Source organism: Triturus cristatus, chromosome 8, assembly GCF_964204655.1.
Source record: "Triturus cristatus chromosome 8, aTriCri1.1, whole genome shotgun sequence".
Taxonomy (NCBI): domain Eukaryota; kingdom Metazoa; phylum Chordata; class Amphibia; order Caudata; family Salamandridae; genus Triturus; species Triturus cristatus.
This window is the reverse complement of record NC_140591.1, coordinates 1,231,720,927-1,231,964,719: the sequence shown is the minus strand read 5'-3', so window position 1 is coordinate 1,231,964,719 and position 243,793 is coordinate 1,231,720,927. Positions and strand designations below refer to the sequence as shown.

The window sequence follows — 243,793 nt, the reverse complement described above, 5'->3', positions numbered from 1 at the left end:
GCAGCTCAACAGGTATTTGAGAATCTTCCACCTATTCCTTCTCCTTCAGATTCAGGTGATGGTTGGGACACATACCAAGAAGCCCTGAGTCGTTTGAAAAAACAATATGATGATGAACCCAGTATTGTTTTGGAGCGGCATAACTTCTTTAAGCGTAAGCAGAGTGTTGATGAAAGTGTGGAAGATTATATTGCTCAACTCAGAATTCTCGCTTCCACTTGTGATTTTGGTCAAAGTACAGATACTTCAATTAGAGACCAATTCATTTTTTCTTGTTCGTCTAAAAAAATACAAGAACGTTTATTAAGTTGCAAAAACCCCACTCTTGCTGAAATAGTGGTTATTGCTAAAGGTATTGAACGTGCTACAATATCTTCAAGGATTTTACAAGAGAGTCAAGCCGCTCAAGTCAGCGTACACACGGTTGATGGAGTGGCTCCATCTGCTTCATGCTCTGTGAATCTCGTCAGTAAGCCTTTTAGACAATCATCCAGGAAAATCACCATTTGTTATAGGTGTGGGTCAAGAAATCATCTGGGAAATTCTCCTAGTTGTCCTGCATCTGGGAAAAAATGTTCCTTGTGCAAAAGAATTGGTCATTTTCCATCTGTTTGTAGAGGCGGAAAAAGGTTCACCAGAGTGAATAACCTTGAACTTGATGAGAATCTGGAGTGGTGTTCCAATAGACTCAACGATGTTTCACTGTCTATTGAATGTGATTCTATTGATTGTTCTAAAATCAAGGGTCCATTGTGTGAATTAATTGTTGGTGCAATTCCTTTACAGGTCAAAGCTGACTCTGGTTCACCTATCACTATTTTGTCAGATATTACTTTTCATTCAAATTGGGGTAGTAGCGTGTCTCTTTTTGTCTCTGACGTCAATCCCAAAGCTTACGGCGAAAAAGATATTGACATGTTGGGATACTTCCATTCTAAGATTGAATGCCTTGGAAGAAAAACTTTTACTAAGGTGTATGTCGCCCTCAAAGGCAGAAATATCTTGGGTTGGTTGGATCAAGCAAAAATGGGTCTAATGCTCAAACCCGGGTCAGATCAACCCATCACCTTGGGTGATATCCCGGATGATTATTACTCTAATCTTGAAGCTGAAAACATTCAGGTTTCTGAATTATCTGTCTCTACTCATAAAGTTGATCATATACTTGATCGTTTTCCAAACGTTTTTCAAAATAAAATTGGTACAGTTTTGGGTTTCAAGCATGAAATCCGTCTTAAACCCAATGCCCAACCAGTCGTTCATAAAGTCCGTTCACTCCCTTTGAGTGCGAGGGATGATTTAAAAAAAATGTTGAAAAATTTGTGTGATGAAGGGGTTATTACACCTTGTGATTCATCTGAATGGGTTTCCCCCATAGTTTTAGTCCGCAAAAAGTCTGGCGAGATCAGATTATGTGCTGACTTGCGCTCGTTAAACAACAATATCATCGTTGATTGTCATCCCTTACCCAAGATTCATGACCTACTCGCTAATCTGGGTGGGTCTAAATTCTTTTCTCTTTTGGATCTTAAATCGGCCTATCATCAAATTCCATTGTCTCCAGAGTCCCAAGAATTAACAACTTTTGTTACACCATTTGGGGCGTACAAATATTTGAGGCTTCCCTTTGGTTTAGCCTCAGCTGCCAGCATTTTTCAAAAATTAATGGATAATCTATTCCGCGACATTCCTGGGGTACAGGCTTACCAGGATGACATTTTGATTTTTGCCAAAAATATTGCGGAACATAATCTAACTCTCTCTAGAGTGTTAGGGGTTTTAGAGAAAACTGGGATGACAGTTAGGCATGATAAATGCAAATTTGCTGTCCAAGAATTGGACTACTTGGGTCACACACTTTCGCCTAATGGCATTAAACCCAAATTTTCTTTGATAAAAGCTATTAGAGATGCTGCCCCTCCCAAAGATAGGGATGCACTTCGCTCATTCCTTGGCCTGGCAGAGTACTATGCCAGATTCGTTCATGGCTATGCTCAAATTGTTGAACCTTTAAGGAATCTTTTGAGAAAGGGCGTGAAGTTTGTTTGGTCACATGACCTACAATTAGTTTTTGAGCATGTCAAGAAACTCATTGAGGACTCACCAGCTCTTCATCCTTTTTCTGATGGTTCAAAATGTTTTATTACTGTAGATGCTAGTCTTACTGGCTTGGGGGCTGTCTTAGGACAATGGGTAGATGGTCTTGAACACACTGTTGCCTTTGCCTCTAGAACTCTTTTGCCAGCTGAGACTAGATACAGTACTATCGAAAGAGAGGCTTTAGCCTGTGTTTGGGCCATACAGAAATTTAAACCATATATTTGGGGTCGTGAGTTTGAAATTTACACGGATCACAAACCGCTCATGCACATGCTTTCAAGCAGCACCTCGAACAGAGCTTCTGCTAGGCTTGTTCGACTTCTTTCAAAACTTCATGAATTTCACTTTGTTATAAAACACATTTCTGGGGGAAAAAATTTCAGAGCGGATTGTCTTTCAAGAATGTCTTTGAAGGAAAATTCAGTTGTTGATGACGATGTTGAATGTGTTGTCGCTGCGATTGATGCTATTGCGGAATGTCCACCCATATCTGAGTCTGAGTGGAATTCAGCCTATAATGATGATGTCACACTTTCCAAGGTTAAGAGTTTTATTGTAAACAAATGGCCTGAGCGCAGAAATCTATCTCCAGATTTAAGAGCTTTTGCGAATGTTTCCGAAGAACTTTCTTTAGTCAACAATATGATTATGCGTCATGATTTGTTTGTTCCACCTGAATCTTTGCGAAATTCAATTATTCGTTCGGCCCATCAAGGACATCTTGGTATTGTCAAGACATGTCAACGCATCAAACAATTTTATTGGTGGCCTTCCATGGATGCGCATGTCAAGAGAATGATTGACAATTGCACTCAATGTCTTCTTTCTGACAAACATTGGAAGACTCTTTCCACTCCGTTGCATCCTGTTCCTCTTCCGGTAGGCCCATGGGACAAAGTTGGTTTAGACTTTTCTGGACCTTATGATATTTTACCTAATGAAAACAAGTTTCTCATTGTCTTGATTGATTACTATACTAAATGGTTATACTATTCTTTTTGCAATGCAGCGTCAACTGATAATGCTATGAAATTTTTGCAAACAGTGTTTGATGTTGAAGGTTTTCCTAAAACCATCGTCACTGATAATGGTACACACTTTGTGTCACAAAAGATGTGTTCTTTTCTCAAGATTCATGACATTGCTCACTTTAAGGTTGCTTTATACTCGCCTTCTTCCAATGGTTTGGTGGAGAGGTGCAATCGGATAATTAAGGAGGGCATTCAGACTGCAATATCTTCTAGATTAGATCCTTTGTCTTTTGTACATGATAAGGTCTGGGCGTATAACACCACACCACATTCCACCACTGGCATTGCGCCTTTTACATTGCTTAGGAAAAGGAGAGTGCATACTCATCTCAATCCCACTTGGCTTCACAAAGATGATAGTGTTTCACTTAAGCCTGCTTTCATACAAGAGCATGTTAAGGTAAAGCAAAATGCTATGAAAGCACGTTTTGATTCTGGCAAACACTCTGTAGATCAACCCTTGGAAAGGGGGGATTGGGTACTCATCAAAAATCCCAAAAGGATTCCAAAGGGGCAATCTAAGTTCTCTTCGCCTACATTAGTCATTCATGTTAGTAGAGGTTCCGCTCTCCTTGACAACAAAGGATGGTGGAACAAGAGAGCTCTGGTTAAGGTATCTCCCCTTCAAGCTGATGTTATTAGACAACATACCTGTTCAGAGTCAGATTCTGAACATTGTGACTGGTTTGATTTGACCTATGAGAAACCTACTTCTGTTGGTATTTCAGTATCATCTGGTACACAAATTGCTCAACCTGTTGTTGCTGACAGTGATTCATTGTCTATACCTTCTTCAAGTTGTGTTTTGGAACCATCTGGGAGTCAACTGATTCAATCTGCTATCTCTGAACATTTGCCGTTGTCTCCTGAAATTCAGCCCAGTGCCATGGGGGCTGGTGAATTTTCGGTGGCAACGGCAAAAAGATCATCACGTTTCAGAAGAATTTCGTGTAGATTGACAGACTATGTTTTGGAATAATGTTATACATATTTATTCATTTATTTATTTTTATTGTTCCTCAAAGAGGGGAAGGTGTTATAGAGATGTTTTACTATGTTCATGCTATGTCTTTTAGAGTCGCGTGGGTTCACGCGACTCATGTTTTCTCTTTGCCTGCATTCTGGATCGTTGTCATCCACTTGTGAAGATTCCTTACTAACGTCATTCCGGACGTTGGTTTCTTCACGGTTGGATGGCTCCGGTCGTGGGTGCTTTGAACAAGAATAAACAACGCTTCCAACTTCACTTACCTCGTGTGTTATTTAACATTGATACAATGTTCATTAGTCAAATGTTTTTTTTTTCTATGGGAAAGCACGTTTGATGTACGCCTTCTAAGACGGAGTGACTGTGCTCACTCGCTTATATAAAAATGCATTAAATAAAATATAAAATAAAAATGAATGTTTGAATCCTGAGTGCAGAGGGAACGCCCCTGTTGCTTCCCGAATGGATTGTGAGATGACGGATCAGTTCAAGGCTTCTGCCACTAGATGTCACCGCCGCACCTCTACGTACTCCTTAGCAACCAGACGCTCGGTACGCTGTCTCCGCCGCGGTTACGGTGTCTCTATGGCTCAGACCCACCTCCGTTGCTATAGGCAGGACCATTTGTTTACTTCCGGGGCTCTGTGATTTCATACATTCCCCGCGTTAAGAAAATACATCCATATGTCGATTAATGTGGACGCCGTGATGACGATCGTAGAGAGAAACAGCAAGTCGCGTTAATACGGGTCGACCCCGGTATCACCCCCCAATTGCCACGCTTGTCATTCAGTCGCGACACCATGTCAGCAGAAGAGAGCGAGGATGAGATTCCCGGTGAGTATCTACCGCTCCTGGGCCTGTCACCGCTGCTGGGCTTTCTCTCTCCCTCCTACATTCCTATGTACCCCTCTTCGCCTGCCCCCAACCGCCAGTCTCCCTCTGTCCATCCAGGGAGAGTGCTTGAGGGTATCAGTACAGCATGAACAGCCCACCCACTTTTTCCGAACCACCATATCCCTGCCTTTTTTGTGTCAGAGCCTCTCTTCATCGTTGTGCTTTTGCTCTCGGCTTTAACATACAGGTTTTCTTCTACTGACATGTTTGGGACTATGTTCGCTGTATGTCCTCTATGTTTATTAGGAACGTTTCATAAACACAATGGGCAGAGTGAAACTGAATGTTCTAAATTCGTAAATGTGTTTTAAATGGTCCTGGGTGAGATAGTGTTGACTTAATTGCCAAGCTCTCCCAATTGCTCATTCCGAATCGTGAAGTGTCTCTGCAGGTGGAAAACCCAATCTATCTTCTTCTTCAATTACGTATTCCTGGGAGTGTTGGAACCATAGTGGGAAACACGAGCTTACTGTATGTCAGTGGCACTTTGCATCTCCCCTCAATAGCTTCTGTTAATCTAAAATGTCTTTCTACGAGTAGGTTCTTCAGGACAGTGCCCTTGAAGTTTATACCCCCTCCTTTGACTCCCTTGAGATATTCAGATTAAATTCAGAGGACTTTAAACAGTGTCTGAGAGCTGAATGTCAAATGGGACTCCATGCTCAGTACCAAAAGATTTGGATTCCATAGTAATCAATATTGTTAGCCAATCAATGTGGCTCCTCACCGATTAAGAGAAACTGATATGTCTCTTCTTGTTGAGTATCCCTGGGCAACCCAAGACAACTGATTGGAACTGTCTGAGAGTTATACTGTTCTCAAACTGAAAATTAGGTGCCTGATTTAGAGTTCAACGGACGGGTTACTCTATCTTAAACGTGATGGAAATCCCTTCCTCTGTATTACAACTGTCATTGGCTTGGGACGTGTAACACCAGAGATTTGTGGGTTTTAAAACATCCGAGAGCATTCAGAAGCATTGTGCATGCTGAAAGGGAGCCTGCCTCAATACCAGCCTGGGTGTTTTTGTACAGCTTGTTGCTTGCCCTACCTCTTTGAAATGTCTCCAGCCACCACTGGAGGGTATCTCTTTAATTAAAAACATATTTTATGAGTTGACTTTCAGGACTTGGATTTGCAGATTGCTTTTTGTATAGGCAATGGGAAATAGGATATTTGAGGTATCGTTACATGCATTCTGAAGCCTTAAATTATATGGAGCTCTCTTTGATTTGGGTTAGAAGGCTATACTCATGCAAAAAAGTGTGGCTAATTATCTTTAGAGCGGATTCAGTATGGGATAGTCACAGTATGCAGCCATGGATATCCCTCAGTGCATAGTGAAAATCCAGTATCAAGATGTTGAATTAGGTTCCAAATAGATTCATCAGTGTAACTTCACATTTTGTTGACAGAAAATTACGTTGCAACTTCACCACTAGTGGAAAGTAAGCAGCCTTCCGGATATCACATTTATTAAGCAAATGTATTTTAGGCGCAAAATCATCCCTTGCACAATATCAGTAGGAATATGAAAATAATTTTACTAACACCAAATCACATTAAGGTGCAAAATCCACATTACGGCAGCTGTAACAAGTGTGTGGAAACAATTTCACGAGCATGAGCGTGCCTCTTTTGCAGTACCTAGATGCTTTCCTTCATTGTTCATGTACTGGAATCTGTAGACATCTAGACTTTTACACCCATTAGGCAATAGGTAGAGTTGAAACTGAAATAGTCCTTTAGCCTTTTCCAAAACCTGGCTGACATTTTCTGGAACCATTGGCTAAAGGGGAAGTTCCTTGCTGGAATATATATTTTATGTTGATCACTTCAGCTCTGGCAGACAACTCAAGTTGTCTGCAGCTAGACCTAAAAGAAAAGTACACTTTAGGTAGTATTTGAATGATATATATTATGACATCATTTGTGTGTTCTGTTATATTCATTACATACCACTTAATGAGCACATACGGAACCTGCAAGTTTACACATTTTAGAAATTGTGCTCTGCATTTTTGACATGACTCCTTACACCTGCAAAAACACTGTAGGGTAGAAAAAGCCTCCGGAAAACCTGGTCCTGAAGATGGCCACTGACCCGTCTTGGTAGTTATCTAGAACATTTTGACCGATAGATGGAGGAATAATAGGAGTGATCATTATGTAGATCACTAGACTAAATATAATGTTTGATGAAATAATAACAATAATAATAATATGTTTATAAACCTCTTGCTACTATTCTATAGGCTCTATATAACAGATCTTAAATTTATCCAATTTAACGTTTTTTTGTATTATCAATTGCACCCTTATTAAAATGTATGCTGTGATCTACTCGATAAGTTTAAGCATTAATTTCTGGATCCCATAATTCCTCTTGAAAAATTCTATAGGAGCTACAAATATTACAAGCAGATTCAGGCATCCTGAATGAGGAGGCACCCTATGATGAAGCATGCCATCATTGGTGGCAAGGGTCCTACGTCCTAATAAGAAATATTTTCTGGATACATGTCCTTTATATGATCCGGGCCAATCGTTGGTTCACAAAACTTTTATTTGTGCATTGTCATTTTGCCAATCTTATCTTGTTAACACCCGGATAGATTTCTCTTTGGATTCAGGCAGAGTAGACATGCCAACTTACCATTTGGAGCAGGGAAAATGGACAAGTGTCACTTGGCTCTCCTCTAATTCACCCAAAAGGGATACACGATAGGACCAGACAAACCTTCAAAAGGCATATTTTTCGGGGTTCCAACACACTTTCCCCAGAGTGAGCACACACTATACATCTGGGCTAATACTAGTACAGAATAAATGCAAAATAATGTTAGCAAATATCACAATTCTAATTGCAATGCGGAATAGAGTGTGAGCAAATATTATGAAAAGAGATTACATGATATTATAGAGAATTCCCTTCCCTACTGAGTCTCTGCTAATAAGAATTAGCATCTAAAAGTTTGCTTTCGTTTAGAGGTGGAATATGTAATTGCATTCCGGTTGGGTATGGGCTGCCTTCAAGCTCAGACTCGGCCTATCAGAACCTAGCTGGCTATCAGCCAGTGTCCTTGAATAGACTAACTGCCTGGAAGCAAACCTGCACATCTCTGCAGAGGTTTGTTGATAGCCATTACTTAAAGATTAACATCAATAGGAGCCAGGCCATGATCTTCAAAGCTAAGGGTTGAAGAAATGGCACTTAAGAAGACAGGAGATGGAATGTGTTGATACATACCCTTATTTGGGCAAAATATCCTCCGCTAACTGGTCTATGAAAGAACATATTTCGCATCTGTCTCGTAAAGCGTTGGCACATGTCAATGCACTTTTATCACTTTATAAGGCTTTAGGCCGCAGACACTTCAGTCATTTACTGTCTGTGTACAATGTAAAAATCCCCTCAACTTTACGCCAATGATGCCATCTATATGAAATACTGGCATTTTTGGCATTAAATGGAGGGGAAAATATTTAGTACATTTTGTAATCTAAATACCCTAGTTGCACCAGTTGAAGCATTAGGCCTAGAATGGGCTTGCGAGTATTTATGTCTGGGGGCTGGCCGCCGTCCTTCGATGGGGCCACAGACTCTTGGTCAGTAAAAAACATTCCTTTTGAAGCCTGCTCTTTTTAGAAGCACTGGGACAATGCTAACACCTTGTTTAAAAATTTTAATCAAGCACTCCAGCACTTTAATGTGATCAGGGCTCCGCTTATGGCAATGTCCTGCTTTGCATGTAAGAATTTTTTTAAACTTAGCATTGCGATTACGTCAAGGGACCAAGATATGATTTCATGCAGGGAAAAAGGAAAATTGAGGTAATAGTTTCGACATACTCTGGTGCTTATCCTCAACCATATTTAAAGGGGCATATGGAACATAGGATTTGTTGTTTTTCCAGAGTATAGATTGTGGAACCTCTGCTGCTGGGGCTTCACACAAACTGTAGAGCATGTTCCTTTTGTGTGCAGATTGCACATTAATTGTAGTCCCCTGTTGAAACCATTGTTTTTGACACACAGAGTTCGCTCGAAAAAAGAAGCTTTGCAATTTTTATATAATCCAATAAATGACATGACGTGTTTTAAAATTGTTACCTTTTAAAAATATTTTTTAGAAATGTACTGATTAAGAAATTTGTTTTCTATGTACAGTGGATCCGATTGTAGATATGTTTCTTATAAATAAATTGAATTGTGCACATCTATGCCAAAGGAAGCACAATGCATCCTATTTGTGCTGTTTTGTCAAATAAATTGTAAGAAGGTGGCCTTGTGATATCTGATGCAACCTATTAGGAATCGTCTAAGAATTCCTACAATCTCTTGTGTGAATATCCTCAATGAAGGTCATGCCCTATTAGACCCCACTGGCATAATTAAAAAAAGACTGCTTGTATGGCATTTGCGCAATTTGGAAAATAAATGTAGCAGATATTTAACACGTCAAACTTGAAACCACACGTGTAAAGTTTTAAATGATAGACACGTGAAATTGTTGGGTGGTATAACATTAGTGTTAATGATAGATTTCAGTTAGTCTTCAAGTGTAAACTATGTAAAAGAACATGTTTGTAATCCAAAGAGGTTCAGACCCTTGAACATAATGGGTGTACCAAACTTGCAATATTAGCATTAAGTGACTGCTTAGATTTCTTGGCATGTTAAAACATTCATAGTATTGATTATGCTAATTTCCAATGTGTTTTATTACGTCTCATTTAATTTAGGAATTACAAAATCTTTATTATTTCAAAACTAAATGTAAGTCATGTTCCAGTACATTATTGGTATGACTACTGTGTTATCCTTGTCCTAGCTCACATCCCTTCAGACTGAAATCCCCTAAAAACATATGCAGTACTAATAGGACTGTACAATAATGTGACCAGCCAATCTCGATTGGTAGAAATGGAATTATAATACAATACAGTGCCATCATATATTTCCATCATCCTAATGGGGCATTTCCAAAAGCAAATATAGAATGGCGCCTCTTTTCTCAAATCTTACTATCATATAGATCGTACTAGATTTTGATTGCTCCCTTCTGACCCTTGTTCACTGGTTGTATTCCAACTGCATCAAGAAGCTTGCATGAGAACCTCACCAGGTAGCAGTTTCTGACTGCATTCTGGATGCTAGTCCATTCCACTAACTGCTTGAGACCCCAGCCGACCCAGACTTCAGCCTGTAGCAAAATATTGAGATTTGCTGGCCTAAATGCTTACTTGGACACCAATGGTACTTGTGCCGAAGGGGACATATATCTTTGTCCTAGCAAAGGCACTTTTAGAGCAGGCCAGTGCGGTGTTGGCCCAGTTACTGGAAAATAATGGCATTCATGCTTGGGCCCCTCCACCAAATACTTTATTTCTGATTTAGATCCAAATGCTCATCCAATTCTAGAGCTGTGTAGATCTCATGGGTGGGGCTAGATACATTTAAAGGCAGGCCAAGGAGTCCATACCGTACCCCTTTCTTGATGGAGAGCAAAGAAAAGGGGCTGCGCTGTCATAGTTTGACTGCATTCAAAGCGTCTTGCAAAAATCAATGAGAATGCCGCAGATTGAGTAGGCTCCTTCAGGTGGGACAGTGGCCATAAAGGATGGAATGGAGAGCCGCCCTGTTTACTATACAAACACAAATATAGTCTTAGAAGGCTGACTTAAATACCGCCATTACGTTTTATGCACACCCAAACTAGTGAAAAGGAATAGACATGACCTACTTCCTTCCAAAACCAGAGAAGAAATCAAGCAAAGGCCACCACTGGGACAGAGTGCTCTTTTAAAGGGAGCAGAAGTAGAGGGGAGTCACATTGGCATTCTCTCTCCACAAGAAATGACAGAGCCAAAGAGAAGGGTGAATGTTCTCTCAGTACCAATCCCAGGAGATGAGCGGAGTTCAGATGCACCACTTTTTTCTATTCACCCTGTACGAACCACACAAAAAACTGTAAGTAGGGACAGTGTTCTGGAAGAACAAGAAGTGTCCTGGACTGTGCCTTCTCTATTCCTCAGACAAGAGGTGTTGAATGTAACAGGGGGACATGGGGGTAAGCAAATGGGCAGTGGTTTAAGAAAAGAAAACGGATGTGAGTTCTGGACGTTCCAAAAGACATTTCTGACCTATGCCTTCTCTATTCCTCAGGAGGAAGACAATTCTCTCAAACCTAATTGGAAGGAAGCAAGTGAGGTCCTAGAGAACTGATGATGAACTATAGAATCCCTTAAGGGTATATGCACAGACTATATTAGGAGTACTGTGATGTAATAATTCTTGATTTTCCATAAGAACATGTATCTATATACTAAAATACCATTAAACCTTCAAGGTGGCTGTCCAGTTCCCACAATGTCCCTGTGAATCGCTGGTCCACATTGAATTTCTACTATGAAAAGCATTTACAAAATTCCTGTTCCAGACCAGTAAAAATCATGTGGAAGGAGAGAGATCATAAAATAAAAGTATTGGCTAAAAAGTCCACTTTCCCTACATCGTGTCCATTTTGGACATCATATAGTCCTCTTTTTCTCTTTATTTTCCTCTCCTCCTAGCATTAAGAGGAACTATCACTGGCCTTTCCCTATGAATGGTGGTGTTATCCTGCCGCTCTACCGCTGGTGCCTGATCAGTTTTGCCATAAACAGTGTTTAGGACTATATTTTCTTTTATCTTCAGTGTTTTTGCAAAAGATTGAGTCAGATTTATCTATTTGATTAGAGGTCACTGAAATAAGAAAATACATTTAAAAATCTAGGTCCTTTATTCCCACTTTTTCAAAATTAGAGGACATTGAAGATCTTTTCCTCTGTAAGGTTGAAATCCAAAGAGGATTGAATTGCAACTTTTGGAAACCCATTGGGTATTAATCGAAGTTCTATCTGCTACTTTCTTCGAAAGGCTTGTTCTCACCTTGCCTCTTTGTTTTATCACTTTTGTGCATTTGCGATTCCAATGCTTTCTAATAAACTGTTCAAACGTGCTGGCAGCTGGATCTGCTTTTTTAAATGGAATATTTAATGCGTGAGGCTTGTATTGCATTTTTGTTTGTCTTTCTTTGTAACTTAGGGAATGTTTTTATATTTCCAGCCACTCCGCCTATCTCAAACATGATGTTGTTTAGGTATTCAGAAGAGTGCAACTGTTATGGTTAAAAATATTTTGCTCTCAATAACGTTGCACTTCTTTGTGATGTGCTTTCAGAGCATTTGTTGGCATTCCTATTATGATCGAGCCTTCAGCATAAAGGAGCATGGGCTCCAGGAAATCATCATCAATCCAAGGCATGGCTTGTTGTTGCTTTGCACAGTGTCTGGTGTATATTAATGTATAAGGCAAATTGAATCTTTGTTAATCTAACATGTTGAACATTAATCAGTGCAACCGCTTTCTCCTATGAGGTGATCTTGTTCCTTTGTAAGGACCTGCTCCTCCTTTGTCTACTACTGGTAAAAGCAATTCAATTTGCTTGATGTGCTAAAGTATCACCTACGCCAATTTTGTGGAGCAACACTTCCTTTCTGCATTCTTTTGCACTGAATAAAATTCGCTCAGTCCACCTCTATATCAAAATTCTAGCTAATCTTGCATTTCTTGTTAAGCTTAACTTTATGCACTTTCACTTCCACGTCTCAAGTCCCTTATATGTCTCAGCCTCCTTCTATTATACTACCCGTCACCTCTAGCATTAATGGATTGTGATCCCTTTCAACACCGTGGAGTTGTTTCCAAAGTGATTATGAGCTACTATTCGCATCAAAATAAAATCTAATTTTAATTGAGTTCTTTCACACTGCAGGAAGATACATGCCTGACATCCATTATCTTGTGGAAAATCCACACTCTTAGGTCAGTGACTTACCTGTCGGCAATGTAATCTTCCTAGGATTCATAATGTAGAACTAATTTCAATTGGTTAAGTGATCCTTTCAGAGAACACAGGCTGTATAAAAGATTAAATTTTTTCATATATGTCCGCATATTGGCTTGAGATGACCTTTGACCCCACCAGATAGGTCGCTCCCCCTCCGCACAGCACCACCTGTGTGTCCCTGCCCCAGCTGCCGCTGCTGCTGCAGAAGTTCGAGGCCCTCCACCACCCGCAGGCTACCACCTGCGCCTCATCCCTGGTGGCCAGTTGTAGGCCGTAGGTTTGTTCATCTTCCGCTCTTTTGTTTTATTGTATTGCCTGTATTTCATTGTTGTGTCTGTGACTGCTGTTGTTCTGTCTTCCCCCGCTGCCTGTTTGTGGTCCGTGCCCGTTTTCTTCCCTCTGTTCCCCTCGCTGTCCCCGTGTCTCTCAGCTCGGTTTTTCCTTCTGTACCCCTCGCTGCCCCCATGTCTCTGCCCGGTTTTTCCTTCTGTACCCCTCGCTGCACCCGTGTCTCTGCCCGGTTTTTCCTTCTGTACCCCTCGCTGCCCCCGTTCCTCTCTGCCCGTTTTTGCCTTCTGTTTCTCAGCTGCCCCTGTATTCTTGTGCCCTCTTGCCTTCTCTGACACTCATTTTTCCTGTATTTCTGTGCCCTTTTTGCCTTCTGTGACACTCGTTTTTTCCCTGCATTTCTGTGCCCTCTTGCCTTCTGTGACACTCGTTTTTCCTCGTTTTTTGTGCCCTTTTGCCTTCTGTTCCCTTCATCGTCCCTCACCACCCCGCCACTGCGTCCCCTGCGGCCCCGCCCCCCTGACTGCCCACTGCCCATTCGCTGCCCCCGCCTCCCAGTTGCTCCTCCCTCCCACCTCCCCATACATGCCAGCCGCTGCGTGGCTGGCGTGCCGAAGGCAAGCCCGTTTGCGCCTGTATTTGCCTGTCTGCGCCCGTCTGCGCCTGGACAATGCCCAACTCCAGAACCCCTGGCCCCTCGCACCTGCCACGACGACCGCCGCCACTACGACGCCAGCACTCTGCACGCTCTCAACTCCAGACGGACCCACACCTGCTTCAAGGCCGCCCCGAAAAGCACACACGGTCCCGTCACCTGCCGGAACTGCAGCTACACCAGCCTCAGAGCCGATGAACCACCCGCCAAGAAAGACCCCAACCACCTCCGATGCATACTACTGAACACCCGCTCCGCACGCAAGCATGCCGTCGTGCTCTGGGACCTGCTCGACACAACATCCCCGGACATCGCCTTCCTGACAGAGACCTGGCTGAACGACTCCTCCGCACCTGACATCGCCATAGCCATCCCAGACGGCTACAAGATCACCCAGAGAGACCGCACCAACAGAGTCGGAGAAGGAATCGCCATCGTCCACAAGAACAGCATCAGGGTCTCGACTAGCATCAACGACGCGCTCAGCACTGCCGAACACATGCACTTCCAGATCCACACAGACCCTAACTCCACCCTCAGAGGCACCCTCGTCTACCGACCCCCCAGACCCCGTCCCCAGTTCAGCGACTCCATCGCCGACTTCATCAGCATGCACGCCCTGACCTCCACCGACTACATCCTCCTCGGAGACCTAAACTTTCACCTTGAAAACCACAACAACTCCACAACCCTGATCGATAACCTCGCCAACCTCGGACTGAAGCAACTCGTCACAACGCCCACCCACTCTGCCGGCCACATGCTCAACCCTGTCGTCTCCTCAAGCCTGCACGTCTCCGTCAGCCACACCACCAAACTCCTCTGGACCAACCACCACTGCATCCACTTCGCTGTCCAGAAACCCACCACACACCACCACACCCAACAGATCCCCCGCCGCTACTGGAGCAAAATCACCGAAGACCAACTACATGCAAACCTCGCTCTCAGCCCACCCACCGAACCCTCCAACACCGACGACGCTGCCCACAGCCTCAGACGCTGGATCGAGGACTGCACCAACAACCTCGCCCTGCTGAAGAACCCCCCCCCCACAGAGACACCAGCAAGAGGGCCAGCTGGGTCACCCCAGAACTCCTTGCCTCCAAGCAAGCCTGCCGGAAACTAGAGAAGGAATGGCACAGTGAACAAACTCCAGACAGCCACGCAGCACACAAGGTCGCCATCCGCAACCACCACCACCTCATCAGGGCGGCCAAGAGGACCTCCTTCAAAGACCGCCTCAACAACAACGCACACAATAGCAAGGAGCTCTTCAACATCGTGAAGGAACTCTCCAACCCCAGCTCCAACACCAACGACACCCCACCGTCGCAAGCCCTGTGCGACTCCCTCGCCACCTTCTTCCACTGCAAGATAGCAGACATCCACGACAGCTTCAACAACCAGACAGCTCCAACAGACAGCAACACAACAGACCCTCCGCACACCATCGACCATGACCCCCTGCTAGCCTGGGCCAGCGTGAGCGTCGATGACATCATGAAGACCATGAGCACAATCCACTCCGGCTCTCCGTCAGACCCATTCCCGCACCATGTCTTCAACAAAGCAAGCAGCTCCATCGCACCCCACCTGCGCAACGTCTTCAATCTCTCCCTTGAGACCGTGACCTTCCCAGAGAGCTGGAAACACGCCGAGATAAACTCCCTACTCAAAAAACCTAAGGCACACCCAAGAGACTTCAAGAACTTCCGGCCCATCTCTCTGCTCCCCTTCCCGGCCAAGGTCATCGAGAAAATCGTCAACAGACAGCTAATTCGATACCTCGAAAAAAACAGAATCCTGGACCCTTCCCAGTCAGGGTTCCGCAGCAACCACAGCACCGAGACTGCCCTCATCGCCGCCACCGACGACATCAGGACCCTGCTGGACAATGGTGAGACCGCAGCACTCATCCTCCTAGACCTCTCCGCCGCCTTCGACACCGTCTGCCACCGCACACTACGCTCACGCCTCCACGCCGCAGGGATCCGAGACAAGGCTCTGGAATAGATCACCTCCTTCCTCTCCGGCAGAACCCAGAGCGTCCGCCTCCCCCCCATTCCGTTCCAAAGCCTCCAAGATCATCTGCGGCGTACCCCAGGGATCCTCCCTCAGCCCGACACTGTTCAACATTTACATGGCCCCGCTCGCACACGTCGCCCGACAGCACGACCTCAACATAATCTCCTACGCCAACGACACTAAACTGAACCTCTCCCTCACCAAGGACCCCATCACCGCCAAAGCCAACCTCCACGAAGGAATGAAGGTCGTCACCGACTGGATGAAAATCAGCCGTCTGAAGCTGAACTCGGACAAGACGGAGGTCCTCATCCTCTGCTCCAACCCTTCAGCCTGGGACGACTCCTGGTGGCCGACGGCACTGGGGGCAGCCCCGACACCCACCGACCACGCACGCAACCTGGGAATCATCCTCGACTCAACGCTCTCAATGACCAAGCAAGTCAACGCCGTCTCCTCCTCCTGCTTGAACACCCTCCGCATGCTCCGCAAGATCTACAGATGGATCCCGACAGATACAAGAAAGACAGTCATCCAGGCCCTCGTCAGCAGCAGACTCGACTACCGAAATGCCCTCTACGCGGGAGCCCCGACCAAGATCATCAAACGACTACAACGCATCCAAAACGCCTCGGCACGACTGATCCTCGACGTACCACGACACGGCCACATCACCCCCACTTGAGAAACTTGCACTGGCTCCCCGTCAACAAGAGAATTTCCTTCAAGCTCCTCATACACGCACACAAAGCACTCCACAAGACCGGCCCAGCCTACCTCGACAGACGGCTCTCCTTCTACATCCCCAACCGCCAGCTATGCTCTGCCGACCTCTCACTCGCCACCGTCCCGCGCAGCCGAAGAACAACCACCGGCGGGAGATCCTTCTCCCACCTCGCCGCCAAGACATGGAACACCCTCCCACTGAGCCTACGACAGACCCAAGACCTGCTGACCTTCAGGAGGATACTCAAGACCTGGCTGTTCGATCAGTAGCGCCCCATCCCCCTCCCCCCCCCCCCCAGCGCCTTGAGACCCTCGCGGGTATGTAGTGCGCTTTACAAATGATTGATTGATGACTAGTAATTCATCACCTACGGCAGTATGTCTAGTTCCCTTAGATTTAACATCGTCAAGCTCGGGAGCCCCTGTCACGGATGTCCCAGATGCTTCAGGCATTAATACTAGAGCACGGGTGGCATGCCCTCAAAGGGATACCAAACCGAAAAGTCAACCTCCTAAAAGAAAAAGAAATGCAGGGATGACCAAGCCCAAAAATCCCAATGGCTGCCAACCTGATAATAACGTGGCAAACCAGGTGGTCATCCACACCATCTCAGTGGGCACACAGACCGATGTTCTCTCTAAATCTGCCCATACTGACATTAATGTAGGTGCTGTGGGAGACGCCGACGTTCCTTCCGATGTACTTAAACCTATTGGAAATGCCTTGGCTAACCTTAAGAAGGCAATTGACATGAATTTTAATTTGTTGTGGGGGAAATTAGAATCCTTGAACTGTGAACTGACTAACCTAATGGGTAGGAATGTGAATTTTGATCAAAATGTTGGCAGGGGTGGACTATTTCCTTCTTCCATACATCCCAGCTTTACCTCACATAAAGATACTACACCTGCTATCCCGCTCACAAATTGTAGCAATACAAATGTACTTCCTGGGCAAAATTCCCACAGTGAACAGAGGGATATTCAGGGTGCCTTTCTGGGAAATGCAGCCAATCTAAAACCAATTTTAGGAAGAAACTGCTTCACGCAACAAAGCCTTAGTGCCCTTGTAAGAAAGACAAGTGTAAGCAGGTATATCTCCAATTGTCCCGGGACTGCTTGCCCGAGAGAAAACACTGACGTATTAAGTCTACCGCCTGCTTCCTGCCCTTATGTGTTAGTCTTGGCTGGGGTTCCCTATTTAGCTGGGGATCAAAGGGAGTCCTGGGCAGATTTGCGTAACAAGTCTGTAGACTGGCTTTGCAAACATTAGGGGTTTCGCCCCTCTAATATGAGTGATATCCTTATGGCCAGAAGAGTAGGATGGGTTGGTCCTTCTGCTAAGAATATAATTGGTGATTGTGTTGTTCTCAATTTTTGCAGACCCAACATGGTTCGCCACTTACTGAGTATTTTTGAGGAACCCCCCACGCTAAATTCCTGCATTAGTGCGTTCCCCCTGGGTCATTTCTATAAGCCTCCCCCTAAACCACCTATGGACACCCACGTCTTGCCTTTGACAACCAATAGGTTTAATGTATTCTCGAGCTTAGATGCACAGGATTCACAATCACCACCCCCTTTTGTACCGCTTTGTTCGCCATAAGTTGGCAGGGTATGCTCAGACGTGAGTCCCTTGCTCACTTTGCCACTGGATTCAAGCAAGCTGGCTGAAGACGGCTGAAATGCCAGAAACCGGTCCTAGGAAGCTTGTTTCCGGTCCAGGGAAGGCATGGCTTGGCAGTTCGGGCTGGACTGTTCCCATGAGGCACAGGGTCAGACTGATTTGCATATGGCCATGTCTGAACTGGGGTGGCAGAGTGGGCTAAAGAACGGTGATGGATCAAACCCAGATCTGTTGACTGGGTGTGAGTGTTTGATTGGTTCTGATGCTCCGTCCATCACCACCCCCTTTTGTACCGCTTTGTTCGCCATAAGTTGGCAGGGTATGCTCAGACGTGAGTCTCTTGCTCACTTTGCCACTGGATTCAAGCAAGCCTGGCTGAAGACGGCTGAAATGCCAGAAACCGGTCCTAGGAAGCTTGTTTCCGGTCCAGGGAAGGTATGGCTTGGCAGTTCGGGCTGGACTGTTCCCATGAGGCACAGGGTCAGACTGATTTGCATATGGCCATGTCTGAACTGGGGTGGCAGAGTGGGCTAAAGAACGGTGATGGATCAAACCCAGATCTGTTGACTGGGTGTGAGTGTTTGATTGGTTCTGATGCTCCGTCCATCACCACCCCCTTTTGTACAGGATTGACAACTACCTTTGATGGCTGTTCAGCAGTACCAGCAGCCCCACACGGAGAATCCCTCTGAAATTTCTTTAGTTATTTAAAATGACAATGATGATCACTCTCCAATTAGAGCTGACAGAGGAGTAGACCTGAACATTCTTAGTTGGAATGTAGCGGGGTTACAGTCCAAGCTTGATGACCAGGATTGGTTGCGTTTAGTTAAAGAACGAGACGTAGTAATGTTTCAGGAGACATGGGCATTGCTTGACCTGTATATCGAGGGGTTTCATTGCATCAGCATAGCGGCTTCTCGTCACAAACATGGCCGACCATCAGGGGGCCTTTTTATTGGGCTTAATGTAGCAGCTGGAGGAAGTTTTAAGATACTTCCAATTAATAATTGCAATTTCCAAATTGTACTGTATACGAGAAGAGTTTCTTTTTATTTGGTACATTTTTATAATGACTTCCGTTCTATTCCCAATAAGAATTTTATTGAGCTTTTCGATTTCATTTCTAACTTAGACTACCAACCACGTTCGGGCAATCCGATTGGGATCATGTTAGGAGGTGATTTTAACACAAAACTTAATGACGCACCCAGGTGCTGAGTCACACAACTTATGTCCTTCTTCCCACAGGGGTGCCGAGCAGGGAGTGTTTTTGAGTTCCCATAACCTGGTTAACATTATGGACCAGACGGGTACAATACATGAGATTAATAATTATCAGCCGACATTCAGAGGTCGGGGCTATTTGTCTACAATAGATTTTGTTTTTATTTCCCCCCCTGATCGTGGATTTCTTAATTAACGCAGAGATCGTTGCTACTATTCACAGGGATCACAACCCTATTAAAATAGTATTGAGATTGGCTTCACGATCCACGTTTTTATCTGAATGCGGGGCAAGCGATCTAATCCCATCGACTGACAATCTAAGATTAACTTGGAGGTGCATTGACAATGAGGATTTGTTTAAGTCATTAGTTAAGGATAACTTGCCCCTCATTAATTCTTGTCTGTTCTTTCAAATCCCACACCCAGAGGCAGTTCATGACTTTTCTAATCTCTGTCTGGTTATTAAATCCCTTTTGTCGAAACCCGCATCTCTGAGTAAGCAAGGTCCTAGATGGTTTGATGATGAATGTTCCCGGGCTCATAGGAACTTGCGTAGGGTGTTTTCAGCTGAACCTAGGTGTGCCTCAGATGTGAAATTGGCCAGGCGGAAGTACAATTTGGCAGTTACCAACCGGAAGGGAGTACTTCTTAGGGACCGTTGGGAAACCCTATCGCAGACCGCTACTGATAAAAGGGGGAAATGATTCTGGTCTGCTGTTAGGGATCTGCGATCCATGGGACAGTTATTAACTCCCATTAGTTGCACCATCTCTAGCAAATCCTGGGAATCCCATTTTTCTAAAATCTATGTTATTCCCTCCTCAGTGACTGACCAGTACGAATATGGGTTATTTACGAGCATTCAGATATCCCTCTCTGAAGTAGAAGAAGCTATTCAGGAGAGTATTGGGAATAAGGCCCCTGGCCCTGATGGGCTACCAATAGATTTCATCAAATGGAATTCGGATTTTTGGGCACCGCTTCGTCTGAATGTTTTTAATGACCTAACGCACGCCCTGTTACCTGACACCTGGGCAAAGAGTATTATCGTCCCTATATTAAAAAAGGGGGACCGGTCGCAACCGAGTAACTATAGGCCTATTTCTCTGATCGACAATACTCTTAAAATATTGGGCAGAGTTTTATATAATAGGATCCTGGAATGGTCAGAGGAATGTAGCATTCTAGAGCCCTGCCAGCTAGGCTTCCGCAGCAAGGTCGGCACTAGTGAACAATGCCTCAACCTCAGTCTTGTAATCGGGAAATACACCATCGCACGGAACTCTCCAGTTTATTTGGCCTTCATGGATTCGTCCTCAGACTTTGACTTTGTAAATAAGTCAAGGCTGTGGGCTATCCTGTTGGCCTATTGTCTGGATGAGCCTCTGGTTCATTTCCTGGCATACCTCTATAAAGACCTTCAGGCACAAGTGAGGATTGGCAGAGATAGTGAGGTCTCAGGGCCAATTAAGGGCAGAAGGGGGGTCAGGCAGGGTTGCGTCTTGGTCCCCCTTCTTTTTATCATATATATTAATGGATTGAATAAATCATTAGTATCCATGTCCCAAGATGTACCTATGATTAATGGAAAACCCCTCCCTGTGTTATTATACGCTGACGATGCGTTTCTTCTATGCCGCACCCCTAACTCTTTGCGTATTTTAGTACAGTCTTTTTTGTTAAATATATGGATAGCCTGGACCTAAGAGTTAATTTTAGTAAATCGTTTTTAATGTCCTGTGGTCCTCGTAGACGCCAGCTTAGTTCCATTTTTGTTGGCAGTCAGAAATTGATAACCACCTGTAAATTTCCATATCTTGGGGTGGTCTTTGCTGCGAACGGCTGCTGGACTGAGCATCTTACTCACTCCATGAGCAAGTTCTCAAAGACTATCAATTCAATTTTAAGTTTCCCCTGTCCAAAGACCACAGGCGCCATTTTAGCAATCTTAAATTGTTTTAAATTACAATGTGTTCCTGTGGCCACCTATGGAGCTGAGATATGGGGCATTGCGAACAGTACCTGCATTCAGCAGGGAAAAACAGATTTTGTAGAAAGCTGTTGGGCATCCTAATCTCTAGCCCACAATATGTTTGCCACAAAGAGTTAAATTTAAATTATGTAACTGATTTTATACGTGCCCGACCAGCCCTTTTCTGGCTATGGATTTGGAAGAATGAGGCAGCTACTCTTACCGGAGACATTATTACTGATTGTTTGAAGTGTGATAAGGGTTGGATATTCCCTGGCTATCTGGGGTATATCAGAGTATATCAGAGTTTATGCAGCATTAATAAAGGCTGCATCTTTTTAAATCCTGGTAAAGCTGAAACTCTGCACAAAAAAGACCTCAGAAGTGCTTTGTACTTGTGTATAGCACTGAACGAACTGCGCTGGAATCAAATAAATCTCTCGTTTCCAGTTATATGTCACTGGAGCGGCCCTGCCATCCTCTACCAAATTATCTTGTTCTACCTATGAGTCAGCGGGAAAGGAGTCTTTCGTTCCGTTTGAGAGCAGGGACAGTCAAATTCGCTCTGTGTTTTCCTCCTGTCCATGTGACTGGGTGAGTGGGCAATCTACTGTTCATTTCCTGCTTTTTTGTAAATATTACATTAAATACAGTAAGGGGCTTCGTTTACCCCTTTTTTAGCAGGAGCAGGCCTATTAGTTTGGATACTGCCTACTCAAGCATGCTTGTCCTGACTGATGAAGAGCTGGTCTTCCGTTTAAGTTCATTCTTGAGAATTGCTACCAGGGCTCGTAAGACAGTGCTTAATCCCTGAGTTTTTAATACATGAATAGTTAAGTCTAAAAATTGTCATTTACTTACAACCTCGAGTTTGTAATATTGTGTTTCGCAAATGAATTTTTATTAATATGTATCGTTACTCTTCTCCCGTCATTCATACTGTTTTTACTGTTTTGTACTTTTATGGATACAATGCTTATCCGAATAAAGTTTATGAACTGAACTGAACTGACTAGGATCATGTGTTCCATCAATGTCACTTCCTTAACGTGCATCAGTTTTATTGGTTTATTGTCAAGTTTTCGTTTGTTAAGTAGTGCACTCACTTTTGCTACTTCGGTTTTGCATCTGCGGGGCGAGTTGGTCTTGGGCTGGGAGTGATCAGACAGTTCCCCATTTCTCAACTTCCAATTTCCGGTCTGGCATTAGCCAAGACCTTTTAATTTTTTCTTAAATTGTATGTATAATATATTTACTTTTAGGGGCTTTCAACCAATCCTCTCATTCTTTGGTCTGTTATTGTGTCGTTCACATTTTTCTTCCACCCACTGCAGCATACATCATGGGGCAAGGGGACATGCCACCTCAGCCACTGGGTAACTTCACTGTCAGTGACAGTATTATTCCATTTCACAAGGAGCCATCCACACCCAAAGTATTTCGATTCTGTGCCAAAGGCTACCATAACAATATGTGCTTTTTGAGACCAAAATCAATATTTTTCCTTTTAGTCACTGTTTTTTTTTTCCTTTAGATTGACAAGTGCCAAGCAGCTTCCCCAACAATAACATTTTGTAGAAACCATGACAAAACAAAACAAAAAAAGGCATTATCAAAGTCAATGCCACATGGTTTCTATTTCAATATGATCTATCCAAGTTCCCAACCTACAGTGGGGAGTCCTTTGTGCCGGACTTGACCATAGTACAAATCTGATTCAAAATAATTCTGCCAGATAAATGTGGTTGTGTTAAAGGTGTTTTTTGACACTGCAAGCTGTCCTCTCTGCCCTTAGGGCCAAAGTGATGATGTTGAATTCTGAAAACAGCTTAACCCTTTTCTACATCAGGAAACGAGGTGTAACTCTTAACATACACCACTTTTGGCTGCATGTGTAGTTTTGGGAAATGGTCATGTCTTCTTCCTAGTCTCCCACATTGCTGGGGCTCTAAATCCGAGATCAGACAGTCCTCACATGAACGGAACCTGAGAATGGCTGAATATATATGTCTTGATGTATATGTGTAATAATATAAATTTGTGCAACTGATCTTCGCAAGACATGCTACAATGTCTTCAAAGGATGAGCTGCAGCCCAGTATCATTTGGGGACTGGCTTATGTTGAATTTGGAGCCAGTGGTGGACGCGGAAAAGCGTCCATGCACGAATGTGCTAATACTGGATGTCCTTTAACCCCATATTCACAGACACTACGCAGAACGGCGGGGAGGTCAGATTTCAGATCCCATCGAGGACTATTACACACACAACTTGGAGTAACATTAACCATTTCCCTACCTCCTACTGGCCTGGACGGAAGTATAACCGACACAGAGGTTTACTGAGATTTTTCGCATCAATACAGCCTTGAGGAAGTTATGGGTTCACTCCCGGATGACGAAACAAGTGTTGGCTGGAACAATTAAAGGAAGAAAATAAAACTACAAGAATCCGAATCCGATTAGTATTGTGAATATGTGTGCTGTATTTGAGAAAAGGATAACTGATATGTTTGTGCTTGGGCACGGTCGTACTTGTCAGGTAGATCCCCAGGGGTCACATATTTGGAGCGATGGGTGGTTCCCCTTCCCTTGAGCACCATATCAAGTACTAACGAGTTAGAATATTACCGTTAAGAGGGAGCATCAACACCACACGGGGCCCTATCATCCAGCACAGAGTTTTAAGCCTGTGCTTCCATCTAAGCTGCTGATCTAGAGCTAGGAGAGAAGTCCTATGTGATGTATGCGTTGTAGGCTACATACATGAATAAATATAACTTTATAGGTTTCTCATATCCCTTCCTTTATCACTCAGTACTACCATGTGCGAAGTGTAAAGATTTTGTTGTGCCATTTGAAGGATAGAAACACACTTGTTTTGAAAAAAAACTTTTTGGGTCGTAATTGAACTTTTCGAAAAAAAGTTTAAGCACAAAGGTAGAAACCATTAGGACTGTATGATCTAGATAAGAAAGTATGTGTCTCTCTTTCATGGAAAATGCGTGCATAAACATGAAATGTAAACATGAACATATCAGAGGGGCAAGCCACTTAAATCTGCCGTTAGAATTAGTGGCGAGCAGATTTACACTTTGGTGATCCCCATACTGAAGAGTGATATTTTATTTAAACATTTGCATGTTAAGGCCTCTTATTTACTTACTAAAAGCTGATCTGTTACTTATTGCTAAAGTTTGTATTTTCATGTTTTTTGCATTATGGTGCTATATTGCCAACAGATATACCATAAATAGTCAAGTTGGACGTTTAAGTAATACTTTCTGGAAAACATGTTTGTTTGAAAGCCACCACACCAATATAAACGAGTTATTAGTACTGCTTTATGCTTCTATAGCTAATGGGCTTCTTTAATTTATTTTTTAAAGATTCAGGTGCTGTTTTCACGTTTGGCAAAAGCAAGTTTGCAGAAAATATTCCGAGCAAGTTTTGGTTGAAGAATGACAAACCCGTTCATATTGTTTGTGGCGACGAACACACTGCTGTTGTAACAGGTTCGTTTTGCATTGTCTTCTCAAGATTTTGATATTGTCAGTACATTTGTAAAAGGAAAGTCCCGTTTCATCAACAATACCACATATTCCTGAGTCGACTGTAACATCCCAATGAATAAAGGGTTTACCAACAGCATTAGAATAGGCAAGTGTCCTGAAGACATGGATTGAACCACGGGTGCGGAAGGAGGGGTAATGTACAAATTAACTATACTCAGCCTCCATGAGAAAAGCTTTTGTCCACTAATGCCCCCTGCTAGGAACACCATGAGTAATACCCATATACTTAATAGTGGTTGCAAAAAGAAAAGCAAGACCCATACCTTAAAGCGAACAGGCGGCTGCATACCCATATTAGATCTTTGTATGAATATCACCCTTCTCTTGTCTTCAGTATCCTAGATTTGACATCTACGGCAGCACTATAAATGAACTTTTTTTTTCACAAATGACTGCCTATAAGTACTTCACCTGAATCTTATGTTCTTGCATGGACGATTGTTTAGTTGAAGTGCAGGTTACAGATCAGTTTCTGCAGAACCTTTTGTCTGGGGTGCACGACTTCCCCATCAAGCTGTAGAAATCCCATGTGATTGCATTTCTAATAATGCAGATCTTATAGACCGTATTGCAATCTTTTTTTTCCTCTTCCAATGAGCATTCTGGCATTTAATCAAATGACCCAAGAGTTTTGCACATGTCCAGTAATATCAACCTGGTGGTCTCAGAGGCCGTTTGTTCTCGTGACCCATATGTTCATGGCGTCCCTCCGGCAGAAGTATGAACGAGAATTATTCAGCTTCATTCAAGGTTATGGTGGTAAAAATGACTATACATTTATCCAAGTTGTGCTGGAAAGCACATGGCCTAGGCCATCAGACTCCTGGTATCTAGAAATTCACAACTTTGCGCTTCACGTCACCAATGGATCAAGAATGTTTTCTTGGGATTTCTGATTCATTGTTTCACTGCTCTGCAGAATTTTTTTTTAAGTTCTAACAGACAATTCTTTTGCACAGAATCTGTATTTAGATTTGCAAAAAGCCCATAAAGGAAAGGATTATGTTCTACAAATCAAAATGTATCCCTGTGACAACTTATGGAGCTGCTGTTTTAGTTACAGGGGGCCGATATCGCATCACTTCTGCAAAACCGCCCCCCTAGGGGTCCAGAACTGGCCCCCATGCCCTTCCGGTGCCCGCTACGACCAATAAACCCTGATTCTACCTGTCAAGTTGTTACAGATTCTGTACACAGACATCTGTTGCCACGTTTCCACTTAATACAATCCATTTTAAGGCAACGTTTCCGACAATGGATGAATGTTCAAGTGCTCTTTCACTTTCCCATGTGATAAAACTTCCATACAGACTACCTAGGACTATGTATTGTTGGGTAGATTTTATTTTATAAAGAGGCACAAGATTACATGGCAGCCACCTCATAAAAAAGTGGTGAGGCACAATGGGGCGCGGTGGGGGGGGGGGGGGAGGGGGGGCTATAATAATAATACAAATTTAAAAAAAAGTTAATCTTACCTGCTGCCTGCCACCTCCTGCGTCTCGCCTCAGTGCTGGGACTTCCTTGTCTCAGCAGACAATGTGAGTATGTCACAGACTCCCTGTCCAATCCCCACGCTGCCAAGCAGGGCGGTGATGGGCCTGAGCAGGCTGGAAAGACGCTCCGCTTAGGTCAGGGTGCCTGTGGGGTTTCTCGAACCCGGCTGTTGAATACAGCCTGGTTAGAAAAATCTAAATGTGCCTGTGTGTTTTGGTCTGCGTGAGACCGAGGGCCAAACACACATGAGCACTTAGGGAGTGCATGCAGCACTCCTCGTCCTCCATCCCATGCCTCGGCCCGCTCCTCCCTGCACCCGCTGGCTAACTGCTTGAAAATAAAATGATAACAAAATATTGTTTTATTTTTTTGCTGCTGGTTCTGAGCCAGTGGGGTGGAGCTGCCCCAGCGAGATCGGTATATACGGCCACTATTGCAGAATATTGTTCTCAGAGAATGAGGCCTGCTCTGTTTTACCTTCAGCAACTGCAAGATAACCGGGTTTGATTTTCCATGATTAATATTTTTAATTATAACTGAAAGGCTAGGAGACAAATTAATTTTATGTGATAATATACATGTGATCTATTGTTGTTTTTTATGTTTTTAACATTGTATATTTATGGATAAACTACATTTTAAATATGTAATGTTTGTTTGAAATGAATTATTTTATCGTCATTTGTACTGAATAAAAGCTGTTTTTTTATTGGGTTTGATTTACTTTTGCTATGGTTTACATGGAAAACACAATGGAGAGACATATTTTTTTCTGACGGAACCTCAGTCTTTCACCTGATTAACGTTTGCCAACTTTTTTCCCTCTGGAAGTTCTAATGGAAATTCACTTTTCATAATGTTGTTTTAAAACATACATTTCTACCTAGCTCTATCTCTTTCTCCTAGCCTCTATGGAATGAACAAATTAGATTGAATTGATGTCATGATTGTCAGTTGGCAATTTAGCAGATTTGCCCAGTCACATCTGATTACTCTTTAGTGCTTCAGAACCAGTCACTCGGGTTTTTCCGTGTATCTGTTACTCTCCGAAAAACATCCAGATCCACTCTGATGTCTGAGGATATTTTGGTAGAAGGCCAATCAGGAAAGGCATTACAGAAGTTAAGTAACTGATTCTTTAAATCAGTACTCCAAAAATGAATTGGAACAAGGAACTTTCACCGATAAATAAAAGTGAAATCTCCATGATGACTCCGCTGGGTATCTACTCGTATTCTTTTTACACACTAATATTTGTCTTCCAAACATAGTGGCCCAATAGAATATTAGGTATATAACAATGCAATGTACTTCATTTTACCAATCTTTGCCTGAAATTGTTATTTTTCTAGACCTCTTCCCCCAATGTGGCGCTTAAAAATATTATTGCTAGTTTAATAACTAGTTCTGGTTTGCTCTTCTAAAGAATGGCCAAGTGCATTGGTACATTGTGTAAGATTAACACACTCAGACTTTTTGACAAGTAAAAAGGTTCCAGAAAGAAACCTCTCTGATTACCTTATGCCAGTCTGTATGAGGTCAAAAAATGTAAATTGACATAAATAATACAGCCCTGTTCTTCATCTACGTCGTAGTTTCTAAATGATTTCATGACATCTTTTGTAGGCAATGGAAAACTCTACACGTTTGGCAGCAACAACTGGGGCCAATTGGGATTAAAATCTGGGAACACGATAACAAAACCAACCTGTGTAAAAGGTTTGTATCTTGTTCTTAGCTGCATTTCTCATCACTATCTTTGACTTATGTGACATTTTTGTGGTGCATTAACTTTTGTTTGAAATTATACTGATACAATATATGTATATTGTACATGTCAGTAATATTTTGTTGAGAGAGCGTGCAAGTGTGCATGAAGCAAATTAATTGCATAATCTAAAGAAACTAAACATAACTAGTAAAGTAACAGCAAAGTAGTGAACCTTTCAATCAATACTTAGGTGATTATTGCACTAGGAATGGGAGATTACTAAGATTTTAGTGAAATATCTAGTAATTGGCATATTGAACTGGTCACTAAACTCAAGACTATTTTGCATCGGATCGATTTGTTACCAGTAAGCAAATCCGTGTCTGTTATTTGAATTATGTGATTAAGAGCATCTATTGCTTTCTCAAAGTGCAACACAGAAATCCAGCAACTGGCCTATTCATCAGGTTATGTTCTTCTTTTAAGCAACCTTGGTGAGCAAAACACATTTTCAGAATGTAAAATCAGATGGAATGTTATGTTTGCGAACTATACTCTGAAATGCGGAAATCTGGCAGTGTGAAACCACATTCACAAGTTTAGTATTAGGGGTTGTCCTGGCGGAGCTTCTGGATGAGCCATCCTGCAAAAGTAATTGAACAACTACATACATGTACGCTTCTGTGTATTGAGTGCACCCCTGATGTGCCTGTAAATGCAGGCTGATCTGGGGGCTTGGGATTAAGTGGGAACAAACACTTTTTAGATTTTGGGGGGTTAGGGTATACCACTCTGAAGTTAATTTCTGGGTATTGTGGCTGTCCTAAAGCCTCTGGAAACATTTTGGAAATACATTCTATTTGCAGTAATTGGGAGAACCTCCCTAGAAAAAATGGTTATTCTCTGTTTTCTTTATTATTTCGCAAACCTTTCATTGCTACTGCCCAGTGAACTGTACGTGCACTCAGTATGTAACTCTTGGCGGTTTAGGGTACTAGTATCTAAACTAAAACTCCCGGCAGAGAGAGCCGGTTTAGGCACACATAATTTCAAGGTATATTACCTACCCACGCACCTACAGAGGGCACCCCGGAAGTTCTCTAGGCATTCAATGTGGCAGTAGCAGTCTTGAAACTAACCCAAATACAAGAGGCACCCCTGAATAGGCTGCTCCTCCCTCATACTAATAAGGATTGCCCCGTCTGGTGCAAATGGCAATGGGTTGTTTCAAGGGCAGTTTATAGATCGCACGGCATGTTATATTGTATGTAACAGCAATACAAGTACTATATATTCCCACACAGAAAACAATTTCTAGCAAAAAAGAATCCATACAATGGGAAGATGCGGGTATTAAGACGCTAGGTGATTTATCCCACAAGGGCCCCCTAACCACATTTCTGATATTAGTTGAACAATAGGAACTCCAATGGGGAAATTTCTCCTTGATAAGGGGTTGACTAAAAAATGTCAAATACAGAAGGGCGATCACACACGAGCCTCATATCCATGGAGATGACAGGAAGTTGATAAGCTGCCTCAGGGAATCCAGGCCCTACTGGAATATCCATGACTGAACAAGAGGAAAAAAGGATGCGGAGGAGGGGAGATCATTTCACGACAATGAATGGGAGAGAGCCTTAGCTTACTTTCATAAAGTTTCCGGCAGTGTGAGCTCAAATTGTATTCAATTTATTCCCATACATTCAGACTATCTAACGCCAAGCTATATCAATAGGGTATTTACTGTAAGAACGTTTGAGTGCCTCGGGTGTCATGAGTCACAATCTGGGTTCAAACATGCTCTGGGATTGTCCTGTGATAACTGTATATTGGGTGGGATTAACTAATTTAAAACTAACTGGTGGCCTATGCAGTACAGAGGGATGTACACTTTGGCTTTACAATCTTTTGAAAAAATCACCAACAGAATCTAAATTTATACCGTTATGCTTCCTCCTGGCTACAAGAACCATTCCAGTGGCATGGACTGCACCGAAAACAATTTTGTTCATTGCTTCATTTGTTAAAGAAAGAGTACCGGTCCCTGAAACTCTGTTCGGAAGACTGCGGCCACTGCAATTAGATGTTATGAAATGTTGGTGCTCCAAATACAAGCTTGAATCCACCTCATTACCTCTTCAATCCACCACCAGATACTCCCTGCTTCTTTATCCTACTCTTGCAGGCTCCTGCGTTCTCCCTTTGTACTAATTTTGCCGTCTATCTCTTCCTCCATCTTCCCACTTTATTTTTCCCTCTCTTGTTCTCGGTAAATGTCTCTTGCGAAAAAATAAGTGCAGGTACCCACAAATGAGTGCCGGTGGTCCCCACTGTTAGCTACTCGCTCAAATTAAGCACTGCCCTAGTTGATAAAGTGGCATAAAACAGTCAAGTGCTGTGCTTTTCAGATAGAAAGTAAAAGGGCTAAGAAGAGTTTCCATTGCTCCACAGGTGATGCATAGGTTCATACTCTAACTAATGTTTATAAATGTAACTATGTCACAGCGAATCACTAAGTCAAAAAAAGTTTAAGTAATACTACATATCAATTCAATATATCTTTATTCGATCTTAAAGATCAATAAAGCACATAATAAAATTATACAATAAGATAAATACATAAGTTCAATATCACAATATACTGGTCTTAGTGCAACAATATACTGGTCTCAGTGCAATAAAATAAGTAAGAGTGCTACATATCATTCAGTGGGCTCGAATGTTGGCTTACAGTGGGTTATTCTCTCTTTTACATCAGTTGGAAATTTCCCAAACAGGGTAGTTTCTCCCCACTGCTTGAACTTCCTGTATGACAATAACTGACTGACCTCCCACCAACATTTCATATTTATTTTACTGCTCGTGTTGTCTCGATCCAGTGGGTCTTCTAAAGAAAGTTGTAGCAGATCTCTTCAGCTACCATAATTGTTTGAAATAATTAGAGTTGTGTTTTTGCGCTTATTAATTGTCATTAGGATAATCGGTGCAGCCTTCCTATAAAAATTGGTAATGACAATGTTAATTTAAAACTGTTGCATAATTGATACAGTGATTTTAGGTGTAAAGGAAGGAGAGTGGAAAAAAGAAAAGAAAAACGTGTATGTCTATATATTCGATGTAACTAACAAAACAACAACTAAGTACACTCAGCACCATTCCACGTAATTCCACTCAACATAATTTCACTCAACGCCACACAATTCCACACTACAGAATTCAACTCCACACAATTGCCCTCACATCAGAGAAGTGTATGACCAACACATCCCACATTGGCCTGCCTCTCTTCCCCTGTACCCCCATCACTGAGGAAGAACTTCCCGCTCTTCTCAGCAAGGTCAAATCAGAGTCCCTGTTTGACCCTGCAAACACTGTCACAAGGAACTCCAGCCACCTTCTCCATTATATTGGAACTCCTGAACTTGTCCCTATTCACTGGAATAGTGCCATCTAAGTGGAAACATGTGGTGGTCAAACCCTTTCTAAGAAAAATAATCTCGACCCAACATGTCCATGGAACTATAGGCCAATCTCCCTGCTCCCAATCATAGGCAAGGTGCTAGAGAAACGAGTCAACCAAACACCGTCTGTGTTCCTTGAAGAAAATCATCTGCTGCACACTTCCCAGATGAGATTTCGTACACGACACAGTGCTGCTGATCCAGGAAGGAGCTCTCATCCTCCTTGACCTAAGTGCAGCGTTTGACACGGTTGACCATGAGACACTCGCGTACAGAAGCCGTAGTAAAAAAGATCCACTTCTTAATTGGCTCACCTCTTTTTTTGAAGGGCAGATCTTTCCAAATTTGTGAGAATTCATACCACTCTGATGTCCTTCCCTTGAAATGTGGGGTCCTGCAGGCTTCGGCCCTCAGCCCCACTCTTTTTAACCTGTACGTGCTCCAACTGGCAGATATTGTTCAGGAGTTTGAGCTGTCAATAGTATCATATGCTGATGACACACAATTGGTCATCTCCCTCGCCCTTGGAAAAGGCTCACAGTCCAAGTAGCTGGCTCCCTGCTTGGTAAAAGAATCCAAGTGGATGGCGAACTGCTGCTTAAAACTGAATGGGGAAAAAACTGAGCTGATGATTTTGGAGAACAGACCCGACCCCGACCACCTATAGACTGGCTAGAATATTTGGGCAATCCACCCATCCCCATCTCCCTATCCAATGCCTTGGGATGTGGCTGGACAAGTCCCTTTCCATGTATACACAGGCCAAAAAATGTACGTCTACTGGCTAGTTTGGGCACCCTCCGAACACTCTTTAAAATCCTAGACATTATCCAGAGTGTGTCCATTAGAATTGTGGTCCAAACCCTCGTTTTCTCCCGGTTGGACTACGGAACTCGCTGTACATAGGCTCCCCCAATTATGTTATCAAAAGTCTCCATGTTGTCCAAAATGCGACGGCAAGGATCCTATACAAGGTCCCAAATTTTGCCTCTGCAAATAGTGCTCTAGCTTCTTTGCACTTGCTCCCTATTGAGGCAAGGATAACATTTAAAACGCTCTGTCTGGCACATAGAGGGCTTAACGCCAAGGAACCCACTATGATAAGAGCACTATGGACCCCCTACTTCCCGTAGGGATGTAAGATCCTCTACGGATTGCTTCTTGAAGGTACCTAGAATTCACAAGGCCAGATGGGGTAGTAGGTCCTTTTAATATCTCATCCCCAAACTTTGGTACGTGCTCCCCATAGATTTAACATGCTTAAACAATGAATCCACATTCAGAAAAAGGCTTAAAGCAAGGCTATGTACACATTAATAGCCTCCCCTGCGTTTGTTCACTTGTCCTGAAGCAACAGTGTGTCTTAACCAGCGCTGGGAATCCTACGATTAGCTATGCGCTTTAGAAATCCACATAGCTTAGAAATACACATAGCAATTCCATTCCACACCACATCATTGCACACCAGACCACATAATTCCACTACATACATCCAATCCACACCACAGAATTCCACATCATGCCACATAATTCAACACCAAGCCACATAATTCTACTCCACTACATGCTACTCCATGACACACAGTACCATTCCAGATAATTACACTCCTTGACACACAATCCCACTCCACATACTTCCACTACATTCAATACCTCATCATAATTATCCTCATACCTCCACTGCACACCACGCTACATATACACATAACTCCACTCAACACCAAACAATTCCGCAAACATTTCCACAAAAACCCATATAATTTCACTCCACATTGTAATCCACAAAATATAATTCAACATCATGCCACATAATTCAACTCCACTACATGCTACACCATGCCACGCAATGTCTCTCTACGTAAATCCACACCATGCAACATAATTACATTCCACATAAATCCACTGCACCATGCCCCATATTTACATACACATATTTTACCTCTACATCACATACATCCACTTCACTCTAGAACACACGGCTAAAAGACATGGACATTGACACTGCTAATAGCTCTAGGATTGCCAAGACGTATTGGCTTTGCCAATGCTTGTTTTACTTTTTGTTCTTATATGCTTTTTGTGTGATGCACTCATTGGAATACACAGGGCCAGAACAACCACTTTGGTACCATGGGAAATACAATACAATGGAAAAGTATGGCGTTTTATCAGTGGGTGACACATAAGGTTTTTGACTACTGAAGATGTATTGGTTGGTAAGGTAGTCATTCCCTTGAATGGGAAAAGAAAGAACAAAAACATTTTTTTTAAATTTAATTTAGGAAATGGAAACACTGTAGGTACTTGCCTTGGTACTTGACATCAGATGGCAATAATTAAAGAATATATTTTTGGGCCAGTGGAATTCGGTCACTTAGGCAGCCACTGAATTCTGTGATTTAGAAAAGAAAAAAAGAATTGTTTGCATCAACCACAGGCTAGCTTGCAGTAAAAGCATTGAAAAGATTAAGCTATAGGTCCGCGTTTGTTGATTAAATCAATTTGAGATTCTGTTTTCTAGATCGTTATTGGCAACATACATAAGTGTTATTGCAGCAACACATTTATGAAAAATAGTATGTTTAATGATATATATCTGTGTGCATTTACACAAATGGAATGTCACTGGTATTTAATATAATTAATTTTTACTTTCTGTATTCTATGCCCCTCATTGGTTTTAGGTTATTTTGTCATACATGCACAGCAATTTTATAATTCTGTGATAGTATATTGTTTATCAAATATTTTATTGATATTTAATAGCATGAGTAGTGTGTGTACAAGAGTAATTACAAATATGATGACACACCCATACTAGGAGCAGATATTGTATTTGATAAGTCAGGCCAATAAAATAAACAATCCCATGCACAGTAGAGTCAAACATTCTGTCACTGAAATGCAACACTGCCCCAGTCATGAACCCTCAAATTGTCCCATATGTGAGCAGTTAGACCTCTGTCGTTATGTATTGAATTTGTTATCAAAGAACTTCTAGCCATAATCCTTACCTATTCCTGGAGGGATGGGCAGTAGTTGATCTCCAACATTTAGTAATATCGATCTTGGTGAGTAAAACTCCTAAACCAATAAGGGTATGTTCCCCTCAAGCATAAACCTGTTCTTCCATAGTTTTCCAAGAGTGCCATTTTCGGAGGAAGAATAATATGGCAGCCCAGAAAAGTCGACAATTCTTGTGAGATAGCTAAGTAGTATTGTTGGATAATTGCACAACCCAAGCAACATCTAGGGAATCACCAGTTTACATCCGTCTTCAAAGGCAGTTTGGAGACGCATGCCTGCCCATCGTTCAAAGGTGACCAGATCAGTAATAAAATAAATGAAAATATGTAACTTGGATCAAGTATAAAATAGCTGATATGGCTAGCTTAAAGGATGCTGTTTGAGGTTCCCACAAGTATTCAGCTAAAAGACTGAGGTCCTTCTGTTGTGATCTGAGACCCAAGATTGATTTGGAGCATTCATGGCCAGGGTAATGTTAAAGCTATGAAATGCCCTTAGTTTCTAACCTGTCTATGGTCAGTTTAGCTTCAAAAGGGTTAAATTTGGGAAGAGAATTCAAATCTGATTTGTGTGTCTGCAAAGCATGGAATAGCTTAAAATATTTGTAGAGCTAGAATGTATGCAGTGGGAACTCCTCATTTAGTGAGTGGAAGGATTTAACATGATCCCATGTAACATACCCCAATTTGACGATACCAATGCAATCCCACTTTTGGAAGCCACAGTCCGATATTCTGGGTAAACCATACACCTGTTGATAGAGGTGTCTTCTGGATCAGTTTACAGCCCATCCTATCACAAACCAGCGGTCCAACAATCCATCACTTCTTTTCTTTTCTGACAAGAGGGAGAGAAGTAGGCATAGGACTGCCATCTAACATGGCAATACAGTTTGTATACTGAGGGTTCGTACCCGTTGGCCAGCAAGGTCTACCTAAATTCTTTTCCTACTGCTCACCTGGGTGAGATTAGAAGCGCATTAATAGCTAGCTAGGAGGGTGTTCTCTTCTGCCTTTTTATGCATTGTGGTCTCGGAATGCTGTTTGCTTGTTGTCGAGATTCACTCATGCCTTCTGGGATATGGTGAGCAAGGGCTTACCCGACCTCCCGGAAGGGTTCCCAAATATGTCTGCTAAGACAGTCCATGGCAGACAAGATATGGACAAGTACATTTTTCAGACTCACTTGAATTCTACAATCTGCATGGGCCTTGCGAAGGGCATCATTGTAGTGTATGCTCCAGAGGTTTTATTTCTGGAAATGTGCAGACACCATACCTTATGGATGTGCCTTTTTAATGACTTCTGACTGTGTAGAGACAAAGCAGGTAGAGCTATGCAGCAGTTCATGGATAGCCATGCTACGGCCTGATCCTTGGGCTTACTATCCCAGCCCACAAGTTCCAGCATCTATACAAGGAGCTCAGAAGTTACTTCCGGGGATTATCTTATTGTCAGAGGCAGCCACTGTGGCTTGTTCTGCAGCTGGTACAGCCCTTTTTGTGGCTTTAGGGGGTATGGTGAAGAACAAGGCCACCAACAATGCTAGACCTCATATCTTTCTCTTCTCTTGCCACTTATGTTACCAAGCCGCTCAGATTCCTTCTAAGAGTCACCTGTGGCCATTGGAAGTAGAATGTATGAAGCAATATAGAGATGGAGCCCCCTAGAGCAAGAGAAGAATTAGAAAGATGGGGGACTCGTGCCGACTTCAGCCTTCAGTTTTGATCACCTCAAAATTCCGGATGTTCACTATACTCCAGGTTATCTCTGCCTTAAGTGTTGGGGACTGAATTGAGTATTTGGACTTACAAGATGCATGTTCCCATCCTGCTGGCCCACTAGCATTTTCTCTTCTTTGTAGTGTTGAAGGAACTTTTCCATATTGCTATCCTGCCAGTGGTATTTGTGGGGGTGGGGGCTGTGGTCCATCTTCCCAATTTCTGGTGCATGTATTTCCAGCGACTGGCTGTTGAAGGCAGGCTCATCACAGTGTGTTGTCTTCCATCTGCAGATAACCATCTCACTATTTTCTTCACCAGGTTTCTCCATCAACAAGCTGAAACCCCAACTTCAGACAGTGCAAAATATTCCTCTTATAAGAGCTGTTCTGGACATGCTGTTTAAAGCTTTTTCAACCATTCCGTGAGTCGGGAAATTTCCGAATATGATTCAGAGGTTCTCGGCTCAGTCCTGTGTTCCCACAAGGATGGTTCTGAGCCTTCTAGGTTTCCGAGCCTTGTGTACTCTGCTGGTGCCTCAGGCCCCTTCGCACAAATGGGCTCTGCAGTGGAACCACCACCTTCAATTTGCGATAGAGCTGCCTTTCGTTCAACATCTGTGAGTCGGGTGAAGATGACCTGGAACTTTCTTTAAGGGATAAAGGATATCAACTTGACATACTTCAACCATTTTCTCTACCCCATCCATAGCTCACAGTGTTGATGAATACTTTCACTGTGTTCTGGGAAGGCCACCTGCATGAAGCTAAGATCAGAGGCCTGTGGCCTCCAATGGAGCAGTTGTGAGGTGCCATCCAGCTGGCATTCAAGTTATCTCTGACTTCCATAGTGGGCACACTTGGGCAAGTTCTGATAGATAACACTTACGCCACGTGGAACTGCAATGAGCAGGGTGGTGTGTGATCACGTGCTGTGCCAGGAGCAGCTGAGCCTGTTTTTCTCGCTGGATCTTTAGGGGATTTCCATGATTTGTAACCATACATTGCAATGCCTAAGCTTCTGGTGGACGAGCTCAGCAGATATCATCTAGCTGACTACAAGTGGCATCTACATTCAGCAGTAGTGCAAAGCGCATGCCTTAGGTAGATCTTTTTACTACTACTGAGAACGCTCATTGTAAATTCTTTCACGCTACATTTTCTTCTCAGGGTTCCCAGGAATACGTGTTCCAACATCCATAGGATTCTACTCTGCTTTACGTGTTCCTGCCTCTGTCCCTGCTTCCCGGAGTTCTGAAAAAGGTCAGGAGGGACTGGTCTTGCTCATACTGATTGCCCAAGATTTGCCTGGGATGCATCTCGTGCTCCAAAGTGCTGAGTATGTGCTCCCAACATCAGGGTGGGGTTCTATACCTAAACGTCCACAACCTCTCCATGTATGGAAAATGGGCAGACGCGGCTGAGTACGTTCAGTCTGCCTGCAACAGCGATGTGTATGATTTTGGCCCATCACTGCTCAACCACAAAGCCAATCTTCTCTGGCTGCTGGGCAATCCTGGTGCGAGGACTGTCAAGTTGATTTGCTTTAGATTAAACTTTCTCATACTCTCTTGCTTCCTCTGTCTTTGGCCAAGCAAGGCTTTGCTGTGGGCCCTCTTAAATGTTATTTGTCTGCCGTTTATACTTACTGAATGTGTCTGATTAGCCCTCTCTGTTCAAATCACCAGTTGTGATGTGTGTTTCAAATGGACGTATACACTAGTTTAATCCTGGCTGAAGTGGGACCATAACTTTGTCATAGTTACACCCTTGCCTATCTGCCCCCCCACCCTCCCCCAATTATTGTTTTCCTTGAGACTTTGTCAGAACATAACATGCCTCCGTCCGTGCCAAACAGGTTTAGTCTTTTCTGGTCACAGAAGCAGTAGAGAGAGAGTCCCCAAGAGGAGAACTAGAAAGATGGGGTCTCATGACGATTTCAGGCCTTTCGTTTTAATCACCTTATGTGGAAGCAAAAACCCAGGATGCTCCATCTACCCCAGGTTCTCGCCACCTTAGATCTTGGGGACTGGATTGTGTGTTCTTATATTCTTGATGTGCATGACTTTTGAGCCAATACACAGCAGTCCTTCTAGGACAGCATATTGCTGGTTTCTCTCTGAGATGGCATGGTGGGCAAAACATTGATGGATTGGATTGCGGCCTAGAGTAGTTGCCAGTGGCTGAGATTAATTCAAGCGATCCATCAATCACTTTTATTTTTAGGTCTCGCTGAGCCAGCGCGCATGCGCTGCTCGGAGAGCATTTAGTATACGGGTTTTCTAAGTGCTACCCACATGATTTTGCAGGCCTGAAGCTTAAGTGCACGATGGCGTGCACATGCACAGCTGCTGCTCGCACTCCCTCCACCCTTCTCCCCCTCCCTTTTCTTCAGCTTTAATCAGGCTCCTCTGTTGCTGGCATTCCCCCCTCCCTTATCGCCCAGCCCTTCTTGTCACCTCGGCTTGCACTCACCCCTCCTTTCTCCCCTTTCGGCCGCTTTGATGCTTTCAGTGAGCCGCGCGCCCAATGCTTGTTTTCTGTTTGCTCTGTCTCCCCCAACAGTCCCACCCCTCTATCGTTCACTTTGTTCACTCAGGTCCTTACCCGTATTGCAGCAGAAATGCTTATTTCCCTGCACCGTGAATTTCCTAATCTGCAGAGACCAACCCTCTCATCATTCCGCAGAGACCAGAGGTCCACTATTATTTCCATGCTTTGATTTTGTTCTTCACTTGTAATCAATACATTTGAACAAATACATGAATTTCATCCTGGTGTATTGAGTAACGTGGTTGGCATCCGTGACCGATGCTTCTCGCAGTCATGGGGCATGCTTACCTCATGTCCGTGACCAGGGCGAACGGGCTGTCCAAATGGCCGCTCCGACTTTAAGAGCTATTCATTTTGGTGCCTTCCCGGATTCTACATGAGCATTTAGTGTAGAACGGTGGTGTTAAGGTATCCTATTGAAACGGACACTATGAGAACTCGCTCCCAAACCGAACAGAGGGAAGTCAGTAGGCGCACTGGAAAAGAGCTCCTCTAAATACCGTCTCACAGAAATGATTGAGCTAGCGTTGGTTATGACTCTGGGCCTCAAGTATCAATAATGCTTCACATTATTTTTTTAACATTGGTTTGTGGCTTAACAGCAAGAGAGGCCAACTTTGAAGCTGGAGAGCCGGGTTAAAATCTGGGGAGGCTCGAACAGCCTGTGATTCTGGGCAAATCACTTAATCTTCCTGTGCTTAAAAATATGAATGTGTCTGTCTGTAATGCAACTAGTGCTCATGTAAAGCGCTCTGATACTTTCAAGTCGAGTTGGCGCTATATAAAACTGCAACAACAACAAACAAACAAAACGTTGTGCAGGTAGTTTGAGTAAATCGTCGCTCTAAGGAAAATTACTTCCCAGGGCAATTCCCTGGTGCGATCTTCATGCAGGCGCTCCATTAGTGCTTGTGAAACCAATTTGGCACAGGCCCGGGGTCCCTGGTCAGTGTCTAAATATGCTTTAGTTTCCTCAGGATAGTCTTGTAGGCTTTGACAAAGGTGCACCATGGTGCTCAAGTGGAAGTACCAGATAAGAGCTCATCTTTGGTTTAATCTGGCCATGCTTTACCTCTGTCCACACATCCATACACTCTTTCAATTGTTGCATGTGACAGACTTATATGACCTCCGGAGTAAAACTGCCAGCTTCAGTGCTTTTTGTTTGACATGCATGATTCCGCCATTTTGGCATGTGCATTTATTTGGTGTATCCTCAAATTCTTGTGTGCATTTTATCCTCCTAGTGGTTGATGATTAAGAATACTAACATTCGACTTGCGTCGATTGTGGTCATACACAAAGAGGGTAAACCCCGCGATAAGTGCGCCTCATATCGGCCTATTTCACTTCTTAACGCGGAGCCGAAAATTCTGGCTAAACTCCTGGCGACCCGTTTGATTAGGGTACTTGGCGACTTAGTCCACCCGGATCAATCCGGCTTCATCCCGCACCGAAACACAGCGCTGAATCTTAGGCGTCTTCATGGCGTAATCGCCAGGGCGGGCACGTTGCGTGAACCGGCTATTGTGGCGTCTCTTGATGCCACGATGGCCTTTGACACGGTGGAGTGGGCATACTTGTGGGCCGTGCTGGCCAAGTTCGGTTTTGGCAGCGGTTTTGTGAGCTGGGTGAGGTTGCTGTACGAGGGGCCGCTAGCTAGTGTTGTGGTGAATGGTCGGGCGTCGACTCCGTTTCAGCTTGGAAGGGGTACTCGGCAGGGTTGCCCCCTGTCGCCTCTGTTGTCCGCCCTCGCCCTTGAGCCGCTGGCTGCGTGGATACGTTGGCACCCGGATATACGGGGCCTTCGGTGGTTGCCTGAACACGAGGACCGTATTTCGCTCTATGCCGATGATATCCTGTTGTATCTTGCCTCACCCAAGAAGTCACTTATAGTGGTCTGTGACGTACTCACATCTTTTGGTAGGAACTCGGGTCTCGTCATCAATTGGAGCAAATCGTACTTGTATGTTCTTAGTGGCGAGGTTCCACCGATCCCTAGAACATGTTCGATACAGATCGCCCAGCAGGGTTTCGTGTACTTGGGGATCTTTATCTCCATGGATTCGGCTGTGCGCTATGAGAAGAATCTGCTCCCCCCCCTGGCGCGCCTGAGGCGCGATGTTGAAGGTTGGGGAAGGCTGCCGCTCTCCCTCGTTGGGCGTGCGGCCCTGTTCAAAATGATGTCTCTCCCCCGCTTTCTCTACGCCTTACAGAATACCTTGGATTGGGTGCCGGCCAAATACTTTCGGGAGGTCGAAGGCCTCCAACGGACGTTGCTGTGGGATGGGCGGCCGCGAATTGCTATTGCAAAGCTGACGCTTCCATGGTACGACGGGGGCATTGCGCTCCCAGATATCCGTCGGTACTATTGGGCCACACAGCTGAGCGCGATCAATCATGGGCTTTATGGCCCTGCTCTCAGCCCTGGGTATGCCATGGACAGGTGGTTGCTGCGTGGTGGTAACTATTACAGGGCGTTGTACTCGCGATCCCTAGACTCGTCCCTCACGGGGCCCACCGCTGTGGCAGTGCGGGTGTGGAAGATGGCAACTGACTCGCTGGGCTGGAAGGATAAGCTCACCCTCGCTACCCCGTTGTTTGAATCGGAGAGATTGGGAAGGCTTTGGCATTCAAAAGGCTTTGATAAGTGGGACCTGATTGGCATCTCCAGGGTGGGTGATGTGCTGCATAAGGGGAAGGTGAAGTCCTTTGAGGAGTTGCAGACTGAGTATGAGCTGGGGCCCTCTGAGTATTTCAGATATATTCAGCTGCGCCACGCCCTCCGATCAGTCCTCGTGGAGGGTGAGAAGGTGCCTGAGTCCTCTCCCTTGGAGGACCGGGTCCTTGATGGCCACATGCCCGAAAGCACGATCTCGCTCATATATGAGAAACTTATAAACGTCCGGGCGGACATGCTTCTGGGGCTGAGGGACCAGTGGACTAGGGACGGCCTCGAGTTAGATGATGAGGATTGGCAGTCAGCTGTTTCTTCCCCTAAGGAGGTCGCGATCCCGTCGCGCCTGAGGCTGGTGCAGCTTAAAATACTGCACCGAGTGTATGTGACGGGGCCAAGGCTGGTCCACATGGGGTTCTCGGAGGACGGCCTGTGCAGGAGGGGGTGTGGTATGGTGGGTACTTTCCTGCACATCATTTGGGAGTGTGGTGTCATTGTGGAATTCTGGAGGGGAGTCCATGCAGTAATGGGGGAGGTGACAGGCATTGCTCTGCAGCCGGAGGCGCGGTGCTGTCTCCTGAATATCTGGGGGCCCACTGACCTCGATGAGGTGCGGACCCAATGGGTGACACTAGGTAACATGGTCGCTAAGAGGGATATCGCGCGATTGTGTGGCTCTTCGGGGCCCCCCACACTGACTGCGTGGAAAGAGAACATGGACTGGAGCATGTTTAGGGAGAAGACAGTCTACTGCTCTAGAGGCCGCCCCCGGAAGTGGCACGCCATCTGGGGGCGGTGGAATCAATACAGGGGGGGAATATGTCTTGCCCCTGATCTGGAACCGCCCGAGGAACAGCTTTCCCCCTGACCTTCTTTCCAGCACAGTCTGGTTTGTGAACTATTTGGGCCTCTGCTGTCCCCCCTCTTCCTCCTTACACTATCTTGTAACTGGTAGATGAATGGGGCCTGGCCTCCCCTGGGGGCTCTCACCATGGTTTTTATTGTTCTTGCCTTGCTGGGGTTTGCTGTGCTTTTCGTGTTTGTTTAAAATTGAACCTTTGCACTTCTCTTTGTACTTTGCTGGGGACGCATCACTGTTTCTAATCATCGATGCTGCCGAACCTCCGGGTTGTCGGCTGAATAGCTGTGTCCTGATTTTTTAAATAAAGGTTTTTTAAAAAAAAAAAAAAAAAAAAAAAAGAATACTAACATTTTTATAACGAGTTGTTTCATAAAGTGTTTAATGCAACAGTTTTTCTGTTTTTAAAGTTGTGAATGTAAATGCTGCTACAGATGTCCAATTTAATTTGTTAATCTCTTCATTTGGCGCACACAAATGTCCTGTTCAAGATTATAAAGAGGGTATGTGTAGTCTGTCTTTTGGAATCTGGTTACAAATGTAAGATTTTTTTTCTTTCTCTTGAATAAATAAATATTTTTCGGCGCCCCATTTGCGGTTTGGTGTGCTGGTCTGGCTCCGATTCGCGTATCCCTGTCGATTGAATGTGTCCATTTAGTTTTCAACTCTGGGAATAGCAAGTGTGTCCTTTTCTTCTGATGGCAAAATGGAAATACGTCAGTGTCTTCCTCTGAACAAATGTTTTAACGTGTAGTAGATGTTCTTTCATTTGACTACCATCTTGCTCATAAGCAAAGCATGAAAGGATCACAGTGTTTATCCTACTGCTCTTTTATGTCCACTGTCTCAGTTCATTTGCCTTGCAAAGGCATGTCCATCGAGGACTCATCTGTTGTAACCATCACTTGGGTGTTGCCACCTACATTGTCACATGCACGTCCCAATTGCTGAGCATGTAAACATAGTCTATTAAGCCACTTCTCAATCCTACTGCTATGACTCTCCAAACAAGCATTGGCATAGCCAATAGGTCTCGCCTTTGGGACCTTATAAGTGTTTAGCCATGCAACAGTTAATGTTGTTGCAGTAAGGATATTGTGCTGGATAACTAAATACTTATAAGGTCCCAAAGGCGCGACCTATTGGCTATGCCAATGCTTGTTTATTTTTATAAGTGAGATCCCCTAAGTGTGATGGGTAAGTGTGTTCACAATGCCATATGAATCAAGCTGCTCCCTGCCGACTATGCACAAATAGACCGAAACCGGTGTGGACTGATGTCAGCATGCATGGGTGGGGCCTATATATAGGTCTGCAACTTCACTTCCGGATGCTGCACAAGGTTGCATCAGTGTTCCACAGAGTCCAGTTATCTGCGCGTGCTAGCAATTGCGAAAATGTTTCTGGATCTAGTCTGGCGCCTCTGGCGGAATTCAGAAGATGAGCAATTTTCAGCTAGATGAAGTAACGAGCAGATAGACCACCTTCAAAGTTAAGTAACTTGTTGGAAAATCCCTCACTTCTTCCCTACAGGAACCATTCATCTTCATTTGGTCAACTGTTTCTTATTGCATCTATGATGCGCTTTATTGCTGTTGTGGCCAGACGTGCACTATAGACACACTTTATTAAATAAATAAAAATAAAAACAAAACCATGAATAGTTAGAAAGTCATACGTTTTTTAAAACAGGTGAATGGCTGTGGAAGTTAGAAGTAATTTATTGGCCTCACCTTGTATCTGAGGAAAAAGTAATAAAATCTGGCAATGGTGGAGCAAGGCCCTCGCCAAGATGAGCTTCTGTAAAGGATCTGGACTGAGCCCCAAACGCTTACTCCGGTTTTAGGCATAATGCTATTGATTCTCCCACTATATCAAAACTAATTTCTGCATTTTAAATGCTAAACACATGGGAGGTGTGACACATAGGAGACACAGAGGAAGCATTGTGTTGTCTAATTGGTTTAAAGGCTGTTCAAATGCGTAATTGTAAAAACTGGCTGCATGTGTGAAAGAGTAATGTATTTTCCCTTAAGGCTGCTTCATAAAACTCTACTTCTAAATGTTAATTTGGCTTTGGACGAGGAGAGGGGCTTGATAAATTAAATATTTGTAACTAATTATTGTTTGTAAAAAAAATTGCTCAGGTCATTGTTAATATTCATTGCGAATTCAGAAAGACAAAGAGTTTTCAAATCTTGTTTTTTTCTTCAATTCACAGCTCTAAAATCTGAGAAGGTGAAACTTGCTGCTTGTGGGAGGAACCACACTTTAGTTTACACAGGTAGGTAATCCGTGTCCTTGCTCAAAAGGGTTACGGAATGATTCTATATTATTAAGAGTTCAAACCTCTAGTCCAGGACTTTTTTTTAAACATCTTAAGACTTTCTAAGAGTTGTAGTTGTGGCTTATATCAATTGAACCAGTGGTTTGTAAAAAGGAAAGCCTAGGACCTGCACAAGGTGTTTATGTAGCACTGGAAATCCAGAATCTGCAACATTGTGAATAAATCTGCATGGTGGGTAGCAAACTACATGCAGACAGCTAACCCTAGTGGGTTAACGCCTGGTGTTACCTCTTCACACGTTTCTACCTGTCTCTATTTGTTCCTGTTGTCTTTTTCAGCTCGTTTTTCTCTGTATTGTGTGTATGTGCATCCAATCTGTCGTTCCATCCTCTATTCAAGATGTAAACTTCCAGCTGCTTCCCTTTGCCTTGTATTCATTCCAGGTCCTCCGAGCACGCCATCTATTTCATATTGCCCATTCACACTCCTGGAACACTAACTGTGAAATGCCGTTGTTACTGAGATTCACCTTTCACCTCCTTTACAATATTTAAATGGATTCATAGTGATCACTTAATAATTTTAGCTCTACCCAAATTCTGTGTTTGTCTCTGAATAGTCTTTTACTTAAATTGTAAACCTTGTTTAATTCAAATGTTGTGATGACTGAATAAACTTCTCTATAATTTTTTTTTTTTTTTTTAAATTGTCCCTCCAACTGTATGCTTGCTAATCCTTGCCCCACCTTGCGTGCAGTTTGAGTTGGTTAACACTACCTATTATCTGGCTGTGTACACATTCGAAACAGCATTTTTATAAGCAAGTAAAAAATAAACCATTGTATAATGAGCTGAAAAGCAGTGTTGTTTGTTACAGAGCAGTGTTATGAGTTTTACTTGTATTTTCATGTGCCAAACAAAATATTTCCTTGCCAGCTCAAATTTGTAACCTAAATTCAAGGCACGCTGGCATTTGTCCTTGAAATGTTGCGGAATTAATATTAGAATCCGAGGAATAACATTACTCTCCTCCGACTATTACCTGGAGTCAGAAGTCAGTAGGTGGTAGGACTTTTTGCTCAGATATCGGGTGAGGTCTTTAAGAGGGTGATTTTTAAGAGCACCTATTGTACGAACGCACCACTAGTGCGATTGCTGCCCTTCAAGAAACTTCATTAAGAAGCCATAGTAGAAATAGAAAGAGCATAGATTCCTTGAGATGGGAATACGCATGGTGATAATCATTACTTGGTATTCAAGAATCCCCAAATCTGAATTGGTATGCCAACGAGACAGTTCCTGGTGTATGTGAGATTGATAAGGGCAGCGTGACTATCCTAGAAATGGGTCCCTGATTGGCCACCTGAAAGGGCAGTCCATGGTGTCCTTCTAATTCTGACTTGAAGAACTAGATCAATGTGTACCCTTTATAGAGCTCTATGGGAATACAAGCCTAAGTCACCACTTCTGAATATGTACCAGTGGGATTCAGACTTTGAAACATCTTTGCCTCAGACGCATTGGTCTGAAGTTGAGTGGTTGGTGAAATAACTATTTACAGAAACACAGGTCCCCTTGAGAGGTGAGGTCAAATGTTTCTTCTATAGTGCCTGTGTTTACCTGCATCCTAGTCTCTTCTGTCACTTACTAATATATGGAGGTAGTATTTGCATGTACTGCTGTGTTTGTTTCCAAAATAAGATGTACGTTTAAAAAGAAATAACGTTCTAAACATTGACACTTATGAAGCACACAGTTCACCGTCTGAAGCTTTTAATTAGACACTGTCCTGAAAATTGAGCATTTTCACATCCAGGGGAATGTACACTTTAGTAGTACCCTGTATGTAGGGTAATGGGCATTTTACATTGAAGGATATTTTTAGTTCTCCTACAGCAGTGGGAAACCACCATTTGTTATTGTATTGAAACCAGATGAAGCCTTTTGTTTTGGCTACAGAAAAGTAAGTCTAAAGCTCATTTACTACAATGCTTTGAACAGCTAATGTATCAATCTCTGAGTAGGTGATCCCAGTTTACCACTAAGGTGTTTAGCTATACCTTTAACCCCAAATGACTGAAAGAAAACTGTCCCTTTCACTCCAAGCTGTACTAGGGGTACCTTTCGACCACAGCATTGCTTAAAAATCATAAAATGTTCTTTGGGTTCAGGAATCCTGCTATGTTCATGACCAGATTTCTGACCCCAGTTAACCCATGAATAGTTGAGATTTGCCCACATTTTCTTAGGTAAGCCCTGGTGCATTTGTACACCTGAAAGAATTCTGGACAAATTCGCTCATGCCTAGTGTTTGGTCTTTGCTTTACATGCTTAATGACTATAATAAATTGAGCATACCTTAAAAGGGGTGCCCTAAACTTTAGTAATGAACTGTTCCTATTTACATGTTAAATGTTTTCTGATTGCAGATCGTGGAAGTGTGTATGCTGCTGGAGGAAACAGCGAGGGCCAGTTGGGTCTTGGACATACAGAGGAAACCACCGGTTTTCAGGAGATTACATTTTTTACCAATCAGTATAAGATAAAACAACTGTCCGCCGGATCAAACACATCTGCAGCACTTACAGGTAAGAGAGACTTTAAGAATCTAAATGTAAATATATTATAAACCGGCATCTAAAAAGGTGTTGTGTAGCTGTCCTCTTCATATACACTCTGAAGTAGATAGCAATTCTGTTAAAATCTCCACTTTCGAGTGTCTATAAAACTTGGCAATCTACTTTGCCCTCCCAACACCACCTGTGTACATATTCTGTATCATCCACTGAACTTAAAATCCAATGTCATGGAACACCTAGCAGAATGTATCACACTAAATTAAACACTATCCCTTATAAACATATTTTAGGTGACCTAAATATATACTGGAGAAATATCAAGTCCAACCCTACTATAACTTTGGCAATCTCCTTTGATTTGAATGACTCATCTTACTCAACTATTCTGCAGGCCGGCTAATTGTAGTGCCTCCTTTGTTAATCTAGTGTCTTCTTCCCACAGAAATAGACTGGTCTGACCACAGCCCTATACCAGTCATCATCCCAATCACCTTCCGTAGTTCTAATTCTCATAACTGATAGATACATTGTTCAATTAGAGCCTGTATCAAAAGCTGTTGAACTGGGCTTTGCATGGGGTGTCACAGTGACAAATGTAGTATGGGCGGGATTTACAACGTGCACTCTTTGATGATTGCTATAGAGGTATAGTCCTGATAAAGACCGCTGACCCATTTTGGGCACTAGAAATCGGCTGAAACATATCGACTAAATAACAAATGAGGATGGTGGGTTCCAATTCTAACCCATTACCGTCCCATAGAGTTTTTTTCTTTTCACCTCATCAGGGCAGCCAAGAATAAATGCACAGTGTGGCTTTTGCCTTAGGCAGTTTTACCTATTAGCATTCCTGAAACATTATAATTCCTGATTGTAATATCCAGAGCGCCTTTTGTAACTGAGCCCATCCAAAGAGAAGAATGTGTCTAGGATGTGGGAAAAGCTTGATGATGAAGCTTGTACGCGATGTGGGTGAGGGCTTATTTTCCTAAAAAGAGGGATCTCCTTCATACTATCATTGTAGTTTAAAATTCAGTACTACTTGGTGCTCACTATACCAGTTGTGGGATGTATGTTTTATAAAGGAAGAAGGAACAGTGAGCTTTGCGACCTCTCTCCCTTCTGTTGTGTTCTAATAAATATCGGGCTTCTGTTGCTTTTTTATGTTTGAAAAGCTTTATTCAAGAAAGAATAAATACAGAGGCGTCAGCCCAATATAAGAAACAAACAAATGGAATGGTTTACAATAAACAAGCTGATGTCATTTAAGAAAAAATAGAACAAAGCAATTTATAAGTTTTTAAGGAAAGACGGGATAGGAAAAGGGAAAAGGGTGATCAGGAAAATAAAAGGGAAAAAGGGAAGGGAAAAACATATTATAAATAAAAGAATCGAAAACCTTGCTGTAAAAAAAGGAATGAAAGCTGTAGGTATTGCAACAATCAAAATGATACACAGCAAACCCAATAATGTCATAACCCAATCTGATATTTTAAAAATAGAAGAAGGAGGGGTAACTCCCTCAAGGTGGCTTAAAGTTTTCCGAAGTGGTGATGGAAACATTCCTTGGGGCCATCCGATCTAAGTATGTGGTAAGAGGTAGCCAAAAAAGGTCCCTATTATGTGAAGGGTTACAGAGGGAAGCAAAGGCCGTATCTAGTCTGTGGAAGTGACACAAGGAATTCCACCAGTGACGAATGGAAAGATTAGACAGGGTTTTCCAGTTAGAGGAAATGTGTTGAAAGGCGAGAGCGAGCATGAGGTCAAAAAGACCATGAGAGCCTAGAGGGAGATTCAAAGAGTCAGATAAACTGCCCAAAAAGAGAGTAGAAATAGAGTGCGGAGAGGGGAGAGTGAAAATACGAGAGACATAGAGCCAGACAGATTTCCAGAATTGGGAGACAGAAGGACATAAAAACAAGAGATGACAAAGATTAGCATTGGGGGCAGAACAAGTCCAACATTTAGAATCAGAAGAGGAAGAAAATCGAGCTAGAGAGAGTGGGGAGAGATATAGTCTATGATATAGGAAGAATAAGGATTGAGTAAGAGAGGCCGAACGAGATATTTTCAAAGATCTAGACCAAAGCTTATCCCATAAGGTAACGGGCCAAGCACAACCCAAGTCTTCCTCCCAAACAAGTTCTAACTTAGATTTAAGACGCTCCGGATTAGGGGATGAGAAGAATTTGTAAATGAGAGAAGCCTTGGGTAAGGTTAAGAGAATTTTAAGAAGAGGTGCTTGAGAGAGCGAAGAAGGGGAGGAGGGAAGAGAGTAGAAAACATCCAGAATAAGAGTCATTAGGACAGCAAACTTCTGGAAGAAGGAGCGTGGACAGCGAAAAGTTAGTTGAAACTGCGGAAAAGAGTAAGGGGAAGCTCCGTCAAAAAACTGGTTCACCCAAATGATGCCCATCAATCTCCAAGACTTCCAAAAGATGGGTCTGTTTTTTATTAGAATAAGGGAGTTATGCCAGACAGTAGAATTCAAGAAGGATTCTCGAGTAGTAGATGTAGGATTGAAGAGTGGCTTTAGGAGAGAAGAAGTATGTTTAAACAAGGGAAGAGCCAAGTGTGAAACCTTAGCAGAAAAGTGAATAACTTCCTTAAAAGAGAAGGGAAGTAATAATGTGTGCTCGATGGAAAGCCAAAGAGGGGCAAGGGGAGAAGGGACAGGAGCAAGCCATCTAGAGGCCTGACGCAGGGAAAAAGATTTATGATACATACGAAAATCTGGAAAATTAACCCCACCATTGGCCTTTGATTTACGGAGTGAAGCCAAAGAGATTCTGGATCGTTTCTTGTTCCAAAGGAAGCGAGATAAACAGGAGTCTATACGTTTAAAGAAAGTTGCGGGGATATGGACAGGTAACATAGAAAGGACGTAAATTAAAATAGGAGCGATCATCATTTTGATGGAGTCCAATCTCCCCCACCAAGAAAGAAAAAGAGGATTCCAAGAAGAAAGTAAACGGTCAATGCGGGACAAAACCGCTGACATATTAAGAGTAATGGAAGAAGAAACAGAATTAGAAAACAATACTCCTAGGTATTTGATTTTAGAACCATTCCAAGCAAAGCCCGTGGGGGCGAAAGCATGAGGAGTGCAAAATTTCGTAAGGGGAAGAATTTCGGTTTTATCGGAATTGATTTTGTAACCAGAAACCTGTGAGAAAGACTCGAATTCGGACAGCAACGGGGGAATAGATGTTTCTGGCGCAGAGATGAAAAGAAGAATATCGTCTGCGTATGCAGAGAGTTTCAGTTGCTTGTCACCGTAAGGAAAACCAGTGATGGAATTATTACTCCGGATAGACGATAAAAAGGGTTCAAGGGCAAGAACAAAAAGCAAGGGGGATAGAGGACAACCTTGACGAACCCCGCGCTGAAGAGGGAAGTACGAGGAAACTTGACCATTGACCAGAACTGAAGCCTTAGGGGCAGAATATAATAAAGAAATAAGAGAGATGAAGCGAGGACCAAAGCCATGCCAGCGCAATGAGGCAAATAGGAACGACCAGTCAACCCTATCAAAGGCTTTCTCTGCGTCAACCGAAATTGCCGCTAGAGGAATAGAAAGAGATGGAACCTTATTTAGTACATTAAGGAAGAGACGAGAATTATCGGATGTCAACCGACCCTTCACAAAGCCACACTGCTCCCTACCGATAAGATGGGGCATCAAGGGATCAAGACGTAGGGCTAACACTTTGGCAAACAACTTATAATCAACATTCACTAAAGAAATCGGGCGGTAGTTTTTACAATATTTGGGGTCGCGGCCATCTTTAGGAATGAGGCAGATGGTAGCTTCTTGAAAAGTGCCCTCCGCCCTTCCCGATGAGTGAAATGACTGAAAAAGAGACAGAAGTTTAGGAAGTAGGAGGTCAGAAAAATGCAAATAAAATTCAACTGAAAAACCATCAGGACCTGGAGTTTTGCCTTTGGTAAGAATAGCCAACGCCGTGGAGAGTTCATGTAAGGAAAGGTCAACTTCCAGATCCGGGAAATGAAGATGAGACGTCAAGGGCTTAGGAAGTTTATCTAGGTAGGCTTGGACAAGAGAGGGAGAGGGAGAAGACTCAGGTGTATAAAGGGTACGATAAAATAATTGAAATTGTTCAAGGATATCCTGAGGTTTATGTAATAGTGTATTGTCAGAGGAGTAAATGGAATCAATGAATGAGCGTTCTTTGCGTGATTTGAGATAATTGGCTAGAAGCTTCCCAGACTTGTTGCGACCACCATAAAACCGGGCAGAACTCCGAAGAAGCATTGACGAAGCATTATCGGTAGTTGCCTTGTTAAAATCTAGTTTGGCACGAATAAGTTCCGGAGGAACAGAATTCTTAGGGGAAGAATAGAACTGGCGCTCCAGAGACTTAATATGAGCTAATGTATCTTTCCGTTTCTGAATAAAGCGCTTCTTTTTTTTGGAAACAAAATCGATGACAAATCCGCGCGCAGTGGCTTTAAAAGAGTCCCATAGGAGATGGGGAGAGATAGTAGGAGCATCGTTTAATAGAAAGAAATCAGTAGTAAAGGAGCGGAAGGAAGAGGAAAAAAGGGGGTCAGTAAGTAAAGAGTTATTAAAGCGCCAACGAGAGGGACTGGAAGGGGGGGGAGAGAAGGTCAAGGTCAGTTACGATAGGAGCATGGTCAGAGATAAGGATAGGTTCAATAGAAGACGACAGCAAATTTTGCGACAAGGAAAGGGAAAGAAATATATAATCCAGACGAGAGAAAGAGGAGTGAGGAGGAGAAAAAAAGGAATAATCAAGTGTGTCAGGGTGTGAGAGTCTCCAAGAGTCAATGAGAGATGTTTGAGAAATGGTGTCAAGAAATTGTTTGTGGGGTTTGTGGGGAATGAAACGAACACTTGACTTACGATCAATAAAAGGGTCCACAATCTGGTTGCAATCGCCACCTAAAATGAAGAGGTCATCTTTATATTGAAAACATTTGCTAGTAATTGAAGGCCAAAAAAGTAAATCAGGTTGTGTAGGGCCATAAACATTAAACACAGTTAAAGGGATAGAATTGATTGACAATTGAGCAAGAATCCATCTACCATCAGAATCCGACTCTTGTGCTAAAACTTTACATACCAATTTTTTATGACATAGAATAGCTACACCATTCTTCTTGTTTGCAGAAGGAGAAAATAGAACCGTACCCACCCACCCACGCTTTAATTTGAGAGACTCAGTTTCCGAAAGGTGCGTCTCCTGTAAGAGAACTATGTCGGGATTGTAAGTGGCAAGGTGGGATAGAATTCTCTGACGTTTGATAGGGTTAATAAAACCTTTCACATTCCAGGAAATTACTCTGAACTTAAACAGTAAATAACATTGTCAGGAACAATATCTACAGCAATGGGCAAAAAGAAAAACAATTCTAAAAGATAAACATAGAAAAGAATAGCTACAAGAAAAGAAAGCTCAAGCAAGGCAAGGGAAATGAAGACTAAAGAAAGTAAGAGTAAGAAAGGGAAGAGAGGGGAAAGGCAAAGAGAGGGAAAAACAAGAAGAGACAGTACAAATCCATAAAGGACGACTGAAAGTAACATACCTGAGGGGAACACTGAGAGGATGTCGGGGCAGTGGATGACGCAACAAAACAAGCATGACCTCCCGGCACCAGGAGGACAATCCGACCGCATCAGGACGAAATGGAAAACACAACTCACATGAGGGAGGAAGGGAATACCTTAGTCGATCTGGGCAAGGAAACAAATACAGAAATAGATGAATAAAAGCACCAATGCGGACAAAGGAGACGTAAATAGATGAATAAACAATATACAATGAAGTGCAGAAAACTCAAGAGTATGGGTAACAATGAGAATGGAGAACACAAAGGCTACGCAAAAAAGAGCAGCAGCAGGAGTAGTCAAGACATAGAGCGAACCTATCCAAAAACTCTTAAGAGCAAAACAGTATGAGAAAAAAGAACATCATAACAAGGCATGATAACGCAGAAACATTATCAGGGAACTCTGTAAAGTAAAAGGAGAAGAACGTTCAGCCACTAGTAGAGGCGGAAGTATCCATGCCAACATTGGAATGCGTGTGAATAAAATTTTTCAGATCCGCAGGATCTTGAAAAGTCCAAGTCTTATTCTGGTGAGTGACTTTGAAGGTACAAGGGTGGAAAAGACCAAATCTAGCACCAAGAGCACGTAAGGGTGCGCGAAGGTTCAAAAATTCCTTTCTTCTTGCTGCGGTAGCACTGGAAACATCCTGAGCAAGGAAAACTCTCTGGCCCAACCAAGAAACTTGGCGCTTGGTTCTAGCTGCGGAAAGGACAAGGAGCAGGTCAGTGAACTTCAGGAAGAGAATGATAACTCCTCGAGGTTTAGTCGCGGATGAAAGGCGAGGACCAAGCCTGTGCGCCCTCTGAATGGTGAGAGAGGTGGTAGAAGGCATGTCTAAAAGCTTCGGGAGGAAAGTAGAGAAGAACGAGACAGGGTCATCGCTCTCCAAGGATTCTGGCAGCCCGTAAATGCGTAAGTTGTTCCTCCTATTCCGATTTTCTAAATCCTCGGTGTGCTGCTGCAAGGCAAGAACAGACTTCTCCAAGGAGGTGATACGTTGGGAATGAGAGTGCATCTCCGAAGTTTGCAGTTCCACCACCGATACTCTGCTCTCAATAGTTGACCATCTCTCTTCAAAAAGTTGCATCTTGTTGTTGGTTTCCTCAATGAACGGACGCAAGGCCCGTATTTCCTCAAGAATTAATTCCATGGAGATAGGGGATGACGGCGGGTCTGGAGGAGGAGAGTCTTGTTTTGAACGTTTAGTTGACGAAGTAGAAGAAGAGGCCTTGCCAGAGACTGACTGTGTCAATGAAGGACGACTGGACGACGTTGTCGCCATTGTATCTGCAAAATTGGAAGGAGGATCACCTGATGAGGAGGAGGGAGGAAGCACCGCCGAAGATCCCTTTGAAGGCACAAAAACAAACTTTGGATTGCGAAGCTTGCCCATAGGTGCACTCCGAACAAAACTCCACAAGTATCACAGCTCGGGAGAGCGGCCAACGCCGTCAGCAGAGGTTGAAAGGCACCTTAACAGCACACAGCAGACCATTCAAAGACCCCACCGCCACCTGCACCTGTCACGCAGAAGAACCAAGGCATCCGAAGAAGATTGTGGAAAATAAAGAAGAAAGTCACTGAGAACGGCGTATGACCATGCTCCTCAAAGTGCAGTCGGACCAAGGAGATAATAAAAATTGCGTGTCCTTAAAGATAAGCCATGGAGGGATAGAAGCAAAAAGAACAATAAGGCATTATAAAGAATCTACCTTGGCATGGTCCAAGAATCAGTTTTCATGAGGAGAAATGTGGTTGCGTGGGAATCATCGCGCCGAAAAACAAAATGGCGGCCGTTATGAGGTGTTCAGAAAACGGCTTGAAACGAAGAGTAGAGGAGTCCCAGCGGAATTATTTTTAGCTCATCCTGAGCAGGACATGCTCCAATTACAGGAACCAGCAGGCGGCTTGTGAAACCATCGCGTAAATAAACGCGAGGCGGAGGAGGTCGTCCCGATGCGGCGGAGCTCCGGAGTCAGGCGGCCATCTTGAACGGCGCCCAAGCCACGCCCCGGGCTTCTGTTGCTTTTTATTGGTAAACAAACAATATTTAGCTCGTGTGGAGATTTTAGTTCCGCCCTCTGCCTTAGGTTGGTATCACAAACTACTTGGGGAAGGAAAACCGATCTGATTACATAGCAGGACCAGAGAAACGTTTAACGACCCTATGGGGTCCTCTGTTGGACTTCTTTGCTCAAGAGGCTAGCGATCTAACATGCCTCAGGATACGTTCGGTTTACCAAATCATTTGATGGATTCAGCTCCTATAAGGGCGATAATTCAAATTGATGCTGTTTTGATGGGTTCGGTATGGTGGCTAGCAAGTCATGGCATTGGATGGAATATCTTGATGTTGAAGCACACGAAATGTTGTGCTAATGTTGAGAGATTATGGGTTGTTGGTTATTTGCCTTTGAAATATGCACACAATTAATAATGTATTGAACCATAAAATATGTTTTGTACTGAAGTCAGCCCAATACTATTGTCCCGTATTTAATTTTAATGGAAAAAAACACATTTTCCCGTTGGATAAAAACGGTTTCATTAGTAAAGGTTCAAAAATAAATAGTAAAATAAAACAAGCACGAGCAAATGCAACCCGTCTGTATTGTATGCTGAATACATGCCTCTATGCACACAGTTGGCCACAGTTTCACCGTGAGAAAGGCATAATATGACGTTGATGGCTCAGTGTGTAACCATCCGCGATATGTCACTGCCCTGTATAGGTGATGGGTGGTCTTTGTAATCAGAAATAGACAACCAAATCCGCCTGTAGCTAGACACAAAAAAGAAATAAAGGGTAATGTGTACTTTAACTCAATAAAAGTAGACCTGGGTGACATTAACAACCTCTCAGCTTTCCCTCTTGTAGTTTATTTTGACTTCAGAACTATATGATGAAATTATAGCACCTAGATATCAAATCCCTCTTACGTCTCTATCAACTTCCCTGATCTGTTTAGTTATTTATTGATTGTAAGATGTATAGCAGATAAACAGCAGCTCTTGAACACAAGTCCAGCCTTTATAATTACTTAACACTGTATGCATGGTACCTACGAAACAGGATTGTTTGTCGCCTTCAATATAGAGTCAGACATACCAGTATATGTGAGAATACTAACTTGCAAATGAAGAGCTGGTATTGTTTTCTCTCACTGTAGTCAACAGTCGTTTCCACTAGATGTCACTGTAGTTACATTTGTAGCATACGTATAGTGAGCTACTTTTTCCTAATCCGCTGCAACAGATGTCTTGCTTGCTTCTTTATCTGAGTTACGGTTTATAGTACTGGATTTGATTAGCACATAATGCCACATATACTCCGTTGTACCCGGTTTATCAAAACATGAGAATTGTGACGGATACAGAAGCAGCTCACTCTATTATGCCGCCTTTATTCTCGACAGCACTCTCATCACCTCTTAGCTGCTTGGTGCATCCAGGGCCTGGCAGGCCTTTCATTCCACGGGGCATTTCCCCGGTGGGCTGGAGCACCCAGCGGCCGTTATTTGGGGGGAGAGGGGAGCTCCTGCTGCCTCTTTCCCTTTCCCCAGCTCCCCGAGGTTGTTTGTGGCAGGCACAGTTAGGCTTCGAGAGAGAGAGAGGCAGTGAGGGAGAATGTAGCAAGAAAGCGACGAGAGGAGAGATGGATGGTTGGATGGATGGCTGGATGGATGGATGAGACGACGACACGAAGGTAGCGCGGCTGGTTTGACCGTTTTTGCGAGGGTTGCTTTTGGTTCCTCAATCCTTCCCTGGGTACATCCTTGTTCAATCCTGTTGATAGTCCCCATTGGAAACTTTTTTTATTTTATAACTCCCAGTACTGTGGTCGAAATTGAGGAACAGCTATCCACGTGAAGGAGCAATGCACGCATGAATTTAAGTGTTTAGGGTGTGTATTTAGGCCCCATAGAAGGTGTAATAGGAAATCAACACACACTAACATCTTGTCACTAAACAAAGCATCAGTGTGCGAGATTCAAATACAGACCGCATACCACTGTGGTCAGTTCAGGCCACCATCTAGCTCCAGTGGCGGCCAGCATGGCTTGCGGGTGGCGGGGCAGGCACGCGTGCAGGGCAGACATGGGTCACAATGAAAATAAAGAAATAAAACTTACCTTGCCGCCAGGTTCCGCATCTCTGCTCACTGCTCTCCTGCGACTGCTCCAGGAACAGGAAGCACAGCCAGGCTCCCCTGACCAATCACAACGTTGTGATTGGTCTAAGCGCCGAGACACAACGCTCTGCCAGGGGCTGGAGGGTTGGGCATGTTCTCCTCGCAGGCTCTAATTCAGCCTGCATGGAGAACAGGGAAAGTGTACATGACTGTTTTGGAAGGCCCGAGATGGCTGACCAAACAGTCATTGCACACTTAGGATGGTTGTACCACTCCTCCCCTGCTCTGCAGCCCTGACCCGCGCTTGACGCCAGCTGCCGCAGCAGGAGGACAAAATAAAATGATTATAAAATTAGTTATATTTTACTTTTTTTCTTTCTTTTGCTGCTGCAGAGTAGTGGGTGACACTCCTCCACCAGTGCTGCAGCAGGTGCAGTAGCACCCTTGCCTAAAGTGTTTGAGGTGCTCAGCCTGTCTTGCACCAGCTACAGTCTACGTAAAAGGTTGTCCACATCGATCTATTTTTAGAGTACCTGCCCGAGGCTTGGCTCTGTGTCTCCTTCACTGGGGAGGAGATGTATAGAAGAGAAGTCGGTAGGGAAAAGAGTACATTGTCACAGAATCAAGGAAAGAGGGATGTAGAGGAGAAACAAAGACAGAGAAATTGATAAAGAAGCAATTAGGTGAATGGGACGATACATATGGATTGCATGGTTAATGAAGGGGTGGCGAGATGTCGGGTAAGAAAACGAAGAGGGTTACTTGTGTAAATATAGAAGAACAGGGCAGAATAGAGACTTGGAGAAAATGGAGAGATACAAAGGAGATTGAAAATGGTTGGAGGGATACAGGGAACAATGGAGAGAATATAGAGACGGATATGAGAACAGAGGTGCAGAATAGAGAAAATGAAAGGACGGAGAGAGGCAAGTAACAGGAAAAGGGGAGAGTGGAGAGATACAGAGAAGACTTAAAAGTTACGGGAGAGAGATGAAGTGTGGAGAGAAATTGGGTATGAAGTGAAGAGATAGAAAAAGAAGAGAGTGGAGGGAAATCAAATAAAGAGGACTGATTGGTAAGAGGGGACAAAGTGCAGAGACACAAGGAAGAGCGAAGTGGGTGAAAAGGGAAGTAACATGACACAGAAGAAGAGAGAGATGTGAAGATTAGAAATCCACAGCTAATGATATAGTTGTACGGGAAGACTGGAAAAATTAAAATAGGAGCCCAGTGATCCAAGAGAAAGTGGGGAGAGGGAAAGGTGCAAAGTAACAAATTAAAGGGGAGAGTGAGGGATAGTAAGTCAAAGTGAAGAAAAAGGATGGGCAACGAAAGGGACTAGTGATGCAGGCCAAAAAAATACAGACAAAGGACTACATACTGTACAGAAGGGAAACGCCCGTTAGAAGTAGAGAGGAGGGATGGCAAAGTGTAGGTGTACAAGTGAGAATAGAGAGGAAGGGTGGGAAATAGGAAGAAAGCGGAGGTGTATAAGAAGGGAAGTATATTGAAAAGTAGGGGCAAGTGAAGAGGTACATGGGGCAGGAGGGATACTGAAAGGGACAAGAGACATGCAAGAGAATAGGGAGAGACGGAAAGTTTGAGATACAGTAGAAAATGCAAAGATCTAAGGAGAATGGATATAGGAATGGAAAGGTGGGAAGATATAAGGGGAAAGTGGAAGGTAGAAACTTACTAAGTAAAGAAGAACTACATTCATTAAAAATTATTACAAGGCAATAAGACAGTGACAAAGAAATAGTTTTATCCTTCACTATCTAAAACACAGAGGTATTGCGAGAAGAAAAACTCATTTTTATTATAATACTGCCCTCACACACTTTGCAGTGTCATGCTTCATCATTGGGCCGCGTCAAACGCCCCAGTGCAGACCAACACAATGGGCGGAGCGCAACATTTTTTAGAGTGAAGTTTATAGTGGTGAGAGTACAGAAAGACAAACATTGTCAACAGAAAACGCAAATAATGAAGACAGATACAAGGAGAATTATTCCCTGAAGGAGGGACCACAAAGTGCAGACATAAACACTTAAAACTACCTAGGAGGGGACCATCAGCAATCTTTATTCCTGTCACCCCTTGGTAGGATTAAAAGTAATATCTCGGGACGGTTAGGGGAGGTAAGGACCCCTAGATCCCTGCTGCGTAAACCAACATGTTTCAGCCACTGTTACTCGCTCATCTGAGTCGTTCTGGCATTCATCAGGGTGTTGGTCCCGTTTTTATCTGGTCTATGCCCCAAATTAGGTTATTTTTTACCTTCTATCGACAAGCAGCCGATACTGCTGTCATCATGTACTCTAGGTAATTTCCAAGAGAGAACAAATTTCTGTAAAAGAAAGTAGAACATATATTTTATCGTTCTACTCCCCTGCTGTACATTCCATGAAAATGAATTTTTTTCACCTCCTCTAAACTATTATACCAGTGAATATACCATGTCACCCAAAACATAACCTCACCACTTAGCTACTGTGACTAACACTGGGCGTAGTTCGTGAAGCTACGCAAAGTGCACTTCGCACTACGCGAGCTACGCGTAGCACTTCGCGAACTGCGTAGTACCTTGTTCGCACTGTGCCAGATGTCGTTTTCAATGATTGCACAGTGCGGACAAGCAACCGGCACTGTGCAATCATTGAAAATGGCATCTTGCACAGTGCGAGCTGTAGTTTTATGCTGCTCGAGTAGATTTTTACTCGTGCGGCAGCTTTCTCGACGCGAACTGGTAGTTTCTCATCGCGAGCGGTCACCAGCATACACGACCACTCGCAATGAGAAACCGGACCTCCTCGCGTTGGGAATCTCGCCGGGAGGTTTATTTTCCATGCTCGCGATCGCCAACTTGATGTTGCTGATCGCGAACAAGGAAAAAGTCTCGCCGGGATGTCATTTTGCTTGCTCGCGGTCGCCAACTTGACGTTGAGGACCGCGAGCAAGCAAAAAATGACCACAGCACTATGCAACACTACGCTACGCGTGTTCGCACTGTGCTACGTGTAATTTGCGTATTGCAAAGTAGCGCGAACTTCGCAAACTACGCGAGCGTAGCGTAGTGCTTTGCCCAGGCTTAACTGTGACACCGGTAACAAACAGGCATACATTATACCCGTGAGGTGAGAAGAAAAGTTTATACAACCAACTACCTCCACTCAAGAACACCAGAGAGCAGAGTTTGGATTTTAAGGAGACATGCTCCTCTCTGCTTTCGAACCCATAATGCAAATCAATAAACTTATTATATCCAAAAACTTACAAGGGTTTATTAGAAATTTTCCAAACCCGGGACCGTTGTGGGACCGTGGTCTTGTTGTCACACTCTATATCCCGAACAGACAAGGAGAAATGTATAAAACCATCATTACGTTAATCCCAATAGAAATTCTTTTGGATGGAGATTGCAGCAATCATTCAACTATCATGTTCTATTACATAGGATTCTTATAAATCAGCAGCGGTAGTCCAACCACTTTTTACACGTTAATCGAACTCATGTCAAATCACCACTGGTCTACAGATTGAACTGACCAAATTATGATGAAAAACACCATCTGTGATTTACACGCGGCTTGCCAGACAGCCTGACACTGAGGAGAAAAAGATGGAGGGGTTGGAGATATTCAGGTAATGACACAGGATAGATGGGAGTGAGCATCACTTTCACTAGTGCAGCTGATTCTGTGCCACCAGGGTCTATGGCTGTGAAGCGGGCTCACTGCACCTTAGTTGTGGCTGTTTGTTCCTACCCAACTAGTGGGAATGGGGGTCCGTTTTTCATTCTTGCATTGGAGCCCATGCACCCTTGAATAAATAAATGAAAATATTTGTATAGCGCACAGCTACTCCTAGGAGTATTCCGGCCATAAAATGCTAACAAAAGTTGCAGACCGTGATACAGCAGTTTAACTGAAGTTAAGCAAAAGGAAGTAACTAGACCCTTCATTTTAGGAACACCTTCATTTTTAAAGACAGCAAACATGTAAAAATACGATAGTCTTTTAAAAATTCAAAAAGTGTATTTCATGGACTTGTAGAACCATTTCACCTTAGTAAACCAAATTATAGCAGTGCATTCGGAAGTATTTTTTTAAAGTGATGGTTTTCAAATATGAGTTTAGAAACGTTCATGCTTTCCACCCACCCTCCCACACCTCCACCCTAACAACAATGCTATTAGTGATTACATCCAAGCACAGAAGATGGTTTTGTACAGCACGCATCCTGAAGTCATGTATTTCAGGGTCCTCTTATATGTGACAATGAAGAAAAAGGAGGGAAATTGAAATAGAACAATTGCCCAGGTTCACACAATTTGGTCAAGTGGAGAAGCCGGGATTCATCCCAGGTCTTCTGGTTTCACATTGCGCAATTGAGTTCAGCCACTTGATATACTTGCTTTGCTTCCCCCTATATCCACTTTACACCCCCTCCCCCGCTGGCATCAGTGCGGTCCTCGGTCGCACCAGAGACCAAACTTTACGGCCCCGGGAAAATGTTTGCTGTATGCTGTAGTACATTGCTGTTTGTGATTACACAATTGCAGATCACAAAAATTAGCTATTAGGTCATCGCAAACGCAAACTTTTGTACATCTGGCCCTAGATGTAGTACCCTGCATTTATTCCCCACTCCCACAGCTGCTGCATTCCTTAGTTCCCAGATGCCTGCCTAAGGAGCAATCTTTGGTGTGAACAGGGACAAAGCGAGGCACTGCATTTACCGTGGCTAGTACTTCCTGTCAGTGGCGGCTCCTCTGCCAAAGTGGAGGAGCGTCGCCCCACTGCCAGGAGCAGCAAAGAAATAAAAAAATAAAATGATAATGATAGATTATTATCATTTAATTTTTTCCTCCTGCTGCGGCAGTGCGTGAGGGGGCCGGGCGGAGCTGCAGGAGAGGAGTGGTAGAACACTCCTGTGCGCAATGACTGTTTGGTCGGCCCTCTTGGGCCTCCCATAACAGTCATGCACACTCCCCTGTGCTCCATGCAGGCTGCATTACAGCCTGCTTGGAGAACATGCTCACCCCTACAGCCCAGTGCTGAGTGCTGTGTCACGGCGCTCAAACCAATCACAACGCTCCATTGGAGTGTTGTGATTGGCTTAGGGGTGGGAGCCTGGCTGCCTGCTTCCTGTTCCGACCTGGAGTCGGGCACAGGCGAGCAGAAGAGAAGCCGCAGGACCCTGCGGCGGCAAGGTAAATTTTATTTGATAATTTTTTTTTAGAACAGCTGGCGACCCCATCCCCCCTCACCCGCCTCCCCATCATGCTTCCGGTGCTCAGTATTGGCAGTAAAAATTGGTCCTTGAAACGGGTCTTTTACCCATGTTCCTCATTTGACAGAAAGAAAAACAAGCATTGAAAATGCAATCGGTCTCGCATTTGTTTGAGTTAGAGCTATTGGCATTGTAAATGGCATTGTCTTTTACTTATGTGTTGCCGAATGTATGTATGTGGTGTGTAGTGGAATTGTGTGTGTGGGACTGGAATAGTTAATTGTGTAATTGTGTGTTGTGGATTGGATTTGTGTACTGGAATTATGTGGCATGGTGTGCTGTGTTACATGGATAATAAATGTGTGATATTGAGTGTACTGTAATTATGTGGAGTGGCATTGTGTGATATAGAGTGTAATTATGTGGAATTGTATTTTGTGTTGTGGAGTGGTATGTGGTGAAAATTAACAATATGCTGTGCTGTTGAAGTTTGTGGCACAATGAGGAATTGTGTGGTGTCGATTCGATGTATGTTGTGTGTTGTGTAATTATGTTGAGTTGTATTATGTGGTTTGGTGTAGAATTATGTGGTGTGGATTGCAAATGTGTGGAGTTGAATTGTGTGGTGTGGAACTATGTGGATAGCTTTACCTGTTTGGTGACGAAAAAGAAGAAATAGGTAGGAGTGGAGCAAAGCAGAGTGGCTTGGGGTAAAGCATAGTTGCATTGAGTGGAGTGGAGTAAAGCAGAGTGGAGTGGAGCAAAGCAGAGTGACATTGAGCGGAATAAAACAGAGTGGCATGAAGCAGAGTGGCTTGGAGTAAAGCAGAGTGGCGTGGAATAGTGCAGAGTGGCATGGAGTAAAGCAGAGTGGTGTGGAGTAAAGGAGAGTGGCATGGAGCAAAGCAGAGTGGCATTGAGCGGAGAAAAGCAGAGTGGAGTAAAGTGGAGTGGAGGAAAGCAGAATGGAATGGAACAAAGCAGAGCGGAGTGGAGGAAAGCAGAGTATAGGGGAGTAAAGCAGAGTTTCATTGAGCAGAGTGGAGTAAAACAGAGTGGCGTGAAGTAAAGCAGAATGGCGTTGAGCGGAGTGGCGTGGAGTAAGGCAGAGTGGCATGGAGTAAAGCAGAGTGGCATTAAGCAGAGTAAAGAAGAGTGGAGTAAAGAGGAAAAGAGTGGAGTATAGCAGAATGGAGTAAAGCAGAGTAGCGTTGACTAAAGCAGAGTGACGTTGAGTAAAGCAGAGTGGCGTTGAGTAAAGCAGAGTGGCGTTGAGTAAAGCAGAGTGGCGTTGAGTAAAGCAGAGTGGCGTTGAGTAAAGCAGAGTGGCGTTGAGTAAAGCAGAGTGGCGTTGAGTAAAGCAGAGTGGCATGGAGTATAGCAGAGTGGTGTTGAGCGGAGCAGAGTAGAGTGGAGTAAATCAGAGTGGAGTAAAGCAGAGTGGTGTTGAGTGGATTGGTGTGAAATAATGCAGAGTGGAATAGAGTAAAGAGAGTTACATTGAGTGGAGTGGCATGGACTAAAGCAGAGTGGTGTTAAGTGGAGTGGAGTAATGCAGAGTGGAGTAAAGCAGAGTGGCGTTGTGTGGAGTAGTGTGGAGTAAAGTGGAGTTGAGTAAAGCAGAGTGGCATGGAGTGGCGTGCAATAAAGCAGAGCTGAGTGGAGTAAAGCAGAGGGGAATGGAATAGAGTGGAGTTGAGTGAAGTAAAGCAGAGTGGTGTTGAGTGGAGTAAAGCAGAGTGGCATGGAGTAAAGTAGAGTGGTGTAAAACAGAGTGGAGTAAAGCAGAGTGGCGTTGAGCGGAGTGGAGTAAAACAGTGGAGTTGAGCAGAGTGGAGAAAAGCAGAGTCGAGTTGAGAGGAGTAAAGCAGAGTGGTATTGAGTGGAGTAAAGTTTAATGAATTTATGTCATCAATAGTATTGACAAACAAAATCAATACAACATTTTAAAAGGTGCTTTCCTTTTTTTGAGGTTTTACACCAATATCTCAGATTCCACCATTGAATATTCAGCTAAGACATTCCTTGAAGAGTATTTCTGTATCTTATTATTGATCAGACTGAACAACATATGTAAACCATAAAGGTGGCTATGCTAGGGTTTGTAAATTAGGCTTGAATGGTTATTCATTTTGTGTTAAATGACTGGCAATTAGCAAATGGATTTATTAGGCTTCTCGGTTTGAATAGATTCATTACATGAAATCTGATTTGAGAACACTTCAAAATTAAGTCATCTCAGGTTTTTTTCAGATTTTCTGTTGCTCTTGTTTTTATAGAACACAAACGTATCCAGACAATCACAGTGATTTTGCGAGGTATTTTTCAATATATGATCTTGCTGACAAACAGTTGTTCTGGGAGACTGTCCAGTGTGACACCTGAAACGCCATGCTGTTTGAAAAGTCTTGCATGTTCAAGACTCGTTTTGTGTGACACCTGTTTAAAGATGGCGTGCCGGTTACCCACGGATGAGGAGAGGACGCCATGATAAACATGAGGCAGGGTGAGGAAGTTAATCTTTCTAGAGGATGAAGTTGAGGCTGCAGCAGTGGTATGGAAGTTGAGTGTGTCAAGAGCGAGAGTTATGCCTTTTCTCTGCTCAAACATGGAAGCCCCCCAAATTGCCCTTGCAGCATCCCTGCCAGCAGTGCCATGGAGTGTCACTGACCCAAGTTGGAGGGTGGCTTCCGCCTGCTCTTCCCAGCCTGGGGTGGGACTCGAGCAGTGACGGTTAGCATGTGAGAGGGACAAACAGCTTGCCGACTAATGGGGACATATTATTCACAAGATTCAGAATGAAAATGCAGCTGTTATATAGGCACCACACAACAAACCTCACTGTAGCAGTTGAAAAACACACAGGCATTTTAATGTGATGCAATATTAAACAAACAACGCATTACGGGCGCCTTATTAAATAAATAAATAAAAGACCACAGCATCACCGCTGGATACTGTTTGGAAGGAGGGAGGGGTGCTCTTTGCATGGAAAGCACACCAGCGCCATTCTAAATAAATAAATAAATAAACAAGCATTGGCCGCGCGAGCGGCCGCGAGACGCGATCTGTGAGGGGGGAGGGGGGGAAGTGGGAGTTCTGTGCATAAGAAAACTGGTGTGAAATAGCAGCAGGGAAGGGGGCGGAGAGGAGGCTATGAGGGAGAGCGACGTAAAGCCATATGGCTGCTTTGCGCGCGTGCACGCCTCATGCACTGTAGCTCTATGACAGCGGTAGCACTTTGAAAAGTCCCTTACAAAATGTCTCGCTAGCAGCGCATGCGCGCTGGATCAGCGAGACCTAACAATAACTGTGTACCAGCAGTCCACTGGTTAATGAGTTGGGAAACTCATCTGCCAAATGTGTATCTTAATATAGAACGTCTCCGGGCAAATTTATGACATCGGCGAAAAATGCATCTTTTTATCTATAGCCAGGCCAGGCTTCTTTTGTGTTTATTTTCACAGCTCCTGCACTTCCTTTCATTTGCTCCTTCAAGAAGGAGCAGCTGCTGGGCTGTGTTGTGTTGTGGCTTGTCTGCACAGTGTAGCGTGCTGACATTTCTGCCACGTACCTTACTCTGTTCATGAGCTTTTATTCAATGGTCCAGCAAGAACGTCATGGTCCCTAATGCAAGAAAGTAAAGTGGTCTCCACGCACCTAGGGGCTTATTTACAAACCCCTTGCATTGCCGATGCATCACATTTTTTAATGCACTGACGGCGCAATGGGCTTGCCCTTATTTACAAGGCCACGTAGTCACCCTGTATGACTTTTCATAGTTTTGTAAAAATGGGCCTCGAAAGTGGCATTCCTTGGGTGTTGCTGTGGGTGTTCCCATGCTAAATTCGTGGAACTTGACGCATTCCCAGATTGACAAGTTTTTGTAAAATTTGGAAAGCATCAGAATCCTACGCCTCCAAAGGGGAGACGTAGGATGGCACAAGGAGGAGAAATACTTTATTTTATTTGCATTTTGCATAGAAAGAGGAAAATGCCATTAATTATTGTTTTTGTGCAGGAAGGTGTCCCTCATCTCCGCAGCTCAGACACCCTTGCAAAATGACACCGGGCACCCTTGCAAAATGACGCAAGGGTGCCTGCGCTGGTGCATGGCCGCCAACTGCGCAGGTGCAGGGGAAAACACAGGGATGTGTCATAATGTTGTTCATGTGACGCTTCCCTGAGCTTTTAAAATGACACAGCTCGGCGCAGGTAAATGGCTTACAGCGCTGCGCTGCATAATTTTCTTGTAGACGAGGTCCCATGTTAGGTATTGAAAAACGTCCATAGTTTGAGTGACATCACTGTGCCGTGGTACCACTGCACATGTGCACCATTGAAAATTTCTCGTCTTCTCTAGCTCTTCTCTTTCGACCAGCCTGCTTCCTAAAACTCTCCAAAGATTGCTTATCACATACACGTGTTTCATTTTGTCCCGTCTCTGCCTCTTTCCCAATTTAAAGAGAGGTCTTTTACTGAGTACAGAGGGATTCAGGGTGGGCTCACTGGAGCGCAGTCTGACTGCAGTGCTAGTTCCGTGGGTTGCGGTGTTGTTATGGCTTGCAGCTCGAGTGCAGTGGGAATCCAGTTGCATTGGTGCTGTGTATACAATGGAGTACCCTATGAGTGCAGCACGTATGTTGTTCAAATGTTTGAGTACTGTGGAGTCCGTAAATGGAGCAGTGACTGGTTATCAGTAAGTGCCAAATGTGTAGATTGAGTTCCTTGGGTGCAGGTGGCATGGTAAGTGCACTGTGGTCAGTGTGCATGCAGTAAGGTGCACTGTTAATACTGTGGGATCCCATGTGAGGTCTGTGGGGTGCACAGAGTGCAATATAAATCATTTAGGAGTTTGCTCCACGTCCAGACGTAGCAGTGAAACGTCCTCTGTATCTACTGTGTGCGTATCCCAGATGTTGCACCGACTTCCATAGGAGTTAGCTTCCAACTGAAACAAAATCAACCTCTATGAATTTGTCCAACACAGAATTATACTTCATATATGAAGCCTTTTTCTAAGTTACATAGGTGGCTTTGTGTGAAAGAGTCCTACATATGGTTGTTAGATCTCCTCCCTCATAGAGGCACCCATCGCCCACATTTTTTCAACCACTGAAACTATAGATGAAGCTAACCATGGCATTTACGTGTGTTATGACACCATGTAAGGTCCATTCTTCCCACTTGTTTAGCAGTGCAGGGTTATTTGTGTTTCTTCTCCTCACCGGTGAGTGTGATGAGACTCCAGCATAGGCAAACTACTTCTTCCAGCTTTGTTATTTATAATTTGAATGATAAACAAAGAGGTTTTTCCAGGAAAACCTGGTGGTAACATTGTTAATTTCTTAGTGTGTGCATATTGTATAGTCTTGGTAAAGACGTCCAAGACTTAACCTGGAAAATGTAGTTTTAGGTCTCACCTACAGAAAGCTTTACCCTTCCGTTGGAAAACAGAGCTATTATATCCACTATAGATTAAGGGCCTGATTTAGAGTTTGGCGGATGGGATACGTCACGGATAGCCCTTCCACTGTATCACAATAGCATTATATCCTGCAATACTTGTAATACGGCAGACTAGGTGTCTTTCACATTTGTGATGGAGTATCCATCCACCAAACTCTAAATCAGGCCCTTAGAGTGAGCTTTGTGTACGCTCCTTGCTCATGATGTGATGGATTTCGTCTATATCTCAGTTCCCTTCTCCAGGTTCGTTGCCATTCCTCCCTGTTTTTGTGTATGTGTCCCTCCAAGGGGAATTTTGGTTTCAACGTGTTTGGACAGGATTAAATGTATCCGTCCAATTTTGATGTCCAAACCTTGCATTACAATGCACAAAGGACTGTTTTCTCTAACTGTGTTTCTTTCTACTCACCACTCCTCTCCTTTGAGACTCCTTCTCCCTTCATAAATGATTAAGTCCCTCAGCTTGTTTTCCCCCCACATCCCCTTCACCTTGTCACCGTCAACTGCTGTAGTGTTGCAGGGCAACCATCTTTAGATGGTTTAAAATCGATTTCAAGATTGACTTCCTTTTGTGTCTTTGTACTGAGTCTATATTAGAATACTTTTTCTTCTGTTTTTAGAAAAAATACTTGTTTACAAACAATTCCAAGATTGCCACGCACAGCATACATCTTGAAATGGTTTTACCTTTATTTTAAGAAAAATATTATTTAGAGTTTTCCAAAGCAAATCCCTGCTCTAGCCATCTTTGAATCCTATTTCTTAAAACAAAAGAAAAACCATTCCAAGAGGGTTGTCACCCACGTTTACACCAGCAGAGCAGCCATCTTAGGGGCATGGGGAGACATAAGCAATGGCAAAGCCAGTTGGTGTCATGGGTGGACCTATTGATTTTGCCAGTGGGAACATAATTTAATCCATAACTCTGTGCTTTTTGATGTATTTTCTGTCACACTGTAATCCCAAATTCACCCTATCTACCCTTTCCTCCATTGTTTTCACTTAAATGTTCTTTCAACTTGCTAACTTTTTCTGACACTTAGGGGCCTATTACGAGTCTGGCGGTCCATGGACCACCAGATGCGTGGTGGCATGGCGGTAGCGGTCTTGCTACTGCCCCATTACGATCCTAGTGGTCGTTCCGCCCTGGGACCGCCAACTCCACCAGGAAATCGCTGTTCCCTGGCGGTGGTAAGGCAGGTCAGAGGCACCTATATGCTTGGTACGGCTTTCATCACCGCCACTATTTTCATGGAGATCTTTTCAAAGAAAGGGGGTACGGCAGGTTTCCCTTGTGCATCAGGCCTTGTGGATTCACACAAGGGGGCACAACATGTGCCCTCCTGTGTGCATGCACAGACTTCCACCATGGCACAGACTCTTCAGTCCATGCAGTGCTGGAATTTCCTTTGACGTTCCCATTGTGGTGCTTATTTTATAGTTACCACTATGAGAATGCCACCGCATCGTCCAGCTCATAATAGGGCCTTAAGTGTGTTATATGAATCTTACAAGTTAGCAGATATCTGGAGTGGACAGTTTAAACAAATTATTTTAGAAAGACGGACAGAAGTGGAGCCTGCTGCCTTGTTTAACTAATTCTCCTGCATTAGTCTCTTGTGCACATATATATATTCGCTGAAGAAAACAAATGTTAAAGTAGAGTTACGTATGGAAGGCAGTGAAATTTTTAATTATGTTAAAAAAACGTAGAAATTCACTGAAAACGCACTACCATTGAAAAGCATAAAAGCAGGGAAATTTCCCAGTTATTCGTAACTGACTTATGTATAACTTGTTGCATTTAAGACCTGTTGGCAGTACTGAGTGATAAACCGTATACTGATGTTTTTTTGGTAATTTGTGTTTGCTGCCGTTTAAAAAAACTAAGAAGTAATAGAATGTTTTTTGAAAGAGTATAATTTACTTCTTCAGGAAATGTGCAATCCAACGAAGTAAGTTTCTTCAAAACTAGTGCATTTGTTTTTTATGTCTTTGTGGCAAATGTGATCAGAGGAAATGTGTCTCACTGATGAGTGCCAGTGTCTGTGCATCAATAAGTAGTTGCAGCTTCCCAAGTCGAAATGATGTGAGCTATTGTTATGTGCTCTGAAGTGTTTATTAAGGGAACAGGAGCACTTCATTTATGTCAAACAATTACTGGTTTCCTGGAATTTGGATCTAGATCTGTCTTATGATGAGAAATGTAAAATGTTTTTTTGACACTTGCAAGTATGCCGTTTTGGGAATAAGATGCTCAGGGCTATAGCCAAATCGACCCCAGGCTAGCATTATTTTATTGCCTATTTATTCATTTCTTCCCAGTTTAGTTTTTAACCAATTTATAGCTGTGAGAAACCACAACTATACAGCGTTCCGAAGGCATGGAATCTGCAGTAGGCTGATACTCATGGGGGGATGTAAAAGGGAAGCTTAGAAAATGCTGAAGTCCTTGCATGATACCATTATTATAAATAGCCTCACATTTTCGGCTGAACAACACAGGATCTTACCTACAAACCTTTTGTGTTTTTTTCCCAGTGGATGGTAAACTTTTTATGTGGGGCGACAATTCGGAAGGCCAGATTGGTCAAGCGAATGAAGCTAATGCCAGTTCACCTCGTCAAGTAGATTTGAAAAAGCCAATTTCTTGGGTCTCTTGCGGCTATTACCACTCCGCCTTGGTGACAAGTAAGAAAATAAATGCTAGCATATGTTTTGTTATTTTGTTGTCCTTATTTCTTCGTAAACAATACAGTAAAGATGTCTTTCCAAGAAAGTTTTCCACTTGCTATGTTTAGTTGTATGTGTATGTTTGCCTGACACACTCTTGCTTCTAGACAAGTATATATGAAGTTCTGTGTGGTAGATGCCAAAACTGTTGATTGCAAACTTCCAAGGTACTTATGAGTCCCATTGTGTTATCCATTCCAGCAATGGCACTTCTTTGTGGCTGTTTTGTTACATTGGTGAAAAATTATTATGAAGCGTTGGAGTGTTGGGTATATGTTTAGAGCACATGCTTTTTGGGGGTATTTTCATGATAATTGCAGCAAATGTAAATCATCAGCCTGCACCTGACGACTCAATATCTGTGATTCAAATTCAATAAGTTGCAAACTTGTAAGGCAGGATTTGGATTACTTGTGATATTCCAAGGTTTTGGGGAGTGCAGCAAAAAAGGCTGTCTAATTCCACCTTTCAACCAGTGATCTCATTGTGGCCTGTTTGGCCATAATGAAGTCTAAAAAAAACAAAACTCCCTCAAAGAAGCTCAAGAGGGCAAGTTAATGTTGTGGAGCATATGTAAAACATCCCCTTCTGCTGTTAATTTCAGACATATTTTTAAACTTGTTAATAGTTTTTTTATTTTATTTGGGTTTAGTGGTTCTACAGCTTTCCATAAGGCAAATCCCAATGCTGTATGTTGTGTGTGATTTTTGTCATTGTGAAATGTGAGAAAACGCTCTCACTTGACAGGTCTCAGCTATTGGCTTTTTCAGAGTCTATCCGCATAATTTTTTAGGTCTCGCCTGGCGTGGGCTGCGCACATGCGCAGTCTCGCTGGCGAGATTTAACGATTTTGGGTATTTTCTGTAAAGGGCATTAAGCTCCGCCCCTCTTTTCCATTGGCCGGCATCACCGTTTATGCTAATCGGTGGCCAGCCGTTGGAAAAGAGGTGTTTGTGAAGTTTTCGTCTGGCTTTCTGAGCCGTCCCATTTGGATGGGCTCGTCTGCCTACCTTCTGCCGTGAAAGCTTTCTTATCTTTATGGGGCCATGTGATTCAAACACACGGCCCCATAAAGACAAGAAAGCTTTCGCGACGGATGAAAGTGAAAGCGGACCGTGCTTGTTGGGGGAGAGCAGGGTCGGTAAGTTCTTCCTTTCACCCTTTCGTAGCGAAGAAAAACACTTATGGGCTCTTGTACACAGCACTTCACTGATACCCACGCACTGCATTTTCTCTCTGCCCATTCTATGCACTGCGTTTCGACTCTCTGTGCACATCTCCATTCCCCCCTATCACATCAACTTTTCTCACCTCATTCTGTGAAGCCCTTTCTGCATCACTACATTTACTGCAGCTTTCAGCTGCTTCTATGAGCTACATCTGCATACTGTGCACTCCATCTGTGCTCTCTGCAGCTAGAGGTCGTTCTGTGCACTGTGCTGTCCGCAACGAGCCCCTTGCTCTGGCTGCTGCATTTCACTGAATGTCTCTGCATTTTTTTTTGTTCACTGGACACTGAATCCCTGTGCTCTGCAATACATCTATTATGTGTGCACTGCACACCACACACTGCACGTTGCGTCACCATGTTGAAAACTCCCCTATACTCTGTGCACTTCCTCTTTTCCCTCTGCTCTGGGAGCCCCGCCCCTCTTTTCCATTGGCCAGCGTCACCGTTTATGCTAAACGGTGGCCAGCCATTGGAAAAGAGGTGTTTGTGACGTTTTTGTCCGGCTTTCTGAGCCGTCCCATTTGGACGGGCTCGTCTGCCTTCCTTCTGCCGTGAAAGCTTACTTATCTTTATGGGGCCATGTGTTTCAAACACATGGCCCCAAAAAGACAAGAAAGCTTTCGCGACGGATGAAAGTGAAAGTGGACCGTGCTTGTTGGGGGAGAGCCGGGTCGGTAAGTACTTCCTTTCACCCTTTCGTAGCGAAGACAAACGCATATGGGCTCCTTGTACACAGCACTTCACTGATGCCCACGCACTGCATTTTCTCTCTGTCCATTCTGTGCACTGCGTTTCAACTCTCTGTGCACATCTCCATTTCCCCCCTTACTCTGATCACATCAACTTCTCTCACCTCATTCTGTGAAGCCCTTTCTGCTTCACTACATTTACTGAAGCTATCAGCTGCTTCTATGCGCTACATCTGCATTCTGTGCACTCCATCTGTGCTCTCTGTAGCTAGAGGTTGTTCTGTGCACTGTGCTCTCAGCAACGAGCCCCTTGCTCCGGCTGCTGCATCCCACTGAATGTCTCTGCATTTTTTTTCGTTCACTGGACACTGAATCCCTGTGCTCTGCAATACATTTATTATGTGTGCACTGCACACTACACACTGCACGTTGCGTCACCATGTTGAAAACTCCCCTATACTCTGTGCACTTCCTCTCTTTTCCCTCTGCTCTGCATCCACATGCTACATGCACACTACGCCTTCAAGTTGTGCACTGCATCACTGTCTCAGCACACTGCATGGCCACTCTCAGTGCAGTGCATCCTCACTCTACTTGCACTGCAGTTCTGATGTCAGATATTCGGCCCCACTCTACACAGCATCACACGGTGCTCTGCATCTTCATTCTATACACTGCACCCACACTTTGTGCACTGCATTATCTGCCTGAGCGCTACGTCCACTCTCTGTACACCTTGTCCTCCAGTGTCCGCTATAATACCACGCTGCATTCGCCTTTGAGGCGCTGTATATCCACACTGTGTGCTCTGCATTCTGTCGAACACACTCTCTGTGCACTGTATTCTTATGATGCACTCTATAACCCTAGACCGTCCCCCCCACTCTGTGCCCTTCATCCCACTACAGGTGGGCACGAGTTAAAATGAGAAGTGCTTCGACGCCCCGTCAGCGCTATAAAAATACAATAAAAATAAAAAATCTTTATAAATGTGAATTTGGGCCAGCGATATGTGGGTGTCTGCCTGCACTAGCGAGCGGGGAGATTGGGGAGCGCTGAATCCCCTCCTGAGTCAAAGATTTGGGGGTATGGTATCCGCTTCAAAGAGACATGGGAACACGTTTCCACTTTAGAGATAGTGGGGCTTATTTACAAGCCCCTTACGCCGCAGGTGCGTCACTTTTAATATGAGAAAAAGTGACGTAACAGTGGCGCAAGGGGCTTGTAAATAAGCCCCATTATGTATACAAACCTAGCTGGGGGCTTTGGAGCTCCGTACAACACGGTTACAGAGACAAGTCTGTGCAATGCACAGAGGAGGGCAGGATGGGTTCCCTTGTGTGGAGAGCCTGGGACAGGGGCGGGGCTTAGGAATCCATTTGTGGATAATAGATGAGCTGTGTCCTTAGGTCCATGCTGGACCTCAGGAGTGACGCAACAGGCCTGAGACTGGCGGGAACGTGCTTCAAGATCATGGGCTTAGATTCCGAGCAGGCTAGCCAGTTACACTAGGCGTTTAGGTCTGGTTTGACAGCGCATAGCGATCTTCTACTTATAGTTATAGATTATCTAAAATATACATAGAGGGGCTTTGGCTGCGCCCCGATGAGTATTTCTTGATGATCTCATGGTATTGCTGTTTGGTATATTATTCCACCTCCTGTGCAATGCTTGCATTACCACGTATGAAGAATTGTTTTACATCTCAAAACTACACTGAGTTCTCAAACATTATATTTCTCATAGGTGCATTGTATAAAGAAAGTATTTTTTTTTGTTTCAGTTTTTTGGTGGAGCAGGCCTTTTTATATTTTAGTCAGGACTCAAAATGCACGGGAGACTTGTTGGCTTTGGCAATGCTTGATACTTAGTTGGCAATTATTTGCTTAAAGTCTGGCAATATCCTATCTCCTTTTGTTGTGTCGCCCTCCTCCCGCCTCCCTTAAGATTTGGGTTTTCGTTTGGCAGGATTTGCTGATGACTCGGATATTTCCTGGGAAAGTGTATTTTTTTTTGTCCTATGAGTAGTGTTGTCTTAATAATTTTTGGGGCCCTGGGCACGACATATTTTGGGACCCCCTGTTGGGAAGAACTTTGAATTGTATTACCCATTTTCTGCTAATTCAAGCCTGCATGATGCCAAGCAAGCTTGAAGATTTGGGGTACCTCAAAAACAGTTTAAATATTCCTGGAATTGTATAAGGAGTAAAAAGCGTACTATTTCTATTGCCAGTAAGTTAAAGCCAACAAAAAGTGTTAATAAAAATAAAAAGAAATATGCCTTGCCAAGGACTCCAGAAGTCCTTAAAATGATCATGGGCAAACAGAGACAGAGTTAGAGGTAGGCAGTAATGATAAAACCTTACTTACAAAATTAGACAAAAGTGAAAAAGATAAACTTTTATTAAGGGCTCCTTGGAAGGTGGTGGCCCTGGGCAATTGCCCACGTAGCCCATTCTTTAAAAAGTCTATGGCCATGAGCAGAGAGGTGGGTAAAGGGTGGTTATGGAGCACAAAAAGAGCCTATAAGTGGCCTCTTCTAAGAACAAGCATTTGCAATGCAATCGGTCTTGCCTTTGGGGCCTTATATGTATTTAGCTATGCTGCACATTAGCCTAGGTGCTGAAACATCTACTGTTCTTTAACATAGAGGGAAAGTAAGCACTAAACTGCGTGACACGTCCGGTATGTGATATAGTCCAAAGCTCTGTTTTTAATATAAAATCAGGGCCTTTGGTGGTCATATCACTGCAAATACAAGATTTGAAAGCAATATTATTGTCTACGGGTGCTCGTGGAAGACAATTACTATGGACTGGAATCTAGAGAATGCTAAATTGATTCTGGTATTTTACTGACCTCTGCTGGTCGTTTTCTATCAAGAAAGTTAAATAAAGGCAGTTGCTAGAAAATTAAAAAAAGAAAGTCCATCAGCAGAAAGCAATTCTGGTATTTTACTGACCTCTACTGGCCGTTTTCTATCAAGACAGTTAAATAGAGGCAGTTGAACAGAAAAAAAGTCCCGAAGCAGACAAGTCCTAGGGTTGATCTCCAGAGCCCACAAAGTACATACACAAGTATATACTAAAGTATATACAAGAGGTCTCGAATGCTCGACCTAAAAAAGTGGGTTCTATTTTGGGATAAATTCAAGACATGATTTTCACAACACAATAGTGGAATCAGTCACTATTGTGAATCTATTACTATTCTGTACACAATAAACGACTTCACAAGTATTGCCTTTGCATTCTTGAGATGTAAAGAACCAAGGAAAGTAGTCCATAATGAGTCATTTACCAACTTATCCACACCATTTCTTCATAATAGCACCACATAGTGCGTGAAATCACATAACACTGTTCAGCAGTCCTTGTATTGCATTTTCATAAAAATGGGGTGTATGATTTTGAATAATATTTGTGGTACACCCTGAGAGTATTCCAACCAGTGACCCAGTATAGACCAATATCACTTTAAAGTCTTATGTCTTGATGGAGTTGACTTTTCTAGTCCTCTGTTTTTCTGAATGAAACCTCTACAGAACTGTTGACACGTTTCGGCCTGCAATATTCAGTCTACCCCCAGACACAATACAAGGAAGTGCTATACTCCAATCACCTGTTAAGTTAAAGTCGGAATACCACTCAGTGTGGGCACCTTGGACTCACATATAATTACAGGCAGTTGTGATACTTGCCCATTACTTTGTACAACCTGATCATGGGGGCACTGCATTACTGTCTCAGTTAAAGTAAAGCATAGCAGGACTAGTCATGCTAATGGTTTGTAGCGCTCCAGTGTTGTTTCTTCTTCTTGTAGCCTTCACGGTGAGTGTGGCGTGGACTCTTTGTTCTAGACCAAAATAGATACCTCAATATGGGGCATATTAGCAAGACCGGCGATAAAATTATCGCCGTTTTAGCGGCAGGAAACTGCCTCTAAAACGGCGATAATGGGCTTGCTAATATGCGTTATAGAATTCCAATAGAAGCCCAGGTTAAATGTGCAGGACATCTAACCTGGGCTTCTATTGTAATTCTTTAACGCATATTAGCAAGCCCATTATCGCCGTTTTAGTGGCAGTTTCCTGCCGCTAAAACTGCGATAATTTTATCGCCGGTCTTGCTAATATGCCCCCATGTCTTTTTAATTTGACACAGTAGACAAAGACAGACATACTTAAAGGTCCCTAATCTGAAAAAAGGCAATTATTCCAAAAAAGGGCTCAATCTTAATTTATCTGAGGACTTTGTGAAGGATGTTCAAAGTCTTTCCAGCAAATACCGAGACTGCTCCACACAAGCCCTGGTACACAAAGGCTTTTATTGCTGGGGGGTGGACTGGCTACTGCACTCTCAGGTTAAGGCAATTAGCATGACTGAAAAGGAGGTTTCTCTTCTGCCAGCGGCCCAAAAATTTGCTCCCAGGACTACTGCAGAGTACCAAATGGCCCTTGCATTTGTTTCAATTCTGAGTCCTGTGGAAAGTAAATCAGGCCTTGTGAAAAAGAAATCGTGCCATTTTAAAGACTGGAACTATTGAATTCTATATGCAGCTCTGAAGTACCTTAAGATATGAGTTTACTTTTATTCCATTAATTTTTTTGCATTTAATTTGTTTAAAGCGATGCTTCACAAACAAGCATTAACAAAACCAATAGGTTAGCACTTGCTTTTCTACTGCTCGTGGGAGAGGTTTACTATTATGGATGCTTATTGAGGCACTTTGTTATCTTGCTGAAACAGGTATTCATTTTAATACCTGCACTTGTTGTGACCTGCAGAAACGTAACTTTCTAGAAATGTTCTCCAAGTTTAAAGGGGCAATCTGAACCCATTTTGAGGGTTTGATGCCCTCATTTCAACCTGTATGGGAGCCTTCTTTCAAGTGGGCCTTAATGTTGTTATTGGAAGCATTAAACAACAAGCACTGGCAAAGCAAATAACTTGAGCCTCTGAAAGGTGTTAGCCAATCATTATGCTTTGCTAACGCTTGTTTCTGATGTTGAGCAGCGTCAGCAAAAATAAAAAAATATATATTGTTGCCGATGCATAAAAGCATCAGTAAAAATAAAAATTATCATGATTCTGTAAAAGCACACATGTGTAACCAAGCACATGCATGTATGTGTCATGAAGCTGCGGCAGCCATTTTTTCATAATTACAATTTCCAACCCAAAATAGCAGGTACCTTGAAGTGGTAAATTAAACAAGCATTTGCAATGTAATAGGTCTCGCATTTGCGAGAGTTTGAGCTATTGGCATTGTAAATGACAATGTCTGTTATTTATGTTTTCATTTTTAAAACCTAAATAAAAGACATTGTCATTTACAATGCCAATAGCTTAAACTCGTGTAAATGCGAGACCTATTGCATTTTTAATGCTTGTTTTCCGAGTCACTTCCTCAACTCTCTTTGCGCTTATTGGGACCCTGGAAGAACTGTTTGCTTGTTCTGGCCTCCATGTTTTGTCTAACCAACAAAAAAACACGTGTACAGCCCCACATGACATATAACTTTCCTATTGACTCCCACTTAATCCTGAATTTTACGCCTGAAAATATTTTGACTTGCCCATATAAATCTGATAACTGCCTATTTAAGCCATAAAATGTTACGGATTAATGGCAGTTGAAGTGCTCCTTTCAAATCGCATTGCATCTACTTTACAACCTCCCTCCACCCATGTAAGGTTGTAACCAGACGCAAGCAGTGTCTTAATATGTGGAGCCGCCCTTGCCGTGGAATTAACATTGAATATGTACCTCAGCTCAGTCAGAAACCTACATTGTCCAGGAGGCTAAAGTCTTTGAAAGATGTGAAACGTTAACACTGGTACCAAGAGCAATCGTCAGGTTAGTTAATTTCTTTATTTCTGGCCTTGCAGTCTGCCAGAAATACTAAAATTGCCTCCGTTTATGTAGTATATGGTAACACATACAATTATGCTAACATTCTCTCTTTGGGGCCGATTCACAGAACTAATCTGCGATACAATCCTAAACTTACTACTTTTGGTATTCACAGAAGGCATTTAGTGGTAGTAAAGTTAGGACTCCTAACTTTACTACTTTTAAACTGAGACAAAATCCTAACTTTACGACTTTCAGCATTCATAAAAGGCATTTAGTAGTAGTAAAGTTAGGAGTCCTAACTTTACTACTACTAAATGCCTTCTGTGAATACCAAAAGTAGTGAGTTCAGGATTTTATCTCAGATTAGTTCTGTGATCGGCCCCTCTGAATTTTGTATATTGATAAAAATTTGGCTTCACTCGTTCTAATAAGATTTGGGCCAGCCAGTAGGTGATTCAGCCTACTTCTACTGCGCCAAGAAGTCTTGGAACGTTTGCTGCACCTACGCATTTTTTAATACAACGCAATGCACAAGAATCACCCACAATTTTTGCAATTCCTCTCTGCTAATGCTGCCAACTGTTATTATAAAAGTATAGCTAGTGAAGTATTTGATGTTATAGCCCTCTTCCAAAGCCGACCTCCGTGACGGTCATTCAGATTTTTTTTGTGCAGTGAAATAAATTCAGTTCTTTACCATATTTTTTTTTTTTTTTTTTTAAAAACCTTTATTTTTCAAGTCAGGGACACAGCTATTCAGCCGACAACCCGGAGGTACGGCAGCTTTAGAACACAACACAAGCAAGCGTCCACATTTCACTGATAGGAGAATAAAAAGGTTCTGTTTTAAATAAACACAAACCCAAACCTAAACACAAGCAAGGCGATAAGTACTGAAAGCACTAAAAGGGTTCCCAGCAGGGGGAGCGAGCCCCATTTCGTCCATCTCTTTACCATATTTTCATTACTTTTTATTGTACAGGAAAAGCATTATTAATGTAAGTCTTTCTGTAGCACCAACCACATTACGTTATGAGCAAACCTCTCTGAAATATATTAAATCCAATAGGCCGCACCCTGCTCGTCACACCAGCAAGTTGCCCCAAGGAACTGTGGTCAATGTAGTGGCGACGGCGAGTACGCCTGTGCCACAGTGTTTACAAAAAAGTATGTGTCGCATTAGCCATCCCTGGACACGTGTTTCGAGGTAGTTGCCTCTCGTCAGCAGGGAGCAGGTAAGTGTATAGGGGTGCCGCGTGGACTGCCAAAATGTAATTAAAACAGGTAGAGTACCTCTCATGGCGGGCAGGTGCAGGTCCAAGGCTCGTCAGCCCGATAGCTCAAGGGAGCCGTAATGAATTAAATCCAATAGGCCGCACCCTGCTCGCCTACTACATTGACCACAGTTCCTTGGGGCAACTTGCTGGTGTGACGAGCAGAGTGCGACCAACTGTATTTGCTCTCTCAAATATACATGTATACAAACATTCAAAACAGTGAGTACAGCAGTTACATAAGAATGGGCTAGCTACCATTTTACGACCTTATTCGGAAATCAGATATTTAACATGCATGCCAACATTTTAGAGCAGGCAAGTGGGAGATTTAAAAGAATAGTCAGGAAAATGTATTTTCCACATTGACTTGGAGTGAAGCAGAGGTAATTTGTCTGAATCGGTCTATTGGCATGTATGGTAACAGACAATCAGCGTTTCATTTTTGGCAGTTTAATAACAGGGCAAACAAAATCAGAGTTCTAAACTTGTTTTTTTTGTATGAGCTATGTAAAACTGCCCAAAATTAAATGTTGAGTTCTGTCACACCCTCTAATCTCCCCCTCCAAGAATTATGAGCAAATGTTCTGACTCAGGATAAATATTTCCAAACTCATGCTGGCTTGTTTCCAGCAGATCATGATTCGTCAATCTGAATTGGATTCCTGCATGCAGGAATCGGGAGGCAGAAGAGTAGCCTTGAAATCTGTAGTGTCCTGCATGAATCTGGAGGATTGGCATGTATGATTTAAGGTTGTGAACCAAAAGCAGTTTCAATCTATAAACAGATCCAATCTCAAATCTCCCTCTTCAGGACAATTCCGCTGCCGTGCATCTCGTGTTCTACGGCAGCGTCTTCATTACAGTCCACATCGCCTGACTCACGTCTGACTCAGCAGCAGGACTGACCGGGCACAGGCAGCGATGCAGTGCGGACCCTTTCCGGCACCGATCAGACTAAGCGCAAGGCCGCTGTGACCCCCAGAAGTCCTGCGTTGCACTCTATCTTGACAGCGAGGCCGCTGGCATGACACAGGCCCTCCTTGCTGAATTAAGGCACTGGTTCTTTAACATTTGCTGCCCCCACACATGAACTCCTAACTTGGCTGATAGCTAGCGGGCAGGGGTCGAATCCAGATGGCGCCCCTTCTTCAACATCCAACGTGCTCCTGCAGGAGATGAGAAAAATGATCCTTGCCCCACCCTACCGGACGTTCAAACACAGTTATTCTCCTTGTTCACCACGCTGTTTCCCCTACCCCCTCCACCTCCACTTCCCTCCTTCATCCTTTGGCTACCACTCTTTCCCTTCCTCTCTCCCATGAATTCCTCTCCACCTGCTTGCTTTGTCTATCCTTTCGCCTATGCTCCGTTAAATTCTCCCTCCCCTCACCCTTTTACTTTACCCCTTAACCCTCTACATGCCATTTTTCTAAAAAATGTAACTTGTAACTGTTGTGCCTGATGTAACAATGTAGAATTTGTAAGATACGCAACTCTCCTCATGTAAAGCGCTCATCATTCATAGTACTCTTTCTTTCTTTGTCTACTTCCTTTGCTCATATCCCCTCTCCCCTGAATCTCTCCCCTTGCCTGCTACACTGCCTAGCCCCCTGTCCTTCGTGCCCTTTTACTTAGCACTCCTTCTCCCCTTGTTGGGGAAAGATCCAATATTTATACTCTGGAGTCTCAGCGAACCCGCTGAGAGAGTCCACAGTGCCAGGGGAGCCACTCACAGTTGAGGTATGGTAGGGCCCCCCTTGCCAAAGCACTCCCTCTCCCCTTTTTGGGAAAGGATCCAGTATGTAGGCCTTGGAGTCTCAGAGACCCCTCTGAGAGAGTCCACTGTGTATAGGGAACCTCTCGCAACAGAGATGGGGAAATGAACCACTTCCCCTGGGATCACCACTTACTGGACTTTGGACGCAGCTATGACTCGTCTACCGGTTTGTGTCCCCGTCACCCCCCTCCTCTTTCCATGCTGTGTCTCTCACCCTCCCCTCCTCTTTCCCTCATTCTTTCTCTGTCTACTTTCCCTGCTCCTACCCCCCCACTGAATCTCTCCCCTTCCCTTATGTATATGTCCTTATTGTTTGTTTCGACCTTACATATAACTATGTTGCCATGCTCTAATAACTGTGTAACCTTTAGAACGATGTAACCTGCAACTGTGGTTTCATACTCATGTAAAGCGCTCTGATACCTCCGGGTCTAGCCTTTGCTGTATAAAACCTTTAAAATAAATCAAATAAAATAAAGGTATACATCATACAATTTTTCAAAGATAAAGACAACAGCAGAAACTAGGTGTCCCATATTATTTAATATTTTCTTCTGTTTCATTAAGATTATGGGTTTAAACCTCACTAGAATAGACCATAAATGTAATGCTACCTTTGTGCTAAAATGAGCATTGATGCATTTCAGTCCGCAGGCCACTTTTTGTTATGAAATTATTATTGTACACGTGTGGAATCCCCACACACCTAGGACTAAAGTTGAGTAGTAAATGTAGAAAGGAAAGAGGGAGGTGGCTGGAATCTTGAGAAAGCTTACCACAAAATGGGAAGGGTTTATGGAGGGGTAAGTAGGAGTTTAGGGAACGATAAGCTAATACAAACAACCACTCACAAAAGAGTAAGTCCACTGCAATCACAAAGTACACCTCTAAAGTTACTACAGCCAGAAAGGTCTCGAAACAGTATTAAATGTACTGCAGCTCAGCCTTGAAGTAATATCTATATATTTATTCATTTATTTATTTTACATGTGTAGGCATTTTTTTAATGGTTACCCGTGGTTTCAAAGCTCGTATTTCATACAGTGCACTTTATTTTCTTTCACTCTATTTTTTTTTCTCCATTTTCAATAAAACATAGAAAGACACTTTTGTGCAACAAGCTCCATCATTATCAAATTTCTAGTACAGACACAGAGAGACCTCTGTGTACAATGTAGGCTTTGAAACCTGGCACCCAGACTCCCAGACACCCAGAACTAATAAATGGGGTGCCCCCAGGACAGCACAGAGACCACCATGAAATATGAATTTCTTGCCCTACAGACCTACCCAGACGCAATGTCATCTGTCAATCCTGAGCAATTTCCCACCGAGTCCACCCCATAAAAGGCCCTCCAGCAGCCCCAGATCATATAAGACTTGTGGGGACATCAACTACTCTGGTAGGTTGCCTGTTGAGCTGCGATGTAGATGTCCATCTCATTCCTCCACTCAGTTATGGAGTGAGCTTCTAGTGCGCCCCAATGCCACGCTATGTTCCTCTTGGTCACTACTGGTCCTACAGCACTAAACAGAAGCTTGAATCGAGGGCGGTCAACATCGTTTGGGATACCAAACAGGATGCATTTCGAGTTAGGTGGGATCGGGGTCTCAAGTACACGGGAAAGCTCCTGAATAATTCCTGTCCAATATTTCTGTATGTGGGAGCATTCGCATATTGTGTGCACAAAGGAGCCTATTGCTGCTGCGCCCCTTTTGATCATTGTAGATTCTTTGAAGAATTTGAAATTGTATGAAAAGAAGGGGTGCCTTAATAGCCACCTCCCGAGGGTGCATCGATGTAGCCTCCCCGTCAGTGTTCTCAAAGTTACCCAGGTCTCATTCCCCTCTCTCCCTTAGCTTAGACAGTGAGTCTGACTTGTTGTTACTGAGGCGATTACAATTCTGCAACCCCGAAAATCTCCTGACCCGACAGGTTCATGTCCATGTTCTACAAGGCCTATGCCTCCATACTTGCCAAACCCCTTAGAAAAGTTTTCAACTGCTTTCTGACAACCAAAGTAGTCTCAGACACCATGCTGGGGTCATATCTTATTCTTCTACTAAAACCGGATAAGAACCCTCTGCTATGTCCGTGATATCAGCCAATAGCCCTTCTTTAGTGGGATGCAAAGCTATTCTCCTCCCTCCTGGTTATGAGGCTGAATGGAATATGGCACACCTCATCGCCACTCAAAAATCGACATTCATCAAAAATAGGCAAGCAAACGACAACACCAGACTAGTGGTTAAACTAATGGAAGTAGCCGAGCGACAGAACCAGCCACTCGTCCATCTCTCCCTTGATGCTGAGCAGGCCTTCGATAGAGTGGACTGGCTGTTACTAACTAAACTGTTAAACAAGATTCGTAACGGCTCTCAGATGAAAACTTCCTTCTAGTCTAATGATCAAATCCTGACATGTAAAATAAAAGTTAATTGAGAATTTCCGTCTGATATTTCCATCACCAGAGGAACGAGTTAATATTTGCCTTGTTCATGAAGCTCCTAGTGATAAATATTCAGCTCAACACTAACATACATGATTTGATGGTGAGAGGCAAATAACACAAACTTGATTTGTTCGTAGATGACATCTTATGCTTTATAATCGACCCGACTACATTGATACCAGTGTTGCAATAGGATTATATCAGTTTGTGCAGGTATCGGGCTTCAAAATCAACTACTACACATCGCAAGGACTAGGGATTGCAAACCCCCAATATTGCTTACGCAAAGCTGTCCTACGGGGGTGTTTCGCGTGGACAGCAACCACAAATCAATACCTAGACATTAACCTGCCCTCTCAAACATGGGCCATGTATAAGTGCAATATCACCCCTTTGATCACAGCACTATTTAAAGACCTATACCGATGGTGCAAACTTCAAATATCTTAGTTGAGCAGGCTGACTAGTCTTAAAAATGGATTTCATGCCGTCTCTCTTATACATACTGCAAACTCTGCCTCTGTCCCTATCCAAGACATCCCTGGCCGCAATTCACCAGAAAATGGTCCGTCTGTGTGGCAGGGCAAATCCCCTCAGCTGTCATCCACAACTCTTCTGCTGTCAGTTGCAGAGGAAGGATTAGGCTTCCCCGACCTAATGATATGCACACCAGGAGCCCAGGTATGCCCCTCCTTCAATTGTAATTTCGATCCCGAGGATAAGCCATGGATACGCATTGAAAAAAGCTTTTCCTGTATTCTCCTACAAGATTTGCTATGGCTACCAAACTCCCCGTGGCAGTGACTCTCTTCCCTACTCCCCACAGTTGTGGAACTCTTAGAATACTGGCAAATAATAACTCACTAATGGGCATTCTCACTTTACCCCTTCCAGTTGACTCACAGTGAACAATCCAGACTTTCCCCCTGGTGAGATGGACCCAAACTTCCGCACATGGATCCAGAATCACCCCCCTTCCGAAGACTTTGAGGGCAGGAAACTCCAAGAGAGCAAAGCACTAATGAACAACTTCAACCTGACAGACGAGAGACTTTTTGATTAATGCAGATCCTACATTGGGTGGGAAGGAGACAAATACGATCTGCAATGTCTCGAGAGATAACACCAATAGAGTCCCTAAATCTCAAAAATTAACGAGGGAAAGGCATTACTTGGCTTTACCAACATATCCTGGGCCTCACTCCTCACAGAAAACGTACCTGCATGACTCAATGGGAGCGATACGTCAGAACCAAAATCCCGGATGAAACCTGTGTTGGCGTCTGGGGGAGGGCATGAAGTTTTCCATATGTCTACATTATAAAGAGAGCTCCTATAAGATATTGACACGCCAGTATCTCACCCCAGCACATCTTCATAAGATGTTCAGCAGCCCTGACTTATGCTAGAGAGGCTGTGGAGCCCACAGCACCCCGCCTGCACACCTGGTGGTCATGCCCTCATGTCCAATCCTTGTGGTGGGAGGTTCTCTCCACTATCCTCAGTATAACCTACATAAACCTACCTCTGGACCCCCTCCTTATCTTGCTTGGGGCACCTGGGATCAGAGTTGTAAAGGGCTTGAAGTTCACTTATGTGCCTTGATGATGTCACAGCCCCCAAGAAATCAGTCCCCTCCGCCCCCCCCCCCCCAAAAACAAATATATTTATAATATCGCATGTTCAATGGCTTAAAGGTCTATACATTATCTGACTCAGACTGAGGACATACATGGAACTCGTTATGAGGGAGTGACTGAGCTTAAAACGTCTGTCTCCACTCCTGTTAACAATGTTTCTGAAAAAACATGTTTTTGTTTATTTTAACGCACAAGCGTTTTCAACAGCATCTGCAAATAGCATTCCGCAAGTGGTTCACTTTATTTCCCCAAAGGAGAGTGGTTTTCCTCAGGGCATAGTAAAATCTCCAGTACCAAAGGCTCAGTCTCACAGCATCACAAATATTTTAATGAGGTGTCATGCCATGTTGTTTAGCTATTCTGGTTGAATGTGTTTTACTGATGCATGCAAGGAGATTGGCTTGGGTCATTGTGCTATTCAAATTTTCACACAGTATTTATGTATCTATTTTTGCAAGTAAACAAATGTGTAAGCCTGTGTGAAGACATATTTCATAGACTCAGAAGATTGCTGGGTGAAGGTTTTGACTAAGGTCTTCATTATGAGAATACCAATTATTTCTCCGTCCCCTCCCAACCCTCTTGTAAATACTGTTCGAAAGGGTCTCAGAAGTTCTGGTAACTCATTTACCAGTGCACCACTAATAATGTGGCACTTGTAATGAGGACCTAAGTTTCTAATTTTGCAGACTTTCCATCTGTGTGTCTGCGAGAACGTAGTCGGTCACAACGGGATTGGAGTGGGGTATGGGGTTTTTGAATGGCAGCACAATGTTCAGTGTTAAGGTCCCATCCCCAACCTTCTTGAATGCTGCACCTCCTTCATTATCAGCTGCAATGCAACCTCCCTCTTTTTTTGAACCTCTATATGTAATCTCTAACGCCCGACTACTATTCAAGTATTAACTTTCTTTATGCCTTCCATGTCACAAATGGATGCCCTCCCCTTGATCATCCTGCGTGCATCCAGCAAAACATTTCAATTACCAACCTTCATGCAACCTCCAACCTTCAGTACCGGCTCTGTGAATGCTCAGTCCTTGGTTGCATCTAATAGCTACAGCATACGCTCATGGGATTTCTCCACTTCTTTACTGTAACCATCCAATCAAGTGCCAATGAATATGTTCCCTTGTCACCTTTTATCAATCATTTTCCTACTAGCTGTAAATAAATATATTTATTGCGTTAAAATAATGTGCATGACCTGCGTATAATAATGATTCTTAGATTATTGTCAACCTAATAGTGTATACTTGGCCCAGTAGTGATGCCAATTTATACTCCTTGCAAGAATAAGACCTAAATTTGCTGAGTATGGCAAGATGAAGATTGGAAGAGAAAGTGACTATGGTCACACAGCGAAGTTGGGCCTGGTAGCCCATTGTGGACTTTGGGGCTTAAAGATCATCATTTTGATGTTTCTTTTAGTTTTTCATCATATATTTCAAATTATCAGGACCAGCAGAATGGCTTGCTCTGAGGAACGGAATGCTGAACATTGTCAAACATTCCCCTCAGTCACAGACTTGGGTTAAATCCATCTTTTTTGCTCACCATGCCACCTCATTGCGGAGCCAGCCATATGCAAATCAGTCTTGACCCTGCTCCCCATTGGAACTGTCCAGCTAGAACTGCCAGGCCAGTTCCTCCCTGGAGTGTAAAACAAGCTTTCCGGTGCCGTTTTTTAGGGTGTCACCCCTCATCAGCCAGGTTAGCTTGAATCCAGTGGCATAGCGAGCACAGGACCCCCTTCCCACTTAGTGCGACTATAGCAACACAAAATGATGAGTGGAATGCAAAATATTATCAAACATTCACTCCCAATCTTAGATCTGGGTTAAATTCATCGTATTTTTGCTCACCATGCCACACCAGTTTGGACCCATTCATATGCAAATCAGTCTTGACCCTGCTTTCCAAGGGAACAGTTCAACCCGAACTGCCAGGCCAGGTCCTCTTGGACCGGAAAACAAGCATCCTTGGATCGGTTTTGGGGTATCACCCCTCAACTGCCAGACTAGCTTGCATCCAGTGGCATAGCAAGAACGAGACCCACGTCTGGCCATACCCTTCCAACTTTGGGCGACAATTGCAAGATGATGGACGGAATGCTGAACATTGTCAAACATTCACTACCAATCTCGGATCTGGGTTAAATCCATCATTTTTTTAGCTCACCTTGCCACCTAGTTTTGACCCTGCCATATGCAAAACAGCCTTGACTCTATACCCCATAGGAACAGTCCAGCCCAAACTGTTGGCCAGGTCTTCTTGGACCAGAAAACCAGCATCCTGGTTGGTTTTAGGAAATCACCCTTCATCAGCCAGGCTAGCTTGAATCCAGTGGCATAGCGAGCAAGGGACCCCCATCTGGGCAAACCTTTCCCACTTAGGGCGACTGTAGCAACGCAAAAAGATGATGTAGAAACAACAATGTTTTTCAAAAGGTGTGTGGCCCAATCAACAGTTTTTAGTAAACCTAGTTATAACTTTTTTTTTTTTATTGATTTTTATAAAAAATTAAACAGACAAACAGATTTGCATGAGTTCGAACCAATACATTCGCATTAAACCTTTCTTTGTACATGAAACTCGTGAGGCATTGATTCCCAGACCTTTACATACCGGGGTGCGGACAGTAAGAATGACATATCATCTGGCAAGCACCCTACTACTCCCAGAAATAAAAAGAGGCACTCATATAATGTGAAGCAATAGGAAACCAGGCAGTTATGGTACATCTGTTACATAACATGTCATCATCCAGGCTAGGGCAAACAAATTATACTAACGCAAACAATAGTTAGCCGAAGATACCATCATCACATACAGAAGCTCCGCCTACGGCGCTAGGTGTTACATCCCCAGGTCGTGCTCGTAGCCAATCAAGGAAAGGTGCCCATATGTCTCTAGGTCTGGACGCTGAGGGCATCAATTCCCAAAATGTCGCCAGCTGTGTCTGGGCATATGTGACATCCCGAATCCAGGATTGCATCTTAGGAGTGTCCCACGACCCCACATGATCGCAACTTGCCTTTTAGCAAACAGGAGCAAGAGTGCATGCAATTTGCGCTTCGGAACTGGCGTGAGAGCCACGTATCCCAAGACTCCCACCAGCGGGGAGGGACTAATCCTGATGTCCAAAATCTGGTCAATAGCCGTGAAGACCTGTGACCAGAAAACCTCTCCTACCACGCATTCCCACGCCATGTGTAAGAAAGATGCTCCTTGTGCCCCACACCTCCAACAGTGATCATCAGGTCTGAGGCCCATTCTGTGTAAACCCAAAGGCGTCCTGTAATAGCGATGCAGAAATTTAAAGTGTATCAAGCGAAGCCTGTAGTTCGGCGACAGTTCCGCCATTTGAGCGCAACAATACTTCCACTGCTCATCAGTCAAAGAGGGCACCAGTTCTGCATCCCATCTGAACCGGGCACCCACAGACACAATCGGGGCATCAGTCTGCATACAGGAGTATAATCGAGTTATGAGCCTACTGGCGACGGAGTGGCCAATATATTCTCCAAAGCCCGCAAGACTGGAGGCTGAGCCTGGAAATCAGCATGTAAAGCCCGACAGGCCAACCGAATTTTGTGATATAGAAATATGACCCCAAATGGTACCTCCGTATTGCCTACCCTGTCTGGGGGCGCTCTGAACTGTCCATCGGGATATAGATCAGCAAAGGTGCGGATCTCCAAAGTCCGCGCCGCTTTGCCACTGATTTCATCTTTTATGCCAGGTATTAGAGGATTATGCGCAAGTGCAGCAGAAGGTGCATATAACAGTGGCAGTCCTGCCCTCTTCCGTAATCCTTCCCAAGCCCAGCGCGGCGTCTCAACGGTGTCGACCTCCTCAAGGGATCACCTATAAGGTTGGAAAATTGCCACTTGCAATGGTAAGGGCTTGGCAATCGCCCGCTCAACGGCAACATGCGGCTGAAAGGGTTTGGGGTGAACCCAGTAATGCAAATATTGCGCTTGCGTGCATAGAGCATATAGCTGCACATCAGGCGCACCCAAACCACCCTGTTTGGTAGGCAATGTCAACTGCTCCCAGGACAGTCTAGCCGGTCCCCCACGCCCAGGCCAACGAGATCAACAAAGACCGCATGGCTTTAAAAAAGGCCAGCGTAAGCACCAGCGGTAAATTAACAACCAGATATAAAAATTTGGGTAAGACAATCATTTTGGCCAGTGCAATTCTACCCGCCAGGGCCAACGGGAGTCTGCGCCATAATGCCACTTTGTCCCCCAACCAGTTCACAGCCATTCCATAATTCAAAGTCCATAAAGCCTGCATGTCTCTGCTGATCCTAACCCCTAGATATTTTACTTCCGCCCCTTCCCACTTAATTGGAAACTCCGAAACAACCTGTAGTGTGTTGTCCATAAGTGGGAATAGCATCGATTTGCCCAAGTTTATAGAAATGCCCGAAAGACCTCCGAATCTGATAATTTCTTGAAGCACCACATCTAGGTTTCGCGATGGGTTAGTGATATATAAAGTCACGTCGTCTGCATACAGTAATATTAGCAAGCTACGCGCCGCAAACCCAATACCTTTATCTGTATGGTGCTGACGTATTCGAGCAGCAAGGGGCTCCATGGCTATGGCAAATAGCAGTGGAGAAAGCGGACAACCTTGTCTAGTGCCGCGCGTAATTTTAAATGGGGTGGAGATGAGATTATTTACACACACCCTAGCCGAAGGACCATTATAAAGCAGTTTTATCCAACGTATCAACATGGGCCCTATGCCCATCCTTTCAAGGATCTTAAACAGGAACGGCCATTCTAAGGAATCGAAGGCCTTAGTGGCATCTAAGAACGCGGCTATTGCCTGAGTGTCAGGGTGAAGGTGGTGTATTACTGAGAACAGCGTACGGAGGTTGTGGGAAGTGGATCTACCAGGTATAAAACCAGATTGATCTGGTAGCGCAATCATGGGAAGTAGGGGCTGCAATTTATTAGCTATTAATTTGGCCAGGATTTTGGCATCAACGTTTATAAGGGAGAGAGGTCTGTACGAATCCAGCTCGTACTCAGATTTCCCTGGCTTCGACAGCGTGATAATAATGGCCTCACGCATCGATGTTGGTAGTACCCCAGACTCAAACGCCTCAGCATAAACTGCCAGTAACTGTGGCGCCAGCTCCACCGCGTATGCCTTATAAAAGGCCGTAGTCAGTCCATCAGGTCCAGGAGCCTTATTTGATGGCATGGACGAAATTACCTGTTGGACATCTTCGATCGTGATGGGCAAATGCATATATTCTCTATGCCTATCATTGAACCAGACTAGCGCTATAGAGTCTAAAAATTCTCCCAGATCTACCGGACATTCCCTTTGAGTGGATGAGTATAAGTCAGCATAAAAGGACGAAAAGGCATCCAGGATAGCGGGGGAACCCCGGACTCTTGTGCCATCAGGAGTATGCAACTCAGATATAAACGTCTTGTTACGTGGCGCTTTCAGCAATCCCGACAGAGTGCGCCCAGGTCTGTCCCCTTCCCCATATCTCCGCGCTACTGCATATTTCCCTAGAAATTGAATCTTCTTGATAGCTGTTTCAATGTTCACCAAGGTGGTTCTGATCGCTTTAAGGACGCCAGCCTGTCTGGACATGCATTTGCCTCTGATCACCACCTTAAAGGCGTCCCAGAGTGAAGCCTCCAAGTCAACCGAGCCTTCATTTAGTTCGAAATATTCCGCAATATCGGCGCAAATTTCCTCTTTGAAAGCGTCGTCAAGCAATGCGTGCGGCGGCAGACGCCATGTAAAAGCTCCGCGCTTTGTATTTGGTAGGGACAGAGTCAAATAGCATGGAGCATGGTCCGAAAGGGTACGAGCCAAATACCTCACCTCCACAACCCAGTCAACCATATCTTTAGATAACAACCAATAATCCAATCTGGACCATACACCACGGGAATCCGAGAAACATGTGCCCTCTTTGACCAGCGGATTGCGCAAGCGCCAGATGTCAACCATCCCCTCCTCCTCAAGCATAGTATTCAGTGTCGTGCTGGCCCCAGGATGGTGAACCCTAGTATTCCCCTGCCTATCCAATGCGTCCTGTAAAACAGCATTGAAATGTCCCCCCCAGAGTGTAATAGCGCAGCCAGTAGATTTCACCCTCGCCCATATCTCTTGGAAAAACCCCGGGGAGTCCACATTCGGGCCATATAGCGCTACAAGTGTCAGCGGTGTGCCCCCTAAATAGCCTAGCAGCATTACGTATCTCCCATCAGGGTCATTGTACACTTCACATTCTCTCCAGTCAACTCCCCTCCTGATTAAGACCGCCACTCCTCTAGAATAGTTGGAGTAGACAGAGGAGTAAGTGGGACCCCACCGCTGACATCGAAGCTTAGCCGAGGAATGAGTGCAACGGTGTGTTTCCTGTAGCATACAAATGTCTAAATTATGCCTGGTTAAATACGCATGTACCATACGTGCTTTTCTGCCATCATTGAGACCTTGTATGTTCCATGTTAAACAGTGTATCACAGTAGTATGTATTGTGCAAAACGTCCACCCCCGCAATGCAATTCGCATTTCAATATCAATTAGGCTGGTTCGCCTCATGCAACCTAACCCTACAACTTGTAACCAAACATGACCCCCACCACCCCCACCCAACCCTCCCACCTCAACCCCCCAACCAGGTTGAAGCAACCCTCATATCCCAATCTTAAGCGCATACGGGAAACCTCCCATGAGTACGTGCTAAGCCGGCAAACTTCCCCGAACAAGATCGGGGTGGCCAGGAAACCAGGGCAATTATAGAAAGGACAGTAATTTGCAACCTTGTAGAGCGGCATTCCTGTGCAATGAACTCATTACAATCTGACGGAATACAGAACCAGGTGGCAGATAATAGAAACTGCCGAGTCCGAAGCAAACAAAGAGCAATTTCAGGACATATTATATTACCAGTGTGGCACAAAAGCAGTAATGGAAAAAGAAAATAAAAAATAAGCAACAAGAGGAACAGCAAGTGGTAGATAGGCACTGTAACAAGCAATTAGTCCACAACACACCTACTCCTCGCATCATACCAATGGAGAGCCAATAAAACAATGATATCATGGTTCAAATTGTGTCGTAGATTAGTCATTGTCACTTAGCTGATCTCCAGCCACCTCTGCAACCCTGGGGCACGTCTTCCCAGCCTTGCCCCCGATATGTTTTGCGAATTTTAATGCTGATTTCGCGTCCGTGAAAAATGGGTTGTTCCGTCATAGGAGACCTTTAGTTTCGCAGGATACAACAAAGAATATGGAACGTGGGACTGTAGGAGCATACGCTTCACCGACATAAACTCTCTCCTTGCCGCCTGAACTGCAGGGGTGTAGTCCAGATAGAAGGTTAGTTGATTGCCCTGGTGAGTAATCTTACCCATCAGGCGGGCCTGCCGCAACACCACCTCTCTGTCTTGGTAATTCAAGAGCCTAGCTAGTATAGGACGTGGCGTAGCCCCCACAGGAGGCCGAGGCCCCAGGGCACGATGGGCCCTCTCCACCGCGAAAAGCGGGGAGAGGTGCGCAGCAAATAGATCTTGTAATAGGTCAGCTACATAGACTTCCATCTTGCTAATCGACGTCGTCTCCGGCACTCCCGTGATTCGCACGTTATTGCGGCGCGATCTGGCCTCCAAATCCTCATTCTTGGCCCTAATCACCTGTAAAATCTTGTCCATCTGCGACACCTGGTCCTTCGTTTCGACTTGAAAGTCGTGTAAATCGGAATGTCTATTTTCCAAGACGTCTAGGCGTTGTTCATGAGCACCGACCTGGGATTTGACAGCGTCCATCTGGGCCGTCAGGTTGTCCAGCTTAGTGTCGATATTGCGGAGGCTTGAGCGCACCTCCAACATAATCGTGCGCAAATCTTCTTCTGGGGGCTCTGGGGGCCTCTCCGTCTGACCACCAGCAGCCCCGTCTCCATCGAGTTCAGCATGCCTGCCCGTACGTCGCTGCTCAAACGATATTTTCTGCTGCTTAGTGTCGGTTTTGCCCATGATGAAGTCTGAGGGCCAGGCTGCAATCCTCTGGTCGCCTGAGCAGGCCACGGCTAGGCCAGGCTGTTGGCGCAATAGAAATAGTGCCGGAATACTGCAGCAGCCGCTGTGGTCAGCACCGGCACGGGAGCCCCGCCACTCCCCCCCGGTTCCTGAAAGTCCACACACTGGAAATACGTCGCAACAATCAGGGGTGGCGACTGTCCAGACTGCACAGGGCACCCTGCCTAGTGCAATGCCTCCAATCCGTCGTCCGCTGCACCAGTCTCCTCCGCTGCACATTCAGGGCACCTCCGGTGCGTAGTGAAGCCCCGGCGCACGCCCAACCACGGCAGCAGCGCCAACGGCGCCCTCACATCGGATGTAAAGGCGGCCCCCTCTTTACTGTGCCAGATCAAGCGCTGCCCCAGGTGTGGATATGCACTACTCACTCCGTTTGGATCTTACAGCGCGTTCACTCCCTTCCTTCGCGGTGCAATGGATGATTGCGGGGGCGCCGTCCTCTGACCACGTGTGCGGCTCACCATTCAGGCCCAATGTGAAGCCCCGGACTCCAGCACCTCCGTTAGCCGGCTCAATGCTCCAGAGCACTCGGCCGCTGCCGTGCTGCCAATCGCCCGCCTCCGCTGCCGCACACGCCGCCAGATATCCGCCAGGGGATTATACCATCACAAGCACCAGGTATTCCGCCCTCGGCTGCTTAAGCGTTGCGGGTATTGCCCCGGTAAAAGAGCGGATCAATGAAGAAATAACATCCCGGCCGGCGGAGCGAGCTCAGAAAGCCACCATTCCGCAGCTCGGCAAACCACGCCCCCCCAAACCTAATTATAACTTTGATGTAAAAATTAGTGCATGGCACAAAAAACTGCATGCATAAATTCAAAATCCTGATTTAAAAAACAGGGCTACTATAATACTGTCGTGTAACTCTTGTGGCACGTAGGATTGTTGTTCCACTACTTGAATGGGGAATGAGAGCTCTCACATGGTGCACATGGTGGTTTACTGGATGTGATTTCTCCACAGGGATAGATATTTTCCTGGTATGTGCAAAGGCCATTTGTGTCACATTTATGCATGCAGAAGTTTACTCCTGAAGGAAAGGCTACATTTGTAATTTTGTATGTACTTTAATACTACAGGAAATCTTTGTATAGATGCTTGAGATTCTGTGTAAGTGGCTGAATAATTTCAAAATCTGCTGACGCAGGAGTGAGCATTAGGTAGGACTTTTCAATGAGGCCATTTCACATAGTGATCCACTGTTATTCTTGTACATAAGTAGAAAATGAGAGCTATATTCAAGTTAATATTTAGCGAAATGTGTAACAATGAAGATTCATTACTTGTGCTTATGTTTTACAGAGGACGGGGAACTCTACACATTTGGGGAGCCTGAAAATGGAAAGCTGGGCCTGTCTTCAAAGCAACTTACAAACAATAAGGTGCCACAGATAGTCCCTGGAATTTCAGGGAAGGTCATTATGGTTGCCTGTGGTGGTGGTCACACGGTGGCATTGACAGGTATGCAAATTCGATTTAGTGCCTTGTTAATGCTGGACTTCATCCTAGAACACTTGAAGTGTGTAATTATCTTTTTTTTTGTAATTAACAAGGTGCATGATAACTCTTCATCACCTTTTAGAGTAGTATGTATCCAGTCAATGAATTAGCTCAGCCCCCTGAACATAGGTTATCAATAGTTTTTCATGGATTATTGAATTTTCCTTTATGTGACCCTTTCTAAAGGCCTATTATTGTTATTATTATAAATATGCATATCCTTTTTACCATCTCTCGGACTGGTTTCTATCATTCCACTACTCACTTTTAGGGAGCTACTTTGGCCTAACAGATGATCCATTAGATAATTATGATATTAATTACTCCAGGTAGACCCGAAACAGAACCGTACCCTGTAAGAGCCTTACCCCCTGATGACACCTCAGCAGAGAACACGGTAATTCAATGATTAGCAATGTACCACAAGGTAGATATAAGTTTCAAGCAGTAGGAGAACGATTTCCTTCTAGAGATGCTCTCTAAAGCTGAGTGTAGGGTGCAGTTCCTCCCTAAGTTAAAGGGCATGTTAACGTGTGCACCTGAGAGTTTAAAGAACCTGTCAGAGTGAGAGTTGTTAACTCTAAGGGTAGAGACGAAATTCAAACCTTCTCTTAATAACCCAGTCTATAGTAGGGGCAGATTACACCTGGTTTTTATAGTCATCCGCACAGCCCGCAAGCACGCTTCTGCACAAGGCACTGGTGATGTTCCTCCTTCAGGCAAGGAGAGTAAAAAGAATGATGCGGCTGGTAAAAGTGTGGCTGTTGGAGCAGTAACTCATTGGAGAAGAGCTATCCCGGTCGTGATCCTTTCACTCTGCAACAGGGCACAATGGGTTAAGATGCAAGAGCTGCTTAAGCATCTCCCAGAGCAGTGTAGTAAGTGTGGGGATGAATTAGTAGCAGATCACAAGGTGATATCTAACGCCAACATTCGTTGTGCTACAGACACTGCACCCAGGGCCATCAACCCAAGTGAGTTGTTAAGAAGGCGTGCCAGGCTCTGTATCTCGGGGCTAGAGCCTTAAGTTCAACAGGATCTCCTAAAATTTCCATTTCATGAGAAGCACCTTTTCGGGCCTCAGGCTGATGAGATGCTTGAAAAGACTAAAAAACGATACGACATACGGAGACAGCTAAATCAATGGGAGCCCTTCAAGCAACTACATTGAGTGGCTCCTTTCTAAAACACTGGCCCAAATGGGACCAAAGACAAACCACCCGAGCAAAGCACACTCTTACCAGAGGCAGCAGCAGTCCATTGGCCAGCAAGATGGAAGGGGCTACAGTCTGGGCTCCTACTGAGGTAACCATAGTGACCGGGTATAGGTAGCTCCAGCAAAAGGATTGACCCCCATCAAGCACTGACTTGCCACTCCCAGCTCCCCATCACATATGCCGGGGGGGAGTTATGCTATTTGGTCTCTCGCTGGGAGGAGATAATGTCGACAAGTCGGTCTTAGCCATCATCCAACATGGCTCCTACCTAGAACTGCACCCATCTTCTGCCACTATCCCAACTCCTTCACACACACTCAGCACAGAACATCTGTTGCTTTTGAAGAGGAGGTGTGTGGTATACTCTTCTTTATTTGGTAATGTATGTGACATGGAATAGAATGTTATGTAATGCTTCAGATAAGAATGTTATGCTTTGAAACAAGGGAGTTGGAGCTGAGAAGCAGTGTAGCTCTGACCACTGATCGATGGGGTCTGATGTACTGGATGTATCGATCTTTATTAAAGAGAGAAGGAATATTCAGCTGGTGTGGCAATATATTCTTTTCACATTGGTAATGACTGGACACTGACCTACACTACGGACCCTAACATCATTTACATTTTGGAATTTGTTCAGGCACTCAGCAAAGCAGTGGAAGCATTGCGGTTCAAGCGCTGACATTTAAACTGGACTTTGAGAATTTCTAAAGCAATCCGGCACTTAAACTGGATTTTAAAAGTTTCTGAAGCATTGCGGCTTGAGCACCAGCATTGGAATTGGATTTTGAGGGTTTTAGAAGCATTGCGGCTCAAATACTTACCAGGTCCCATGTCCCTTCGTGATGTTAATGGATTTCCTTACTTGCGTCCCAGGCACGAGTGTCAAGCACTCGCGTGCAGTCATTGCGCGGCATTTCTTGTTTGTGGGGCATCAGGAGGACATCTGTGCGTCGCCACTGAAGCTACATGATGATGCAGTATGGAAGCTGTGTGATGGCACGTGTTGTGACGTTATGTCAGCGGCAATCTTTCTTTGGGAAAAATGACACAGAGTAAGGCGCTCTTGTGTATGGTGCTGTTGGCTCGTAGTTGAGACATCGTGGAACATTATGACACTCTGCTTGCGCTCTGGGAACTGAAGGTGCCTTTGTGCTGTTGACTGTCAGGTCATAGCGATCAGTGTGACATTATGCTTTGGGAATTTCAGATGAATGAATGGAGATTGTTCCTGCTCTTCCTTTACCAACGTTTCACATGAGGATGAGGATGTAATACAGTTAGCATTACATTTTTGTTCTTTGAAATTATTAAAGTGACATTTCAAGTAACTTTTCGGTTACTTGTGGAATTATTGTTCTTCACAGTTCGGATACTGGTGTTTGTGACTCAGTGTGCTTGTGGGTGTATGAGTGTGTGAGGGATGTTTTGCAATATTTAATAACTTGGTAATATGTGTTAACAAGATGCAGAATGTGACAGCACCTCCTTTTTTTTTCTTCTTCATCTCTGGAGGAACCTGTGATACCTTGACGCAGAAGGAAGAACGTTTTTATGCACTATGCCAGGGTATGTGGTACCTCTCTGGGAGCAGAGAGAAGAATGTCTTTATTCATGCATTGTTTGGGCTCAGAGGGGCAGGTGGTACCTGAGTTCTATCTTGATGATGCCAATGGCGTCTATGAAGTTGAAATTGTTAAAAAAAACTTGACTTGCACTACTACAAAAGGTGAGCACTGTCTTGGAGCGTGACTATTTTGGAAGATGGATGCAACATGTGGGAGAATCAGTTGAGGGTTATGTAACGGCATTGAGGAAATTGGCTTCCATGTGCATTTATGGTGGCATGACTGCTGAAAGATCACATGACCAGTATAGGTTGGGGTGACTATTGGATAAAGCAAGGGAAGCTCTTTGGCTGAAAGATAATCTAAGACCTGATTACTAGGTAAATTGGAAAGTATCTGACCACAGGTCGGTGGCTTTCGATTTACATTGTTGGTTTTAAATCTGACAGCCTGATTACGATGAAGGCTGTTGGATTTGAAACCAACTGGTCGGATCAACTGGCTGCCAACTGGCTCAAGGAGCCCCTCGGCCAGTCAGAGGCCGCTCATAATCCCCTAATTACGGCATTTATGCCATGGGGATTATGATGTCTGTTTCCAACAGGCTTTTCATGCCGGGCTTTCCAACATGAAAAGCCTGTCGGAAAGTGACTTTGGGGGCCCCTAGCAGGGCCCCCTTGCCACATCTGCCTCCGGTTGGAGGCCTGGGGGGCGCCTATGATGCCTCCCTGTTAATCCCTGCATTGCGTGGCATGCACCGTCAAGTGCCTGCCACGCGGTGCAGGAATTAACACAAGCACCCATTTCTTTATCGGAGCTTGTGCTACAGCCGGTTTAGGGTTGCAGCACAAGCTCTCATAGAGAAATGGGAGCGTGCGACCGCACCATGTGCGATCGCTTCCTGATAATGTGCTCGGGACCGCTGACCAGCGGTCGGTCGGTCCTGATTCCACATCGGTGTCAGACATACGCAAGTCCGCCCGACATCGTAATGAGGGCCTTAGTGAGGTTTTAACAATAGCAAAGACGTGAACATTCTTAGGCACGTGTGGAGGTAATACACAATCAAAAATCGAGCAACGCAGGTGGCCGGCCGCGACCGGGTGCCCCCCCGAGGCCTATCGTTGCGAGACTTTTCCACTACAGAGACCGAGACGCGATTCTGCAGGCCTCACGGGTTCATGGCCCGGTCCGACATGAGAACTCGTCCATTAACTTTTTCCCGGACTTCACTCAACTTGTCCAGAAACAGCGGATGGGCTTCCAGGGGGTGAAGCGGCGTCTCCGGGACCTCGGTCTCAAGTACTCTATGCTTTATCCTGCAAGGCTCCGAGTGGAACATGAAGATCGGACTACCTTTTTTGACTCTCCTGTGACTGTGAGTGACTGGCTGGATTTGCTGCCAGACCGGGGTGACCGGACTGGGCCCTCTGCCGGTACCGAGGGTGGTGGGTCTCCTTTGGAGTGACTTATGGTCCCGGACTCTGCCAGGTTGTACTGTTCGGCTGGGTTCTACTTCTTTTGTACATTTTGTTTCACTATGTTGTGTGTGGGGAGCGGGCGGGGACGGGTCCCCTCCCTCCTCCGGGGTCTTTTCGTAGAATGGGGTTTGTAGGGCGACAGGCACACTGCAAGTTGGGGTGGTTTTTTGAACCGCAGGGGTGCAGGGTGGGGGGTGTTGGAATTGGGGGGGGGTTGGTGGGTGGGTGGGGTTGTTTGCATTTGTGTTTTTTGTTTTCAAGGCGAAGTAATGGCTATGGTTCATCCTTGGGTGTTGAGCTCTTTGCTAGGGGGCCCTTGATCTACTGGATGGGATGGGGGGGGACGGGTTGAGATTGATGTCTTGGAACGTCAATGGATTGGGGGACCGTATCAAACGGGGTGTTGTGCTGCAATATCTGCGTCGTTTGACTCCTGATGTGGTGTTCTTACAGGAGACGCATCTGGTTGGCAACGTTTGTCGGGCTATGAACAGGGGGGGATATCGACTTGTGGCCCACTCTGGTTTCACCACTGGTTCGAGAGGGGTGGGCATTCTCTTGCGAGCTTCACTTCCGTTGGAGATCACCAGGGTGGTCCCAGACGATAGAGGGCGCTATGTGGCTCTGACTGGGAGGTGGGAGGGGCAGTCCCTTTCCTTGATCTCAGTCTATGTTCCCCCGGGCCTCCAGAACTCCACCTTCTCAGACTTGGGTCGTATGTTGCTTGGGCTTCCTGACAGTCTTTTGCTTATGGGTGGAGACTTTAATTCGGTTGTCTCGGGTGACCTGGACCGTCATCCGCCCAGGGCCCTCCCTGCTGCCCAGGCGTGGCTGGGCGGGCTCCTGGAGACCTTCGGTCTGGTGGACTGTTGGAGGTTAATGCATCCGGCACGGTGTCAGTACACCTTTCACTCTGGGGCCCATGGGAGTCTCTCCAGACTGGATTATTTCCTTATGCCCGCGGCCCAGGCTACTCGGATTCAGGAGGTCAAACACCTGGCCAGGGGTATTTCTGATCATTCCCCACTGTGGTTGCTTTTTGACACCGGGTTGCGGTCCGCTGGGTGGATCGCTCCTATTAACCCTTGGTACCTGCGAGACCCCGAGATCCGTGATAGCCTGATTAAGTCGATTGATCAATATTTTTCTGAGAATGAGGGGTCGGTATTGTCCTCGGTGTCCCTGTGGGAAGCTTTCAAGGCAGTGCTCCGCGGGCATGCCCTGTCCCAGATAGTGGAGGCCAAGAGGGTCAAGAGAGGCGGTTGTGACGCTGGAGACTGAAATATCGGGGCTGGAGGCGGCCTTGGAGGCGGGTGTCACCCCGGATGGGCTGCATGCCCTCAGCCTGAAGCAGTTTGAATATAAGTCTCTCGTCACTGATGCTGCCAAGACTATATATAGGGAGCAGCAGGGCAGGTTGTATGACGCCGGAGACAAGGCGGGTAAGCTGATTGCCTGGTTGGATAAGAAGGAGAGAGTGAATCGTGTGGTCCCGGAGCTTCGGGTGTCGGATGGAGTGTGTGTGACTGAGCCTGGTGAGATTGTTGAGTGTTTTGCTGACCACCTCCGTGCAGTGTACTCCCCGGTGTCCGATAGAGATGAGGACGACTCTCGTCTTCTGCTTCGGGATATTGCCCTGCCCGGCTTATCCGTCGATGACCGCGAGCTGATGGATGCCCCTTTGTCTGTCGAAGAGATTGCTACTGCGATTCGCTCCCTCCGCTCGGGCAAGGCTATGGGCCCCAACGGCCTGCCGATTGAACTATATAAGTTGCGCCCGGATAAAATCGCGCCTTTCCTCCGTCATATGTTTCAGGAATCGCTCGAGAGGGGTTCCCTTCCGGACGACCAGCGTCTGGCTACTATAGTAGTGATTCCCAAGGAGGGTAAGCCACGTGACCGCTGTGCCTCCTATAGGCCTATTTCCCTGCTGAATGCCGAACCCAAAATCCTTGCTAAGGTCCTCGCTAATCGCTTGCTGAGCGTTATATGTGACTTGATACATCCGGATCAATGTGGCTTCATTCCACATCGTAATACCGCTCTTAACCTACGGCGTCTGCACGGCGTCCTTGCTAGGGCTGAGTACTTGGCTGAACCGGCCATATTGGTTTCCCTAGACGCCACGATGGCCTTTGATACCATTGAATGGCCATTTCTTTGGGCCGTCTTGGCGAAGTTTGGGTTTGGGGAGGGGTTCCTTGGCTGGGTGAAGCTCCTTTATTTTTTTTTTTTGAAAAACCTTTATTGTGCACATTTACATCATCGTACAACGCACAGCCACCGTCCAGGTGGTGAAGCAGTTAAGCAAAGTGTACGCTTCCAGATATTAGAACACAGCCATTTAGCCGACAACCCGGGGGTCCGGCGGCACCGTACAGGGTAGCATGCGTACAGAAGGGAGGTGCGTGTGTTGTGAAGGGAGTAGGTGTGTGGTGCTGTGTATGTGCTTTTGATTTTTTGTGGTGTCCCAGGTACATGTTATCGGTGATAGAGGATGGCGCTGTGATCCAGCCCACTCCACGGCTACGCCGGCTGTCGCCCAGGCCCCGATCCAGAGACCTATCGGACGTCGCTGTTACCCCAAAGTGTAAAGGCCTCCGGGCGGCCGAGTGCCAGCAGCGTGCTCAGAGTGTGGGCCGAAGCGCGGCAAGGATAGCGCAGTATAGCTCACAGCGACCCATATGGCAGCGCATAGATCTGACGAGTCTGATATGCAGCATCATAGTCCTTATCTATCCCGTGTATGCATGGCAATGGTATGTGTTAAGGTTAGGGTCGTGAACTCGAGTAGGGTTGAGGGGAAGGGGGGGAAGAAGGGGGGGGGGAGATCATTCTGCGGTAGAGCAGGAGGGTCATCATCCGCCAGACTGGGCACAGCAGGACCGCGTAGTGTGCGCGGGGAGTCGCAGGCTAGGGGAGGGGAGCAAAAGGAAAAGAGGGCTTTCAAGTAGACTGGAATTCCCCAGTGTCCGTGCCCGCGGGTGAAGCTCCTTTATGCTGGACCAATGGCTCAGGTGGTTGTCAACGGGCGGGTTTCTCGGCCTTTCGCTCTCGGGAGGGGAACTAGGCAGGGGTGTCCGTTGTCCCCGCTGCTCTTCGCTCTCGCCCTGGAGCCGCTCGCTGCCTGGCTCCGTTGGGAGCCCTCGATTAGAGGGCTCCGGTGGGCCCCGGGCTTCGAGGATCGGGTTTCATTGTACGCGGATGATATTCTCTTGTATCTCACCTCACCGCGGAAGTCGCTCAATGTTCTCTTTGATGTCCTTACTTCCTTCGGGAAAAACTTGGGTCTGATAATCAACTGGTCCAAATCTTGTGTGTATCCTATCTCTGGTGGTTCTCCTCTCTTGCCGCCTCGGCTTCCGCTCCAAATATCTCAGTCCGGCTTTAAATACCTGGGGGTGTACGTTTCGTTGGATCCGGCGGTCCGCTATGAGCAGAATCTCCTGTCTCCACTCCGGCGTTTGAGGGCAGATACGGCTCGGTGGTGTAAGCTGCCCTTGTCTCCGCTTGGTCGCGCGGCGCTGTTTAAAATGATGTCCCTTCCCAGATTCCTTTATGCACTCCAGAACTTCTTCGATGTCATTCCTGCGGCCTACTTTAGGGAGGTGGAGAGTTTGCTGAGGAGACTGGTTTGGGACGGGCGATCGCGTATCGCGTTGGCCAAGCTGACTCTTTCCTGGTATGACGGGGGCATCGCGCTTCCTGATATTAGACGGTACTATTGGGCCTCCCAGCTATCTGCCATTAACCATGCTACGTACGCTCCTGGTTCGAACCCGGCATATGAGATGGATAAATTCCTGCTCCCCGGCGGTAACTATAACAGAGCGCTTTACTCGCGGTCTGCTGGTAGGGCCCTTACGGGCCCTACCAGGATTGCGGTCCGTGTATGGAAGGCGGCTAGCGCTGCGAGTGACAGAGAGTTCTTCCGTTATGCACAGGTTCGGCACGCCCTGCTTTCGGTCTTTGGGGAGGGGACCACTGTCCCTTCTTCTTCGCCTCTCGAGGACCGCATACTCGACGGTCACGTCCCCGACAGTACTATTTCCCTGATTTACAAAAAACTGATAAACAATCGGGCTGACCTCTTGGTGCGTCTTCGGGAGGCATGGACGGGAGATGGGGTGGAGCTGGACGATGAGGACTGGCAGACTGCACTGTCATCCCCTAAGGAGGTGGCCATCCCGGCCCGTCTCCGCCTGGTCCAGCTTAAGATTCTCCATCGTGTATATGTGACGGGCCCCCGCCTGGTTTCGATGGGGTTCTCAGACGACGGACTCTGTAAGCGTGGCTGCGGGCTCAGTGCTACTTTTCTCCATATCCTATGGGAATGCCGCGAGGTGGCGGAATACTGGCGCCGGGTGCATGATATTATGAGACGAGTCACCGGGGTCGCTCTGCTGCCGGAGGTGCGTCGTTGTGTGCTGAATGTATGGGAGCCCAATGACTGCAATGCGGCTCAGGCTCGGTGGGCGGCCTTGGGGAACATGATTGCAAAGAGAGATATTGCGCAGCTTTGGGGTTCCCAGCGGCCTCCCACCGAGTCCGTCTGGAAGGAAAACATGGACTGGTGCATGTTCAGGGAGAAAACGGTGTATGTGGCCCGTGGTAAACCGGGGGCTTGGGGTAAAATTTGGGGGCAGTGGAACGCGTATCGTGGGTCTATCTGTGCTCCCCCTTTGGTGGATACGTCCGGGGTTGCCTCGTCCCCCTGATCCTTGAGAGTTCCTTGTGCATCTCGTACTTCGTAGTACAGATTTGGTTCTCTCGTTGCCCCCCCCCTCCCTCTCAGGTCTTCTTTTATTGACCGCCCTCGGGTGGTTGGGTGTTGACTCCCCCGGCTGGTGTTCGCCGCCCTTCATAAGTCGTTTCGCCTTGTTTGTTGTATTTTTGTATTTTTCTTTCTTTGTTGTTATTTATACTAAAAGCGTGTATTCTGATTTCCTTTATGTGCAGTCTGATTTAATGTGATAGTGCGGAGCCCCTGTGGGCTAGCCATTGTTTTCTGATATGCTGGAACACTTTGACTACTAGCGGCCGGCCCTGGTGGTTGTAGGCCCGTGTTTGTAACCCTTTTATGCACAATAAAATCTTTTAAAAAAAAAAAAAAAATCGAGCAACGCCAAGAGAGAAGCGGTCCGGAGTGTAAGATGTAAAGTAATTCCAACTGCTTCTAGTAAACAAGTAGAAAAAGTGATTACAAAATCTGCAATTGAATGTTTTAGATGTGGAAATTTAGGACATGTAGCTTATTTTAAGGAGTGTTCTGGATGGAAAGCCACATGCAAAACATGTGGCAAGAAAGGTCATTTCACATCTTGTTGTAGTTCTACCAAGAATACGGAAAAAGTGAGAGAGGTTATACATGATTCGGATTCTGACTGTGAGGAAGGTATATTACAAATAAGGAATGGAGAATGTGAGGGACCAGTTGAAAAGGTGCAGGTCAATGGTTAGTCAGTTAGAATTATATTTGACTCTGGGGCGCAGATAACGTTGATTCCCAGAAAGTTTTTGGAAAAGAGTTTGAAGAATTGGTAACTCTAATGACGCCTGATATTAGGCTCAAAGCTTATGGAGGACAACTCTTTAAGCTGATGGGTTATTTGTGGGGAATTTTGAATTTTGTGACATGGTGATTCTTGCTAAGATATATCTCTCCTTTAAGGGAGATTCTTTAATTAGCTGGTATCACCATAAAGATTTAGCTATGTTTTTTTTATCCAAATGAAACACCTTTGTTGAAATTGAAGGATGGCTGGGTCTCTAAAGAAAATGTTAGGGTGTCTAAAGTTAGTGGTGTGAGAGACAAATAATTATGAGGCACAATTTCCAGAAGACTTTCGGAAAAAGTTAGGACATTTAAAAAACTATGTTCACCACACAAAGCTTAGGTCTAGGGTGATTCCTAGGGCGGGAAAGGCAAGGAATGTACACATAATGGTTAAAGAAGTAATGAAGAAGGAATTAGATAAGTTGCAGGAGTGTGGTGTGATTCAAGATGTAGAATCAACGGAATGGGTAGCTCCAGTAGTGATGGATCAGAAGGCAAATGGAAGAGCCAGACTTTGTGTGGACATGAGAGAATTACACAACACTGTGATATCAGATCAATATCCGTTACCAAATATCACAGAGATATGGTTTTGCCTGAATGGTGCTAAATTCTTCACTTCACTGGTCCTGACCTTGGCATACTACCAGATATCCTTACACCTTCAGTCTCAAGAATTAACTTAATTGATCACGCCCATGGCAACCTACACATATGTGTGCATGCCTTTTGGGTTAATTTCTGCCTCTGCTGTCTTTCAGAGGGCCATGGTGCATGTGCTGAAAGGGGTTGTGAGTGTGAAGGTGTATCCGGATGACGTGTTGGTGTATGGAAGGAATCAAGGTGTGCATGATTTTAGAGTGTGTGAGGTACTAAAAAGGGTATGTGAAAGTGGGCTAACTCTGAAGCATGAAAAATGTAGATCTGGAGTGACCGAGATAGAGTATCTTGGGCTTCTGGTTAAGGGGAATGGAATTCGGGCTTCTGATTACAGGGAATGGGATTCGTCTGAGGAAAGATTTAGTGAACACCATTGTGGAGATGCCAAGTCTTACTTCCAAGGAAGATCTTGTGAAATTTCTAGGGACTGCAGAATTTTATGGCAAATTTGTTCTCAGATTTGTTGAAGGGTTATTGTAATATGAGAGAGTTGCTAAAGAGAGTTATGGAGTTCCTTTGGTAAGAAAGGTGTGAAAAGAAATTTAAAGAAATCAAAAACATTTTGGGTCAGGTGTCAAATTTATGTAGCTTTGAACCTGGTGCCAAGACCATCTTGAGAACGGACGCAAGCACGAAAGGACTTGGAGCCATTTTAGAGCAAGTGTCAGGAGGGATGAATAACATGATACTGTTTGTGTCCAGAGCATTGCCTGGAGATGAGTTTAATTATTCAGTTATAGAGAAGGAGGCTCTGGCTGTTAATTGAGCTGTAAGGAAACTAAGAAAATGTCTGTGGTGTAACTCTTTTGTAGTGAAGACGTCTTTTGTAAAAAAGGGATTAACAACACTCCAGCAGGATTCTTGGGTGGATGGTGGTTTTTCAGGAGATTGATTTTGTAATCTTTTATGTACCTGGTGTAATGAATGTAATTGCGGATTGTTGTTCTAGGTTATGTGTGAGTGGGACAGGTGAGAATAAAAATGAAGCCTTGGAAGATGATTTTGGTGATGAGTGTTAATGTCTGCTCAGTTTCAGGTGGTATAGTTAAAGAAGATAAATAGATGAGAGAGAATGATACACAGCTAATGGAGATAGTGCGCAGATTGACGGTGGAATTTTCTGAAGAAGATGAAGTGTGTGAGGAAGAGAAAGGATTTTGGCAAGTGAAAGATGAGCTTCGGTAGAAAATAACATGGTAATGAGAGGGGGAAGATTGGTTCCAGCTGGTAAGATAAGTATGAGATTGGTGGAGAATGCCCATTAAAGTCATCCAGGTATATCCAAAACCAAAGACAGGGTAAGAGTAAATTACTGGTGGCCAGGCATGGATGTCTTGATAGAAATGAAAGTTCGGGATTATATCGAATGCAGCACTCAACCTATGGTGATTATGGAAACATACATGGTCCTTGTGTTGAAGTGGGTCCAATTAAAGTGTTGGGTGATGATAAGTTTATAATCACATGTATTGATATGTTTTCTCGGTGGCCAGAATTGAAGGTAGTAAATTTAGTTGAAACATGTAATGTTTTTCTTTTTTTGGAAGAGGTGTCTGGACTAGAAGTTTTTCCTGTCTATTTGTTGACAGACAATGGTGTGCAGCTAACCTCTAGGGTGATGGAGGAGTTTTTGAATGAGAAAGGTATCAAACATAAAACAACATCTTTATATCATACTGCGGCCAATGGAATGATTGATCACTTCAATAAAGTGGTCAAGGAGTGCATACAGCATGCAGTGTCAAATGGTTAAAATTGGTTGGAGGAACTCAGGAGAAAGGTTTGCATGTATAGATTGACCCCTCATTCGTCAACAGGAGTTACACCTTTTCTTGTTAAAAAAGAGATCACCTAATGATATGGTGGGATTGTGAGGAATAAAATGGAGTATTTTGATAAGCGAATGGGGGTGAAGTATGCCAAGGTTAATGTTGGGAATTGAGTAAAGATTAAAAAACAGAGAAAAGGAGGGCTAATGGATAAATTCAGCCAACCTTTGAGAGTTATCAAACTTGTCAAGAATGCGATTAAAACTGAAGATGATCATATTTGGAAATTGAGTAGGGTTGCATTGTGTAACGTGCAGAACAAGCAAATTCTAAAGGGAACAAGGAGCATGAACATAGGCGAGAATACCAAATGACCTGTGCTGGACAGTCCTTAATTTGAGCTGGTGGTGTCTGGTGCTTGGCACCGGCACTTAATTGTCAGCACCGTTACCTATGACAGTCTGCCACAGAGGCACTGTTTATAATTCAATATACATTAAGAATGACTAATACCTGCTGACAAAGCCATTCTTTTAACTTTTCGGTCCTGAAATTGTCAAAATTGTTACACTTAAAGGAGTGTGGCTTATTAGCTATGCTGTTACTGTAATTGACAGTGGCGATAGGCAATGGAAGTGAAAGTGGCCTGCTGTCTAGAGCCCTGGAACTTATTTTTTACAAATTAAGCACTGGTGCTGGAGGGTATGGTGTTGATAGTGAAAGGCTGAGTGTGAAGAGGAAACATTTGCATGTAAGCAGAAGACCTGCTCGATTTAAGGATTTTGTGTGAGCATTTACTTGCGAATCAGTATGTATTTGTACAAATTTGTATTTAACTGTTGTAAGTAGTGTTGTCCTATTTTGACACCTGAAGTTAAACAAATGTGGGATGTAACGTGTTTGTTATATTAAAAGGGGGAGGTATGTGGTATGCTCTACTAAGCATTATGTGGTAAGTTGTAATGTGACTTTTAATGCTATGTTATATAATGCTCCAGATATAGAATGTTATGCTTTGAAGTAAGGGAGTTGGAGCTGAGAAGTAGTGTAGCTCTGACCACTGATGGATGGGGTCTGATGTACTGCACGTTTCAATCTTTATTAAAGAGAGAAGGAATATTCAACTGGTGTGACGATATATCCTTTTCACAAGGTGCTCACCCTCCTGCAGGTGCCATAGAGAAAGTGCCTCTGCAAAACAAGGAAGTGGAATGCACTCCCTCTACTTTCTAATTCCCAAAACGGGTGGATCCATCAGAGCTTTCCTGCACCTGAGGCCACTCAAGCGTTAGACCTTATCAGATCATTCTCGCATGATAACTCTTGAGGATATTATCCCCCTCCTCTAATAGGGAGATTACATGACAGTGCTGGATCTCAAGGATGCCCATTTGCACATACACCAATCCTGATCATTGACTACATTTTCATTTTGTTGTTGCTAGCAATACCAATTCAAAGATCTTCCTTTTGGTGTCATCTCAGCTCCAAGGGTGATCACAAAGTGCCTAGGAGTGGTGGCTGTGCATTTGTAAAGGTTGGGCATTCATGTCTTTCCCTACCTCGACGATTGACTGATTGAGAGTCGCACCGTTAGAAATGGGATTTCTGGTTGGCTAAGGCTTGCGTCAAAGACAAGCAGAAACCACCACTCTAGTCAGGGCAAGGGAGTTACACGCTGAAGCTAACCCCTGCTCACCCCCTTGGTAGTTTGGCACGAGCAGTCAGGGTTATCTCAGAGGCAATGTGTAAAGCGTTTGCACAACACACACACAGCAGCAACACACTAGGCACACTACACAAGAAACTCCACACAAGGTTATATCAAAATAGCCTTTGTATTGTCATAAACACATTAGAAACATATTCACACAATATACAGTGTGTCAACTGGCACTGGCAATATTCACAGGGGGTTATATACAGGACCAGGCCAATCTGGCCACGGTCAGAACCATCAGAACAGGTAAGTAAATGCAAAACACAACCAGTAACTACTGGTACCATAATGACCTAAGCATTATCACATTAGCATTAGACACCACCCTAAAATATCATAGCATGTCATTAGGCAATAAATCATATTAGGCCCAAACCTCATTAGCATAAACACACTACGCACTAGGCCTCACCAGCATAAATAGTGTGCAATTGCCTCCTAAGCATAAATCACATTTGCATTAGGTATAGACCACATTATGCATAAATCACAAGCATAAACATAATATGCATTCTCATTAGGCGTAAGACACACGAGGCATCCACATTAGGCAAAAACCACACTATGCATTAGAGCATTAGGCATAACCAGTGGGCCTAAACACACCATGCCTCTCTTTAGGCATAAATGTAACTTCACAAGGGCACAATTGCGCTGGCACCACTGTGCCTCCTGGGTCCCCACTGGGACTCCTCCAAAGGGATCTGGCCTAAACAATGCAGCTGCCGCTAATTGCGGTGCAGCTGTGCGGGCAAGAATGTGGGCACTGGCACTCACTGTGCCCTTGGACTGCCCACACACAACAGTGCCCCAAAGGAATGAGCACGGGCACTAACTGTGCCCTCTCGAGTCCCCCCGGGGACTCTAATTAAAGGCGGCCTCAAACGTGGTAGCTGAGGGAACAAAAACCAACGAGGCACTGGCACTGGCACTTCGGTGCCTTCTGGACCCCCACTGGGCCCAGAAAGTAATATGCTCCAAGTTGGAGCGGCCCGCTCTCCTGCTAGTCCGCCCTGCACAACCAGCACCGACAATATGCCTCGAAAGGCACAAACCGGGTGCAATATAGAGCCCCCACTCACCGGGACTCAGCTGCTTCTATTGCAATCGTGGTCTCTGTGGTGGCGCAGCAACACGCGGGGCTCTCTCCACTCACGAGAGCCCCGCCTCGCATCCGGCCGCACTCTTCACCACCCACGAAGGCGGGGTGGGCTCAGCAGCAGGCCATCACTCGGCCCGCTCCTCCGTTCGGTCGCACTGCTATTGGCGGTCGTGCAGCCTCGCCTTTTTGCCCTGCCCCGCATCAGGCAGCTCACTTGACTTCCTGCTCACGTCGGACTCGGCGGTTTCTCCTCTTTGGCTCCTCAATGCGGGGTAGGCACCCGCTTCTCAAGGAGGTTCAAAGTGGGGTGGGCACCCGCTCTCCGACAATCTCCGACGCGAGGTGGGCACCCGCCTCGTAAAGATAACTCATGAAGCGGGGTGGACACCCACTCGGAGGAGCACCGGAGGCACTCCCAAAATAGCGAAAATGCAGAGTAGGCTCCCGCTTGGCTCTGGTGCCATGTGGGGGAATCTCCACGCCAGGATTCCCTCGAGGTACGCTCGCAGCCCAGCGCTGCCAGTTAAAGCCCAAAACGCTCCTCTTTTCCTTGGCAAAGCTGGAGTCCTCCTCTCTGGGACACCAGCAAATAAAAGTATAGCGCTCAGGGGGGCACAAAAAGTCCTTCTGGCTTCATGGGGCGTAGCTGGGTCCAGGGAGGCCAGCACACAGGGACCTCCAGCGGGGAGGCAAGCCTTCGTGGTGGTTCCTCCTGGGCCCCCAGCAGCAGCAAGTCCAGAAACAGCACACCATCATGGGGTCACAGCCCCTACATTTATACTTAGTTTTCCTTTGTTGCCCTGGCACAGGTCTTGGGGAACCCAGTCTCAACTGTTTCTGGGGTGTTTTGGAGCACTCTGCTTACAGTGCTCACACCCTCCTTTCAGAGGTGGGGCTCTGCCATCAGACACACCACAGGGGGGCGGAGCCAGCATTGTACAGGCCAGGCACTGACCTCTTCAGGGACCAGGGACTTCTCCTCCCACTACTCCAAATGTAGATGTCCCATTAGCCTAGCGCTGACTCACCCTGCCCCGCCTGGAGCCACACACACCTCCCAGCCCCTGTCACTCAAAAGCCAGACATGCAATTCACATCAGGCAGGCAGACACATAGCACACAGAAATGGCAACTTCTAAAAGTGGGACTTCTAAAATAGTTATAATAAATCTGCGCACACCATTGCATAGCATTTATTATCACTATTCCAAACATATCAAACTCGACCACGCTGCACCTCTCATATCAGGAATTACCACTGAAACACTTATCAGGGAATCTCCAATGCATTGCTATGGGAGGGCAGCCCCACAGTAGTGAGAAACCAGAATGGCTGTTTGTCACTACCAGGACATGTCACACACTTAAGGTACATGTCCTATCGTTTCCCTACAATGTACCCTGCCCATAGGGCTAGCTAGGGCCTACCTTAGGGGTGACTGACATGTAGTAAAAGGGGGGTCACGGACATGGCACACACTTTAGGTGCCACGTCACAGCGGCAGTAACACTGCGCGCACAGGCCCTGCAATGGCAGAGGCCTGAGACAGGTTTGAAAGGCTACTTTGGTTGGTGTCGCAATCAGCGCTGCAAGCCCACCAGTAGCATTTAATTTACCAGCCCTGGGTATAGGAGATACCACTTTACAAGGGACTGACAGGTAAATTAAATAGGCCAAACAGGTGTAGACCAATCTTACCACATTTATCACAGAGAGCACACGCACTTTATACTGGACAGCAGTGCTAAAGTGCCCAGAGGCCTAAAACCACCAACACCATGTCAGAAAAAATGCTAGGGGAAAGGCAAAAAGTTTAGGCATGACCCTGTAAAAAGGGCCAAGTCCAACACACACCAAGCTGCAATGTCTTGCTCATACTCAAACAGCGGTGTCCCTGCTCCACAGCCTTAGGGTTCACCATAAAAGTTGCGTAGTCCCATCTACACTCTCTCCATATCCAACCCTTGGATGTCACTATGGGGAAGGCCTATCCGAATCAGCAGAGAGTCACAGATTTCCAGCATTTGACAGCTCTTTTTCAGTCCAACATGGTCTTATACGGATGATGGTGTCTTGCATTGCCATTGTCCTCTATGAAAGGCTCCATATGCAACCCCTGCTACAGTGTCTTGCGTATCGGTGATCTCAAGCATGAGGATCACAGGATCACTGCTAAGGTCTAGTGTTGGTTCAGACCGAGGCGTGCCACTCTCTTCAGCAATAGTTTGTTACAAGGCAGGCCTTTTACATACCCAGTACTGCAGGTGACCATCACCGTAGATGTCTCTCTATGAAGGTGAGGCTCACACCTTAACCTTACCTTAACAACCTGACGGACCAGGGGGTTATGACCATCTCAACAGCAGTGTCAGCCTAGAGCTTTTAGTCATCCACTTGGCTCTAAAAGCCTTCTTGAAAGCCATCTCTCACAATGTGGACAGTCAACATGACCGCCTTGTACTATTTACAGAGCGTTTAGGAATACACGCTAGTCAGCTATGTCTGTTGCCTATTGAGATTTAACATTGGACAGTCCATCGCAATGTTCACCTCATGTCTAGGCATCTTTCTGGAATCAGCAATAACTTTGCGGACCTGCTCTGCATGATGCTTCAACGGATACATAAATGGGAAATAAATCCCTAAATCTTGCAGAGGTACTTCCAACACTGGGCCACTGCACATGTAGATCTGTTTGCCACCCTAGAAAATTCAAAATGCCAACACTTCACCTTCACGTTTTACAGCCACAAGCAGTGAGCAATGCACTATGGATGTGTTGGTTAAATATATTTTCCTACACTTTTCCATGTCTGCCACTGCTTCCATGTGTGGTGAGATAACCCAGGGAAACATCACTAACACTCATTCTGGTAGCACCAACTTGGGACAGGCAGCCATTGTACTCTACTCTCCACAAGGTGTCTCTCAGTCCTCACAAGAGCCTCCTGCCATGATTGGACCTCCTCATACAGTGGAAGGGGCAAGTGAGACATTCAGATCCCAGACACCTCAGTCTTGTAATTTTGCCCCTGAAGTTGTAGGATTTGGGTACCTCAAATTTCCTCAGAAATGTATGTCCATTTTAAAGGAGGTCAAACAACCGACAATGCAGGCATGTTATGCAGCAAAATGTAAAAGGCTTGTTTCCCACTGTGTTTCTATGAACCTAGATCCCTTAAAACTGTCAGTACAGTACATTATTGCCTACCCTTTGTATTTGCAGAATGTAGGCCTCGCCTACACCTCATTTGTTTGTATTTAGCTTCTATTGCAGCCTACATGCAAAACAGGGAGCACCAGTCCCTTTTTTCGAATTCGAGGCAGTAAGGCTTTCATGGAGTTTATCAAAAGGGTAATCCCCCCCTCTAGCTCCCGTGTGGAACCTGACTGTAGTCGATACTAGACTCATGGGACTGCCTTTTGAGCCAATGAATTCATGCCGCCTTCAAATTCTTCATGGAAGGTGGCATTTCTAGTGGTTATCTCTCATAGAAGAGTTAGTGTCCTGCAAAAGCTAACTTTCCAAGTGCCTTTCAGTCAGGTACGCAAGGATAGGGTGGTTCGGAGAACCAACTGTATGTTTCTTACTAAGGTGGTGTCACCTTTTTACCTTACTCAAACCATAGAGCTCTCAGTTTTCTTTCTGCACCCAGCATCAGTTGCGGAGAGAGCACTTCACATATTGGATATTCAAAGAGCTCTTTGATACTACATAGACCGAAACATAGTATTTCGAAAATCAAATCAACTATTTGTCGCTTTTCAAGGCCCCAAAAGGCAGTCTAAATTTAATGCATCATCATCTAGGGAATATCAGGTCTGAATACGTTTGACTATCTTAAAGCAAAAAGGGTTCTACCTGCTGCACCTAGGGTGCACTCCACCCATAAGAAGGGAGCCACCCATAAGAAGGGAGCAACCATGCCTTTTTTAGGAAACATTCCTTCCTTATTGGATATTTGTAAAGCAGCCATTTGGTCAACTCCACATACTTTCATTAGACACTGCCGTGTGGATATTTTAGCTAGTCAACAAGCCATAGTGGTTATGATGGCATTAAGAACCTTATTTCAAGCAACTGAATCATCCACACACTAGCTAACGCTTTAGGAGGGACCTGCTTTACAGTCTATGCTAAGCTTGTGTATCTACAGCAAGATATGCTATGAACGCAAAATGTTACTTACCCTGGAAGGGGCTGTTTGTAGCGTGTAGTGCTGTACATTCACATGTGCCTGCACTCGTGTTTGTTGCAGATCTCTTCTTGTTCTTTTCCTTAATACACATGGGAGCTCACACACTTTATCATGACATTCCATATAAAATATAACCCGCTGTGCAAAAACAATGTAATTTGGAGTCGATGCCCATGCGCAATGCAAAACGAGAGGAGTCACATCACACACTATGACTCAACAGACATCTTCGAACAGAAACAGCTTGCAAACGTCCAAGCCCAAAACTAGATAGCAGGAGCATGCTACGCATGTGAATCTGCAGCACTACATGCTATGAACAGATGCTTCCAGTGTAAGTAACATTATCCTTTTCTGATGTACATATTATTGTAGATTGACACACCACTGAAGGGGATATCAGTGACTTCTGTCAAGAGAAATTAATTATTTAAAAGTTGAGTTGATGTTTCTATAGGTTGTTTCTGTAACCAATCCATCAAATTCCTTTGTCTGCAAGACCAGATCTCTTTGTAGAAGTTGAAGCAGTTTGTGTACCCCTCTTTGGGTATTAAACGCTGCTATATGCGAAAACAACTCCCACTGCTCAGACTTCTGAAAAGTTCAATAATCTTTGGGTGGGTTTAGATAAGAGACCGGAACAGCAAGTTTGAATCTTGTTAGTATTGGATTAAATCAGCTTGGTAGTACAGACAGCAAAAAGCTATCCTTTGAAGAAGCTTCAGAACCTCAGAAAAGTCATCATGTAAATGATCAACTTCTCATTCAGTTGCATAATATCAATACAGATTCTACTACTGTGGGAATCGAATCCATGTTGTATGTATCCTAAACTATTCCATTTTGTATTTCTTTCTGAACATTGATCACTTGAATAGTTTAACATGTTCCAGGATTAAAAAGACATTTCTTATAATACTGACAGGGTATTATCTCTCCGTCCAAAATTTGAAAATGTCACACCTGATTCTTCACCATTATCAAAGTCATCCCATAATCTACCCTCTTTCCTGAATTGACCAGTAGACTATTATAGCCAACCACGTTCAGTAAAGTAGATTTCCCTAGCTGTTGTAAATGAAAATATGTGTTTATATTAAGGACATGGGAAATGATTATGGTTATTGACTAAACGTTGGTACTGAGAGCAGGAAACAGTTAAGTAGAACATCACACTTCCGTGTCTCATAAGCCTAATGCAAAGTTCATAACATAACTATAAATCCCATGACAAACGTAGTACCAGTAGGGCCCCAACATTCAACTTAACATTGTCGGTCCTTTGCAGCCCCACCTCCTCCGTTGCTCCTGATGGCAGAATATAAGTGTCTTGCTTGGTGTAAAAACGTCCTTCTTTATGGAATTGTCCAGATTAAGAGAGCACAGCTTCCCCTCAAGGCACCAAAATGAATAAATATTTTGGACAGAGGTCTCCAACTACATATAAAACCTATTTCTTTTTTGCCAAAAGCTTGACACCTTGGATACAAAACATCTATAGGAATCATAATTGTTCCACATTATTTTCTACTGCCAGCTAATTTTGATGATATAGACAAAAGCATACAGCCTTACATCTATCCACGGCATTTGACTATTGTATTGTTGGTTATTTTTCAAGTCAATTAAAAACTTACATTGTTTATAGTTTGGAAGATATTCTACTTCACAATTTCATTCTGTGTGTTTTTACAATCCATTTTCTATGTACTTTCTTTTTACCTTTCTGTTTCTAGAAAATGATGTATGCACTTTTGGACTTGGTCAGTATGGGCAGCTAGGACATGGCACATTTTTATTTGAAACTTCTCAACCAAAGACTGTTGATGGCCTGAAGAAGCATAAAGTGTGTTCCATTGCCTGTGGTGAAAACCATACAGCTGTAGTAACAGGTAGGTGCACACATTTATTTGAAACCTATATAAGTGCTCATATATACATTTTATGTATCCTCCATGTTTGTTTTAAAAGTTATTAATATATTTGCTTTTGTGTTTTTGAGGAGAAGTTGAACAAATAATTTATATTGTCTAATAAGACAGCAGACTTCCATGTTGCAAAGTTTACCGCCTTTTCCTAAAGTTAGCATAGGGTGAAACATAACCTTGTATTGTTGCCAGAGAATCATAGTAGAACTACTAAATGACCTTGTGCTCCACAACATTTCTATAGCTTGAAGAGTCAGGGATAGCATTCATACACTGTAGAAGGAAAAAAGTATAATCTCCCTCTTTTAGAATAAGAAAGTCTTCGACCTTCAGACAGTGGGAGATAATGAGAAACCATCAGGATTTCCCCTGGCTCGCTATTCCTCAGTATATCTGCTTAGTAAAAAAATGTTTTTACCTCAACATCGTTTTTTTAAAGGCCAATTCACAAAAATTAGGTAAGCCTGTGCAAGCAAAATGCTACATTTATATGAAGCAATGCATTACTGTAAAGTGCTGTGAGTTATAAATAAAAGTTTGAATGTTTCCAATGTTTTAACTGAAAGCCAATACATTTCCTTGAGATAGGTTTTCAAGTGCATAATCTTAGGAATATCCTTAACAATACAATCTGTACAAAATATTTCAAGGCACAACACAAAGTAACAAAAACGCCTTCATACACAGCAGTACAATAGTCCAAATTGGCTTCAGTTGCCCCAGCTCTTGTGGGCCTGGTGAGAATGGCCAGGTGGGCTTCTGTCAGAAACATTTTAATCCACTTAACATCCTAATATTATATGAAGTGGAATCTCTATGATTCTGATCTATGAAAGCACTGATAAGTTTGTATCTAGGCAGTGTCCAGGTTCTTTAAATGTGGTCCTCTGAAATTAAGGGAATAATTCAGTAACTGGTAAATGACTACATAAATACTGAGCAGAGAAGTTGCTAATCTTGTCATTGTTTAGGCTTAGCCAAGTTAACTTCCATCCATCCATCCATCTTTGATGTTGGCAGTGTCCTTAGTTTCCCTTCCGCAGGACGTCATAGTCGGTCGCCTAGTTAGAGAGCAGAGCCCGGAGCTCCCCATCCCTGTGGTTACACTCCCTGCTGGGTCAAGAGCTGAGGTCCCCTGGCAATGCTGTCGCACCCATTCCCTGGTGTGTGAGCTCACTGCACCCCTCCTATATCACACTGAGGATTACGTAGGAAAGCACCGTGTTGGTCATGGGTTTCTCCCCTTTATTTCTGCTACACTTGTGCTGCCGGCTGACTGCATCCCTCTTCACAGGTTGTAGGTAACAGACACCCGCTATGCTGCTACTCGCCCTCCCCTGCTCCAGTGTGTTTCTGTGTCAGAGCTGCCCTTTTGCGCGGCTTGCAGTATGCTTATTTTACAGCACTGTATGTGAAATGTAATCGACTGCGTGAAGTGTCCTCGGGTCTACTGCATTGATGGGCTCCGTTTTAGTCAGCCGCGTTTTAGCATCTCGTTTTTTTCTGTGCTAGGCTGAAGAGAATTTAGTTTAAATTAATTTCCACATACTGGGGAATATAAAAAATATGACCAGCACTAGAATGCAAGATAATATTTTTTCTTTAGTTCTTGTGAAAATGTCAATTTTGTGCTGAGGGCCTGTTTGTTCTTCACCATTTGTTCTATCGTCGTTATAGCACTATTGGGTCGTTTGGCGCCAAGGTCATTTTGCGTCGGTAAGTTGTGGTAAATGTATGTGGTTGTTTTTGGTTTCATTTCTGTTTTTGCACCTACACGCGTGTGAAAAACTGCTCTACACCAGTGGCGACTGCTCCCGATGCAACTAGGTAGGGCGACAAGGGGGGTGGGGGGGGGGACATAAATACATTTAAAAAGATCATTATAGAAATAAAGATATATATGACTTACCTGACGCTGCGTCCACTCCGTCTTCCCCCTCTCCCGATCCTCGACTGGCGCACACTGCGCGGGCACCCAGATGTAAATCCCAGCACTACTCTTATGCTGAAGACAGCGCTGGAATTGGTTTGAGCGGCCTGGTTTGCCACTCAGACAGTGCCTGTGAGCCTGTGGCTTTTTTCCACCCAGCTGTACAACACGAGAAATGGTGGAGAAATGCTAAGTGCGCATGTCGGTTTGGCTGGCCTAAAATAGCTGGCCAAACCGTAAAGTGCACTTAGTAGTGCCCACAACTCCTCCCCCACGACTCGGCTACCCAGCAGAGGCACTGGTCAAAAAGAAAATTATATTAAAATAATTCTATTATCATTTTCTTTTTCACTGTTGCCTCTGATGGGTAGCAGCAATGGTGCGACGATCCTCTGCCCTGCACAGGTGTAAATATATGTGAAAACATACATGCAGAAAGATTTATCTGCAGCTGTTCTAACACAATTCGGATGTAGAAATGTTGAACATTAACATCGCTTCACATTGGAGTACATTAATAGTAGTTCACCATAACGCACAAACTATTATGAAATGAAATGAAAATAGGATTTCGAGAGCGCCACTATTCCGGGTATATCTAGGCGCTCTAGAAATCCTATTTTCATTTAGTTTCATTTCAGGCGCTAGATGATAGCAGCAGGAAAATAGGAACTATTTGTTAAATAATAAAATTACGCTTTTATTTATTTGTGATCCATATTCATTGGGTGCCTGTTTATTGTCTGCATAGTAATATGAGTCATTGAGGATGCCTTTCTATGGAGTCTGGCAATATTAGCTTGAGGGTTTCTGTGGCTCAGTGGACTTGGAATCCATCTCTGTACAGAACCCTGCCCCTTAGAGCTACAATATACACTATTATAAATGTGGGGGTTAAGACTGAATGCAAATCAAAAGCAAGCAAATAGACTAATGATATTGCAGGGCTAGCCTAAAATGCAGTTACTGATAGCTGTTATGTAATCGTAAGCAGTTTTTCCACTGAAGACAGCATTGGGCTGAAGAGCAAAGGCAAGATGTAATAGCTGTTCACTGTAGTCTACAGTACAGAGTGGGAACGTGCAGAGCTTACCATAGTTTGTGTTGCCAATGATGGATGATGGTCCCCAGAGGTCAAAATCTATTTTTTAACCTATGTCCCTGATTGTATCTTCCGATGATTCTGGGTCTGGTGGCTCAGTGAGATTGGCCCAGAAGATAAAATCATCCACAGCAGAGATCTAGGTTTGACCTCAAGGTTACAAGACTCTGCATCAGCAGAGTACCACCTCAGCAACAGCAATGCTCCATCTCAGCATCAGCACAGGACCATGCCCTCATCAGTGCCCCACCACCAGTGCAGCACCTACTCAGCATCAGCGCAGACCCACCTCTGCAGAAATTCAGCACCATCTGAGTGCCAGCGGCGCATCACCTCAGCACCACCTCAGCATCACTCTGCACCACCTCAGTATCACTCAGCATCACCTGAGCATCAGAGCAGCACCACCTCAACACCAGCGCAGCACAACTTCAGCACAGTACCACATCAGCACAGCACCACCTCTGCATTAGTGCACCACCACCGGCACAGCCCCACCTCAGCACCAGCAGCTCAGCAGAAATTTAGCACAGCACCAACACAGCACCACTTCAGCATCCGCACACCATCACTTCAACACAGCACCAACTCAGCATCACTCAGCACCCCCCTGAGTATCAGCTCAGAACCACTTAAGCACCAGTGCAGCACCACCACCTCAGCATGACGCACCTCCACAGCATCACTCTCAGTACCACCTCAGCATCACCTCATCATCACCTCCACAACAGCAGACCACCACCTCAGCATAACTCAGCACCACCTGGGTATCATTTAGTATCACCTGAGCATCACCTCCGCACCAGCACACCACCACCTCAGCATCACTTCAGTCTACCCTCGGATTCTGGCATCTTTTGATTCTCCTCTAGTGTCCGTCCGCTGCTTGTGTTGTAATTCAGATACTATTTCCCAACCTCCACCCTCCCTTTGTTTATGTCCTCCCCCATATCAAAAGAAAAAGCTATAACAAACAAGCATTAGAACAGGCAGGAAGAAATTTCCAGAATTGAAAGGGCAAAAAACCTAGAAGAAATGTTTTAAGTTCATTTTTTTTTTAGAATAGGGCCCTTCAGTTCTACATAATGTATTCTTGATTACATATAAGGTAAAAACAATGCTTAACACTTTTTTATTATAACTTTTCAACATGCTGCACGGCAGACACAATGCTCTACAACAAAGCTTAAAGACATTGGCAAAGTCAATAGCTCTGGCTAAACACTTATAAGGTCCCAAAAGGCAAGACCTATTGCCTATGCCTATTCTTGTTATCTTTACAATGGGCGGGAAACTGAGGGGCTGTCGGGCACGGCTGGTGCAAAACTGCTATAGTTGTATTGTAAGAGCATGCATATTATCGGCTAGCGGAGCTGCCAAGCAACTGCTATTTGAAGCATTAACGTGAAGTTTAGGCAAGCTATTGCCAGCTGTTACCACAGAATGTACAGTACTTCCTGCTGGCCCTTTGGCGTGCGCATCCAGCCCAAACTCCACTTCTACTGCACTAATATCCTCTTTGATAGCCCCAAGTGCTAAAGTTAGAACTGTCATGATGCTTGAACCATTATGGGGGCGTTTCACATCACCATGGGTAGAAGAAGACTTGCACCATATTGACAAAATCTAGAACACACAGCTAAGAGAGAAGGCCTGGTCGGTTCCCACTCTGTGGCAGACGGGCCCAGTCTTTGCCTGGAAAAAGCAGTACGTTAAATAGCGCTCACTGTGCTAAATAGCCCCTCTTCCAGCAAAGCTAACGAAAAGATGAGTCCTGATGGTGGGTTTGGTAGTGCCCATGTCCTTAGTTGCATCCCGCACAACGGGAAAACCAAAGTAACAGCTGCTACTGGACCCGGGTGGTGGGGCGGGGGCAGGGGGATGAAAAAATTTTTTTTTAAAACAAATAATCACTTACCCATGACAGCACCTCTCCTCTGTCCTCTTCTTCCTGACTCCAGTCCACAGCAGGATGCAGGAAGCAGCTGGAAGCTCGCGGCTCACAGCCTCCCGATAACCAATCACAACGTTGCAATGCAGCGTTGTGATTGGTCTGAGCGCCGGGATCGGCGCTCAGCCAGGGAATGGCCGCCTGGGCATATTTTCCATGCAGGTTGTAATGCAGCCTGCAATGCAGCCTGCATGGAGAAGATGCAAAGTGCGCATCAATGTTTGACCAGCCCAAGAGTGGCTGGCTTAACAGTTATGTTCACTTAGGAATGGCCAAACCACTCCTCCCCTGCTTCTCTGTTGTCTGAGCAGCCCTGCCCCAAAAGTTAAGCTGCAGCAAAAAGAAACCTAAAATGATGATAACACAAGTTTTTATCATTTTATGTTTCCTTACTTCACTGCTGAGAAGCAGTGGGGCAACGCTTCCCCGCTTTAGCGGAGGAGTCGCCACAGGAAAACCAGCGTGTTAAATATCGTGCACAGTGTTGCTCAATAGCCCCTACTCCAGCAGGGCAGATGACAGATATGAGTTCAGATGGATTTGGGGCTTGGTAGTGCCCAGCTCCTTACTCGCATCATTTGCTTTTTAATTGGCACAGATATTTTCATCGCAAAGTTCATTGTTACCTTGATTGCATCAGTAGAAATGTCCTTAATCCACCTATGGAATTGCTCCGCCTGTGACATAGCAGAAGGGACCATTTGAAGATTCCTTCAGCTTCTCCTGATGCATTTATTCCATGGTTGTTCACAAATTGTTGTAGACTGTCTCTTTTTTCATAGTTCTCGCCATTTCCATATCTCTAAAATAGCTAAAGCTGTTCAGTTTTTCCAGTTTCGTGATATTGTTGAGTTTTTATTTAACTCTGTTTGCCCCATATCATAGTCTTGGATTTGGTGTAACTGTAATTTACGTGGATGCAGTTGGATTTAGATTAACAAGTCTTGTTTGTGAACTTGCCCTTAATAGAGAATCATCGGCATATAAAAGGTCTGGGATGTCCCCTCGATGCATAGAAGAAACAGCACTGGAGCTAGTTGGCATCACTATTTCACATCCCTGCATCATACACTCGTGTAGGTCGAATTTTAGCAGCACCTGACCCAGGAAGCCGAATTTTATTTGGACCAGAGTGCCCATCTCTAATTCTATTCATATGGGTGCCAGCTTATGTTTATTCCCTAGTTGTTTTTGTCAGCTTTTTCCACAATCTGGATGTTGCTATTAAACCTAAAGTGGCAGATTAAATAAGGAATGCTATTATAGGTGCCCATCCTTTTTTCTGTGTAATTTGTGATTAAAATACTTAGTAAAAGGGGCTGATAGTGCCTGGTCCAAGTTGTTCTTCACATTATTTAAATATCACCTCAGGTCTTAACCAGTTGCTCAGATGGTTGAGTAGCAATTTAGAAATAAAAATGTAACAATTAATTAGGCTAATATGAAAATCGGATTTTTTTACCTCCTGAACTGTTCCCTTTATATATAGGGGAATCTTAACGGAGTTCATTCTCAAATGAATGAATTGTAACGTTGGTAATGCATGACCTAAAGTTTTCCAGTGACATTGGCGCCCTCCAGGGCACGTTGATTTTGAGGATATTTTGGGAATACGGCTTGAGCCAGGAGCCTTGTTATTTTCAAGGCCTTCTGTTATTTGAGTGAATCTCGCTATTGTGTACATGTTCAGGATGTCTTCCATCTTGTCTTTCATCCCATGTTAATTTACATCAAAGGACATCAAAGGCCTGATGAACAGGCAATTGCTCTGTAATCTATGTGCCAGTCTTCTGATGATATTCTGCATTCCGTTTCCACTACAGCCTGATTGAAGCTCTCTGACACTGCCAGACATGTTTAGAGCCCTTTTTTCCGCCACGGTTTCCTGTTCTCTCTATTTGTGGTTCCACTCCTCAGCTTTCCTCAGCTTTCTTTGTATTTAAGAAGCAATCCTAGACATGTTTTATACTTTCGGGCATGGTTTTTCAACTGGTAATTTAATTCATTTCTGATCGGTACACATCCCCCATTAAACAAAGACAATTTTGCTGGTGGTTTATAGGATCACAGCTTGGGAACATTTTGTTAGCCTTTGATTACCTTTGATTACACTTGATTACACTCTTCGACTAGTGTTTCAAAGTATGCAAGACATTTCTTTCAGGCCAGGTGATTCCCACCGCTCTTTCAGAATACAATATTATATTTCTTGAGATGGTTTCCTCCTAATTTTGAAACTATGCATTGAGGTTTCCTGTGTCTACACATTTTTCCTTTTCACGCTAGTCCTACTTTGAATTTCTAGACCCACTTCATTACATTTGGGGAACTCAAATTCATCGTTTCTTCCAGTGTTGAGTGCAACACAGATTGGGTTGTGGTTTGCCTAAAATTGGGCATCATCTATTTATTTATTGGTTCAAAGATGTAATCCAGAAGAGGCTGGTGTTCTCTTCCTAAACATTTGGGGACTTCAACTTTGGAGTGTCCACTGTTTGGAGTGATTGAAACAGAACCTGTGTTTACTTACAAAGCTCAAAGGAATATTTCCTTATTGTCCCATTTTGTTGAAATATACTTAAGAACGAATACTCCCAGGGCTCTTTAGGTTCCCAAAAATTAGTCATTAAGCTTTCTTCTCTAGACCATTAGCCTATGAAACATATAAAACTCACTCCTCACAGTTGTTGATAGATGATTCTTGGCAAGCTCCTACCTTGAAGCAGGTTTCTCAATGCCTTGCAGGAAGTCAACAGATGTAGTATTGTGAGAATGGCTGCAGATTTTAAAGATACTTCTTAATATACTACTTTATTGCGGAAGAGTTGCATCGGTCATTGGATATTTAGTATGTCTCTGTCTATATATGCTACAGCTGACTTGGAAGCCACCAGACGTCTCTGTTCTCCAGTATTGGATCTTTCATAGATTCACATGCTTGAATCATCCCCATTGTCATAGTTGGAGTCCCACGTTATACATATAAAAGCAGTAGATACAATTACCATAGGCTACCATGCAATGAAAAGTCAGTGCAATAGCCTATCCACCTTCTTTTGTAAAAAAGAACCAAATCCAACCAATAGCCAATCTCAAGAGATGCTAGGTTCTTCAGATTTTCTACCACACGTCGTGTGAAAGGGAGTCTCCCTGAGGTCTGCTCACTTTTCTCTGGTTTTTCCAGTTTTTTAGCAGTATTCTCATCAAATATGTCTGCATCTTCAAAGATAGGTCTCTTCAGGTCGTGTGGATCATGTGGGAAAAAGAGGCTGCATGCTGAGGATCCACATAGGAGCTGCATCTACTGCCTTTATACTCAACACAAGTTAAAAGACTGCAAAATCTGTAGAACCTTCTCTACAAAAGCCCTCAAGGACAGGGAGGGTAGATTGAGTTGGCTACAAAAACTTAAGTCAAAATCTGATGTTCTCTCTGAGGATGAGGAGATCTCTACCTCAGTGGCCTCAAAGGAAATGCCTAAAAGGGGAAAGATCTCTTAAATCTCTTGAAGTTTCCAAACAAAAGACATCAAAGAGGTCTCGCCATGAGGAGGAAGGTACCTCACAAAAAGGAAAGCTTCCATTTCCTACTGAGGAGAAAAGCCATAAGATATGTCTCAAAGAAGCTTGTACCACTGACGGCGTTAACTTCAGTGATGTGTTACTTTTTATGAATGGAACATCCATCATATGAAAGTGGCCTATTTCCTTGATCACAGAGGATCATGCTTTTTTTTTTTATCTCAAATGATGAACTTTTCTTGAACTGCATTAAATATTGCCCTTGCAGGAATTTAAGGAAATCTATTTCACATGTTAATGCTTCTTAGCCGGTGATGTTCCATGAGCCGATTCTCCAGTGGCTCCAGTATTTCAGCCCTAATCAGCATGCCTGCTCAGTTCATGGACCTATTGGACTCCTTTTTGGTATGCTAGACCTAGCTGTTGCATTCTACTTTAATTTCCACATTGTGTTGAATGTGAATCTGTCTATTAAGGAGCTTACCTGTTTATACAAATTCCAACCCAGATTATCAATGCACCTGTGATAATTTTGTCCCTCAGAAAGTTGGCTCTTACTTTAGAGATCATGGCTGGCACTTTAACAGATATTTGGTTTACACTCCAGCCTGGTTGTCTCCAGTTTAAACTTCACTCATGTGGACACATTCCTTTGTGGGTCTTTCTAGCTGGCCACGTGCTGTCTCCTTGCAACAAAGGGTTTGCACCGTAGTGTGTAATGGAACGTCCTGGGTCTTGGCCTTCTTGATTCCCCCTTGATATGCACAGTTGTTTCTCACGTAACGCGGTCTGTTTCCTCTGTTTATCCTCTTTGTGCTTTAGTTGTTAGTTTCTGGCTATGAACGAAGTCTTTGTCCCAATTTATTCGGAGTATTCTGTGTATCTGACTTGCATCCTTTGTATTTCTCATTGATTGCTGTTCTGTTTAGTGTTATATTCTGGGGTGTCTTTCAACAGATTTTCAGGGTATCATTAGTCTCCACAGCAGAACAAGGTTTACCCAGACTCCCGAAACGGGTTGAGTCATATACGCATTATTGATACAAAATTACCCCAAGAGAATAGCTATGATCCTTAAAGGTTTTCCTCTTAACACATTACATTACATACTGCAGTGTGTAAAAAGGAAAACATTTATGGATCATAATTATTCACTTGGGGGTAATTTGTGTTGCTAATGTGTATCATAAGTCTTCATTTTCGAACATTTTCCCTTCTATTTATTTGAGCCCCTCTCAGGCACATGACGATTTCCTTCTTATGTGTGCCTGCCTTTGGTGCCCGCCTTTGGTTTCCATCCGTATTCAGTCACGATAAAACTTCTGTAGGACGAAGGCATTTATGGTGATACTCTGACAATAAATTTTAAAAGAGACCATCCCATTGTATTTACCAGAAGCACTCTGTGTCTGTGTCTCATTCATTCACTTTCGTTCTCTCAACCAGCATGGTGCCCAACTATCAGGTCTGGTCTACTCCCTCTACTTAGTCCGTCATAAATATTCTTCATAGACCCACCAGTGTTACTCAAAGTTGGGCCAGTGATGATGATAAATGCGGTTGGATTCGTGATTTTTACTCAAAGGCCCTCATTACAAGTGGCCCCTTATTAGGACCGAAAATCCCAGGCTAAGAAATCGAGAATTACCTGAGGAATCGGATTTACCGCATCCTATGCACTGAATATTTCTTCTTTCTAGCAACCTTTTATTTGCCAGCCCATGCAATTTAGCCTTGTGTATCTGTCGTGGCTAGATTACATGACTATTTGCGTTCAGTTCAATTTGTTAAAGACCACAGTGTCATCCTTGATGCGATTGTCTACAGTCTGATTCAACCAAATGACTTGAAGCAGTTACAGGAGCGTCAAGACCATATGCTCAGTTCCTTGATTGATTTTTCATTGTTATGAGTGTGGTAATGCTTGGCACATTCCTGCCGTATTCTTCCTGATATCAGTGACAGTGTGCTTTGCAAATTCCCATAAATAAAATAAATACTCTATACCTTATGGCATCCTTTCAGAGCCAGATCTATTAACATTTCTTAAACTACTAAAAACGTGGCTTTTCACCATGTAGCTCATCTCTTTTAAATAATTCAGCTCTTCATTCCCGCAGTTACTGTGCCAACAGACCCTACTTGCCACGGATAGTGCACTTTACAAGTACCCATTACAAAAACAAACAATCATGTGCTTTTTCAAATGTGTCCATAGCACTATTGCCCACTGACTGTATTTTACGTTTCTAGTGATGTCTTCAGTTGCGCCTATTCTCTTTTCTATGTCCCTTCTGTTGTTTCTCTCAATTTTTGTTACATTTTTTCTTTACTTTTTTTAAACGCTAAAACTGTTTTTATTCTTCTAAAACCCTCAATATCTTGCCTAGTTTACCCTTCTTTTTCCCATTAGGTCCTTGCAGTGTGATACAGAGAATTTTCCTCTTTTCCCTCCTTCCTGAAGGCATTGTTGGTCACTCTTTTATTTTATGTGTATGTCTTTCCTGTGACCACATATTGGGCCTGTATTTGTTCTTTGTAATATTTGTGCCAATTTTATTACCGTAATATCCATTTTGGTCGTACCCTTTTTACTAGCTCTGTTTGACCTAACATCTCTACGTTTGTTTTATTTTCAGTTTGTTTTTCATCCTCTTCCCTTTCATTATCCCCATCCTGTTCTGTTATTTGACATATATGAGTTTGTATGGTCTTCTTTACTGTTCTGACATTTCGAAAATGTTCTAAAACTCAGCCAGCAGAATGAATTACTGCCGGTGCCCGATTGTCGTCTGAGTGTGTGTGGTCCAAGCCTGCACTGCAGGATTACTGTGCTTCTTGTGTGGGACTTTCTTCCTGCTTCTCACTGTTTTCCTTATGGGATGCCAACCGAGCTTTTATCCGTTTCCATTTAAATGTACCTTATATTCTGGATCTTTGTTACCTTTGGCCCTGGGAGTTTGACTGGAACTTCTATTTACAGCAAAGCTATGTCAGCTTGTTTTTCCTTCCAGTACAGATCACATTATTTTTATCATTAGATTTATCTATAATCTCTTTTCTTCCTGATGATCAGATCATTCAAGTTTACTTAAACATATGGTGGAAGAAAACGCGTATGTGTGTATAATAAAGAAACATTGCGGCCACATTTATAAAAACCTCACCTTTTTAGAACAAAATCTGAAGTTTGTTTCTTGGTCCATGTTGCTCCATTCAACAGAATTAATGACCTTTCCTCATTATATATGTTTCAGTTTTGGCCTCTGAGTGCCCAGCTAGCTGAATCATACAATAGTGAATCCAATATTTGATAATGAATACGTTCCAGTTGTATGGCTTTCACCCAAATGTATTCACCTTAACAGAATCTTGACGCAGAAGTGGCCTGCACCCTCAGTGTAAGATTTTTGGATGGAGCAAAGCGTTGTTTACCCCATCCCATGTCTCTGCTTGTAGGTTTAATCTGGGTTCAACCTGCTGGCGGTGTCCTAAATGGGCATCTAATGTTGCCTCGGTCTAGAAATCGCCCTCCAGTCTGCCCCCAGACAATCGCTATGATGGTTATCTTTCCGCTGTTAATCCAGTGATGACATTACTATATTGTACTAGTTCTAAAAGAAAGAATGACATTTCTCTTTTTTTCCCTAGTTTTCTTTTATTTTAAGAGGAATTTTACCTGGAAAGATTAATCCTTTATTAGTGTGCCCTCACCCAGTTAGTTCATCATAGTCTCCTTCCAGGGAAGCTACCAATGTTATGGCGGTCCATAAACCTGCTTCTTTATTAAGTTTTGTAATGCTAGCATTCTCTTGCAGATATACCCTAAAACAGCTTTCAGAAGAGTGCTCTTCTTTTCCACCATTCCCAGTTGGGTTACACCTTACGCTATAAGCAAAATAACGTTTACTATGTCGAAGTTCACTTATGTAGTGCTAAACTTAATGAAAGGATAACTAATCACTTCTAGAAGATAATATTGCATGTAGTTGATAAATATATATTCAAATCTGTACTTTGAAAGAGGTATTGGAGGTAGGGTTAGCACGTCACTCCAGGTCATTTAAGGACATTCACTCAAGTCCTGACCTTTTTACTACAAATCATTAATTTCATGTGCTAATCTAGTTAGTTGAGTGAAAGCAAAACAAAACTTCAACTCCAAGAATACATTAGGCTATCACACAGAAGTCCAGGGCTGCAAACAGTGTCTTTAATTACCAGGAGGGAGGTGGCCACCTTCATTGGAGACTTAGATAAGGTAATGAACAAGCAAAGCTCTTTCTTTTCACCTCGCAGGTCGCAATGTATGACATCTATTTCTTTATCTGTATTTATTATGGAGCATTATTTTAAGGGGTACCATCTAAATACACTGCATTTATAGGTTTGGAAAATTACACTTTTATAATTTTTATTTAGTGAGTGCACAGTTCTTAACACCTGCCAGCTTGCTCGGAGCAGTGCAGTGTTGCGATTGGTCTGAGCCCCTTGGATCAGCGCTCGGACAGAGAGAGGGAGCCTGTGCATGTTCCCACCAGGCTGTGCATTACAGCCTGGTGGGGAACGTGCAAAGTGCGCATGACTGTTTGGCCGGCCCAAGACGGCCGGCCAAGCAGTCATGCGCAATTAGGTGCCGATCACGATCCTGCAAAAACCGGGTACGAACCGTCGGACGGAGCACAATCTCCGCCCGACGCGTACCCGGTCGTCAATTTTCACAAACAAGGAATTACGATTCGCACGGGTACACCATTACCGTACGAATCGTAAAAAAGCCCGACCGAACAAAAAAACACCTACCAATGCGATCCGGGAAAGCGCCGACCTGACGTCGGGACGCTCGCAGCCAGCCATTCACGACCCAGGAATCCCGATTCGCACCGACGTCACCCCGCACGGTGAATATTTTGCGGCAGCCAAAAACTGCCGGGAAATCAGGACGACGCGAACAAGGACCACCAGTACGCGACGGACAGACGACGACGCGAACAAGGAGGACCAGTACGTGACGGACACACAGGACGACGCCACCAAGGAGGACCCGTACGCGACAGGACGACGCGATCAAGGAGGACCCGTACGCGACAGGACGACGCGAGCAAGGAGTACCAGTACGCGACGGACAGACATGGACCCGAACCTACGAGTCATCCCTGCCCTCATAGCAGTACACCTCCTCTACAGGTTATGACGCAGACACCGCAGAAGGTCAGAATAACTAAGGGAGGGGGGAAAGTGGGGTGGGGTGGGGGTGGCAGGACCAGGGCAGGCCACAAAACAACCACATAAGTCACACACCACACATGGCCTGGACATACCTGACTCCCATGCCCTGGTCACCACGAGGGGGTGGGGGCGTGTCCTGATAAGCCAGCGACCGCCACAACGGAAGTCCGTCACCACGCGAACCGGCAACACAACCAGACAGGTACGTCCCGTACCCACGCCTGAAGAGCGTGGGTACGAGTCGGACCACGCCCACACACGTCACCCCAACAATGGCGGGACGGATCGCACCCACGTGGCAAAGGCCTGGGTACGGGCCGCACAAACATCACATAGCGTGGGGACGGATATGTACGGACCCTACCCCCACCCCGTATGCAAGGAGCGTACCCCCCAGCCCAACAGTGTAAGTACGACCCGTACCCCCACCCGCGGACGTACGGAGCGTACCCCCACCCCAACAGTGTAAGTTCGACCCGTACCCTCACCCGCATATGCATGGAGCGTACCCCCACCACACCAGTGTAAGTAGACTCGTACCCTCACCTCGAATGCATTGAGCGTACCCCCACCGTGTATGTGCCAAGCGTACATATCCTGAAATCGGAGGTGTGTGTGCAGAGTCCACCCAGCAGTGCCCTGAGACAGGAGGGGTGGGTGCCTATCACTCCCAGCAGTGCCCTGAGACAGGAGGGGTGGGTGTGGAGTCCTCCCAGCTGTGCCCTGAGACAGGAGGGGTGTGTGCAGAGTCCTCCCAGCAGTGCCCTGAGACAGGAGGGGTGGGTGCCTATCACTCCCAGCAGTGCCCTGAGACAGGAGGGGTGTGTGCAGAGTCCTCCCAGCAGTGCCCTGAGACAGGAGGGGTGGGTGCCTATCACTCCCAGCAGTGCCCTGAGACAGGAGGGGTGTGTGCAGAGTCCTCCCAGCAGTGCCCTGAGACAGGAGGGGTGGGTGCCTATCACTCCCAGCAGTGCCCTGAGACAGGAGGGGTGGGTGTGGAGTCCTCCCAGCAGTGCCCTGAGACAGGAGGGGTGGGTGTGGAGTCCTCCCAGCAGTGCCCTGAGACAGGAGGGGTGGGTGCCTATCACTCCCAGCAGTGCCCTGAGACAGGAGGGGTGTGTGCAGAGTCCTCCCAGCAGTGCCCTGAGACAGGAGGGGTGGGTGCCTATCACTCCCAGCAGTGCCCTGAGACAGGAGGGGTGGGTGCCTATCACTCCCAGCAGTGCCCTGAGACAGGAGGGGTGGGTGTGGAGTCCTCCCAGCAGTGCCCTGAGACAGGAGGGGTGGGTGTGGAGTCCTCCCAGCAGTGCCCTGAGACAGGAGGGGTGGGTGCCTATCACTCCCAGCAGTGCCCTGAGACAGGAGGGGTGTGTGCAGAGTCCTCCCAGCAGTGCCCTGAGACAGGAGGGGTGGGTGCCTATCACTCCCAGCAGTGCCCTGAGACAGGAGGGGTGGGTGTGGAGTCCTCCCACCAGTGCCCTGAGACAGGAGGGGTGTAACACATGTGTGTGAGGCCAGAATTATCCACATGCATACTGGCTACAAGGGAACATGTCCCCATGAACTCATGTCAACAGACTCCACACACAAGTACAGTGATCATCAAGGATGCCACGATTGTTGCAGGTGGAGACATGGCCCTGCATGCATGGCCAAAGTAGAAGGGCTCCGTCACACACACAGCTCATGTAGACACAGCTCTGCGCTAAACATTGGGAACACCCTGCAGGGAAGAAAGCTGGGTACATAGAGGAAGGAATACACCCTGGGACAAGTGCACCATGCAGTAACTGCTTACATGAACAAAGAAAGTTAGCCAACACCTTGTGATGGCACACAGATCCCAGGGTCCCACCAATGAGCAGTACACTACTACATATCCCACACACCCAAACCCTTACACACCACCAAAAACCATGTAGCAGCCCCACCAACACCAATACCAGCATAGCAGTAGTGTGATAATGAAAACAAAATTAAGCTGTATTCAGCATGAGCACAATGTCCGTGGATCGCAGGCAGTTCAATCTTCACAAAGCCCATAGGGCAGTCAATGATTCTCAGCTGGATGGGGGACACAGTGGGATGCGTGTCCCCTACCTTGCCTGCACAGTCAAATGGCATCGTCTTCCACACTGGTGAGGGCATCAGGGGGGGGGGAAGCAACAGGCACCGCAGGGACATCAGGGCAAAGGGGCGGCGTTGTGGGTGCAGGGATGGAGGACTCCACCACAGGGGGTGGGTCAGTGCCAAAGGCGGAGGCCAGGATGGCACTACACACCTTTGCAAGGTCCTCCAGGGAGTCCCCTGCACCCGAAGGGACCTCAGGCCCCAAGGAGGGGGGGGGGGTCAGAGGGATGGGTCGCAGCGCCACCGGGGGAGGGTGGAGACAGGGGGGGAGACTCAACCACCCTGACCGGGGACCTCCTTGACCGCTTGCGTGGTGGTGTAACTGTGGGGCTCAGGGACAGAGCGGCCATGAAGGAGTCCTTGGGGGAGATGTGGCCAGGAGAGCTGAGGGGAGGGGATTTGGAGGGAGTGGACTGGGTGGAATGCGGACTCCCACTATGGCTGTGTGTCACACGTTTGCCCCCCGACCCAGTGGGTGTGCCTACCTCACCCTGTGTGTGCGTGTCAGGAGGAGTGCGGTGGACCTTCCCTGCTGGTGTGGTGCCCGTGTCCGTTGATGTGGGTGCATGCCGACGTCTGGGTGTACGTGGGACAGGCATGGGAGTGGGAAGTGTGGATGGGGCAGGGGTAGGTGGGGGGAGGTCGCGCTGCAGGAGACCCACTGCTGCAGTCAGTGTGGAGTCGATGGACCTCAGCCAGTTGCGTTGGTCAGCCTGCGATGAATGAATGCCCTCCAAGAAAGCCTCGATGTTGGTGAGGGTTTTGCCGTGGGCATGGAGGACATTAAGGATCGCAGCCTGACCAACCTGCAGTTGCCGCTGGATGTCCACAGACTCTGCATTGGCGGCAGCAGTGGAGACAGGGGCAGGGGGTGCGGTGCCTGGCAGGAAGGAGACATGCTGTGACCGGGCACGCTGGGAAGGGACACGAGCAAGTGGGAGGCGGCTGGTGGGAACTGAGGGGGCGGTGCGAGGTGTTGTTCCGCTGTCAGCTGCTGGTGCAGCCACCGCCCACTCGGAGACATCCTCCTCGGACCTGTCAGCTTCGTATTCTGACGTGCCAGTCGACAGGTCCTCGGCCGCACTATCCTCCACCTCTGTCCCACTCGATGTGCCAGCCCCGATGTCACGGCTGGCACTGGTGCTCGGTCCCTCCGCCTTGCCTGTGTCCATGTCTCCCTCTGTGTCCCCCGACGATGCTGTGAGCAGGGTGGAGAGACAGAAATTAATCAGACAGCTGTACACATCAGTCACATGAGTCCAATCGACATAGGTAACACTGCATAGCCTGAAAAGGAAGATCCCTAACATCTACTAAACAAGGTACCGATGTAGGGCATGAAACACACAGTTGGTTGAGCCACCATGCCACTGAAATACCATGGAGAGCATGAGACAATAGCTAAACACAGGAAAAGGAGTCTGACATAGCACCCAGGCCCTGGGGACAATCCAGCACTGCATCTGCACCACACAGCGTTGGCGAAAATACCGATGACCAGGGACCATATCCATGAACTTGAGACACATGCTGCATAGGTAATGCTGAAAACATGCCCAACATGACTCGGTCACTGCACATTGCGTGTGTGTCCAGACACATCACACACTGCCCAGACCCAGCAAGTAGAAATCAGGATTTGACACATAGGCATTGCCCGCACCAACAAGACCCTACACGAGGCAAATTGTTGAGACACAGGTGGCACCAACATCTCATAGTCTGGCTGATACACACAGGGGCAGGCAAAAAGCAAGAGTGTACGCCAAACAGCCAAGGTGCGCCTGTACAAATAATGAGGTACCAGTGCCCATCCTCAGATGAGTATAACAAGACACACAGGCACTGGCAACTGTGAGTATGAAGAAGGACAATCAGGTCAGGCTGCACAGTGGACACCTGTACAAAATAGCACGTCTATATACATGGTGACAGGGGACAATGGCACAGAGCACAACCTACGCTGTAGACACTGAGATTGTCCACGTTTATGATGACACATACACCACTGAGGAAAAGGTGCCCCAGGGGACAGTAGTGGGCACGCAACTACATGCTACTGAATGGTAATGACTGCAACACACGTCACCATCCCTGCACTATGTGTATCGCACACTCATGCACATCATGTCACAGGCCACTACATAGGACATGCGCGCTGTAAGGCATGACACATGAGAGACCAACTCCCATGTCTGGAGTCAGCATCAGTGCCAACTGACATGGAACCCACATGCAGTGAACTTGACAGTGCACAGGCAAGGTCCCACAACCTGTTACACACCACCCCCACACATGATGCTACAGTCATTGTTCTCGTGGACAAAGCGCCAGCCTACATCACCTTGTGAAGGAGTGACTACACACAGACCAGGGAACACATTGCAAGGAGGGGAAGGGTGGCAGGGGCACAGCGCTATACTGGGGCAAACAGGATCTGCACAGCACCTTTAAACCCTGCCAGTGAATTCATGCTACTGTGCCCTTACAAATGCCGGTGACACACAACAAACACACATGTACCTACCCCCTTCCGGCTGCTGCATCGCCTGTAAGCGCCTCTCCAGGTCTGGAAAGACCACCGGCAGCACACGCCTGTGGAGGTGGCTCAGACGGCGGCGGCCGCGGTTCTTGTGGCTCTCAGGTGAGTCCCCCAGCAGGAGCCGTGCAATCCTCCGCGTCCAGCACCGGATATCCTGCCAGCGTTTTCTCACCTGGGGCAGGCTCCGCCTCCGACCATCCACACCCCTCACGGCACTGACGGCGGTCAGCCAGATCTGCTCCTTGGCAGTGGCGCCTACCTGTGAGGAGGAACAAGTGACACCACATCAATACACCAGCCACATGTCACAGAGAGACATATGGGTACAAATTAGCTGGTTACAACAAGGCATGTCATGCAGCCAACGCATTGCACCTTTGTCATAGGGACATCATCCCCTGGTGAGGGAAAAAGCAGTACGTGCCACAGTGGGTACACAGGTGGAATGATGGCAATGTCACAATCAATGATCAAGGCTCACACTGTGCATCACACCCACCCCTCCTGTCTCAGGGCACTGCGGTGAGTGATAGGCCCCCACCCCTCCTGTCTCAGGGCACTGCTGTGAGTGATAGGCCCCCACCCCTCCTGTCTCAGGGCACTGCTGTGAGTGATAGTCCCCCACCCCTCCTGTCTCAGGGCACTGCTGGGAGGACTCCACACCCACCCCTCCTGTCTCAGGGCACTGCTGGGAGGACTCTGCACACACCCCTCCTGTCTCAGGGCACTGCTGTGAGTGATAGGCCCCCACCCCTCCTGTCTCAGGGCACTGCTGTGAGTGATAGGCCCCCACCCCTCCTGTCTCAGGGCACTGCTGGGAGACATCTGGCACCCCCCCCCTGGGACCCCCCCGACAGTACATGGCATGTGTGTTACACCTGGACGCAATGGCAGAAGTCACAGTCACAACATAGGGACAGTCTGTGGCAGTGGCCTATGCACTCACCTGATACCCTGGTCGCCCATACAGCATGGAGTACTGTGGGAGGATCACATCCAGCAGAGCCATGTTCTCCTCCAGGGTGAATGGCTGTGTCCTCTCCACAGCCCTTGACATGGTTCCAGGGAATCAGTAGCAGCAGCTGGGTCGACGAATGCAAAGATGTGCAGGCAAGTGCTCCCTCGTGGGACCTGGCTGCCTTATATGTGCCCTTCTGCCCAGTCTCATGCACAGGAGTACAGAGTGATTGGTCACTCACATTTGCATCCTATGTTTCCACCAATCCCTTCAAACCTAGCAGTCTGTGGGTTCTCTATCGGTTTCATTCTCCTGCATGATGTCAGCCCCACAAACACATTGCAACAAAGTAGAAGAATTCCAACTGACTTCTGCTGTGCACCTTCCAGAACAATTTCGAAATTTGAACTTGGTCTCCATGACAACCAGCATGCATGTAGGCCTTAATACTTGTCCCCTATGTAATTTGGAGCATCACACACAGGTACGGTGCGTTTCGGGGCCCTAGGGCACCCCAAATGCATGGCAACGGCCGTACATGCATGCCTACGTTCACTATCACTATGGGTCTGCACGTGTATGCGTACCCGTAGTGTTACGGACCGTACACACGCATGTACGCTCTCTATCACTATGGGTCTGCACGCGTATGCGTACCCGTAGTGTTACGGACCGTACACACGCATGTACGCTCTCTATCACTATGGGTCTGCACGCGTATGCGTACCCGTAGTGTTACGGACCGTACACACGCATGTACGCTCCATATCACTATGGGTCTGCACGCGTATGCGTACTCGTAGTGATAGTGAGCGTACATGCGAGTGTACGGTCCGTACCACTACGGGTACGCATACGCGTGCAGACCCATAGTGATAGTGAGCGTAGATGCGAGTGTACGGTCCGTACCACTACGGGTACGCATACGCGTGCAGACCCATAGTGATAGTGAGCGTAGATGCGAGTGTACGTTCCGTACCACTACGGGTATGCATACGCGTGCAGACCCATAGTGATAGTGAGCGTAGATGCGAGTGTACGGTCCGTACCACTACGGGTACGCATACGCGTGCAGACCCATAGTGATAGTGAGCGTAGATGCGAGTGTAAGGTCCGTACCACTACGGGTACGCATACGCGTGCAGACCCATAGTGATAGTGAGCGTAGATGCGAGTGTACGGTCCGTACCACTACGGGTACGCATACGCGTGCAGACCCATAGTGATAGTGAGCGTAGATGCGAGTGTACGGTCCGTAACACTACGGGTACGCATACGCGTGCAGACCCATAGTGATAGGGCCGTACACACGCATCTACGCTCACTATCACTATGGGTCTGCACGCGTATGCGTACCCGTAGTGGTACGGAACGTACAGGGGTGGGGGGGTGTACATTGACGGTGGTACGACACGTACAGGGGTGGGGGGGTGTACATTGACGGTGGTACGACACGTACTGGGGTGGGGGTACGACTGGAACGTACTGGGGTGTACATAGACGGTGGTACGACACGTACAGGGGTGGGGGGGGTGTACATTGACGGTGGTACGACACGTACTGGGGTGGGGGTACGACTGGAACGTACTGGGGTGTAGGTACACGGTGGTACGACACGTACTGGGGTGGGGGTACGACTGGAACGTACTGGGGTGTGGGTAGACGGGGCTATGACACGTACTGGGGTGGGGGTGTGGCTCGAACGTACTGGGGTGTAGGTACACGGGGGGTACGACACGTACTGGGGTGGGGGTACGACTGGAACTTACTGGGGTGTGGGTAGACGGGGCTATGACACGTACTGGGGTGGGGGTGTGGCTCGAACGTACTGGGGTGTAGGTTCACGGTGGTACGACACGTACTGGGGTGGGGGTACGACTGGAACGTACTGGGGTGTACATGGACGGTGGTACGACACGTACAGGGGTGGGGGGTGTACATTGACGGTGGTACGACACGTACAGGGGTGGGGGGGTGTACATTGACGGTGGTACGACACGTACTGGGGTGGGGGTACGACTGGAACGTACTGGGGTGTGGGTAGACGGGGCTATGACACGTACTGGGGTGGGCGTGTGGCTCGGACGTACTGGGGTGTAGGTACACGGGGGGTACGACACGTACTGGGGTGGGGGTAGAACTGGAACGTACTGGGGTGTAGGTAGACAGGGCTATGACACGTACTGGGGTGGGGGTACGACTGGAACGTACTGGGGTGTACCTAGACGGGTGGGGGTATACATATACGGGGGGTACGTGTCGGACGTACGGGGGCTGGGGGGAGTGTTGGGCGCGTATGCGGGCACATGTCTCCATGGTTGCTATAGGTGTTCGGTGCAGACGGTGTTTTTTCCATACGGTTGTACGCTCGGACGCACGGGATGGATCGTGATTCCTCGGTCGGACTTGGATTTTCACGTTTGTAAGGTAAATCGTCCGAGGACGTGTCGGACACATTTTCCGACCCGAGGACGTGTGGGGAATGATTCCCAGTGCGGTTCGTATGGACTTTTTACCATGCGAATCGTGATTGCCAGTTCGTACGGCACTTGTACGATTCGTACGGTAAAAAGACCCGATACGAGTCGCACGGGGGAATTTTTTACCGGATCGTGATCGGCACCTTAGTGTGCACAAACCACTCCTCCCTGAGCCACCAACCCGCCCTGCCCCAACCCAGCCCCACAGCAACAAAGAATAAAATTATAATAATGTTATCACCTTATTTTTCCCATTTTCACCGCTCTAAGAGCAGTGGGGTGATGTTCCTACACCTTAGCAGATGAGCCACCCCTGCAGTTGGTGTAAGATAGTTATGTTGACAAGCTAATGTTAAAGTATATAGGTCTGATTGGTTTATAGGGGAAATCATTGTCAGATGCTATTGGTCTGATCTGTTAATTGTTAACAGTTGTAACAAAAGCAATATGCCTGACGTATTTATTATAAAAAGCATATGATAAAGCAAATATGCCTTTTAGGGTGGAATGTTGTTATATTGTGGTACAGCCTATACACAGGTATTTACTAACACCATGGAAGGCAAATGTTTTGCCTATGCTTACTTAGTACATATTTATAACTGCATTCCTGTTTACCCAGTGGTTACCTTGTGATAAAATGTATGCTCAACACAGTAGGCCACTATTGATTATGGTGAAAAGTCAATGATAAATGCTACATACCTGATTGAGTAATTGACAAAAAGGTTATGTCCGCTGCCTTCTGTATGTTAGGTTTATAACATAAAATATGTGACAAAGGCATGTAGGATGACTTATTTATAGAGAAAAAACAATGTTATAGGCAACAAGCCTTTCTGGTGGCTTTTTATGACAATTTGTTAATTCCTGTATACTGGAATTTTGGTACATGGCTTCTGACTCATTTCTGTAGTAGACAAGGGTTTTCTGTTTATCACCCCCCCTCCCCCTCCCCCACCCCACCCCTACGATGAGCCCTGCTGGAAGAAGATTTGTATTTGAGAACCCTTGCTAGGCCTCTTAGTAGGGATTGTATATTGTTTTGGCAGCTGTAATTATATAAATGTGTTTTATTCTCTGCTGAGCATTTACAATTGTGTGAACTTTTCATATACAGGCCGACTGACATCTTTAGCTGTCTGCCAGGCTCTTGTAATACATTTTTTTATAAATAATACTGCATGCATATATAGAAACGGGGACTTCGAGTCAACCATTGGTCTGTATGACTGGGAATCACACACTTTTTCTGCCTATAACAACATATAGCATGGTGCAGTGGGTCATCCCACTTCAGCCATTAGCTCTGTTGCCCTCTAAGTGACAGCATTTTGCCTGCTCACACGGGCACATCCACCTGAAATTAAGTGTGCTTTAGTGCCCGAGCTTGTGTGGCAGTCACTTTAGTTTTGCATTGTCTCCTTTTAAAGGTTGATCTTTTTTTCTTTGCTTCTGTTTTTAAAATTAGTGCACCAACCTCTCTAGACAATGCTACCGGGTCGCTTTTTAGCTGCTCATTTCATCTTCAGTCCACAGTGTCCCAGTGTGGCTACTGATTCTAAACAAGGTAGCCATTTTAAAGGCTGTTGTTCAAGGTGTATCATTGTTTCACCATTCCAAGTTTGATCCCCACATTCTAAACAATTGCAGTACTTAATCCCTATACACAATACAATACCAAGGCGGCCACTCCGCTATGTTTAATTTTTTATTTATTCTTAATTGAGAGCACATGCCTGCCATATTTATAAAGTAGTTTTTTTTCTCTTTCTTCTTTTATTCCTTAATGTACCTTGCCTATGCTTGTTCGTTTATGTATTGTTGAGGATGAGAGTGGATAATGTGTGAATTAGTCAACTGGTGGATGAATGAATGCATGAGTTCAAGGATTACTGACAGAGTACATGTCTGGTGAGGTATTAATAAACTTACTAGTAACTGAAGAGACGCTTTCGTTATAAGCCAAACATACTGGCATTTCCAATGCTTGTTCTCTGTGGGTTTGGCGTAAAACGAAAATAACAGATGACCATTCGAGTTACTAAAGTGAGAAAAGAGACCAACAACATTTGGCCGCAGTATAGTGCTCACTGAACCTCAATCACAGCGTTTCTTTGAGAAAACTGTAATGCATTTTCCACTCTCGAGTCACAGCAATGTTGGTATTATAAAAACGTGGAATTTATTAATTCGGATTGAGAACTCCTAATTTTATTTTCAGACGCTGGCAGTTCTTTTCTCCTCGCTGATCTGCGTACACACTGTACTCCAGAGTGTGCCTTAATTGAACCTTAGAACATCCATTTGCAGAGGCAATGGCGTCGAAAGGAAACATGGTGCTAGCTGGAGAAAAAAATATTAGCTTTTTACTTTCTTTTAGTTCTGCTCTAGTATATAGCTCCCATACCCTGTTAGATTAATTTGCCTTCTTGCATTTGTGGGCTCGCTCAAAAAGCTATAGATAATATTGTCTCAACATCTTTTCCAAATAGTAAAGTAGTCAATATAAAGCATTAATAGACGATTCTGGCTTAAAAATATATAGATTTCTTGTTTTGTGCAATTATATGGTGCGCTCGCCGAACTGGGGCTACTAACACAGAGCTGTTTTGTAGCTAGAACTCCCAATTCCAGTAGCTGAGAAGTGTTTGGCGCCACCTTAATGGAATAGGCCTGTTATGATGTATTGTCAGAAAAAAATCCCACTTTCTCGGGCAATGTGATTGGTCAGTCGCAGAATAGACTTTCTTTTCTTTGGTAGCTATAAATTGCCAACTCCAAGATGGTGTATGTGTTGCTGCGCCGATTGCCTAACAGAGTTTTCGTTCACAGTGTGGGACTGTGCCACATTTTCTTAATGCACACCTCATTGCAGACTATGCCACCAGTCCTTAATGAACTGCCAGTGTGGGGGCACATGTAACTGTCTGGAACTTAAGTACAACAGATGTCTACTCTATGTCGAAAGGCAGGTTTATAATGATCTACTAACCTTTAACATTAAAGGAATGCATCCATTAAAGTTGTCTGGACCACCTTAAATTGCTCATAATTAAGCAGATGATGCCTCAACCTACATTTAATTAAATGCACTTTAGCAAAATGAACACTGCTACTTTGTCTTTCAAGCACTATTTCAAACACAAAGGAAAATTATGGCACAGTACAGTGGGAACATTTCCGGGAACAGAACAATTTGCATTTAAGTGAACATTGTGCCAAGTTTTTTGATATCAGAGAATGATATGTGAGCATCAGGTAACAAAGATCAGGCTAGGGATCGCAGTAATTCTCAATCCTCAGGACTACCAATGTATCGGAGTCCGTCTGTCATGGGTGGTCCCTCCCACTTCCCCTGACAGATGGTCACTGACGCCTGTATCTAGATCAGGCGTTCTCCAACCTTTTCTGTAGTGAGAGCTACTTTTGATCAGTGCAAATCATTGTGAGCTACTGAAGGCCAAGCCACTTGCACAATGTTACAAGACACCCCAACGTCGAGTTTCATTGAATTTAAGCCTAATGTCCTTAGATCAAAAGACTATGGTGTGAACAAAATACTTTGACTAGGAGCACAATGACAGGTCTGCTATGTGCGTCAGTGAGAGCGTGGTCTCAGGGGATGTATGAGCATGTGTGCATATAAATGGGATATATGTGTATGGGCGCCTGTGTTGTGTGTACTTGCGGCACAGGACATACCATACACCATATGCGGAACTGTGAAATGTATAACACAAACATACAACCATTTTTCAATGGAAGAAATTTAAAGTGCAGAAAAATGTTCTGCAAAAAAAGTTCATAATATGGAACACTCTGCATTTTGAATTTCTGCCACTTAAAAATATGGCTGTATTTTCCAGTTATATATATGACTCTGTGTCTACCAGCCACTGGGAGCAAGATGCCTGCTCTGTGTAAATGCGAAACTTTGAAATGGGAAAAAATTAAGCTGAAAACGTATCTTTATGTTTATATGGATTCCATATAAGTCATAATTTCATTTTTCTCCCCTTTCAAAGTGTCACATTTACAAACAGCAGTCATTTTGCACCCAGTGGCCTGTAGACACAGTTCCATATTTATAACAGAAAAATACAGCCATTTGTTTAAATTTAAAGTTAATAAAGATGTTTAGTAAAATATTAAGACGTAATTGGCTTAATTGAAAGTGGAGAAATATATTGACTCAATGTTTCATAAAAACATTTCTATCCACTTTAAATTTCTCCCATTTGAAAAACAAATGACAGTATCTTTCAGTTATAAATATGGCACAGTGTCTACAGGACACTGGGAGCAAGAGCCCCGCTTTTTATAAATGCTAAATTTTGAAATGGGATAAAATTCAAATGAAGAGTTAAATTAATCACTACGTTAACTTTTAATTAAAAAGAATTTGAATCTAAAAGCATTTAGAAACATCATTTTGTTCTCGTGCTCCAATACGGAGTTGACAAGGACTGGCATTTAAGATTTAAATACTTCAGTGCTTTAGTTCTTCACCTCTGTGCCTGGGACATAAATCTGACTCCAGCACTGCTTATTATCAGGCCCTGCTATCTGCAGCCTGAAGATAATAATGTAAAATAGGCACAACCATCCCTTACCTTCAAAAGGACAATGTAAAACTGTGCCTATTTAAAACTGAACTCAAGGCTGTGAGCTACTGAGAAGGTGTCTGCGAGTTACTGGTAGCTCGCAATCGACTGGTTGGAGACACCTGACCTAGAGGTTTATATTTCTCTCATAAAGGAAGTTAGCTTCCAAGGTGGGACTACCAAAAGTAAGTCTGTTTTTTGCTTCATTTAAAGCTGGCCTTTTGTGATCCATACTTTATTCTGTTTGAAAACTATTTGTATCTTTATTTAGACCTTATGAAAGTCATTCAACTATTCAAATAACCAGCCGTGAATCTCCATTTTTCTGAAATTTCAAGTCAAGATGACAGAGATGTATGAGACATAGCTAAATATAAATATTAAAAGTATGTGCAATAGACATGAGCCCTGAGGAACACTGCACCTCAGCGGACAGACATCAGAAACAAAAGTATCCATCTTCACTACACAGATTCTGTTGTACAGAAATTATTCAAACCATTTCAAATTAAGAAAACAGAAAGAAAAGTATCCATCTTCATTAGACCGATTCTGTTGTACAGAAATGATTAAAACCATTTCAAATTACAGAAACAAAAGTATCCATCTTCACTAGACCGAATCTGTTGTACAGAAATTATTCAAACCATTTCAAATTACAAAAACCGGGTGATCCAAAAGACGAGAACCAGGTAAAAACATAGAAATAAAAACAGTGTTCGGTATAGAAAAGAATTTATTTGCACAGTAAAGAGTCCATCACTACACTGCCATCGGCTTTTAGGTGTGAACGCAGGAACACACTATTGCCGAACCTGGAACCTGAACCATTATCAATGGACACAGAGATGTGGCTGTTACTCAAAACACAAGCTGGAATTTGCATACAATTAATTACAAGGCAACACTGAGAAAATCTAAATGAAGAATATAAAGAATAAAACTTGAATAAATATAATGTAAAACAAGTACATATTATTTGAATAGCTTTACACCACATTGCGGTAAGAGTAGCGGCAGCAGGGGTAGCAAATAGTAAAGTGAGGTGGTGTAGTGAAAAGTACAACAAATAATATATACAATATGAAAAAGTGATATATATATATATATATATATATATATATATATATATTTACTGAAAAAACAAAGGTTAAAGTAACATTATAATTAGGTTTCAAATGAGATAAGAACTACTGCTAAAAACCCCAAACATCTGAAAGATACCAGTTATAGTTTATTCAGTTAACTATAACTTGCTTCCCTTCGTGCACTGCTTATGACCTCACATATTACCTTGGAGACCATGGTTCTCATTAGTAATTTGAACATTATTGTTCTTTAATTCTAATTAGTGTTGTCATCAGTGATACCATTTAACATGTCATGAGGGATGTAATATTTGAGTTCATATGCAGTGCATGTTAGGGACGCCAGCTATAGTTAACTCTCTAAACTCAGTGCTTCTGTCATTGGTTGTCAATTTGTGCCAGGTGGTTGTCAAGTACTTGAATTTGAACTTTAGGAAGACAGAAGTTATAATTGTGGGCAGGATCCATTTCTATTTTTTTCTCGAATTTTTAGCCTGCCTCCCTTGGTTCTCATACAATCTTTTGCTTTCTGTGTGCAACCTAGGTTGTACACTTCATCAAAATCTCATTTGATATCCTAGAAGACACTTGTTTCCACTCACGATGATTCCTATATAGAGTTCTTCCTTAGTTGCCTATTGAACCTCTTAAAACAGTTGTCAATGCAGTGGTTTACTTAGGGATACATTTTGGAAACGCTATGTACATTGGTTACCGCACAATCTTGCCCACCACCTCCAATTTTCTCAGAAAGCTGCAACACAGCCCTTTGGAGAGTGAAATACATTAGACCTTCCTTTCGTAGTTTATTGGGTTGCCCCACCTTTCCACATGACAACTCCGGTGTGCTAAGCTTTTCAAGGTTTTGTTGTCTTGAATTAGAAAGCTTAGAATTTGGTAGCAATGTTTTTCTGGTTCCAAAGTTTTGGCACTCCCTTTATTTTGTTTTTCATTCCTGCAAATTTCTCCTGTTTTTTTTTCTTATTGTTAAAAACCTTGCTCTTCATGAACTCTATCAAATTTTACCATCCACGTGTTATCTCCATTTCAGTCGAACACCAGTGGTGTCACCAAAATGATGGTCTCCTCTGCAGAATTTGATGAGGGGTCCTTGAGTCTCCTATATCTCACAGAAATTAATGGGCCTTGGGCTGAAAGGGCCCCCCTGTGCAATATAAAATCTTTGGCGCCAGCAAGCATTGTGTAGGCATCAGGTCAGTTTGCAAGAAAACCCAAAACATCTTCTATTACTTCTGGTTGTTCCAGTCATTCAGCGATTGTCTTACAAACTTCACTCTAAATGGGTGCTGCCTAGTCTGTTTCTCTCTGTAGGAGGTTTTTGAAATTTTTTGGCCGTTCTCCATTTCGAACTGGTGTTTGGTGAACCACCTTACCAACTATTTTTTTTTTTTTTTTTTTTTTTGAAACCGTTTATTGCAATCTCAAGTATATACATGTATGGGCCTACAACCTTCCGGCCGGCCGCTAGAGTGACAGGAGCACATGACAAACTTACAACAGGGCACTTGGCGTTACAGAGAAGCAAATCAAGAGACATCAACGACGTGGGCCACATGACTCTAAGCCCACAATACGGTTTCATTTTATACACACGCAACAACATAGAAAAAACACACCCGCAAGGCAACCCGCAATCGAAGGTAATCACACGTGCTCCTCGAATGAGGGACCCCGACCATCCACAGGAATCTGAGGAGGGGGAAGGGAAACAGGTCCAGGACTGGGGGAACTCTGTGCCCGGGGCTGGGGGAGGGGGTCAACTAGGGGGACGGAGCCGGTGAGGCAGCCGGCAGCAGTGGTGGCTCGCAGATACCCCCGCGGTAGGCGTTCCAGGGGCCCCATATTTTCACCCACGCCCCAGGCTTGCCCCTCGCCACATACACCACCTTTTCTCGGAACATGCACCAATCCATATTTTCTTGCCAGGCCGACACCGCCGGGGGCCGCTCGGATCCCCACAGTTGAGCGATGTCACGCTTAGCTATCATGTATCCCAGAGTCACCCATCGCGTCTGCGGAACCGAGTAATCAGTTGGTTCCCACACATTCAGCAAGCATCTCCTCGCTTCAGGCAACAGTGCGACATGCGTAACCAGACGCAGGACCTCATGCACACCACGCCAAAATTGCTCCACCTTCGGGCATTCCCACAAAATATGCAAAAAAGTCGCCAAAGCACCACACCCACGCTTACACAACCCATCTCCAGCATAACCCATACGCAGAAGCCTTGGCCCCGTCATGTAAACCTGGTGGAGTATCTTAAGCTGGACGAAGCGAAGGCGAGCCGGTATGGCCACCTCCTTCGGAGAGGCCACCGCGGAAATCCAGTCTTCGTCGTCCAACTCCAGCCCGTCGGCAACCCACGCCCCACGGAGGCCGGTCAGCAGGCCCGAGCGGTCATTAATCAATTTTTTGTAAATGAGGGAAATCGTGCTATCCGGAACGTGGCCATCCAGCACTCTATCCTCCAGGGGGCAAGACTCCGGGATGGAGGCGACGTCTGGGAAGACGGAACCCAGCGCGTGACGGACCTGCAAGTACCGAAAGTATTCACTGCCCTGCAGCTGAAACTCCGTCTGCAGCGTCTCGAATGTTTTAAATCCCCCTCTCGTCCAGAGGTCCCCCACTTTACTGATGCCAATCGTGTCCCACTTCTCGAAGCCCTTCGAGGTCCACAGGGAGCCCAACCGCTGAGGCGCATACAACGGCGACGCCCGGGTCAAACGGTCCTTCCACCCCATAGCTGCATTGGCCGCGTGCCACACCCGCACCATGACACGCGTGGGCCCCGTCAAGCGGGGATCCGGCGCGCCAGAGTAGAGCGCTCGATTGTAGTCACCACCGGGCAGGAGCATCTTGTCCATTTCAAATGCCGGGTTCAAGGCGGGCCCATAGAGGCCGTGATTAATTGCAGCTAGCTGGGAGGCCCAGTAATACCGCTTAATGTCCGGGAGGGCAATCCCCCCGTCATACCACGGGAGCGTCAACTTCGCCAGGGCTATACGCGGCCTCCCGTCCCAGAACAGGCGGCGCTGCAGACTCTCCACCTCACGGAAGTAGCGCGCCGGGACTAGGTCCATAGTGTTCTGGAGAGCGTACAGGAAGCGCGGCAACGACATCATCTTAAACAATGCCGCCCGGCCGAGCGGCGAAAGCGGCAGGCGCCGCCAGCGCGCGACGTCCTCCTTCAAGCGCTGGAGGGGGGGGAAGCAAATTTCGCTCGTAGCGGGCCTCCGGGTCCAGCGTGATATAAACACCCAGGTACCGAAACCCCTGCGAGGCAATCTGGATCGGACAGCCCCGCGGGAGGACGGGAGCCTCCCCGGAAAGCACATAGACACATGATTTAGCCCAGTTGATGACGAGGCCTGAGTTACGGCCAAAGGAGCGCAGGACATCAACCAGGACAACCAGTGATTTGCGCGGGGAGGCTAGGTACAAAAGGATATCGTCAGCGTAGAGGGACACGCGGTCCTCATACTCGGGGGTCCAACGGAGACCACGGATGGAAGGGTGCCACCGCAGCCACTCCGCCAGGGGTTCCAAGGCCAATGCAAACAGGAGCGGCGACAAGGGGCAACCCTGTCGCGTGCCCCGTCCCAGCGCGAATGGGGCCGAGACTCGCCCATTCACTACCACCTGCGCTAACGGGCCCGAGTACAACAATTTGACCCAGCTGATGAATCCCGGTCCAAATCCGAACTTCGCCAGCATCGCCCAAATGTATGGCCATTCGAGCGTGTCAAACGCCATGGTGGCGTCTAAGGACGCCAAGATGGCCGGCTCCCGCACAAACGGAACACGCGCGAGCACCCCGTGCAAGCGCCGCAGATTGAGGGCCGTGTTGCGATGGGGGATAAAGCCAGACTGGTCTTGGTGGACCAAATCGCCCACCACGCCGACCAGCCGGTTGGCAAGCACCTTGGCAAGGATTTTGGGCTCCGCATTCAAGAGCGAGATAGGCCGGTAGGAGGTAACCCGGTCTCGGGGTTTCCCCTCCTTGTGGATCACCACGATTGTAGCCAGACGTTGGTCCGGCGGGAGGGAGCCCCGCGAGTGGGCCGCAAGGAACATCGCGCGGATGTGGGGTGCCAGTACGTCCGGTCGCAGCTTATACAACTCGATAGGGATGCCGTTCGGGCCCATGGCCTTGCCAGATGCAACCGAGCGTATAGCGAGGGCAATTTCGTCCGAGGTAGGAGCAGCATCCAAAGACTCCCTGTCCTCCTCCGAAAGGGAGGGCAGTGCGATATCTCGAAGCAGGGCATGAGAATCCGCCTCTGAGCAGGGAGAGACCGGGGAGTACACCTCGCGGAAATAATCCGCGAAGCAAGAGACAATGTCTTCTGGCTCGGTGACACGTACACCATCCATCCTCTCAATCAGCGGAACCACACGACTCGCTCTCTCCTTTTTGTCCAACCACGCAATCAATTTACCAGCCTTATCACCCACATCATACAGTCGCCCCTGTTGCTCTCTGCTGAGGCCCCTGGCTGCCTCCGTGATGAGGGCCCTATAGGCCGCTTGCTTAAGGTGCAAAACATGCAGTGCAGCATCCGTCACCCCACTCCCCAAATCACCCTCCAGTTCAGTAATTTCGGCCTCCACTCGGGTCACCTCCTCCTGCTCGCGCCTCCGGGCATGGGATATGAAGGAGAGGGCCTCCCCCCTGATAACTGTCTTGAAGGCCTCCCAAAGGGAGATAGCCGAAGGGACAGACCCCACATTCTCCTCGAAATACCGCTGCAAGGATTTAATCAGGTCAGCGCGAATAGTGGGGTCGCGCAGATACCAGGCATTGATTGGAGCTACCCTGCCCTCCCCCCTCGGGAGGACACCAAAGTGCAACAGGAGCGGGGAGTGATCTGAAATACCCCGCGCCAGATGGCGCACCTCTCCCACCCTCCCAGCATAGGCCGCAGGGACAAGGATATGATCAAGCCGCGAGAGGCTACCATGGGCACCCGAATGGAAGGTGTATTGCAGCTGCGTGGGATGTTTTAAGCGCCAGCAGTCCACCAATCCCAATGTATCTAAGAGGCCGGACAGCCATGCCTGCGCCCGGGGGAGGTCCCTAGGGGGGTGACGATCCATAGTCCCAGAAACCACCGCATTGAAATCCCCCCCAACCACCAGAAGCCCCCCCGGAAGGTCAAGGAGGAGGCGCCCCAGGTCCGCAAAAGTGGTAGACTGTAGCCCCGGTGGGACATACACTGAAACAAAGACAACCACTTTGCCCTCCATTCTCCCCACCAAGGCAGTATAGCGTCCCCTCTCATCATGGCGCACCTCATCTATTTCCAGCGGGAGCGAGTTCTTAACCATGATGCCCACCCCCCGCGAGCCAGACGTGAAGCCCGAGTGGGCCACCAAACGATAGCCACGCCGATTCATGGCAAAAAAGGAATTACCAATAAGGTGTGTCTCCTGCAGAAAGACCACATCTGGCGAAATTCGTTTCAGATACTGCAGGACCACACCTCGCTTGATCCTGTCCCCCAGGCCATTAACGTTCCAAGACAACAAAGTCAAGTCCCTACCCCCCATCACATACAGAAGCCATCACTCGTCCCCCCGAGAGCACATCGAAAACACCAATACAGTAAAGGGTTTGCCTTGCGGTAAAAACGAACAACACCCCACCCCAACCCCCCCGTCCCAACAGAACTCCCCCCTCCCTGCACCCCTGCATGAGCCCGAACAGCCCCCCCAAAGTGCAGTGTGCCTGTCGCCCCATAGATGAAAACACTAACTAGTCCCCCAGAGGAGGAGGGAAAGCCCCCAAGAGACCTCGTACGACCTCCACGGGAGGGGAACTTACACAATCAGTCAACGATGACAATAATGTTGTCCAGAGCAAGGCCTACTATTAGTCCCTCAGTCCTGATCCGGCAAGCCCTCCCCACCAACCGCGCCTCCCCCACCCCCCCGGCCCCGATCCCCGGGCAAAGTGTCCAACCAGTCCCCGGCCGCCTCGGGACGATCAAAAAAGTGCGTGCGGCCATCCACCTCTACCCTCAACTTCGCTGGAAAAAGCATCGCATACTTGAGGTTCAGGTCCCGTAGGCGACGTTTGACTCCGAGAAAACTCAGTCTCTGCTTCTGGACCGCCGGAGTAAAATCAGGATAGAAGTTCACATCCATATTGTCGAGTCTAACCGGTCCTTGTTGCCTAGAAGTCTGCAGGATAGCGTCTCTGTCCCGAAAGTTGAAGATCCGGGCAATGAGAGGCCTCGGAGGGGCTCCGATCTTCGGTCTCCCTTTGGGGACCCTGTGGGCACGTTCCACTGCGAAGAGTTTACTCAGCCCCCGGGGCTGGAGACGGGTGAGGATCAGGTCCTCCACAAACAGATCCGCCGCCTCCTCCTCACGTCCCTCCGGCACCCCGACAATGCGAACATTATTCCTCCGGGCCCGACCCTCGGAATCTTCCAGTCGACGATCCATCAGGGCGCTCGCCTGGCCCAGTCGGCGCACCTCCTTTTGGAGGGCCGCCACGTCCGTTGTGAGGCCCGAGGTGGTGAGGGCCAAAGAGTCGACCCGGTCATTCGTCTTGGACAGATCGGCCCTCACCAGGCCCACATCCACGAGGACCGAGTCAATCTTTTGCGCCAGAGTGTCAAAGCGCTGGTCGACTGAGGCCTTCATCTCGGCGATGGCGCCCATGACGTCCCGGAGGGTCAGATCCGCTGGCAAAGCAGGAGCATCAGTCGGGCCAACAGGGGACCTACGCGGCGCCTCTGGAGATCCCTTCTGGAGGGTGTAGCGGTCCATACTGTTAGACTGAGGGGCTGCGCCACGGCGGGTCGATTTCACCTTTGCCCGGTCGCCATCTTGTTTCGTGGACATGGCTCCAGTCCCCAATTCGTGCCAATCTCCTTGAAAGGGGCTGACACACCGGTTCACGGGCTCCGGGGGAGGGCGACCACCGCTCCGAAGGGCAGATCACAGCTGGCGGGCCGGCAGGGCACCCCGATGAAGTCACACCACCGCACGCCGCCTCGCGACCCTACCTCGCTTGGCAGCAAGGAGGGCGCGAAAGCGAAAGTGAAAGCGTGGGGTACGCGAATCGCCCAGCCTCGCCCGCCGCTGTTGTTCACTTTGTCTCCGGATCGCCCCACAACTCCAATCCGGGGGGCCAGCGTGGAGAAGGCCGCAAACCTCAATCGATGCTCCCGCCGGTGTCCGAGGTCCGATTTTGAAACGGAAAACGGATGGCACCTCAGCTCGGTCTCACGAACACAGTCCCCTCGTCAAGGACAGGATATAGTCAGGATTTATGCAGGAGGTCGCGGAGGTCCTCGGGAGCCTCGCACCTACGCGGCCATCTTGGTTGCGCGCTAGGCTCCTCCTCCACCTTACCAACTATTGATGATTGGATAATATACATGTGATCTTGTTGATATATAATTTTGAAAAAGATGTCCTCAAAGTGCTTGTTACTTGTTTTTTAAGCAAGTATGCAGTTGCAAGGTGTTACGGGGAAGGTGATAGACCTGGCCGCACGCTGGCGCGCTACTTAGACCTTCGGCTGGGTGATCATACGCGCTTCCACCGGGCAGACCCTAAACAGCACCCCAGATATCCAAGACAAATTCTTAGCTTACTATTCCACCTTATATGCCACTCGAGTGACGCATGGAGAGGAAGAGCGAAATAATTATCCTGCAGAGATTGCAATGGTGTGGCTCTAGAAATGTGTGCAACAGTTTTTGGCGGAGCCATTCTCTGTCGAGGAAATTAGTAGTGCCATAGATGCCAAAAATGGCTTGGCGGCCCGGGCCTCGGCGGTTTTACCGGTGTCTTTTACAAAACCTATAAGGACTTACTATCGCCCTACTTATTAGAGGTTTATAACGAGGCGCTTGAACGCAAGGAACTTCCCTCTACTTTGCGTGAGGCTATCATAATTCTTTTTCCAAAAGCTGGGAAGGATCTGCTTCTATGCAGCTCTTACAGGCCGTTATCACTTTTAAACCTCGATTATTAAATCATGGCTAAAATGATTGTGCTGAGGTTGGCCTTATTACTGGACCGTATTATTTCCCTGACTCAATCAGGCTTTGTTCCCCACAGTTCGACTTCTTTAAATTTGCGCACATTGTTCGCAGTCCTACATAGGATCGCTCCTGAGGTCCCGGCAGCTGCAGTTCTACTAGATACAGAAAAGGCCATTGACTCCTTGGAGTGGCCCTTTTTTTTAGCAGTGATGAGAAAGTTAGTTATCCCTAAGGGATTCATTGATCTCACTGCACTACTGTACACCGCGCCCACTACTAGGCTTTGTCTGAATGGCACATTGTCTCCTTTGTTTTCTCTTACTCTTGGCACCAGACAGGGCTGCCCGCTCGCTCTGCTGCTTTTCATACTGGCGATGGACCTTCTGGTCCGCCACTTCCAGCAACACCATCTTTACAGAGGTCTCCAGTTCAAAACGGGTCCTCTTTTAATTTCCCTATATGCGGATGATATTATCCTTTCGTCCGCAACCCTCAGAAGAATTTAGAACCCCTTATCAGAGAGATAATTAGTTTTTTTTTCGTTTTTTAAAAATTTCTTTTTTATCTTTTTATTCCTCATATACCGAGATGGGCATTCCTGATGGGAGGCCACAACCACTCCCCACCGATCGACCTAATCCAGCCCTGATATTCGAGACCGGTGGGGAGAGAGAGAGGCTCAAACCCTCAAGCAACCACTGCCTTCAATGTCCACTCCTTTTCGCGCTACCAGATAACCCGGCGCTATTTTGAAGGGACCGACCAAGCAGTGCCCAGGTGAAATCATTGGAATATACTTTATCTATTCCGCCATGCAACCAGGGCTGCCCAGACTTTTCCATAGCTGTTACTGTCACATGCCATATCAGATTCACTGGTGTAAATTATATGTTTCAGGCACTCTATGAAAGTTGGAGCATTTATGTTTTTCCAGGCTCTACATATCTCTCGTCTTGCCAGAATAATCACATAAAAGATAAATTTGGATGCCGGTTCATTAAGATGATAGTCTGTATGCAATCCGAACATAATCGTTCTTGGAGTGACTTCGATTTGTTTATGTAATACCTCAACTAAAAAGTCTTGCACCGTGACCCAATAACTTACTATCTCAGGACAGTCTATAAACATATGATAGTCATCGGCTGCAGGCAGTTTACATCTTGGGCAATGATGATCTAAGCCTGTTATCTTTATTAGCTTTTTAGGAGATATATATGCTCTGTATGCGGTATATAGATGGTTTCTTTTGAGTGGAGCTGATTTAACCACAGCGTGTAGCATGGTGAAAGAATCTCCCCATAATTCCATGAGGTCATTGGAATCTGAGCTAATAACATTGCCCCAAAGTTTGTGAAGTTCAAGTTCAGTTATAGCTTCTGCCTCAAGGATGGCCCAGTACCAAAAAGATACCTCCTGCTTCCATCTACCCCTCCTTGATACATAGTCAAACTTAGGGTTCAATGAATCAAATTCCCAAGATTTAGTTGCCCACCATCCTGACAGCTGATAGTACTTGTATCTTGATAGGGTTCCGCCTGTCAGGCAGGATAGGGACTCCCAATTCAAAAGCTGCGAGTCTTTCTGCAAATCCTGCCAGTAAAACAAGCCTGCCACTTTCAGAGGACGAGATAGTTGGTCATTAAGGCAGTCTGGTATACCTGGGGAGTCGCAAATCGGAGCCTGAGGCGCATAATATGGGATTTTTAGACTCTTTCTAACGTACAGCCAGTTCTTAAGAGCAGTATCCAGAATCTTTAGTCTGACCCTCTTAAAAAACCTTGGGTCACCATACTTAAATAAAAAGTATTCTTGCCCCTGAGGTATACCATGTAATAAGGCTTGAAACAATAAACCCAGAGAAGAGGCATCTGTCTTTCCAGTGAAACGAGTGACAGTAGACAAATAAGTCCGGTAGAGTCAACCCTCCCATTTTAAGGCTTCTCCTTAATTTTTTCCAGGAGATCCTTGATGTCATAGTGTTCCAGATAAAGGAGCCTATTTTCCCCTGTATTTTAGCAATGTCAGATGCTGGAAATGTCAATGGAATAGAGCCAAATAAAAAAGTAATCTTTGGCAGAATAATCATTTTAACTAAATTTACTCTGCCAAAAATACTCAAGGAGAGGCCAGACCATCGTTGCAATAGGCCACAAACGTCCTTATAAACTCTCATCAGGTTTATTTTAGCTATTTCCGAAATATTTTGGGCCAAAATTATACCCAAATACCTCATATGTGTCTTAGCTCCACCTACCCCTCCTGCTTGGTTCCAGTGCATAGTCTCGGTTTTTCCTTATTTACCTTATACCCCGAGTTTACTCCAAAGAATTCTGCTTGCTCAAACAATCTTGGTGTAGCCTCAGCTGGATTGGAGGTAAACATAAGGAGATTGTCGGCATATAGAGCAAATTTTAGCTCTAGGTCTGCAATTCTAAAAGGATGAATCATAGGATCAGACCTAAGCTGACAGGCAAAAGGTTCAATATAGAGATTAAACAACAGGGGTGATAAAGGACACCCCTGCCTGGTTCCGCAGGAGATTATGAACCAGTCTGAAAGGACTCCATTTACCAAGACTTTTGCTCGAGGGCTCTTATATAAGGACCGAACAGCTGAAACAAACTTATGAGGGAGTCCAAACCTAGACAAAGCCGACCACAAGTAGGACCAGTTTACTTGATCAAAAGCCTTAGCAGCGTCGATGGCCAGAAGGGTCAGCGGTAGCTTCTTAGCCACTGCAACATCTACTGCTGCAATAGCTTGAAAGGTTAGCTCATTTAACTGTCTATCAGGAATAAAACCTCTCTGATCCTGATGGACAATCGTTTTAATGACTTTGGCCAACCTTGTTGCTAAGACCCCTGCGAAGATTTTATAATCCGTGTTCAACAATGAAATTGGTCTGTAAGACTCAATTTTTAGGGGATCTTTATTAGGCTTCAGGATCAGAGTGACTGTAGCTTCAGACCAAGTATCTGGAGTAATATCACCCAATAGGTATATTCTGTTGAACAAAATCGTCAAGGCGGAGACAACTTCCCCTGACTCTATCTGATATAGTTCAATTGGGAGCCCGTCTGGGCCAGCTGCCTTGCCCCTGGCCATTTTTTTTAATCTGGGCGAGGACTTCCTCTTCCCTTATATCCGAAGCCATAAAGATGCATTCTGTTTCCGTTAACCGAGGGATCTCTATCTGGTTTAACCACTCTTCTATATTCCGAGTAGAGGGACATATATCTTCTTTATATAGGTTTTGCATGAATGATCTGGCTTCCTCTCGGATTAGGACGTCATCATGAGTGATGACTCCTATATCTTGAAGCAGAATACATTTAATCTGGTTTCGAACTCTATCCGTTCTGGCTTTCCAGGCAAGAAGTCGGCCACATTTTTCCCCATAGGAAAAATTCTGAAGCTTACTTGAATCCCACCTATCTTTTAAAATTTTATCTAGACTTGCCTGGTATTCTGCCCGCAAATCATCTAATTCACTTTGGATGGATAGTGTATTTTTTTGAGGATCTACAGAGGCCTGCTGAAGCTGCTCTTCTTTTTTCTTGATCTTAACAAGGCTCTCTTTTTCAATCTGCCTCCTAACCTTATTTCTCCTGATCGTCCATGCACTTACGGTCCCTCTAATGTACGCATTAAATGCTTCCCATATAGTCTGATCGTTTGCTGTTCCAGAGTTGAGCCTGAAATATTCCTCTATATCCGATTTTAGATTACCTATAACCTCCTCCTGCGATAGTATAGACCTATCTAATGTCCACCTTCTCTGTTAATTTTCTTTCTTCAGGTTTATGGTCAATTCCACCATAGAGTGATCGGAGAGTATAGCTGGAATATATGCTATGGAGTCTACCTCAGGGTAGAAGACTTGGTCCAACAGGAAGTAATCAATCCTCGAGTGGTGCCTATACTTACGGCTATAGTAGGAAAAGTCCCTCCTGTTGCCGTTTTTCACCCTCTAGATGTCTATTAGGTTAAAGTCTTTAATTATATTTTTCAGCTCTGCTAACTAATTACGGGGGGGATATATTTAACCCTAGATGTACGATCTAGGTTCTCATTTAAAACCAGATTAAAATCTCCTCCCATTACAACTGGTATTGTCAATGCTGAGAGGCTGGTTTTTAAACATGATAGAGCTCCGGGTGTATCCTGATTGGGCCCATAATATACTGCACATGCTAATGGAGAGCTTTCAATTAGAAGAGATGCAACTAGCCATCTCCCTGAATGGTCCGTCTCAAACTTTTCTACTCTAATCCCCTTATTAGATCGAATTATAATTGCCACTCCCCTTGTGTTTCCTATCTGTTTGGAACAGCAGAGCTCTTGAATCCACCTATGCTTACCAAACGCTGCCTCACATTCATATGCCTCCAGGTGGGTCTCTTCCAATAAACAGATATGGGCCTCTGATTTATTTAAAAATTCACAGACTCTAGTAATTTTCCTTTTATCTCTTAGTCCATTGACATTCCAGCTAATAATTTTAATTCTATTGAGAATATTAGTCATCAATTTCAGTCCTTACTTTCATTTCCAAGATTATATGAGGAACACATTTTTCTTTTTTACTCCCTCTACTCCCCCTACCTTCCCCCTCCCCCCTTGAGGAACCCCCCCCCCCCCCCTTATGGTCTTTGGCGATCCTGTCGCCTATCGGGAGTCAATGAACTCAACTCGGGATAGAACCTCCCATGGATAGTAAGAGCATAATCGAGTGTTATGCCGTTCTCCCTTAGCTCTTTATTATTTTCCTCTTTTTTTTTTCCTCTCATTTTTCTCCTTTATACTACATCCCTCTCTTAATTTTTTTTTTTTTGTTTTAGATATTATAGGGGTATCCCATAATACGGGTAAACCTAATAGAAAAGTAAAGAGAAAAGAGGATGGAGAAAGGGAAGCAGTCGCATCTCTTACTTCTCTCGTTGATTTTTTTTTTTTTGTGCGTAGTCTTCTAATATCAGACAAAAAAGTGTCTACTTCCTGCGGAGATGTAAAATTATACGTTTTGTTACTCCGGACGACCCGTAGGGCTGCTGGAAGCTTCATTTGTACCTGCGCCCCCAGACTTCTCAAATCTGGCATTCTAGAGCCTAGCTCCCACTGCCTCTGTGCAGTTGCCCGGCCCACGTCTGAGCGAATGAAGTATTTAGTGGTATCTATCTGAAGGGATTTATCAATTAACGCTCGACCCACTATCAGCTCCTAAACTGCATATGTATGAAAATTAACCAGGATTTTCCTTGGGGCTTTCCTATTAGAATGCTGCCTAAAAGGATCCCTATGCGCTCTCTGAATTTCTTTTTCCAGGTCAATCTCGGGTTTATCTCTTAATATTCCCTCTCTAAGGAGCTAAAGAGAGATAATTAGGTTTGAAGTATTCTCTGGGTTGGGTATAAATTGGGGTAAATCGGTAAATTTCCCCCGGACACTAAGCACTGCTCGCTGAGAGTGTGAATTCCCAGTTACATTGTGTGAGGAGTCGGCTAAATACCTGGGTATCCAAATCCACAGAGAGACTGAGCAAATAGTCAGGCTAAACTATGGCCCTGCGGTGCATAATCTGGAACAGCAGGTCGACTCCTGGCTGAGACTCCCGCTATCCCTTGCTGGCCGAGTGGCTCTGGTGAAGATGAGTGTCCTCCCAAGGTTCTTGTTTCTATTTCTTAACATTCTCATCCCTCTCCCCAATACTTTTTTCCGTACGTTGAGATCTCATCTCATCAGATTGGTCTGGGGGGTGGAAGACCCAGAGTTAGCTGGGACACCTTGTTCTTACCATATGAGAGAGGTGGGTTCGGCGTCTCCAATTTTCAGGTCTACTGTTTAGTTGCTCAGTGCAGTTTTGCTCACTCCTGGTATCATCCTGACGCACCGATTCCCTACTCTAGACCTGAGGCTGATCTAGTGCTCCCGGCGCCACTCTGTACTGTGCTTCCGTGGGGATTCCCCAGAGATCCCCGGGATATTCCAACAGTAACCACCACTAGCTGGGCCTGGCGTAAGCTGACTAAGATAATGGGAGGAGGTGCTTTATACTCATCGGAGATCCCTGTTGTTAATAATCCTTGGCTCCCCATTACGGAGGAGAAATTGGTACAACGTACACTCACAGCATATTCAATTAATAAGATCGTGAATTTTTTCCCAGGGGGACATGTCTTTTCTAGTACAGAGGGTGGGCAGTTTAGCGAGGCCACATTTATGGATCAATTTGTGTTTAGTCGAATACGGAGGGCGCTCCGAGCTAAAATTCCGAAGTACCCGTTGGAGCCTGAGTCCTTCCCTGCGCTTACCCTCTTAATCACAAGTCCAGGGGGAGAACACCTAATCTCGAAGTTATATAAAGCTGGTATGGCATTAGTCCCCAGTAGGGACACCAAGATCCGGGAGGCATGGGATCGGGACCTTGGGCACCCGATTCAAGACTCGCACTGGTCCTTTTGTTGTGCACAAACTAAAGAGGTCTCCTTAAATAGCAGGCATAAGCTTATACACTTTAAATATCTGTGGAGGGTCTACATGACCCCGGCTAGGATACACGCCATTGACTCTAATCGACCGCATTCCTGCCTTAAGTGCGGTGGCCTGCAAGCCGATTTTCCCCACCTGATGTGGAACAGTGCTAAGATTGGGGACTTCTGCAGATCTATCTTCAGGTTAATCACATAAATGACAAACATGGAAGTGGCTCCCACAGCTAAAGTCGCCTTGCTGGGATATGTGGGAGGGCTCCCGAAGAAGCTGCGAAAATTCACTGCCATTGCCCTTTTGCTCGCAAAGAGGGAAATGGCACTCAAATGTAGTAGTTCTTCCTCCACTGTAAAAGACTTGTTCCACAGCCTCACGTACTGCAACATTAACTGTGAACTGTATGCCGAGACTCAACCCTTGGCCTCCCGACCAAAAGACATTTGGGAGCCCCTTAAAAGCTTACTTAGTTGAGATTAGCGCCGCCCCTACTTCACAACCACCTGATGGTATAGTCCCCACTGGGGTGGGGCAATTCGGAACTCATTCAACTTATTCATATTGCTGTGTTTATTGTATCACTGTGAGTGTGGACTTGGAAGTTGAGGAGAGTTGGCTGCTCCGGGTTGGTCAGATGTTGGCATCTCAATGTATGATGTGCTTAATACCCAGACATTGGTCTGTTGTATACTTGTGCACAGTTGATTTGTTAATGATGCTTGTTTCTTTTATCATTATTCCATAATTGCAGTAAATCACCATGCTATGTTGTAAGCAATAAGAAAATGAAAAATAAAGTTTATTAAAAAAAAAGTGCTTGTTTCTTCAAATTTGTTTAGGCTGTTGTTAAATTGACTTGTTCTATTTCGGATACTGAAAGTTAACATTTGCTTTTGTTCCAGATCGTGGTCTATTGTACACATTTGGAGATGGGCGACATGGCAAGCTGGGTTTGGGAGAGGAAAATTTCACTAATCAATTCACACCTACCTTGTGTACCAATTTTGTGAAGTTCAGAGTCATTTCGGTAAATAGTTTTTTTTTCTACTGAGTTTTAAATATGGTTGCATGTAGTATTTAAAATAAGATCGCAGCTACACTTCACTTTTAACAATTTGACTATTCTCAGTATCCATTGTCTATGTAGCAAAGATAAAAAGGTATCATTAGTGTGACATGATTCTGGCCATACCCTATCAATTTCGCTGTGTTTCTTGCATAGGAAATATATTTACACCAGCTGTTTGAATACTATAAATAGAGTGAAAAGACATAAATGATCGTTTCTACATCCACACCTGTTGAGAAAGCTTTTTCTAGACACATGCCCAAAACAATTGTAATGATTTTTTGTGTAGATTACACATAATATACAAAGAATAGCCATGTGATGTCTATGTGCAAGTGAGACTTACCTTTGTGTTAAACTACATAACTCAAGCATGCTAATATTGGCTGGCATTTGCAAAGTGGGCACACACAAGGGAGGGCCGGATTGTTGCCGCCAGAAAAGCAACACAAATTAGTGTTAACTGAGTGTGTACTCCCATGGTTTGATTAATGCAGTTCCTACACTTGTTAACCTTCCACCTAAGGGACCTCACCCAGGTAGTGCAGAAAATGTGACAAAGAAAACTCATCTGTCCAGTTTTGAATTTATGTGTGTAGGAAAGGGCCCTGTGTGCAAAGAAATAATTACAGCATATGTAAAAATAGTAAGCAGTTAGAAACAAAATGCATGTTGCATACATTACCCAGTCATAGGGATAGGAAAGTACATTGATCGATGTCACCAATGCATATGAGTGGCATATCGATATGGATGAATAATAAAGCATGCTTACCTTATGCATGATTCACAAAATGTACTTTAATGTATAAACAGAATAAATTGCACACATACATTTACGCCTTGAATGTTTTTTTCTTTTTTCCTACACATGTTGACTTTGTTAATATAGCCTGCGTTGTTGGACTCAGAATTCAGAATGAAAGCAGACTGCTAACATTGGTCCTTTTTGTGAGCTTGTCTTTCAAACTGGCAATTTGATTTGGTGTTTCCACTAAGACCACCAGCTTCTTGTCAGATTAGCTTTTCGCACCTTCAGATTTGCGCTTGATGTGCAGGTTGTCAAATGTGAAGTAATGGGACAAGATCCCCTGTTGTGCCATACTAACTCCGTAGGGAATCACTTCTTTCTATCAGTCCCCACCCCTAGCTTATGGGCCCATTGTATGTTTGTACTGGATAGTGGCAACTTTCCCATCCATGTTCCCTCCAATGTGGCTAGGTAGGACATTCAAGTTTTCAGTCCTCGTTTTCTGGAGACTCATTTCTCCTCAATTTCTTTCCTGCTCTGATTTGAAATTCATTGCACTCTGTTCACTTCTCTCAAAAATAGATGTAAATTACTTTGAGATATTAACTGGTCTTTTCCTTATGGGATTCACACCCTCATTACACTTAGTTGACTAAGTTGCCCCTACTATGGTGCCCTTGTGCAAGTCTGAGTTCTAGAGTCTCCTCCCCTTTGAGGCAAGGTAGTCTTCAATGTATATTCTACTAGTGTCCTTCCTAGGTGGGCAACCGAGCGGAGGTTAAAGTTAATAAAATAGTTGGCTTTAAGGATCGTCTCAATTATAGATAATTTTAGTTAACTGAGCTTCATTAGACATTGTGGGAGTTTAGATCTACTGTTGCCTTCTCAATCACCAGTAACTTTTGAATCTTTCTGTGGCCCCTTGTCCTGGGTACTAATGTCACATACTAGAGCACTGCGGTTGTAGGACTACTTACTAACTGTAAGACACATCAGTTGGGTATGTTTAATCGTATAGTGCACTGTCATTTCCCCTTTTCTTGTGAATGGTATAGTGGTATTGGGATAACATAATTCCACTAAGGGGAATATACTCATAACTGATGGTGATGGGGGATGCGGTATATATACAGCCATGGAGAGGGGTATGAAGCGTAGTTACATGTAAAACTTTATAGCGCAACCCACCTCCCTTGGGCAGACGATGGTAAATGGGCAAAGCTGCCAAAGTGTCCATCTCCCTTTATTTTTATCCCTTTTCCTTTACTCTACTGCTGCCTTCTAGTTGCTTGCTTCAATTTTCCTTGGTTTTCTCAAAAAAGCTCATAAAGTAATGAAAAGAGGAGAAGTTTAAAGGATACGTTTAGGAGTTAGGGTTGGGGTTAGCGAAAGGTAGGGTGTGAAGGATAATATATGGAGTATGGGGGTAAGGTACTGGTTTAGATTGGGTAAGGATGGAGCTTAAGTAAAGGATTAGATTTGGGTTAGGATAATTTTAGGAGTTGGGATCTAGGTTAGGATTAGAGTTGGGGAAGGTCTAAAGTATTATGATTAGGTCTGAAGTAAGAGTTAGTATTAGGATTGAGAAGTGTTAAGATTTGGTTGTAGGCTTGAGTTACATTAGGTTAGGGTGAAGTGGAGTGGGTTATCGTTGGGATTAGAACTGAAGGTGTAAACAATAGTGTACGAAGAAGGTAAAAGAGAAATGGTGGTGCCAACATGAGGTATGAGAAAAAGGTTAAGGAGAGAGTAACAGGAATTAGAGTAAACGTTAATGTCTATGTACAATTTGCACATGCAGTTCTAAAAAGTCATCTTTTTTGTATTTTTCATAGATGTACATATGGTGACCACATCTTAGTACACCTGCTTTTTTGCACTCTACCCTTTCCACTCTGCTTTATTATACACATCCTTCTTCCTTAAGTAGCACTCTTTCTCCAGACATGAAGTACTTCCGTATCTTCAGGCTACATGCAGCACATGATAAGTGCCCACTACTACCGCTCAAATCAGCATGCACACTCCAAATCGCCAGCAATAAGCATCTTAGGTATAGAAGAATAGGAATGGTTTTAACCAGCTATGGTGGCTATCAGCCTTCAATGGCTCTTTATAGCAGACAGGAGAAGTGTAGCATATCCTAGTGGGGCCATGAAGCCAAACAGAAGGATATGCCACAGGTTGCAAATAGCAACCTGCAGTACGTTGAGCCATTTCTACTTTTTTACAACTCATCTGGTGCAGTTAGATACCACTGTTTGATTCACGGTTGGTGCTCTTTCCACTTCCTGTTTACACAAATGTTGTATAGAGACACAGGTTGCAAACTATTGCTTCAAGTGACAAGTGATTTAACCCCTTGGCTACTAATTATTTTCCCCCTAGAATGCTAAGCCCTTTTTCGGCTATTTGGGGTTGTTTGCTCTTAGGCTTCCACAACTTTTTTGTTCACGTAAGATATCCACAACAAATTAGCATCCTTCTTTTCCAGCATCCAGGAGACTCCAAATGTACCCAGGGTTTGATGACTCCCTTGGAGAGAACTGGTAAAATAGCCAAAATATAGCAACATTTCGGGTTTTTGAGGCAAAATAGAAAAAAGTGCTCTGTTGTTTCTTTTCCTAAAAATGGCATCGACATAAGGTTTGCTGCGCTAAAGTCACCATTTTCCTGTCTTTCAAGAACATACAGAGCTTAGTGTAAAATTTCCTAGCTTTTGAGACAAAATGTTCAATTCTATTAAGGACACGGAGGCAAGAATGAAAAATTTCCTACCTATCGTAACGGAAAGTTTCAATTCTATTAAGGACTCGGAGGCGAGGATTATGCTATTCTTTCTCCACTTTATTGAATAGCAGCCATTTTAAGATAACAAAACCAAACTACTATTCCCATGAAACATAGGGAATAGAGAAGAAAACAATACAGTGTCCACAGGTAGAGCGTCCTCTCCTCTGCACCAATCACAGGCTCCGTCGTGGATAAAGTCCTCTGTTATTGGTCATTCCCCCTCTTTCGTCGCTATAAGTCAGGCAGTCAGTAGGTGTTATGAATCCTGTTTTCCAGAATCGCCTGAAGAACAAAACAAAGTATAAGCGACAGCCATGGCTAAGGTTTCACTTATAGGGGAAACAGTATAACCAAGCAACAGCAAACGGAGAAATAAACAAGACCAGAAAATTGTTACTTACCCCAATACGAGACCCCGTCGCATACACCAACAACACCATCTCCTCCAAGTAGATCGGTACCGTTTGATGTTGCTATCGGCCCATGCCTTTGACATGAACTTCTCAGCCGCTCCCGAAAGGCCTGGGACCGCCCAGCGTCCCCTGTAATCCGCCACGCCATCAGAGCGAGCGAACCCTGCGCTATCAGAGGGAGAGCAACGCTGTCCAGACTGAGCAAAAGAGTCGGAAAGTGGGGGAGTGGGATTGGAGAATCCCAAGAAAGTTCCAGAAGAACCGGAAACCAGACGTGAGATCTCCAAATTGGAGACACTAGGACCACGTCCGCATTCTGGCGACGGACTTGAGCTGAGACCCTGGTAAGCATCGCGTACGGGGGGAGAGCATAGCCCCGCTCGTCTTTCCAATTCTGAAGAAAAGCATCGGTCTGTGCCGCCAAGGGATCCGGTCTCCAACTGAAGAACCGGGGAAGTTGATGATCCAATCGGGAAGCAAACAGGTCGACTGAGAACGGGCCCCAGAGACTCTGGAGGTCCGAGAAAACTCCTGGATGCAGCTTCCAAAGGCTCCCGTCGTAAAAGTGACGAGAATGAAAATCTGCCACCTGGTTGTCCTGACCCGGCAAGTACTCCGCCGTCACAGACACGTGGTGCTCTAGGCAGTACTGCCAAAAGTTCGCCGCCATGTCCGAGAGCGCTCTCGACCTCGTGCCTCCGAGATGGTTGATGTACCGAACCGCCGATACATTGTCCATCTTCAGCAAAACGCAAGACTGCACAGAGTCCTTGGTCCAGAATTGGATCGCAAAGGACCCCGCCAAGAGCTCCAGACAATTGATATGTAACTGTTGCTCTTGTGGTGACCACACACCGCCCGTTGTGAATTTGCCGCAGTGTGCGCCCCAGCCGGACCTGCTGGCGTCTGATTCGATAACGATATCGGGCGCGGAACCGAAAATCGCCCGCCCCATCTAGGCCTCCATGTTGGCGAGCCACCATTGAATCTACTCTCTGGCCTCTGCCGAAAGGGGTACCTTCTGAGAGTAGGAGCAGCCCTTGCGAAGGTGATAAGCCTTGAGGCGCTGCAGGGCCCTGTAATGGAGCGGTCCCGGAAATATGGCTTGAATTGACGCCGACAGCAAACCTACAAGGCGGGCCAGCTGCCTGAGAGAGAGATGATGTTGCGCTAGCGCCCTTCTGAGCTCGTGGCGGATCTTCGCCAACTTGCGGGAGGGAAGACTGAGAGTCGCCGCCACAGAATCAATCGAAAACCCAAGGAAGACAACTGTCTGGGACAGAATGAGTGTAGACTTCGCTTCGTTGATCACGAAACCCAGACTCTGTAGCAGATTGACCGCAGTCTGGAGCTGACGAGTCAAGGTTGAGGGACACTGCGCCATCAATAAGATGTCGTCCAAGTAAACAATGAGGCGCATGCCGGACGCCCGCAGCCTTTCGATGACTGGACGGAGGACCTTGGTGAAGCACCAAGGGGCGGAGGACAGACCGAGGGGAAGGGTGGCGAATTCGTAGGTGGTGCACTGCCAGTGAAATTGAAGAAATCTTCGGTGAGGGGGAAAATGGGAACAGTCAGATACACGTCCTTGAGATCGAGACGCACCAGCCAGTCGTGTGGTCTGAGCAGATCGCGAAGAAGATGGATACCCTCCATCTTGAAGTGACGGTAAACCAGCCACTCATTGAATTTGCGCAAATTGATAACTGGGCGCTGACCCCGTCCGCCTTGTCCACCGCAAACAGGTTGCTGTTAAAACCATTGGGATGGGGTAGGGTTTCCACCACAGCCCCTTTGTTCAGCAGGGAACGCACCTCTTGATCGACAAGCGTGGCGTCGGCAGAGGAGAACGCGAAAGCCGTGGAGGGAACGGCTGGAAAGGATCCCCGAGGAACTCTATGTGAAACCCCTGAACGGTTTGGAGAACCCACGCATCCCCCGTGAGAGAAGTCCAGGCCGGGAAAAAACGAGCCAGCCCACCCTTATAAGGGAAGAAGGGAGAACATTCACCGAAAGAATTGGAGTTTGAGGCGTCTCCGCCTCTACCGCCTCTGTTCCGTCCTCGCCATCCTCTTGTAGGGTAAAAATTACCGAATCGGGCTTGGTCTTGATACTGTCCTTGGTTGGAGCCATGTCCTCTCTGTTGGTTAGGACGGCCGGACGAGCGGCCCCTGCCTCAGCCGGTCCCTCGGAAAACCGAGGATTGTGCTCTGTCCAGAGATGTGAAGGTGTTGACGAAATGGCCAAGTTCCTTCTTAAAGGGTTCCCCGAAGAGGCCCCTTTGGGCCTCAGGGCCAGCCTCTGAATCCGCCAAGTCCCCTAACTTAGGGTCCACTTTGATTAGGAGGGACCTGCGCCGTTCTGTAGAAATGGAGCAGTTGGCGTTGCCAAGAAACACTACAACGCGTTGGGCCAAGGAGGAGAGATGTTCAGGGGAAGTCAACGACCCGGAGGCTTTGGCCTCCTCCGCCATGTCCAGGATTTTAGTAATGGGCCCCAGGGCATCCAAAAGCTTGTCTTGGCAAGCCCGCCAAGATCTATCAATGCCCTTTTTTTGATCTTTTACAAATTTTTGCAGATAAGTGGCCATACGCGGATCAATGTCGGGGGTGGCCGCCACTTTGCCTGCCAGCGAGGGTCGAGGGCACTCTGCCCTGAGACAATTCCGAACTGAGGCCTCTAAAGGCTGACAAATATGGCTGGCAACATAAAGATCGACCTTGTCACAGGGCGCCCATTCGGAGGACCTCGGATGCAGGATGTCTGCGGGGTTCAGCATATCTGCGCAAAGATTGCCCTCTCCGGGATCAAGCGCAGAACCTGCGGAGCGATCGGGACATGAAGGGCCCGCAACATTGTCATCGTCCCCTTGGTCAGGATCCACGGGAATACTTGGCGTAGATGGAGTGGGGTTACTTACCAAGAAGGCCTGTTTCAGGCGAGCGAAGGCGTCCAAGTCCACCCCTGCCTCCCTGGGGCGATTCGGTCTCAGAGGTTGTGACCCAACTGGGGCAGCACTGGAAGTGCTAGAGGCAGGGACAGTTTGTGTCACTCTAGCCAATTTATTGCAGGCCTGTTCGATTTTCTGGGAGAGGCGATCCTCAAGGGGCCCCATGGCCTGCTCGACTGCTTTTAAGATGGACGAATCTACCATTTCGTAGAAGTCGTCGTCCCATGGCAGAGTAGCGAGTGGGTCCTCCTCCCACTGGTCATCTTGATAAACCTCGTCCTCATATGACTCCATAGCCAGCGAAAGGAGACAATATACAGCAAATAAATAATATATATGAGGGTAAATGAGGGTAAACTCAATGTGGGGGGCTGGGTGACAGCCTACACTTCAGGCAAGCAAAGCTTGCAATCGGGACACACCGCTGGCCCAACAGCCCTGGTGCAAAAATATATCTGAAAGGGCGACCTGCCAATTATGGGCCAGGCAGGGAAACCTGCACTACAGACTCCGGAGAGCGTTTTAAAAATAAGGCCTAATACAGACCCACAAGCGGGACAAAGTCCTTAAAAGAAATCTGTCAGGGGCGTTCATAAACAATTCTGCCCAAAGTCAGTCACAGACCGATTAATCGGTGTAGCGGCAGGCCCAGGCTCAATTCCGACGATGCCTTCCCGAGATCAAACAAGTGCGGAATGCACGGAATCTCGGGAATGCACGTCGTACGAGGAGCGCGCACACGCGCGCCCTCTAGCGGCCACTATGCGCACCGCGAGCCGTACCAACAGCGCAGCCGTTAGGGAGGAACGCTCCCACGGCCGCCCGCGAGTCCACCGAGTAGCGGCGGACTCGCCACAGAAAAGATTAGAAAATTAGAGTTAGCCTGTTTCAGGCGCAATGCCCCGAATGAAGGAAACCAAAACCGGGGAAAAGCGTGAGGCGCGCGTCGATAATTACCGGCGCGCGTCTCTTGCCTGAGGCACCATGTTAAAAGCACACACGCTACTGGTGACAAACGCTCACAGATGTTGGAAGGCGCCTAGGGAACTAGCAGAACTCCCCTAACGGCAGGCCCCCAGCAACGGAAATAGAGATACATACAGTACAAAAGCACACCATATATGAAACCAGGAGAATTTATCTCCTTAAACAAGCAATGGGTGAATCATAAGCATACTAAGCCTAAACTCAGCTGAATAATCACTATAGAAAACAAGAGAGATAAAATGGAACTTTTTTGGCTGCAAGCAGCGAAGAAAGAGTGGGAATGAACAATAACAGAGGACTTTATCCACGGCGGAGCCTGTGATTGGTGCAGAGGAGAGGACGCTCTACCTGTGGACACTCTATTGTTTTCTTCTCTATTCCCTATCTTTCATGGGAATAGTAGTTTGGTTTTGTTATCTTAAAATGGCTGCTATTCAATAAAGTGGAGAAAGAATAGCATAATCCTCGCCTCCGGTCCTGAAATAGAATTATGCTTTACTTTCTTCCTTTAGTATCACTCCAACAGCTTCAACATCAATACACTACCTTTCCCATGAACTACTCGGAAAAGAAATAGAAAAACAGCTTAACGAATCATAAGGCAGCCCAATAAGAGTCCTTATCTCGCTCTATGCTCCCTCTTTCTTCATGCTACAGTGGCCCCAGAATCCAGCCTGTTTAGTCCATTTTCGAATTCTCCTGACCTAGAGCATGAAACGAGACAGTGCATTACCATCTGTGTTGAACAAAGACTTCACCAGAAATACTAAAGAAAAAATTTAACATCAATGTCACAGTTTTTAATCCTCCAACATATCGTAATACACGGCGAAGGAGAAAATCCCAATAGTTCTACCTTACGTAGATATTTAAGAACCCCATAAAGAAATGTAAAGAACTCCCCACCTACATCCAGGGTATGGACGGTTTCTGAAACTTATGGTGGGAATAATCCTCTCCTCTGTGTTCTTCATAGAATGTAATATTTCTGTCTTGGAAGCTAGGACATTTAACATGTCAGTACCAGAGGAGATGTTTATGCCCTTTCAAAGCTTATCCACCTCTAAGGATGCCATTTTTAGAACTGGTTTAAAACAGATCCTCTTCAACATAATGTCTGGAGACCAGTCGGCTGTATTAATTATGTTTTCTAGCCTTGCCCCTAAAGAAAAGGCGTTAAACGTCATGGCCTCTCTTACTTAGTGGGCTCCAAATTGTGACACATTAATACCTGCTTCTTGCATTTTCCACCTTACTCACCTAGCAATAGTAGGGGAGGATACAGCCTTAAGGGAGACATAGACATAACAGCATCACCATCTTAAATGAGAGTACTGATTATTCTGCCATGAGAAGAATAGATTTAGAACTTTGTTAACATCCCATAATGTGGAGTATCTAGGGTCTGGGGGAATGGACATCCCAATACCCTGCATTGACTTACACACCATCGTGTGTTCCCCTACTGGATAGCCGTGCCAGAGAATGTGTCCTGGGGAAATAGCTGACCTAAAGATGTTACATACTGGGTACTAATTATACACTGTCCTTCACGTTACCCATGCCAAGTTCTTCATGCAGGAGGAAATTCAGGCTATTGGGTGAAAGCCCCAAGAGCCACCTACAAAAACGGTTATCTTCAACCTGCAGATTCTGGGTGGGTCCAGTGTCCGTTAGTTCTAGCACCTGTCTCCCTAGTGTGTAATCAAAAGGTTACAGTTCAGTGAACTAATCTTTTGTTCATTTGACACAATACGCCGGCTTTTTCTGGTTATCTCAGGGCAATCTTATGTTGATTACTACTTTGTCAGTTTTGTCTAACAGCACCTCTTTGGGGGTGAAAATGCCTTCAAGGATCTTCTCTAACTTTTCCAGGGACATGGGTTACAGTTTTCCATCCACATCTCTCTGAGTCACCCCACCTTCAACTAATGGTGGCTCACCATCTGTTGCTGTAACCCTGGGGCGCCTGCTTGCTCTTTGGCAGGTCGCTATCAGCCTTCAATATCCTGTACCTACTTGCTTGTCCAGAAATGTCAATCGCACAGACTTTCCAATGGCAGTTGTCACAGTTTTACCCCTCTTCCTCCGGTGTTCAGCAGGTTCACCAGTTGCAGCACCCCCACATCTCCCTTTTCTTGATATAGGGGTCACAATTGATATGTTACCCTACATTAGTAGTCTTCTATGGTACAACTGGATTCTAATCACCATTCCAGACCCCAAGAGGCCTTGTTTCCTGTTGTACAGGGCCAAGCAAGTTTTACCTAGTTATGCACCGAGTTTCTTCATCATATCAGTGACTGTGTAGCAGCAGCTTTCCAGGGTCAAAGCGCCCCATGTTCCTTAGTTGGGTTTCAGCCAGCATTATACTTTGCCACCCCTTCCCATGTGCCAACTAGCCTGCATCATCCCATACTCGCGCCAGTTGCCATTTCACAGAGACTTACAGTTTGGAGAATCCAGCTACCAAGGCAGTTGCCTCCCTCCTGTGCTGACACACTGGTATGCAACTCTCATGTGCAACCTGGAAATGGACGGTCGCTTCGACCTTCAGTGATCTGGCTCACTTTACATATCCTTCTTCTGTATTGCCCCTCTGCTGTTGTGCTTAGCTGCATATCTTGTGCATAAGTCTGCTCCTCCGCGTGTCATGGCTACCCACAAGGCGCCCCACTACATGGTCTGATCCAGCCCAAAATTTGTCATCGGACATTGAGGATCCACCGCAATATCACTTTTTTGTCGACCTGAAGTCAGTAATTCAATTCATGGCCTGCTGCTTATTTCACCTTGTATTGTGTTGCTCTGCCATCGTGATCGATACCCAGAATCAGCAATTTGCAGTGCTGTTGCTCATTGGTATGGATTCATTTGGCACTCCCGTGTTTTTTCAACGGTGATTATTGCAGGAAGGAGGCACCACTAGTCAAGGCCTCTGGCTTCTTTGAGTCATGGAGCTCTTTAAATGTTAGAATTTAAAGGTATTAAGATAGTCTCAGACAGCTCGGAAGAAAGAGTCCTGCTCCAAGAGCTGCTAGCCACCTCTGCTTCCATCTTCGTTAAACTCTACAGCTTGGAGTCCTCAAGATTCAATCATTGCTACCCGCCTATTCAGTGTTTACTTTGGCCCTTTCACTTGAGCTAATTTTCTCCTTACATGTTAACCGTAACAACTATGCTGATGGTAGGCAAACCATGTGCAAGTTGAAGATTCATCCGATCTTCACTGCTGTGACACTTGATAATACCTTTGAATGAATACTGGAGCTCTCAGATCATTCAATTTAAACACAGATACTTGCATGCAACAAATGGATCAACTATCACTATTAAACATCTGGCCACAAGAACTCCGGCAAACACCGTACTGAACAGCAAAAATGAGAAATAATTGGAATCCAATCTCACCCTTATAATCAAGTAATCCGAATTTCCATACAAAGTGTCTACCTGAAGAGACGCCTGCGCCGAGTTTACCCACACCTTAGCCTCCCTCAAAACGTTCTAACAACTTTTGCCTTAGTGCTAGCAAATTACAGTGAATTTTCATTCATCTGCATTTCAGCTTCATTCATGATGAAACACACAATGTTAGAGAAAATTTATATTTGAGAAGTCTACACAGGAGTACAGCAGTGAGGCAGATTTGATACACTGGCAAGTATATTTTTGAGTGCAGGATCTGGGTGTTCCTGGATATCGCAAACTGCAAAACTAGGTGGAAAAGAAAAAAACGTTCATAGCTTTCTGGATAGTCACATATGTTCCAACTATGGAAAGGCATGCTGATTTGGTGCCATTGGTCAGTCTGTTTCTAGGGTGGCAATGGTTTGAAAACACTCAGTGTTTGGTGGGAGGGTAGGTAATTGAGTTTCTCCAAAAAAATTTCCCATTTGCCAAAAACATGTCACATGTATGCAAGCACTTTCTGTCATAATAAAGCATATACAATTTTCTATATAGTGGCAATCCTGCAAATGTAAATGTTATTCAATAGGGTATTTCAATAAATCTATGATTGTCATAGATTTAGTGGATCCTGTGTAATCCCTTGAAATTTCAGAAAACTGCTCTGAATTTATAAGCAATTTACCAGACCAAATGTCCAACATTTCAAGTTCAGGTTTTTTGTCTTTTTAGGTCTGCTGTAGCTGTCTTGCCAGCTTTATGTAATAAAAGCAAGTCATGAATAAAAAATGTATATGTAGGGAGGGCGTGGCCAAGATGGCGGCGTGGTAGGACGCAAGATCGTGCCCCTCTGGCGCCGCCACTCTATAGTCTTGTTTTAGAGCCTAATCCCGGTACCTTTGAACTTTCTACCAGGGCTGGTTGACTCCGGCATGTTAAACAGCGCCTGTTGGTCGAGTTCCCGCCCGGGGTGTGTGCCCTGCCGGTCTACGCAATGGGCGCGGAGCGGAGGCCTAGCAGCGGATCGAGCAGGTCGGCAGCCGAGTGGCGAGTGTTGGGTGGCACGGCTCGGTTGTGGAGCGCCAGAGGACTGCCGCTGTCCAGAGATTGGCGACGGAGCAAAGCGGAGGGAACGACTGTTCCCGGACAGCTGGAGTGCAGTGAGCGGCGGTGAGGAAGGAGCCGAGACCGAAGCTAGCGCAATGAACGGGAAGAAGAGCGCCATCAGACCATTTTCTGCGACCCGCCATTAGGGTGCTCCCATGAGTCGCACGGGCCTGCCTACAGCCCACGCCTGACTGCTGGTGAGCTCCGGTAACTGAGCTGGAGGGGTCTCTCCCCGGGGATCGGGGGTGTGGAGGCCCCTGGTAATTGCATGCCCTGAGGCCCTGCTATGGCCTTGACGGCTCCCGGGCAGAAGACGAGAGTGCTGGAGTGCCTAGGGGCAGGAGTGATGACGGGCCCCACAGGACTAACAGCTCCTCCGAGTATCCGGATAGAGCGAGCACTGGGGAGACCCTGGCTTTTGGTGAAGACAACCTCTGGGTATATCGGCGGAGGAGGCAGATGTTGGATAGACTGGCCCGGGCCGGGGTTCCACCTGACACCTGAGGGACCCTGGTGGGGCTTGCTTGGAGCGCACAAGGCAGGGGCCCGCCATTACACTGTCCCACATGTGTGAGGACACAGAGAGGTGCCTGCGGCGGCGTGAGGTGGCAGTGCAGACTGCTCATCAACTTGGGACCGAGTCCAGAAACGCCCTGGAGCTGTAGGGGAGTGGTGCAAAGGGGTCCACCGGGCCTCAAAATGTATATGTATATATACACAGAGAGGGGCATTGGGTAAACCTACGTCAATTAGACTGTTGACCTGTCTTTCTCATTTTGCCTCTGCATGCCACAGCATACAACATGAGGCAGTAGATCAGCCCACTTCAGCTCTTTTCTTTTGTACTGAGTGATGCCATAGTTGATGCTCATGTGTACATGCACTTTCACCTAAAAAATGCCCTTTATTGTTAGGGCTGGTGGGACAAAGGTTTACACTACCAGTGCTCTTTTCTTTCTATTCATTAGCCTTTTTTTTATTTTGGTCATCATTGTGAGTTTTCAACTATGTCTTCAGGTTAGAATAATTGCAAGCCAATAGGCACCTTTTCAATGCACAAATATAAATCATATTTTCCTGTGATGTGCACTAAAACTAAAAGGGGTTTCTATACATGTTCTAAGTATAATTTCCTAGTAGGATTGTTCTATGTACACTTACCTGTTGAGTACTGTTCTATAACATTATATGTGAAAATATTCTTTCTAAATGCAAAACTGGTTTTGCAAGCATATGGCTGGCGCTTTTAGTTGGCATTATGTTTTTTTGAGGAGATATGCCTGCAACAAAAAAGTACCATATAATAAGAAGAGGGAGTGGGAAGTTTTTTTGGAGGGTTAGCTTATCTTCCTGAGGCTAATCATAACTTCAGACAAATAAGAGCGATACCTCAAAAGTACATCAGCACTCCCATTTTTCGTTTTTTTAGTCCATATGGTGACGCATCACTTTTTTTAACTTGAAACTCTCATCTTCACAACACTGTGTGGCATGCTTCATCCTCGAGTTCACATCTGGTAATCTAACACCCCCAGATGGGCTCAACCCTTATCCTTTCACAGATTGGTGGGGGGGGGAGTTCTTTGATTTATTTTATGTGGGGTCCAGTTTTTTATAATATTAACATAGTCTTCTGGTCCCCTAATACTACTTTTATTTACTTGGGCCCCTTGACTGGGTTAGAAACATACTGCAATGTGAGTGGAGAAAAATGTATCTCCCACATCTAAATTGGTCAACATGTTTCAGCTAGATTCACAAGTGCTCCTAAGGGTGAACTGTTTGTTTTCAGGACCATGAAGGAATTGGGCTTTCTTGGAGACATACACCCTTACAAGCCTATTTGTGGAAATCTGTTACAAAATGTAACCGTTTCACCAACCTACCACCAGGCCGGACTTATTAGCTTTGCCAATGTTTATTTTCTTGTGACACTACAATATTGTACATAGTAGTTTCTGTGGAAATGGAAGCGCTGGGGCTGGTGGATTTTTAAGGTTGGTGAGGTTACATGATGAAGTTAATTGCCAGTGAGAAGATCATATTTAATTATTGTAGCTTAATAAGATTTGGTATCAAATGGGTCTTGTGTTAATTCATTTACGCATTACTTTTACGATAAGTATGTTGCTTCATGTCAGTATTGCACAATAATGAACTATTTTTTATTGCAAATCAAAAAATATACGGAACACAAACAAAGAGTACACTGCATTACTACCACATTAGAGAGATCAAACTTCTTCATAATGTTTTATTAAAGTGTCTGTTTATCAGGCATACATTTTTAAAACTCTTTGACCATCAGTATTAGAGGTTTTTCATTGGGACGATCAACCAAGAAACATATGGTCCTTTTTTAAGCTCACCATATGTCCCCATAATTTGTAAACACACAAGGTGTACAATTCCTTCTAAATCCAATTCATCATTCTTGCTCTCACTTAAAAACCTATTTTCGATTTTCCATGTTCCTCTTCACCCATTAATGTTTCTCTGCAGCACCTTCTCCTTCACAGCCACTTTGAATGTTGGTGAAGACGTTTTGGGATTATGGTTGTCATCGTTCATGCTAATTGCATCATTTCCTCTTACATGTGAGGGATGCTGATGTAGTAAGCATTTGCCAAAAAATACCTATGCTGTACCTCTCCTACTTGGAATAAGACAATATACTCATTTATTGTAAATGGCTTCCACATGCTTATATGAAATAGTATCTGACAATTTGTGAATTCCTATAGGTAACTGGAAGACCTCAGGCTAGATTCTTAGTCTGTTGTTCAGAATTACTACTTATATCAGTTAATCCAGCTTTATTAAACACATTTACTTTGTCAACCTTACCATTAAGGAACAATATTTCCCGTATGATTTATTTTTATGTTTGTATCTACTCTAAGTGAATATAAATTGATAAACTGATAATTCCATTGTTCACATAGGTTTCCTGTGGTGGCTGCCATATGCTAGTCTTTGGCATTCCAAGACCAAAGGGGTCTGAAGAAAGTATACTTGATGGCTTGAAAGAAAATTGCTTGGCAGTTCCACACTCTGACTTGGGTGGTGATGCCTCACCAACATCCCCATTACGGAGAACTTTATCAGCCAGGCACAGACGTAGAGAAAGGGTATGTGTATTTGACTTATTTCAAAATGACTTAAGAATTTTTATATATGATAGTAATATGTAAACTAAAATGTTAGTCCTTCATCTAGTCATTAATGACCAAGAAACATTTCAACATGTTTAAGCAGATATTAAAACACCTCTCGAGTCACTGACATTCCTGAACAAAATTATGACTTCACTAACCCTTTATCTAGGCCTCTCAAATAACCCCCCTATTTTCCTAGGTCCTCCACTTTTATTGTGCTGCATAATGTTTATGCCCTTCTTCAACTTGAACTTAAGACTTAATGTATTTTATGTTTACTACATAAACCTCTGCTGCATCCTCTTGTATTATGATTGTAGCTTTATTTACCATATGATTTATATTTGTTTCATTGCTTGCTATGCCTAGAGGTTGGGCCCCTGGCATTTGTTTGTATGTTGCAAATAAAGCAATACAGTACAAAAAGTAAATATTGGACTTACAACATTTGGCTTTAGGCGGGAACACCTACATTTTCACTGGTAGACACTTCCTACCCTCAACAATCACCCCCAAATTCAGTGCAACCATTGTCATATTTGTCAAACAATGTGGTATTTCTTTCACCTTTCAGCAAAAAAATATTTGGACAATCAGACATTTTTCCCAGCTAGACCTTTTTCAGGCATAAGTGAACAACAGTTACCCTCCTTACCTTAGGATCTCTATAAATCACCTTACTTTTAGAAAGTGAATGTTTCCTTTTTTTACCTGACTTTTCAGGTATAGAAAGCATACAAGGTTGTATGCCTTGTAAATAGAAATTCAGGCAGTGGGCAACCAGATGAATTGTGAGATGTTGAATGGCATGCATATCGCCTTCAGGTGAAAGAAAAAGCTTTTGTCTCTTCCGTAGAGATAGCTGAAAGAAGCGAGGACATGTGAGATTTGAAATTAAGATTAGAATCATTGTTCATTAGTTTTACTCTTTTCAAAAACAAACTCCCGCATTGAAAGTTTATTTTTGAAAAATTTAAAACCTTGTGAAAGTTTGATGAGCAGTCGTCATGTTTGACAGAGCCATCAGTCAAACTCCTACAATAGTGACAGGAACCTGCCAGTATTAATGTGTGTGGACATTGCCATGTACTTCAAATTCTAAATCAGGCCACTAATCAAGTTGAAATGAATTTCAACACCAAACGTGTAGACGGAAAACAGTAGTGAAATAATCTGAATTCTGGTGATTCCATCAGTGAAGCACAAGAAAAATGAAAAAGAGGTGCCTTGTAAGAGGGACCCAGACTGGCAAACTCTACGAAAACATCTTGGAGGATTCTAGAATACTACAAGTAAGAAAATGGCTCACAACATGTCTTTGTGCACTGAAGTTTGGTAGCCACAACATCTACTTAGGTTGCCTTCTAGTTTCTAGGTCTGTTTCCAAAAAGACAAGCTATCATCAGCAATTTGCATTTTATAAACTGGTCTCACATAACCTTAAAAAATAGCTTTGAATTGTTGTCCTCCTAATGTAAAAATGTTGCACTGCTATAAAACCAGTTGTGTTGGATAGCTTTCTCTTGGAATGTTGTCCAGTCATACCCCTGCTATTGTCTCAGGATGCATTAATTGGCCCCATTTGCCCTGAAGGCGATCTCTGCCAAGTCAGTGTGCTCTATAATTGCCCAGCCCCAAGTGATTGCAAAATTGTGATGCTCATACATGGACAAAACTTTAACCATACTAATAATGAGATAGAGAATGCAAGCTGGTCCTATTGAAGATAAAAGTAGCTAATACAATAAGAATATAATTTGGTGTTTTGCTACAGTTGTGGAAAAGGTGTTGCCAAGAACTCCCAGCCTGGGTAGTGCAATGAGTCCCCTTGTTTCTTAGGATTAAAGGAATGTTTGGATAGATCTGTAGTCGTTTTTTCTATTTACTCCCTTTTAGGAAATGCCAACTGAACAGGACTCTCTATTGACAAGGACACTACCTGCAATGGGAGCTAATCTCCTAAACTCTTCTATGCCAATCACAAGCAAGACCATCCCACCCAGGTTACCCAGCATGAATCACAATTCAGCAAAATCTAATGCAAGCCATAACCTGGAACCAAAGAGTGACGCTAAAACAGGTAACACTTTGAGTCGGGGATATTCAGGTTGGACGATATACAGGCATGATATTTCTACTGTATTTTACTCGCCTGTTTCTCAACTTCCTTGTAAATACAATCTTCTATTACGGTGTACAGGTATGTCCCCTCACTTTGCTAATAACAGAAAACATCGCTTTAACACACATCTAGGTGTCATATTGATCAGTGAAGAATGCCAAAGCTTAAGTTACTCATTTCTTACTTCACATAGTCTTTACTTAAACCACTTCACTGCTAAAAACATTGTTTTTTGGGGGTTCAGGAGTCACTGAGCTTGCGGCAGGACTTACCTAAGCTTTCATAACTTTCTGCCACAAAAGGTATGGTAACCGCATTTGTGTCTTTTTTCTCAATTGTTGAGGATTCCAAAGCTACCCAGGATGTGTCTCTTTCCTTGGAGGGCACTGAGAACATTGCAAAAACGTTATTTTTTAAATATGAAAGTGTTGTGAAAGTAAGTGTGTGTTTTTCAAAAAAATTGCATCAATTAAAAGTTTGGTGTTTTCTGTGTTAGAGTTTAAAAAATATTGTTTTTCAACACAGTTTTTGCGATTTACATAATTGGTGATTCATATTTTCTGTTTTTGTGGTTTCTACCTGTTTTCAGTTTATTGGGGAAAGGGTTGTGAAACTACTGGGTAAACTTGGAGAGCTAATCATTTCTGAAATGTAGGCAAAATTCGGAATTCAGCAAGGGACCACTTGTGTAGATAATGATTTTCTCAAAGAGATGATACAAGAGAAATAGGTTACAATATTTTCAACTTGAGTTTCTTTTGCACTGAAACTGATTTATAAAAGTAATGAACCATTACCCTCATTAGACTATTCCGGTCACAGAGATATCTAGGGTTTGTTGATTTCCATTAACATGCAATATTCGGAGCCATCGACTGAACTGTGGCATAAAATGTTTTTTCTTTGGTTTCAACTATGTTTACATTCATGGGTCAAAATGTAATCAATGAAAATGGCTAGGAAGAACATATGTGCATTTTTAAAATGTGCCCAAGTATTTGAGTTTAGGAATAGGGGTTATTCATTCCATTCTAAATTTGGTCTTATCCATAATATTAGGTGAATTTGATGGAGCTTTATAAAGTGTGTTCTTTTGCGCACCCAAACTTGCGCTTGGAAGCCAAACGTGTAGAAATAATCGATAGATAGTAATGAATGTCTTACTATTCTTCCATCCTACGCTTCCCATGATTAAAAACTATATCCTACTTCCATCGGTGGCTTACCACCTATTATAGGAAAGGCCCCAAAGGCAACTTGAAAATGTCAAGAATATACCTTTGAATTTCATCATTCTGGTAATGTGGGTTGCTTCAGTATGTGGTCGGTCTGTATCTACAGAAACCTACCAACCCCAGACATTATTTTTTGTTTTATTTCAAAATGATTTTATTAGTTTTCGAAGAAAGAAGTTACAACAGGTAAGTGGTAATTAATAAGTGAATAAATAAATATGAATAAGTAAATAATAAAAGGGAACAAAGAATAAAAAGTAATTTTGGTTCATAGTGTCACATAGGCACACCAGTTACCATATGATTTGATTCGAAACACACACTACATTGTCGTACATTTATTTCAATACATAAAGTAATGTTAAATATATAGTACAGTTTACATTGTAGTTTACAGTGAGCTTTTTGTTGTAGAATGCAGTCGACATCTTGCCATATTGTCATGAAAAAATGCCACATACAGTGCAATTAATAATGTAGGTTATAGTAAACTTGATATATAGTAAACAATCACCAAACTGTTGAAACAATATGTAGTATAATGCACCATACTTTATAGTATGCAATATAGTTTATAGTGTAACTGGTTGTGTATTTTACAGCCTTCAAGACTGAAGAGGATCTTTTGGGTCTCTCACAGACATGGGGGGAGGGAGTGCAGATTGAGGAGAGCAGTTGCAGAATGTGCATACTTATGGTGGTTTGTTGGTGGCGAAGTAATTGTCCAAGGTTTCCCATATGGATTTAGATTGTGTATTCCAGGGTGAATGTTGGAACACGATATTGTCTGCCCCTCTGATTTGTGATATCCATTTAATCCAGGCTTGAAAGGAAGCCTTATGTGTGCTTTTCGAGTTAGAGATAACTATTTTAGTCGCTGATGTTAGTAAAAGGTCTAATAGGCCACAGTCAGAAGGGCACTTGAGGCAGGGATCAAAAAAATCCTTTGATGAGGAAAGAAAATTATTTGGGAGGCTGACAGTTAAGCAGTTTTGTAAGAAATTAGAAAATTCATCCCAGAAGATGGTCTGTGATTTGCAGTGAAGGACGAGGTGAGCACTCTCACCTTTCTCCTCTTTGCAGTTCCAACTGGTGGGGTTTTCTAAACGTTTTAGGGAGTGTAGGTGAGATGGAATGCAGTAGGCTTTGTGTAGTAGCCAGTATTTAGTTTGGGATAGTACTGTGCTGATTTTTTGTGAGGGGACTTATTTCCAGATGTTGTTCCAGTCAAACTCTGTTATGTGGTTGGAGGAATGAGTTTTCCAATATGTTGGTATGTTTTTGTTTATTTTCATTATCGTGGGTCGTATTGGACGGTAAAAGTTGGATACTTTGTGGACTGATTTGTTGAGTTTGAAAACAAGTGCTGTAAGGGATGGATCCCTATGGTGGATCTTAGATTTGGAGATGGCCGTTTTAAGTTTGAAAAAGCTGTGAAATTTAGACTGTTTACAGTGAAATTGTGATTGTAAGTTGGTAAAGGATAGCAATGACATTCTAGATCCAATTTGGTGAGGAAAAAAGATGCCTTTATCTATCCATGATGGCCAAAGTAGGTTTTTAGGTCTCGCCTGACCAGCGCTTTATTGCTGCTCTGGCGAGACTTATAGTAAGCGCGTTTTGGAAGTGCAAACAGTGGCTTTGCAGGCCTCCAACTACAGTGCATGTGACCCGTCCGGGCGCGCGCACCATTTGGAGTCCTGAAACCACTCGTTTGCTTTCACTTTCGCCGTGATGGAAACCCTTCTCCAAGCCCTGCCAAACATACCCCGTGCACCTCCTTCCAGATCTGTCCTTGCTAATCACCCGAACGCACTCGGACAATTTAAAGCAGAGTTGTATTTTTTTATTATAAATGAGAGCAGTCTTTAGTTGTTAATTGTCCTCTTGGTTTGCTCCACACACGCTCCGTCCCTGCACCTCCTTCGAGATCGATTCTTGCTAATATAGCACTGTTAACACACACGCTCCGTCAGGGCACCTCCTTCAAGATCTGTTATTGCTAATCTAATGGATTTTAATATTTGCTTCCGTTTCATCAAAAAAAAGGAAAACCTATTGGCAGCCTGCGTGCCCGACTCCACTCCCCTCTCCCACTCCCTCTTCGTCAGCTTCAGAGCACGCTTGTTTTTTTTCCGCACATTAGAACGACTGACTCACTAACCTTCCAAGCCCCCCCCTCCCCCCCCCCCCAAAAACAAACGGTTCCTTTTCCACAGCTTTCCGAGATTCCTTCGGGTGTGCAGCGACCTCCAGATTACCTCTCAGCACAGTGAGGAAAAAGGCTGCAATGTTTGTTTGGTTTTGTTTTTCGAAAAAAAAAAAATAAAGGGCCTCAGAAAAGGGTGCAAGCAGTAGGGCCAAAGTGAGAAAACATCACGTGTACCTTAACCTTTTGCCATATTTCCCACAATGGATTCGTGCCCAACAGGTTTCCAATAAAGATTTCGTGCCACACACACACTTTTAGCATCTTGCAGGGATGTCTCTTTACGCGAATTCGCAGCAGTCTGTGATTGCTTGGCATGCACTTTCTCAACTTTGGTTTAGGTTTGTAAAGCCTTAGCCACGCTTACAGCGGCCCTCGCATGGCAGTCTTCCCCGCCCCCCCCCCTCTCTCAGATGCACCGACCCCTCCCATCCTGCAGGCGAAAACACGATCACACAACAGACATCAGGCGCCACAGATATCGAAACCAGACCGAGCCTTTAGGCTTGGTTAATGGCCCATTCGCAAGTGTCGGAATTACAGACAACAGGGGCGCCTGGAGAAAAAAAAAAAAAAAAAACAGCCTTCCAATTGCAGTTTCCTGTTCTGATGACAATACAGGATACAGTGGCCAGATAGAAGTCTTTACAAAAGTAGATGCCGGCTCAGATAAAATGTTTTATAACACTTACGAGATTTTTCGTGGAGCAATCCAAAGAGTGCTCAATGTTTGCCGTTTAGAAGTTCATTACTACAGACAAGTTGGTTGTAGGAAAATCTACAGGAAATCCATTTTGCAGGCATTAAAACTACTTTTTTATTAATTGTTAGGCACTCTTTCGCAAATTAGCCATTTCATTCCATTACACAGGATGCAAGGTCAGAAATTGAACAACGCCCGTCGATTTCTACAGGAATAGTTCAGCTGCTTCTAGACTTGCTGTGCTGTTCGAGGCACTATGTGGGGTACCCTTATTGGATGTGAGTCTACATTAATGTCCGAGGAAATACAACGAGCCTTTATGCACTCAGGCCTCTATAGATAACAAAGTAGGACCCTTGCTGCCCCCGTTTACATGTAGGCAAGAGCGACCTTATGTTTGCGGACATGCTAATCAACCGAACGCACTCGGTCAATTTAAAGCAGAGTTGTATTTTTATTATAACTGAGAGCAGTCTTTAGTTGTTAATTTTCACACTGCTGCACGCTACACACTGCTGCACGCCTCACACTGCTGCACGCCTCACACTGCTGCACGCCACACACTGCTGCATGCTGCTGCACGCCACACACTGCTGCACGCCTCACACTGCTGCACGCCACACACTGCCACATACTGCTGCACGCCGCACACTGCTGCCCGCCGCACACTGCTGCCCGCCGCACACTGCTGCACGCCACACACTGCTACACGAAACATTGCTGCACACCACACAATGCTGCACGGCACACACTGATGCAACCGGCACACTACTGCACGCCACACACTGCTGCACACTGCTGCATTACTCACTGCTGCATGCTGCACGACAATGCTGCACGCAGCACACTGCTGCACGCCACACACTGCTGCATGCCACTGCACGCCACAGTGCTGCATGCCTCACACTGCTACACGAAACACTGCTGCACGCCGCACACTGCTGCACGCCGCACACTGCTGCACGCCGCTGCAGGTCACAGTGCTGCATGCCTCACACTGCTACACGAAACACTGCTGCACGCCGCACCACTGCTGCACGCCGCACACTGCTGCACGCCGCACACTGCTGCATGTCGCACACTGCTGCACGCCTCACACTGCTGCACTCCACACACTGCTTTTATGCGACTTTATGCTACTGACATTGTAAATTTCAATGCCTTATATTTGTTTTAAAACCAAAACATAAATAAAAGTCATTGTAATTTTACAGTGCCAATAGCTCAAACTCTTATAAATGCGAGACCTATTGCATTGCAAATGCTTGTTGCCTTTATATTTGATATTTGTGTTATTCCATAGAGAGGCTAGAGGGGAGAGTTTTAACTGTGATGGTAGTTTTTTTTTATTGATGCTTAATAGGGCAATTTTAGTGGTTTGAAATATATATTTATAGATGGAGAGGTATTTATGATTGGCTGTAAGTAGCGTTAGTAGGTCTAGATTATTTAATATCAACGTTTCTACCTCCAGCCAGAGAGGGGTGTAATTATCTGGGGGTTGAACACACGGAGCAAGAGTACGAGCTAACGCTTTTAAGCTATTTATAGTCATTTAAGTAATTTTTAAAACTTGTTGAATACTGTTTTAAGTGCGCTGAGTCACTCGGAGCGAGAGAACAAGTGAGCGTGTTTTTTAGCTATTTGATTCATTTCTTCTAAACTTGTGGATATTGTTTTAATCCGTTTTATTTCCACTTCCTCTTACCTGTTTACCGCGCTGTTGCTCCACCCGCCCCGGTCCATCACGGCTTGTGCCGATTGTGTGGAGGGCGTGGCTGAGCAAGCAGACGCATTTCCGGGAGGGAAGAGGGGGAGGAGTTGATCTGACTTCTCTACATAATCAGATGGGCAAGCGACCGCGCAGCGGAAGTGCGCAGCGGGCGCGCCGCTGGTGCGCCGAAGGTGCGCCAGGGGCAAGCCTGTCTGCGCCCATCCGCGCCAGACCGGGCCCAAGGGCCAGGACCCCTGACCCCATAAGACCTTGTAGCAGGATAACGTACGCTAAAACATTGAATTCAGCATGTAAGCATAAGTTAAGTGTAGATAGTAACACACTGAAGTGCTGGCATTGCCAAACTAACCTAAGGTCAGAGATACAGATCACCAATGATTCAACTTTACATCTAGCACTGCTCAACTGCAGATCACTAGCTAAACACAAATATTAAGTCAAGGATCTGTTAGATGAGTACACATTGGATGCCCTTTTTCTTACAGAAACATGGCTTAATGAGAGCTCCAGCCCAGATGTTCTGGACACTATTAATGATGAGTATAGGCTGGTGAGGCAGGACCGAAAGGATCAAGTTGGAGGCGGTATCGCCATAATTCACAAAGCCACTATGAAATGTGATATCAAACAAGCTGACATATATAACTGTGAAGCTTTTTTATTTATTCTATCAACCATAGAGGGTATTACAATAGCTGGGTTTCTAATGTATAGACCACCTGGCCCAACTACTAAATTTATAGCAAGTCTGGAAGAAAAAATAGTGCAACCAGCACTCAGACATAACAATTTTATGGTGCTTGGTGACCTAAACATTCATTTTGACAATAAGCAGAATCTTGAAATATGTACTCTATGTAAGGACCTGCTGACATTAAATCTGGTTCAAAAAGTAGGAACCCAAACTCATCAAAAAGGTCATATACTAGATCCAATTTACACTAACTGTGAGGAGTTAGTTGTTGGAGCACCTTGGCAAATCCCTTGGTCAGACCACTACCTGGTCCCTTTCTCAATACCCTCACATATAAAAAAAACTCACACAGCCTAGGAAGGAAATTACTACAAGGAAATGGAACTTCCTTTTCTCAGGCATTAATAGTAAGGGAACCCAAATTGGATAAAGACATTAACCTAGCGAATGACCAACTGGACTCATGGATCTCCGAGACGCTAAACGAGATAGCACCATGGAGTACGAGGATTCCAAAAAGGCATAGGGTTACTGCACTATGGTTTAACAAGGAACTAGCAGAGGCCAAAAGGAAATGTAAGAAGCTTGAACGAACATGGAGGAAGGACTACTGCAATAGGGCCAGAGAAGAATATAAGCACAAGCTCAAACAATATCACTCACAAATTAAGAAAGTTAGAGGCACTTTCTACACAGAAAGAATTGAAGGAGCCAGAAATGCCCCTAAGGAATTATTTACCATATTAAAGTCGCTAACAACGCAGAAAGAGTTTAATGAACAACCCACCTCTAGGGAGAGTTGCGATAAGATAGCTGAGTTTTTCGCCATGAAGGTAAAGAACATCTACGACACCTTCCCTATAGAGGCTAGACTAGGTACCAGCACCAATAATTCTGACAAAAGACCATACGTAGGAGGGACGCTAGACGTATTTACTATCTACAATCTAGCTGTACTTACTGATATAGCTAGAGGAATAAAATCTGGCTCCCCCGTAGATGCTGCAAGACCAGATATAATAATGGAGGGCGCCAACCCTATTATGCCATATATTTCAGATATTATTTCTAGCTCCTTCCAAGAAGGTCTGGTCCCCGCAAAATGGAAACAGGCTATTGTTAAACCTCTGAAAAAGAAGCCATAAATTAAACATACAGTATTAGAAAACCTACGCCCAATCTCTCTCTTGCCATTTGTAGCAAAAGTTGCGGAGAAAATAATCAACAAACAATTAGTTGATCACATAAATAAAAATGATCTACTACACCCTTCACAGTCAGGTTTTAGAAGCGCTCACTCAACTGAATCGGCACTACTCCTTGCCACGGAAGCACTGAGGAAACATGCCGATGAAGGTGATACTGCCGCGCTGATCCTTCTTGATCTCAGTGTGGCTTTTGACCCCGTATCACGTGAGCTACTCCTACAAAGACTGGAAACATGTGGCATTAGGAATAAGGCCTTGAGTTGGTTGGTCTCCTTCCTCTCTGGCCGAAGTTTTAGAGTGGCTCAAAAACCCTACCTGTCCAAGAGTGTGCCTCTCACTCAGGGGGTCCCTCAGGGCTCAATACTGAGTCCTACTCTTTTTAATCTATATGTAGGTCCCCTAGCAGAGCGTGTGGAACAACATAATGTATTGATTGTTTCATACGCTGATGATACGCAGCTAATTGTTCTGCTATCACAAAATGAGGAGCAAGCAGCCACGCGTTTCTCGAAATGCTTATCAGAGGTCGCGAACTGGATGTCCAACCACTGCCTCAAACTAAATGGAAATAAAACAGAGGTAATGGTGGTGGGCAGATCACCAACCATTTGGTCATCTGCATGTTGGCCTGAATCTTTAGGCCAACTGCCCAACCCGAAAACTGAAGTCAAAAACTTAGGAATTTACTTCGACTCTGAGCTGAACTTCAACAACCCGATTCATAAGGTTGTGGCCAAATGCTATGGAGCTATAAAAATCCTGCGAAAGATCCTTGATCTTCTGCCTTCTAGTGCCAGGAAAACAATCGTCCATGCGACAATAACCTCGCAACTGGACTATGGCAATGTCCTATATCTCGGAGCCACTAAAACAGGACTAGCCAAACTGCAGCGGGTACAAAACGCCGCTGCCCGTCTGGTACTCGGCTTACCCAGAAGAGCAAACTTTGAGAATGCCCTGAAAGAATTGCACTGGTTGCCAGTAGAAAAGAGGGTTACTTTTAAGGCATTGTGCTATGGCCATCGCATCCTCAAGAAGTGCGGCCCCAAATATCTTCATTCTCTCCTAATGGAATACACACCTGGTCGGAATCTGCGGTCCTCAGGGAAGGCCTTGGTGAAGGTACCAAGGATATACAAAGCCAGACTAGGAGCCCGCTCCTTCAGGTACCTGGCGGCAAAAACTTGGAACACTCTGCCAATAGCCCTAAGAACAGAGACATCCGAAAAAAATTCCGTAAACAACTAAAAACATGGCTCTATAGCAGGATTGAAATCTCATAGATATATAGCATGCGCCTCTCCTTTTGTAACAGTTCTCTCTCTCCTATGTCGCAGCGCGGGGACACACCGTTTGGTGTAACCAAGCGCTCTATAAATGGATAAATGGAATGGAATCCAGTATGTGCCCTGTTTGGCTAACAAGGCAGTTTAGTACTCCCTAAAATTGGCCACGTTGACACCTCCTAGTGTGTTTAATATAAGTTTTGTTCAGTGTTATTCTTACTTTTTTGTTTTGCCATATACATTTTGAGATCAGTTTGTCTATTTGTGGGTGGAAGTCATCTGATGGGAGTAAGGAAAGCTTGCTAATTAGATAATTAACTATTAGTGTGATCATCATTTTTATAGTCTGTATTCTGCCCCACCAAGTGATGAATTTAGGTGCCCTGTTCGGGAGTATTTTTGTTTTTTGAAGGGTGACTTTTTCGTTATGTTTTGTTGTATCTATCAGATCTGATCCAAATTCTATCCCGAGATATTTTATGTAGTGGTTCTGCCAAGTAAGGCCCAAACTATCTAAATTCCCTTTTGTGCTATAGAGGTTAAGGGGTTTAACTTTGGATTTGTAGATGGGCCTAGGTTTTCTGTGACTATTAAAATATCGTCCGGATAAGCGGCAATTTAGACACATTTGCCCTTAATATAAATTCCAGCAATGTTAGGGTTGTTCTTTATGTCAAGGAGAAGCGGTTCCAGTGCTAGTAGGAAGAGGGATAGGGAGAGGGGGCTAGTATCCTTTTGCAATTTGAGTGGGAGTGATAGGGAGTTGTTGATAAAGATGCGAGCGGTTGGGTTTTTGTAGAGGGCCATGACCATCTTTATAAACTCTTCTCCTAGGTTGAAGGCTTCTAGGCAATGTTTGAGTAAGGTCCATGATACTCTGTCAAACGCTTTCTCAGCGTCTAGTGTTTTTGTGACAGAGGCCAAGGGGGAAGTTTTCACGTTATTAAGGGCATGGCATAAGAGGCGGGTATTAACATTTGACGTATGTTTTTTTAGGAAGCCGACTTGGTAGTAACTTATCAATTGCGGGAGGAAGGTGTTGAGGCAATTGGCTAAGATCTTTGCATAGATTTTGCTGTCTAAATTTATCAAAGATATCGATCTGTAGTTTTTGGGAAGTGTCAAGTCTTTTCCATCTTTTGGAATTATGACAGTATTGTCTTCTGCAATTGTACCTGAAACAGTACATGACTTGACGATGTGGTTAAATAATGATAGCATGGTTGGTTGGAGTAAGTTGGCGAATGTTTTATAAAACTTTGTTTTCTTTAAGTGTGCTAATTGCTTTGGAGATTTCAGCAATAGTGATGGGTTTTCTAAGGGACGCCTATCTTCTTCCGATAAGTGAGGTACTTGAATTCTATTTAAGTAGTTCTTGGTAGTGTCGATGGTTTGGTCACTCAGGTATAGCATTTCGTAAAACTGTTTAAAGGTGTCTACGATTTTCTGTGCGTTATGTTTTTAGTATATGTGCTGTGATTTTTTTTGGTTTTGTTTATGTTTGAAGTAGGTGGCTAGCCTTTTTTCTGCGTTGTTAGCTTTAAATAGATTGAGGCCTTTAAATGTATTTATCCAAACACCGGCTCTTTCACTCAGGGTTTTGTTATAGTCATATTTTTTTCTGTATAAGAAGAGCGAGGGTGCCTTTATCGAGGGTTTTAGTATGCGCCCTTTCAAGTTGTGTTATTTCTAGTTCCAGTGTTGCTAGTTTGGGATTATTTGCTTTGCAGATGACTTTTCTTTCTATGTACTAACCCCATTTGATGAGTCAGAATAGTCTATCCAGCATACAGAATAGGTTTTGCAATTCAGTCAGAATCCCAATAAACGACAGTTGCATCCACTCTGAATTGCAAGTTGCTATGTTATGTATCAAGGGTTTGTACCCACAATAGCCATTTCAAGCAGTTGATCACTTATGGATACCTCAAAGGAGGTGGTAACTGATTCCGTTTTGTGAATTTCGTCAGCAGTGTCAGCAAGGGCGTAGGCAGTGGTAGTGGCACCTCTGCCTACTCCCTCTGATATTTTACCTTACAGAGAACTTGTTTTTTTTTCTTGTTCCTTTCAGGAACACGGGCTGCGTGAAGGAAACCAAAAGTTTCCCATTTGTGAATGCAAACACAGGGATAGTAGTCTACTCTTTCTTGCGTACCATCCCTCTGTTAGAAGCCAATCACAAATAGCGATCTGCCTAATTAATATTTATTAGGCTGGTAGTTCTGCGACCCCTTGTAACTGGATATTTTGTGATGCAACCTATCAGTATATAGGTCACATCGCAAAATCAGTGACAGGTCACAAAACTTGTTACATCTTTTTCCAACCTGCCTCCTAGTACACCAAGCCCTAACTTGCAAGGGTAAACCAGTTGTTCTTAACGAAGTGACAGGAAGCAGGTTCAGGGACTAGATTTTCGGAGAGCATTCCTATTGGCTGAGATAAAATCTTTGAGGTGATTCATAACAGAAATTCTTGCTGTTTTTTAAACATATTTACATTTCAGAAATTAAAACGAGAATATGTAGTCCTCATGCCACACATCTCTGAGCTTTCCATTTTATCATATCTCCAGAGTCGTACTTTGGGAACCAAAAGTAGCCCTGGCAAAAATGCTCAACCCAGCCTGCCTTCCTTCCTCGTCTCTCTCTCTTTTCATCCATTCATTCTCTTTCTCTCCTTCTCGCTCTTTTATCTTTTTTTTCCACCTTCCTCTCATCTGGGCTGCTTTTTTCCCCCTCTCTCGTAAGCCCCCCGTGCCTGATGCAGTTAACCCCAGGGCAACGTCCAGTGGCATAAAAGGCCAGTCTGGCCTATATAATGTAAAGTTGGGTTAGGTACAGGAGGCTACTGTTGTTATTGTGTTTTGCTTTCCAACAATTGATTCTTGCAGGTTCTGCTTTATTTGTTCAAGCACTTTTTTGATATTTGGGTAACAATGCACTTAAATACATTTTTTTGGTTTATCTTGTTGGGCTGCCATTTGAAACATGTTCTGGGGTAGATTGTGTTCCCCGAACCCTCTCGCCCTGTAACTGGCGGTATGGAATACCGTTAAATGGGCTTCATTTCAGCCACCGAAAATCCATCCATAGGTGATGACATTCTCAAACCTTGGATTAGAGATAAAATGATGTTGCCTGTTAGAATAACAAATCTGTTGAGAAGGTCAATCTTTGCCTGTGCTTTTTCAAAATATGTTTGTTTGGTCGGAAATCATAACATGATAATAAGCAAATAGGCGTTGGCATTCGGGACATTTGTCAGACATTTTCCAAAAGTTTTCAATTTTTACATTACCCTATGGCCTAACTGGAGCCCTTTCCCCCTTATTTTAATGATTCTAACGAATGTGGCCCTTCCTCACCCTGCACCAGGCCCGTAACTTTCAAAGTCTTCTCCCCCTCCTTCCCATGTATCAGAAATTCCTTAACTTATTTTCACAGCGTTTTGAAATGTAAGGCTTCATTTATGTGTGTGAAAGTGCTTCATAAAAAACCTATTCTTATATGCTACCGTATGTTTGCTCATTACCATTTTAAGAATGTAGAAAAAAAGACTTTTTTTTAATTTCAAAAGTATAGTATAGCTGTGCTTTTTAGGTGAGTTTGCCTCTTGGTTTAAGGCATTTGAAATTTGAATGAAGTACTCGAAAGTTGCAACCGTAGTCCATGCTACGAGTTATAATTTAGGATTAAATACACAGGCACTTTACATCTAAGAAGGATTTCTCATTTCACTGTCCTTATTTCAAGTACGCGTGTTCAACGCCATTTACATTATATGTTTACTTGCTGCTGCACATTATGTTAGATTTGAAGGCTCTTTTTTCTCCAACCAATAGTAGGCAGGAAGCTTGCCTTCTGCACATCTGTTTATTTTATCATGCACAATCCATGCAAATGCTTTTTATTGTGAGTTTTTTCCTTCGATGGTTTCAGTACCAAATGTGGACTTGCATTATAAATACCATAGGCATAGGACTGCAACCCCCTCAAAATGTGCCAAAATATCTGAAGCAGTTATAAGATTACGTTTCTCAGTTTGTTGCTGGTTCCGATTTTTATGTAGGGTGGTTGGTGTCACTTAACAAGTGATTCTTTATTTAGATGTGAAAAAGCAGGTGATTGATGAAGTGAAAGCTATCTCTATGGATGATGATTCCGACAATGAAAGCCAGCACGGAGGCCTGGGAGACACCATCGACCCTTTAAACATGGTAATGCATTGAGTTTATTTATTTTTTTGCAATTGAGCGAGCACTTACAGTACTATCAGAAAATACATGACGTTAAAGAAAAGAAGGCAGGAAGTATACCCAGTTCTTTTAAGTCTACCTGAAAATTAAGCTCAAAATGTTATGATTTGTTATTTACTACTTCGAAGTGCAAGTTTCAAAAGTCATAGAAGCTTCAGTAGGGTTTGGGGAGACCTGAAAGCGTGATAGAAAAGAACAGTCTGAGAGAAGGGTACACACTCACATCAAAACATCAAGAAATCAAATCCCAGTATCATCTCTACCAAGGTCGCCAAAAATCACTAACTAGCATAATTGTTGTTTGTGAAGGGTATGAGTTTACCTTAGCGGAAACATAATATCATGGACAAGATAAAAGGGTATGAATGACTTACTTATAGTAATTAATTATTAGTCTTTCAGACTGCAAGGATCTCTAATAAAGTTTGACATGGCTATTCCGTGAAATAAATTAAACTGTAACAGCTTTTCGCACACTAAGGCCATCATTACAAGTTGAACTGAGTAGAATTACCACATATAATTCCACTCCGCCTGGTTACAACTTATCCATCATTGCAATCACTCCCAGTATCCTACTAGAGCCCTTAATTTCTTAGGATGCCCAAGTACCACCTAGTCCTGATTAGTCCCTGTTAGTAGCAGAAAGGGTTGAAACGTCATTGACACAGTAACAATAATTAAACTATTGGAGGCCTGATTTGGATAACAGGCACAGGCATACTAGGCCTATGGACTAAATATTATTTAGGGTTGTTTATTATAAACACACAGTCTGAGCTTTTCACTGATTTTATTGTATATGTTGTTTATTTTTTGGTTGTGCTAGCTTGGGACACATTGCACTTTAACACTTTTATATTTTTGTTCAAAATTGCCAAAAGTTGATGAACTATAACCTTTTGTGGTAAGGAGTAATGTTCGCATGATTTATTTTGTGCATTAATTGTGAACTGTAATATATGCCAACAAAATATAATTTTGAACAGAATTATACCATTGAGACCCACTCTTTTTCATAATAGTTGTTTACCCAGGCTCCCATGTGTCTAAGGTTTGCTCTTGTTAATAAGATAACCCAAATCAATATGGTCTACTGATCTGACCCCGCACTGTCAGTGACAGTATATTTTCTGAGTGGATCCAAAAGTTTGCAGTCTTTAAGTTTCACTTATTAAGGTGCCTAATTTTTGTGCATTTATAGTCATTAGCAGAGGGGAGTGGTTAGATATTCCTCTTGGCAAATACTCACCCTTAGAACCCCTGAGGTCTCTATCATTTGGAGGAAGAACGAGTAAATTAATGAGAAAGGATTCAGTGTGTCTGGAAAAAACGAAATGTGCCTCTGTATACGTTTGCATTTCCATTGCAGTGATGGAGAACCGGAAGTCTTTGCAGCGGCACAGAGTCGTGGAGAATCCTAATTTGACTGCAATAGCTCTATCATAAATTCTTTATTCTCTGAATTCGTGATCTGTTCAGACATGTATTAATACTACAGGCTTGAGGGACTGTCGATACTGAGTAGTGGAATAAGGAGTTGCTGTTTTTGATATCTGAAATGTGGATTGGTACAGAGATGATTTGCTTTTGAACCTGTTCTTCAGAGCTGGGTGTTTTTTTCCAAAAACATTTCTGTTCAATTTCTGAGATTTTTGTAATTACTTTCATGTTCAATGATGGATGCCTCAGCACTAGTGATCTTAATGCTTTCTGGTGAGTTTACAGTGACTGCTGAATGTCCTTTGCGTTTGTGATTCTTTCATAGAAGATTTAATCCACAAAACAAACAAAAACATTGAAATCAATTGAATAGTGCTAGCACATAAAGTTTTGAAAGTTCTTTTCAGTCACAAATGGGCGACAGTGTTCCAGGATACAATAACGAATGATGGGTTACTGCGAGAATATGTTTCCATAAAGGGGCAGTGTCCGTTTTTCAGCTTTTAAAGGCTGCCACATATCTACCTGTGTTGTCCTTGGTTTCTATTATTTTTCCTTTAAGATAGGTTTACAAAATGTCTTTATGGTCTCTACTTCAATAGAGCTGACTTTTTCCCTTAAGGATGGTTGTGTGAAAAATTCAATTCATTGGACCATTATAGCCTACAGATAGGCTTCCAAACTTTTTCCTCCTTTTTAAAAATTACCTTTTTAAAAAAATGCTATTTACATTTGTATATGTATATTAAAAGTGCTGCGGGCTCTCATGCATGGGTGGATCTATTCAGTCCTTATGACTAATGAAGATTCTTTTGTAAGAGAACCAGGATTACAAACCAGTTACTTTTCTCTCTTGCCTATATATCGCACCTAGGCCTTGGTGACATCATTTATGTTTTTTCTAGCCTTCATTAACACTAGATCCATATCCTGAGTACTTGTGTTTTGGGGGTTCTCATGAAGCAGCATCTTGTTCTTTGTGTGCTGTGAAAGGGAGGCTATGTTTATGATAGCCTCAATATAGAAGTCAAAATTGCAGTCTAAGGGAAGGAGGCCTTTTTCAATCCCCGAATATAGAAAAAGCTCAAGAAGCAGCACCAAAAGTAATCTTCACAACATGGTAAAAAGAGGATGAGAACCAAGGAAGAGGCTTCTAATACCTCTCTTTTGATAACTGTTTTGGAACCTCTTTTAAAACTGTCCTTTCCTTATTCCTAACTCATCTTTTGAGCACGTTCAATATTTTTCACTATTTTTTCTGTTTATGTTTTCGGAAGGAGGTAAAATTAATGTCCTCCATTTCTTACATTTTAAACATTGGACCGTGTTTGATTATTACTGTATTAAATCACTTAAAATGGATTTTAGGCAATGTTATATATGGTTTCACCATCCGCTTTTTCCTTTTTTCCTCCTGCAAAATGTTCAGTGGTCTATACAGACAAAAATCGGTTTGCGTAACTCTGTGTTATGCAAGCAGAAAAAATGGACAAATGGATTTGTCCTGTTTTTTGTTTCGGACCTGTACACTGGTTTTTTGTGACACAGCACGCCTCTTTATTAATATCAGATATATTTAGTTTGGGAACGATGAGTGGGCGTATTTTAATTAGTTCAATTTCTATTCTTCTCTTTTTCAGACTCATATGATGACCTTAAATACTGCCAAACAGTCCTTAGAATTGTCACCAGTTGCAAAGCGAAAGGTAAGAGGCTTGTTAGGGTTTGCCCGAAGGTCCATGTAAAGTCAGTTCCAACTGCTTTTCTGTTGTCAGGATAACTGTTATTTGTGTCCAACAAGTTTGTATTGGGATTAATTGCTTGACTTTTTTCACAAGTTTACAAAGTCACTAGTTTTAAAATAAATATGTTTTTTTGTCATTCATCTTGATAACGGTAATTAATGCTCGCTCTAGTAAGTGTTATGCAGCTTCAGGTTTCAGCCACTGAGACTATCGTGTTGCTCGGATCATTCATTCATTATAACTGGAATTATCCGTGTTCTTCTTACATCATGTGGCTGTACACCGTGCTTGGCAGGTACTTGTTTGCGGCCACTACAAAGACCGCATAGGCATTTCCACATTTTCAATCACCTAGAGGGTTGTACTGTGAGTTGTATGGAATGTACACCTATGAAAGCAGAACCTGAGTACAAACTTGGCTTCTTCTTGTCATGTCTTAACAACACCATGCATTTCAGGAAGGAAGCGTGGAGAGTCTTATAATCTGCTCTTTTGAAGATGATAGTGTATCTAAGGAAATGTATTGTAGATTCCTAATCCAAGATGGAATATGGAGTTTTTCTTATGCTATCAGTTCCCTTTTAAATCATATATAAGGAGGTATCTACAAGTGATAGATGCAACTCAAGACATTTATTCCCTCATTTTTTATCCCATTAATTGCCAATTTGCTGTGATTTTTGTCCCTGATTTTTTATACTTTGAAGCACGGGGAAGGTTGGTGCCTTGTTAGTCAGTTCTACGTAAGTTTTCATCTGCAATCAAAAGCTGCACAATTGCTAAAAATGTTTTTAGCTTTTGTGTTTTTTTCCTCTTATTGGGGGCAGTCTAAAAGAAGATGCTTGACACCTTTCACTTATATTATTAAGTGAAGCGTGGAACCGTGGCTAATGGGAGAAGTCTCCCTTTCCCAGGCACTCAAGAAAGCAATTCAGCAGACCTTCTCAGAGTCTAGGCGCCAATAACTCCTTAAGTTTGGCCATAATTTGGATTCTTTCCAATACCTAGTTCTAGTGTTACAACATTTATGCTTGGAAAATTCAGTGTTAAAGCAGACCTTGATATTGTGCTCTGACTCTCTTTTTATTGCCCAGCTAACACACTAATCTGACACTTGTGTGAGGACTTTGGGCTGTCCATGGTGTAATGCAATGGTAATACCAAGGTCCCAAAACACTTGGAGGAGTGCACGATGCGTGCCTTCTTTTCTCAACATGGGACTGTTGGCAATTTACTGGGTTGTTGACATGAAAAATTGGTGATAGCTTACATATTTTATGAATTACTAGTCCTGACCAGGCTTTTCTTCGCCAACAGCCTTGTGCTGACATTCAATATGCATGTTCAGTGCATGTGTGTATGTTGTGTATGTGCGGCACATTCATGGCAATGAGACTGTGTGCACTGTGAGTATGTGTGCTGGGACTAGTGCCTTGCATTTTTGATGGTGCTTTTAGCATGGCTGGTGGATGGTGAAACTTTCTTTGAGAGCTCAAGTTGGTTTGCTTGCATTGCTGTGGAGGGTGGAAAATCAGGCACCAAAGTGAGGAGGATAGAGACAAGGCTTCCCTCGGAAATTATGTGGTGACCTTTTAGCACCATATATATATAATTTCACAATTGTATGCTTCATTATTAAAACACATTTCACCAGTATGAGAAGTAAAAAAAAGAAATCTCTATTGGTATACATACCCAAAAACAATGTTATTTAGATGCGTTACAAAGTAGCTTCCAAAAGATGTACAGAACTGTAATACAATGAGAAACTCAATTGGCGCAGTCACTGTGGGCAGCCATTTACATTGTCTACCAGACACTGAAAACCAGTGGCGTTGTGAACCCCCCCGCTTATGCAGCTTAAGCGGGGTTGGTGTTGCACTCCTTTATTTATGAGCCTTTCCTGTCTGCAGCTCTGCTGACAGAAGCTCCTAAAAATATGGGATGCTAATAACAGAGGTCAAGCAAGGAAAGTTAATCACAACAAAGAACTGAAGAGGAAAACCGAAGGAAAGAAAGCGAGAGCGGGAAGGAAGAGTTAAATGAAGGGCATATGAAAATAAGGAAGTAACTGTGACGAAAAACAAGGGTAAAAAGAATGGACTGATGGATATAAGGATAAAACAATATTTGCATGAGTGAGACAAAGAAAGTGGCTGGAATTGTAAAAGTCTTGATAAATGGATGAATGGTCGCCTGGATGGAGGTGTGGAAGAATGGATTGCTAGATTGATAAAAGGAAGGTAAATTGGTTGATGAATAAAGACGAATGAATGGATGGGTAAAAAGCTATGAATGTTTGGAAGTGTGAGCGGAAGGGTGGATGGATGTAAAACTAATAATGATAGGGTGGATGGATGGAATGGTGACAGATGGATGAAAGTATGAAAAGATGGGTAGATGGATGTATACACGAAAGGCTTAAAGATTAACGGAAGCGGTTAGTGTAGGACTTCATCTAGATTCGGTAGGCCTTACCCTCTTCGCTCACCCAGTGGCATTCAAGGTATTGATCAAAATGAAGGGTATTTTAATTTGCTGGCTACTCCCTTGCTGAAAACTGTACTGTCCTACTTGAATACCAACTTCTGGTTGCTTGATCTGCTTCACTGTCATGTTTTTTGTTTACATCCTTTGTCATTTTGCATTCTTATTGTTTATTTTGCTTATTTCTTCTCTTAAGTTCGATACCTGTGGTTTTTTTCTCTTCTGCTTTGAAATTTTGTAACTCGTGTATTATGTGCCTTCATTTCACTTATTTTTAATTATTTCCTTCTTTCTTTTTCATTCTGTGCTTCTCATGCGGAATAGAAGAACCATATAAATTTGAAAATGAAATCTGATGGTAAGGGTGGGCATACCAAAATGTACCAGAACAACAAGCAACCAGGTGCGCAGTCAGTAAGAGGCTCTTTCGAAAGGCAGACTGGAATGTCTGATCGACCAGAGCATAGTTCTGGCTCAGGCCATAAACAATCCAGTAGCACCAGTTCGGAGTCCTCTACGGATAAATCCGAGGCAGTCAAACTCTATATGAAAAGCAGATTAGAAAAGGCAGCTGCTGCCGGCAGATTAAAATTCGCTGCTAGCCAAGCAAGCCTAGACCACCAAAGATATCAAAAGAAAGAGAAGCAAGGTAATTCTCATTCTAGAACTGTTCATCATGATAAAAGTAGCCGTGTCCAAGGCTCTGGGCAGAAATTGTATGCAGGGAACGAGAAATTAGGTAAAAATGAACAATTAGAACCTAAAAATGTGGTCACTAGCCCTGAATCCTTACCAAAGGTTAAAATAGCGCGAAAAGAAAAACGTAAGGCTGTACCAGACCAAAATAATAAAGATATGAGCAAATCTGAGAAAACGAACACAAATGGAACTTTATATGTCAAAAGCAGTCAAGAACAGAAAGGTAGTCACCTAAGCAAAAGGGACAGGTTCATGAAGCAAACTGCAATAATTACTTTGTCCTCTTCTTCAAGTGAGGAATTAAGGAGTGGTTCCTCAGAATATGGGCCGAGAAGCAAATATCGCAAAGAAGCCACAACAGTGAGAAAAGGACATCAAAGTGAACATGAAAACAAGTTCTCAAATAAAAGACTAAAAAAGAGAGAACTTAAAGACAAAGGAAATGAAAGTGAAATTGAATCTGTAGGAATGAGAAGCACTGGACATGGTGGTGGAAAGAGTAAAGGAGAAGCATGTATAGGTGAAAGTGAAGACAAAACGGAGAGCGACGAAGGCAGTGAGGATGAGCGTGTAACTGGAAATAAAGAGAAAAATGCTGATGTTGAGGGGCATGACACAAAGGATGAAGAAGAGGTTGAGACAGAGGATGAAGAGAGGGAGCATGAAGAAGACGAGGCAGTAGAGAGTGAAGCAAAAGAAGAACAAGATGAGGATGAAGGGGGAAATAATAAAAGAAAAGAGAATAAAGACAAAGTACTTGAGTATGGAAAAGGGGCTGAAAAGGGTACAGATGAGAACAGTGAAGAAGATGAAGGTGGCAAGGATAAAGAAATGGAAGATGATGCAACAGATGATATGGCTGGTGAAGAGGGAGAGGATGATGAAGATGGGGAGGAGGAAGAAGAAGACGAGGGTGAAGACAACAAACGTGATGAAGAGGGAGAAGAGGATGACGCGGAGGGTGCAGAAGAAGATGAAGAGGAGGGTGCAGAAGAGGACGAAGAGGAGGGTGCAGAAGAGGACGAAGAGGAGGGTACAGAAGAGAACGAAGAGGAGGGTGCAGAAGAGAACGAAGAGGAGGGTGCAGAAGAGAACGAAGAGGAGGGTGCAGAAGAGGAGGATGCAGAAGAGGATGAAGAAGAGGGTGAGGGTGAAGAAGAGGACGAAGATGAGGGCGAAGAAGAGGACGAAGAAGAGGACGAAGATGAGGACGAAGATGAGGGCGAAGAAGAGGACGAAGATGAGGGCGAAGAAGAGGGCGAAGAAGAGGGCGAAGAAGAGGGCGAAGAAGAGGGCGAAGAAGAGGGCGAAGAAGAGGGCGAAGAGGAGGATGAAGAGGAGGAGGATGAAGAGGAGGAGGATGAAGAGGAGGAGGATGAAGAGGAGGAGGATGAAGAGGAGGACGAAGAGGAGGACGAAGAAGAGGACGAAGAAGAGGACGAAGAAGAGGACGAAGAAGAGGACGAAGAAGAGGACGAAGAAGAGGACGAAGAAGAGGACGAAGAAGAGGATGAAGATGAGGACGAAGATGAGGATGACGATGAAGAGGCTGAACATGGAGAGGATGAAGAAGAAGAGGACGGTACTGAAAATGAAGCAAGTGCAGATGATAAAAGTGAAATAGGGAAAAAAACATCAAACAATGAAAACAAGAAGATGCAACAGAAAAAGCTCAGTGAAGCCGAAAGGAACAAAGAAAATATGCAAAGATCTAAACAGAAAATGCATTCCAAACCACATGTAATTCACAAAATGCAGAAGTCGGAGCAGTTTTGGAATAACGTGCTACCACACTACCTTAGCTTAAAGTGATAGAGGTAATTCTCTGTCGGTCTCCTTCCAATACAGAATTATCTTCTGATTGACTGCCAGTATCTCTGACGTTATCAATGCAGCCAGGTTCACTATTCACTACTCTTTTAAAATCGCAGTAACTGTTCATCCCGAGTGACCACTGCCACCTTCAGCCAAAGCAATCTTCTATTTTGTTGAACATTTTTTGACCCCCAAGTACGTAAAGGCGTATTCCTTTATGACGCGGACTAATTGAGTTAATGTCCTTCAAGGTGTGTTGTTACGTGGCTTGAATGAGCATAAAAAATGGTATGCATATTTTATTTACCAACTAAACAATGGAGCAAGTGATAGCTTGTGTTACCCCAAATCAATGCTGGTTTAAGTTGTCTAACCTTTAGCCAGAGGCTAATGTACTTGACAGAAATGTAAAAGTTGTTCTCAGAATGTAGTGCTACCTCAATGCAACTGGATATTGTGTCCATATTGTACGAAATCGCCAAGATTGTACTAATGCAATCTATGTGAAGGCTCTTGTGCAGCTACTTATCATGCTTGCGGTGCTCTTGCCTTGGAGATCCACAACTTGTTCAAAATATGTGCCTTTGTCTTCTGGGATGGGAGATGGGCTACATTTCAAAGCCAACTTTCAGAAGCTTTCTTTGGCCTTTTTGATTTTGCCAGGATGGTCTTCCAATTGATATAATTCCTGATAAATTCAAATTATGTTTAGGAAGGTTGAAAACAGAGCTGTAAAAAGAAATCTGCAATATCAGAGATCGGTTTTATAACACACTATAGATACCAGTAATAGCGCCCTGCATATATATAGACTACTTGCATATCAATGTGGACGTACATAGGTAAAGACTTTCAATTTTTTTATTATTACAGTTTTTAAATGATAATTCAATTTATGTTATGCATAAATTATTTAATAGCACTCTATATGTGGGAGTGCCAGGCCCTCCTGATCATAACTGAATAAGAGTGGCCAGTTTAATTCTGGACCTCGAATAAGCCCATATTAAAAAACACGCCCTCCAAATTGGTATATAACGCAAACGATGCCAAAAACATCATTGCATGTTGGGCCTAGAGACAAATAGCAGAAATGCCATCTTAACCACTGCCACCGTAGCGATCAGAGATAACAGCAGTGTGGTCCAAATAATCAAACAACCTATCAATACCTCCTACCTCTTTACCTGTGTTTATTGATATATTGTCTTTGACATTGAGTGCCCTGAGGACCTCCGACTACTTCGGTGCCCTTTCCTGCAATCGCATTTATTTGCACTGGAGGTGCGTGCTCCTTTGTCAGCCTAAGGTAAACACTTGTACCAGTTCATTATAAGGCCAGACATTTCTCAGAACTCCTCCAGCAAAGGCAAAAGCCTTGGGGTCGACCTTACAGGTTCCGCTAGGCAAACCAACAAATCGTTGGCTTAGAGTCACCAGTTCAGACACACCCTTTACGCATACAGCCTACTCATGCATTTCCTGCCTCAATGCTCCTGTGCCAGCTCACATAAAAGTAGAAATAAGGGACAGCCCTGTTGTGTGCCGTGGTCAATCTCCGGTTCTCCTAGACCGTTGGTCTTCACCCATGCCATCAGTTGCAAGTATATTAGTTTATTGCAGCCACTGAATTGCAGACCAAAATTGTATTGTTCCAACACCTCAAACAGGTGATCCCACACAACAGATTCAAAGCTTTCTCTCTGTTAAGTAATTCCACTACATACTACAACTTGTTTGTCTCAGGAAAGTGCTGCACTTCGCTAGTTTATGTACTTGACTGTTGTAGTCGTAACTGGGATGAGCCCAGACGGATCTCCTTGCACCCAGTGTGCCACAACCCTCACCAGTCTCCTCGCAGATGGTTAGCTGATAATCTTAATACCCATGTTAACCAGTAGGAGCCCATAAGGCTTGTGGTCTTCTAGGTCCTGACTACCTATAATTGCTTTGTGCATGGTGAATAGAAAGTTCCCCTCTCCAGTGCATTCACCCAAACTTCTAGTAATATATCCAGTAATAAATCAGAGGCAGGTGTGTAACACTTAGCCAGAAGTCCATTTGATTCTGGAGTGTTAACTCTTTAGATTGTCTCTAATGCAATTTGCCATTTAGTCCCTCAAAAGTGGTGCCACCTGTTCTTCCTTCATCTTATCTGATAATTTATGAAACCCGGCCTAATGTATATAGTGGGGTCTTCAGCAGAGCTGTAGCTAGACCAGTGGCCGCCCATGGCCATATGTAAGAGCTTGAAGGGGTGCTAGCGATGACACTGGTAAGAGTGGGGGGGAGGAAGTCCATCGCCCCCCACCCCCTTGCTACACCACTGGAGTTGGGGCCTGTGTTACTCCCTGATGCGTACCATAAAGTGTATGCATTTAACCATGAAATACCCCTTTGATCGTTTCTTGTGTGACCTGCAGCAGGCTGATGCAGCCCTGCACCATCAGAACTGGAGCCCTTTGTTTTTCCCTGGGCAGATGCCACGGAAACATCCTACCACATCTAATGCTTCCCCCATGCAGATGTTGCGTGTAGTTCACAAAGGTGAATGTACCCAAAATTGAATCGATGTCCCTTGAAATTAATCTGATATGTACTGACCTCAGGAAAGTAGAGAAAAGGACCCAAGCTACTGAGGAGGCTGTGGACACCCCAGAGCAGAAACCTGTCATTACATTTCAGGAGGGAGCCCAAATCTTATCACCAAATTGAAAGATGCCAATGAGAAGTCAAAACGCAACAACTTGCACTTTGTGGTCTTTACAAAAGATAACCACTGGATGGCACACACAGTGCTAGCCCTGATGCTGAGACCTGGGGTGCCCTATCAAGCTGTTATTGCCTGCTTCTTTAATTTTCACGCTAGAGATGTGATAGTGCAGTTCTCAAGCAGCAGAAATGAAGCCCAGTACAAAGGACGAGGTATTACACTGATTACACGCACTCAGTGCAGCAATCAAGGATATCTTTCAGGTAGTGAAAAGTTAATGTCGAGAACTAGACTTCAAATGTATATTAATGTATGCTGCCAGGCTGAAGGTCACAGAGAACAGGAGGACGCACTTCTTCACATCACCAAAAACAACATGCTATTCATTGGAGATCTGGGAGAACACTCGCCACCTCAAAGGGAGGCTGCGGCCAGCAGAGTTACTCGCAGTGCCTCTACTGAGCTCCTTAATCAGCACAGCAGGGGCAACAGCCGATCGCATGGTGGTTGTCCATGAAGACAGACTTTTTGGTTCCATGGCCCTTCAAAATTTTGAAAAGTACAGAGCCTGATAATTGCACTAAACATTATAGGGTTCACTCATTCCTGAAGTGACCTACTAGAAATTTAGATTTCTTGTTGGAGATGCACCTTGATACAGAGGAAAATGCTTGTTTACTGAAAAAGCAGGAAGGGTCACTACTTTCAAAGTCATACATCTCCATTTCAAGAGAGATGTAGGCCAGACGTGCCACTTAGTGTGCAGACTCCAGCACAAGAACCTAAAGGCTGATAGGCGGTGCTGTATGCACACTACATGAAAGGGAGATATGTGCCTGAATATGTACACCCCAAATGTGGTGCACATGACTTTCTTCCCCAGACTGACCAGTACAGAGGCCCTGTGGCTACCCATGATCTAAGGTGGTGATTTGGAATGCGTTTTGTGTGGGACATAAACGGTCATTCCCGTAGGTTGGAAGCAAAGTACAGACTGAGGGTCCTGCTTCCGTGAGTGCTTGACCAGCTGGAAATGGTAGATGTGTAGAGGAAGCAGCATCCAAGTGACAGAGTCACCTCTTCTACCTCCCCCCACTTCCTCAACCAGACAGGTCTTGTATTAGGCAAGACCACCTCTTTCTGAACATGGGTATGCATTAGAACTGCAAAGAGGGAGGCTTTTTTGGGAGGATATAGTCAGACCATTCACCACTAAAGGTGAAATATGTACAGGGTGGGAGTGAGTTGTACATTCCATTGTGGACACAGAGGGCAGAGTCACTACAAGGAACAGAATTTCAGACAGAGATCCATGAACAATCTGCAGCATACCTTGAGAATAATTGTAGTTGCACAGCCATGAGGGCGAATGAATTGAATAAAATGAAAGCGGTGATCAGGGAGGTGTGTTTGAGCAGAACCTATATTCAGTGAGTGCACATCTAACAAGAAAAATAGACAGAGAAGGCAAAGAAGCAGAGATAGGTGAAACAGAATGGGTGAGAGGGTCTGGAGACCATGAGGTCACAAGACACTATGTAGGTTAATTTCAAGGGACACCGATTAAATTTTTTTAAAGTGCATTTCGTGGTCCACAGTGATAGGCTCTCTTGTGCTCGGACTGGCCTCCGCCATGGCCAGTCCTGTAGTGATTTTTCTGCTGTAATCGATAATTCAGGATATTGTTAGTGTCGGGGTGCTTGAGCTGCCTGTCTTTCACTATTGTGCAGTTCTGGAGTGCCCAGGGTTGTCCCCCAAAAGGCCACAATTACCCCTACTGTAGCATCTGCGCGTCACACCAGGCCACTTGGACCCTCCTAATTGGAAGCTGATATTGTGCAGTTGATGAAAGAAAAGTGCGTAAACAAAGTCATTGTTTGGTAGAACTCCGTGCATTTGCAATTTGGAATCTAGTAATCTGCAACAAAAGAAATGTCAGCACCAAATCTCAAAGATCTTGCTGTAGACTCCTCTTAAAATTCAGAAGTAAGCTAGGAATACGCCTTGGCATACTCCTTTAATTCAGGGGTAAGCCTACAGTACTACAAACGTAAGTCACTTCTGCTTAAATGAAAATCTTTATGAATAGGGCCCACCATGTGTTCGAATTGAGTGGATTATATGCTCTTGAATAATTGTATTGTTAATCAGTATTCTTTGCATCAGTGTTACATGCAACCTGGCCAAACCTGTATTTCTAAAGCAACTTTGGGCTTTAGTTTTGCAGATGCATTCAGCAATTCGAATGTCAGTGAAACTATAAGTGTGGGTAAATAGGCAAAGTTGTGAAAGTCTCCAGAATTTTTGTACAACATCCTCCGTATGCCATTACCTTGCACATCTGCAGTGTTTTGTTTATTATTCATGATCTACTTGCATCCATATCTCTTGTCATACTTGTGTTGTGGTTTCGTTTTTCCGAAGTTCCGGTGTCCTAGCCACGCCATGAATCTTTCTTTACTGCAAAAGTGTTTTTTTTTTTTTTGTATGTGCATTGTATTTATTTTCTGTTATCAGTCATTGTGATGAATAAATATATGTGCGTATGTTTCAGTATACAAATTAAGATCAGTCTGACATTAGATGCTTCAATTATTTATTATCTATTCTCTTTGTATGTATTTCCATGATTTTTGTATTAAATCACCATGGTTACCAATTGCGTTTCTTCAACCAGGATTATGAGTTATTATCTTTTGATTTTACTATATATTATATAGGGGCAATATAGGCCCAAGTCATTTTGAGCCAGTTAAATCAGCACTGGTGCCGCATGGACAATCGCCAACAGATTTATATGTCTTATTTTTGCAGGTAAGTTTTAATGACTTGAGGGTTCTAGCCATAGAGACGGTAGCCATGCAAGATTCTTCCATGAAAATAGTATAATGAAATCAGGATGACTTTGGTACCAAACATTTGAACCAGCCAACCACACCAATGCTTATAAACATACAATACATGCAAGATTATCATTATTTTTCTTATTAACTAGGTACAAATAAAGGCCGTACACCAGCAACAGTACATGAAACGGTGCAACTTCCAGTACTTTGGGGGAAGGCGATGGTGGGTTTTAGGGGCAAATGAATGCTATGTAGTGAGGCCTTAAGGCAATAATGTTGCTGGCTATTGGGATGGGGAATGGACCACTTTCTTATTTTTCTTTCCTCCCCGCTAAACACATATGGATTGTCGGGCTTTTTTCTGTGATCCTTGTCGCAGGAAAAACCTAGCTTATCATAGATGTGATTGCTTGTTTTCCTCACCAAGCAGGTCACTCGGTACTCTGTCTGCGATAGAACTTTGGCCTTCCAAGTCTTCTTGTATTTCAGCGTCATGGAGTCAGTTCCTAATTCAAAGAACTTAATATGACACTTACGTGAAGGTACAGTACAACACCATTATGACAGCTGCAATAAGGAGGGGACTTTTCAGCTACAGGTTTTTAAAAAAAATAAACACACACACACACTTCAACATGTCCACACACGGTCATCAGATATAACAGTGCATCCCATTTGCACATGATCCAAGCTGATGGCAATCCCTACACTGTCTGTAAACAAAGAAAACATGAAATTTACTTTGTAAGCACTTTACACTGTCGGTAATCGATACAACCATTAGAAATCTCTCAAAAATCTGCAATATAGTCGGTATGACCTCTAAAAGAAGAACAACAACTTTCCCATCAAATGCAAAATCAAGTGTGTCAGTGTTCAGAATTTAGGGGCAGAGCATATTGTCATATCTCACTGCTTAGGGTCAGTGTTTGCTGGCCCCTTTATAAGGAGACCCTTCGTGACCATATTGGTTCGAGCAACTACAGGGTCCTTGCTCCACAATCAGGAAGGACGGATTGCGATACGAGTGGGCTAGCTGTATGTCTGGCCCACAGGACAACTATTATGGGAGGCAACATAACCAAGGGTAAAATCTAGCACCACATACGCTTTTTCATGTTATGTAGATAGCGAGTGACCCAGCTAGGTATTTGACTTCTGCACTAAAAGACAAGTACAGATAAATCCCGAGTGTGTCTCAGGACACTGTACTCAAACCCTACCATTTTAGGCTCAAAATGAACTTATGTTCACACTTTGGTGGTTAGTGAGTTATGGGAAAGCACAAGTGAGTGCTCTCCCATACAGATTAACAAAGGCTCAAGGCAAAGGTTAGTACTGACAGTGAGTGTGCTCACCACTCCACCAATGTGCACATACAGATGTTAGTTTCTCAAGCAACCTTCTTCTGATTTCATTTGAGGGACCGTCTTGTTGCTCCAGTATTTTTGGCCCTGGATACCTTGGGCTGATTGGTGGCTTGCAAACAAAGTCAGCAGGGAGAAAGGCCACCTTGAATCTCAGCAGTGCATTGGGCTTACTCATGGCCTTAAGAAAATGTCCACTATGCTGTTCCATATTAAAGAAGCACCACACAACATAGGTCAGCAGGTCAGAGTTGAGGTAGAGCCTCAACAAGCGGAAAGGTAGCTGAAGGTAGTAGTTACAGTCCTTGGCAGGTGGGCAGCAGCCTGCTATGAATCCGTGCCAACCCAATATTGGGAGTTTGAAATCCCAATCAACAAAGTGGCTGCAAATCTTTCCTCCACAGTGTGGCTTTGGGTACAGACAGCTCTTTCCTTGCACCAAGTATTCAATCATGAGTTGCTTTCTATTTTGCACAATCAATCAATCAGTATTTGTAGAGTGTGCTAATCACCCCGAGGGGTATCCAGGTGCTGAAGTCCAATCTAGTGCACTGGTGAAGTTCAATCTCCAAGTTACCTGCTCCGGCATGAAATCGTGTAGTTTCCTCAAGTGTGTAGTACCTTGTGACAAAGAAAGCAGAAAAGAAGAAGTGGTGAATAAAGTTGTCCTTGATAAATAAAAACGATGTTTACGATCCTCCTATGGTCGCTGCTGTAACAACAGATGAACGGAAAATGCTTATGATACATCTTTCATCCACGTGTGTTCCGATGATAACCATCATGATTGTGAAACTGATACTCTGCATTCAATAAATAAAAAAAAACGAAATATGAAGAGGCCCATTTCCCCTGATCACTGGACTTAATTTACTGGGGGAGGCCAATAGGCAACATCTATGTTTGCAGCTACACCGCCCCAAAAATCAACAAATTGCCAACAGCTACAACCTGGGCAAAAGCTTTGTGGTGGACCACACTCTTGAGACCCTTTTAGTCTCCTCCTAATGTTTGGATACATCATAGAAGCGCTATGGAGTACCGGATTGTCAGTTTGTAGTGTTGCTAGGAATTTGTGAGCAGTTGAGCTGTTCCAAAAAAGGAACATGTGTGACCACCTCCAGGGCAAATGAAAAAGAGGTAGAAATGTACCATCTTGAACAGTGATTGGGAGTTTGTTCTTACACGGAAAAAGAATGACTCCCCTGGAATGTTATATTTCTCGAATTCCTTACACGAAATGTCACTTCTGGCAAAATAACAAAGTTAGACTTTTGCCTAAGTCTAGTGTTCAAGGACCTTTCTTCAAAAATGGAGTCACTTTTTTTGCTGTGCTGTGGAGTCTTGCTGTTAGTATGTGTATGCGGAACATATGGATATATGTTAATAGCTAATTAATCCGAAGGATAGCTACTTTGAAGAGAATTCAACTTTTTCTGTTGCCTGCTTTTAGATCGTGGCAGGTGAGAAGTTTGTGTCAAATTATTTTAAAATAAGGTATAATAAATTGTACCTAAACAAATAAGGTTTAAAGTGGATAGTACGTTTTATAGACAAAAACTAAAATTTATACCTCCCGTCTGTTACCTCGCTAAACAGACAAGGCAACATCGTGGGGATGAACAGTCTGTACAGATCGATTGGGCGGCTGAGGCTTATTTACAGCGACCCAGCCAAAAAATTATGGAGAGTGGATAGAAAGAAGAGAGCCGCAGTGTTTAAAAATATATCACCACCACAGTGGAATCAGGTCGTATGAAAAATACACTAGGGGATTGTCAAAAGTAGACCGCACTCAGTTGAGGCAAAGCCAACAAAGAGCTGAGGTGTTTTTTTGAGGTTTCCCTCCCAGCCCTCCAGTTTCGGTGCAACCCCAAGAAAATTGAGAATAGGTTTATAAAACAAACACCAAATTAAATGCAGCCACATCAATTAATTTACGAAATTCTGTCAGAAGGTATCATTTCAATACAATTAAAACCAATTTAGCCCCTCATTACGAGTGGTCTCTTAATTCCGTTAGAACCAGTAAGAATGTGTTCTCTTGAATCTGTTCATTTTCAGACAGATTCTTATTTAGCAGCCAAAATCTCTGTGTGAAGGGTTCCCACATGTAACGGGCTGTATGATCTCCACCCCTGGAGTTCCAGACCATTAGTAATACGGGCTCCAGTGTATTATGTTATATTGCTATGGTATGAGGTTTTTGCATAGTGCAGTATTCACCAATTACTTGGACTTTTTGTGATTTAAATGCAATATATTGCTACTGCAGAAACGTTCATTGCAAAATACGTGTGAATGAAGAACTTTATATAGTATATAGTTCACTCATACCTGAGATGGGTCTTTATGTACAAAGGAAAGTTTATCTGTGGTTGGTGTCTCTATGTTGGATGCCTTTTTATGTATATATTATGAATTTACATAGGCCCAGATAACGAGAGGCACGGCATTGGACTGGTGCACACTCTGTATTTGTAATAACCTGTACTGTGTGGTAAGGTGATATTTTTGGAAAAATAACCTCAGTTATCCTGAAATATAATCACATCACTTTCATGAAGAAATAAACTTTGTATCCTGAAATACCAGCATTTTTATTTTTAGCAAATACATGGTTGGTGCCAAAATGTCAATTTTCTATTTTTATCAAGTATGCCCATGTACTACTGCCACACTTGGATAGACTCTCCTTTGCATGCCCCGTGTTTCCCATTTTGTTTTGCCCAATATGCCAAATCCATCACCATAAAGCCAGGGCCCATATTATATCAGTAATGGGCACCATCATGCAATAGATGTCTCCATTATGGCACAAATGAACAAAATAATACAAGGCCAGCATTATATGAGGAGGATATCCACAATAGGGCAGAATTGGTACAATCATGCCATGTGTGCACATAATTCAGGATTTGTCAGTAGAATGCCAAGGCAAGCATTATACCGTTTATTTGCATCGAGTCCTGAATGCCCCCAAACCTGGCAATAAGGTACAAAATTATGCATAAACCAGCATCTTGCGAAGGGTAAGCCGTGGGACGACCACGCCATGGATGACCAGACAACCGGCCAGTAAGATACACAATCAGTGGCGGCTCCTCCACCATGGCGGAAGAGCGTTGCCTCACTGCTTTCAAGCAGTGCGAGAAGAGGAAACATAACATGATAATAACTTTCAGTTATTACCATCTTATGTTTCCTTTTTGGGCGGGAGGGTGGGCGGGGCTGCTTTGCTCACGGAGCAGGGCAGTAGCGAAGTGGTTTGCCACTCTAGTGCGCAATGACTGTTTGGTCGGCCCTCTTGGGCCACCCAAAGCAGTTATGCACACTTCCCTGTTCTCCATGCAGGCTACATTACAGCCTGCATGGAGAACATGCCGACCCTTACAGCCCCTGGCTGAGCGCCGTGACACGGCACTCAGACCAATCACAACGCTGCTGTTCCTGGAAGCGGACTCAGGAGAGCAGGAGCACAGAAGACGCGGAACCCGGCCTCAAGGTAAGTTTTTTTTCTTTTTTTAAAACAAATTCTAAACCCCGTACTCCCCCTGGGTGATCCCCCTGTGACATCCCCTACGACACCACCCCTGCGACAACCCCCCCTACACCCCCCTGCGACGCCCCCCCCCCCCCGCAGCCCCTGCAACTTCACCTGAGAGCCATTCCGGCCACAAATATGCCTGAACCAGTGTTATTCGAATGGTAGGCAGTGGGACCATGTATGACCAGACTGTGCCATGAATTACAACTATTATGGTACTGCCAGCACTTTGGTGGATGAACACCTCATGCCTTGAGTGGACAGTTTATGCCATGAATTACCACCATTATTCAAGCACCAGCATAATACCGTGGATAGATACAACACATATTCATTATGGTTGTGCACACAGGAGCAGCATTAAGGATTGTTCGCCCCCAATGCAGACTACCCTGTTGTGATTTTAGATTCTGGCCACCTCTTCTCTCATGTTTGCCTGAAAGTTTGGGGGTGTAGTGGAATGTCAGTTGTAGACTGGTGCTTCTGCTCAGATCCAAAAAATCAATGGTAGAATGGATCACTGGTCCTGGGAAACCAGGGTATTGCATGGACAGTACATTGTACCGTATAAGAAACCCTCATTCACGTTTTTGTTGGGATCGAGATTAGCGGTATATCTTGATTCTCCGCTGACTGTGGTCTTCAACGTGATCGCATAATCATTGGGTCAATCCAATGCTTCCTCCACCCGGAGGCTTTTAACCACTGGTTAATCACAGTAGTGATCGTGAATCAAAAAAGAAGGGTGAGGTGATCGTGATAAAAGGAAAAGTGTCTTAAAATTCTCGTAAAACCAGTAGATTTTTTTATTGGTACTGGGTTCGAGACCAAGATAAAAAAGTATTGTCGTTGTGCACGTGTCTGACTGATTATGGTCAGGTGCACTGGTTAAAAACTGTGTCCAAAAAAGGTCGACATGTTTCAGCCCTCGTCAGCCCAAAAGGGTCTAGCGGGCTTTCTTCAGGACCTGGTGCAGAATGGGGGCCCGTGCTATGGGCTCCCTTGTGGATATGCAGGAAACTTATCCTATTTGAATGCACATTCAATCTTGTCTCCTATGTTGCAGGCCACAGCGGGTACTCTAGGGGAGTCGCATCACGCTCTCTTCGGCGTCGGTCTGGGACCTGTGCTGACTCTGCCTCCTAGGACCCGGTCACCGGGTCCTAGGAGGCAGAGTCAGCACAGGTCCCAGACCGACGCCGAAGAGAGCGTGATGCGACTCCCCTAGAGTACCCGCTGTGGCCTGCAACATAGGAGACAAGATTGAATGTGCATTCAAATAGGATAAGTTTCCTGCATATCCACAAGGGAGCCCATAGCACGGGCCCCCATTCTGCACCAGGTCCTGAAGAAAGCCCGCTAGACCCTTTTGGGCTGACGAGGGCTGAAACATGTCGACCTTTTTTGGACACAGTTTTTAACCAGTGCACCTGACCATAATCAGTCAGACACGTGCACAACGACAATACTTTTTTATCTTGGTCTCGAACCCAGTACCAATAAAAAAATCTACTGGTTTTACGAGAATTTTAAGACACTTTTCCTTTTATCACGATCACCTCACCCTTCTTTTTTGATTCACGATCACTACTGTGATTAACCAGTGGTTAAAAGCCTCCGGGTGGAGGAAGCATTGGATTGACCCAATGATTATGCGATCACGTTGAAGACCACAGTCAGCGGAGAATCAAGATATACCGCTAATCTCGATCCCAACAAAAACGTGAATGAGGGTTTCTTATACGGTACAATGTACTGTCCATGCAATACCCTGGTTTCCCAGGACCAGTGATCCATTCTACCATTGATTTTTTGGATATTGAGACAAGGAAGCTGAGTGGATCTAAGCCCTTCTTTCTCCCACCTCATTGATTTTTGGAGCTTCTGCTCAGATGCCAAAACATCTTCAACACTCCTGCGTGTTATAGTTTCTAATAATTTACTGTGCTCTAGTCTTCCACAGTCCTGCCATTTAGGCAGGTCTTTGTGGTCTTTTTTATGTCTATAGGGGTAGGGGCTGCTCAAAATGGGCATGCCAATGCCCCCCCCCCCCCACCACCCCAAAAATTCCACAGTCTTTCTGCCCCCCCCCCGCCCCCCCCCCCCGGAGGCAGATGGGGGGCAATAGCCAGCGATCTGCCCTGTAAAGGGGGGGGGGGCAGAAAGCACGCTAGACACCAGGTATTTCTTTTTCATGTATATAGGGTACCATTTTTATCAGGAGACTTAGGGAAACACAGAATTGTAGAACACGTCTTATTACCTATTGACTCTCTTAAGCATTTCTGTCTTCCAAATGTAAGACAATGTGTAAAAAATAAGTCACTTTAAAACAATATCCTCTAATTCACATGCTAGTATGGGTAACCAAAATTTTGGAGATGTGCAAATAACTACTGCTTCCAAACTCTATATTTTGTTCCCATTTTGGAAATACATAGGTGTCCTTGATACCTATTTTGCACTCTATACTTTACCAAACGAATTGCTATATACCCGTTACACAATGAAAAACCATTGCAAGGCGCAGCTCAGTTAATTGACTCTGGGTACCTCGGGTTTTTGGTGAACCTACGTGTCCTATATATATCACCAAAAGCAGAAGGGTCCTGCAGACATAACGGTATATTGCTTTAAAAAATCTGCCATAGTTAGAAGAAGTTACAGGTGAAAACGTTGGCACAAATGGCTGTTTTTCTCAACTCAATTTCAATATTTTTTTATTTCAACTGTTAGTTTTATAGGAAACCATTGAAAGATCTACACAAATACCCCTTTCTAAATTTAGAATCGTGTCTACCTTTCTGAAATGTATAACTTTCCGGGATCCGTTTTTGCTTTCACACCCATTTCTACCACTAACTGAAAGGAGGATGAAAGCACAAAAATAGTAAAAATATGCTATGTCCCAGTAAAATGCCAAAAGTGTGTAGAAAATTTTGATTTTCTGACAAAAGTCTGCCTGTCCCTGAAAGCTAGGAAGATGGTGATTTCAACACCACAAACCCTTTGTTGATACCGTTTCCAGGGAAAACAACAGACTTTCATCTGCAGCACTTTCCCCCCATTTTTCCAAAAACAACATTTTGCTGTATTTTGGCTAATTTTTGGTTCTCCTCCAAGGGAATCCACAACCCCTAGTTATGTTCAAAATCCTCAGGATGTTGGAAGAAAAGGACGCAAATGTGGTGTGGATACCATATGTGGACAAAAAGTTACAGGGGCCTAAGCGCAAACGACCCCAAATAGCCAAATAAAATGCTTAGCATAGGGGGGAAAGGCCTAGCAGCGAAGGGGTTAATAGAGTACTAATTCAGGGATGTGGATGTATCCTTTTCCCTTGCCAGAATTTGTCTGTATGTTTTAAGTGTTTAATTTCCACTAGTTTCTTTTTACTCCTCAGTGACAGGACAAAATGTCAAGTCAGCATGGCAATGGCTTTTTGAGATTCTTTCCAAATTGACCCACACGTTCCAACACATTACTAAACGTGATCCAGACAGGAAATTGTTGTGTTCTGCAAGCATGAAAAGTCAAAATATACCTATTTAAGAAACATTTTGTTCATGTATAAACAGACTTTATTTTCAGGACCATTGGTAGTTGAGCTCTTAGTTCTGGACTTCAAAGATTGCTCCCAGTTAGCTCAGCATGTTTTATGTTTACACGTTACAGGTATTCATGCCATTTCAATTCTACATTCTACATCCATTCCTTATGGGTTTTGGGAACGGATGAGCGATTCTATTTAGTGTTTATAAATAATACGGAAGATTTTATGGTGGTGACGGAAACATTACTTACTAGGACTAGTTCTCCAGCATGTTTCTCTTTGTTAAATTCAACATTTATTCATGCTCTCTGATAAATTCGGTGGACTAAGAGCAGATTTATTGGTTTCTCAGTCCTATATTCTTCAGTAGACATACAAAATGTTTCCAGGAAATGACTGCCACAGTACTGTAGTCTGGGACTCCGGTACTCCGTAGCAACCGTCTGTAGGCAATCTGTAGGCAGATTGCTTAATTTTCATGTTTTAAAAGGTTGAATAATAAAATTGGTTTTGCAGCAAAAATGTCATTTTCTAAAACCATCTGCAGATTTTCTAGAGAATTGTTAACTTTGGTATGGTGTTCTTAATTTACAGATAAAAAAATGACAATTTGCTTCATAGAGGCGTTTTAAGACTTAAAAGATCTACAGTGCTATAAATGTTGTCTGATTTGTTTTTTTTCCTATCACGTGATGGCAGTGAAATGTGTTGATTTTGTCACGTTAGGCTAGATTTATCCACTTTAAGACATTGTAAGGACTAGACGAAGTTAAGATGTATATAATAAAATGCAAAACCATAGAACATTAGGCATTGGATTTGTGACTTCAATTGACTATTGCACTCTGTTCAACCGTGTCCAGGGGCCCCATTAGTAGGCTGAATGGTTCGGTGCTCTGCTGTTAAAGCTTAGTACCCTTCCCTTTCTTATGCCTTGTCAAGGAATTGGATCTCTGGCTGTACAAGGTGGTAGAAATGTCAGACCCTGAGCAGGTCTAAGGAGCATGTTCAAAAAGAGATTTAAAATGAGCCATTGGAAGCCAACTGGAAAATGCCTCACATTTTCTCATGCACCAAACACAAAGAAAATGCCTATGTGGATTTTATTGGTGTTAGCTCACCCAATGCCAACATAGATTTATTTATACTGGTACTTCAGACGAGTGCTAGAAAAAAAAACCACTCCTGTGGGTGACCTATTGTGCATTTGGTGGGCATTTGAAAACATATGGCTTTGTTGTAGGAGGTACTTTTATGGAAAATATTGCTAAAGCAGTGAGTGACTGTTATAGAGAACATATAAGCCTTTGCTGAATTAAACAAATAACCGTAATGATAAGGCAACAGGCAGTGTTCAGAATGTATCAAACCTGGTTGACAGCTAGACAGTTGAAGCAGAACGGCATGCAAAGCTTAGCTAATGTTGAAACCTGGCCTAACCACATTTGTATATGCAGAATTGGCCTGTGATGGTAAGCTTTTGGATCTGGTATAGGAGCAGGTTTAATAGATGACATAAGTGGTTCCCTTGCTATGGAGCCAAAATGTGAATAATGGGCCCTTGTTTATGTTTTGATGTATGTGTTAAAATTGAGATCTCTAGTTTAAAAGTAGCAATTTTCAGACAAAGGAGGGTTTTGATTAGTAAGAAGAAAATGTTAGGTGTATTTAATTTTTGGGAAACCGAAGATGGTTCCAAGAAACTTTGGGCAAACCTGGTTTAAAAAGTACACTAAGAATATACACAGCTTAGTTTACCAAGCCTCTACGTAATAAATGGAAGGAAAAAGGAAAGTGGCTCTCAAAACAGTGTAGGAGCTGAAAGCGCCAAATTAATGCAAGTGTGTGTGTGTCAAAATGAATCTATTTTTGGAAAAGCCCTAGCTGTACTTGTGATGTGAGCTGTCACTAAAACATTAAGGGTCAGGATGTACAAAGGAGGATGTGTTGTGCTGTGGCCATTCTATTTATTTGTGCCAGAGTCATTGATCCAAAACTACTTAAAGTGATATTACACAGTGAGTCACATGCCAGTTCTTTTCAAGAGGTGAAGCTTTCTAAAACACCATGCATGACACTCTTGTGGATGCATGGATGGAGTCTTCCTTGAGACAAAGGACATAGGTTCTTCTGTTTACATTTGCATTGCACCTGTTCTCACATCCCTGGAAATGAATGGGAATGGTTAAATGGAGCACATGGTAAGGCAGGTCACCATGGAGTTGGACTTGGCGTCAAAGACTATTACTTGCTGCCTTAACACACTATGAGCAGCTCCAGATAAATTGGAAACAGATTGCATGGTCTTGCACTTACCATTGTTACTTTTGCAGTATATCTTTGTTTCCATTCGCATATGTGGCACATGGTCAGTCTTTATTAGAGCACAATAGCTCACTTAATAATACAGCAATCTTTTTTTTTTTACATATCCGAAGTGAAGCTTTACCCTTGCTTTGCATAAGTATGATTTCAGAGTAAATCTGGCCCCTGGTTTCTAGGCAAAGTCAGTCTATATTGAAATACGTAACTCAGATTTTTTATATTTGCAGTAATTATATTGTTTCTTTGCTTAGAAACAGACCAATATGAAAAAGGAAAGTAAGTGATAGTTCTTAAATGTTTGTTAATAAATGTTGTAATTATATTTTAGGGATACTGATTGATACAGTTCATATTTTTGTATAAAAGTTAAGTTCCTCAGAACCAAACATACTTAAGGAATTTTGAATTGATTTGACAGAGTTCACAGTTGATTATGACAGGTAGCATGTCCCAGCAGCAGCCCCAGAAGCACCAGCTAGAGATAAAGTTACAGGATCCTGACATCCAGGTAGAGAGGAACAGCAGTAGTCTTGCATCAGAGTACCAGAAGACCAACCAAATGGAGGAGACCGACAACAATTTTCAGGTATTTCTTGTCTGGAGTCATGTTAGGAGCCCAGATCTTAATGCTTGCTCTGCAGTCCAGCCTTTATTAAATATATGTTTTTGTTATAAGATAACAGGGATTGCTCCAAAAATGTCTCTTTGCACTCAAGTCTTATGATTTGTTGATCCTTGGATCGCTCAAAGTCCCAAAAGATTTTGAGATGCTCTCACTCATTTGAATAGTTTAACTTTATCATTTTGTTCAACGTGTGGTATGCTCCATAAATATTCTTCAGTTGAATCGATAAAGGCAAACCTGGGAATATATACACAACTTTAACAGTGCAAGCATATTTGTCAAGAAGCTTCTGCAAGTTGAATAGATTTTTCTGTCTTATTTGAGTCCTTTTTGAATTCTGCCACAGGGAAAGCAGTTATCCATAAGCAAACACGCTGAGAAAATACCAGATATTGCTTTACATTGAATCCACAGACATTTCGGATTTGAGTGCAATTTAGCAATGACCGTTGGGCCCAACATTATTTGCAAAATTATTTTCCACTGGTCCCTTGGTGTAATGTTATTACACATCTGGTATGCAAAGAAACCTTTAGTCAGTTGTCTGACCATTAAAGCAATCTAAGAGGCAGATCCTTCTCCCATCGTGCCACCAGGACCTGGAACACCCTCCCCCTCTACCTACGACAAACCGAAGACCTGCTGACCTTCAGGAGACAACTCAAGGCCTGGCTCCTGGCTCTTCGACCAGTAGCAGCAGCACCCCCCCCCCCTCCACCTTGAAACCCTCACGGGTATGTAGTGTGCTTTACAAATTAATTGATTGATTGATTGATTGAAGAGAACTGTAGAATTTGGAGAATGGTATTTCATTCTCTTTAGTATTGTTGTATCCTGGTCCTGCCCCTAGTGAGGAGGTCAGAAATTGATTAAAATGACAAGGAGGTTGAGTTAGAGATTAAATTAGATAAACATTAACAGAGCTATAATTGATTCTAGAAAGACACCAGAAGCAATAAATCAAGAAGACAAGATCAGTGTTGCAAGAAATGATTTGCATGTCATTAAAGCTCAATTTTTGGTCACTGATGCCAATTTCCAAAAGACAGTGGAGGAGGTTTGAATGATGTTGTACTATGTTAAATGCACTGGATACATAGTAAGCAGGATGAGAGTTATGATTTGAGCTAATCATAGGTAACGATGAGGGATAATTTATTCCTGTGAACGTGGTCGAGGCCTGCCTTGCAGTGAGCAGGAAGTTTCACTGTGAAACACAAATTTGTCACTTATCTAATTTTATGGACTATAGATATTGATTCAGTGATTCAATATTTCATAGGCAGAGGATTAGCAGCAGAAATCTTGATGTCGAAAATGTACCAGTTGTGAAGGGTTTATTGAGAATTGTTCTGATGCAGATAGTAGCTATTATATAGTAAAGATTACTTTCAAAATGACTGTAAGGCAGGGATCACCTGGAGATTAGTATTTTTGCAACCACTTAGGTAATCGGTTAATAAGATTTAATTTCCAAAAGGACATCAAATGTGCCACACAGCAACTTTGAAAGGGCAACCTCTTTAAAGTACGAGGACAGATTAGGGCATGCAAAAGTCATCTTGAGGAAATTCCCACTTAAGTAGGGTGCAGAAAGAAGATGGTTTAGTAGTAGAGTTTTTAGCTGTCCACATGACGTTGCAGACATTGCTGTTAGTCTGTAGGATCTAATCTATTCCTCCACATGCCCTCCAGAGTCTAATTTGTGGTCTAAAGTAAAATAAGCTTTCTAGTTAACCATTTGCAGTTTCTATTTTGCCAAGAGGTGAAGCCATCAAAACCAAGAATTATATTGTTGAGAACCTCTGAGAGTCTTATTCAAGTACAGAGATAGTAGTTATTTGGAGAGCCCACTTGTGTTTAGGTGGAATAGAGTCATCAAGACCCTTTTCCAACACTGGAATAGATATTTTTCAGAATACAGATATCACTCAAACAAATCGTCCAAGGGTCAGAGTGAGCATTCTATTGGGAAGTGCATGGGAGTAGATAGGTAGGTGGGGATGAGAACAGAGAAACATACAGTAGTTACGTGCAGCTGTGATTGAAAGAGGAAAAGGACAGGTGGAGCAGGAAGGATGGCCTAAGAATGAGAGAATGTCTGAGAGGTTAGATCACAAAATGTGAGGTGAAAAAGTTCATGAAGGGGTGCAAGAGTTGTGTTAGTTGAATATGAAGAAGTGGGCAGAGGAGAAATATACTCATTTCTGGCAGTGTGATAGGACTTTGAGAGTTAGTAACATAGGTATAGCTTGGAGTTGTTATTCGTATTCACAGTGCTACTCATTATATGTCAGTCACTGCTCACCAGCCTCGTCGCTACTTAGCCTGTACAGGCATGAAAAACCAAATGTCAAAAAGCAGTGAGAAAAAGTGTTCTCAGTGCAGTTTGTTAAGCTGTTCAGAGATCAGTGATTCAGAATGTTCAGGCGGATTGGGTCTCCTGGCACTTTTACTTCACAGAAGAACCAATGACCTTTTATTAGATATTCGCTTATCCAATTGGATGCTATGTTTTTACAGCCTAGAATTGCTAAATCATTTTCTAGGCTTAGTCTACAAACAGCTCTTGCTGTTTTGTGGCGGCAGACTTATTGTACCAGTTTAGACTTAGAGTGTGCTTTTGGTCCACCCCTTGCTCATCGTTGGATGACTTTCTCGTCTATCTAAATTCTATTCTTCTGACCATATAGTTTTCCTCCTAATTTATGCTTTTGTCCGAAGCAGTGGCGTAATAAAGGCCCGAGCCCGAGCTACAGGGACCCTCTCAGCACAGTTCCCTGGTGTGACATCCCCAGACTGAGTCCAGAGGGGGGGCTCCTCGATGTAGTTTGCAGGGGGCCTCGACAAGTTTCGTTATGCTAGCTGTCCCAAGGAGCATTTTAGTCACACAGTTTTTTGATACAATGACTTTTATCCTCATGACCTTGCATTATAGTGTCTGAGGGACTATTTGCTCTTCCTCTCATTATTCATTCTCACTGCTTCCCAGCCTTTCATGCTTTATTATCTTTATTTGAGAATAAGCTCTTTCCAAGTTGTGACGGCCATCTTTACATGAAGTTTAAACGTTCCAAGATGGGAGCTTGTGCTTGCACATGCCTAGTGGCCATATTGAAATGCTTTTTCTTACGCTTCATGGAAAACAGTTCCAAGATTGCCACAGCACATATTCTCACATGTATTCTTAAGCATGGTGGGCATCTTGAAATACTTTTTCGTAAAGCTTATAGAAAGTGTTCGAAGATGGCTGCTGTGCATGCACCTGCATAGCAGTCAACTTGGTTGCAATATTTGGACCTAGTGTTTGTCGACATCTAGGGAACCCTATCAACCGCAGATATTTTTGATAACTAGACCCTTGGTGGGTAAATTGAGAGTCTTGAGTTTGAGTGCAAACCATAGAATTTTGTCGTAGAGAGCTCTCCAAGCTTAAAAAAACACAATTTTAACATATTTGCTGGAAAACAATAAAAGTTGCAGACAGCGACAAATATATTACCATCATGCCTTCCCACACTACTCTCTATTGTACTATGCTACAGGAAAATAACAAGCCAAAACCTCAATACTGCTGTTGTATGTGGCATACAATTTTAGTGGCAAGTTGACATTAGTCCCATAAATAACAAAATAACCGAAACACAACAGAAAAATCTTCCATTTTTCCTATCTGGAGGACCACGTGTAGGGATTAGCACTGCAAGATCATTTAGCGTCACAGAAAACATGCTTGTAAAGAAGGAGGAAACAGAAATGGTTACAGTTGCTTTCAAGCGCATCACTAACTAAGGCATTGCAGTGCTTTGGAGTGCTGATGTGAGAGGCTGTGCAGGATCTGCCCCACCTGTCTCAATAGAGAATCATTGCAAAGAAGGGTTTAAAGAGACCGGAAATTTAGGATGGGGCAGACACTGAGACTGATTGCTACACGGGTCAGGCCAGTGCTTCATTATTCAACTGCAAGCATGAGAGTTTTGTGAGGCTTGCGGGAACAGTTACATTGCATGGCTAGGCATAAAATAGTTAGGGAAATTACTAACAGCTCAGCCAATAGAATAACCACAAGGCTGTTTTTTTTAAATTACCTACTGGATGTCGCCAGTAGGTATTCATAGTTAGGACTGTGGGCCCGATTCACAGAACTAACTTAAGACAAAATCCTAAACTTACTACCATTTTGGTATTCACAGAAGGCACTTACTCATTTCGGTATTCACGAAGTTAGGAGTCCTAACTTTAGGACTCCTAAATGCCTTCTGTGAATACCGAAATTCTTAAAGTTAGGATTTTTCTCAGTTTAGGAGTAGTAAAGTTAGGACTCCTAGCTTTACTACTCCTGAACTGAGAAAAATCCTAACTTTCAGACTTTCGGTATTCACAGAAGGCATTTAGGAGTCCTAAAGTTAGGAGTCCTAACTTTACTACTCCTAAACTGAGAAAAATCCTAACTTTAAGACTTTCGGTATTCACAGAAGGCATTCAGGAGTCCTAAAGTTAGGACTCCTAACTTCTGTGAAAACCGAAATGAGTAAGTACCTTCTGTGAATACCAAAATGAGTAAGTGCCTTCTGTGAATACCAAAATGGTAGTAAGTTTAGGATTTTGTCTTAAGTTAGTATTGTGAATCAGGCCCAAAGTTTCCATAAGAAAAGCGTTTTTTGACTTGCCTATAATTTTGGCGTCGTTTGACGAATCGTCACAAAAGCTTCCCAAAAAAGTGTGAAAGTGATTCTCGTTATGCATGGAAAGTTTCGGGGTGATCCATCAAGTGGGGGCCAAGAAAAAGGGGGGTTGAAAAAATTTGCGTTTCCGTGTAAATGCCCATAGGCATTCTAGAAACTACTACAGACCGAATCACTGAACAGAATTACACCAAATTTGGCAATAAGGTAACTGTTGGGACAGAAAGCAATCTTTTTGTAAATTGGTGTTAATCCGTTAAGTAGTTTGCGAGATATTGTAGAAAAACCAAATATATACATCTATGGAGGTGAAGGCTCTACGAACCTTTCTGATCCCATGCTGAGATCTGATTGCATTCCAACACTTCAACCAGGAAGCGTTGGCAGCGATTTTTGGACAAGGTCAGAGTCTCCTTTGGAAGAGTGGTTTTTGTTTCGCTAATTGATTTGGACCATTTGATGAATCTTTACAAAACTTTACCAAAAAACTGTTCAGCTCTTTCCTCAAAGGTTTGGTGGTGATATGTCAAATTGGGCCGAGAAAAAGGAGTGTCCCAAAATGCTTTTTTCTCCATGCAATTTACTTAGGGCAATTTAGACAGCACTACATCCAAAACTGCTGAACAGAATTACACCAAATTTGTCAAAAAGCTAGACCTTTACCTAGGAAGTGTGATTTAGTGGACATCGAAATTAAGGCTCAAAAAATATAAATAAGTAGACAGTTAGTCTGCAAGGGTAATCACAAACTGCGAATCAATAAATAAAGCATTCTGATTAGCAGAGAATCTGTAACCGTGTCCCGAAAATGGAAACTAAAACCTATAGAAGGGGGCATAGTAGAGGTACCATGACCGCCCTGGGCCATGTGGGACGGGGAGGAGGGTCGCAGATAAATACCCCCCTTTTCTCAAATTAAAAACAATTTGGGTTACTGAGGTCCTGTGGGAGTGTGGCTAGACTAGAAAGTGTTTTTAAAGCATAGCCTTCCGGCTTTGCATAGCTCTTTACCGAGGGTGTACTGCCAATAAACTATGAAGCCTCATTACTTTGGCAAGCCCTTATTATGCACAGTCTGCACTCAGTGCACAGACTGTGCATTGAGTCAACTGCCCCCAGAGACCTAAGCACCATTAATTGGAAAAGCCCCTAATATGCACATTCTGTGCTCAGTATGCAGACTGTCCATACAGCCCACTTCCTCCAGACGTGCACGCTCTATTAGGTAGCCAACCCCTGCAACTACACACAGCCAGTGCTGAATGTACAGACTATGCATGGAGCCCATTCCCTCAAGAAATATAAGCCCCATTCAGTGGGCAAGCCCCTCCTATGCTCAGTGTGCACACTGTGTATAGACCCACTCCAGCCAGGCATGCAAGCGCTATTAGGTCGGCAAACCCCTACAACACACAGTCAGTGGTTAGTGTGCAAACTATGCGTAGAGCCCATCCCCTCCAGAGATTAACGCACCACTGGCTGGGTAAGCCCCTACAATGCACAGTCAGTGCTCAGTGTGCAGACTGTGGGTAGAGCCCACTCCCTCCAGAGACCCTAGCTCACTAAGTGGGCAAACCCCTACTACACACAGTCCAGTCAGTGCTCAGTGCGCAGTCTGTGCATAGAGCTCACTCCCTCCAGACACACAAGTCTCATTAGGTAGGCAAGCCAGTACTCTGCATAATCAGCACTCATTGTGCAGGTTGTTTGTATAGCTCTTTTCCTCCCCGTTAGATGGACAAGCCCCTACTATGCACAGTCAGCATTTGATGCACTGTCTGTGTGTAGAGCCCACTCTCTCCAGAGACCTAAGCCCCATTAAGTGGGCAATCTTCTATGCTGTCTGTGCTGCTCTTCAGGGAGAGCCACTCCATCCAGAAACCCAAGGCCAGTTAGGAGGGCGTGCTACTACTAAGCAGAGGCTGTGCTCTCTGTGCAGCTCTATACAGATAACTCCCTCCCTCCATGTATTCAAGCTTCCTTACGTGGCTGATTGCAGTTAGATATGTTAGTAATAGTTTACTTTACGTTAAAAAAAAACCTAGAAATTCAGTAAAAATACCAGACATTAAAGAGACGTTATAGTTAGGGGTACCACTATTCTGATACTTTATATAGAATATTTCTGAAAAAAAAGATTAAAGTGAAGTTACTGTTAGATTCTATATTAATATCTTTATGTAAAAACAAAGTTGAATTTTACTGACAAAAACAAAGGTTAAAGTGAGGTTATATTTAGGGGGAAATGTGATTTAAAAAATATAATGTTAAACTAAAATACATTAAAATTCACAAGTTATTGTTTATTAATCTAACTATAACTTGCACTCCCGCTTAAGGTATCACATATTATATCGCTCACAAAATGTTCAATTACATCATTGGTGACATCACTGGTGCCTTTTGTCTTCTTCTGGGGGTTTTGGGAAGAGGATGGCAAGACTGCGCGGTACAAAGCAAGCACCCCCATAAAATGAACTGATGGGGAATGCCAGTATGCGAGAAAGAGCCATCCAAACATGTGTTCATCAGAAACAACATCCATAGTGTCTGGTGAATATGAAGAGTTTCTCCAGTGATGAGCACTAAAATGGGCTAAGTGTGTCCTTAGCACTGCGTAAGGCAATGCAGAGGATGTTTCAGGCTATCCTCAGCATTCTAGTGGTTCAAATTTTGTAAAAACTTTCTTTTAGAATATGAATTTGTTCTACCGCCTCTTTTCCAATCGTGTGATTGACTCCTGCCATCCTCCCTGTGTGGTCTTGGCTGCCCTATTCTATCTCCACCCTTGTAACTCTACCTAAAGTCGACACTGATTTCGAAGACAATACCGGTAGTAGATCAGCAAGAAGTCAGGACTTTAGAGCTGCACATTGAACTAGAGGGACTAACCAGAAAAGCACACAGATGGGGCAATTGTGAGGTGACAAAAGTGGGTGCTTCGGGAGGACCGAGGGCCTCAAAGAACCATAGCACCGCAAATGGAGTTGGACAAGGAGTTGCAAGATCTGGCACTACAGGGACAGCTCAAGAAGCACATGGGACTGCAACTAGAGGTAAACGGCATTTACAACCCGGGCGGAACAACACGTTCTGTCACCCCATAAGCGTTACCATGCTTGCCTTTACCCCGCACATGCCTTAACCACGCATATGCATGGTAAAGGCAGCCAGTGCTCTAGATACAGAGCGGATGGGTGGGGAGAACAGGAAGGATAGGGACAGGAAGGACCAGGACGCAGCCTAGTTAGTTGGGCTCATAGTTTTTAGGGCTGGGGTTCGGTTTAGGGCTCAAAGCAGGGGGGCTGGAGTCCAGGTTTAATGGCTCAGGGAGGGGGGAAGGGGCAGTTTTTAGGGCTGGGGCCAGTTTAAGGGCTCAGGTTGGAAGGTGCTGGGGTCGGGGTAGTTTTTAGGGCTGGGGGCCAGGTTTATGGCTCAGGGTGGGGAGATCGGGGTAGTTATTAGGGCTGGGGGCCGGGTTTAAAAGCTCAGAGCGGGGGGGGGGCTGGGGTGTACTACGCATATGCCTTTGCCATTCATGCCTTCACAACGAAATTCGTTGTAAAGGCATGCATGGTAAAGGCATGTATGGTAAAGACGCGGTCATGGTAAAGACTGCGTTATTAATGCATGTGATAAAATCGCATGTGTTGTTCAATTATACAACCCATAATGAGCCGAAAGATGCCAGTCATGAGTGGTATGGAGCTCAGCATGTTTTATCTGATTCAGACCACAGCATCAGCTGAGGATCAAAAAGATTTGGTGCCAGCTACTTCAATTCAGGGCCAAAATGAAAGCATTTGGATACATATGAAGGTGCTTCCGTGCTTAATTTGAGCTGGTGAGGGCCACCGGCAGTTATTTGTGGGAACTGGCATTTATTTTTGCACATCAGAGATTTACCGAGTACAACAGAGGGAAAAACGCACAAAACGGGAAGAGAAAGACCATCACTAATGGAGAAAGGAGAGACCAGCAAGAGTGCGGTAAAGGGGCAGGGAGTGTCTGTAAGTGGATTAAAGGGGCATGAGGTGGATTTAGGTCTGTGCATCCTTGGTAAGCGGCTCTTGGACCTTTAATTGCACTGGCTGCGGCTTCAGAGCAGATTTGGCACCAGCACTCATTCTTTTAAGCACTGGGACAAAGGCAGGACAGCTCGGGCCCATGGGAGACGTTGACGATAATAGTACATTCAATTCAAGAAGGGTTCATTCTTTTTTATGTCTTGTTATTACCTTACAATTCACTAAATGGCCTGAAATCAGTGCAGCACCACCACAATATGTAGCCAAAAGTCACAGGGACATTGCTTATGGGCCATTATTTACAGCTGTCAAAAGTTAGTCCTATCATTGCTATTCTCCATTTGGCTAGTACTAGGAAACACAAATGTATTCACAGCACACCAGGGCATCTAATTTGAAACTTCATTTTGCTCAGATGACAAAAAATGGTGGTACCTAATGTCCTGACAAAATGCAACACATTTATTCTCCGTGAACATTGCACCTATGGTGCAGAAGATAGTGTCTTTTACACATCAAATTTCAAGGGTTTGAATGAAGAAATATCAATTATTATCCAAGGTGAAGGGAGCAATGTTGAGGGCCTTCCAACCAGTGGTGTAGCGTGGGTTACCAAAAGGTAAGGCGGACCATTAGCACTTCCCGAGTCCCTTCCACCAGTCCAGTATTGAGACCCTTACCCCAAGCACATCTATTAGATTTTAAGAAAATTTAAGAATTTTGCGCCCCTAAGAAATGTGCGCCCGGGGCAACCGCCCTATGGCCCCGCCCACGCTACGCCACTGCTTCCAACCCCTCTCTGATCCGTAACTAACTGGGAACACCGTCCCTTTTGGATAATAAGCATTTTCATCCAGGGGCGAGGGTGCTTCCTTAGTGAGTCGCGTGCAACGCATTCTAGTGGTGTTCATGAGGTGATGCTTGCAAATGTATCTTTCTGTACATAATACTGAGTGGATGGATAGAGGACTATAGTGCACATAGCATCAGAACCCCTGCCCTTTAATGGATCACTGGCTACTATACCACATAGAGGTATTTAGTTAGGTGGCAATCAGAGAGCCAGACATGGTGTATGGACAGATGACCTGCATCATTGAAGCTGCGAGCAACTTGAGGCTAAAAGGGAGCCGTAAACCTGGCTAGGCAGTAGCCATTGTTACCTTTTCACGTCACTTGCCACTCCGGTACATATCCTTAATGGGAAGCCAGAAATCCTTAATGGCCCCGTGTTTATACAACAGGCCCTTCTTACCTAGCTAAAGCCAGTCAAACAAACAATAATTGTTTTTAAATGAAGTAGTATCAAAAAGGTGAAACCAATTTAAATAATCAATTACGTTTTTGTAAATGTAATTTTATTTCCTAAATTTAAATTGATGCATTTGCTATATTTGCATAATGTAAAGGTCTTCTAGACCAAATAAATTGAAAATTGTTGGTTTCATTTGACAGAGTTCAGAGTTGGCAATGGCAGATAGCATGTCCCAGCAGGAACCCCAGGAGCCGCGTGTAGTAGTAGAGGTGCAGAATGCTGACAGCCAAGTAGAGAGTGACGTAGGTAGCCTTGCATCAGCGAGCACTGACGTTGTGATGAAGACTGGTAAAACTATAAAGGTATTTCTCTCTCTGATATCCTGCTGGGAATTTGTGGTTTCTCGTATTAACCTTTGCTCTGAGGTTCAGTCATTACAAAATATACGGTTTTATCATAGGATAGTTCGGATTTATGCAAATGAGACCCCTCCCCCTTTAGTTTTACTCAGATCTCTTGTTCAATCCGGTGAAAACACATCAGTGGAAAAAGGGCCTGATCTCATTGCACTACATCAGGAGATGGCATAGGAAATATTTGAATGTTGTTACTTAATGATATTCAGATTCCTTTCTCTCATATGAACTGATTTGTTTTATATATTTATATTAAAGTGTGTTTATATACTATACAGTAAAAAGCATTACACAGTCATATGTATTAGAAAGATTATACAAGTTAGTTTTGCCATGTAATCCTGGAATTTGTAAAACAGAAAATGCAACTTCCTTCAGAGATTAAAATACCTTCAATCTATCAAAAACGGTTAAATTAATCAGATTAAACATCAGACGAACTGTAGACTCCAGATTATTATTGTTAAAAGAGATTATATTACCTAATCCCTAAAACGATATTAATTGTATAGGATAACATATGACTTAATGTCTCTTTGCATTCATGCTTGAACATGTAGCTTTTAGAAGCACTAGCAGTGAGGTTCTAAACATTAAAAGGAGATTTGGCCTCATATTAATTAATAGCTGTGTAATAAATCTCATGCATGGCTCCCATGGCCTGCTAATGGGATGTTCTCTTGACCAAAATTGTAGCTAAGGCCCTGAGTTTGGCTGACAGGGTACTCCATCACGTTTCTGATGGTGTACACTGTCCATGAAACTCTCAGTCTGTCTCCCTATTTAGAGTTGGGCAAAACGTCAGCTTCCCATTAGTGGTGGTGCCCCTGTTGTTGAAATTCTCACCCCGCTGGCCTGACAGAGTGCATCTCTCATCCTATTTAGGGCTGACATTCTGTTGTCCTTTTTTATCTGTCTGTCTTCTCCAGTCAAAATGTGGTGGTGAATAAAACTAAAAATAATGACCTACCACCTAGGAAAAAGCTCCCGGGTTGTGGGACTCATTAGTTATATGTTTCTTAAAAACAAATTCTCACTTTCGGAGTTTATCTTTGAAAAACAAAAATGGCCATCCTCCAAACTTTTGGTATCTTCAGATGAACCGCGGTGTATGGTTTCCTCAGAAGGTACAGAGATCACTGCTCGCCAGAGCTGATCTGCAAATATGGCAGTCCTCTCTGTTTGGGTAGTAGATGTGATGCCCTGTGCCACCCTGACAGAGAGAGTAAATACTGCCATACCTTAAATTGGGCCCCAGCTTTCTATTTCTATAATGTAACACATTGCTCCTCCAGTGCTTACTTCATTTACTCCAGTGGTTGCTTTGAGCCAGTGGTTTCCTGTGCTAGGCGCCAAAAGTTATTTCTCTGCCCTGGCACTTATGACAGTCTGCCACATGGTGGCGCTGTCTGCCTCAATTAGGGATGAGCACAACTATAGCTGTTTATTAATTCAATATACATTAACAATAACTAATACCTGCCATTCAAGCCATTCTTATAGGTTCGGGGGCCTGGAATAGTATGAATTGTCACACTTGTAAGAGTGTGATGGTTAGTAGTTGTGTTGGCACTACCACTGGCAGCGCTGGCAATGGGTGGGGCAAGCTACAGTGTCCCCTGAAGTGAGCCCTGGAATTTTTTATTTTTTTTTAAAACAAATTAAGTACTAGGGGGCATATGTATCAAACGATTTTTTAATCGCAAACGCTGCGATTCGCAAAATAACAGCGTTTGCGATTAAAAAATCGGTAATCGGGATGTATGAGCCAAATCCCATCGCAAAATTAAGGAATTGCTAATTTAGCGATTTCTTAATTTTGCGTAAGCATTTAAGAAATCGCAAATTGCGATTTCTTAAATGATATGTAAAAAGCACCCAAGTTGTGCGAATTATCCTTAAGAAATCGCAAATTACCACCAACTTCCAGTTGGTGGTAATTTGCGATTTCCTTTCAAAATGCACTTTTTGGATTTTAAAAAGTGCCACGTGGCGCTCATACATGCCCTTAGGGCATGTATGTGCGCCATATGCACACACATGCTCATTTCAGGGGTGCATCAGGGTGTCATCATGACACCCTTGCACCTTCGAAATTATTCTCAAATTGCGATTAGCAAATTGCGATTCGCTATTTGAGAATTACTTCCCATTCATTCCTATGGGTCTCCTGGCCCATAGAAATGAATGGGCAGGTATTCCTTAATTGCGATTTCGCAATTTGCTAATCGCAATTAAGGAATTTTAAGAAATCGCAAAAAGTTTGCAATTTTTTTAATACATCCCGTTTTGCAATTCTCAAATAGCGATTCTTTAAAAATCGCTATTTGAGAATCGCAAATGGTGATGTTGATACATATGCCCCTAAGCTCCTCCATATGGGGGACCATTGCTCTTTGTTTCTGGGAACAAGGTCAACAAGTACATGCTGTGGCATCCCTGGTGTTTCTTTCGTTTATCTTCCATGTCACATTTACGTCTGTCCATATAACTTACACTACAGCCAACAAGTATTTCATCCCATACAAACTAGGTGTATGTCAAGGCTGCACGACAAATATTGTCTCACATAAGTGATCTCGCAATTATAATCCAATTGAAAAAGAGCTTTATGGTCATTTTGTTTATGTAGCAGAAGTCGTACATTCTATGTATGGTATGAAAAGACACACTAGGTGCCATTCTTTGATGTCTGTCTGGGTGCGAAAAGGATGCAAAGTAAGTGGCCAGATTTGTAGTTCCTTTAAAGAAAGTGGTTGACAAAATAAGACCACATGATAAAGAAATAAGACTGATTATTAACCAATTGGTCATTGATGCTGCATCACCAATATTTAATGATGTCGTAGCTTTTTGAAGCGTTGGATTCGAGGCATAACAATTCGAAGTATACTTCATGGGGATTAGTGAAAGTAGAACACAAATGTCAGTTGATAAACTCAAGAGGACGAAAGGAAACACTTAAAGTAAGCTAGAAATGCTTACCTAATAGGAGTTTAGTACACTTGTTTGTTCACAAGTTAATTACAGGCGTGGGAAGTGCCAGCTGGTGAATTTAGAAAGCTGTGGGGTAAAAATAAGTCTTTGATTTTGACTGAGCAAGACAGCAAAGAAAATGAGCTAAATTGCTAGGCCACATAATGGGTGCACATTACAACAGAATTCCCTTTCAGTTCACAAATCGCTTTGTCGTCGGTGTAGGGAAGGGGATGTATGTTTCTTAAATTGGAGGCAGTGTGGCCTAGTCCTAGTGTCTAAAGCTACCGACCATGCAGCATGGGGAAGCAGTTTTGAATCTCCCTGTGCCAAAAAAACAGAACGCCGTTTGTCTTTTGTGAATCGCTCTTATGTCCTGTGGCAAGGTTTGCTCTGTGTAAAACTGCCGAAAATAATATGTAAATTCTGGCTGACTCCGGGGCTCTAAGCTCATCCTCAAAGAATTGAGGACAAAGCATTAACATTTGATGTCACAAAGAGAGACAGTCAGAGAATATACCAAATCAGTGGGGTGCGGGATAAATAGTTCAGCGGATTATAACAGAGCAGCAAACCAAATACCAAAAAGAATAAGAGCTTTTTTGTGGAAGACCTTTCGTTTAAATTGTACTAAAAAGTGCTGTTTTCAAAGCACAACCCTTCTAAATGTAATGTACTGTTTTTCAAATTGAGTTTTATACTTATTTTTCATAGAAAACTCCCACCCAAATGTATATAAAATAACATTTACATTTAGAAGAGAAGTAGTTTAACGGCGAGAATGTGGGTCATTCTCAGTGCTTAATTTGTAAAATATTAAGTACCAGGGCTCTGACCAGAAGGCTACTGCAGCTTGCACCACCCATCGTCCCTGTCATCGCTGCCAAAACAACTACTAACCATCTCTTGACCTCAGTGCAGCAGTAAATGCGACAGTTCAGATTATTCCAGCCCCCTAAAGCTAAAGGAATGGCTGGGGAGGCAGGTATTAGTATTTTTTTTAATGTATATTGTTTTCCTAAACCCGTGTTTCACTGCTCATCTTTAAATTACATGAGCAGCGCCACCTTGTGGGAGACTGCCCTAAGTGTGGTGTTGACAATTGGGTGCCGGTGCCCAGCACCGGAAACCAGTTAAGTGCTGGTACTCGGCACCGGAAAGCTCCGGCTCAAATTAAGCACTGTTCATTCTAGAAAAAATGTGTTTCATTCATGAACTTTAGGATCTTTCTGAATTACAGTCCTAATAGAAGAGCAGCTTTATTTGCACATTTTTGTGAAGAACACTGACGTGTTGATAGTTGTACATAAAAGCATTTATTTGCCGCAGAACCCTCATCCACAAGTGAATTATGTGCAGCATGCCCTCACTTTCCACAATGTAAACATGAATAGTCCCTCAAACCAGACAGCGTTTGGGTGGACGGGCCCTCACATGATCCTATAGGGTCACCAGGGCCTGTACCCTGCCCTCCCTCGGTGTATCCAGTGACAGTTATGTCCCCTACCACACGGCTATGTGGGACAGACTCTCTAAAATTCACTCAAACAGAGCTGTCACCTCCACTGGTGTAATCAGCACATCCTCGCATCACAAAGCATAATTAGTGGTTATAGCTATGCCTCTACACGCGAAAGAAATGAAAGAACGTAAAACAGTAATAAATAAATATAAGAAAACAGTCAAAAAGGGAAAGGACAGGATGGTGGTTTCCTACGATACCAACCAGTCCTAAGTTTTTCGGTCTTGCCTGAGCCAGCGCGCATGCGCTGCTCTGCAAGGCTTCTAGTTAGGACTTTAATCTCCGCATGCGTCTTTCTAAGAAAGACAGCACGCAATTAGCCAAAGGCGGGTGCATGTCCCGCCTTCTCTCTACCCTGGCCTACGGAGCTCAGGAGCGAGCAGCGGCCCCACACTGTGCCTACTGCATAACTTAAATTCTTTTGAGAGCGTGCGCACGCACCACTCGCGGGCTTTTTTAAAAATTCCATTTAGCGTGCGTGCTCCACTCCCGTGCTTGTCCTTTATTGTGTTTCTGCACAGTTTCTCAGTGCTTGTTTATTAGGGTTTACATTGACATTCCGGGAACAAAATCCACAATTTAAAAGTGTGAGGAAAATTTGCATGACACCCAAAATCTGTGGAGAAGTAAGACACCTGCTATAAGCTAAAAGATTTGCCTCAGTTGCATCTGCCACATTGTTGGTCCCGTGTCCTGGCCAGCTGTCTCTGGAAGCCTTGCCTCTGAAGAATTTGAGTCTAATTCTAATGATGCGTCCTGTGTGATTTTAGGCATGCAATATTCTCTGCGGTGCCAGATGTCGACCAAGTTGACCACTTCGATGGTGCACGAACACTATATCTGGACTGCCTCTAGTCGAGTATTGGTGGAAGATCAGTTACGAGCAAAGGCTGAAGTTTAATATTTTTGACTGAGGTCTGCTGCTTTAACATGCAAAAGTAATTAATCAACGGAAATAAATGCTTTTGCCACTGGGCACACAGGGTAGGGGCTGCTTACTCAAGTGAAATGTGCTTTTGCGAATGGACCTTGACCAGAAAGAATAAAAGCATATGTTGAACAAACTAGTTTGTGCATACAGACAGCTGCATGCAAAGTACTACCAAAGTTTAAGATGCAACGTATTCCCTAAGCAAGAGGTCAAAAACATAAGTGTGGTCCATGATTTGTTTTTTGGGTTTCTTGGGCAGAAGGAGGAGTACGGACATGACCATTGGCACAATTCTTCCCCTAAATGCTCTGATAATTAAGTTTGTTTTCACGCTAGTATTGTCGCTCCAGAGAAAGTATTTTTTTTAAACGTATTTTTTTGTTACCGACTTAACTTTTACAGTTGCAGTCCTAAAGTAAACCGTGCATAAAACGTGTCTGGCTTGCCTTCTCTCAGTTGTAAGATGGATTGTAGTGCTAAAGGTTTCTAGAAGTAGAATGAGTATTAATTTAGTACTTGAAGTTCTAGTGCGTTTCCGTGTGTGGTGTACAAACACGTGGAGCCTCAATCAACAAAGAGCAGCAGTACATCGACACCTGTAGATGTGCTGCTTCGAAATGAAGCAATTTCTATGAATCGTCAGGCTCTGGCATTTCCAGGACGATGTTTAACTTCTCGTTTGCCTTGTGGGATCAGACACAGTTGAGGGAGGGCGGTAGTCAAGTTTGCTGAAGGTTGAGGTGCGATTACTTTTTGAGTGCGCAAAGACATCACCGACGAGAAACCACTTGCTAAACTGCCGTTTTACTAGTTCTCGCCCAAATGTCCGGCTGCCAGGGGTCCACGTAGGGGACCCTCCAAACAGGGCGGCCACTTAAGTGCCACAGGAAGGCACATGAGTCAGCGTATTAGGGTCCTCGGTCTAGGGACCCGAGGGTCAGTCGGCCGCGTCACTTCCAGCCGTGGTGGGGGAGGACAGGGGTACAAATAGCTTCCCACGGTGCAGCCTCTTGCCTGCTGCCCGTCTCGCTGTTTCCCACCCTACTGCTTACCCTGCGGACGGCCAAAGGGTCGTAGGGGGAGGGGAAGAATCTAACTTATTGTTTTGTGTTGCAGGAGGAGTTACAGGGCGATACAGAGTCTGCCAGGTACAGAAGGGTACTATATGCAGCAGCACAACAAGGGTGCAAAGCCAAGTATACCCAGGGATGTCTTAGCGTTGTCCCCTGGAAGAGTGACGGCGCCCCGTTAGTCCTACAGGCGGTTGTGGGCCTGAGCAACCGGGGGCTGCCTGGAACGCTCCGCCCCCCTTTTGGGGGCGTGAGTAAGTGCGTGGACTGGCAGTCCATTGATGGGAGGGGTGGCCCCCTCCCTAAATTTGTAACCACCGATTGGCTACAGCCACGGTGTAGTTTGGCTCATCAGGCGGGCAGGCGGCGTTGGGGCTGGCCTGCCCTTGGATCGCCCGTAAGATAACCCACCATGTTGGCATATTTCTTATGCAAATAAACCTGCAGCAATTTTCTCCACTAACAAGGTGTTGTGTGGTTTATTTATGTATTTTGCTGTACAAAAATGAGAAGGTGTCTTGTGGTTTATTTATGTATGTTGCTGTATGAGAACTGAGAAGTGTTGCCGATATTGGCACTATACGTGTTCACACTGGTTCCACTTGGGGATGGCTGCCAAAGTGCAGTTTGGCTGCACAGCATGGGTTATCGAGCCTTGGCTTGCAGCAGTACAATTGTACCAATTTGTTTACTCTTCTGGGATAGCCATGGGGATTTACCATTGCGTTTACATGACAATTAAGAGGCAGAAGCTAAAATGGACATTCTGGTGGTTTTGTCTAATCACAATGGGGAGCGCGGCGTCTTTAATTTCATAGCGCTCATTAGTGTTGCCTAAGCGTATGCTTTGCCCGTTTAGCAGTCCACTTCATGGCCAGTTTGGGACATAGTGACACAACTGCCTCACCAACCAACTCCGCATCTTCTGCAGTTCAAACGTTAAACATGTTTGTTATGTAGTTAAGAGCAGCAAAATCAGCCATTATATATTTTTCATCTGTAGCTCCGCCCCACCTTTCTGGCAGTTTAGCCCAAGGAATGTCAGTGGCACACGGCTATACATATTCAGCTCGTGTGTCATATCTCTGCCTCTGAGGAGAGAGGGCGGTGAACTTGTTCCACCTTCAGAGTCTTCACGTCTTTATCTATTTTGAAACCATCCTCTTGTGGACAGGGAGAGCGTCCACCATGGTCGATATGGGACTTATTAGGACGTCAGACCATTCAGTACTGCGTGCACCGTTAGGTGACTTGAACTCGATAGAAAAACCAAGAAGTATGTGCTGTGTATTTTTGTAATTTTTACAATGCCTAATATTTTTATAGAACATTATCCTGTATTGTAGTATTGTGTGCCGCAGATAAGTTATGCTGATAAAAAGTTTTGTGTCCTTTACTGCAAGATGCTATCTGTGAAAAATATACCATTGTACATTTCTGACCATTTTGGCGTTGTGTGGAATCACTTGGGTTTGTCCAAAACAACTGAGGGGGGAGGGGGAGGACTCTTTGCTTTATTCAGTTCAAAGGTGGACTTCAGTCGAGATAGTGTTTGTTGTCTTGGGTTTTCTGTAAAAATATACTGTTTTTGTATTCCAGTACTGCTGCTTGTGAATACCTCTAGTGAGTCAGTAACACCCCATTCTCTGGATTAGCGGAAGAGCTGGAGCATACTGGCTAATTTGAAACCAGTCTGTAGGGTGCAGCAGCCGTGCAGCCCCACTCCCACCTCTCCTTAGCAGTATTATTCCGGACTGAGGAACGTGATTTAACTTATCTAACTGTCAAAATGAGTCCTGTAAATTGACTTTGTAGATGACTATTCTTAATCATGCAACATTGTTGTCATTTTCAGTGCATCCATTCACCGTGCAACAAGAGACTTGGTTAAAATGCTGCTTCATCCCTTCAGGACCGTGGAAGAAGGGTGACTGTCTCTCAATCCCATTCTCACAGATAGTGGACCACAACATCTCGCATAATGGAAGATGAGCAATGGCACCTATGGCCCTGTGGCCTTTTGTGAAAAGAGGAAAGATTTGGCTGCTTTGCAACCCTTGTACTCTATGCACAGTAGAAGGACCATACATACATAGTGATTATGTCCAGAGTCAATTTGTTGGCCATTGAGAAGCTTGGAACTGAGTGGTTACCACATTGCCCTATCCCAGTTTGCAGGTGTAGAAAAGACACCTGTATATAACGGGGAATCACATTTAAGATACTGAATTAGTTATGGCTTCATGCTCACCTGAACTCCCACCCACGCCCCACCCCACTTCCCCGCTCCCAAACTTCCCATTTCATACCTCCTCCTCAACACCTGCTCCCTTACCAAACATGACCCTGATATCTTGAACCTGCTGCATGACGACTCTCATAACCTTCTTATCTTGACAGACACTTGGCTGACCCACACATCAGCTCCCACCATCGTCAAAGCTATCATCCCAGGTATAAGAACAGAAGGCAGGACAGGATTAACACTCTCTGGGGGCTACTCTCCATCATCTACAAAGAGCACATGCAGTGCTCCGTTACCTTGACAAACACCAACAGTGACATGGAACCCCTGACTTTCAAACTCCACATCACAGTCAATTACACACTGACCGGCATTCTCATATAACTCCTCTCTCCCCACTCCCTAGACCATGAGCCAGCCTCAGAAGCACATTTAAGTTTTTCATTGCCCCCTTGATACTCGACTCCAGTACATTTATCCTCCTAGATTACCTCAACCACCACCCGGGAGACGTCAGCAACCCCAACACCAACAGTGCCAACTTCCTGGAGGACCCGACAAATCTCAGACTCACCCAGCGAGTGGAAGGCCACACCCAAGCCACTGGATACCCTTTAGACCCCAGCTTCATCAGCCTCAGATAAACCACAGTGGAAAAGCTGGAAAAAGATCTTTGAACAATGCTGGTTCCCAGTGTTCCTATATCACCAACCACAGCACCTCAACAACCTCCACAGAGCCATTTCCAACTTCAATGCCAGGATCGCCTCCTTCGCAGGCACTTTGGCCCCACTAAAGACCATAAAGGCCAACAGACAAAGACTATATGCAAGGTGGTATACAGAAGAAATCTTTGCTATTAGAAGAGAAATTAGTTTTCTCTGAAATTTGACCTCTCAGTAGTGGGGTCAAATCAAGTGAGAGCACCTTTGTGCTACATCATATTTTGAGGACTTAATTACTGGTGCAGCCCATGTAGCCCATACTAATGTTCCGTAACCTTTGGTATACAGAAGAGCTCAAACTTGCAAAACACCACTGCAGGCAACTAGAACATAGATAGAGGCTAAGCCAGGATGACTCAGACAAGAGCACATACGATCAAGTGTCAAACGATAACACCAGCAAGTCAGAGCTGCCAACCTCTCTACTCTCATGAGCGCATCCAAAAGCAGCACCAAGGAAATCTTTTTCCTTGTGAAAGACTTCACCTCTCAGACAGCAAGCTTCACCAACATCACTCCCTCACAGGACCTGTGCACTTAGCTGTCCCTTTTTGTCAGTAGCAAAATCACCAGCATCACTGACAACTTTGACCGCCCCCACCCAACCGGACCAATCTGCCCTCGCCGCTGCCGTACTTGTCACATCAAGCACCAAATTGACCACCTGCTACACCATCACCTCTCAGGAAACCACAGTGACCATGCAGTCCAACACTCCGGCGCACCCTGGGACCTCTGCCCTCATCACGTCTTTACTAAAGTACTGGACCCAACAGCACTGCCGGCACTCCGATCTTAGCGATTCTATGAACACAGTCACATTCCCGGGCGACTGGAATCACGTCATGTTTCTCCTCCTCAAAAAACGTTCAGTATACCCAAGGAATCTAGCCAACTACTGACACATCTTCCTGATACCCTTCCCGATAAAAGTCATGAAGATCACGAACAAACGTGTAGCTGCAAATCTCAACAAAAACTACCTCCTCTGCACCAGTCGAACCCGGATTCACACCCAGCCTAGGCACTTAAATCGCCTCATTGCCGTTCAAGAGTAACATCTGATTGATCATGGAAAAGGGGACACTTCACCAATACTTCTGAATCTATCAGCCTCCTTCGACACTATCTCCCACCCAATCTTCATTTAAATGCCTACACAAAGCAGGCATTCAAGGACTCACTTTCAGCAGCCCTGCTCTTTTCTTACATGCTGCACCCAGTCAGTCAGCTTGACTCCTTTAACCTCGGCCACCACTAACCCCTTCTGCGGAGTACCACAAGGATCCTCGCTCAGCCCCACACTGCTCAACACCTACATTGCGATGCATTATTCGTGGATCAATGTTATTTCCTATGGAGACAACACCCAGCTCATCCTCTCCCTCTCTGAAAGGACACCGAACATCCGGACCAACTTCATTACCTGCATGTCTGAAGTCACCAGATCGATGAAAATCAACTGCGTCAAACTCAACAGCAACAAAACAGAAGTAGTCCTATTCAGAAAAGACACCTTGCTGTAAAACTCCACCTGGTGGCTAACTGAACTTTTACCCACTTCCAACCCAACCATGTGAAGAACCTCGGAATAGTAGTCAACAGACAGCTCACTATGACCAACCAAATGAATGGAGTGGCCTCCTCCTGCGCTTACACACTCAGGATGCTCAAGAACATTTTCAAGTGGCTTCCTCTCAACACTCGCAGAGCCGTCACTCCAAGAAGCGGGCTATGGCAATGCATTCCATGTAGGAATCGAGGCACAACTAGCTAGAAAACTCCAGACCATACAGAACTCTACTGCCAAACTCGCACTCAGATTACCCCCACACACATCACCACACACCTCAAAGACCTCCACTGGCTTCCAATCCAACAAGCATTGGCATAGCCAATAGGTCTTGCCTTTGGGACATTATAAGCGTTTAGCCATGCAACAGTTGATGTTGCACCAAGGATATTGTGCTGTGTAATTAAATAGGCGAGACCTATTGGTTATGCCAATGCTTGTTTATCTAGCACTGCTTTAGTCTTGCAGCATCCTGGAGCTATAGCAGGCAATATTCTCAGTGCAATTCCGTTGCGGGTATACTATTTTGTCGACCTTGGAAGGATGAATTCCTTTGACGCCCCTCTCAGGATTGAGACGTAACCATTTAGACACAGTTCAGCAGCAAGCCCTCATCTCGCTGAGTTATCTCATCATTTAAAGTGATACAGTGTCATTTTGCGAGAAGCCCTGCAGGAGGTTCTCTGGCCGATACTGTGCTCTCGTTATCTTCCCCTGGATCCGTAACAATTTTCTTGAGCAGTACCCCTGCACGCCAGTAGGTGGTACCAGTCTGCTTCATGTGGCATCTTCTGTGCCATAATTCTGACGGATACATCTGCCAGTGGATTCCTCACCTTGTGAATCAGAATCAGAAAATGCTTTATTCGATTTTAAATACATAATAAAATCATAAAAGTAGACAATACAATAAAAATAATGTATTTAAGATAAGCATTAAAAGTGCCATAGTTTATGCAACCGATCTAGTAATACATAATTTTACAGTATAAAAATCTAACAGGTTAAACTTCTCCTTTTCCTCAATATGCTTTTCAGGAGTCCAGACATAATTCCAATACAATACGCATTATCCAATAATTAAAAAAAAAAGGAAAGCCGGGCGACATTGCTTCCATGCTCTTTGCTTTAAAAGAGGCATAATCCATCTGGATCGTTCCTTAGCATAAAATTTACAAAAGAGGACAACATGCATTGTTGTTTGTACCGCTGAATTATCGCACGGACAATGACAAAGATTCCTGGACCAATCATTTGTAGCAGGGAATGATACCAAACGATGAAAGCAATCAAACCTGAACCTAGTCAATATATATCTATCATAGTCCCCTATGCACCACACTAGGTACGGTTGAATAAAGTTACTAGCCAAGCTCAATTGGTGCTCGATCACAGTGTTTTTATTTATTTCCACTGCCAATCTGAGGGTCTCAAAATGATTTAAGCATAGTGTTTTAAGCTCTTTTCTAGGTTACGTGCTCCTAGTGTCTGGGTTAAAATAACAATCTGGTCTACACAAATCATTCGATGGTTTTCTTATATAGTTTAGCCAGGGGATTTTTTTGGCCTGATCTAAACCCATTGAGTCTTTAATAATCTCACGATTCAGACCTAGGCTAGGAGAAGTCCAGATCCTATGCCAAAGGAAAATTGGTTGCATTTTGATCAGGTCGGAGATGTGGGGAATCCCCAGTTCGCTGTGGCAGTTAAAAACAGATGAGCTCTGAGGAACAGCTAGTATGAACCTTAAAAAAGCATTTTCGACCACTTGAATTGACGAAGCATCGTAGAAACCCCAAATCCCCGCCCCATATGTAGCAATTCTTGTGCATTTGGCTTGGTATATTTTTTTAATAATATTCCCGGGGGCCTTTTACCCATTTTTTTTTTAAAAGTCATCACGGCCGCGATCGATCTTTTAAACAAAAGCGTCCTTCTCATGACCGCGGGTCCCCAAGAACCCGAATCCTCCAGTAAAATGCCATGGTAGGAGAACGTTTTGGTTGATTCGATTTTACCATTCCCAGTAGCTAGACTTCTACATATATTCTTCCCCTTCCCACATGACATCACACATATTTTCGTTACATTGATTTTCAGGCCCCTGTTGTCCATAAAATCAGTGTAAGTTGTAAGGGCCCTCTGAAGTCCAAGCTGGGTTCTGGCCATTAACACTGCGTCATCAGCGTAAAGAAGGGCGACAATCTGCTGATTATTAATTTTCGGAGGATCTCTCGCCCTGGCCACCAATTCCTCTTCCAAAGCAGTGGTATACAGTGAAAAAAGGAACGGGGCCAGTACGCAGCCTTGCCTTACACCCCTCTCCACGCGGAATGACTCAGTGCACTCACCCTTTAGTCCATACCTCACCTTGGCTGTGGCCCCCATATATAGTTGTTTCAGAAATTGCAGAAGTGGGGGCTCGACCTGTAGATCCTCTAAAATGTTCCATAGCCTATTGTGGTCAACCCAATCGAAGGCAGCGGTAAGATCTACGAATACCACAAATAATTTCCCTGCCTTCTCTTGAGTATACTTTCCCTGTATCAGGGAAAAGTTTAAGACCTGCTCGATTGTACCCATTCCCTCCCTAAAACCGTATTGGACCTGGCTCAAAATGTGGTTGTCCTCTGCCCACTGTTGAAGTTTATTCAGAACGACCCTTCCTGCGATTTTCATTAATGAATCTAAGAGAGAAATGGGTCGGTAACAGGCGGGATTTTCCCGGTCCCCTTTTTTAAAGATGGGTATTATCACGGACTCCGACCAGGATTTCATAAAGCTCATAGCACAACAAGCTTCTAGAACTTGAGTTAACAATGGGGACCAAAGCTCTATCGTGATTTTATACAGGTCGATCGGAATCCCGTCAGGGCCTGGGGCCTTGCCTCCTTTACTCTCATTAATAGCCGCCACCACTTCAGCATGTGTAAAATAGATTTCAATTAGCGGGAAGTCAATAGGGGCGCCAAGTGAATCTGATTCCAAGGGAATAATGATATCCTCATTGCTCTTGTTTTCATACACCTTGGAAAAAAAGTCGACCCATGATTTCTCGTCAATTGCTAACTCAACCCTTGCTCCCTCGTTTTTAGCAAAAAACGGTGCCTTTACTGCCTGCCAGAAATGGGCACAATCCTTACGTAAGGAAGCCTCGTAAAGGTTATTTCAAGCTTGATTTTTAATTTCTGTCTTGCGTTTATTCCTGGCAAGGTTATAGGCCTTCCTACACGCTCTAATTTCCTCATAATCCCTCTCTGATCTATGGAGGGCAGCCTTTAACAGGGGGTAAGTCTTAATACACATGTTGTCAAACCAGCCGTTTACTTTATTAGATGGCATCCTACGGGGGCAACTCAGCGAATTCTGTATCACAGACGAAATTACAGAAAACGCATTCAATATGTCCTTATAAGATTCCCCTTCTTGGAGGCACTCCGTAATAGGGGTTAAAGCCTTGGATATGATCTTAGTATTCAGGACCTCAGGGTCCATCCTGCCCCAGCTCAGAGAATAGCCATTTTGGCGGGCCAACACGATATCTTGGGTCCAGGCCAAAGTTTCCACAATGGAAGATGTACTCTTAAAGGGAAGTAAGATGTTAATACTTAATGGTAAATGATCGCTCAAGCCATTTGAGTGAATACGAAATTGATCAAACCAATTAGCATAGCGAATTGGGATAACAATGAAGTCTATCAAAGATTTAAAGCCATGACCAATAAACGTGGGGCCAAACTCAACTGGGGGAGAACACAATGTATTGGCAAAACCAAGATCATACGTTGCCATCGCTTCATTAAATCTTTCGCCCCTATCTGAATTAACAAAGTGGGCTGCATGGGCATTGTATTCTGTTTCGATATCCCCAAACCCACATCCAGCTAGACGGCAGACACTAGTATTAAAATCCCCACCCCAGATCGTAAATACATCCGTACCTTTAGGTGCAACCAAATTACTTAGGTCATCGATGAGGTTTTTTAATACACTAGCAAAATTGTCCTTGTCTATGTTGTTATAAAAGTTAATGACCACAACCTCGATTTGCGAGAATAAATGGATGGTAACAATTTGGTAATAAGGGGTAAACTTTAGCATTTTTAGCTTCTGTACCCTCATCGTTTTTGAGATATAGATACATATCCCCCCTTTGTGTCTTCCGTGTGCTGATCTCAAGGCTGGTGAGTGAAATGTCTTGAAGCCATCAACATGTACCTCATCCAACAGCCACGTCTCCTGAAGACATAAGATGTCAAAGTTGCTAATAAAATCTATCCATATTGGATTATCCACCTTAGACTGAAGGCCAGAAATATTCCAAAATACTACTCTAACATTACCTAGAGCAGAGTCATGTTGAGCGGTGAATTCCTGATCGTTATTACCCTGACTATGGCTACTCTCTATCTGTTGAGCAGCAGCCAGACTACAAGCTAAGTCTGCAGTAGGTGTTGCATCGATGATATCTCCACCAATTAATAAATCTGCTAAAACTGGTTTTAGAATTCCTACTAGGGGTGAATCACCCAAACTTTTACGTCCCGTAGAAATATTGTCGCTGATGTGAACGTGAGATATAGGGCGCAAGATGTTTGCTGCACCACCCCCGCACGAAGCACCATTTACACCTACAAGCAAATCCGCTGAGGATACTAGAGGACTTGGCCTGAATAAAGCTTTAAATGCTGGTGGATGATGATAGTCATTTATGGCCAAAAGTCAATCTACCTCCTCCAGAGATTCTAAGGGCCCATACCTATTTGTTACCTCTAAAATATATCTTGGGTTACTATTATGTATGGTGGTAATATGTGAAGTGGTATATTTATCAGTTGTTCTTGTGCGATAGAAATAGCCCAAGGGGAGAACATGGATGCCCTCAGCCATAGGTTTGTTTGCCCCAATTCTAGTTAGAATTTCATGAACTAAGACAGGGGAACCAAGAGATAAAACAACACAATCCCCTTGAAATATTTTCCTACTAGTACCCACCCACGAAACTCGTCCCACCATTTTAAATGCAATAAACATCTCCTGTGTCAGTCCTATTTTAGCGTCCAAGCAGTGTATGGCTTTGTTCCTCAACGTAATCCAGGATTCTTTATCACCCTCAGGTACTGGTGGAACATTTGCCAAGATCACGGTATAGGGAATCGCGGCTGGAGGAAGGTTTAGACTAATAAGATTTGTTGGGAGCTCTTGATTATATAGCACGTGCAATACCTTGACTAGTATTAGATTGAGTTAAATCGTCCCTTCTTTCATTATTATAGGAACTCTTTCCCCCTCTCACCTTTGCGGCCTTATACAATAAACCACTGGGGGCGAACTTCTTCGTAATTGTGGAACTTGCAGGTCCACTAATATCCCCAATCACATTGCTCTGATTACAATGTTCAGGGGGGCTAGCTACTAGAGCCTTGCTTTTACCATCACCTTCGCAAGATCCGTTTCGCTCACCACACTCTGGTGGTGTATTAGCTCATCATTAAGGCGCCCTGTTATAGATACCAAGCCTGCCTCAATTCTGTCCAATCTCTGCGCCAGGGAATCAATAGATACTTTAATAGATGTAGATATGTCTGTTAAAAGGCTCATAATTTCTGACACATTATTACTGGTTTGGCCTTTACTTTTGTTTTTATTTCTGGGACAAGTTGCGCGTTCTTTCACTTTAGTAATACTTGGTGTACCCATTCCCTGTAAGGACCTCGTTTTGGGTTTTAAAGTTTTTGAAGGGGTGCGGGATGGAACCTTGTGTGTCGGAGGCAATAAGGTATTGGAGGCATCCTTTTCCTTAAAGGTACAAACTCTTTTAAGTGGTGGCGATGGTGCTACATCTGGGTCTATTAAAAAAATCTCATCCTTTCCCAGCTGAACACATCCATTCTGAGGTTCCACGGTTGTTACGTGGGCGTTTGACGCCCCCTCAGAGTGTGTGTGATTGATGGAGGCATGCGACTCCTTATTCAAAGCCTCTTCTACATTGCAAATTAGTTTTTCAGGAGCGCCCACCACCCCGTCAAATATTTCATTAGAGACATGCTAGGGTCTTTAACCTTATTAAGTTTTTGGTTTGGAAGCATGTTCTGCAGTTTTCTTTGTCCCATGGTGTATACTGCAAGACAGCCCCAACAAAACAAGGTATTTAGCAGAGAAAGATAAAAATTAATTAAGCTCCAAGCACAATGAATCACAAACAATACGCCTCTTCAATACGATCAATCCCCCACTAAATAAGTAGTCCCAAATCAAAGGAAGTAGATAAAATTACCACAGTCTCAAACGCAGGTACAATAGTCCAGGGATCCAACGTTCGTGGCCCAGCCTCTTTTGGCCACTGACAGCCAAGGACGGCCCCGCCCTTGGCCCGCGCGCGTCCAGCGCCGCGGGAATCCTGTCAGTGATTTAAACGCCGGATGGCGCGCAGAGAGTGCGTGGTTTACGCCACGATGGCCATGCCCCCTGGGAAGTGTAGTTATTGTGAGGCAGTCGGCCGTGGCAGGAAATCTTATTAACAGCTCCCCGGGTTTGAAATTGACGTGGTGGCAGGGCAAAATAAGGTGGCAACAATAATATGCCCAGGCGTCCCGCGCCGCGGGAAGCCTGTCAGTGATTTAAGCGCCGGATGGCACGCAGAGAGTGCGTGGTTCCCGCCGCGATAGCTATGCCCCCTGGGAAGTGTAGTTATTGTGAGGCAGTCGGCCGTGGCAGGAAATCTTATTAGCAACTCCCCGGGGTTGAAATCGACGTGGTGGCAGGGCAAAACAAGATGGCAACAATAATAT

At 44.3% G+C, this 243,793-nt stretch overlaps 1 protein-coding gene across 1 annotated transcript; it reads left to right on the top strand.

Moving 5' to 3' along the window:
• The first annotated feature begins 4,771 nt into the window (after window positions 1-4,771).
• Window positions 4,772-198,684, top strand: RPGR (retinitis pigmentosa GTPase regulator). The gene is made up of 15 exons (XM_085622914.1): window positions 4,772-4,956; window positions 24,826-24,951; window positions 28,135-28,227; window positions 44,740-44,802; window positions 47,234-47,392; window positions 70,357-70,506; window positions 94,869-95,027; window positions 116,077-116,232; window positions 159,225-159,349; window positions 174,749-174,934; window positions 176,858-177,041; window positions 190,263-190,372; window positions 193,495-193,560; window positions 196,411-197,713; window positions 197,780-198,684. The coding sequence occupies exons 1-15, from the start codon at window positions 4,923-4,925 to the stop codon at window positions 198,595-198,597; spliced, it is 3,732 nt and encodes a 1,243-aa protein (XP_085479040.1). The 5' UTR covers window positions 4,772-4,922; the 3' UTR covers window positions 198,598-198,684.
• The last annotated feature ends 45,109 nt before the right edge of the window (window positions 198,685-243,793 follow it).

Coding starts and splice junctions, on each gene's coding strand:
- RPGR (XM_085622914.1), top strand. CDS start 4,923: ATGTCAGCAGAAGAGAGCGAGGATGAGATTCCCG. Junction 174,935..176,857: donor GGCACAGACGTAGAGAAAGG/GTATGTGTATTT, acceptor ACTCCCTTTTAG/GAAATGCCAACTGAACAGGA. Junction 177,042..190,262: donor AAAGAGTGACGCTAAAACAG/GTAACACTTTGA, acceptor TTCTTTATTTAG/ATGTGAAAAAGCAGGTGATT.